This window comes from Achroia grisella, unplaced genomic scaffold (assembly GCF_030625045.1).
Source record: "Achroia grisella isolate CSIRO2021 unplaced genomic scaffold, CSIRO_AGI_Agris_v1 utg660, whole genome shotgun sequence".
Lineage (NCBI taxonomy): Eukaryota > Metazoa > Arthropoda > Insecta > Lepidoptera > Pyralidae > Achroia > Achroia grisella.
Genome location: NW_026712984.1, coordinates 5,448,759 through 5,737,116, shown reverse-complemented (window position 1 = coordinate 5,737,116; position 288,358 = coordinate 5,448,759). Strand labels below are relative to the sequence as shown.

The following is a 288,358-nucleotide window of genomic DNA, read 5'->3' as shown; positions in this document are numbered from 1 at the left end:
AATCAATGAAAAGAATGAAACAAAAAAAACAATCATAGAAATACTAGAGATGAATGGAAATAAAATTTCACATAATTAAAAAGTAATAAGAATTTTTTTTATTTTCATTCATTCAGTCATTTATATGACTCAACATAAACAGACATAGACGTTCCCATCCTAAAAACGTTAGGTTATCAGGTCACTATCTCATTCGCAATAATTTTAATGAATTATAAATATATATATGAGAATTTTTAGTTTTGGGTACTAAGTACTAAGGTCATTTTGTTATGTACTTTTTGCCTGATGCCTTCTCACCAATGCCTATTAAATAAAAAAATATATTTTATAAAAAAATAGATTATTGATTATGAATTTCGAATTCTATTACCCTATATTAGAATTCGAAATTCAAAAATAAGCCATTGTCCTTGACATGACAGAACTGTTTTATAACTTTTTAAACAACACCGAATAATGCGGTTTGGCGCGCAAACACGACGCCAAACCGTACAGCCATGTGTTAATCTGTGGCTTCAGGAGTGGGTTGTATCCAGTTGATTAATATTTCTCTAGATGGTTGAATACTGCTAATGACATTTTAATGGCCTTGGCGCCCATATACATCCATAAGATGCGCCCGTTTTTTATTGCGTAAGATTTAATTAACTTTTTAAAATAAATTAAATCTTATAGAACTAAAATTCAATATATAATTTAAAATTAGTATTTAAAATTTAATAGACAAGTTTTGGCTTCAAAAGGCTGTTCTCAAGAAAACTCTTTTTTAATTGATTTAAAAAATGAATAAATATTTGTTTATGGTTACTATTTAGCTACCAAGCTAGCTAACGCATCTTTTATAAACCAATTGACCACTTAACTACCAACTTTCTATTTGCCCACAATTTTTTTACACTTCCTGGAGTTGTTACTATCCTGCTGGAGACAACTGTCCCGTATAGGGGGAAAGGGGATTGTGATGTGAATTAATGATCTTGTTGCTAGCAATGTACCATGTCAGTTTGACCTCTACGCTGGGCTACCTGATCTGACTTCATATTCATCCTATCATTACCATTTTTTTGTGGATGATAATGAAATGGTGCACCCGACTGCGCTAGCGGTTCGCGCTGGCGGGGCGCCAGTGGAGGATGATAAGATGAGCACGAGGTCAGGCCAGGTCATCGTGACAAATTCAAGAAGAATTTATCAACGTGTTTCCAGGGGGAACCGCGTGGAGTCAACCTGACATGGTTCATTGCTAGTAATGGGGTCATGAGTCCACGTTACTAACAATCACCTTCCCACCCATGCGAAACAGTTTTAATTGACATATGTTGGACATTGACTTTATTTGTAATTTTTATTCTAAAACTTGCGAGTTAGTGTACTTGTTAAGTTGGGCAAAAATGTACTTGTATCCAGAGCCCTAAAACATTTTAATAAAAAAATATTACGTACCTGTCTTGTCTATGTAAGTTACTAAATTGCACTGAATTCCTAGTTTCACTTGTATGTAATATAAATTTGTAATTAAGTTATACACCCGATTCACATTTCGTTTCGTTAGTCCCATTCATATGTACAGTGACGTAACTATACCACATGGTATCTACCCTCGCTTTCTTTAAAAATATTATATTCGTCTCGGACCAGGGGCTAGGGAAGCCAACCTTACGAAAATCCTCGAATAATTGAGAGCTACAGGATTTTTGGTCTTTGGTTATCAGTACAAGTTTGTGAGAGATTTTGACTTAAGGTAATCGACCAAAATACAATTAGGTACCAGGTTTGATAACCAAGCAGAAATAGAAATCTTTAATTAAATTAGCTTACATAATATAGGCACTTTTGATTAGTCATAATTTTTAGATTTGGTCACTCTTTCTCAGACAGAATCATTACATGAAGAATGAGGAATCTTGCGTTATGCCGTTTTAAATAAATTTCAGTTGTTTAGAATTTTACGTTAGTACAAACTGCTAAATAGTTAGGTTGACATAAATAAATATATATTTACTTGAGTAAAAAATAAATTAGACCAATCCCTACAAGGAGCCTGCCATCACTGCGCTCAACCATATTTTAGGGAGCCAAATGACATGAACCACCACACATTGGAGTAATATACGATTTTATCACTTTTTTGTTTCTTCATACGAGACTAATATGTTTTAAGGTTGGCAACCCTACCTGGAGGCCATCTTGCCCGTGGTATTTTCCCGCTCTGCCAGTAGCACCCTATTGTTACGTCACTGTATATAGTAACCTCTGTTTACATTACGCACTCGCCTATTTTGTTGACACTACGAGGTAGCACTATGTAAATTACGCATTAACACCAGGTTATGGGTAATATAAAATATATTTTTTTTGTACTGTAGTTGTAAGTAGTTTAAGAGAAGCGTTACCATTTTTGGGAGTTGTATTTGTTTAAATTATTTGTAATATTCCATCATATTTTCACCGAAGTAGACTTTGTAAAAAGTCATCTGCGTGCGTCATCTACCTCAGTCTCACCTATTTCAGCAGCCGAGCAGCTTGCTTTGTGAGCTGTTTCGGTAGGCTGTGGTATGTAGTAAAATTACAGGATAAGGGGCATGATATCTTAGTCCTCTTGTTATTAGTCTTCTGTTTCGGTTGCAGCGAAGGTAAGATAATGAGAGGTAGCAAGAAAGCCGGTCGCTCTCTTAAATAATTATGTAACTTTACATTTTTAAGTTGATATGTGTGAGTACAGAACACCAACTAGCACTAATTCATTAGTCAAAATATTAAATCATAATCAACTGGTTAAGTAACTAAGTTTTAAATCAGTCGTAGTGATTCATACAGACCAGTCCTTACAAGCAGCACTCGTTCGCGAGTATGACGGATAAGCCAGTAATTACTGCGCTCGACCGTATTTTAGGGAGCCCAATGACGCGGAGAAGTGGTTTTCCCCGCGTCGTTGGGCTCCCTAAAATACGGTCCCATTACTAGCAAACCATCCCCCCAAATCAACTGAGTTTGGTATACCCTAACACAAATGATGGGGGGGAAAGGGATTGTTAGTAGTGTGGACTCTCGACCCCATTGCTAGCAATGTACCATGTCAGGTTGACCTCCACGCGGTTCTCCCTGGAAACCATCGTGATAAATTCCAGATGAATTTATCACGATGGGCTAACTGACCCGACCTCATTCTCATCTTATCATCTTCCACTGGTGCCCCGCCAGCGTAAACCGTTAGCGCAGGCGGGTGCACTATTTCATTATCATATATAAAAAAAAACACAAATGATGGACTTTTTAGTCCGCGGAGAACAAAAATCCCCTTGTAAATTACAGACTTACATGGGCACGTGTGCGACACGTAATTTGGACAACCAAATACAGTGACATCTATAGTAAGAGTAATAAAGTTTAAATTACTATGACTCATATATCACAAAATTCCGTTCGTTTCGTCTCGCCATCACGCGTGTTTTTCTCTCACGTCTAGCAATACTGTTTTTAGATTTTTCTACCATATTTTTAAAACTGCGGCTGCTTTATCGGAGTTCAACGATAGTTCGAGATTTTCGCAGTTCGTTTTATTAAATACGATTTTATGTAACTAGAAACCCAATTTGATAGCCCATTTAACGGTAAGTGGCAACTTGAAGTGCATCACGGATATCACGTCATCATATAACGTCTGTGATATATGTATTTATAAAAAAAAAAAGATTTTATGCATGTAGATAGATTGTTTAGTAACCACAACTCAAGTTCTACTTAGATTGGAACTAGATGGCGCTGTGTGAATTGTTCAGGATTATTATTGTTATTAATATATAGGCTGTGTTATTCTGGAAAAAATGTACCTTTTCAACAGTGAAAGATATTTTTTAAACGTGGTTTTTCAAGTACCAACTTAAATACATCTATACATATAAAAAAAAATGGTGTGTCTGTAGTATTGAAATAACCGTTTTTTACTACACGCGTATGTATATAAATACGGTATATACACCAAAATAACAATTTTTACAATATTTGTCTGTCTGTCTGTCTGTTTGTTCCGACTAATCTATGAAATGGTTGAACCGATTTTGACGGGACTTTTATTGGCAGGTAGCTGATGTAGTAAGGAGTAACTTGGGCTACTTTTATTTTATAAAAATTCTCTAATTAACTTTTTTGCTAAATCCACTTACAGCTAGTTTAGAATAAAATTGTTCACTTTAAGGTACTTATATATAGTATAGTATATTAGTACATCAAAGCTAATCAAAAGTAGAAAGCAAAATTAGAATCAAAGCAAAAGTAGAATTCAATCTGTTTGAAATTAGAAGTGTTAGCAACTGGGTTACATAATCAATTCGTTGTTGTAATTTCATTGAAAAATTAGTTATCGCTGAATGACCTACGCTTGGCGCGCAGTCAAAACAGTTATTGGTTTCAACTAAAAGTATTAGTACTGTGACCTTTATAAGTCACTGTAAACTGATATCTATAGTACCGTAGTTAAGGTCTATAATATTGTAAATTAAAGTATATTCGCGAAGGCCTAGACTAAATACGATAAATCGGATTGTGCTTTCGAACCAAAAATACAGCTTAGTCCCACTTTAGAGGCCAACAACGCACTTGCAATTATCCTGATGTTGCATTTTTAAATGCACTGAATAGAAACTCTGATTATGTTCTTGTCAAATGAGTTTGTAACTGATTATAAAAATATAGATTAATGTTTAAATTAAATTAGAGAGATCATAGAGACCAGAATATGCCTAGTAATACTTTTTTGTCAAAAAAAAAAATCAGCAGCCATAACCCGAACAAAAAAAATGTATTATGGGGACTGGTCCCCATAAGATATGTCTTGTAAGATTTTTTACGTTTATCCATATTTTCAACTGTTTTTAAAGAGAAAGTTTGTAATTTATAATTTATAATTTTTTTTTTATATTTATTTTTGGGTGCATTTTTATGTACGAAAAGAATATATATATTAAGTTGTATATTTATGTATATCTGAGCCATATATATTTATTTTTGTTTATTACGTGCGTCACCGATCGGGCTGAGACATTGCATGCATAAAGCTACTATGACGTAGGCATCACCTAAGAAAGGATTTTGATAAATTCCACCCCTAAGGGGATAAATTAACGCGAGCGATGCCGCGGATCAAAAGCTAGTTAGGACATATGTACGTAAGTAATTAATAAACTGAAGGATGAATCAAATATAGCACTCATTGTAAAATGCTATTATATATGTATATACTAAGTCGGTAGAAAAATTTATAGAGAAAAATCGAAAACAAAAATAAACATAAAAATGTAGCTATCAATCTATATTTTTATGTTTATTTTTGTTATCGATCAATTTTGTATGAAATCCTTATAATTCATTTGCAGGCCACTTTATTTCTTAGTGACTTGATTAACTTTCATTAGGTACTATTGACTCTCTCGTTAGCATACCTTTTGTTACGTTTTTTTTACATTATGAAATTGCTATTTTTGTATGTAATTAAAAACCTTTGCGTACATAATATGTACAAACATGTGTCAGTATTCGAAAACTTTTATTTCTCGATGTTTCCCGCCATTTCTTACGTCTCACTTCGCGCTCGTATTTCCAACGGTCATAACCGTTAATGGCTGCCCGCAATGATTTACTGCTAACTAAATCAGCGGGGAGGTGTAAACTTTGGACCTGGAATAGAATTTAGGAAGCATGCCAGGGTTGCCATATGTACGTGGATCCTGGTAAAAATACGAGATTTTTGACGGAGGGAGATTGCCAGTATTGTAAATTTAATAACCCCATTGCTAGCAATGTGCCATCTGAGATTGATCACTCGGTTTCCCCTGGAAACAATTGTGGTAAATTGCCATTTCCCAAAAAATAAAAATAGAAATATTCTTTATTCAAACAAACTCAATACAAGAACTTTAAATAGTTATATATTTTGATTCTACCACTCATTCGGAATACAGACTCATCACAAGAAAAATGAGTAAGAAAATTTTAATGTTACACTAAATAAATAATTACACAATAACAAGTAAGAGGCATGCGATAATCAACATAAAAGATTGTTAATTGAGTAAACTTCATGCTCATTTTATCATCCTCCAATGGTGCCACGCCAGCGGTAACCGTTAGCGCAGGCGGGTGCACCATTCCATTATCATAAAAAAGGATATTTTTGACTATAGATACGAGGATATTTTCATCGTTGTGGATGTTTATACGAATTATTGACCTACGAAAATCTGTCAAAATGCTATTGTATGAGGTTACAGAGTCAAATTGAACTAATAAACGAGATATTGTCCGATTTTTTATTTTTGACTTATTCATAAAGTATTTTTATGCACAATTAAAAAAAAATTAGCATTTTGCGCTCCTAAGAACTCCTGCACACAATTCGACCATAATTTAAATTATAAGTTTAAAGACTATACTTGTATGCGTGAGTGTCAAATACATGGTAGTGTCTGTAATGTTTCTTTATTAAATTAATGTATTTTTATGCATAATTAAAAAAAAATTAACATTCGGCACACCTCTATATAAACTACTAGTTGAGTCCACGATTTCACCCGCGTGTAATTTATAGCCTATGTGTTGTTCTGATGTATAAACTAGATTACTGTAGAGTTTCAAAATCGGTTTAGGAGTTTTTGCGTGAAAGAGTAACCAAACATCTATCCATACTCAAAACTTTCGTGTATATTATATTAATAAGATTTCATACACTTTTTTCAAATTTCTCAATACAAGGGGTATTAAGAAGTTTAGTTTTAAGGAGATTTAAATTCTCCTGAATTGGGGTACAAGGTTCTTGCTTCACATAATAATATTAATATATAGATAATATAATACATCAACCTAATCACAAATTTGAGTCCTCAATTTCTGAAGTCCAAGCAACAAAGGTCTTAAAATAAATAACAACTCGTTGCTAAACATAAATAAATAAATTGCAATATCTCAGGATAGTATTTACGAATCATCAAATTGGTTCCAGCCCACGCAACATTTGCGTAACAAATGATAGGTCACTTGTAAACAATGATATGTAAACATTAATAGCAAATAGAGGGCGTGAGTGTACGTCACAGCCGAATATCTACCCTAATGGTGTGTACAAATTAGGACAGGGTGGGTGACGGGTCAGCCAAGGTTATGACTCGGGCGACCGCCGTTGTAATGAGATATGGGGCGAGCGGTGAGTGGGCTTGGGAATGGTGATTTTTAACGAATGATACCAAAGATAGAGTATCATTACATAGTATAAAACAGTCGCTGTCGCTGTCTGTCCGTCCCTATGTATGATTAAATCTTTAAAACTACGCAACGGATTTTGAAGCGGTTTTTTTTAATAGATAGAGTGATTCAAGAGGAAGGTTTATATGTATAATACATGTACAGCCGTGAAGCCGGGGCGAGTAGCTAGTAATCTATATGTTAACTAGCTACTTTCATAGATGCTTCGCTTCTATTAGTCATAGCGTAATGTTATATAGCTTAAAGCCTTCCTCGACAAATTAACTAGCCAATACAAAAATACTTTTCAATTCGAATCAGTAGTTCCTGAGATTAGCACGTTCAACAAACAAAACAAACTCTTCAGTTTTATAATATCATTATATATAGTATATATAATATATTCCTAAAAATTTACCTTAAATTATGTGTTTGTGTGTAATGTAATGTGAGTGATAATCATTTAGTGTGTGAATTTAGTAAGAAATCCTCAAAATTTATTTTCACATTTCCACTTTATTTCTTGGTGGAATATGTTCAGTTTCGCAAATATTCCAACTGGTTTTCACGTTAGCCTTTGCTACCTAGTTTTTTTTTTACCTTATGATATACCAAAAGTAAAGTATAATCTATATATGTAGATAGTATAACTTTTAGTATGTACAAATTAGGCCAGGGTAGGGTGACTGGTCAGCCAAGGTTATGACTCGAGCATCCGACGTAGTAATGAGGTGGGCAAGCGGGTTTGGTAATGGAGATTTTTAAGAATTGATACCAAAATAATCTTATACAGATTACTACGTGAAGCAAATACTTTTGGTATGTCCAAATCTTGCCAGGGTAGGGTGACTGGACAGATAAGTTTATGACTGTAGCGGCTGACGTAGTAATGAGATATGGGTATGCTGACGTATATACGCCTTAGAAGCCTTGCCTTCTATAATTAATAAGAATATTTTTATCATCGTATAATTTTAAGTAGTATAAATAGTTTTAAAATATGAACGTGTTGACAATTAGCTGTAAGTTTATATGGTGTTAATTAAATAAATAAATAAAAATTAAAAAAAAAATGGGGCGAGCGGGTTTAGTAATGTAAATTTTTAACAAATAATGATCTTACTAATATTATAAACGCGAAAGTTTGTGACTACGGATGAATGTTTGTTGCTCTTTCACGCAAAAACTACTGAACAGATTTTTATGTTTTTTCGTGAAAGAGTAACAAACATCCATACTAACAAATCTATACATAGAAATAAAATTGGAGTGTCTGTTTGTAATATTGAAATAACCGTTTTTACTACATGCATATGAATGTAAATACGGTACATACACCGAAATAACATTTTTTTCAATTTTTGTCTGTCTGTTCGTTCCGGCTAATCTCTGAAATGGCTGGACCGATTTTGACGGGACTTTTTTTGTGCAGGTAGCTGATGTAATAAGGAGTAATATAGGCTACTTTTATTTTAGAAAAATAGTGTTTAATTCCACGCGGACGTAGTCGCGGGAACTGCTAGTAATATTAATAAGACTATACTGCCGCCCCACCCAGAGCCCATGGCTCTGTAAAATATAAACTATAATGCATATAACAGTAAATACATTAGTTTTAGACCAACAAACCGATGTCATATCAATCGGTTCATAACATGCTTAATTCATTTTGGACGTGACGTCAAACCGCTCTGTTTACAAACCACCCGTCAGGCTGATGCTAATTGTCAAATGCGTTTGGTTTATTGTTCTACTAATTATAGGAGATGTATAGACACAGATGGTTTAAAAGTAGCATTCAGTGGAACGGATACACGTAGCTTTTTCATGTGATTTCTACTCAGTGTAAACATTGGTATAATTGTATAATTTCATCTCGTCTCTATAATCATCGGATAGTAGATTTACGTTATACTCCGCTGGTAAATACATTTGTTTTTAGTTCAGTTGGAAGAGATTTGTTTATTGTTTATTAACTGAACCGGCATACGTTGTTTTGCCATATAAATTAAAATCGCTATTAAAAATAGGGGTTGGTGATAGAGGGGTGAAAATTTAGGGTTGTATGTATTTTTAAATCTATACATCTATACATATAAATAAAATTGGAGTGTCTGTTTGTAATATTGAAATAACCGTTTTTTAGTATATGTATATGAAAGTGCATGCGGACGAAGTCGCGGGTACAGCTAGTTACAAATAAAAGATATCAAAATAAAAAAAATTGTCGAAAAATTTTTAAAAATATTTGTGGTGAGCCACACCTAATTTTTAGGGTATTAAATTAGTTATAAACCTTATCTCAGACCGAATATACATATAAAATTTCATTAAAATCGGTCAAGCCGTTTCGGAGGAGTATAAACACAAAACCAATTTTATGTATTAGATTGTACACATACGTAAAGAAAAAAATAATATGTAAGCTATATTACTGTGAAGTTTCATCACAATTCATTCAGTAGTTATTGCTAGAAAGAGTAATAAACATCCATCCATACTCACAAACTTTCGCATTTATAATATTATAGTAGTACGTTTAGAAGATTGGTATTGTTTCAAACACAGATCAAAGATTTTTTTCTGTGGTTTCAAACATCAGTCTGTTTTAATGACTGATGTTTCTTAAGGACAGTATTTTTATATTTTATTGTTAGTTTTAAGAGAAACTACGGTCGCTGTAGGTAAAGATATATTTTTAAATATGACAATAAAAAAAAGGAATGAAACATAAAATATTTAAATATATAATAATAATAATAATCACAGGACAATTCACACAGCGCCATCTAGACCCAAGTTAAGCTATCTAAAGCTTGTGTTACGGGTACTAGATAACTGATACAAGTACATAGATATTTTTTTTCGTTAAAACATACATATTACACATAGAAAACACCCAGATCGATACAAACAATCATCCTCATGAATACAAATGTTTGTGCCGTGCGAGGAATCGAACCCGCGACCATCGGACGTAAAGCGGTGTGCTAGACCGCTAGACCACCGAGGTCGTCATCGAGATATATATAAGTATAATTATCATATAAAAAGGTGCGTTATGCATAGTCTGTATTTTCTCGAAATTTCCACAGAAACCGAAGATTACAGGTTTGCGCGAGAAATAGCTAATGTTAGTTAGTTACAAATTCCATCATATTAATTTTTGTTTATTATACCTGTCCGCACACGATTATACAAACTGTCTATACGCAAGATTTACGAAGTCAGCAAATTATTTTATCATCAGGTAAATATATTGAATACAAACAAACAATAACTAACGTAGCAACCCGATATAAGCAATCGACATCCGGTAATTTTTTAATTTTCTCTCGATTTTTATCCTGAAATTTTATGAAGCACGTATTTTAAGAATAGAATAGAAAATCCTTTATTCAAATAAACCTAATTTAGACACTTTTGAATAGTCATAACATTTTTTTTTATCTAGAAAGCTGTCTCATTACAGGAAGAATGAGCTAGAAACTTGTGTGTTGCTCTTTTAAATAATCTTGTAAGTTCACATTTTTCAAGTCGAAACGTGTGAATACAAACTACCAACTCGCATTAATTTATCCCCCTCTCCCTCCCCCTCGATCACCCGTCCAATTCAAACGGGGATCGAAATTACGAGGGCCTGAGCCGAGGTTCGAACCCCTAGTAGTGTCATCAGACTGTTAGTATCGTGCGAGGAATCGAACTTGCGACCACGGTAGTATAGCGATGTGTTAAACCGATAGAACGAAACTGTTCTTATGGATGATAATGTAATGGTGCACCCGCCTGCGCTAACGGTTTACGCTGGCGGGGCACCAGTGGAGGATAAGATGAGCATGAGGTCAGGTCAGTTAGCCATTGTAAATTCACCATGCATTTATCACGGTGGTTCCAGGCAGAGCCTCATATAGGTCAACCTGATATGGTCATTGCTAGCAATGGGGTTATTAGTCCATATTACTAACCAAATCCTTCAAAACCAAGCTGTTGACATTTATTGTTAACTATCGTTAATATATAGGAATTCCTTATTCATCCCAATAGTAGTATGTTCGAAGTTGGTTTGTGGGACGAATTACTTTGAAATCTTTAGGAATTCCTTATTCATCCCAATAATAGTATGCCATATTCAAAGTTGGATTGTGGATATAATTTTAAATTATCGCTATTCCTCCTCGTGTCCTCGCTATATTATGTTGAAATATTTAGGAATTCCTTCTTCATCCCAATAGTAGTATGTTCGGAGTTGGTTTGTGGGACGAATTTTTAAATTATCCTAATTCCTGCTCGCTTCCTGCTATATTACGTTGAAATCTTTATGAATTCCTTATTCATCCCAATAATAGTATGCCATATTCAAAGTTGGATTGTGGATATAATTTTAAATTATCGCTATTCCTCCTCGTTTCCCCGCTATATTACGTTGAAATATTTAGGAATTCCTTCTTCATCCCAATAATAGTATACTATGCTATGTTCGAAGTTGGTTAATGGAACGAAATTATAATTATCGCAATTCCTCCTCGCCTCCACGATATTATGTTAATTATTTAGAAATTCCTTATTCTTCCCAATAGTAGTATGCTCGAAGTTCGTGGAATTAAATTTTTAATCATCGCTTAACGCTATATTATGTTGAAAAATTTAAAAATTCCTTATTCATCCCATTAGTAGATTGTGATGTTCGAAGTTGGTTTTGGAACGCAATTTTAAATTATCTCGATTCCTCTGTTTCCGCTACATTATGTTGAAACATTTAGGAATTCCGTATTCATCCCAATTTGCTATGTCGGAAGATGGTTTATGGAATAAAATTTTATATTATCGGAATTCCTCCTCGCTATATTATGAATGTAAACTGAATGTAAACCAACGCCAGCGCCGTCTTACACAATGAACGTTAATCTATTGTTATGGATTAGGATTGAAGAAAACCATACCCGGTACGTAAATATTGAAGGTCGATGTGAGTTATTACAGTGGAATTTTGTGTACAGAAAAAAACTACGGTAAATTAATCTACTAGTAGCTTTGGAAACGGTTTCTCGAACGTATTATTAATATTATAAACGCGAAAGTTTGTGAGTATGCATGGATGTTTGTTACGCTTTCACGCAAAAACTACTGAACGGATTTTGATAAAACTTTACAGTAATGTAGCTTATACATCAGAATAGCATAGGCTATAAATTAAACGCGAGTGAAACCACGAGCACAGCTATTTGATTATAAATTCTTAATATTATAAATGTGGATTTGTATAGAGGACTATAGCTATGCCTTGCGGTTTTACACGTCGTTTAATTTAAAATTCACGTGCTATTAGTCAGATTTCTCGTTATTTTTTTTGTACATATATTAGAGAGTGGAAAACACACCGACGATCTACCTGATTTTATGTGGTTGCTTATATATTTATGTATCCCATACAAAGAAATAACTAAGCACAGCATCACCAGAGTCAAATGGGAGTTCAAGTTTCTTGAACGTTCTTCTTGTAATGAGTCTGCGTTCTGAATGTGCGGTAGAATAAATAATTATATGACTATTCAAAGGTGCTTATATTAAGTTAATTTGAATAAAGATTATTTAAATTTCAATTCCTGACAGGTTTAAAATATCTGCCTCGACATTACTGTACATGTAGTATACATATAAACCTTCCTCTTGAGTCACTCTATCTATTACTAAAAACTGTATTAAAATCTGGAAGCGACTTCATTTTATACTATGTAAAGATGATCTTCTGTACTGTCTTCTTGTAATAAATTTGCTTTCCCAATGAGTGGTGTAATAAAAAAAAATACATGACTATTCAAAGTGCTTATATTAAGTTTATTTGAAGAAAGATTATTTCTATTTCTATTCATGCATGGATTATCCACATTGTGAAAAATACATGAAATAAGAAAATTTCTAAACCGTCGTTGAATTCTTTGTTTTGTATATTGTTTTCTTGTACAGTCTTCTTGTGATGTTGTTTGTGAAGTTTGCTTTCCGAATGAGCGGGAGAATAAAAAACATATTACATGACTATTCAAAAGTGCTTATATTAAGTTTATATGAAGTAAGATTATTTCTATTTCTATTCTGCATGGATTAAAATTATCCACGTTGTGAAAAATACATGAATAAGAAAATTTCTAAACCGTCGTTGAATTCTTTGTTTTGTATATTGTTATTTTCTTGTACAGTCTTCTTGTGATGTTGTTTGTGAAGTTTGCTTTCCGAATGAACGGGAGAATAAAAAACATATTACATTACTATTCAAAAGTGCTTATATTTAGTTTATTTGAATATAGCATATTTATGTTTATGTACCTGCCAGGATTAAAATATTCACAATGTAAAAAATACATAAAATAAGAAAATTTCGAAACCCCAGGAATTTTCTTGTTTTATAGATTACCAGCTACCTGCCCCGGCTTCGCACGGGGTACATATTATTTATTATACATATAAACCTTCCTTTTAAATCATTCTATTTATTGCTTAAAACTTTCGCAAGCGACTTCTGGATTTTAATAGATTTTATACTATGTAAACATGAACTTCTTGTGATATGTCTGCTTTCCGAATGAGCGGTAAAATTACAAAAATATTATAGTAAAAGTGCTCACATTAAGTTTATTTGAGTAAAGATTATTTCTATTTCTTTCTGTCTCTATTTCCAGGATTAATATATACACATTGTAAAAATATATAAAACAAGAGTATTTCTAATGGGGTTTTATGAAAGAAAAGCACACTTTATGATTTCATAATGTTTTACTGTTTGCCATCGTTATGGTATGCGTGCAGACGGGTAGCGTGGAGCTGTTAAATTTATTTTGGAATGCACCGAAATAACGTGTTGTTACAATATATTGTTAACTAAGCTTTATTACGGCCTTTACCTCCATGAAACTGCGGCAAATCCTTTTTATTATTGACGGCCTCGGTGGTGTAGCGGTTTAGCACACCGCTTTACTTGCGATGGTCGCGGGTTCGGTTCCTCGCACGATGAAAACATTTTGTATTCGTGAGTATGAGTGTTCAAATCGGTCTGAGTGTTTAAAAAGAAAATGTATGTATTTAATATCAGTTGTCTAGTACCCATAACACAAGATCTTTTTACCGTGGGACTAGATGGCGTTGTGTTAATTATACAGGGTTATTAATATTATTATTATTAACTGTGGTTTACTGCGGTCTTTACGTTCATGTGTCGCAAGCGAATCCTTTCTAATATAACGTTATAAATGCGAAAGTTAGTCGATCTGTTTGTCGCGCTCTCACGCCGAAACTACAGAACTGATGATCTGACCTTAATATAGCCTTTATTTTTTTAGTTTAACTGTACTATAGACCTTGCTTATCAAGTTGTAGTTATTTAAGGACATACCTCAGATTATAATAAATAAGATTAATTCTGCAAACAGAGACTCAATTTTTTTTAGTTTATCTGTATTATTGACTGTCTAAATAGTCTAAATAGTTGTAGAGTTATTTACGGGTATTCATCAGATAATACTAAATATGATTTGTCACACATGAATTCTACAACCCCAGAGTCTCTATTTTTTTTAGTTTATCTGTATTATTGACTGTCTAAATAGTCTAAATAGTTGTAGAGTTATTTACGGGTATTCATCAGATAATACTAAATATGCTTTGTCACACATGAATTCTACAACCCCAGAGTCTCTATTTTTTTTTAGTTTATCTGTGCTATGAACTATGTCTATTTAGTTTTAGGGGCATACATCAAATATTAGTACATAAGAAGAAGAAAGGCTCTGGTGTTATAGAATTCATGTGTGACAACATGAATTCTATAACACTAGAGCCGTTTTTTTTTTTTTAGTTTCTCTGTAAATGTTATGGGCATTCATATTATAATAACTAAGGTTTGTCACACATGAATTCTTCAACAACAAAACGCAAGTCGTTACTAGAATTTCAAATTGTAACTTGTAATTACAGAAATTCTGGGGTCCCCAAATAGACCCGAGACTGGCGCAGTACCTCTCCAACTTCTTATTCGGGTCGGGACAACAAAAGACAGCAACGGTCGAGTTCAATAGATTTGCAGAGTTATATGTGTACAACGTGAGAGGTGAGTTCTAAATTGTAACTATCATATCATTATTAAACCAATAGTTTACGTCTCCATTAACATAGATTTAACTTTAGTGTAAAAACCGCGAATGTACGCGTTACTATTAAGTCATGTTGCACACTATCAAAGAAACCCACTAATGTAATATAAATAGTACAAATATTATACCGGTATACTCACTACCTAAATACTACTATAAACATATATTATGTAGCAACACTTCGTCACTTCATGCATTACGCTACAGAAGTGAGATGATATCACCGCGCTACATCACTATTATATCATTGTCACGTCACCGTCATATCACTACAATAAATGTTATCACATTCACCGATTCACAATCAATCTTGCCACCTCCACCACATGAAGAAAGTTAGAAAGTTAGAAAGAAGAAGAAAACAGAAAGTTCGGTAATTGTGCTGCTTCTGAAGGTGAACTCTTTAAAAACAGAAAGTTGGTATTAGGCTCACTTGATTGATCAATTTTCAGTACCGTGAAGTTACTTTAAAAGAAAATTACATCCCTGGATTTTATCAATTTTTTCACGTTACGAAAGTAGTAACTTCTTTGGAAATGGTGAAAAGCAAGTTGTGAAGTAAAATGTCAAAAGGTGCTCAGAACAACGGTGCTGCATTTCATACTTCGCAATTAAAAGAGAAAAAGTGGAGAAAAAGTATATATGTTTTAAATGTAGAAAACCGGTTGTAATTTCTATAAATCGTGCTGATAACGTATGCTGTATAAATAGTTTAATTATACATTTCTACAATAATATCACATCACTGTCACATCACCGTCATATCACTACAATATCACATCTCTGTCATATAATATCACAAATTACAATGTCACAACAACCATACCATCATCCTTATTCGTTTTTTTTTTTAATAACGACAGGAACGGTGGATGAAAGAATGATGGTCACATACAATAGTTTGGGCAAGGATTACAACGAGACGGTGGAGTTACCGTACCAGCTCCTGAAAGAGGTAAGGGTATACCACTTCCTTTTTATTTTGTTTATATATATTCTTTATTGCAATTTGAAATGCTAACAAACATCCATACTCACAAACTTTCGCGTTTATAATAATGTTAAGATATCGGAACTCAAAAAAATAAGACTTGGTAAGATGTCGGGATTTTTTCTAATTATATGTATGAACTAGCTTTTGCCCGCGGCTTCGCTCGCGTTAATTTATCCCCTTAGGGGTGGAATTTATCAAAATCCTTTCTATGGGGATGCCTACGTCATAACATCTACCTGCATGCCAAATTTCAGTCCGATCCGGTTTGGGTTGTGCGTTGATAGATCACTATGTCAGTCACCTATTTAGATATGTTTGAATTAAATTAAAATGTATTTTTCTCTATACATGTATCCAAGAACTTGTTTCTTCTTATTCCTTTTTTTTTAATTAATTTATCAATACAATACTTTTGGTGTTTTTCTTTGAGTAATTTTTCAGAGCATTCAAATAATATAGAGTAACAACTATACATATAAATAAAATTGGAATATCTGTTTGTAATATTGAAATAATCATTTTTACTACATACATATGAATATAAATACAGTACTGTATTTGTCTGTGTGTCTGTTTGTTCTGGCTAATCTCTAAAATGGTTGGACCGATTTTGACGAGACTTTTTTTGGCAGGTAGCTGATGTAATAAGGAATAACTTAGGGTACTTTTATTTTAGAAAAATAAAGTTAATTACCACGCGGACGAAGTCGCGAGCACAGCTATAAATATATAATAAATAAAAACTTATCTCATTACTATATTTTATACAAATCCTTACAGTCGATTATGACAGACACGTAATGTACAAAAAAATGCTCGTTTAAAGTAATAAAATAAAACGGTATGTCTACTATTTTCTATCAGGTCAACCATCATCTTTTTCCATACACCATGATATAAAAATAAAGTAATTATTAATTTCAGTACTGTGAAAGTATAGCGTCGACGTATATAAAGATATTGAAGGGCTCGGCGTCGAAACGCGCGCGCATTTGGATCGAGAAGGGGTTCAAGGGGCGCGCCTCCCACGTACAAGCGTTGGGGGAAGCCGTGGCGGCCACCGTTGGAGGGGATCTGGACTCCCCGCACCATCATTGTACTTCTGAACAGTTATCCAAATGGTATAATATATTTTTATAAACTTTTCGACTTGGGGGGGTTTAACCGTTAGCGTTGGGGGAAGCTATTGCAGCCACCATTGGGGGAAATCTAGACTCCCCTCACCATAATTGTACTTCTGAACTGTTATCAAAATGGTGTAGTATATTTTTATGAAGTTGTCGATTTGGGGGTTTAACCCCTAGCGGAGGGAAGCAGAGGCAGTCACCGTTGGGGGAGAGAGGGGGCTCCACTCACCATCATTGTACTTTTGAACAGTTATTAAAATGGTATAGTATATTGTTATAAAAGTTTCGACTTGGTGGTTTGGCCCCTAGCGGGGGGAAGCGGTGGCGGCGGGGCAGTTGAGTATCTGGACTGCCCTCACAAAGATATTTGGATTAGTGAATGACCCCTAAAGAGATTTCATTAAATCTCCCCTTTTGATATTTAGTAATGATGACTACTATCACAGTAGTCATCCTATAACGGATGGGCCACATAAAGAAATGCGGGATTAATGAACGACCCAGAAATTGATTCCTTTTTTTTTATTTTTAGGTTACAAACGAATACCCTACTAAAGCAATTGGCAGAATTAGTGTTCCTGAACCTGTACGGTATTAACAAGAAGCCAGGAGACGAGAGCCCCACACCAGCGCCGGCCGCTATGCCCTCGCTTCTCCCTATTCCTGACGGTGAGTTACCTAGACCTAACAAGTTTATATACTTTACAATTTTTATTAACGGAAACAGTTCAAAATATGTGACGTCACACTAGAGAGGGGAGTGTCACAAATGTTGATGGCCTCGGTGGGCTAATGATTTAGCACACCGCCGATGAACGCGGGTTCGATTCCTCGCACGGTGCAAACATTTGTATTCATGAGTATGATTGTATCGATCTGATTGTTTTCTAAGTATGTATATTATGTATGTATTTACAAAAAATATCTTTGTATTTATATCAGTCGTCTAGTACGCATAATGGAAGCTCTGAAGAAGAAGATATTTATTACTATTTGACATTATTGAATTATATTTACATATAAAGTCTTTTATTATTTAATTTATGGTCGTAATTGATGTCAAGTTTACACTTAATAATTGTGGTCTATCATAAGCTAATTGTAGCGGAATTAAACAAAATTATATAAATAAATTAAATATTGATATGGACTTCAGGAAATTAACACCTAATTCGATAAAATATAAACAAAAGAGACTGCAATAGGAGGGATTATAGTACCTCTTGACTTGGGCGGATCTATCTTTTTGGGCTGCAGCCCCGTGAATGCAAGGGGCCTCCAGCCTCCACTGAAAATAATAGGCAATATTTAGAATTTAAAAAATATTTTAAAACCTATCATAAGGTGATCAACCCTGATATCAAACAACCCATGCAGATCCCCGTCGCTTGTTTTTGGACGGTGTATTTTTTTAGTTGAGTAATATTAGGTAGGGTTATTAGGTAGACCCCTAAATAGTGTTAATCCAGGGCCCCACAAATTTCCGATCCGCCCCTGCCTCTTGAGGTTCTTTAATTTTCTTTCTACTGTTAGGGTTCACATCGATATTGTCGAAAAATCAGATATTTAATATTAAAAGAAGGTAGTTTCATTATTACTCGGTATCGTTAAACTAGTTGCATATAACCCCCACTCATATCTTCTCTGTATAAATGGGAGGATTTTTGTAGGCCGCGGCATTCCCCTCCGATCGATCCCCCGTCCAATTCAAACGGGGATCGAAATTACGACGGCCTGAGCCGAGGTTCGAACCCCTAGTGGTGCCCTCAGACTAAAGTCGTATCCGTCGGGCGGGAGTTGGCCTTCAGCTGCTCCATAAGTCCTTCCGCGGGTTTGGAGTGCCATCTGCACTCGCCCCATAACGTCCGGTGAAGCTGTAAAGGCCAGCTACGGCCAACAGTATTAGAGTAGTCCGAAAGAAAAAAAAAAGGCCGCGGCATTCGGTCTTTGAGCACAGGATGTGCTGGTTGTATTTTAATTGCTAAAGTGAATTGTGTTAGAGACATAGTTAAATTAATGTTATATAGTTGTTATTTTATTATAATACATACTTTTACTAGTACATAGAGTTGATATATCTAACACTACTAACTATGGGTTGTTCTTTACTTTCATAGGTCTAGACGCGATGCCAGACTATCCAGCGTTCATCGATCTATCCCATATAGTGTGGCTGAACAGTCATATCCCACAGAAGCATCAGCACAAGTGGCGGTTCCTGTTCTCATCGCATATACACGGCGAATCATTCTCCACTATGGCGGGTAAGGACATAACTGGCGGAGGGAATGGAGCAATTTTGATATTTATTTATTCAGTAACAATTTATATTGTGTTTGAAATTATACAATTTTTGCTGCTAAGAAATTCATCAACACTGTCAAATGATTGCTCCAACAGAAAACAATGCAACCTCCTCCTAAAAAGCTTCCAATTATGTATTTTCTTTAAACTATTGGGCAAAGAGTCATAAAGCCTTTCTGCTTGGAAACCCTCAACATGCTTTACAATATTAAGGGTTGGTTTTATAATGTTAATAATAATCACTACATTGTTTTTAATAGATTGTTTACTTCTTTAGTTACTCTAGAATAGAATAGAATATAATTAATTGACTCTCAAGCACAACAATTACATAAAAAATAATAATTTACACAAAATAAAAAAAAAACCTTCTATGAGGACCACAACTCAGCATAATGCCGGAAACATATTTCCTGATTTTCTGATTTTTAAGGATGTTTGTTACTTTCGCGCAAAAACTACTGAACGGATTGTGATGAAACTTTACAGTAATATAGCTTACGCATCAGAATAACACATGGGCTATATTTTAAACCGTGGTCACAGCTAATTAGAAATAATCTTAACAAAGGAGGATTTAAAGATTTGTAATGTAATGAATAAAACTTTACCATTCCATATAAAAAAAAGTATAGAAAACTATAATATGTTTTCACAGGTAGGATCCAAGATCAAGGTGCGTCCATCCTCATAATTGAAGATAACAGCGGCTACATCTTCGGGGGCTACGCCCCCGTGCCGTGGGCTCTAGGGCCCAACTTCATAGGCACCGACGATTCCTTCCTGTTCACCCTAGCACCGAAGATGCGAATGTACCCAGCTACTACATACAACAATCATTACCAATATATGAACCATCATACGAAGACGTTGCCTAATGGACTGGTAAATACATTTTTTAGAATATAATAATAACAATAATATTTTGCATATCTGTAGAATTGGCTGCAAATTTCTGGAAATAGATGAAAATGGCATAATACCTATCACGTAAATAAAAAGGCACACAATAAGTACACAAGCACGCACGCACGCACACAAGCATGCACGCACGCACACAAGCATGCACGCACGCACGCATGCACGCACGCACGCACGCATGCACTGCACTTACTTGGTTTCGGCCTGTAAGTATGGTCCCTGAGCTCTAGGGCCCAACTTCATCAGCATCGATGATTCCTTCCTATTCACTCTAGCACTGAAGATGCGAATATACCCTGCTACAACAATCATTACCAATGCATGAACCATCATACGAAAATCTTGCCTAATGGACTGTTAAATACTATTTTTAGAATATAATAATAACAATACTATTTTGAGTACCTGTAGAATTGGCTGCAAATTTCTGGATATAGATGAAAATGACAACACTTATCAAGTAAAAGAAAATGCTCACAATAAGTACACACGCACGCACGCATCCATGCACGCACGCACACACGCACTGCACTGCGCTATACTGCACTGTACTGCACTGCACTGCACTGCACTGCACTTGCTTGGTTTCGGCCTGTAAGAAAGTGTAATAAGCTAGCTAAAGCTGTAAAGTGTAAGAAATAATAATAATACCCCTGGACAATTCACACATCGTTATCTAATACCAAAGTAAGCAGGACTTGTGTTATGGGTACTAGACAACTGATATAAACACTTAAACTAAATATTTATTATAATTAAATATTTATATGAATACTTAGATTTGTACATGAAAATTCGTATTCTGGTTCCTACAGGACAGGCCGATTGTTAATATAAACATATATAATACAATTTTGGTAAATAAATAAATATTTAAATTAGTTTTTTTAATGCCGTATCATTAACAGGCTTCAAAATAAATATACGATTATCCATATCTTCAGATAATGGGTGGTCAGTTCGAATTTGGTGGCATTTGGGTGAATGCGGACCCATTCGGCGAAGGTTCCTCGGCGGAGTCCTGCAGTACTTACAAGGGGTACCGCCGCCTCAGCAAGGATCCAGCCTTCCACATCCGCAGCCTCGAGGTCTGGGGTGTCGGGGATAAGCCCGTCATAGACAAGGAGTCGGTAAGTTGAAACATAATATAGAGTTTTAATAATATAATCCTGAACGTATCACTAAGCGCCATCTAGTTCTAAATTATGGATACTTATTTTTTTTTTAAGTATGTATGTAAGTTGTAAGGGCAGAGGAAGGCTGAAAAGAGATGTATGGAGTTTGTGTAGATGAAATAAAGAGAGAGAGGTGATATTGCAAGAAAGTAATTAAATATGAATTCAATATATTTCATAATCGACGGCCTAGGTGGTCTAGTGATTTAGCACAGCACTTTACTTCTGATGATCGCGGGTTCGATTCCTCGCACGGTATAAACATTTGTATTATTATTTGTATCGTCTGGGTGTTTTCTATGTACATTATATATGTATTTATAAAAAAAAGATTAATGTTATTATATCAGTTGTCTAGTACCCATAACACAAGCTCTGCTTTATATAGGACTAGATGGCGCTGTGTGAATTGTCGAAGGATATTATTATTATAATCAAATACTTGAAGAACATCTTAAGCTATTATCATTATGCTACGACCTTTAGGAACAGAGCAAAGAAGTTCGTAAACATATTTTTAATATAGAACTGCGTAGACTACCTTAAGTGCCAACACCTAACCTTACTACCTATCACAACACTCTTCCCATTTCCTCTCCCACTATTCCTCAGATGACCACACTATCGAAGCGCAGCAGTGTACTTGAAACTCACAAGTCGGAGCACAACTATCTGAAACTAGTCGGCGTACCGAAAACCATCGATCCGCTTGATTAACCTCTATAAGGTTATGTACGCCTAGTACTTTCGTAGTATTCATATACCTTAAAACGTAAGGATCATACGATTTGTCGTGGGATAGGTTGTCCGATTTGTCACAAGTTGGAGCCTTCTGCTTCGCTTGATTAACTCCTATAAGGGTATGTACGCCCAGTACTTTAATAGTTTGCATATACCTTAAAACGTACGGATCATACGATTTGTCGTCGGATAGGTTGTCCTATTTGTCACAATTTGGAGCCTTCTGCTTCGCTTGATTGACATTCTATAAGGTTATGTAAGCGTACTTAGTCCTTTAGTAGTTTACATATGTCTAAGTAATATTTGATTTTGACGTTTTGTGTTAGTCGTGTAATATAAGGTAGACTTGTTATCGGATGAGTTGTCCGATTTGTGACAAGTTGGAGCTCTCTGCTCCGCTTGATTAACCTCCTATAAAGTTATTAATGCCTAGTACTTTAGTACTGTTTTTTAATCCCGGAGACAAATTTGACACTCCTATGTTGCCAGCCTTTATATAGAAATTAATATTAATTACCCATTTTACTGGTTGCTCAGAAATATGTAGTATATATTTATTGATAAATTCAAGGTTGTTGTATCAAACTAGATTTATATTAATTGACATATTTAACACCACAAGACTTAACTGCGTTTTTTTATAAAAACAAATGACCTTCGTATTGTGTCATATTTCATAAAATATACAAGTATCTAAAATATTTAGCTGTTTGAAAGAAAGAATTGTAGGTTTGTAGCTTGATACTGTAAAAATAGCCATATGTAGGGAAAGCGCAAAAATGTATTTTTATGTTATATAATACAATGACAGTAATGGAAACACTAGTATAAGTACGTAAATTTTAAAATACTGTTGTGGAAACGTCCTCTAAAGCTTTAAAACTAATATGTTAAAATAAACAAATCGGTATTGCAGGATATACTAGTACACGTACGTAAATGTTAAAAATATGTTGGGGAAATTTCGTATAAATCGTTATTCAAATTCAAAAATCATTTATTCATGTAGGATATTTTAGCCGCTTATGAACGTCAAGTTTTTTACATTATAATTTAATTTTTTTTCCCTACGTTTAGTTCGGTATATAGATCCAATTGCGAAGAACTAGCAAGAAACTCCATTGTATTACTTTTTTTTTTTAAAAGCCAGTTTATTCACAATGTATATTTATATAGGTGTCTATGTCTAACGTTAAATGAAAATCAAGTTAAAGAGAACAAGAAGGTACATGACGCCAGGAATATTATACTACCTTCATATATCATAATATAAGTAGCATTGGAATATACAAGTATCAGTAATAAATTCATATGTATAATTGAGTTAGAATTTAGAAATGTCATTAGTTTCATTCATTCATTTTCATTCAACTGTCACCTAAAAAAGTACTGTTTTCACTTAGATTCTAATTATTAATTTATTGTTCAGGATGAACGCGACGTGAGCGTGTTAGACACAAATCCAGAAGCGAAGGCCATCTTGGACATGGCGGGCCGCACCCGGCACAGCGAGGGAATCCGTGAACCACCACCGTTATAATGAACGCATGGCTTTATATACATAGTTCCTTTGCTACTCCACTGAACCATAGACAAAATCACTATATAACTTGATTTTGGTATATTGATTGTGCCATTTATAGAGATTTTTATTATCTGATAGGTATTATGAATGGTTTTGGAACGAATTATTTTCTTTTTCAGCCATTTTATATCGTTTTAAATTAAAAAAGAAATATACCTCAAAAATAATCTAAGGTAAAATGATTATTACACTATCATAAAAAATTAATTAAAAAAAATAGCGATGCATTTTTAACTTTAATAATAAGTACTTCAGTTTGGGATTGACTGAAAATCACTTATCATTTCCAACTTGTATTTGTCTCATAAATACACACATGTTACAATAAATATGATAGTGTAATGGTCCCTATTATATAACATATGCATAAGGTAGTTTGAAAGTAAAATCTTTCGCTATTAAAGATCTGAGGTTATAAAGCATAAAGTGTTGTATATATTTTAATATACTTTGCGAATAATAAGCATTCAGTCGTTCTTCATTCTGCTTTAGCAAGAGAACATCACAATGCAACTATTTTTCCTTACTTCTTGTATAACGGCAGAAAATCAAGAATAATAGTTTTGAGAATATAGCACTTAAATTAAATTAAATTAATTAAAATGAGTTTAGACATTAAATCACAATCAGAGACGTTCCTTAACCTGGTAACCGCGGAATTCCTTTTTTAATTACGCAACATATAACAGGCACTGACTCTCATTAGGACGTGTCAGTACGTCACAGAGAAATATAATTTTATATATATATATATTTTATTTGTAATGTATTCCTTTATTTATAAGCAACAATAACAGTATACAAAAACTTTGTTGTACGAAACTATACGTCCCACCCGTTCCAGGCTTCAGAGCGCAACATGTTTGACGTATTTAAACGTCCCGCTCGGTTAACAGGTTAAGTTATTGGTAATGAATGATTAGTGAAGTATAATTAAATCTGTTATTGAGCCGTTCATCCCAGAGACAAAATTTAGTCACTCAAAGTTAATGACAATTGTAATGGAGCATAGGGCAGTGAATATAGGATTCATGCTATCGACTGTAAATCGACAAAGTGATTTGCAAGTAGAACAGAGTTGCAAGTAGTATAAATTATTCCAAAACATACTAGAATTTTAAGTTTAAATATTTTGAAAGTTCAATAATTATTTTAAAAATATTCCAATTAATTATTCTGCACATATTTATATATAAACATAATGTAAATTAGCTATTTTTATTATAATATAATCAGCTTTCATATTTTTTATTACGGCAATAACTGTCTAAACATAAAAAATAAAAAGTGCGGTTTTCTTAAAAATATTTTTCTCGACTTTCTGCGCATATACTAGACTTATAGGCTGTATATAATTATTCATTTGCTTGTATTTGTAATTTATTTAATAAATTGTAATATGTTGTAACAGCAATAAAAATGTGCTTGTAAAATAACGGGATGGTGCCTTTTATATTTATTAAATTATTAGGAAATTTTGCTGCCATCCTTCACACATCCGTTCGCTTTCTCTTAGTGATTTAAGTATTTATACATACATTATGTTGTCTGTGGTACATTTTAATATTTTTATAGTGACGGGAAATTAATATTATGTGAGCATTTATATGAGATTAATTCTTAAGCGTCTTTCTCTAAAACTAAACAATAAATTTAATATTTCAAATAAATGTTTGATGAGAGTTTGACTCTAGTCTAAATTTAGTCTATGGTTCTGTCTACATTATGAAAACATAATGGGGTTAATGCTTAAGTGTCATTCTCTAAAACATTGATTTAAAAAAATATGCGAATCAAAACTAGGCTAAATTTAGTCTATGGTTCTTTCTACATTATGAAAACAAAATAGTCTAAATGATTGTGACAAACTCTATTAAGTAGTCTTGATGGTAAACGCAAAATCTGATAGTGAAAGCAGTAAAATCTGTTTGCATAGTTTAAACGTAGTAAACGCAAAACCACATAGACTTACGCGAATATACTTTATAATAATTAAATATTTTGAGTTAAGACACTTTGGAATTATGTCACATATAACTATATCTTATTACATATAGTACTTGTTCATAAAATAATATCTTGAAAATCACTATTAAAACGTAAATGTTTTTTACTATTTCAATTCACTAGAGTTGTGCTTTATAAAGAAAAAAATTGTATATAAGATTTTTTATATTATATATTACATGGTCGATGTATAAAATGAATATTGTAAGCTTGTGTTCACGAATAAATTTATAAATATATAAATGTAATGCTACGTTTACATTCAGCCGCTTCCCCTGCCACTCGCGCTGCCGGAAATATTGCCGGGCGACAACTGAGCGAGAGGGCTGAATATAAAAACACGCTGCCACTCGCGCTGCCAGTCCTTTGACTCACGCACGAAAAACCGACAATCGAGGGAGCGCCGGGCAGCGCGAGTGGCAGCGCCAATGGCATGGGAAGTGTTTCCACTCTCGCGCTGCTCACTTCGGCACATTCGGGCTGAGTGTAAACTTGGCATAAGACGCGGAATTGGGAAGTAGGAGTAAATGATCTGGGAAATGATATACGTATATGATATATATGGTTATATATACTTACTATTAATACATTTAATTTTTCGAACCAGGTTAAATGAGAATTGAATGCTAAACTTTTTCGATGTTTACCTCTATAACAACATGCTGTTATTTCTGTATAGGAATAAACAATAAAATTGTTCAAAACCAGTTTCATAGCAGATTTTAAATTAATTAGAAATTATCGACTACTCATGCAAATTCAAAACGCCATCTGTATTGCTCTAAGCAGAGCTGCTACAAAATATTGAAAGTAGATTAATTGATTTATAAATATCAGTAAAAATATCTCATGCAAAAAACAACAAGTTAAATTTTGTTGTCCTGTGTTATCTATACATATAAATAAAATTGTAGTGTCTGTTTGTAACATTGAAATAACAGTTTTTTACTACATGCATATGATTATAAATACCGTACATACACCAAAATACAACTTTTTACAATTTTTATCTGTTTGTTCCGGCTAATCTCTAAAATGGTTGGACCGATTTTAACGGGACTTTTATTGGCAGGTAGCTGATGTAATAAGGAGTAACGTAGGCTACTTTTATTTTAGAAAAATGAAGTTAAATTCCATGCGGACGAAGTCGCGGGAACAGCTAGTCTAATCATAAGTTTGGTTTATAAACAAGCATGTACGTTACTTAGTATTAGATACAAGACTAAGTCAAACACCTAGTCAATGTAGTAGCTATCGAAATTATGTAATTTGTAACGGAACGCGTTCTGACAACTACATATCAATTACACCCCCTTCTTAAAAAGAAGCATCAGTTACTGCAAATAACTCTATCAGAGTAATAATGATATCCCTAGACAGCTTGGGGTCAATATAATATTTCAGGACAATTGAAACAGCGCCATCTAGTCCCGAGCTAAGCACAGCTTGTGTTATGGGTACTTGACAAGTGATATAAATACATAGATATTTTTTTGTAAGTACATACATATTATACATAGATTATATATCGATAGAAACAATCATACTTATGAATACAAATGTTTGCAACGTGCGAGGATCGCACCCGCGATACACTACCGGGGCCATATCACCGCAATATCTTAAGTAATCTGCTTGGCGACTGAAATGTGTGAGACCCAGGCTTTGTACTAACTCTGAGGAAAGTATTAATTTAATAGAGTCGCGGTTTGGTCGCCGAAGATTCAACACTAGGCTTCCAAGCTATATCCGAACTCTATTCAACGCCCATGATGACTCGTTCAGAGGCGAAACACGAGTCGCAATATGGCTGTAGACTCAATAACGGTCGGAATTTGATCACCATTAGAGAAGGAACGGAATTAAACAAAATAATATAAATCTATTAATTAGTGAAATGGACTTCCGCAAAATAAACAACTAAATCTATTAAATATTGAGTATTAATTTGTCATGAATTTGTTGTAGTTTTGAATGCGTTCCATCAACAAAAATAGTGCAATATTCGATCTTTTGTTTTAAGAAATAATTGAATTATTTAAATATTGGCATAGTCTTAGTATTTTACGGCATTTAGTGTTTTTGTTATGTGCTTTAGTTAATAACATGTGTAATTATAGAATATATGTTGTTCTTTATGAGAAATCTCTCGATACTGAAGTCTATTGTGAACAAATATTATTTTTAGAAGTTAACCTATATTTCAGACAGAAAACAATTTCTTTAACCTTTCGAATGTCCGTTGTCTGTCGCAGTGACCGAAAGTGAAGGGCCAGTTGTATTTAATCAAATGCGTTTCAAACTTATTTTGTTTGTAATAAGGTTAAAAAGAAGTCACGGTTTTTTTTTTAAAGGATGATAATGGAATGATGCACCTACCTGCGCTAACGGTTTACGCTGGCGGGGCACCAGTGGAGGATGATCAGATGAATATGAGGTCAGGTCAGTTAACCCATCGTGACATATTTACCAGAAATTTGTCACGACGGTTTCCAGGGAGAACCGCGTGGAGGTCAACCTGGCATGGTACATTGCTAGTAATGGGGTCATGAGTCCACATTACTATCCTAAGTCACGGTTTTGCGGGCACAGATCAGTGACAAGACGGTAATACGGTTTAAGAGGGGTGCACTGCACAGATCTGTGTCAAAACGTTCAAAGGGTTAAGACTTCTGGAAATGAATTAAATGTATTTTCATTATATATTTAAGCAACATTATCAAGTGCCAATGAATTAATAGCATAAATTATTAATAAGTATAAAAATATATTTGTCTCTTTCACGCACAATCATTATGACATTCCTGACAGGAAGAGCTAGACCAATGTTTATTCATTCTCCCAATAAGAAGACCTACTTGGTAAACAAAATTCAACTCAATTGTATTGGAGATAGAGTTGTTTTTTAACATTTTGAAGTTGCCAATGTGTGTCCAAAGATATGTTAAAGTGAATTGTAGCAAATGATCGCTTAATTATATGTCTACTAGAACAAGGAGTGTAAGTTTGTATTATTTATTTAAATTATTGTGATAATAAATTATTTAAAACTTATGTATTGTTTTCATAAGATCTTTTACTCGACTGCTGAAGATATTTTATGGGATAATAGAATAAAAAATCCTTTATTGAAATAAACTTTATTTAAGCACTTTTGAATAGTCATCACATTTTTTTTAATCTACCGCTCATTCGGAAATCTTTCAACATGAGCAAAAAACTTCTGTGTTGCTATTTTAAATGGAATAGAATAGAAAAACATTTATTCAAATAAACTGCATTTAAGCATTTTTTGGATAGTCATTACAAATTTGTTAATCTACCGCTCATTCGGAAAACTGTCTCATCACAAGAAGAATGAGCAAGAAACTTGCTTGTTGTTCTTTTAAATAATCGTTGTAACTTTACATTTTTATGTCGAAACATGTGAATATAAACTATCAACTAGTACTAATTTATTTGGTCAAATATAAATACACAATAAGATTAAATCAGTCGTAGTGATTAGAGCAGACCAGTCCCTACAAGCAGCACTCGTTCACGAGTATGACGTATGAGCCAGCCATCACTGCGCTCGACCATATTTAGGGAGCCCAATACTGCTTTCCACCTTGAGATCCTCAAGCCCATACATATCTTTTATAATAATATCACTGGACACAACGCCATCTAGTCCAAAGCTAAGCACAACTTGTGCTAATGTATACACTAGACAGCTAATAGAATATTTAGATACATTTTTTTAATACATAATATACATAGAAAACACCCAAACCGATACGAAGTTATACTCATGAACACAAATGTGTGTACCGTGCATCTTATTAATCTATACATATAAATAAAATGGGAGTGTCTGTTTGTAATATTGTAATAACCGTTATATAATATGAATATGCATATGAATGTATATACGGTACACATACCAAAATAACATTTTTTATAATTTTTGTCTGTCCGTCTGTTTGTTCCGGCTAATCTCTGAAATGGCTGGGCCGATTTTGACGGGACTTTTTTTGGCAGGTATCTGATGTAATAAGGAGTAACTTAGGCTACTTTTATTTTAGAAAAATAAGTTAATAATACCACGCGGACGAAGTCGCGGGAACAGCTAGTTGTGAATATGAATGGATGTTTATTACTCTTTCACGCAAAAACTACTTAACGGATTTTGATGAAAGTTTACAGTATAGCTTATACATCAGAATAATATATAGGCTACAATTTAAAAAGATATATGTAAATTGGGTTAAATAATAAATATCAAGTATGATGCAGACAAAGTTGTGCGGGTTAGCTAGTTGGAAATAAAACGGTGTGCTTTACCACCAGACCACTAGACCATCTTAAACGTAATTGATTCAATTCAATTCATAAAGAAGATTCACAACTAAATAATAAAAAAATAACTCAATCCATCATTTAATACTTATTTGACAAACTTAATTCATATAATCTATTTTTTTCCGATAGACAAATCAATTGGTACATGCATATCACAATAAGAAGCATGAAAATCGTCGCAACTCTTCAGTGCCGTTAAATCTTCTGTGAGGTCATTCGACGGCGCAAGAAACTTTAGGCCACTTGGTATTGTATTGTTTGAAGTGTTGTCTTGCAATTTTGCAGCGTTCCGAGTATGATACGTTCTGTTAGCAAAGAGATTATTTAGGGCGTTAGTTAGTTGAGACGGAGGGGGATGGCAACAAAGTGTGACATTGTCACAGTGGGAGTGGTCCTAATTTTCGTAAAATCAAATTTCAATATATTAAAACACGAAATTAAATTATGAACCTAAATAGTTCTAATTTCAAAATAAGTATTAGACGTTCTAATAGCAAAGAGATCATTTAGGGCCATCCATAATTACGTCACATGTTGAGGCGGAGGGGGGTGGCAACAAATTGTGACATTGTCACAGTGGGAGTTTCCAATTTTCGTGAGGTTAAATTACGAATTCAATATATTTAAATTACGAAATTTAGTAGGAGTGTCTGTTTGTAATATTGAAATAACCGTTTTTTACTAAATGCATATGAATATAAATAAAGTACATACACCAAAATAACATTTTTTACCATTTTTGTCTGTCTGTCTTTTTGTTCCGGATAATCTTTGAATTGGCTGGACCGATTTTGACGGGACATTTATTGGCAGGTAGCTGATGTAATATGGAGTAACTTAGGCTACTTTTATTTTAGAAAAATAAAGTTAAACTCCACGCGGACGAAGTCGTGGGTATGAACATTGGGTGGGGTGAATCACCCTATCTATTGCTGAGAACTGCACTAAAATCCTTTGCGTATTTCAAAAGAGATGACCTTACAGGCAGCGGCGACTTTGTTTTATACTATCTAAACAGATATCCTATGTAAAGTACATATACATACATACACTACGATCGATAGGAGTATAAATGCAATGAAAAAAGTAGCAAATCCGGGGATATGAGACGCAGATGAAGTCGCGCTTGTCAGCTAGTGTTAAAATAAAGATATCTCACTTATATTTACGGCAGGCGTCGTCTCGGTGCCTCTCCAGATATCTTCGTTGGCTGAACGCCTTCCCGCAGTGCAAGCATCGCCACTGCCACGAGTGGTGGCCGCGGGTGCGCTGGTGTGCGCGCAGGTTCGATCTGTTCGATAAGTTAATAAATTAAATTTAAAAAAATTGTCTGTCTGTCTGTTCTTACCAATCTCTAAAATTACTGGATGGGTTTTAATAGGATCTTCATTTGCTGATTGCTAAAGTTGTAAGGAGTGGCTATTTTATGTTAGAATTCATATTTATTTTAATAAAAAAATTTGCTTATATGTATAAATGTCACAAATATGAACACACATATACAAACAAATAAAATTAAAGTATCTTTATAATTCGAATGTGCATGAAAGTACATATATACGGTACTAATATAAAAAAAAACTTCAAATTTTTGTCTCTGTTCTTACCAATCTCTGAAACGGCTGGTCCAATTCTGACAGGACTTTCACTCGTAGATAACGTTATAACAAGTAACTTAGACTACTTTTATTTAATTTAATAAAAAAAGAATCATACATTGCGCGTTCATATAAACAAACAAACTCCTCAGCTTTATAATATGGGTATAGATTATTGTTATTAGTCAGGATTGAGTTACCGATCAGCAAATGTCCTGCCACAAAGCGGGTGCGGACAGGGGAATGGTCTCTCGCCGGTGTGCAGCCGAAGGTGGCCCTTCAGCACCCACGGTCGGTCGAAGCACTTGCCGCAATAAGAACATGTGTGGATAGCCCGCACTCGCCGCTCCAACCACGGTTTCAACGGCTGATTTCCATCTGTGAGACCGACTTCTTAGCATTTTTTTATAGATGTTAATGAAGTGGTATACCACGGTACTTGACATAATGGTTTACGCTGGCATGGCACTAGTCAAGGATGATAAAATGAACATTCAGGTCAGCCCGTCGCACAGTGGGAACTCGCCTAAGAAAGCCATCTCATAAATACTTTTTCTAAAACTCCGTGGATATGCTTGTATAATATCTCAAATTATAGCCAAAGAGTTACTCTATGATTATAAATATGATTCAAATCTCTGACTATTCATACTTCATAGAATAGAGCATCTAAAGTCAAGGAATGAAAAAAATACAAATATAATTTTGTAACTTAAATTTGTTTGGTATAAGTTTTTAGTATCAAAACAATATCAAGTCATATAGTGTGATACCATTTTAGAATGCTTAGAATGTGTACTTTACTATAAAACAAAAATGTATTTAGTTTAGTCGAATATTATTTAACTAAAAATCCATATATCGTTATATGTACTATTTTCTTTTCTCAGACTTTCACTTGGAGATTTGACAGTTGCCGAAGCTTGCCGAAGTTCTAAATTTGGTTTTATTTATTAGGAAATATAATGTAATTTGATGGCATAACATTTTTTTTTGCAGTTTTACTGCGTAAAATATTTAAATCGAGTATAATATCATGGTGATATTTGTTTTTTCTAAGTACGTATATTAAGATTTTCTTCTTTATTTGAGATTCTCTGTCTGAATATTCAAAAAAATACTCTTTGCTCAATTAATACTCTATATTTTATCTTTTGCCTTACTTTTATCGACTATTTCACACAGTATATAGTTCCCATTCCCATACAGACCTATTCTATACCGCATAATGATAAATATTTTTTATCAAGTAATTTTGCACACGTATATGATTATTATTAAGTATAAAATAGTGTATGTATTTGCATATGAAATATTAGTAGTAAGTTCTTCATAAGCATTTGTCATTACTAAACAATTGTTAATTACTCATCTCGCCCCAATGAGTGAATTCTCGTGTACCAGACGCGACTTAAGTGTCTTATTGATTTAAAGTGATACAAATTATTTCGTATATAGTTTGAGATAGAATATCTCAAACTATATACGAAATAATTTTACCGAATCTTCAGATGAAAATATAGCAAAAATTATCGCAAGTATTCAGAAGTCCTTCGTAACTCAGTTTCGTCAACGCTATACGAAATGTGGTCGAAAGAAAGAACAGTTTTTAAATAAAATAGCAATTGATAGGATGGTATTTTCACAGTAAATCTAGAAAAAACTACATGCGAACCTGAACCTCCTACTTCGACAGAGAAAAGAGGAAGACCTTCTAAAACGTACGAAGACAGTTCGGACAAAGAAACGGAAAAACAAGGCTTGCTTGATACCTGTGGACTTCATACTGAACTCATATGTACAGGGTTTAAGGGTTTCATCATTGATATTTTACGAGCATTGCCGGCAGAAAACTAGAATGAATTGAGCAATCTTAATGAATAATCTTATTAATGAACCGGCACATATAACAGCATATTCAAAACATTAAGCTCTTAGCATTTTCATAAAATTGGATCTGAACACAGAAGGCACAGTACGAAAATATGAGGAGTTGTTTGATAGCAAAGAATTACTTATTGTTTCCATCATACAGGTTGATTCGTGAAGCTAAACAATCGTGCTATCCGCGAAAATTATGTATAGAAATTACTAACGTTAAAGCAGAAATCAAATGTATGTACCATTTGCAGTGCAAAACCTACAGAGATGAACAATTTAGAAAAAGTACAAAATAAACCTGTCGATGAAACTTCCTATCAATATGGCCTTTCAACTTTGCATTCGTGGAACTTATTTTACATTAATTATCTTACAATCAAAATACAAATCAATACAAATGGTCTGCCACAACAACAGAAAATAAAGATTTAAAATAGCAAAAGAAGGCTTATGTACAAAGAAGGTTCAGAGAAGAACTTGGATTAAATATAGATAAACCGAAGCAAGTTAGTGGCAACACTAATGACGGCAATACAGCCACAAGATTTTTCCAAAATTATCATTGTATATCAGAAATTACTAGTATATATGAGGAATTAATAAAACTGTTTTATGTTATGAAATGAAATGTGAACGTGTGATACGTCACTTTTCTGTCTTGCCTCTTGGGCAACTTTCAGAAGATGCAGCAAGAGGCACGGGACAAAGACTATAGACAGTTCAGGCTTCATCATGCAAGACAATGTACGAGGGTAGCCTCTAACAAAGATTTTCTACACGCATTTTTATATACCTCTGACCCATACATAACAATTTTAAGAAAACCTTCCAATTAAAAATATTTAGTACTTTTTGATGAAGAAAAGGAGCTCTTGAGTGACTTGTAAGCTATTTTTATAAGAATTTTGGTTTTTTACGCTGACTTTTACTTATTTCTCTATAAACTTCTTAGGACATAAATGTAAGTCTACAAATTCTATATTTCTTGTATTCCTATATTATTTATAACTATTAGAAATATTTTTTCACTCACAAAGCATACAATATTTAAAAGTATATATATTTAAGATTATCAGGAAAAAAAATCATGTATATATCTTTATTAATACAGAAGTTATAGATTTATGAGATGAAAATGAGTCAAAGTTCCCACTGTGCGTCGTGACAAATTCACCAGGAATTTATCACGATGGTTTAAAAGGGAACTGCGAGGAGGTCAACCTGACAATGTACGTTGCTAGCAATAAGATCTACCGCTATCTAAGATTTCTTTAACTTATTTATTTAAAGTTTATTGAATTGTGCAATTGTTACAAGTATAAGTGTACCATCTACCACTTTCTGTCTTCTTCTACCTAAAGGTTGTCAGGAAGAGATTGCTTACGCTATCAGACCGCCTTTTGCCTTATAACTTACTATCTGTTTATGTTCTTTGTAATATACTTCTGGTGCAATAAACAGTAAATAAAAAAAATCAATAAAAACATTTCACACTACCATCTATTTCTTTTATGGATGATAATGGAATGGTGCACCCGCCTGCGCTAACGGTTTACGCTGGCGGGGCACCAGTAGAGGATGATAAGTTGAACATGAGGTCAGGTCAGTTAACCCATCGTAACAAATTCACCATGAATTATCACGATTGTTTCCAGAGGGAACCGCGTGGAGATCAACCTGATATGGTACATTGGTAGTAATGGGGTTATTAATCACACATACCTAACAATACCCTTCCCCCTTACTACCCTGTATTTCACACACACACACGCATATATACTCTTTTGTTTATTGTTATAGTCTGTTGTCAACTTGGGTATAGATTAATATTGTCTGTCTATAGTCTTACTGGGTGATCATTAATTATAGTCGAATTTCGACTACTACTACTACGACTACTGGGCGACCATTAATTCAATCAAATAGACAAATTAAAATCTTACCAATGTTTCCAAGTGGCATTCTCATCTTGCTCTATAACCGCCACTTGAAATAACTCTTTGCACGTCAACAACTCTTTATCCAACTTTTCTATTCTACTAATGGGGTCATCAGTCCATATAATTAACAATTCCTTGCCCCCTACTTCTTAATATTCTATCGATACATCCGCAACGATGGCCTGGGTCGAGGTTCGAACCCCTAGTGGTGCCCTCAGACGAGTTGGCTTTCAGCCGCTCTATAAGTCCTTCAGCAGGTTTGAAATGCCATCTGCACTTCATTTTAAATATGACGTCACGAAATTTAGGACTACCTCCCAACCGCTTATCAAATAATATCACACTGTCGTCACAACCGGGCGCTCCTCACCGAAGCATTAGGTAGCTCATTTGTTGGATCCTCCGTCCAATTCAAAAGGGGATCGAAATTAGGACGGCCTGGCCCGAGGTTCGACCCCTAGCGGTGCCCTCAGGCTAAAGTCGTATCCGTCAGGTGGGAGTTGGCCTTTAGCCGCTCCATAAGTCCAACCGCGGGTTTGGACTCGACCACTGGGCGACCACTAATTCAATGAAATAGACAAATTGAAATCTTACCAATATTACCAAGTGGCATTCTCTCATTCCCATCTTGCTCTATAACCGCCACTTCAAATAACTCTTTGCATGCCAACAATTCTTTATCCAACTTTTGTTCTGCGTTAGTTTTCATCATAGTCTTCAATTTTTCAGCAATCTTATCTATTTCAGCTCCTCCCTTACAATTAGTTTTCAGCGGTTCTCTTTTTTTTAATTCTTCTATAATAGGTGCTAACGGTTCCTTTCTATGTGTTTGCACTTCGGAATCTATTTTCACATTATTTTCTTTTCCTTTTTCAACTTTTCTTTTTCTACTTCCCCTCTTTCGGTAGAAAATCTTACGTTCCGTTCTACCGTCGCTGGATCTCAAATTGTACGCCGTTTCATCCCTTACCTTTCTTGGTACAGCGTTCCTTTTAGTTTCTGGTGAGATGACCGCTTTCTCGTTTTCTGATGCATATTCGTAGACTTCAAACTTGATGAAAGCTTCTTGAAACTGGCTACGTTTTAACAGTTGGAGGTAAAACCGCGTGGATATAGGCACTTTGTCGTGGTAAATAGTTTCATTACTTTTTAATAATATTTTTTCTTTCTTTATATTCGATTTTGTACGTAATGGTCTGTTCTCACCTGCAGATAAGTTAAAATTATATTTATTATGTAGTAGATGGTTTTAGCATAGTGACTTATATATATATTTATTGTGTTTATACATATTTATTAGTTCACACAAATACTAGGAATATTCATACATAAATAAAATATATAAATAAATTCTATTAGCAATAGTTATAAAGTAACATCACGGGTGTCACCTGATAATGCTGTCCATAGTAGGTCATGCATATGCGACAGCGATATAGCAACATTTACCTTTAACCATCAGGCGAGCCGTAAGCTTGTTTGCCATTCTAATAACATAAAAAAAGACCTGATGTTAATGTCTGTAAACAGTACAGTCGGAAGACCATTAACTAACCATGTAAAGTCCATACGGTCCGCCTTATGGTAAATGTATACAGTAATCTAAGGTCGCTTGAAATAATAAAGCCACTACCTGCGTTTTAACAATACTACCTACGTATTTAGGATACTGACGAAATCTTTTCACTCTATTTTTATTAAACTAATTATTTTAATATTGTTTTTAATATATAAATCTGTTATCTACATTATAGTTATCTGTGATTATAATATCTAATGAGGTTTAATAAATAATCAAAATTCTAAATTTGCAGCTACAATTTTAATACTAGTTACAATTTCCTACATTCTTTATATACTTTATAAAACAACCCGTGACTTACAACTCGGTAGGTGCTCACTTTCGTGGCAAATATTCTCCGTTTCATGTATGAAACTGTGTTTAATCGGTCGTACCGAATTTATAAAACATTTAGGCATTACGCTTATACTGCTGATAGGGATATAAAAACATAAATATATTGTAAAATACCAATTAAAAGTGTCCGACAGACATTACACCTACAGTAGGGCACTTGCTGTGACGCGACACAAACAACCGAATCGAAGTCAATTTATTTTAAGAATTCCAAATTCGAATCCAGCGTTCGCGGACATCGGCTGCCAGTGTCGACGACCGCCAGCAATTTTTCTTTATAAATGTTTAAGGTATTTGGAACTATAACGCAATATTTGCATTCCAGTAGGTGATTTTTGTAAAAGAATATTGAAAATGCGTTACATGGAATTTTCGTATCTTATATTTAAAAAAATATGTTATTGATATATTTTGATAGTATGGAATAGTTAAAAGTATATATATATATATGTTTAAGGACTTTTATTAAGGTAAGTTTTACCAATGTACTTGGATTTTTTTTAAAGGATGATAATGGAAAGGTGCACCTGCCTGCGCTAACGGTTTACGCTGGCGGGGCACCAGTGGAGGATGAGAAGATGAGCATGAGGTCAGGTCAGTTAGCCCATCGTGACAAATTCACCGGGAATGTATCACGATGGTTTCCAGGGGGAACCGCGTGGAGGTCGATCTGACATGGTATATTGCTAGCAATCATTACTCCACATTACTAACAATCCTCTTCCCCCCTGTACTTGGATATACACGATGTATAAACTGTCTTTGTGTGCACCTATTCCTTAGTAATTTTAGCCAAGCAGCTTCCTTTATAGGTTGTTTTAGGAGAGATATTTCAGTAAAATTACAAGGCACGCTTATTTCAGGTCCTGTCAGGTTGACCTGCGGTTCACCCTAGAAACCATCGTGATGACCACGTGAGGATTTGTCACGATGGGCTAACTGATCTGACCTCATCATCTTATCATTCCCCACTGGTGCATTATAAACTAACGTGGGTACAAATAAGTCATATGTCACATTAATATATTTGCGGTGTAACACATCGCTTTATTTCCGACGATCGGGGGTTCGATTCCTCGCACAGTGCAAACATCTGTATTTATGAGTACGGCTGTTTGTACCGGTGTAGGTGATTTCTATGTATTTACAAAAGAAACATCTAAGTATTTATATTACTCGTAGTTGTCTGATACCCATAACACAAGCTGTACTTATAACTACAATGGGGCTAGATGGCGCTGTGTTAATTCTCCAGGGTTATTTATTATTATTATTTGTAAAATAATGTTTTATATGTGTTAAATTTTTAATATTTTTTTTAGTTTTAGAAATTAGAGAACCTATAAAATATTACTTTATTTTGCTTCAATGGTTAATCTCACTCTCCATTCGATCAGCTCAAACACAAGTATCATTTAAAAATAGACCAAGATCTCATTATCTCTCTTCATAGTACATATTATTATTTGTTTTTTTTTTCATTTCTTCCAATATGTAGGTTTATATATTTATCCCTAATATATATATGTATATTTAGTAGTATAGTAAATAGTGTCTTATGTGTGCCACCTACCTATTATACATAGTACATAAGTCCTCTTCTAGATTGTCAGTAAGAGATTGCTTTTAGCGATAAGACCGCCTTTTGTAATGACTTTACTATTTACTGTGTTTTCTTGTTTCATCTGTGTACACAATAAAGTTTTATTATTATCATTATACAAAAATTCTCATCTCCCCTCTTAAGGAGAGGAGATGGCAACTTACCCCCGGCAGAAGCACAGTCGGCGGGGTTCAGGGCCCCAGGGAGAGAAACCGGCGTACAATACAATTATTATTATTAATATGTTTTTGAAATTAGCGTACAATGTTTTTATAATCCACATCTAATTATAATAACCTACCGTTTAGGTCAGTACTTGATATAATGATTGGTACATATTCGTATCGGTGTATTAAATACCTACTGATACACTGATAGCGTAAGCTTTTGATACGGACGCGTAGTAAATATTGGAGTTTCAGCTTTTTCGAAATGCTTTTATGATAAATCGCTTATTGTGGATCGTTCGGAAGCTTTTGATTAGTGATGTTAAGCGACTGATAGACGTACGAACTTTATGTATTGGGTTTTTAAGATCGCGAACTTAAAACTGAGTGACTTCTAATTCAGATCCTATTATAGTATTTGTAATTCTTAAACTTGTTCTTAAAATTGTTCTATTAGTTTTATATATTGTAAAATTTATAATATTTGATTTGTACTTTTAAATTAATCCTTATTCTGTTTGCCACATTCTGTTTTATTTTCTTTTCCTAAGTCACTGAAAAGCTGTTATTGGCTTTCTCTAGATATGTACTGTTGATTAATGTATTAGATTGTAAGCTGTTGATTTTCTAATAAATAAACAAATAAACTTATATCGTCTACACAAGTGAAGCTTTCTCATACTCATGTTCAAAATATCTTTATTCATGTAGGTCTATTACAGTCTCTTATGATATGTCAAATCTACCGTCAGTTCGGAATGATTTTGAGATGAGAACTGACAAGAAACTCAGCTCGTATTTTTTTGAAATAAATATTATATATATTTACAATACAGATTCATTTTTGTATTCTAATTTGGGAGAATAGAGTGACCGCTGTATCATAGATAATATCATAGACTATAATTGAAATGTTCATCCTATGATACAGGGGCGGATCGTGATTGTGTGGGGCCCTGGGCTAAATCTAATTAGTGGCCTACCTAATTATATTAGTCAACTAAGAAAATACAACGACCTGAAATTCCCCGTTCCTTTCGATAGACACACACTTGCATGGGTTGATTGATCTCAGGGTTGCCAACCTTATGATAGATTTTTTAACATTCTAGATATTTTTTTTTATTCTAAATATCGTTTCAGTGGGGACTGGGGGCCCTTTGTATCTTCGGGGCACTGGGCTGTAGCCCAAAAAATCCCTTAGGTACATCCTGCTATGATACCTTCATCCCCATATACTGTCGGTCCGCGGTTCGCGTCTTGGCACTCCCTTTTCTTTGCGGAATCCAGACCCTCTTAAGAATTAATTAAGAGAATTAATCTTTTTCTTACTTTTTCGGGGCTCGTGGCCCGCAATCCTGCAACACGTACAACCCAAGACGAGTTACGAGTAAGATTTCAAATCGGTTAAATCTCCGACGAATTTACGTATTACGGTGACACACAGACAAAAAAGATCTTCGAGCAATATGTACGCGTACTTGCTCGTACGTCTATCACCCCCTTTATGTGAAAAATGTAGATAATAGCGCGCGCGCGGTGCTGACGCCGCGCGGGGGTGAGCACGGGAGGGCGGCCATCGATTATTCGGCGTCGAGCGTCCGTCGAGTTCGTACGCGCCGTGTTTAAATTTAGAATTGCCGCTCGAATACGAGACGCCGGGAAATGTTAAATTTTTGGGCGTCATCCGTTTCTTGTGTATTTATGTTCACGTAATCAGTGTTGTGACTTATGTGACGGACAGGCCGGGACCGAAAGGTGGGCAGGCCGAGCCGGCGACATGGGCAACTCGTGCAGCTCGGGGCAGGCCCATAAGGATAAGGACAATTTGTCACAACATTCAGAAGAGTGAGTACTACCTAGTTTATGAATATCAGTTGACGCGGCATGAAGGTCAAAACGCTACAATACTCTTGTTAGCTGAATGGTCGTAGTGAAAACAAGCGTCATGCCTTGTCTTATTTGTCCAATATTGTCGAGCGGTGGTCGACTAAGATAAGCATGTGTTGGAATCGTGAAAATAAATCAATACACTGAAATTCAGTTACAGGTAGCAGGAACATAAACAGACTATTAGCATATAAAACGATTTTTCTTTTCTAAAGAGAGAAATCTAACATCTTCATTAAAGAGTAATCAATGTAGGTACAAACTAATTGTAATTAGAAATTTTGGGAAGTTATGTCGGTACTGACACTTTCCTGATGAAATATATAAACCCTACTGATACTGATATAATACTGAGTAATTATATTTTATTGTTACGATTATGTAAATACTTAATTTCCTGATGAAATATACCCTACTGACATTAATATAATTTATACGTATAAATAAAATTGGAGTGTCTGTTTGTAATATTGAAATAACCGTTTTTTTACTACATGCATATGAATGTAAATACACCAAAATAACATTTTTTACAATTTTTGTCAGTCTGTCTGTCTGTCTGTTTGTTCGGGCTAATCTCTGAAATGGCTGGACCGATTTTCACGGGACTTTTTTGCCAGGTAGCTAACTTAGGCTACTTTTATATTAGAAAAATAAAGTTAAATTCTACGTCGCGAACAGCTAGTACTGAATAAATATAGATTATTTATTTAATTATTATTACTAGTGATTACCCAGTGGTCGAAATCCAACCATAACTAACTTAACATTAAAGAACATAGACAAATAGTATTAAAGACAAACAATCTATCCTCAATTTGACCACAGACTAACAATAAACAAAAGAGTATATATTCATGTGTCAAATACATGGTAGTGTGTGTAATGTTTTTTTTATCGATTTAATAGATTTTATGCCTAAAGAAAATACTTGGATCCTACACTTCTCTTCTATATAAACTACTAGCTGCGCACGCGACTTCGTCCACGTAAAATGACGATACTTCCATATAACCTTTCAACCCTTGTTTTGCATTAAAAAGTAGCCCATGTCCCTTGTCAGGGTCTAGACTACCTGTGTACAAAATTTAATTTAAATCAGTTCAGTGGTTTCAGCGTGAAAGCGAGACAGACAGACAGACAGATAACTCTGTCTGTCTGTCTGTCTTTCGCATTTATAACATTAATAAGGATAAGTATGCGAAATTTCATACTCGTCTGTCCTGACAATTTTTGTAAAAGGTATAGGTATATTCAGTTAATTGTATAATTCCAATAAATATGACAATATAGGTATTAAATTGCTTTGTTTTGATGGTGAAAGGATTTTGCCATTGTTATTTAGTAAATGGATATTAGTCTGTGACTCACCATTATAGGGCCATAGTACATGGAGTCTAATAAGAATGAAACTATTATCTAAGAAATTATATTTGAAAATCTATGTTCAACTTTGATCTTTTCAAATTAACGATTTATCAGATACTAACTGTACCCACGACTTCGTCCGCGTGGAATTTAACATTATTTTTTCTAAAATAAAAGTAGTCTAAGTTACTCCTTATTACATTAGCTACCTGCCAAAAAAAGTCCCGTCAAAATCGGTCGTTATTTCAGAGATTACCCGGAACAGACAGACAGACAAACAAACAGACAAAAATTGTAAAAAATGTTATTTTGGTATATGTGCATGTAGTAAAACGCTTATTTCAATATTACAAACAGACACTACAATTTTATTTACATGTATAGATGTCTAAAATTCACCAATTTATATACATACTAGTTGACCCGCGCAACTTCGTCTGCCTCACACTTACATGACATTTATCGTTATGTTTCCCCCAATTTACACAATATCTTTTATAATTATAACCTATGTGTTATTCTGAAGCTATATTACTGTAAAGTGTCATCACAATCTGTTCAGTAGTTTCTGCGTGAAAGAGTAACAAACATCCATCCACACTTACGAACTTTCGCGTTTATAATATTATAAAGATATATTGTTATAGCAACTATAAATTAATGTACCCACACAGCAATAAAGATTTTTTCTATTCAATTCGGTCGAAAATATAATTCCCTAGTCTGTGATGAGTCAGGGATGTCTCAGGTTTTATCCGACTTTATTAATCTATACATATAAATAAAATTGGAGTGTCTGTTTGTAATATAGAAATAACCGTTTTTTACTACAGGCATATGAATATAAATACGGTACATACACCAAAATAACATTTTTTACAATTTTTGTCTGCTTGTCTGTCTGTTTGTTCCGGCTAATCTCTGAAATGGTTGGACCGATTTTGACGAGACTTTTTTAGGCAGGTAGCTGATGTAATAAGAAGTAACTTAGGCTACTTTAATTTTAGAAAAATTCTTTTATTTTAGAAAAATAAAGTTAAATTCCACGTGAACGAAGTCGCGAGTACAGCTAGTTTATAATATAGAGGAAAGGGGATTTTTAGTAATGTGGACCTAGCAATGTACCATGTCAGGTCGACCTCCACGCGTTTCCCCCTGGAAACCTGGAAGAAGAGCGGCTTTTACATGTTTGCGAGGGTGCTACTCCTTAACCCACTCTCGGAACTGCAACTGACTTTCATAACAGAAGTTTTTTAACCATCTTAACGCTGATGACCTCGGTGGTATAGCGGTTTAGCACACTGCTTTACTTCCGATGGTAGCGAGTTCAATTCCTCGCACGGTACAAATATTTGTATTCATGAGTATGATTGTTTGTATCGGTCTGGTTGTTTGCTATGTATATTATGTATGTATTTCCAAAATCTAAGTATTTATTGCTTTGTGTTGTCTGCCTGGATTTATGTATGTATGTGTATTATTATTATTATTGTATTATGTTTATTGTATATGAAGCAGCGGACACTGAAAACCAGCGTCGTGGCACCCCGTCACGACATATGCTGAGCGGAGACCTAGTTGGTACTCTAATTATTAATATAAAATGTAAATTAAATTTTAAAAATTATTTTCAGTGTACCAAATAAACAATTTTCTTTTCTTTTCTTTTTCTTCTTATATCAGTTGTCTAGTACTCATAACATAAGCTTACCGTGGGACTAGATGGCGCTGTTAATTGTCTAGGGTTATTTTTGTTTATTAGCTCTCGACCGGCAGGACTAACTGACGAAACAAAACTCTGTCTCGCGGGCTATTACAAGTATGACATGCAACAGTTTTTTACCTAATAGGGGCAATGAAACACGCGATACGCCTGTTGCTAATCTGTTACCGAGCCATATATACCACTGCCCATAGATGTCTGAAATGGTAATAACAAGATGAATATGGCATACATTAAGTCCTGACGGAACTTTCCTAGCCTTTAAAAATATTGCGGTTTACTAATATCCGGCAATTTAGTAATTTATTTATATTCGTCCGCGTGGAATATAACTTTATTTTTCTAAAATAAAAGTAACCTAAGTTACTCCTTATTACATCAGTTACCTGCCAAAATAAGTCCCGTCAAATTTGGTCCAGCCATTTCAGAGATTAGCCGGAACAAGCAGACAGACAGACAAAGATTGTAAAAAATATTATTTTGGTGTATGTACCGTATTTATACTCATATGCATATAGTAAAAAACCGTTATTTCAATATTACAAACAGACACTCCAATTTTAGTTATATGTATAGACTAGCTGTGCCCGCGACTACGTCCGCGTGGAATTAAACTTTGTTTTCTAAAATAAAACTAGCCTAAGTTACTCCTTATTACATCAGCTAGCTGCCAAAAAAAGTCCCGTCCAAATCGGTCCAGCCATTATTAACCAGCCAGCCAAAGATTAGCCGGAACAAACAGACAGACAGACAGACAACAATTGTAAAAAATATTATTTTGGTGTATGTAATGTACTTATATTCATATGTATGTAGTAAAAAACCGTTATTTCAGTATTACAAACAGACACTCCAATTCTATTTATATGTATAGATATATATAGATGTATAGATAGATAATGTTTGTATGCATATATACTAAAAAAAATTGTCGCGAACTTTAAGAACTTGTCGAAAGCCGAGATGTCTCGTTTTTTAGCACCTTGAGCAGCAGTTATTATTTGTGGCAATGAAAATCGCTAGGAAGTCATTGTAATATAAAGTTATGTGTTTTTTTTTGGCTTATTGCGTGTTTTATAACTGTGAAGATCGCGCGGAAACTATTGAACTATTAAATAATGGTAAAAATTATTGTGAAATCATCGCGTTTTATTTTACTTCTTACTAATAATAAAGCTTTTTTTCTGAGTACTCTAATGCTGTTGGCCGCAGCTGGCCTTTACAGCCTCACCGGACGATAGGCGGCGAGTGCTGATGGCACTCCAAATCCGTGGATTTATGGAGCGGCTGAAGGCCAACTCCCGCATGACGGATCAAAATTAAAAATCAAAAGAAAAATTCATTTATTTTAGAAAAATAAACTTAAAATCCACGCTGACGAAGTCGCGGGTACAGCTACTATTGATATAGATATATAATCTATATAATACGTAACACGTGAAACAAAAACTTTCTGTCCCATTTTTTTTTAAATTGCGCGGACTGATTTGTATGAAATTTCCTACACTTATAGTTTATATAGAGAAAGAGGGCAGAATGCTAATATATTTTCTTGACTATGCCTAAAAATACTTTAAATCGATATAAAAAAAAACATTATACACACTGTCATATATTTGACACGTACGCATATGTCCTATGTTTATTGTAAAAGTCTGTGGTCAAATTGAGAATAGATTAATATTGTTTCTCTTTAATATTACTTGTCTATGGTATTATTGAATGTAAATTTAATTATGGTCGTATTTCGACCACTGGGCGACAACTAGCTATCATAAAATCATCAACAAGCCTATGGCGCACCTTGGCATCCGGCCAGAAATGTTTAGTGTGAGTATTTAGATTTTTTTCATGCTGTTTACATGCTATAAGTACCTACGTATGTTCCTACAGGCAGACTAGATAAGTTTATGTGTACATTGTTCCACATATAGTTTTATTTATTTTCGTTTCCACCAATTATTAGATATTTTTATTTACATTTTGTTTTATGTATTTAAGAACAAGATTTCAACAATAAAATAACAATAATACAACAAACTATATAACAATGGGCCGACACTTGAGTAAAAATATACATCAGTCATAGTTGTCAGAGCAGACCAGTCCCTTTAAGAACATTATCTACATTTAGTACATATTTAAGAATTTTTTTTTTTATAATTGACGCTTTTTTATACAGAAATAAAAAATATATATACTAGAAATATGAACCTAAAACTAAAAACTTAAAAAAATATAAAATAATAACTAAAATATATTAGGAGCACCCTTAAGGTTCGGAAGATACTGGCAGCGTTCCCCCTTTGAATAGCCATACTATTTTTTGTCCGAGGTAGCTTCCAGCTCTTCGGTCCTCTGTGATGTCGACTAACCTTTTTGTTATTTCCTTAAAAAGCCTTATAGTGCTAAGACCCCACAAACCAAGGGTCTTGACACCGAATGGGACAAAATAATTTTAAGATCATTACATTTTATACATATTTACGATCATTTATTAAATTGGAATGACAAATTATGCCTGTGGATGAGAAGTGGCAACCATCAACGAGTGCCATATAACACATTCTGATGTCATGTACATCTCATGCGTTGCTATTCTTGATGATTATGCTGTTCATTTCATTCATAGTTTAAGAGCTGACTCAGTGGAGCTCTCACTACCTTCTACGATCTTCTATCAATCTTTTTAGTTGTTGTCACGACACGACTCCATCTTTTTCCTTAACTTGTTTGATATAACTGTATCTCGGTCTTCCCCTTCTTCTCTTTCCATCTATTTTTCATTCGATAATATTATTAATAAGTTCGTCGTGTCGTATCAAGTGCCTCGTGCCCAGTGGTAACAATGTACCACGTTAGGTTGACCTCAACGCAGTTCACATTGGAAACCGTTATAATCATCGCCTGCTTCTACTTTATCCCATTTATATGTCGGCGAAATATATTTTTCTCTTCCATTCATCCCTGTTCGCAGTCATCTCGTTATTTATTTATTGAAAACCATCATGTTAGGGAGGAAAGGGTATTGTTAGTATGTGGACTGATGATCTTATTGCTAGCAATGTACCATGTTAGGTTGACCTCGACGCGGTTCCCCCTGGAAACCATCATGATAAATTCCTAGTGAAATTGTCACCTAGCCCATGATGACAATCACTGACCTGACATCATATCATCATCCACATGCTCCACGATGATGTTCAAACCCTTGAAACCAGCGTGATAAGTTCTGGGCGAATTTGTCACGATGGGCTAACTGATCTGACCTCATGCTCATCTTGTCATCCTCCACTGCTGACCCGCCAGCGTAAACCGTTAGCGCAGACGGGTGCACCATTCCATTATCATCCATAAAAAAATGTATCATGATAAATTGGTCGTGAATTTGTCACTATAGGCTACCTGACCTGAACTGAACTGAACTCATATTCCTCTTACTTCTTATTAATATTATAAACGAGAGATTTGCGAGTATGGATGGAAGGATGGATGTCTGATACTCTATCATGCAAAAACTATTGAATGGATTTTAATGAAAATTTACAATAATATAGCTAGGTGACCCGTACAACTACAAATTTACATAATATATCTTTAAATTATAGCCTCTACATATTATCATTACTACATAGTATAAAACAAAGTCGCTGTCGCTGTCTGACCGTCCCTATATATACTAAATTATTTAAAACTACGCAACCGTATTTGGAGAGGTTTTTTTAATGGATAGAATGATTCAAGAGAAAGGTTTATATGTATAATACGAAGCCGGGGTGAGTAGCTAGTTCTGATATACAAGTTATATTACTGTGAAGTTCATCAAAATTCGTTCAGTAGTTTTTGCGTGAAAGAGTAACAAACAACCATCTATACTCACAAACACTCGCGTTTATATTAATATAAGATACATCAGAATAACACGGCTATAAAATTCACAAAGGTGAAACCGTGGGCACAGCTAGTATTAATAAGCGTAAAGAAAAGAATATGTTTAACTTAGGATTTGGAGTTGAAAATAGTACTTTTGCATCTTCTAAATTAGTTTGCTCTACTGTACATATGTACATACTAACCTATGTGTATATATTTGTACGGAGTATGTACACATGAATTCAATAGTTTTTATGTATGTAGTGTGTATGATTACATAGTGATTTCATTCGCTAACAATGTACGAATATAGCTATAAAATAAAAAGACTGATCATACTTACTGCACGGGATTTTCATTTAATGTTAGACATAGACAACTATATTAATTGTAACAATTTCCATACGAATTTCCATACGGAATTCCATTCAACTCAATCAACAGACTAAAAAATAAGTGTCAAGGTTCTTGATTTAAAAATGACGATTTTTCCACACAACCTTGCATATCCGCTTTCAACCTCTTACAACCCTTGTTTCTCATTACAAACTAGCCTATGTCCTTTCTCAGGGTCTAGACTATCTGTGTACCAAATTTCATTTAATTCGGTTCAATAGTTTTGCCGTGAAAGCGAGACAGACAGAGTCTGGCAGAGTTACTTTCACATTTATAATATAAGTAAGGAGTAAGGATAATAATCTCAAGACAAATCACACAGCGCCATCTAGACCCAAATTAAGCTAGCTAAAGCTTGTGTTATGGGTACTATATAACTAACACAAATACATAGATATATATTTTTCGTAAATACATACATATTATACATAGAAAACACCCAGACCGATACAAACAATCATACTCATGAACATTTGTAAATGTTTGTGCGAGGAATCAAATCCGCGACCATCGGAAGTATTGCGGTATGCTAAACCGCTAGACCATCGAAGCCGTCAAGGTTAATTTCTTTCATTCTGTCCTATCCTATATTATAAAGAGGTAAACAATAAAAATTAGTTTTAGTTTATAATATTTAGTTAGTTATTAGTTTAATTTTAGTTATTAGTTTTGTTTAATAATTAGTTTTAATTTATAAAAAATATTTTTTTTAGTTTTTTAGGGGTTTAACACTGTAGCACGGCAACCTACATAGATCTATTGTGCTCGCCCTTTTTCAAAGTTCACTACCTAGACCCGTCAGGGACAAGAATTGAAGGATATTCTTAAGAACGCTGTTTTTTTATCTCCTCAGGATATAGTTAATACTTTCTAAAGGAGATATTACGTTTATGCATGAGTGGCCTACAACCATGGTTATGTGGTGCTTCCTCTTCGGCTTTGCAATATCTATACATTACGAGAATGGTTAAAAAATAAGAAATTTTACAGTTTAAAGATTTTTTTGACAATATGTAAATATCGACTAGAGAGATCTTTTTAACTATTATTATTATTATTATTTCTTCCTGTATAGTTAAATATGTATAATTTTAAACAATACTATTTTGCATGCCACTACTATGGCAAAATACATGATACTATGCTTTAATTATCATCTTTAATACTGTGTTTTTTGAGCAAATAAATTATTATTATAGATTTTTGTTATGCACAGGCCTAAGTTTGCCATGTGATTATATAATTGACTGTACTATCATTCTATCACTATATCATGTTTTTCACTTTACGCTACACACAACAATATTACTAATCGAGACGCGACATCTTAACTGTACTAATTAGTACACTTGTACGTGGTTAATTTGTTTCGTATCCAGGGTTGCCACTTTGCAGTTTTCAAAATGGTACATAATCTTATCTTAATAATATTATAAACGCGAAAGCTTGTAAGTACGGATGGATGAGTTTCTTTCACGCAAAAACTACTGAAAGGATTTTGATGAAACTTTACAGTAATATAGCTTATGCATCAGAATATCATATAGGCTATATTTTTTATTAAAATGTAATACGAATAAAACCGCGGGCACAGTTATCTTTGTATAAAGTTAAGATAGTTAAGGCTTGTATTATGGGTTCCTACATATTATATGTACCTACCTTAGAGATGGATGGACTGTGTGAAAGATGATATGGTAAGAAAGGAAGTAAATAACGCCATGACTGCGAACAGGGATGAATGGAAGCGAAAAACATATTACGCCGACCCCAAATAAATGGGATAAGGAAGAAGCAGATGATGATGATGATGATGATAGAAAACACCCAAACCGATACAAACAATTATACTCGCGAATACAAATGTTTGTGCCATGCCAGGAATCGAACCCGCGGCCATCGGAAGTAAGGCGGTGTGTTAAACCGTTAGACCACCGAGATCGACAATGAAATAAATAATCTAGTCATATTGATTTAGAAGGATAAAGTCTGGGAAGAAAGTGGCAAATCCTGACGAATGATAACCCTGTTTATGTTCATGATCTTCGGCATGTTAATTGTCCTCCTTGTGACAATAAACTGAATTTAGTTTAAATTGATCATTAAATTAGTTTAGATACGATCAAATTAAAGATAATTCTAATCTATATTATATATATAATTTCATTTAATGTTAGACATAGACACCTATATAATATAGATTGTACATAAACTGGCCTTTTAAACAAAGTAATTCAATTGAGTTTCTTGCCAGTTCTCAATTGGATATATACTGAACTGTAATGGACGGTAGGGAAAAAATTAAAATTATAATGTAAAAAATTTGACGTTCATAAGCGGCTAAAATGTCCTATATGAATAAATGATTTATTAATTTGAATTTATATAATAATATTGAAGTATTTGTTTGTAATTTAAAATTAACGGCTTTTATGTGAATGCATATGGTACTTACATATAAAATTAATTTTGTCTGTATGTTTGTTCCGGCTAATCTCTGACCGATTTTGACGGGACTTATATTGGCAGGTACCTGATGTAATAAGGAGAAACTTAGGCTACCTTTATTTTACAAAAATAATTTGAAATTAGTACCTAGTAAAGTATGTAGTAAGTAAGTAAAGTAGTAAAGCTAGTACCTAATAAAAAAAATCGATCGTAAATCTCTTTTGAAGACGGTTGAAAAGGTAATGTCGAAGGAACTTTCTTCTGATCTAAATTATACTGAACAATATGACCTACGAAACAATGCAAATATTGTTAAGACTATGCAAAAAGAGAGAAGAATTTAAAATTTAAATCGAGCTTTTGAGAAACGTAAAACAAACTTGCACATAGATTTTGTTTATCTTCGTGACAATGAAAGACAAAACAGTGAAGTAGATTTTGTAGTCTTCCGCGGGAACAGCTAGTCTATGTAAATATATATAACTCAAAGGTGACTGACATAGTGATCTATCAACGCACAGCCGAAACCACTGGACGGATCGGGCTGAAATTTGGCATGCAGGTAGATGTTATGACGTAGGCATCCGCTAAGAAAGGATTTTGAATAATTCTACCCCCAAGGGGATAAAATAGTGGTAATAATGAAAGTTTGTATGAAACTTTGTCAATTTTAAACCGATAGGGCTGAGACTTTGCATGCATAAATCTACTATGACGTAGGCATCCCCTAAGAAAGATTTCGATAAATTCCACCCCTAAAGGGATAAATTAACGCGAGCGAAGCCTCGGGCAAAAGCTAGTTATTAATATGAGAGGTTATTTATGGATGATACCATATTTGGACTACGATGCACCATTAACAAGGTCAGCTTCGATCTAAGCGTGTTTGTTTCAATGGTTACAAAACATAACTAGATGATTACGATTCGTCCTGCGCGTCACATTACGTACATATAAGGTTGCCAACTATACTTTATAATAACGTAGCCTGCTATATTTTATACTGTTACATACAAATAAATAATAATAATAATAGTAATAAATTTATTTCATTAACCAGGATGTTTTACATATCAACAATCACATATTCTTAATTATATTTTTCCTTAAAATGGGGCTGGGATCTCCTTGTAAGCATAATTAAATACTTGTGATAGGAGATCACGCTCTTCTAAGGTTATTTATTATTATATTAAGAAAATAAAGAAAGAATATAAAGTAGGCAAAAATACTTTATTTTCAAACTTCACTGTGATGCGTAAAACAAAATATTCATTGTGGGTTGTGACATTTGTCACAGCTCTAGTGTTAAAAGCACACAAAAATATGTCTTTAAAGCAATAACAAAATGAAATATGAATAATACTTTTTTTTTTCAAAATACATTTTATGTTATCTGTGCTAATCCTTTTTTTTTCCTATCTAAACCAATTTATACGTTTTTTATTTTGTCAACAAAAGTTGCCAACCCTACGCATATATAATATATACATACACAAGAATGTAATTTGTTCCGTACGTGTACTGTGTTACAATTGCTATTTATTTTGCGCAGTTGTCACAAGAAATGTCATGTTTTGGGTGTTTATTGAGTATCTAAAAGCATAACTTACTAGTTCCTATTATTTATTTATATATATGGTAGTATGTCGTTGCAATATATATTATATGTTTACTCAGTTGTTATGCACCTATATTTATGTATGTATAATATTATTATTATTATTTTTATTACGTTTTGTATTCTCGAATTTCTTCGGTTTTGTAGTTTAGAGTTACGGGTTATACTGATCAAGTAATTCTAATATATTATATTTATAGTTGTTTTGTCTTCTTGCAAAAAATTACGTACGATACGACAGGTGTTTAATATTGATGCTCTCAGCATTGTGATATATGTATTCGGCGGTAGATTCAAAACACACAGGCTGTGTTGTAGGTTCGTTGGTATTACGACTACACTGGAGCACGCACTCCGCAAATATTATTATATGTATATATATACATATGTATATATGTTTTATATATCTCTCTTTTTACGGGGGTAATACGTTCAAACACGCGGGCCTTAGCCAAGTGTGGGAGAGGTTGTGTTGTGTGATGATATTGTTGAGGAGGTCAAGAATTTTCGAGTTATGCAGGTATTTAGTATTGTAGCTTTTTGTAGGAGATATGTTTTGGAAGGGTGAATATTTAATGTTTGCAGATTTTTTTGAAGTGTTTTGGGTACAATACCCGTAGAAGAAAGTACAATAGGTACAGTATGTACAGTTTCAGCTCGCCGTTGTGTTTTTACAAGTACAAGATCCTGGTATTTTGAAACTTTATCTGAAATGGTAGTTTGTATATTGTGTGTATTAGGTACAGTATATTTATATGTATGAAGGTATCTGCAGAATACCAGCGTCGTGGCACCCCGTCATGACATATGCTGAGCGGAGACCTATTTGGTACTATACTATAAAACTTCAAAATTTTTTTTTGTTATTGTTATGTGTACCAAATAAACTAATTTTCTTTCATTCCTTCTTTACTAAAGCTTGAAAATCATAAACTTCACCTCTTAAATGTATATGCCTCATAAAACGATTAATTGAATGACGAGCGTGAATGGCAATAGTTCATACACGGGATTTTCATTTAATGTTAGACATAGACACCTATATAAATATACATTGTAAATGAAAAGGCTTAAAAAAATCAATTGAATTTCTTGCCATTTCTTCTCATTTGGATCTATATATAGAACTGGACGGTAGGGAAAAAATTATATAAAAAAATTGACGTTCATAAACAGCCGCTCATGGAACAGGACAATTCACACAACGCCATCTAGACCCAAGTTAAGCTAACTATAGCTTGTGTTATAGGTACTAGATAACTGATATAAATACATAGATTTTTTTTTTCGTAAATACATGCATATTATATATAGAAAACACCCAGAACGATACATAAAATCATACTCATGAATACAAATGTATATAAATTCACACATTTTATACATAGAAAACAACCAGACCGATACAAACAATATGTTGGAAACTATTTTATATACTTTTTTTATTGTCTATATTTTTTATAAACACTATATTGTTTTTATATGACAGAAGTCATTAATACACAATTATTCTTCAACTATAACGGTGCCGTTTTCTTTTGCTCGTCGCGTCGCCTTGATCTCCATCCTTCACACAATCATACTCATGAATACAAATTTTTTGCCGCGAACCTGCGACCATCAGATGTAAGGCGGTGTACTAAACCACTAGACCATCAAAGCCGTCAAATTGCTTTTTAAATTAAAAAAAAATTATATGTACCAATATACATTATACGCAGTACTTATAGTAAGATATCAAATTGAGGAAGTTATAAATAAAATCGAATTAAATATAGTAGTGAAAATAAACTTCACCAATAGAGAAATATATCTCAATGAATGTTTAATGGCAGAAGATATAAAAACAAACAACACAAGTAAAACAAATAAACCAAGTCTACAGATCGCTATCTCCAAATATTGGGCAGATAGTTTGTTTTGTAAATTGAACGCGTGCTTGTAAAAATTTATTTGTATTCTAAAGAAAACGTTTAGAAGATTTTATTCTCTCTGGGGGCCATCTATTAATCACGTGAGGCTTGAAAGAGGAGGGGGGGGGGGTGACAGAGGTCACGAAATATTGATGGAGATATATGGATTACACATATATTTTTAGATTATACACAGCAGCAAATATAATTTATTCTCGTTCCGATCAGTTGCACTTTACATATAAACTGTTACTTAACAACAAGATTACTTATTAAACGTGATGGATTAGATTTTTCTTCTCAAATCAATGTGCCTAATACGGTCCCTTAATCCATTACATTTATTACACTCTATATCTCTACATATAAATAACATTCATAATATAAAACAGCTAGCTTTTGCCCGCGGCTTCGCTCGCATTAATTTATCCCCTTAGGGATGGAATTTATCAAAATCCTTTCTTAATTTTATGTAGATATTTTTTTTAAAAACAATGGGAATAAAAATTTTAAAGACGAATAAATAATTGGTATTCTGTGAGCATTTTCAGTCACCATTGTTTAATGTCATCTGACTGGTCAAATTAGAGGTAGGCTAAGTAGACTATAAAAATTAGTCTCGCCTGGGTACTTCAGTCTTAGCTAAAGAGTAAATCTATAACATCTATACATATAAGTAAATTGGAGTGTCTGTTTGTAATATTGAAAACAGCAAAATAACATTTTTTACTATTTTTGTTTGTCTGTCTGTTGTTTGTTCCGGTTAATCTCTGAAATGGCTGGACCGATTTTGACGGGACTTTTATTGGCAGGTAGCTAATGTAGTAAGGAGTAACTTAGGCTACTTTTATTTTTGAAAAATTAACCATTTTGTCAAACTCCACGCGGACGGAGTCGCGGGTAGAGCTAGTATATGCTAATATTAATTACACGTCCGAGAGATCCAACCGCTTCAGTGGAGCTGATCAGTAATTGATTTCATTTAAAACCATTCCTGCCCTATCAGCAGGTTTAAACTCTTCATTAATTATTCCTATAATATCTATTAATTGATACCTATTAGAACTGAGCCAATATTACAATAAATGAGATACGAGTTTAGTTATTTTATTATTTTAGTTTAAGTCTAAAAGTCGGTTAATATAATTTTATATAAATACTAGCTACTCGCCCCGGCTTTGCAGATATGATGTAATAAGGAGTAACTCCTTATTACATAAGCTACCTGCCATTAAAAGTCCCGTCAAAGTTGGCCCAGCCATTTCAGAGATTAGCTGGAACAGAACAGACAGACAAAAATTGTAAAACATGTTATTTTGGTGTACGTACCGTATTTATATAAATATGCATGTAGAAAAAAACGGTAATTTCAATATTACAAACAAACACTCATATTCTATTTACATGTATATATTTTATCGAATTAGTTGTTATTTTTCGAAAGTCATTTCACTAATTAATAGATTTATATTATTTTGTTTAATTCCGCTACAATTAGCATGTTGTTGTGAGACCACAAATATTCGGTGTGGAAACTTGACTACCGTTACGAACTTCTCTAATGGTGATCAAATTCCGACCGTTATTGAGTGTACACCCATATTGCGACATTTCGCCTCGCATCATCAGGCATTGAATAGAGTTCGAATATAGTTTGGAAGCCTAGTAATATAATTTGCGACCAAAATCCGATTTGATTTTAAAATAATATCCATTAGATATTAATATTAATGATTGTTACTACCCTTAATTAATTTATGTTCATAACACACTACCCGTAGCCTTTTCTTATCTTTACTTTCTCTACCAAAAGACAGTCTGGACGAGATTGTCTAGGTCTATAAGATCGCGTTTTGTATTTTATTTAAACTTATTAATTTAAATATTTTCTGTATTTGGTGAAATTTAGAATATAAATAAATGAATAAAATATAAAATTGGAAATGTACAGTCAAAAAAGCGCCTACACATGCTATGTGGTCGTTGTCCACTCATGCATAAACGAAATATATCCTTTGGAAAGGTTTGGAAGATAAAAACCATCGCTCCTAAGAATATCCTTGTATTCTTGTCCCTGACTAGGTAGCGATCTCTGAAAAAGGGTGAACACAATAGATCTATGTAGGTTCTAGTGCTACAGGTTCCAACACCTGACAATAGCTCAAACCCCCCCAATAAAAAAAAACAGAATAGAGATGGCAGGGTTTTTTTTATTAAAAATGCTACAGACTGCGCTAACGGTTTTAACGGGGCACCAGTGGAGGATAATAAGATGAACATGAGCAGTGAGCCCATCGTGACAAATTAACCAAGAATTTATCATGATGGTTTCCAGGGGAACCGCGTGGATGTCAACCCGATATCGTACAATGCTAGCAATTTGATCATCAGACCATATTACTAACATTACCCTTCCTCCCTTAAAAGGCGGGTACCACTTACCACCCCGGGCCTGGTGGGCCATAAGCAAGTTCGTCATTCAAATAAAAAAAATACAAATTATTCCACTATATAAAGTTTGTGTAAATACAAACTGAATGTTTGTTTTCCGCGTTTATACTCTGTTTAGGAGATGAGAAACCAGTTCATTAAGCCTATTATGAGTTGACCACTATATTCATCACTATGCTAACGAATAATATGTACTGCAGACGTTCAATGTAATTAAATACAATGTAACTAGACAAAGAGTGACGTAGAGCGTGCGTCATAGAATATGTGGGTCAGTTAGAACTAGGGCTGCCAACTGTACTTTATTATAACGTATCCTACTTTATTTTTGGTACTATACTTTATGTTTTTACATGCAGATAAAGTCTGCAAAAATACTTTATTTTCAACCTTTACTGTGATGCGTAAATAAACAACAAAACAAAATACTCATTATGGGTACTTAACGATTTGTAATTACTGAACGAAATGTTAGATGTCAATTGTGAATTGTGACTGTGACATTTGTCACAGCTGTATTGTTAAAGCACACAAAAATACGTCTTTAAGGCAATAAAAATATAAAATACTTTTTTTTCTAATCTATACATGTAAATAAAATTGTAGTGTCTGTTTGTAATATTGAAATAACCGTTTTTTACTACATGCGTATGCATATAAATACGGTACATACACTAAAATAATTTTTATTACAATTTTTTGTCTGTCAGTTTGTTCTGGCTAATCTCTTAAATGGCTGGACCGATTTTGACGGGACTTTTATTGGCAGGTAGCTGATGTAATAAGGAGTAACTTAGTCTACTTTTATTTTAGAAAATGAAAGTAAAATTCCACGAGGACGAAGTCACGGGTACAGCTAGCTTTATATAAATAAAAATATAAAAAAAAAAACAGTTTATACGTTTTTATCAAAAAAAAATTGGCCACTCTAGTTAGAATAGCGACGTGTAGAAGGGAATTCGTTACGTTACAGGTACTTATATGATGAAATGAAGGGCACTTGGCAACAAACAAACGTATGTAGATTACAATACTATTCAATTATGAATTACAGCGGCATCTAGTACCAAACTATGCAGTGCTTGTGTTATGGGTACTAGACAATTGATACAAATACTATTTTCTGTTTAACGGTCTCGGTAGTCCAGCGGTTAGCACACCGTTGTACTTCCGATGGATGGGATGATTGGATTGGATTCCTTGCACGACACAAACATTTGTATTCGTGAGTATGATTGTTTTTATATATGTATCGGTCTGAATGTTTTCTATGTTTAATATGTATGGAAATTGATAAATCTATGTTTAGGACAAAAATCTATGTTTTATATCAGCTGTCTAGGACCCATAATACAAGCTCTGCTTAACTTGAGACTAGATGGCGCTGTGTAATATTGAATAAGAATATTATTATTATCTTGTTGTTACCACAAGCCTGGTATCTGATAATGTTATTCGCGCCAAAATACTACAAAATGGCCGACACATAGTGTTGCCCTCTAAAGGTACAATTTCGAATTTAGACGTGCAGAAGTGTTGCCAGTACGTAATAATCACATAGTTCATAATGTATGTATTGTGCCTCGCCTTTTGTCAGGACTGTCGAGTGGTTTGATTGTGATAAATTAATTCCATTGCCTACAGAAATTTAAATATTATTCAGATAAGCGGCTTTCGTGCGTGCGTATGTAAGTTCTTCCTACTTTATATATGTACTAGCTGTGCCCGCGGTTTATAGCCTATGTGTTATTCTAATGTATAAGCTATATTACTGTAAAGTTTCATCAAAATCCGTTCAGTAGTTTTAGCATAAAAGAGTATCAAACATCTATCCATACTCACAAACTGTCGCTTTTATAATATTAATAAGATTTACTGGCGAATTTTATATCATATGCCATTCTCTATCAGCATGTTATTGGGTAAAAATAGAAAGCATATATCCATTCTTAGGGTCTAGACTATCTTTGTACCAAATTCCATTTAAATCGGTACAATAGTTTTGGCGTGAAAGCGAAACGGACAGTGTTACTGTCACATTTATAATATTAGTAAGAATAGAATAGAATAGAAAATCAGTTATTCCAATAAATGTAATTTAAGCATTTTTGAATAGTCGTAGTTATCATTCTTTTAATCTACCGCTCATTCGGAAAGCTGTCTCATCACAAAGCAGATTTTTTTTCTTATTAATATTTTCTTTTTCTCTATTAATCCTTACCTCTTAGTTAAAGTTATATCAAATTATACTCTGAACTATTTTCATTATACACACACTGCACAGACCAATTACCAATAATATTGCTCTTTTTATTTTATATTTATTTTAATTATTATTTTCACGTACTCTCAAATGGATTGAAGCTGATAATCAGTGTTTTGTTCCCTGAACAATGTTCCACGTTAAGCTTCGACCTTTTTGTATTGCTACAGATCACACATAATAACATAAACTTGTAAATCTTATGTCGTATTATGTATTGTTTATTCTTATGAACATGTGTGATTAGTAACAAACATATAAACGATATATCTATCTATCAAGAAGAACGAGAAAGGAACTTGCGAGTTGCTCTTTTAAATAATCATTGTAACTTTACATTTCCTATCGAAACGTGGGAATACAAACAACCAGTAAGTGGCATTTTGATTAGTGGAAAGTTGCAAAAACTACCCGATTTAGGCATTTAATCGCAAATGAACAAAATTACCAACACAAAATTATACAAATAAAAAAAATGTATAATTAGACATAGGTTCCTTGAATCAGCGGAAAATTCCCGCATAATCGATCGTATTACATAGTTTTCATGTAATACAAAGGGCCTCGCAATGCGCGGAGCCTCGCAATGGGATTATGTTATCTGTGCAATGGGTAAGGCCACCGCTGAAGATTACATACCTAGATTTTGTAGATTTCTCTGCACATTCCCAATAATCTTAATAATCCAGTTACGTCAAGTGTCTTATTCTGTACCGTGGCGTCACAGCGCGCGTTCGTCACGAAGACATCTACTACCAATAAAATATCGAGTGATTACGAAACGAAACCACTTCGGTAGATAAGTGCCCACTATGAACGTTGTCGGAATAGTTATGTCACTTCTTGGACGTTTGGAATTATTTTATGTTGATGTAAATACTTTTTGGATTTATTGAATGACATATGTTTTTTTTATTATTATTACCCGAGGCACTGGTCGTGTAGCATACAGCTTACGTTACTGTAATAATTATAATAATTGGACGCCTAGTGGTCGAAATTCGACTATTATTTAAATATAAGTTTGAACATTATTAAGCTTCTATTATCAAAAACTATATATACATCTATGTTCTACCATCATAATGTAAATAAATATATAAATGTAAATGTAACACGCACAACGGCCCAGATGCTAATTGCGGAAAATGGAGTCCAACTACATTACATTTTCTGCATTCGTAATTTCGATCCCCGTTGGAATATAACAGTGAAACATTTAGACGACGTATCTCATTTCTTCTTTACTCTATTTTTCTTATCTACCTCTTTTAACTATAGGTTATAAAAATACAAATTGTCAAATGCACAAGACATATCATAAATGTAAATGTTAGATATTTTAATTCAGTGTAATTTTGAATCAATTGAGATAATTAATCGGTCAGTTTTACTAGTTTTACATTTGATGCAGAAAAAATATACTCTAAAATTCAAAATATATAAAGGTCCATGGAACCTATAATATTTTATACAAGTATGCACATTTTTTTCTTTAATAAGGATTATATATATCATTTTATTATTCTTGACTTTCTGACTGATAACTACTCAGCATGAAGTTGTTATATACACATTATTTGGATCTGTGGTACGCATTTTGTTAGGCGATTGTTTTTTTTTAGTGGATGATAAAGGAATGGTGCATCCGGCGCTAACGGTTTACACTGGCGGGGCACCCGGGAGGATGATAGGATGAACAGGTCAGGTCAGGTCAGTTAGCCCATCGTGACAAATTCACAGGGAATTTGTCACGATTCCAAGGTGACCGCGTGTAGGTCAACCTAACATGGAACATTGTTAGCAATGGGATCTTTATATTTTACATCACTTCCAATCTCCTTTCCCCCGTTAGGAGACTGTTAGAATAGAGAACTTCCCGGTGACTTATCGTAGTATTGGTTTTAGTTAGTAAAAGTCCCAAAGTATCCGCCCACGCTCTCATAAAGGGAGGAAATTCGATTTTGAACATTTCCACTCCTCCTAACCAATTCGAACGGAGATCGAAATTACGGCGGCCTGAGCCGAGGCTCGAGCCCCTAGCGGTGCTCTCAGACTAAAGTTGTATCTATGCGGCGGAAGTTGGCCTTCAGCCGCTCCATAAGTCTTTCCGCGGGTTTTAGAGTGTCACCTGAACTCGTCCCCTTCGTTTGATAAAGCTGTATAGTCCAACTGCGGCCAACAGAATTAGAATAGTTTAAAAAATTTTGAGCCCAAAAATAAGTATATCTGAAGAACGATAAAATAAGTATGACTAATGTTCAGACTGGATGGTATGGTAGTATTCAAATATTCTATACATATAAATATTTCCATCAGTTATCTATGACCCGTAAAGTCACAGTTGAAGGTAGAAGATATTTGTATGTAATTAATTTTAGGGTGGAAAACGAAGAGAGAAATATGTAATTCAATCAATAACACGTCACAGACTTTGCCAAGTAATTTATCAGGACTCCCGGTATTTAATCGGCCAACATTCAATCGATAACCTGTAATAACTCGGAACATTCCGGTAATCGGCTCGGGCTGTTTCCCAACTGTATTATTTATATATTTTTTAATACGTGAAACAAAAACTTTGTAGGAAAATGGCGCGGACGGAGTTTGAAATTTCGCACACTTATAGTTTATTAGCTATGCCCGTGGTTTTACCCGCGTGTAATTTATAGCCTATATGTTATTTTGATATATAAGCTATATTACTGTAAAGGTACATCAAAATCCGTTCAGTAGTTTTTACGTGAAAGCGTAACAAACATACATGTATACTCACAAACTTTTGCGTTTATAATATTAATAATATATAGAGAAGGAGTGCAGAATGCTAATAAATGCATAAATAATACATTAAATCAATAAAAAAAAACGTTAGACACTACCATGGTATAATATTTGACACATACACGCTCACATATACTCTTTTGTTTATTGTTGAAGTCTGTGGTCAAATTGAGAATAGATTAATATTATTTGTCTATAGCCATACTGAATGTTAAATTATTATATTATTTATTTATTTCATTCAGGCTACATGGCCCATATTATAAATACCTTATAGACTAACATACATAAGAAATAATAATAAAATATGAAAAATAAAATTGTCTCTATGGTCACGGCACTGACGACGGCAATCTGCCACGGTAGCGCCGATAGAGGGCGCCCTCGTAAAGGCAAATATTTGTATTTAAGAGTAACATAAATACGAGAATTAAACCCGCAATCATCGGAAGTAAGGCTGTTTCTAAACGGCCAAACCACCGGGATGTTTGGTCAAGCCATTTAGGCGTAAAAGCCTAACATAGAAACTCACTTTCCGATTCATATTAGTTAGAATATCATCATCATTATGACCCATTATCGCCTAGCATTCAAACAGACCCTTCCGCTTTATTATATTGCTAGTGGTGACCCTCGAAGTCATCGTTTATGTATATATTTGTAGACGTCATGTATAATAATATTTACGTCCTTACTAATATTATAAATGCGAAAGTAACTCGGTCTGCGTTTTCTCTCCAAAACTCCTGAACTGATTTAAATGAAATTTGGTATACAGATAGTTTAGACTTCCTTTCTCCGGGTCTAAAGCCCAACCCTCCAGCGACCACTGATTGCAAACAATCAAAAGTGGCAATTCGAAAAACAAACCATCGATTGACAACATGCCTACTGAATCTAGATAGTCAGAACCTCAAAATAATGATAGGGACAATAAAGGGCCATTGTCCCTTAAACAAAAACCTGTACACAATAGTCGCTGTCTGTCTGCCCCTTTGTCGGAGCTGCTTTGAAGCCGGCTAAGGGACTTTTCTTTGAAACGGCTGCTTACGTAATCCTGGAGAGCGTAGCACACCGTTCCGAGGATTTGTTTTCATTGTATGGCCCCACAATGAAAACAAATCCTCGGAACGGTGAGGTCACTCCGTGAAGACATCAGGAAACATCTGCACTTTTGGGAGGAGCTTGGCTGGGTACTTAGTAGTCTGGCTCTATACGCACAACGGCCCAAATGAGAGACTAATTGCGGAGACTGGAGTCCAATTTACATTACATTACATTACATCCACTCCAGCGTAAACCGTTAGCACAGGCAAATCATCCTAACGTGCTGGCGAATCAACTGATAGTCTCCGACACACACCTCGCCTTAAAAGGCGTAGGTTACTAGAATCCGATGACTAAGTAGGACCTCATAAAGAGACGATGATTCTGCTGGGAATCACACTCTACCCGCTACGTAACCATTACCACTTCACTTCATAATCATCGACTGATTGCAGATGGACACAGAAAAAAACTTGGGTCTACATAGCGCTGTGTGAATTATCCTGAGATTATTATTGTATTGAATAGACTGAAATCATTACATAGTATAAAATAAAGTTGCTGTCGCTGTCTGTCCGTCCCTATCTATGCTTAAATCTTTAAAACTACGCAACGGATTTTGAAGCAGTTTGTTTTAATAGACAGAGTGATTAAAGAGGAAGGTTTATATGTATAATACATGTACACCCGGGCGAAGCCGGGGCAAGTAGCTAGTAAATGATAAATTGTAACGTATGCCAATCTGCTTTACAACTAATTTGGGACAACATCCAAGTGGTACATACACGACACAACATTTGTGTTTGTACTACAACGGTTGTATGTACTACGTAATTGATACAGATTGATCAATCATCTATTAATTAACTATTAGCTTTAACTATCAGTTAAATTAACAGGCAATTTGTAACAGTAATAGTACCGATATTGGAAGCATTGTGTTACCATGTCATCAATCAATACATGACGGAATGTCAAAACTGTAACACTAGTTTTTACATGAAACTTTGTGCGTTATCGGAACATAATTAACAAAAGACTTTGTATTTTTTATGTAATTATAATAGGATGACAAACAAACTGACGGACCACCTGATGGCAAACAGTAATCGTTTTTTTATGAATGATAATAGAATGGTGCATCCACCTACGCTAACGGTTTACGCTGGCGGGGCACCAGTGGAAAATGAAATGAGCATGAGGTCAGGTCTGTTCGCCCATCATGGTAACTTCACCATAAATTTATCACGATGGTTTCCAGGGGAATCGCGTGGACATGGTGTATTGCTAACAGTGGGGTTTACATTACTAACAATCACCTTTCCCCCGCCAAGGATCCCCTGTACATTTCTTATTGCCCCTTTGTCGGGGCTGCTTTGAAGCCAAAGAAATGGCTGCTCACGTAATTCTGGACTGCGTAGCAGTAGACACACAACGAAAAGAAATCCTCGAAACGCTGAGGTCGCTCCGTGAAGACACCAGGAGACTTTGCTTTTGGGAGAAGCTTGGCTATCTACTTTAGTAGTCTGAGCTCACACGCAACGGCCCAGATGAGTGACTGATTGCGGAAAATGGAGCCCAACTTACATTCTACATTTCTCATTATAGAGAAACATACGGGAGCTCTTCACGTGTTCACACATAGCAGCTAATCGTAATAACTCGAAATACTCCAACGGTTAGACATAAATGCAGTGAGCAGGAAATGCGGTCGCTCGGGACGATGCACTTGGCATCACATCAAAGGGATGCTTCGTTAGGGATGTTACATTCTGTATAATATATCGATTACTAATTAATCGATAATTTTTGTTAGCATAAAAGTAGATAAAACCGATGTTACATAATCGATTTTTTTTTGTCGATTATCGATTTTTTTCACATCCCTAATTATAAAGCCCTTTTAACTGTGAGTATTCTTAATTTCTTGTTTACTTTTTCATTTCCTGTTTAGTCGCCACTCGGTGATTTTTAGATCGAAAACGTATTTTTTTAACCTTTAAAACTTGGTCAAGTTTTGCTAACAACTGGTGTGAACTAAATAGCCTGTGAAAAATGGGATTATAAAATAACAGTATTTTTTTTAAATAATACGAGTACAGTACCGTTTTTTTTTTTCATAATTTATTTAATTGGATATTAGACAATAAAATATCAGTTTCGTGAATAATTCGTAGTCATAAAATCTCACACCTAATGAAATTAAATTATAACCTAATTAAATTATATAAAAACAGATATTTTAAAAAATCGTTACTTTATAAACCATTTTTTTCACAGACGATTTGGTTCTTGCCAATGGTATGATCGATTTATCCATAATCGAGTGTATTCCACATCCCTATGCTGCACGTGGTTAGCATCAGGTGTTGATGATACTTTTATTTTAGTGCTCTTTCCATCGATGCGGCCTTGGTACTGTCATAATAAACAGCTTGTATAAATAAATTTATCTTCACGACGTTATCCTAGATGGGATCGTCAGGAGTGTTTTTAGTGGTTGATAATGGTATACGTGAGCTGTGGATGATGACATGAGCAAGACGTTAACTAATTGTTAGTAATGTGGATTGATAACCCTATTGCTAGTAATGTACCATATCAGGTCTACCTCCACGCGGTTTCCCCTGGAAACCATCGTGTTAAATTCCTGGTGAATTTGTCACGATGGGCTAACTGACCTGACCTCATGCTCATCTTATCATCCTCCACTGGTGCCCCGCCAGTGTAAACCGTTAGCGCAGGCGGGTGCACCATTCCATTATCATCCACAAAAAAAAACTAATCAGTTAGCCTTTCATGAAGAATTCACCACGAATTAAATTACAGTTTTCTGGAGACCGCTTGGAGGTCGTCCTGACGTAGTATATTTTTAGCAATCAGGGGCATTATTTCCTATTATTAATAACAACCCTATCAGGGGTACTATCTACTGTCAAAGTCGTGATAAACGCCACACCTGATATGCTAATATTTACCTGGGTAGAACAATAATAGTAATTATCCTGGACAGATCACACAACACCATATAGTCCCAAGCTTATCAGAGTTTGTCTTATGGGTACTAGACAACTGATAGATGAACTTACATTTTTTGTAAATACATACATAATGTACATAGTAAACACCCAGACCGATATACAAACGATCATACTTGTGAAGGATGGAGACCAAGATGACGAGCAAAAGTAAAACGGCACGGTATAAAAATAGTTTGCAACAATACTCATGAATACAAATGTTTGTACCGTGCGAGAACTCGAACCCGCAAGAACACGAAGTAAGGCAGTGTGCTAACCCGCTAGACCACCGAGGGATATTCTTGATTATAACATCTAGTCAATTTTAGTCGTCTTTATGTGAGTACCTCAATATATCTAATATTGAGGCAGCTACGCAGAGGATTTGTTACAGCTATCTCTATACATATAAATAAAATTGGAGTGTCCGTTTGTAATATTGAAATAACCGTTTTTTTACTACATGCATATGAATATAAATACGGTACATACACCAAAATAAAAGTTTTTACAATTTTTGACTGTTTGGCTATGCTGTTTGTTCCGGCTAATCTCTGAAATGGCTGGACCGATTTTGACGGGACTTTTATTGGCAGGTAGCTAATGTAATAAGGAGTAACTTAGGCTACTTTTGTTTTAGAAAAATCTTTTATTTTAGAAAAATAAAGTTAAATTCCATGAAGTTACGGGTACAGCTAGTTTCAAATGTTTGAAAAGACACACGAGAACGGGACACGTTTCTTTTTATATAAATTAAACAAAGTTGTTGCCAAGCAAAAGTCGAGGAAACGACAATTCTTAAAATCAGCGTTCTAGCTTTCATGTAAATCTTTAAAAATTACACAGTAATTATTTTCCTTTTTGTAATTCCCTTCGTCTTATTACGATGACTGTTAAATAAAAACAAATCCATGTAATTTTTGTCATTAGCAAATTGCGTGTCCTTGCTGTTTATCCAAAGAGATCGCCTCGTTTTAATTCGTAAATTCTTTACTCAAATCTTTAATCTGTATACTTAATAAGTATTATTTAATTACGTTGCTTCATAAAAATCCGGCATAAATCGTAGTATATTCAACGTAGATGTGACATTGCGAATAATTATTTATTTTAGAAAAATTAAGTTTAATTCCACGCTGACGAAGTCGCGGGTAGAGCTAGTATATTATATAAAGAAAGAGAAAAGGAAAGTTATATATGAAATTTTATATAATAGTAATAATAATCTCAGTATAATTCACACAGCGCCATCTAGACCTAAGTTAAGCTAGCTAAAGCTTGTGTTATGGGTACTAGATAACTGATACAAATACATAGAATTTTTATTTCGTAAATACATACATATATACACACAGAAACAAACAATCATACTCATGAATACAAATGTTTATACCGTGCGAGGAATCGAACCCGCGACCATCGGAAATAAGGCGGTGTGTTAAACCACTAGACTACCGTGTCCGTCGAATAGGAATCATCAAAATCAGCTTACAATTTGCAAATATACGTTATTTACAAGTTGTAAGTTACGCGCAGTTAGTTGTAAGTTGTAACTATTAAAAGGCCAATTTAAAAAATATCTCTTTTTAAAATATACTTTGTATTAGATTTTTTTTACTGGATTTTGGCGGTAATATTTGACAAGTTGCTCACCGACTCCAAATATCCCACTCATGCATAAACGAAATATCTCCTTTGGAAAGTATCTCTACCCCGAAGGAGATAAAAACCATCGCTCCTAAGAATATCCTTCAATTCTTGTCCCTGACGGGTCTAGGTAGCGAACTCTGAAAAAGGGCGAGCACAATAGATCTATGCAGGTCGCAGTGCAGGTAGAACGATAGCCCAAAATCCTAAATATATTTTTTTTATTAAATATTCTGGGTTATCGTTTTTTTACAGTTATATATTGTTTTATTGTTAATCCTCAGTAGGTACATAACAACAGAAATAGTTAACCAAACAGCGATTGCCCGGAGCAATGAGAGGGTATTACAGCCACAACCCAGAGGGGTTGTGTATTAAATTGCGTCGAGCTGCCTCCATCAGACCCTATTTGTCGCAAAATATTATCTTCCTGGGAAGTAATATAATTTTCATCGAGAATCTTAATTCAGAGTCACATATTAAAGACCTAGATGTTTTAAATTATATATTACTACCTTTACCTACCTACTTCAGCTACCCACCCCGGCTTCGCACGGGTGTACATACATTATACATATAGAACTTCCTCTTAAATCACTCTATTTATTAAAAAACCGCTTTAAAATCCGTTGCGTAGTTTTAAATATTTCAGCATACATAGGGACGGACAGACAACGACAGCGACTTTGTTTTATACTATGTAATGACTAGTAGACCCGGCCACGCGTTCTGTAGATAAGGCATAAAATAATATTGCGACTATAAATTGAGATGGAAGCTATCCTATAAGCTGGATCAAATTGCACACAATGTGCAAATCAAATTTCTTCAAATCAAATGTTCAGTAGTTTAGGGAGTTTGTGCAAATCAAATGTTCAGTAGTTTAGGGAGTTTGTACAAATCAAATGTTCAGTAGTTTAGGGAGTTTGTGCAAATCAAATGTTCAGTAGTTTAGGGAGTTTGTGCAAATCAAATGTTCAGTAGTTTAGGGAGTTTGTGCAAATCAAATGTTCAGTAGTTTAGGGAGTTTGTGCAAATCAAATGTTCAGTAGTTTAGGGAGTTTGTGCAAATCAAATGTTCAGTAGTTTAGGGAGTTTGTGCAAATCAAATATTCAGTAGTTTAGGGAGTTTGTGCAAATCAAATGTTCAGTAGTTTAGGGAGTTTGTGCAAATCAAATGTTCAGTAGTTTAGGGAGTTTGTGCAAATCAAATGTTCAGTAGTTTAGGGAGTCCATCGCGGTCAAACGTGACGTAATTTATATATCCCATCAAAAACATAAATGTGAAATGATAGCAGAGTTTAATATTATGATATATTCCTTGATTGTTGACTTCTACGACAAAAGAGATGAGATCTAAATGGGTGCCAAGTTCAATGGTCTGTCCTGAAATGTCTTTATAACAATATAAAATATCATTTCTTCTTATAACTTAGGATAATATACTGTAGCCTAAGGTCTAACTTGGCTAGTTTTCATATACGAAATATATAATGTTCGAACAGACAGCCGAAACGACTTCGTTTTATACTATGTAAATATAATACTTAACCAACTCCTTCCGATCGATCCCCCGTCCAATTCAAATGAGGATCGAAATTACGACGGCCTGAGCCGAGGTTCGAACCCCTAGCGGTGACCTCAGACTAAATTCGTATCCGTCAGGCGGAAGTTCGCCTTCAGCCGCTCGAAAAGTCCTTCCGCGGGTTTGGAGTGCCATCTGCACTCGCCCCTATCGTTCGGTGAAGCTGTAAGCCAGCGGCCGCAAACATCATTACCGCAGTCCGAAAAAAAACTTAACCAGCGCTCATAACATGATCGTAAAATCCACAAGAATGCTAGTACAAGAATAGAGTCTTGCTTGTTAATCATTCCTCCCTTCAAAAAGAGGAGTGTTATAAATATTACATCTGTGTATCTTTATGTCTATGTGTTTGTCTATGTCATCGTAACTCTTAAACGAATGAATAGATTCTGATGCGGATTTTATTGCTCGAAAGCGGTCATGGTCGAAATGGTTCCTGACTATACTTTAAAATTCAGAAATCATTTATTCATGTAGGACAGTTTGGCCGCTTATGAACGTATTTTTTTTACATTATATTTTTAATTTTTTCCCTACCGTCCAGTTCAGTATATAGATCCAATTGAGAAGAACTGACAAAAAACTCAATTCAATTTCTTTTTTTTAAGTCAGATTATTTACAATGTATACGTCATTAAATAAAAATCCCGTGCATGAACAACTATTGCCATGCACGCTCGTCATTCAAGTAATCGTTTAGTGTGTAATAGGCTTTGCTCAGTAAATATGATTTAATAGATGTTTTGAATTTATTTAAGGGTAATTCCAAATTATCCTTTGGTATTGTAGTTTTTTTTTTTATTTTATTCGAAGGTAGTATGTTTTTAATAATTATTTTTATTTTAATGTTATTAAATATTTGTGCAGGTACACGTTGCCATCAGAGAATGCCAATAAAAACAACAGGTTAGGTATATGTCGCCAGGTGTTTAATTTGACTAATCTATTAATAACTTTACTAGAATTTTATGTGAATATTTACATAATGACTAATAAAAATCCTTGGACAATTCACACAGCGCCATCTAGTCCCAAGTTAAACACAATGTGTTATGGGTACTGAACAACTGATACAAATACTTATTTAGTACCGTGCGCAGTATTGAACCCGCGACCATAGGAAGTAAAGCGGTGTGCTATACCGCTAGACCACCGAGTCCGTCTATATTGTATACTAGATTTTGCCCGCGGCTTCATCGGCGTTAATTTATCCCCTTAGGGGTGGAATTTATCAAAATCCTTTCTTAGGGGATGCCTACGTCATAGTAGCTTTATGCATGCAAAGTCTCATCCCAATCGGTTTAAAATTGACAAAGTTTCATACAAACTTTCATCACCTATTTTATCCCCTTGGGGGTAGAATTAATCAAAATCCTTTTATCAAATTAGAACTGACTGTTTTAAAAAAGTAAAACGGCTTGAAATACTTCAATAATTGTGATTCACTGTTTTAATAATTAAATTTTTTATTATAATATCGATTTTCTGATGGATTTATTAGGACCTCGCCTTCCACCTCGTGTTGTATAACCATTATAATGCACTTATATCGTAACTATTTTGCTCGCGTCTTCGCTCGCGTTAATTTATCCCCTTAGGGATGGAATTTATCAAAATCCTTTCTTAGGGGATGCCTACGTCATAGTAGCTTTATGCATGCAATATCTCAGCCCGATCGGTTTAAAATTGACAAAGTTTCATACAAACTTTCATCCCCTTGGGGGTAGAATTAATCAAAATCCTTTCTTAGCGGAAGCCTACGTCATAACATCTACCTGCATGCCAAATTTCAGCCCGATCCGTCCAGTGGTTTGGGCTGTGTGTTGATAGATCACTGTCAGTCATCTTTGAGTTATATATATTTAGATATTTAGATTACTAATCTTACTAAAGCTACTTATAAACACAAAGCATTTAAATTGGTATCGCACTTATAAGACTTAAATAACAATTTCACGATCGCGCTATCCGCAACTAAAATACCATCCTGATCAACTGGATGAATGGCAGTCCTCCCCGTGCTTATTTTCACAAACTTTTTCCCACACACAACCACATTGTGGAATCAACTTCCAACAATGATTTTTCCGAATCGATACAATATATAAACCTTCATGAAAAGAGCTTATTCCTTCTTAAAAGGTCGGCTCGTACTTGTAATTGCGTGTTGGGAATGCTCATGGGCGGTGGTAATCATTTACCACCAGGTGGGCACAAGATCCTTTGTTCCCTATGCTATGGAAAATCTATATATATAAATAAAATTGGAGTGTCTGTTTGTAATATTGAAGTAACCGTTTTTTACTACCTGCATATGAATATATTTACGGTACATACACCAAAATAACATTTTTTACAATTTTTGTCTGTCTGTTTGTTCCGGCTAATCTCTGAAATGGCTGGACCGATTTTGACGGGACTTTTTTTGGCAGGTAGATGATGTAATAAGGAGTAACTTAGGCTACTTTTATTTTAGAAAAATAACGTTAAATTCCACGCGGACGAAGTTGCGGGAACAGCTAGTAATTGCATAAAAAAAGCTTGGTAAGTTTCACACAAAAATTGTTTTGCTTTATTTTGTTTAATCCGGTACTATCAGCTAGAGATTCCACATGTTAAAAAAATATTCGAAATAAATTCATGCAAACGGTTATATACTAACAAATATATCGTTCCGAAAACGCCATTGAAAGGTCACTAAAAAATATTCCTAATAAAGCAAGACTGCTTACTAAATAAGAGAGCGTCTCTCTCTGGTTTAGTAAGCAGCCTTGCTTTCTTAGCATTCACTGACCAGGAATCGGGTACATCGTGTGACAGAAAGGGAAAGAGCAGTACTCGGGACTTGTAACCCGCGTGTAGGTTTAAGACACTCCTTTGCCTACGTACGTCGACAGTAGTCAACACTCAATTTCACGATCGTGTTTCTCTCCCAGCCCAGCCAAATTTGGTAGGAGCATGGTAGTACAACTTATATACACGTACTAGTATAGAACTTCTGCAGATCTATCTTATATTAAACAAAACGCATTAGATTATTAATTTTCTTTTTTTAATATTAACTACATACTTGTACATATGTACATATTCCGATTCGAGTTAACAATGAATACACTGGCATCGAAGATATTTAAACCTGAAGTAGTTTAATATTATTTGTGATTTATTTATACTAAACGTAAGCACTGAGCAAATAAACTAGTTACATAAATGCTTTGAATAAAAAGTCCAATAACAATAAATTACAAACAGCTTTATTCTTTATTGATCAGATTAAAACGTAGTGATTATTTGCTCAATGGTCCAGTTGTTTTTACAGATAACTCTATACAATAATTTAGGTGCTCTATGGACTGTGTAAAACAATGGTCTATTGGAAATAAAAACAAAGCTGTTCGAAATTTAAAAGCTCACGCATTTCGTATCTAGGTCGGGGCGCGCGCGTCACGCTCTGGCTGACGTCACGCCGCTTGCCGTGACGTCAGTGCCCCTCCTCCAGCCACGCCCGCCCTCGTCTGTAGGCATAGATAGGATTGTCAGATACGGTAGATTCGTGTACAAAGCAATATATAATCCATACTGAGCTATATATTTGACTAAACACGGTCGGAAGTTGTTTGTAGAAAGTTTACCATTATCTAGTTGATCCTCGGAAATATTATATACGTATGTACGTATATGATATTTCCAAGGATTGTCAAAAACAGGGAAAATGTGACGCATATGACATTATATGCGTGACATTTTCCCTGTTTTTGACAATGGAAACGATGACCTATGACTAGTACCAGAGATATATATAATAGATAAGTTTAACATCAATTATTTACCACCAGAGAGACGGACAGACAGCGACAGCGACTTTGTTTTATACTATGTGATGATGATGAAACATGCGTGTTATAGTGTAGAACAAACCGAGAAATACAAAGATTTGTAAAGCAACGGTTCGAAGCCCTTTTGTTATCTATTTTATTCCTTATGTTGTCCCTGATTTTGATAAATTTAACCCCTTTGCGGATGAAATAAGGGATGATGGAGGATGTAAATGTATTAGTTTGAACCTATTAGTACCTAATGGAACGAATAAATTAAGACGAACAATATAATTTTTAGTTCTATAGGCTACTTTTATTTTAGAAAAATAAAGTAAACTTCCACGCGGATGAAGTCGCGAGAACACCTAGTAAGATTATAAACTGTAAAATATATATTTTAGGTATGATTAATACAACAGGATTCAATCAACAGAAATGCGGAGTAATTTATCGGCAGTCCCGATATTTAATGGGTCGACATTCAATCGATATTAAGTCTGGGAACATTCCGTTGTTCGGGTCGGGCTGTTTCTCATCTCTGTAGATATAATAATAAATTCAGACCAATTCACACAGTGCGATCTATACTATGTGCACTGTAGCATGGTGCGGACAGTCGCCTGTATCTGTAGACATTCTGGTTGTGTTAAATTTAAGGTACTACAGTTATTAATGATTTAATATATTATCAACTAGCTGTACCCGCGACTAAGTCACCGTGGAATCTAACTTAATTTTTCTAAAATAAAATTAGTCTAAGTTACTTGTTTTACATCAGTGTTCGTAACCCAAACAGACCAGTCTCCACAAACAGCACCCGTTCATGAGTATGACGTATGAGCCAGCCATTATTGCACTCAACCATATTAGAGGGAGCACATTGACTCGCCCCACCACGCCGCCACAAGTTTGAACTTTATAACATATGCAATGATTGCACTCTAATTCGTAAAGTTTTGTACTTTTTATGTAGTCCCCGAGGTAGTCTTTGTAAGTCAGTCTACGTAGGTACACCAGTCTCAGCTATTTCAGCTTGCTTTGTAAATTATTTCGGTTGTAAGGTGCAATTAGTGTAGAATACACGGCATGACATCAATCCTCTGACATGACAACGCATGAGTAGTATCACGGGTGTCACATGATAACTTGATGTAGTGCTAATCATATATATAGGTGTGGTTACAGCTTACCTTTTACCATCGCACCGCTCGCTATGGACAGGAAATTCATCCCCATACGCTGGAACGTAAGTGGACAGTGCGGTTTCAGAGGAACTTCCTCCCGCGTACATTTAGATTGTGGTTCAAGATTCAAGATTCTTTAATTGTAAAACATGCGTGATTACATAAGGAGATGATATACATATAGAAGGAATTTGCCCGACATGTTTAGCCTATATGGAATACAATATACTTAAATGCTACAAAAAAATATTACATTTAAATGTTAAACAATAATAAAAACGAATGATGTCATAATAATACAAAAACTACAAGTTAAGTATATGCACAATAATATAAAACTAATATAACATTTCGTCAAATTTATCATCTAAAAAATGTGATATGAACTAACTGCCGAGGTTTTCTCAAGAGACTACTGCATGGAGTTTTTCATATATTATAGGTTTCTTAAGGGTCACTGCTGGTGTTTCAGGGTCCATAGGTAACCGTTAACCATTACATGGGTCGTATACTTGTTTGACTCCGTCTTTATATATAAATATTACTTGTCACGTTGTTTGTCCGCGATGGACTCTTAAACTACTGCACCGATTGCAAATTTGATTTGCACATCGTGTGCAATTTGATCTTGAAAGATAGGATAGCTTACATCTCAGTTTATAGTCGCAATATTATTTTATTCACAAACCTTAGCCACAGCAAATCGTGGCCGGACCTACTAGTCGTAGTATAAAAAACAACCTTCAGGTGAGCCGTAAGCTTATTTGCAATTCCATAAAGCAAAATAAATAAACAAACAACAAAATTAATCATAACAAACCATATTTCATAACCAATACCCTAACGCAAACATCCTAAATATTGCTAAGTAAACCACCTAGGTGCTTTAGCACATCCTTTATTCACCCCCACACCCATCCCAACACCCCATCACGCCTGACACCCCAAACAGGGTTGGCCTGGTACGATAGGGAGAGACGTCAGCTTAACTTTATTTGGCCAGACGAATGAATTTTAGCATCACTTTATGCATTAGAATAAGGTAGTTTAATAATATTTTCGGTTTCAGAAGCAATACGGTTTTTAACAGACTGCAAAGAAGGTGGTTCGGAATTGAGCTTTATTTTTTAACGTTTAAGACTGCATTGAATAATCTTACTTCTCATATAGGGACAGGCATTTTTTTTATTGTTAACTAGCTGTACTCGCGATTTCGTCCGCGTGGAATTTAACTTTAATTTTCTAAAATAAAAGTAGCCTATTTACTCCTTATTATATCAGCTACCTGCCGAAAAAAGTCCCGTCAAAATCGGTCTAGCCATTTCAGAGGTTAGCCGGAACAAACAGACAGACAAAAATTGTAAAAAATGTTATTTTGGTGTATGTACCGTATTTATATTCATATGCATGTAGTAAAAAATTGTTATTTCAATATTATAAGCAGACACTCCAATTTTATTTATATGTATGGATTACGTATATTACTTTTTTAAATATTTTTAGTGTAGGTACAATAATTTGAGGTGTAGTCATTATTTAACCCCTAGATTTATTTCAATTAAAGTGCCCACCGGTGCCCACCACGGTCTAGACTATCTGTGTACCAAATTTAATTTAAATCGGTTCAGTAGTTTTGGCGTGAAAGCGAGACCGACAGAGTTACTTTCGCATTTATAATTAGTAAGAATAAGGATTTACGTTGACACATGCCAGCCGTTCTTTTTACATTTTTGTTAATAAAATCTCCTCAACGTCCTCGCGCACAGTAATTCGCTGTGAAGTTTCAAAATGTACCTTGTTGTTTCTATAATGTTTCGCAAGACAAAGTTACGAAGCAGCAAGTTGCCGCTGAAATTATATTAACTTAGTAGCTATTCCCGCGACTTCGTTCGCGTGGAATTTAACTTTATTTTTCTAAAATAAAAGTAGCCTAAGTTACTCCTTATTACATCAGCTACCTGCCAATAAAAGTCCCGTCAAAATCCGTCCAGCCATTTCAGAGATTAGCCGGAACAAACAGACAGACAGACAGACAAAAATTGTGAAAAATGTTATTTTGGTGTATATACCGTATTTATATTCATATGCATGTAGTAAGCGATTATTTCAATATTACAAACAGATACTCCAATTTTATTTATATGTATAAATGATGACGTATTTCGTAGAAGCTCCTACGTCGTAGACAGACCGCCTACGACCTGTAGCTTCTGCTACGAATGTCTACGATTACGTAATATGACTCTTATTTAACCTTCAATGCATAGTTTTCGAGGAGGTTCTGCATAACTGAGGGTCACGGGTTCAAATAGTTATTATTAACCGACTTCACAAATGTTAAAGTTATCAATACCGCTGAAGGATTATGTATGTTACGAAATATTGACTACTTACTGTTACACGCGACTTTGTTCGCGTGATTTTTTTTATTAAAATAATAATTGTAATATAATAATATTTGCCTAAGTAGTAGTCTCGGCTCTACACGTACAACGGCCCTACTGAAAGGCTTATTGTGGTAAACAGAGTCTAATTTACACTACATTACATTACACCTATATCACCCAGTAAGCTTATTACTAATATTATAATCGCTAAATTTTGTGAATATGGATGGATGTTTGTTACTCTTTCACGCAAAAACTACTAAATATTTTGATGAAACTTTACAGTAATATAGCTTATGCAGCAGAATAACACATTGGCTATATTTTTTATTGATTATTAACGCAAGTGAATCCGCGGACATAGCTAGTTAATATTATAAAGGCAAAAGTTTGTGAATATGGATGGATGTTTGTTAGTCTTTCACGCAAAAACTACTGAATGAATTTTGATGAAACTTTAGAGTAATATAGTTCATATATCAGAACAGGCTATAAATTTCACGCGGGTGAAACCGCAGCAACAGGTAGTGGAACATATTAATATAGTGTAGATCAAATTGTTGCGCGCGCAGGTCCCCCTCTTACCGAGTCACGAAGCCGTCGGTGGACGCGAGCGCCGAGCAAGCACCGCAGCCGGCGCACCACCTGCTCGAGCCGACGCCCTCCATCAAGGACAAGAAGCCGCTCAAGGGGCCCAGACCCGTTGGATCCAGCGTCTCCGGTAAGGGAACCATCTTCTTCTTTTGTTCAATTGGCAACTAAATGCACTTATCTCAGAATGTAGCTACGACTTTTGCATTAGGTCGCATTTTTTAGATCTTCTTGAAGAATGCATTAAAATCAAATCAAATCAAAATATCTTTATTCATGTAGGTCTCTCCATTTCCATCTATCCACGTTCAATTTGGTACATAAAATAAAATTAACTATTTTTTTTTTCGAGTAAACACCTTTTTAGCTTTTTTTAATTTTAATTTATATTTGTTTTTCTTAACAATCGTTTTCTTTAAATTTTTTATTAAATATTCCACCTCCGATTGATCCTTCGTCCAATTCAAATGGGGATCGAAATTACGGCAGCCTGAGCCGAAGTTCGACCTCCTAGCGGTGCCCACAGATTAAAATCGTATCCGTCAGGTGGGAGTTGGCCTTCAGCCGCTGCTAAGTCCTTTCGCAGGTTTGGAGTGCCATCTGCACTCGCTCCCTATCGTCCGGTGAAGCTGTAATGGTCAGCTGCAGCCAAAAGCATTAGTGTAGTCCAAAAAAAAAGATAAATTCATGGCGTCATGTAACTTCCTGTCCTTTCATCATAATGCCCAATTTACACTCAGCCCGAGTGGGCAGGGAAGTGAGCAGCGCGAGAGTGTAAACACGAGTGGAAACAGTTCCCATACCATTAGCGCTGCCACTCGCGCTGCCCAGCGCTACCTCGATTGGCGGTTTTTCATGCGCGAGTCAAAGTACTGGCAGCGCGAGGGGCAGCGTGTTTTTACATTCAGCCCTCTCGCTCAGTTGTCGCCCGGCAATATTTCCGGCAGCGCGAGTGGCAGGCGAAGCGGCTGAATGGAAACATAGCATACTACCGCTTCAATATACTTATTTATAGATGTTTTTCTCATGGTATTCTCAGCTGATGGACAATGGATAATATCTGTCTTTCCCATCTAGGATTAACATTTGTGAATACAGGCAGCCCTCGTACTTGCGGCATGTTATGTTCTCGAAATATGGGACGTAAATCGCGACAATGCTTGAGGAATAACGTCAAAACATTGTTCGACGTACCTTGAAACGAGGTAAGTCGAGCACTGCCTGTATATTATTAGAGAAATCTCCGACAATGGTCGCTAGTTATATATGTATATGTATTTATTATATATGCCTTAACTGAAACGTCTTCCATTTCAATATTTCAAAAGCAATACGCAAAACAGACCGCCCCAATTTCTTAGGTCCCTCCGTCCATTTGTCATTTGTTGACAAGAATTATTCATTGTTGAGTGAAATCTAGGGTCTAGCGTCACCGCCATCTTTGCTTTGATTCTGATATATATTATATATATAATAAATGCGAAAGTGTGTTTGTTTGTTACCTTTTAACGAGTAGACGGCTGAACGGATCTTAACGTCGACTTCGGTGGTCGAGCGGGATAGTACACACAACTTTACTTCCGATGGTCGCGGGTCCGATTCCTCGCACGGTGCAAACATTTGTATGGTTGTTTGTATCGGACTGGATGTTCTCTATGTATGTTATCCATTTACAAAAAAACCTCTAAGTATTTATATCAGTAGTCTAGTACCCATAATATAAGCTCTGCTTAAAGTAGGACTAGATGGCGCTGTGTTAATTGTCCAGGGTTATTTATTTATTAATATAGTTTAAGAGAATTGCAATTGGAGACGCCATCTATTGATAATGAATGAAACCATGATAAAATCCAGCAATGGTATTTCCGATACGATATTGAAATCTTTTAGAAAAGAACTCTTAAATCTTAAAAGGCCGGCAACGCACTTGCAATTCCCCTGGTGTTGAGGGCAGCGGTAATCATTTGTCAGGATATTTTATCATTACACAGTATAAAATAAAATCGGTGTCGCTGTCTGTCCCTATGTATGCGTAAATCTTTAAAACTACGCAAGGGCTTTGAATAGAGTGATTCAAGAGGAAGGTTTATATATATATAAAACATGTACACCCGTGCGAAGCCGAAGCGAGAAACTAGTTAGGCTATATTAAAAATATATTTTACTAGCTGTACCCGCGACTTCATGTGCATGTTATAGTGACCTTGACCAAATAAAGAAAAATATTCTATAATATAACCCAAAAAGGCAAAGTTTCATCGTTATAGCTTCAAAAATGATGATACTTCCATACAACCCTTCATCTCCCCTTTCAACCCCTTAAAACCCTTTTTCTTTATTAATAATCAATCTATAGCCCAAAAAATCATTTTTAAAGGTTTTAAAAATTACAATACTTCCATACAAATTTTCATCTACAGTTTCAACCCGCTACAACCCATTTTTCGCATTAAAACAGTAGCCTATATCCTTTCTCAGTGAGTCCTTCCGTGAGTGAATCCTTCTCTAGATAATAGTTTTGGCGTGAAAGCGAGACATACTGACAGACAGTTTCTTTCGCATTTATAATATCAGTAAGTATAAGGATTAGGGAATTAATTAATGCGAATCTGGTACTCGTATAATGGTGGCGTGGAGAGTTTGGGCCCATGCCCATGGAATCTGCAAGCTAAATTGTTGGACAAGTATTTCAACGGGGCTCATCGAGATTACGTGTGACCCGAGAGCTGGTAGTCACTTTGCCCAGAGGTTGAGTATGGCAACGCTGCCAGTATCTTGGGTACGCTGCCTCGATGTGCCTTGTTGGATTACAAAGATATGCTTTTGCAATAGCATATGCTGGTAGTCACTCTATTCTCCCAAATTTGAATTTAAAAATGATACTTGATTATTGTAAACATGTACAAAATTTATTTGAAAAAAATACGAATGGAGTTTTTTGTCAGTTCTCATCTCGAAATCATTAAGAACTGACGGTAGATTTGACATATCATAAGTCTGTAATAGACCTACATGAATAAAGATATTATGAATGCCTATATTAATGTGTGTGTGGAACTATTTAAAAAATAACCCTTTTGCTCAGCTTTCTTTAGACTATATTTCATAATGTATTCTACGAAAATTTTGTCCCAATTATCCAAAGAGTTACTTATCTAAAAAAACTTTGATATATTTTTGAATTTAATTCCATTTGCATGTTCAGATTCCATCTCGCTGTCGTCTCCGGTGGCGTGCGCGTCCCCTCGCGAAGATGTTGAGGGTCCACCTATGCCAGCCAACGTGGCCACACTGCCAGATGAACACCGGTCGTATCTACTCGGTCGGCTGCCCAGCCAGCGAGCCAGGAGACGGCGAGCTATGATTATCTACGTCTGTGCCGCTGACTCACAAGGTAACTTTAAAACATCATCTTTTTATTTATTTATTTATTAGCGTATAAGTGACTTCATCCGAGAGCAATTTAACTTTACTTTTCTAAAATTAAAGTAGGCTAAATTACTCTTTATTACATCAGCTACCTGCTAATAAAAGGCGCGTCAAAATAGGTCCAGCCGTTTCAGAGATTAGCCGAAACAAATAGACAGACAAAAATTGTAAAAAATGTTATTTTGGTGTTGCACCGTATTTATATTCATATGCATGTAATAAGAAACGGTTATTTCAATATTACACACAAACACTCCAATTTTATTTATTTGTATATATACGTGATGCAATCTTTAACTATAGAACCTCAATAATGTTCAAACTTGTGTGACTACTTGTATGACAATGAGGCGGCCTTATAGTTGAAAGCAACATTTTACTTAAGGATGCGGATTTTAATATAATCATGACTTATTTTTCAGATTGCTGTGCGGAAAAAGGCGCGCTTCAGTGCGGCGCCGCAGCACGTTTGCGGGTCCGGGCTAGGCGGCGCGGCTGGAGAATACACGTCGCTGATTTACACTGGAGATCACCACTCGAGCAGCAGCGAGACCATCGCTTCCCCGTGCTCTGTATAGCGGAGCTTGCTCGTAAGTTATTCGTTTTTTAGATAGCCTCAATGTCGCCTGCATCGAGTCACCATAGCCTCGATGTAGGCGGTAAGCACTCGAACAAAAGCGACTGTTGACCATCTACCAGGGATGTTATGAATATGAAATTTCGGATATAGGAATGATTTTAATACCGGATACGGATGCGGATATGAAATTATTTCAGAATATCCGGATAATTTTCGGAAAAAAAAGTTTCGGATAATTTTCAGAAAAATATTTCGGATAATTTCGGTTACGGATATTATTTTTTTAACGAATTTCAAAAATCAAATACAAATAGCTAATAAAATGGTGTCTCAATTAGGCTTCGTCCCTATCCGATATTATCGGACACTTTTATTTCGGATTCGGTTACGGTTATCCGATATTTTTTCATAACGGATATCCGATAGTTTCGGTTATGGTTACGGAGGTCCCTAACGTCACTGCTTTCTACCTCTCATATCTGAATGAATCGAAGACTACCATAATACTACAATAATAAAATATAAAATGTAATGTTAGTTTATACTGTACTTAATTTGTAATAAATTTACCAACTTAAATCTCGTTACAGGTCAGTCGGAGCTCGGTGCAGTAGTGCCCATCCTGTTTCTGAACTCCGGATTAGGGACGCCACTTCTGCCCCACACCCTGGAATGCGCGGACTTCAAAGCGGCTCTCGAAGCCGCTGAAGATGAAAATGACAAGTCACTTTTGAATAAATGGTACGTAGAATTGTAGTAACTCACTGCATTAGAAAAGGAACAAAATACGCCTTCCACATTTCAGCTCGGAAGACGTCTGCTGAACAAAGGCCTCGCCCAAGGATCTTCACGACAATCGATCCTGCGCTGCTCGCATCCAAGGCCTTCCAGCGATTTTAACCAGACGGCCATTACGACTAACATTACGCGAAATGCATTGATTTAAACTGTAATACTAATTTAGATGAAATTAATAATGATTTCTATAGAACTTGAAGATGATAAACTAAATTCCGAACTGAAAAACTATCGTTTAAATGAATAAGGAATTTTCCAAATCAGTTTAAGTGACGTAACATTACGAGACTTATAGCAATCTTATATATAAAATTCTCGTGTCACAGTTTTCGTTCCCATACTCCTCCGAAACGGCTTGACCGATTCTCATAAGATTTTGTAAGCGTATTGAGTAGGTCTGAGAATCGGCCAACATCTATTTTTCATCCCACTAAATGTTAGGGGTAGTCCACCCCTAATTTTTTTTTTATTTTAAGGCAAAACTTTTGCCGGGACAGCTAGTACTTTTATCAAAATAGCAACGTTGTTTAGAACCCTTCTGTTTCTTCTAAAGTCCCAATAAACTACTTTCATATGATGAAAACTGATAACGAAAAAACGGTACTAAAATGTAACATAGTCAAATTTCTTAACGAGTACAACAAGAGTACCTATACTCTTGTAGATTATGTGTGTGGTATAAAATTAATTACTATAATGACTTACGCGATTTTGGTATTAACCCGGTTAACAATATATATTAACTTCCAGGTATAGTTTAGATGCTAGTACAACTCCACCGTGTTATCGGCTGGTGAGGGGTGCTCCAGCGAGATGGCGCCGCGAGATGGCCAAGACTCTGAACGTCCTCGTCAGGACTCTGCCGCAGGAGGCTTGCGATGCATATCTCACTACTGTAGTAGAACAGGTTAGTTGAAACCTTCTATGAACTCATGAAATACTGGTACAAATATCACTCCTAGAAGTACGGATGTTGAAAGTGGTAAGTTATTTTATAATAATAATAAGTAGTGCTCGCCTAGTCGTCGAAATTCGACCATTATTTAAAATAGAACACACGTATAGTACTGAACTGTGTATATTCCTTAATAAGAATATTCTCCCATGACCTTTCTTTTTCGTACTACTCTATTAGTCGCAGCTGGCCTTTACAGCTTCGCCGGACGATAGGGGGCGAGTGCAGATGATACTCCAAACCCACGGACGGACTTATGGAACAGCTGAAGGTCAACTCCCGCCTAAAGGATACGATTTTAGCCTGAGGGCACCGCTAGGTCTTCAAACATCTGACCAGGCCGAAAGAATTGGAGGTGCTCAAAATAAATAAAATAAACAAAAACCCTTGGATAATTAACACAGACAGACACACTGTGTTATGGATACTAGACAACTGATTTAGATGCTTAGACTTATTTTTTTGTAAATACATACATAATATACATAGAAAACATTTAGACCGATACAAATAATCATACTCATGAATACAAATGTTTGTGCCGTGCGAGGATCGAACCTGCGACCATCGGAAGTAAAGCGGTTTTGCTGTATGAAAAGAATTACGCCTAGAAGTATGTACATAAACTTTAACGGTACGTGTACACAGGAGGTGCAGCACAGCGTGCTGCTGAGCGTGGAGGCGGCGCGGCGCTGCGTGTGGGTGTGCCGCGCGGGCTCCGGCGCGGGCTCGGGCTCCGACGCCGCCCCCGACGCCGCCGACGCCTCCGCCGCGCACCACCACGAGCTGCAGCGCCGCCTCAACAACCTGCAGAAGGACCTCAAGGTACCACGCACTACGGTTGTTTGACACAGTTACCTACATCCTTTACCATTGCTTCGCTCGCCATCGACAGTGAATTCATCCCCACACGCTGGATCTCAAACAGTGCGGTTTTTGAGTAGCTTCCTTAGATGGGGGAATGAACTATCTACCGAGGTTTTCTCACGAGACTACAGCATTTTTTGGGTTTTATAGAAAGATATATTGAGGTTTCTTAAGGGTCGGCAACGTGCACGTAACAAACTTAGTGTTTCACGTCGTCACGACTTCCGTAGGCTACGGTACCATTTACCATCAGATGAGCCGTATGCTTATTTGCCACCTACGTAGTATAAAAGAAATCTAAAAGTATCAAACCATGTTATATAAGACTTCAAGTTTCCGATATATAAAGCAGCTATAAAACACGCGTGAAATAGTGCAAGTTATATTCTATAATCATATTAGCCAATATTTTTTATCAAATTAGAACTGACTGTTTTAAAAAAGTAAAACGGCTTGAAATACTTCAATAATTGTGATTCACTGTTTTAATAATTAAATTTTTTATTATAATATCGATTTTCTGATGGATTTATTAGGGCCTCGCCTTCCACCTCGTGTGGTATAACCATTATAATGCACTTATAGAGTAACTAGCTTTTGCTCGCGGGTTCGCTCGCGTTAATTTATCCCTTTAGAGATGGAATTTATCAAAATAGCTTTATGCATGCAATATCTCAGCCCGATCGGTTTAAAATTGACAAAGTTTCATACAAACTTTCATCCCCTTGGGGGTAGAATTAAAATCCTTTCTTAACGGATGCCTACGTCATACATCTACCTGCTTGCCAAATTTCAGCCCGATCCGTCCAGTGGTTTAGGCTGTGCGTTGATAGAACACTATGTCAGTCACCTTTGAGTTGTATATATATATATATATATATATCGTAATATACTATTTAGTAAATGGTTTCTCTTATAGCTGCACCTTAGCGAGAGGAACATAATACGTGCGAGTATCCGCGGCCGGTCAGCGCCCGGCGGCGAGGACGAGTACACTGAGGGCGTGCGGTCAGCACTCGGAGAGCGGCTCGACGCGCTGCTCGACGCACTCATAGCGGACAACGATGTCCCGGCTGGATACAACGGCATACCCACCAGGTGCATATCAAGTGTATTGGAAACACGACACAGGGCGAGCTGTACCCTCAGTCTAAAGTCATATCATACAGGCAAAAGTTGCCCTCCAGTCGCTCCATTAGTCTTTCCGCGTATTTTTCAAATCGAATTCAAATTCAAAATATCTTTATTCATGTAGGTCTATTACAGACTCTTATGATATGTCAAATCTACAGACAGTTCGGAATGATTTCGAAATGAGAGGAACTGACAAAAAAGTCAGCTCGTATTTTTTTTTATGTTGTACATATTTACAATAATACTATTTCATTTAAATTCAAATTTGGGAGAATAGAGTGACCTCCAGCATATGCTATATAAAAAAATCAGAAAATCATAAAATCTAATCAGTGTTCGCAACCTGAACAGACCAGTCCCCACAAACAGCACCCGTTCACGAGTATGACGGATGAGCCAGCCATCATTGCACTCAACCATATTAGAGGGAGCACATCGACCCGGCCCACCACGCCGCCACAAGTTTGAACTTTATAGCGAACATGACTGTTTCAAGTTACTCCACTACGTCATTTATATTATTTACAGCATAAACTGTACCAATCACAGTTTTCAATGTGATATAAAATATATTCTTTGTAAAAAAAGCTTATTATAAAATTGAATTATTTATAAATGATAATAATGTTTTTGTTGAAAATATCTAACTTAAAATTCATAGCGCTGAGAATGTTATCTGATTGAACAGAGATTAATTGCGTAGCGGTTTCTATGTTGATTGTCGCATGCCTAATCCTTGTTGTTAATTAAATATAATTAAATCAGTATTTATTTAAAAGAGCAACACACAAGTTTCTTTCTTATTCGTCTTGTGATGAATCTGCATCCCGAACAAGCGGTAGGATCAAAACTTATTCAAAAGTGCTTATATTAAGTTTATTTGAATAAAAATCATTTGTATTCTATTTTATTCTATTCTGATATCAACCTGACTCTGGGACCGCTCTGGTATAGGGTTGCGGAAGACAAAGCTCAATGGAGAGAGCTGCAGGAGACCTTTGCTAAAAGGCACACTGAGTTGCGGGACATTTTGTAAACCATAATGTACCACAACCTCGGGGAAAAAGGCTTTATTATTATTATTATAAGGGTTGTTTTTCTGGAGCAAATTATTATTTTGAGCATATTTACATTTCAGTTTGTTCGATGAAATCAACGAGCACCTATCGTTTTGTCAGAAAGCAGCGCAATGCACTTCCAACAGAGAGATTACACTGAACGAGCTCAAAACGTGAGTCCATTTGTCATTAGGGAATCTTTAATAAAAAATATAGGTACTTTTTTATTACATTTTATAGGATATGAATAGAAAATATATAAAGGATGTTTATAACGTGGTAGATACATGACGGGAGACAGCAACGTGCCGCTGGCGCTGATCGGGGGCGCGGGCTGCGGGAAGGCCACGCTGGTGGCGCGCGCGGCCAGCCTCGCGCCCGCCTGCCAGCAGGACCTCGCGCTCATCATCAGGTCAGTAGGGTACAACGTGGTACATACGTGTCGGGGCGCGGGCTGCGGGAAGGCCACGCTGGTGGCGCGCGCGGCCAGCCTCGCGCCCGCCTGCCAGCAGGACCTCGCGCTCATCATCAGGTCAGTAGGGTACAACGTGGTACATACGTGACGGGGGCGCGGGCTGCGGGAAGGCCACGCTGGTGGCGCGCGCGGCCAGCCTCGCGCCCGCCTGCCAGCAGGACCTCGCGCTCATCATCAGGTCAGTAGGGTACAACGTGGTACATACGTGACGGGGGCGCGGGCTGCGGGAAGGCCACGCTGGTGGCGCGCGCGGCCAGCCTCGCGCCCGCCTGCCAGCAGGACCTCGCGCTCATCATCAGGTCAGTAGGGTACAACGTGGTACATACGTGACGGGGGCGCGGGCTGCGGGAAGGCCACGCTGGTGGCGCGCGCGGCCAGCCTCGCGCCCGCCTGCCAGCAGGACCTCGCGCTCATCATCAGGTCAGTAGGGTACAACGTGGTACATACGTGACGGGGGCGCGGGCTGCGGGAAGGCCACGCTGGTGGCGCGCGCGGCCAGCCTCGCGCCCGCCTGCCAGCAGGACCTCGCGCTCATCATCAGGTCAGTAGGGTACAACGTGGTACATACGTGACGGGGGCGCGGGCTGCGGGAAGGCCACGCTGGTGGCGCGCGCGGCCAGCCTCGCGCCCGCCTGCCAGCAGGACCTCGCGCTCATCATCAGGTCAGTAGGGTACAACGTGGTACATACGTGACGGGGGCGCGGGCTGCGGGAAGGCCACGCTGGTGGCGCGCGCGGCCAGCCTCGCGCCCGCCTGCCAGCAGGACCTCGCGCTCATCATCAGGTCAGTAGGGTACAACGTGGTACATACGTGACGGGGGCGCGGGCTGCGGGAAGGCCACGCTGGTGGCGCGCGCGGCCAGCCTCGCGCCCGCCTGCCAGCAGGACCTCGCGCTCATCATCAGGTCAGTAGGGTACAACGTGGTACATACGTGACGGGGGCGCGGGCTGCGGGAAGGCCACGCTGGTGGCGCGCGCGGCCAGCCTCGCGCCCGCCTGCCAGCAGGACCTCGCGCTCATCATCAGGTCAGTAGGGTACAACGTGGTACATACGTGACGGGGGCGCGGGCTGCGGGAAGGCCACGCTGGTGGCGCGCGCGGCCAGCCTCGCGCCCGCCTGCCAGCAGGACCTCGCGCTCATCATCAGGTCAGTAGGGTACAACGTGGTACATACGTGACGGGGGCGCGGGCTGCGGGAAGGCCACGCTGGTGGCGCGCGCGGCCAGCCTCGCGCCCGCCTGCCAGCAGGACCTCGCGCTCATCATCAGGTCAGTAGGGTACAACGTGGTACATACGTGACGGGGGCGCGGGCTGCGGGAAGGCCACGCTGGTGGCGCGCGCGGCCAGCCTCGCGCCCGCCTGCCAGCAGGACCTCGCGCTCATCATCAGGTCAGTAGAAGTTTGTAGCAGAACCGCACAAGAAAATTATCATCCCTTGGTGATATATCTTCTACTATCGACTGAATGAATTAAACTCTTTATGGTTCCTGTCATAGAAAATACAGTTACATACACAATTATGTATAAAAAGATATAAACACAATAATAAACAAAACAAAGGGGAAACAACAGGCGGCCTTATCGCTAAAACGGTTTCAAGTTACTTATGAATTATGAAGTATTTAAATCTGTCCAGTTAGTTTTTGTTTTTATTACTTACAAACAGAAAAATACACATCTCTTTCTAATCTTACTGTAAATCTGTTCCTATTTTTGTCTAAATGTTAATGGCTTACTGCATCCAAACCACGCGGAGGATTTTAATATTGTGTGCACACTGTCTTCAACAGTTTCTTCTATACGTGCATATACAACGTCTGTCACATACACTGTTTTATACACCCGTGCTGCCGTTTACTCGTGTATATGATGATTTTTACCAATCCAATTATTTTGCCTTAACATACAATTCTTTTGCAGATTCGTGGGTCTCACTTCACAGTCAAGCAGCTCACATCTATTGTTGAAATCTATTGTGGACCAATGTAATGTGCTGCATGCAGGCACTGTCTACCGGGGACGTAATGTAAGCAATATATTATATTATTACTGTAATTACTTACGTCTCTAATTAAAAGTAAATTTTGACTAATTGTTTTGTTGGGTTAAGATGTGACCCTTGTGGTACTCCTAACACTCTTACTGTAATTGGTTGTAATAAAACTTCATTTACGATTTATTTTCTCTCAATGTATTTATACTAGTTAATTCATATGTAAAATAAAAACTATTATTTATATTTTGTTTATTAACTACGTGTTAGTTACTGATTCTAATGCTTTATTAAAATCCAATTCAATACTTATGGATCTATTTCCATGATATCGTATCAAATAATTACTTGTAATCTTAATTAATTATAAGTTGCAATAATAAAGCTTTTATGTAAATCTCCAGCAGTAAATGGCGATATTTGTTTTCTTTCAACAATTCTATTTATACAGTTCAGGTTTGGGATGACCTAAGTCTAGCAATGTGTATGTCAAGTATATCCCGCTTTTCCATATCCATTACCAAATGTGTTATTCTAAAAGACAATGTAGTTAGTAATATCCTTTGACCATCTAAAAATAATGTATTATAAAACAAAAGTTAATTATTATGAATCATTATCTTAATTTCAGGATGTACCATCTTTATCAGCTGCCCTGACTCGATTACTATCGGCGTTAGGGAGAGCACGACCAGTTTTATTAGCAGTAGTAGGAGCAGATGCTTTGAGAGGCGCGCGCTGGCTGCCTTCACGATTACCTGATAATGTTAAGATGATTGTCACAGTTACTGAAGGTTTGTATATAATAAAAAATGTATGAATGAACTATTTATTTACTTTAGCAGCCAAACACGGTACATAGTTAGTTACATTAGTTACACAAAAAGCACAATCGTTATGCACCAAAATCTAAACTACATCTGAACTACAAAATTTTGTATATAAAAAAAATAATAATAACTATTTCTATGTAATTTAAATGACTAACCAGCAGACTACGCACCTCAGGGTAAACAACAACCGTCGCATACATATATTATATTTCACTAGCTACTTGCCCCGGCTTCGCCCAGGTGTATATATATTATACATATAAACCTTTCCTGTCACTCTATCTATTAAAAAAATTTCAAATCCATCGCGTAGTTTTAAAGATTTAAGCATACATAGGGACTTTGTTTTATACTATGTAATGATTATCAAGATACATCCACGGTACTACTCATGCGTTCGTTTTCAAAGAACTAAGATGTCATGCTTCTTACCTAGTAATTTTAAAGCCTAATCTGATGCCCTACAACCTACAACTGAATCACAGCTTGCAAAACAAACTGATTGACAGCTGAAATAGGAGAGATTGAGGTACCCACGCAGACAACTTTATACAGTCAATAATTTTAAACAGCGATTTAAGCACTATATGCATTGAAAAAGTCAATCCTACAATTTTAATGTCCCTGGAATATTAACACTGCGCCATCTAGTCCCAAGCTAAGCAAACTTATGTTACGGATACTAGACAACTAATGGATATACTTAGATTTTTATTGCAAATATACGCATAATACACATAGAAAACTCCCAAGTCAAAACAATCAATGATACTCATGAATACAAATGTATCGAACCTACGACTATTAGAGGTAAAGCTGTGTTCCAAACCGCTAGACCACCGAGGCCGTCAATAAAACTACATGTTAATAAAATATATTTACACCTAAATATCTTACAACATTCATTACAGAAACAGATGAGCCATCAAGCTCAGCGATCATGGCAGTGCTGTCTTCTGAAGATGGACCAAAAGTTGTTCGAGCTCCTCCCGTAGGACCGGAAGAGGCTAAAGCAGTTCTTGTGGCTTGTGCGGCGACTTACAGTAAGACAGGAGCTGCCTCACCGCCTGAAGCTGCGGTGAAAGCTGTGCAAAAGTGCACCTTACCACTTTATGCTAAGGTATATAAATTACATATGCACTATAAGAATTTCTATAAAAGAAATATAAATAAAAACAAATTTCAATTAACGTACATAATAATAAACAAAACATAATACAAAAAATTAACTTAAACTAACTTTTATTTTGAGATACCATAAATTAAAAAGTCGTGTTAAATTATTAATTAGTCAAATATATTAAAAAGACCTAAATAATGACGTTACATATAATATTCACTTCAGATATTAGCATGGCAGATATCACTGTCAGCCGAGACCTTCACTGAGCAGTCTGAACCAGAAACAGCACCAGAACTGGTCATCTGCGAAGACCTGGAAGGCCAACTGACTCAAATCCTGATAACGACAGAAGCAGCTCTTGGAGCGGAGAGAGTGAAGAATTGTTTAGCGTTACTGACTGCTTCCCGGAGAGGTTTAGATGATACAGAAATATTGGACATGCTGGCACATGACGAACTGTTCAGAAGCGAAGAGACTTATTGTAAGTGTGTTAAATTATTAAGTTAATGTATACGTATTTTTTAATTGTAATATTTGCGCGTCCGTACTGGGGGCCCAACTGAAAATCAGCGCTGGAAAATATTTCCAGCATTATGCTGAGTTGTGGCCCACATTGACTCCGTTTTTTAATGTGTAAATTATTCTTGTATTTCTTATGTTATTACTGTAAAAACGAGTTAATAAAAAAAATTCTATTCTATTCTATTCTAAATTTATATTCAACACTAAGATACATTCTGTATTATTTTTAATTATTTTCTTTTAATATTATTTTACTTATTTTCTTTTAATAACACAAGGTTGATATTTTGATTTAAAATGTTTGCATTATCCGGCTCAAAGGACCAAATCAATGAGCGGTTAGTTTAGTTTACGATAAATGAGTTTCGTTCATTCATAATTTAAGAGTCACGCTATTGTCGGTGGAGCTCTTACGACTTTCCACGATCTTCTATCATCCTCTTTATATGCTGATAGGACATGTCATTCAAGAGTTTAATTAATATAAATTACTGACTATTGGTACAAGTACTTTGTATGTTCAGCACATAGTGTATGCACGGTTCGGGACCCACGTGTTAAGTGGGTGGTAATATTATTATTATAAATTGCTTAAGAAGGTCTGATAAGAAAGTAAAAAGATCTGATAATAATGTGTTGCCGAAGTCTCATTTTTAATCAGCTAAGTACAGTCTTCCGTTACAATGTCATTATAACCGGATAACGCTCCCCATCCCGGCAGTGCCGTGGGCGCCGGCGTCCCTGTTCTGGCCGCAGCTGGCGGCGCTGCTGGCGCCCTGGCTGCGGTGGGCGGCCGGCGGCGCCGCGCGCTGGAGGGACCAGGCGCTCGCACAGCACGCGCGCGACAGATACCTCGCAGACAACGAGCCGCGCGTGCGGCGCGCGCTGCTGCACTACTACCAGGTACCACGCACAGCACGCGCGCGACAGATACCTCGCAGACAACGAGCCGCGCGTGCGGCGCGCGCTGCTGCACTACTACCAGGTACCACGCACAGCACGCGCGCGACAGATACCTCGCAGACAACGAGCCGCGCGTGCGCGCGCGCTGCTGCACTACTACTACCAGGTACCACGCACAGCACGCGCGCGACAGATACCTCGCAGACAACGAGCCGCGCGTGCGGCGCGCGCTGCTGCACTACTACCAGGTACCACGCACAGCACGCGCGCGACAGATACCTCGCAGACAACGAGCCGCGCGTGCGGCGCGCGCTGCTGCACTACTACCAGGTACCACGCACAGCACGCGCGCTGCTGCACTACTACCAGGTACCACGCACAGCACGCGCGCTGCTGCACTACTACCAGGTACCACGCACAGCACGCGCGCTGCTGCACTACTACCAGGTACCACGCACAGCACGCGCGCTGCTGCACTACTACCAGGTACCACGCACAGCTCGCGCGCTGCTGCACTACTACCAGGTACCACGCACAGCACGCGCGCTGCTGCACTACTACCAGGTACCACGCACAGCACGCGCGCTGCTGCACTACTACACTACTACAGACGCAGATACTATCTCGCTGACTGCGAACCAAAGACCTTAGAACCGGCAACTGGGTATCACCGATTGAAAATCCAGTTATAAAGTAAAGTAGTATGTAAATGGAAATTAAAATTGAGCAAAAAGCCCTCTGGCCAGCAAAGCAAAAAAGAAAAGGAGGAAATGAGTGTACCTCTATCTATGATATGAGATATTTTTTGTAAGGATGATAATGGAATAGTGCACGCGACTGCGCTAACAGTTTACGCTGGCGGAGCACGAGTGGAGGATGTCAAGATGTTAAAAACCACGTATGATATATTTTACTACCTACTCGCCCCGGCTTCGCCCGGGTGTACATGTATTATACATATAAAACTTCCTCTTGAATCACTATCTATTAAGAAAAACGCTTCAAAATCCGTTACTTAGTTTTAAAGATTTAAGCATACATAGGGACGGTCAGACAGCGACTTTGTTTTATACTATGTAATGAAGAAATATATATTCATTTCATTTCGATCTTAATAGTTATTTTAATCGTTTCAGGGTGATTGGTACGAAGAAAATGATCCTAAAATGGCGGGACGACTAATATCGCAAGAAAATAAATTTTCTGAAGAATGGTAAAGTATAATTTATATTTACTTTCTATTAAAACTTTTGTACGTAGGTACAATAATGTACGAGGCAAATATGTGATCAGCCTATCAATTAGCGTAAGACAAAACGACAGAATACCTAATTTTGGTCGTCTAGTATAAAAATAATGATAAAATTGATCATTATTCATTATTCCAGCTTTAATACAATGTCTTGTCTATTTAATAAACGTACGTCCTAGTACGTTCTCAGCCGGCATTTTAGTTATATTTTAGTGTTAAAATGAATCATTAATTCCAGTTTTAATACACGGAAACTGGACGAGATACCGTACCAACATTATCATCTGTACAAAGACGAACCAAACACATTCGCCAACCAACCTTACTTCACCGACCTCTCCTATGTATACGACAAACTAGCTGCCACAGACTGCAGCCACTTCCTCGAAGATCTTGACTTGGTCCACATAGACCCTCAGCCGGAACATATACAGATACTCAAAGAGGTGTTTGAGATACACTCATACGCTCTAGACTATGACCATAGACAATTTTACGGCCTTTTACGAACAACAATGGAGAAAAGACAACGCGATGGGATACCGATTAAAAGTGAGATTGTAGAGAATTGGTCGAAGGAGATATGGGAGCCGCCTGTACCTACTTTCTATGCGGCAAACGAGGATTTCTACAAGGTTGTGGAGAATAAAGAAAAAAGGGACGTGTCTATGGTCGAAGGATTTGATAGTAAGACGTACGATTTGATCGTACGGTTTGATACGAGAGGAAAATTTGTGGCGACCGTTTCTACGGAAAGAGAAGAGATATGCGTTTGGGATGTTACTAAGTAAGTCTATTTTAAATACTAGCTGTATATCGCTATTTCGCACGCGTGCCTTTGAAATAAATAAAATTTCTAAAATAAGTGACCTAAGTTACTCCTTATAAAATTTGCTATCTACGAGTGAAACTCCCGTCAAAATCAATCCAAAATAAGAACAAACAGACAGACAAAAAATTATATATATATTTTTTTATGTAAGTACCTTACATAAAAAAAATATACTACTACTGTGATCAAGTGAAAAGCTGTTAATTTGAAATTACAAACACTTCAATTTTTTATTTATTTGTATAGATTATGTTAGAATATACCTGCTAGTTATAATAAGGCACCAAGCTCTACTCGTAAGTTTGGTTTTATACTGTGTAAATATCCTAAGAACGAGAGTTTTTTTAATGGATGATGATAAGCAGATGATGATATAATAAGTTATTTCTTGTAGCCGTTAGTTTTCCTAATATATAAATAATTAAAATTTTTATTTACGTTAAAGCACACAAGGCACTGTAATATTAACAACAAAATTAAAAAGTAGATACACAATTATAATACATTGGTCAGTCAACAAAATACAATACAATACAGGTACAAAAAAAACGGTGTCAATAACAGTGTGTGTGTAAATAGATAAATAATACTATTAATAATTATTCATTTTGGTATTTTTTTTTATTGTCAGATGTCAACTGGTGAGAAAGCTGGTTGGTGTAACACATCCTATAAACTTGGTGCCTATAGACGAGTATAGGTGTGTGGTACTATGTCGCAGGGAACTGAGGGTCTACGATTTAGATCATGTAAATTTTTCTACAATTTTCTATAATTACTACTATTTATTTATTAATGAAAAAGTTTGTCCCTACACTTGTAATATTTCTGTCTACACTCGGCACCCTTTCGTTAGTTTCCGTCTCCACATAACTTAGATTCTTAGATTTAAGTTCAGTGAAAAGTCAGTCCACGTTACGACTCCGCGTTGAGTGTAACCGTTAATAAGCCATGTAGCACACTATCAAATAAACTTTATAATTTAGATTTTTTTCGTACTACTCTAATGCTGTTGGCCGCAGCTGGCCTTTACAGCTTCCCAAGACGATAGGGGGCGAGTGCAGATGGCACTCCAAACCTGTGGAAGGACTTATGGATCGACTGAAGTCCAACTCCCGCCTGACGGATATGACTTTAATTTGAGGGCACCGCTGGGGTTTCGAACCACTGTTCAGGCTCGTAATTTCGATCCCCGTTTGAATTGAACGATTAATTTAGTACAATTATTACACCTGTGTACTCACATTGCAGGGCAAATTCTTAGTGGCGTTGAAGGGAGTTATGAACCAAAAGATGCCGTACTACGGACTCCATGATAGCAAGCACTTGGTGGCACTCTCTAGAAATAGGATGTATGTCAATTTAATGAATATTGAAAGCGGTAAGAAATATTGTATTTTTGTAAAACTAGCTTTATTTTGCGGAACTCGGATTTGTGTTATTATGTTTAATTCCGCTACATTTAGCATGTGTGAGACCACAAATATTCAAAGATAGAATATAATTTTATATTTAGAAAGAGTGTGTTTTTTGTCTTGTATCGTTCGTAAATTTCGCTGTTGACATGTTGTGAACCTTTTACCTTTTACCAATTATAAACATATTTTTTTATAATTGGTAAAAGGTATAAGTAACTAATGGTAATATACCATTGTTACCTGTATATTATAATTATGCTGTTTTTTCTTTTTATTTTTGATGTACATATTAATTTATGTAATTATTATATTTTTCTGTGAGAGGAACAATAAAGAGTTTTTCTCTTCGTTTCATTTCATATTTTAGTTTTGTATTTCAATATATTTATTTACACTGAACATTAAACCTCTACCTATTTAAATATCTGAAGTAAATTAAAATAGTAAGTCTACATCAACTAATTAGTCTGGTGGCTGAACAGTCTTTACCAGCGTTCATTAAAGTTATTCACCGTTTATGTTTTGTGTAATCTTTAACTGTAATTAAATCGAGCTCGTTTTGTTCCAGGCGATTGTGTAACGACGTTCAAAGCGGGAGAAGACAGATTTCTTAACTCCCTACTCGTTTCTGGTGATGGAAGGTAATTGTCTAAGATGTTAAATATTGTTACTTACAAGTGTATGCAACCTACCATTATATTTTATTACTTTTAAAAAAGAAACACAGAACTCTCGAATTTTAAATATGTTATTCTCAGCTGAATCACTGGAGGGAAAATACAAATCTTTTACAGTAGTACAAAATTATCGTTTTATTTTCATAAGAATATACAGTAATTTACATATTATTATAATAATAGTATCTCTGGATAATATATATAAATATTCACACAGCACTTGTGAATACTAAATTATTGATACAAATACATATATATTATTTTGTAAATGTTATATAAAAACACAACTGATAACAAACAGACTCTTGAATACAAATGTTTGTACCGTGCGTGAAACCGAACCAGCGACCATCGAAAGTAAGACGTGTACTAAACCTCTAGACCAGCGAGGCCGTCCAATATATATTTTTATAAGACTAACTGTTACTCTCAAATTCATGAACTTTTTCTAATACAACGATTATTTAAAAGAGCAATACACAAGTTTCTTGCACGTTCTTCTAATGATTAGACAGTTTTCCAAATAAGCGGTAGATTGAAAGAAGGATAAGTGTGACTATTCAAAAGTATTTGAAAAAAGGACTTTCTATTCTATTCTATTATTGTTTCTCTTCTATGTTTAGAATCTTAGTATGCGGGGACGAGACTCAGAAACCGTTTCCATTGCTGGTTTGGTCACTGGCGTCCCGGAAGTTGCTCTACGACTTACGGATACCACATCACGACTTCATCACATCCAAAGCTGCTATTACTTATGAAGGTAAGATCATTATGGGACACAGTTACCTAGATACATGAAAATAATAATTGCATTTAATAATGTCTAATAAGACAAATTCAATATTGTCTAGCCACTGCTGTGTCTAAACTGTGTCACCCCACCTAACATTTTCCTATTGTTATTTAGTATATAAGATCATTATTTCTATGTATATATTGTCAGTTTATTACCATCTGTAATATACATCGTCTCGACCATCAACATCATGGAGTAACCGCCACGAGTATAGCAATTTCAAGAAACCTTAGAAAAACATTGAAAGCACATTGGTTTAATGATCTGCCCTTACTTACTACTCAAAGATCTTGAGTTCTGGTTGTAATAAATCGTAATACTGCATGTAGAGGGAAGAGGCTTGTTAGTTGACCCTTTTACTACTAATGTATCATCTCAGTGTGACCTTCAAGGGCTTTCTCCAGATAAAACATCGTGATGAATTCCTCGCGAATCTGCCACAATGGGCTAACCTCATATTCATCTTATGGTGCTCCGCTGGCGTAAACCGTTAGCGCAAGCGGGTGCACCATTTTTATTATCATCCATAAAAAAAATTACCATGTCAGGTTGACTTCAAACATTTCCCTCAGGAAACCATGAATGTGGTGAAACGTGGTGAAACGTGGTGAATTTGCCACTATGTGCTAACTGACCTGACCTCATACTCATCACGTTCCACTGGTTCACCATCAGCATAAACCGTCAGCGCAGACGGGTGCACCATTCTATTATCATGAACTAAAAAGAAACAGTCATTTTATGTTTATATTATTTCAATGCACCTTACGCCATTTTCTACCAGTCAACTAATTAATTAATTTTGATATAATACCAACAGGTTCGTACGTTTGCGTGGTGTCCAGAGAGCTCGACGAACCCAGTCCAAATTTCATCGTAGTGTATGATCTACAATCGGGGACACTGTTCAAGAAGTGGAAGCCAGGATGTGACACCGTGGCGCTGGCTATCAGCTCCGTGGATGGATGCGTGGTATCCGGCCTCGCAGATACTAGAATACTAGTATGGGACTTGGTTACTGGTGAGAAAATAACATTCTTTTAAAAATCGAACAGTAATGTTTGTTCTACCGAATATACAACAGACTGTGTTCTGATGAATTGTTTGACATGATGCCTACGACTACCTTTTACCATCGCACCGCTCGCTATCGCCAGGGAATTCATCCCCACATGCTGGAACCTAAGTGGTCTCGTACAGTGCGGTTTTGGAGGAGCTTCCTCCCGCGTACACTTAGATTGTGGAATGAACTACCTGCCAAAGTTTTCTTGAGAGACTACAGCATGGGGTTTTTCAAGAAGGATATATTAAGGTTTCTTAAGGGTCGACAACACGCATGTAACACAACTGGTGTTTCAGGCGTCCATAGGCTACGGTAACCGTTTACCATCAGATGGGCCGTATGCTTGTTCATTATACTTCAACAGTAAATGTTTAAAAAAACGTGTGGTGGTGTGCAGGTAACTGCCGGCTGACGTTGCGCGGGCACGTGTCTGCGCCGTCGCTACTGCGGTTGGCCAAGTCCGGCGGAGTACTCATGTCCGCAGACCGCGCCGGCCGGGACCCCTCAGTGCGGCTGTGGGACCTCCACGCGGGTAAATATTACCACTCACTATTGTTACGTAAAAATGTAAACTAAAAAAATAGATTCCAGTTACGTAAAAATGTAATCTAAAAAGAATAGATTCCAGTTACTTAATAATGGAAACTAGAAAATGTGTTTTCCAGTTACGTAAAAATGTAAATTAAAAAATATATTCCAGATACGTAAAAATGGATACTAAAAAAAAATATTCCAGGAGTTGAGTTTCTTGTCGGTTCTTCTCATCTCGAAATCATACCGAACTGACGATAGTTTTGATATATCATAAGAGTCTGTAATAGACCTACATGAATAAAGATATTTTGAATTTAAATTTGAACGTAATATTGTAAACTTTTGGAGTTAGGACATGCGTCATTCCTTGGCGACGTGAAGGCCCTTGTCCTTTTACACATTTTCCATTACACGTTTGGTTGAGATTGTGGATTGCGATTTTGTCAGCGGCCAACGGCAGAAAAACTCGTACTTGTATCCAAAATATATTCATCAATCATACATTATAATTATTGGTTCTTAAGATAGTAATAGTCAATGAACACTTTTTTTTACTACTGCTCAATATACCCGTCTATAACAACTTTGTCATTTTTGTATCCGGCCTTTTCGCGGGAACCGACAGACTGTCAAACTGGCGGTGTTGCCACAAATTAAAAAAACATATTTTCACCAACAGGCAAATTAATAGCTGTATACACACCTCCGGAGCGCATCACGTCTTGCGAGGTGTTATTAGGCGGGTCAGTGCTGGCCATCGCGCTGGAGAACTTCAAGGAAATACTGTGCGTCAAGTTGGAAGGCCCACTGGTGGAGTCAGTAAGAGCTGGCAGGGAGGGTGAGTACGATGACAAAGGATACGGCGATGAAAGCGGCGAGGGGAAAACGTTCTCTGTTAGAGGAAGCGAGGGATGCTGATAGTAACTTTAACTTAACAAATATCATTTCAATAGGACCGTGATTACGTTTAGACTACTTGGATTTATGAGTTTATATAAACAATTTTAATAATATTTATATATTTAATGTGTACATGTATTATATATATAATTTCCTCTTGAGTCACTCTATCTTTTGAAAAACCGATTCCAAATCCGTTGCGTGGTTTAAAGAGTTAAGCATACATAGGGACAGACAGCGACGTCAACTTTGTTTTATATTATGTAATGATCATCTCAAGACACAACGCCATCTAGTCCCAAATTAAACTGGTTAAATCTTGTGTATATTTACAAAAAATAAACGTATCTATGTACATATCTACAATGATATAAAGTCACTAAATGTGATCACGATCCTAAATTGTATCAAAACTCTATAAAACAACATAAATATATTGCAGTGAGCGTCTTCATTGACAGAATGTATATTTTATAACAATTCTTGTTTCTCATACAATATAATAACAATCACTTGTTTTTACAATCAATTAAATAATTAATATCATATAAATGAATCGTAATCAAGGTGAATCATTATTATAATTCAAAACAGGTTTCCATTACGGTAAAGTCGATTATGAGCTAGTGGAAGTTGATTTATCTTGGGGTCATTTATAAATTATGTTACACGTGGGTTACATGGACCGTAAAACGGGGAGGGGTCGATGAAGTGTGACAATGGGTGGAGAAGGGCGAAGAATGATCGACAAAGGCGATGTGTGACGAAGTGTAATATTTTATGACAATGGGTGGGAGACGTTATAAATTTCTAGACGTCACAATTCAAAATCTATACTTTATTAATACCTAAGTATTTAAAATGAAGATTAGACTAATTTCGGAACTGCTGTTTCTTATACTTTAATCATTTCTGAACGTTAAATAAATGTGTAGAGTAAGGAGCTCCTCACATGTGACCAGCTTATATCTGACATACGCGACAACGTCGCCCGAGGCACGATCTTGTTGATCCTGACGACCCCATAACGGCAGTTCCGTCCCCACGGGCCCACCCGTACCGTCCCGACCACACTTTTACACATACACATTACACCGTCCTCACCGGCGAAGACAACGACCCCAAACACGCCATACCGCGCAATTAACCGGGCGCCTGCGCGCGCCAGGACGTTCCACACTGGTGTCCCCAGTCGCCCCTCCGATCGATCCCCATCCAATTCAAACGGGGATCGATATTACGACAGCGTGAGCCGAGATTCGAACCCCTCGGTGCCCTCAGGCTAAAGTCGTATTCGTCAGGCGGGAGTTGGCCTTCAACAGCTCCATAAGTCCTTCCTTTGGTTTGGAGTGCCATCTGCACTCGCCCCCTATCGTCCGATGAAGCTGTAAAGGCCAGCTGCGGCCAACAGCAAGAGAGTAGTCCGAAAAACAAAGAATGTGATCAGCTGTGATGAGAACGATGAGGGAAGTCAGAAATCATTCAACTCGTGTGACATAGTTTATAGATAATCCCTTACATCTTGTGTGTCATTTCCATTTTTAATTAGAACAAATCTACTTGAAAATAACTTGAGCACGTGAAGCGTCAACGGCGCTCACTTATACTATGTTCGCTGTAGAATGGTCCGGGTGACAGTTACTAATTTTACATTTAACAATTGCTACATTTAAGTTAATACAGTTATTAATGATTTAACATATTGCGAAATACTAAGTAATCATTTGTAAATCGCGGCAACTTTTAAGAGTGAAACGAAACGTTAATCAAATATTTGGGTGTCACCCGCACCATGCCACAGTCATTAATTCGAGTTATGTACTGTAAACTCGACATATTATGCTTTTGTAGCAATATACAACTACCAAATAAAAAAAAGAAACAAAAAGTTACCGTAGAAATGGAAGCAATTTCATAGTGGGTTATACCACTCGAAGAGAGAATGAAGAAAATATTGAAATTATGAAAAAAAACATTAATGTTTTTGATCTATTACGCTTATTAATTACATTATTAAATTAATTATATTTAGTGAGTTCTCTATATGTAATGTTGATGTTTAGACGTAATTTTGTGGTGAAAAATAGCGTAAGTTATTGTAATATTTGTAAGTCAATTTTCTTTTTTGGTTTTGCATTAATCTACCTCCTATAGCTGTACTTCCCAATATATATATCTTAAAATATATACACCTTAAAAATACCTGTCTTCGATAAAATAGATATGCGTTAGCCTGTACGAATAAAAAGAAAAATATGATCTTAATTGGTCATAGACAAATCATAAATACATTATTTGTCAGTTATTTATGACTGCTATCAATCTGTACATATTATTTTAATATATTTAAGTATCTACTTTATATTTATTCTTTTATACCTAACCTTAAATACTATATAAAATTTGTACTTACTAATATAGTGGAAAGAAAAAATACCGTAGAAAAATTACGATTAAGTACTATGACCATTTTTGCACCTGTTTTATTGTTAAGGTACATCTATGAACTATTTAATTTAACACTGTAAATTTTACTACTTTCTCTTCATTTATGAAAAAATATAATTACAAATAAAATATTTCTGCTTTATTTTTATGTAACCACAGATAACATAATATAATGTAACTTATAAAATTTAATAACAGAAATTGAATGTTTAATAAATTATTTTCGAGATTTATTACCTCGATACTTACGCACAAGATTCTCCTTCAAGATTTTTTGTCATTTTGCTTTAACATAATTTATATAAGCTAAATGATTTATTACAATTATAGAGTTTCGTTCGGCGGCAAGGGGTTGATACAAGGATTTCGAGAGCTTTGGTTAAGAAAATATATTTTTTTCTCTGTAAGAAACGGCGTGCAATATATTATAATAGATTTATGTATCATTTTTTTTTTATGAATGATAATGGGATGGTGCACCCGCCTGTGTCAACCGATTACGCTGGCGGGGCATCAGTGAAGGATGATAAGATGAGCATGAGGTCTGGTCAGGTAGCCCATCGTGGTAAATTCACAATTAATTTATGACGATGGTTTCCAGGGGGAACATGGGGGGTGACATGGTACTTTGCTGGCAAAGTGGTTATTAGTCCACAATACTAACAATCCCCTTGCCCCCAATTTCATATAATTACATATTACTGGTTGTAGGTTGTACCTGTTAATTTCTTCCTAGTCACGTGTTGTGTGAGGATATATTTAGATAAGATGCTGGTTCATCACAAAAATATTTGTTAATTATTATAAGATAATATTACACATATTAGAGCATTTAAACTTTGTTCAGTGCCATTTGGAGTCCTTCGTATTTCAACAACCTTTACATGTAGTGTTGGAAATAGAGATAAAAAGGACAATTTCTATACTGTCAAATATATAGTCTACAAAAATTTTCATTACAGTTGCATGGATAATAGACAATAAAGAAACCATATGGCTGTATGGGCTAAGTTATTTTGCCTTTCCGTAAAAACGGAAAGCTTAACCAAAAAAAAAAGAAACCGTATCCTTTTATCATGCTTGTGGCGCCATTTATTTAGATATATAGGAACTAAAAATTCAAATTATTATGAATGATACTAACTATAATTTTAAGTATAATCTTGGGCCAACTTATTCTAACGCCTATATTTAATTAATATTATACTTTCAGCTGTAATATTTTTTAAATTAATTATTTCTTTCTATTAATTTTGTATTTAAAAGTCAGTTTGGATAACACGTTTTCACGAGTTTCATGTCTTCACCATAAATAGAATCCCATGTAAATAAAAAACATAAATGCAATTGAAAAATCATTTGGATTTCTTAAAATTTAGATATACATTTACGAAACTTTGTATAACTCTATGACTGTATAAATATTTTAGTGCCTACTTAGCGTAGGTTTTACGCATTAGGGCTCATTCATTAATTATATCATACATTAAACCGTGACATTTTCGATTGGGACATGTATGTACACCAGCAAATGTATACAAATTTAATATTGTTTCTGACCCTACTTGTGTGCTTGTGGAGCGTATGGAGATATTAATCACGTGTTCTTCTCCTGCCCTCTATATGATCTATCTGAGTTCATTTCACAACTCCTTCTGATCCGTGTCCCATTTCCTACATTTATTAATTGTTTGTTACATAATAGCGATACCTATATATATAAAATATTAGCCACATATATTTCATATAATAATGTCAATTTGTATGTTATCTATGTATATATATATTGTAAACATCATAAATCGTGAATTTGTGGAGGATATGAAGATGATAGTCGCATTTCATAATGTAATATCATCATCATCTGCTCCTTCCATATCTCATTCCTTTTGGGTCGGCGTAATATGTTTCTCTCTTCCATTCATCCCAGTCATATCGTTGTTGACTCTATTTTTTGCTAAATAATTTTTCACACAGTCCATCAATCTCTCTTTTGGCCTTCCTCTGCCCTTATAACCTTCTACATCATCATCTGCTTCTTCCTTATCCTATTTATTTTGGATCAGCATATCCTCAACCCGGTTCGCACTCATCTCGTATACCTATCCTTATAATCGTCTATATTAATATATAATAGTGTGAATATAACAGGGGTTGTGGATGGGGGAGGGGGTGTCACAAGAGTGACACGGATGGTGGAGGGGGTGCCACAAGTGTGACAAGGACGGAAAAGGAGAGGGAGGATCATGAAAATCGTATGATATAATTCATGGATAACCTCTTGTGAACTATACAAAATATTCTCGAATTTATATATTTAAACCCGGTATGTTAGGGAGCTCCCTAACCGAATCCGAAAAAGTTTCGGTGGTCCGAAATAATTTCATATCCGCATCCGTATCCGGTATAATAAGATCATTCCTATATCCAAAACCTATGCGTATCCAAAATTTCATATCCATAACATCCCTGATTTAAACATATGTATCCCAAGTATCTGTATAACTTACTTGTTTCCATACTTCAGTGATTTAATTAAACTTAAGCACAAATATTTCGTAATTTAATTTAAATAAGCCTGTTATAATATTGTTTAATTTAAAACATAATACGCTTAAATTCACAACTTAGTTTGGATGTAACTTACACAGATCGAAGGACATCAAAATAAAAATGTATTGTGAATTATATGTCGTTTGGATTGGATTTATTTTATTTATATTGTAATTTGTAGTGAACACAGGCTGGTCCCTGTCTTACTGATATTCTGTATGTATATTAAGTATCTTTTTATGGTGAATAGATACGATTTAAAAGTTAAGTAATAAAAAAATAAGAAATAAGACGACAGTGTATTCGATGGAGCTGTTCAAATAATTATTTATGTATTCTGGAAAGTTACGTAATTATGATACTTGATGTCCTGAATAAATTATTGGAAAATTTAACGGCACTTTCATTTGATACAACTTACCACAAACAGTATTTTTTTATTGGATGATAAAGGAGTGGTGCACCCATCTGCGCTGAAGAATTACACTAGCAGGGCACCAGTGGAGGATGGTAAGATGAAGTCGGTCAGTTAGCTCATCATGACAAATTCACCATAACCTACTAAAATAATTTTTTGATTTGGAATCCCTGTTTGAAATGGATGGGGACTCATTGTCAAATTAGAGTAGTAGGGATTTTATAGAAACTGCTCTTTCATTGTAATCCATAGCTCTACAATATGAGAAATAAGTCCGTCTGTTTGTTAACTTGTCACAAGGGGCTGAACAGATGTCACGTCATTTCCTTGCTGTATATATAGGTGTAGGGCAACTTTTATCTTTTGTTATAAAAGTTGCCCTACACCTATATATACAGCAAGTCATTTCCTTAACATCTGTTCAGCCCCTTGTGACAAGTTAACAAACAGACAGACTCAGCAGGCGAAGGCACGGCTGATAGCTAGTATTAATATAGATAATCCACATCTCTTTCTGTATCTGTCGCTTATCGTTTCTGTGCGACTTTAAAAATAAACAAAATTGTCAATATATTTTATTGATTTTTATTACATAGATATCCGATAACATTATTCACAGCAAAATAAAAATAATACTACACTACAGTCGTTGGTGTTCAACACGACTGGAATAGACCCTTCTTCCTCATCTCTTCAAACTCCTTCTCAGCATCGTATGTCCTGAAACATTCAAAATTGTTTTAATAATTAGAAAAACATTTTAAAAGCGCAACACAAGTTTCTTTATCATTCTTCGTGTAATGAGATTGCGATCCGAATGAGCGGTAGAATAAGCGTCTCGAGGGAAACCAGTACTGTGCTAAACTGGTCTAATTTAGCACTCAACCAGACGGTAATAACGCACGTAACAAGAAATATGAAGTAAGCAATGAGATAAAAAAATATGACTATATAAATGTTAATAGTTACGAAAGTTTGTAGTAAGAATGTATAGGATAAGATAAGGATCTTTGTTACTCTTTCACGCAAAAACTACTGTACGGATTTTGATGAAACTTTACAGTATGCATCAGAATATTATATAGACTTATTTAAAAGAGCAACACACAAGTTTCTTGCTCGTTCTTCTTGTGATGAGACAGCTTTCCGAACGAGTGGTAAACAATTGTTATGACTATTAAAAAGTGCTTAAATTAAGTTTATTTAAATAAATGATATGATTTTCTATTCTATTCTATATTTTATATTGAAATTTAATACAGGTGAAGCCGCGGGTATAGCTAGTGTGTAATAATTTATACTAACCTGTAGAATTCGGCATATTTTCTCTTGCGCTCGTTGCCAACGATCTGTTTGAAGGCGAACCCTGCCGCAGCAGATAAGGACAGAGCTACAATCAAATTGCGTCTGATGGATGAAGCCAGAAGGCCTCGCAGCTGGGGCTTGCTGATGGTGGACACTGCTTTATCTCCGGCCATCTGTAAAATTTTGTAATTGTGTCAATTGAAAAATAGTATTTTCTATACTTTTTTTTTATTTTTACTACTACAGTGTCATATAAGCATACGGCCGATTCGAAAAACAATCTGGTAAATGGTTAATGTAGCCTATGGACACTTGAAACATTGGAGAACACCCCTGCTAGAACATGTTGCTGACCTTTAAAAGTATTTAGCATCTGTGATAGTCTATGAGCAGACTTAATTGTATGTACTAGGGCAGGACTGTCCAAACTAGATAGGATCTAGAGCCAATAAAAATAACTGAATCCATTGCGGGCCCACAAAATATTTGTAAAAACAAAATGCAGGTAGAATATCATTACATATTTTGTTATTGTATTATTTTTTCATTAATTTATCTTTTACAATACTGTAAACATCAATGTTAATGTTTCATATTGGTGTTCACACAAATACATCCAGTGCAGTGTCCCTACTGCACCCCACTACGGCAGTGCGTTTGAAATCGTCCCACCAACCAGTCACTATTTTTGTATATTTTTTATTAAGTCAATAGTGAAATCATTTTAAGGCATATAGCATTTTTATTTAAAGTACGAGCAAAGGTAGCATCTAACTGTCCAATCAACATCAATATTGGTAGTAGCTAAATGCAGTGTATGATTATAAGAGCAGAAGAGCAGGTGAGATTACAAAAAAAAGTCAAATTATAATTTTCTTTTTATATATATAGATATCATTTCAAGAGTATTATTAATATGTTAAAGACCGCATGCCCACCAGTGGGTCACTCTGCAACATAAGTAAATTTACATGTTGGTACCGGGTGATCACCAAAGCACAATTTAATTGAAATAAATGTAGGTGTTAAATAATATCTACCTCAAATTATTGTACAATAAAAACATATTTTAAAAAATAATTAACAATAAAAAAAATGCCTGTCCCTTTGTGAGAAATAAGATATTTCAATGCAGTCTTAAATGTGTTAATAATGGTAAATAATTATATATAGACATACATATCATGCCTATAAGTATTAGGTCAATGTGGTATTTCTTGATGATGGGTAAATCACCTGACTTTACTTTCAGCATATCCTTCTGATACCACACCTACAAACACCAGTAGTGCAGGTGAATATACCAGTAACTTATTTTACATTAAAAAGAGATAACGAAAAAGAAAAATATATATTGCTTTAGTTGATATATTATTAACATAATAGTCTCTAACAAAAATAATAAAGGAACTGATGCCTCATATGGTCAATATAAAATATATTGGAAAGAATACGGCTAATATGCATCCTTCCAAAGATTTCAGTTCTCCAGTACTTGCATTTCATAGTTTATACTGTTTATTACTCATAATTTTCAAATTTGTCATGCTGCCTACATGCCCACACTCGCATTGACAACAATAATATGTTCTCTGTTATTACATATACTTTCTTCCAATTAAAAATTAATTGTTTACAAATGGTAATTTCGTTTATTACATTATATAACATTTATAACCTATATCATAAATGAAAATATGAAAGATAAATAATTTTTAGTCAGTAAGCATCGTTAGAAATACATTATTTTAGCTTCTGATTATACTTTTTACATTATTATTTTCTTCAGAAAACCAAAAATAGTGTGGATATAAGAAAAGTAGCATCTATTCTAATTTCAAAAATGTAACAAGAATAATTAATTGTGTCATTGTAGATCTTTCTTCTGCCAATATTTTTTTTATAACATTTCTTCCATTGTTTAAGATAGTTTCTAATAAAACCTAGAACTGCCAATAAATATGATCATTTTGAGTTTTACTTGTAAATTGTTAAATATCGTGTACGACTGTCAATAAAATTTTTATTACATAACAGCCATATCTTAGCCGACAGTAATTTATAAGCATTATTATATTAAACGAAAATATTTTCATATTTACAAGGAAATGTACATTTTATTTTGATTACTTACCTTATTAAAATGTTTAATTTATATTTTAGATGAAATGCAGTGCGAACACAAGTGAAAAATAATTACTTTATCAGTTCGATTTCAATTACACTGTGACCAGAGTTTAGTTAACTGCAGTTCAGCTTACTCTGTGCAGTGCGATATATATTCAGCTGTAACAGTATACTAAAATTCTATATTTGAATTAATTTATTCATATAAATTATACGATTAATTAAGGAGAATGTATGTTACTTTAAAAAATTTTGTACAATTGCTAATTTTATGTATGTTTCCATTGGCTGACTCCTTGAGTATTTCAATTTAACCAATCAGTAAGTAGTCACAGAGCTCTGATATGTCAAATAATAAACAGTTTGTTTTCTTTGTTTATCTGTTTTTTGACCGCTAATAAATTTACAAATATCTTTCACATTACATATTTGTAACTACGCCACATTGTTTTTTTAATAACTCGTTTTTTATTTAAACATTTATAACAAAAACGTGTTCACTAAGTATTAAAACCACGTAGCGATATACATTAAAATAATGTGACGCAAGATTTCATGATTATACTGTAACATCATCTACCTTGACTGGTCGTGACTTTGATTACCACGGTCTCATAGTTTATTTTACCCATGAGGTCGTGATTTTTGTGGTTGTTATACATCTTCGCCAATTTTAAACCAATATTGGCGATTGCAAGCAGTAGAATTTACACCGCCCTGATTCCATATTTTCGTAATGAATGAAATCGATATTTAAATTGTCATAAAATATAATTTCATTAAATATTATCTGTATAATACCTACCTACTGCTGGAGAGCAGGGGTGGGCAGTTAGTAATAGGAATTAGTGAGCAATCTAACAATGTCATGTCAGGTTGAGCTCTACGCAGTTTCTTCTGAAAACACTTCTAGTTAATTCCTGGCGAATTGATTACATCATCTTATCATCCTCCACTGGGGCCCCGCCAGTGTATATTGTTGACACAAGCAGATGCACCATACCATATTCATTCATAAAAAAAATAACTCCTAATAGTGTAATCTGTCCTGGATTCCGGATTGTTATATAAAGGATCAGGAAACAGCGACCGATCCAAAATTGTAACATTGTATCCGTTATACTCGTAACCGGATGCTGCGTATATGTAGATAAAGATATTGTCTTGTCAAGTAATTGTTTTAATATTTGACTTCAACTGAGATTTTAATTCTTTCTTTTAAATACCTAATATATACAATTTTAGATACCTATGTACTATATAATAATATATAGTACATAATGTACCATACTTACACTTCCGATGGTCGCGGGTTCAATCTTTGTACGATACAAACCTTTGTATACATGAGTATGACTGTAAGTACATATTGGTCGAAATATTGTAATGTAAATATCTCTTTACAAAAATGAATCTACATTGAAATACCATTAAAACAACTAATGTATAGTCGTTTAATATCTCATAGTAATAAGCTTTGCTCAATTCGGGACTAGATGGCGCTGTTAGAAATTTCAGAATGATTGTCACAAACATATTATTCATTCACATTGCCTTCTGTACATGTTAATTTAAATATATTGTTAATCCCTAACTTAGATTAATTTAAATTAGTTTAACTGTTAAGTGCCCCAAGAGTCTGTCAACTCAATTACCCGGAGGTTTTTAACCCCGGAGACGATGCCGGGGCAAAGGGGCTCGCCCCAAGGCCCCAATATTCACCCCCCTTGGGGGATACAGATGACCAGTGTCATGCTTCTGCAATGTTCCTTGGTTTTATTTCAATAACCAGTAATGTCCATTTGACTGTACTATTACAAAACAAACATATAAGTAAAACAATAAAATATTTTTTATTCATTTATTAATAAACTAACTTTACAAATTTAATAATAGCAGAACAATAATATTCCGTATTTCTTTTCATTCATAATAATATGATAATTATTCACCATGACTCATCGTACTTTATGAATATAATTATATGATTTAAAAAATAATCTAGAACGACAGTGAAAGCAACATACAGAAAATAATGCACAATAAAAATTGGATAGTTGAATAACTTCATAAAATTGCCAGCAACGAAAATAAATTACAGGCATTTCATTATGTTCGATTCACCTATATCATACGGACGTGATCGCCCTATTAACAACACTAGAAAAAATATTACAATAACGTAAAATTAAATTTTATTGTATCAATTCTTTTATATCTATTTCTGCATTCTATTTACAAGTTATATAATGTTTACATACCAAAACTATAAGCTATATCGTGTGTGGTGTAACACCTATGCTATATTTATAGTGTTAAATCTATTTGTATTTCTCTTTTTCGTACATACATAATGTATAATATATTTTATCGGCATAAATTACTATCAATTAGTCGAAATAATAATAAAAAACAAAACAAGTAACTATAAGGATTACTATACACCCATATACACATCTATCTGAGAGTCCATCCACTAGAATTATATGTTACAAGCTTGCATATCGTTACGTCTCTATATTACAGTATAAGGCTTTTGCATTCCTACGGTACGGTACGGGCGCGAGCGGCCGAGGCCAACGCGTACCTATTTACAGCTACTCCCAAACAAACGGTTTCAAATAATAAAAAAAACAAGTACTTAACGTGTAACATATATTAATTTCCCCATCTATACATAAAAATTTACAAGAGATTGTACATCAGCCGGACCGATAATAACTAATCATATTAAAACGATAAAACAAACGGTTCACGCGAATGATACCGGCCCATCGGCCATAGACAACCAGGGCACCTCGCCTACTCTACCCACAATGCACACACCACTTTCCACGGCACACGTTATAGGGCACAATTTTATCAGGCAATTATATACTTAATTCATAAAATATTTCCAATACACTATACATACTACGTACGTACTAACAGTTTGTATTGTAGCACTATCTGAATTATAATAGAAAACATTTAAACGACGTCAAAAAGTGGGTATAGGGGAGGGGGTGTTGTTATAGAAAATAGGATCACAGTATGTCAATACGAGACAATATATCTGCGTACAACGTTGTAGGCGAAGACATTGAAATAAACAGGGATAGAGACTGAATTATAGAGTACTTAATAAATACAAGCATCGAAAGGTAAACGGTAAGATAAAGCTGTCGAAAACTTGGTGTCTTGTTGTAAACTAAGTCACATCCATGAATTATTGCTTTGGATACACACCTCTTTAGACTTAGGAACCGTAAAATAAACTGGCAGGCATGTTCATCATTACAATTTCATAATAAAAACGCATCGCTTAATTTCCTGCCAAACACTAAAACGCTACAAGGTTCATTTTCCAATGGATTAATTATTTCTGATAATTGATGAACATGATTCCGTGCCACCGTACCAGATACAACTACAAATCTATGCTTCACTAAGTGACTGTATTTTAAAAATGGTGATCAATAAATACTAGCGTCTAATTAAGAAACTAATAATTTCAAAATACAATTTATTTATATACAGTGCAAAAGAAAAGCTAGCCTTAAACGTATGCCTAAAATTCACTGGTACAATTTGCTTTTAAAAATAGATCGACGGTCAAGACTGAGGGAAAGTCAGGTAAAAATTATAAGAGGCATCAAAACATAATAGATTAGTATACTGGAAGCCCAAACAGACAAACTGTTGAAACACTCAGTCACAATTATTATCCTTTTCACTATGAAATTATACGTCAGTTTCACATATAAATTACAATTATTGGTCGTGAATTCACTTATTTAAAATACGCTAACGTTATCGTAATAGCAGCCAGTGTTTTTATAGAACGGCGCCATGTTTTATTTAAGCTACGTTGCTATTTAAAAAAATAGATGAAACGTTATGAAAATTTAATAGAAAAAAAAAACATTCGATATAGCTATATTGCTGCAGTATTATTTAATATGAAAATAATCATATTTACAATACAATACCACATACACATAGTTCTTTTTTTTGTATTTATAATCTGTATTAAAAATAACGCGGTAATTATTTACAGAATCTTACCACGTTTTGAATCCAATACCCGACACTAACGGCAGTGTTGCCAACTACCTTGACGGATAAACTGCTAGATATCATAAAAAACAAACATGGCGCCCTCCCATTAAAACCTAATACTACGCGGCGTTGACGTCCGTCCGACGTCCCGACGACGTGCAAAAACGTATGAAAATATGTTTTTAAAAACTTTATGCATTTATTTCACATTTATATCTCTCGGGTATTAACCATGTGCCTATAAGTCGAGTGCTCTTTTGTACAATAATTACAACACTATTCGCTAATAAACTAAGGCAGCCGCGGCGCAACAATATCTAGTTACGGCCGGGCAATGATACACTGACATTATGCCTTAAAATTACTCGAAAGAAATAAACCTATTTATAAATTGCGTGCGTAGTATAGTGAATGGTAACATGATTTGTTCACTAAATAACATTAAAAAAAGTCATAAAAATAAAATTGATAATATCGTTACAAATACGCGTTCCATTCCACGCATGAAACATAGCTGTACACAAGTAAAACTGACTTAAATTTAAAAATATAATAACAGCGTTGCCAGTTTCATAATGAACGTAGAACGCGAATTTTTTTACCAAAATTGCGAGCGTCATACATAGAGTTCATTGAACACTATGTATTTATATAAACGCGAACAACCGATGATTTGATTTGTACTTAGTAATTAATTAATTAAGGTGCATCTTTATAAAGAATTTTAAATTTCATTGAATACGTAAATTAAAGTTAAATTGCAATATCTAAAAAAACAGAGAATTCGACTCGAAGAGCCTGAAATACTATAAAAGTGACTTTTATGGCTTCATGAGAATATTTTAATTTTAATATAATATAAAAAATACGGAAATTTCTTGAACACATTAGCTTAATTGATTTATAAATTCTACCAAACAATAGACAAAATACCATATGCTAATATTGTGAAATGGCAACAAATTTTAACATACGGTACGTGTCTGCAGACCACAGACAACTTACGCGTTCTATAATTTTATGAGATTCTTAGAATAATCGAATATTCTACTAGAAACCATGCGATTAAGAAAAATATTGTTGTATTAAAAAAATACGGCTGGCATTCTGGACAATCATTAAATAATCATTACGTGTCAACTTACAACATGATTTAAAAATATATATATCTAGTAAAAATGTCATAGAAAATTAATAAATATGTATTAGATTAACATTTAAATTCAAAATTACAATAATAAATTATATAAGGGGGGCGAAGGGAACGCGGAACGCCCGTATCAAGAATGCCACCCGTAACATCGGTCGCCGCGTTCTTCATAACATTCATCTAGCGTTACATTGAGCAGACTACGCAAGATAACGCTAAAACATTTTAAAAAGATACCAGTTTACACGGGCTGTATGGGATGACGCATTTAGCCTCAGTACATAAAAAAAATAAAAATAAAATTGGGCAATAACGTCCTGCGTCCGCTTGGCAAGGGTACAAGAACATATACTATTGTATTTATTGTTGTATCCTTGCCATATGCAAAATTACATATTTTCATTGGTAGACGGGTCGCAAGTGTATTATAACTTTCTAATTTATATTATTTATAATATGAAGTATTACTGCTTATGAAGAGAACTAAACAAAAATAATTATTTTATTGGTTTCGTATATGTATAAAGTTATGTGAGAAAGCGACTAAGATGCGTGAATGTTTGCTCAATGTACCCGCCAGATATTAAACTTAGAATCGTTGCTACATACAGGCAGCGGAAAATCGTTAAGCCCGACTTTGACGTTGCATCTAAATGGACAAATCTGAACTACTACAATTGTTTACAAGGTCATTTTAAGGTTTTTAAACGACTACAAATACTATTCTTTAAAATTAAATAAAATATATATTCAAGTGAAAAAGACAACTTTACTTCATATATCGGAAAGTTTTATCCTCTCATCTGGGAAGGAGCCAATTATTGATCTCAGACACTAGCTCCACCTGCGACAAGTCCTGTAATTGGTCTCACAGATGAGGCGTTAATGTCATGCTGTCAGCTAACACTTGAAAGGTTATGTGAATAAAAAACGTTTAAACCTAATTGTAGAAGACATTTAGGCGAGAAAAAACGAAAAAACGTGTCCACTTACTACAAATATCATCATTTGAAGGCTATCCAACTCCACATCCGTTTCGTTTCGTCATCAAAGTCGAGCTTTACGAACGTCTCTAGCCACACCTCGATGGCTAAAGCGTGAGTATACCGGCAGGGAGTGTGGTCAGTCGGCGAGTGCGGGCGGGGTCAGTGAAGCAGCAGGGGCGTCCTCAAAGGCCTCTGCAGGGGCGACTCCAGGGTTAACTGCATGGGCCATTGCAAGGGCGGCTCCTGGGGTAACAGCACGGGCCGCTGCAAGGACGGCTGCAGGGGTGTCTCCAGGGGCGTCTGCAAGGGTCGCTGTAAGGGCCGCAACAGGGGCGTCACCAGAGCCATTTGCAGAGGCGTCAGCAGGGAGGTGTGCAGGGGCGTATGCAGGGCGGGGTGCAGGGCGGCGGGCGCGGGGCGGGGTCAGTCGAGCAGCAGGGGCAGCGGCAGCGGCAGCGCGGGCGCGGGGCTGAGCTCCGCGCGCCGCCGCCGTCACTTGCCGTCGCGGGAGGCCCGTCTCCGGCGGACCGCGCTCGCAGCCGCCGCCGGCGTACCGTCCCCCACTGCAGCACAAAACTACGGTTAAATCCGATCGCATACCTACATACAGGGTGGCCCAGAAGTCACTTTACATTTTGAAAATTAAATAACTTTTTTTCTATTAATATATTTCTTTTTCTCTTTTCAGAATTAAAAAATATAATCCCTGGAAATTTTTATCATGGATAAGTTTACAACAGAACGAGTGAAGATAATTGAATTTTACTTTGAAAATGGATGATCAATTGTTGCAACGCAAAGATCGTATATGCACCATTTTAATGTTCGACATCCCCTTAGTAGGCCTGCAATAAGGAACTTAGTGAAGCGTTTTCTAACAGCATGGCTCTGTAAGTGATAGGACTAGAAGTGGACGAGGTCTTTCACGTTATACGTGAAAGTACTGAAGCTGTGAGCCGTAGCATTGAAGAGAACCCAACCACATCCACACGAAGGCGAATTTTCGAATAAGCGATGAATTAAAAGGAACTATGACTATTCAAATGTGCTTAAGTTTAAGTTTATTTGAATAAATGATTTCTATTCTATTCTATTCGCCCTCATAATGACAAATTCCTAGTAAATTGGTCATGACGGCCTAACTAACCCGACCTCATATTCATCTTATCATCCTCCACTGGTGCCCCGCCGGCGTAATACCGTTTGCATAAGCAGGTGTACCATTCAATTAAAGAAAATTGAAATAGCAAACCAGCTGATGGCTTGTGCTGCCATTCTTGAGGACTAAGATATGATGCCTCTTATCCTGTGATTTCACTGCTTATGCCTGTTACAATGATGGTCGTGGGCTTACCGGCACTCCTGGTTTTCCGTCGGACGGGCGTGGTGGCGGCGGGCGGGGCGGGCGCGGGCGCGGAGGGCGCGGGGGGCGCGGGCGCGGGCTGCGGGGGCGCGGGGGGCGCGGGCGGGGCCCCGGGCCCGTGCCGCACCGAGCGCCGCGTGCCCACGCCCTCCAGCCCCTTAGTAGGGACCTTCACCGGCCGCGCTCCCTTGCCAGTCTTCCCGCGCACTTTACATATCAGGGGCTCGTCACTATCACTATCCGAGTCTTTCTTCTGCTTGACGACGCCCGGAGCGACGACCACCGGGGGTCGCTGTCCGTCGACCCGCCGCGGCTTCTTCTTCCTTCCCGCCTGCGAGACTCCCTCTTCGCAGCTGAGGAGCGACGTACCGGAGCTTTCCGATTCGCGCCGCTTTCGCTTCCCGGGGACGATTTTGGCGGGGGCGACGGGGGCGGCGGGGGCGGTCGGCGTCCTTGGACTGGTCTTGTCGACGGAGCCGCCGCGTAAGCAGTTCCTCTGCTGCAGCGCGGGCGAGTCGGACCGCTCCAGCTTGGAGATGCCGGGGCTGAGCCTGGGCGTGCGCGGCCCGTCGGCCGGACTGTTCATCTTGCTGCTGGAGCGCGTCCTCACGCTGCTGCGCGCGACCCGCTCCAGCGCCGACGGAGACGGTGACTCCGGCCTCCGCCCCGCGTAGTCCTGCGTTGGAATCTCGATCAGCAGCTGTTCGAGCAGACTCTTATCGGGGAAGTCGGCCTTCAACGGTAGCCGCTCGATCTTCGGCTCGGGCTTCTCGTCGTCGGTCCGATGCTTGTCGGGGTCCCCGTTCGCGGCCAGCGGCTCCTCCTTAACTTCCGGCGGGTCGACGGCGCAGGTCTTCTCTTGATTCGAGTACGTGTAGAGAGGCGGCGACACCCTACTCGGTAGGGGGTCGAAGTCCTCCTTCTTCGGAGATACAGAGTCTTTCCGATCCTGGTCGAGGTCGGACTTCGATTCGTCCCGCTTTTCAGGCACGACTCCGTCGCCCGCGTCGCCGGCCTGGGTCCGCTTCTCGTCGTCCCTGAGGATGGGCGTGGGTTCTCTGGTGTGCGAGTCGTCGGGGGGTCGGCGTGGGGCGTCGTCCCCGTTGATGTGGTCGGCATGCATCTTGGCGAGTTCCGCCTCGATGTCCCCCAGATGGTCGATATCCGGCGGGCCGGGATCGTAGTGCGGCTGCCCAGTCGCCATCGACAGCCGCTCCAGCAGCTCGTCTGAAGACGGCGCCGGATCTAGCACGCCTATTATTCTTTGCACAGAGGTAGGGCTCGTGGATCGGGGCATATCCAGACGTTCCTTCCTCTGGGGGCCGGGCGGCGATTGGCTGGCTTGATTCGGTGACTTCTCCGACAACGCATCCATCGACTCGATGCCGGAATCCTCGCCTTGCGCCTGCGAGTTGGGCGACCGGTTGCTGAACTTATCTTCCGGCCTGGCGGCTCGCTCGGCCATAAGTTTACAATAAGACTTGTCTTTGGGCCGTTCCTTGCGCCTTGGGGACTGTGCCCCGCTGCGTTGTGTTACGACGGGAGGCGGCGAGTCGACGCGTGTCGTCGCGATCGTGCCTACGTTGGTCGAACCGGGAGGATCTGTAACATAAATATTCATTAAAATTGTGTGCCACTGATAGTTGAATAATTGTTCCAAATTATCACTAGATTATACTAGTCATTTAAATGTAAAATACACAATAGATTACATTTAATTATTGTTTAAAGGTGAATAGATTACCAATAAGGATAGAAAAGTAAAAAGTAGTAAATCTACTAGTTTTAATTTAAAATGAATGAAGAAATGAATTTTATGTTACAAAATAAGTACTTTAATGTAAATGAAAATTATACGTATAATTAACTATGATTTGTAATTAATTAACTATGGAATCTATACAAAATCTCTCTCTATACAAAAAGGTACAAAATTCAATAACTATTTAAATGTTGATCGGAAATACGAATATTTATGTCACTTCATGCAAAATAAACAATAGTAGGTAAACGACACGTAAATGCGTGTCAGAAATTATTTATTACCATTTAGAACCATATAACAATATGTAAAAGAGCCAATTTGCAATAAATTTTATTTAATCATAATTATATCATTATAATAACACTTAATTGTACGATCATCGCACATAAACTTACATATATAAAATTTTATGTGTACAAGATGAATATAGCTTTATAAGAAGCAAGGCCGATAGTTAACAATGAATGAGTTTTATTATCTTCAAACATAGTTATTATTTCTTCTAAAAAGAGTAATTAGATTTACGTCAAAGTTTTACAATAAAACTAATTGAAAACATTATTTAAAATGACTTGAAAATCATAATTAAATTAATATTTTAGTATACACAATTACAAACAAACAAATATAATTAAAAAAATCACTGGACCTTACCACGTTTGTTATAGTCCCGATATTTCAGCAATGTCATAATACAAGATTCCGTGATTTTCTTAATTATTACATATTAGTTATGAACGACCGCCGCCGTCGACCGCTTCCCGCTTCCCTATAACACGGTAGATTGGTTCCGCGTTATAGAAAAAGGGAGTTATAGAAAGAACGCGTTTTTACGACCCCGTATAACGCGTTACGTAAAAATTATACACGTTTAACTTTTCTCGCTATAGGAGGTTTGAATCGAATATAAAGAAAAAAACTATGTTATGTACGTTTTATTAAAAAATCAAACCTTTAAATATACATACTTTTAATTTAATTTTATAACACAATTGACACACGTTAGAGACTAATTATGAACTGTACAAATCATTATAAATTTCAGAGTCCAAAAATATAATGTAGGAAATTCACACCGCGTTACATGAGCCGATGTCCCGTGTTATATGGAGAATTGTAATCGCGTAATATGAAAATGCGTTATACTGATTACTGTAAATCAATTAACTAAGAATATTAGAATAATAACAATAAAGTTACTAACATGTTGACATTGCTAATATTATACAAGTAATAATATCTATAAACATTTTTCTGTACACATATTTTTTATGTAATAGGAACGAGCGGACCTTGATAAATGTTTGTATACATCCACTGCTCATATCACGTTATCATGATACCATTCATGCATTGCTATTCTTGATGACAAAATGTCATGTCTAAACCTGTAATTTAATTGCTTTATCTCACCCATAAACCAAAAGACAGCTGAAAAGGCGAGCTGCTTGGTTGCTGAAGTAGGTAAACAAAGTAGCTTTTTAGCGAAAGTTTGTCAGTATGGATATCCATCTATGGATGAACGAGCACTGAATAGATGAACAGACTTTTTGCTTTTGCGACAGCATATGCTGGTGGTCACTCTATTCTACCAAATTTGAACTTAAAAATGAATCATTTTTACGAATCATGTACAACAGTTATTTGAAAGGAATACGAACTGAGTTTCTTCCCAGTTCATCTCATCTCCAAATCATTCCGAACTGACGGCAGATTTGACATATCGTAAGAGTCTGTAATAGACATACATGTATAGTTATTCTGAATTTGAATGTTACCTCTTTCACGCAAAAACTTAACAGGATTTTGATGAAATTTTACAGTAAAACATCAAAATAACACAGGCTATAAATTTCATGCCTGTAAAACTGTGGTCACAGATAATTAATGATATTTTTATGGTACACAATTTTATATCAGCATATTAAAATATATGTACATTTTATTGCATATTTATACACTCTGTTCAGAGCGACAATTGACTTATTAGTATGTATATATACAATTATGTTTGCTCAAGAATAAATACATTATTCTAGTGATTATTTTATATAAATTTTAATAATAATTCATCCAAGAAACTCACTCATAATATAGCAGTACTGTGCATACAGAATAATTTTACAAAACCACGTAAGGAAATAATAATTACAACCAATTCTTAAGTTGGGTTAAATTGTACATATTTTAGATTGTATCCTAGGTAACTCCCTACTTAGTAAAGAATTCTAATCGCCCACCGAAGGGGGGTGCTAAAGGTTTTGTCTGCCTTTATACAAAGGTTGTTTGGAAGAGTTGGAGATTGCTTACGATAAAATCATTTTTGTGTTGTGTATATATAAATAAATACCTTTACACTACATGTTTATGTTTTCCAGTTTTTATTCATACATACACACAAGATTCTTCCGCATTCTTCTTGTGATGAGTGTATGTTTCGAAGGAGTGGTAGAATTAAAAAATATGACTATTCACAAGTGCTTATATTAAGTTTATTTGAATAAAGATTATTTCTATTCTATTCTATTCATAATACAATTAGTCGTGCCCGCACTTTCGTGCATTGTAGACACTCTTTTAATAATTATTTATCAAAGGAACAACAATAAATAAAGTATCATTATTTCATTATGAAACTAATTAATACAACAGTTTTGAAACTATTCACAAAATTATTTCATCCCTTTAGGAGATTTCTTTGTTACATTTCTATAATTTATCTTTTGATCCATATTTAACATGTTTTGTGAAAAGAGTGACGCCAAAATGCCCATATAATTTAGCCCGTATTTTGCATAGTGGTCTGTAATATTGGGTTTGGGATATGCTTCTTAATTAGTAGGATTGTTTGTCCAAGTGTCGGTTCTGGGAGCCTTTGTCTTACTGAGAGTTAGTGTTCCAAAACTTTGGAAGTCATCAGGTGCTGCCAGCAGCGAGTATGCTATACCGGATGACCAGAGACTGGTGGAGAGATTGGACTAAGCTTGGCGTCACTCTTTTGAATTTCTACATAGGTTTTTATAAAAACTGTATCACAAACAGTTTTGGCGTCGTCATGATTTTACGATTTTATTATAAGAAAAAGAAGATAAAGATGTCAACGTACCTGGACAGGAACTGTGGCTGGTTTTCCTCTTCTTCTCAGAAGTGAGCAGCCCATTGGGCGAGGTAATTGCACTTTCGGCGAGTGTCCGTTTTAGTTTATTGTCTGTATCGCGCCGTTCTAACTTACAGTCTTCCTCATTTATCGTCCGTTCTAAGCACTTCAGTAGTCTGCTGTCCAATTCACTAGCACCTTTCACATTGTCACTATTTGTGTCTGATTGCACTGCTTTCCCACTTTCACTGGGCTTCATATCACAATTTGCACCATTATCTACTTTTGCTGGTAACTTCTTTTTAACCTCATGGTTATTTGACTCTCTGTACCCCTCGTTCTGCGCGTATTTCCCCTCTTTGTCCAACATATCATTCCTCCATTCTTTGTCACGTTCCTTCTCTATAGATTTTCCATCACAAAGTATTTTCGATTTTTTCTTCTTTATACTGTCTAACTGCACTTTATTATTCAGTTTGTGGTCATGTGATTTGGAAACTATATGTGCTGTCTTTGATATCGACTTCATTCTATAGACAACATTGTTCTCGCCCGTTACCTCCGTCTTCCCTGTTTCACTTTCATTATAATGGTTGTTTAGCTTTATACTTTTGACTAAATACTCATCAGTCTTGTTTTCAGTGCTCTCACCTGATTTTGACGCTAATGATTCTTCAGAATCTCTCCGATGCACTTTCTCCTCACCTTCCAGTGCTTTCCTGATTTTGATCTTTTTTGTATGCAGATCACCCGGGCTGAACTTTTTCTTCTCTTTCTTAGAGTTTTTTATAACCGCTGAATTTGGACCTTTAAGGCTTATATGCAGTGGTGGCACCCTAGGCACACTTTCTTTTGGTTTCTCACCTTTAGGTTGTTGATTAACGAAGCTTATATCTGCTTTGTACACAGGCTCATTTTTATCCAATTTTAGCCTCAATTTTATTGATTCCTTCTCTCCCGACGGCGACTTGGGAGCCTCGCTAGCAGGCGTAGCCGGTTTAGCTATGTTCGGCCGTGATAAGGCAACTTTGGTCTTAACATCTTTAACAAATTTATCTTTCAGCGAAGCTGGTTTCTCTTTTACGCCTGGCGTCCTAAGGTTCCCAGTTTTCGCGGTAAATTTATCGTCCTTGTCTTTCTTGATGATTTTATTTTTCAATTTTGAATCATCCTCTGAACTTTTCGCATCGTCTTCAGCTATTGTCGATTTTGCTATGCCGAATACTTCTGGCGTATCACTGGAATTCTCCCTTAATTTACACTGCGCAACTGTTACCTCCTCAATCTTTTTCTGCTCTTTAGGTGGCGGAGTGTCATCGTCTCTCATTAGGGTCTTGATCAGGTACTGTTTGCTCTGCTCCTCGATTTCCTGTGCTGTGGCTTGGGAGCCAACCGTCGCTGTCGAGACTGACGTAGTCGCTCTGACGGGCAACCTCATGGGAGGAGGCATGGATGAAGACTGACTTGACTGTGTCATTCTGTCTGAATTTATACTAGGCGATATGCTATAAGCATTCACCGTGGATTTGAAAGTCTGCTGCACATGACTTAACACGTGGTTGGGTGATGTATTCGTCCCGAACGCTTTTGACGTCGACTGCTGCGGGACTGGGGGAGGAGGCATGAAGGTGGACTCATTGGTAGTCGTGAAAGAGTCCTTTGAAGGCACATCGCTCATATTCGTGTGACCACTAGTGGTCGGATTGCTGGGTTCTGGATATGGACCGTTTAAATTCGAACTACTATACTGGACACCGGTGATTTCTTGTAACAAAGAGTCAGGAGTGTGTTGTTCAGCCGATGTCGTCGGTAACTGTTCTTGTTTCTGTTCGTAAATATTCTCGAGTTTGTTATTATCGGTGTTGGAGAGTTCAGAGATGGCTGAGAGCTCTGAGATGGTGTCGTCGAGGTGGAGGTCACCGCCGAGGGTGGGAAGCAGCTGGTCTAGGTCACAGTTGTCAGGCAGGTCCGGAAGGTCAAGCGTATCCCGATACGGTTCGTTCCAGTCCGGTTGCGACGCCGCCCGTTGAGTTGCAATGTATTGCTGTTGAAATCGCTGGAACTCCTGCAATTAATATTGAATGTGAATGTTTTAGTACATAGACAACACTGCAGTTTTAATGTTACCTCAGATCTATGATAACTGTTTTTTTTTTATATATTATAAGCTTTTCATGTGGTCTCATATACATTACAAAAAAATAGTTTTTAAGTTATCCTTAATAATGAGATTGAAGTCAGCTTTTTCGTGTTTTGTACACGTCTAATAACTCTGCTTTCTTTTAAAAACCAAAAACAAATCAGTATACAATTCTAAAATCTACCCAGACTAAATAATAATACTAAATAGCCATTTTAACACTACAAAACCAAAAATCCACGCACTTGAAATCTCGACCGCGTCTTCTGATCCATCGACGTGGTCGACGGCGGCAACAGAACCTTCAGGTCCTCCGGCGTGAACCTCGCCTGGGGCGTGGGCGGCGTGTGCTGCGGGGGGTGCGCGGGGTGCGCGGGGTGCTGCAGGTGCGGGAGCGGGGCCCGGGGCCTCGGCGCCGCCTGCCGGTACGGGGGCGGCTCCCCCGCGAATCCCGGCGGGGGGAACCTCGCCCGGTTGAGGACCGTGTTGGGGGCACGATATGTTGCCACGGGGGACGCCGCCGGTACCGACGTGGTGACGGGCGGCCGTGGGGGGTATGCGCGCCGCACGAAGGGCGCGGGGCGGGGCGAGGGGGGCGGCGCGGGGGCGGGGGCGGCCCGGGGCGGCGGCGGCGGGGGCGGGGGCAGCGCGGGGCCCACCCCCGGGGGCGGACCGGGCCGCGCCGTGGGTCGCACCGCGCGGTACTCGAACGGTGCCCGTCCAACTGCCAGCTCCACCTGTTCATATATTGTACAGCATGTAATCTCTACTTACAATTTAAGTGAACATGAAAGAAAGATTATTCAATGTTCAGACAAAGTATTACAGTTTATGATCATGTATTAACACAATGTAACTTTTTCTATGAATTTTCAGTATTTTCAATTACTGTCTTCGTATTCTACTCACTCCTTCTGACGCATTTATATTTATGTCACTAAAAATCTCAACATTTATTCCATGGTTTAATTGTAAAACACTATAAAAAAGGTTTTTTTGTGACGAGTCTGCGCTCCAAATGGTATAAAAATATATGACTATTCAAAGGTGCTTATATTAAATTTATTGGATTATAGATAATTTCTATTTCTATATAACACATTTACCTGTCCATCGTCGAGACGATCCAACTTGGCCGGATGCGGCGGCGGCTTCGACCTGGGCTGCGGCGCGGGCGCATCGTTCTGCAGCAGGTTCACCAGCAGCGGCGAGGACATGGCCACCGTGTGCGGCGATGGCAGCGAGGGGGGCGCAGGGGGCGCGGGGAGCGAGGGGGGCGCGGGGGCCGGCGACGAGGCGGCGGGGGCCGCGGGGGACGCGGAGGGCGAGGGGGACGGGGCGGGCGAGGGCGCGGGCGGCGGCTGCGCGGGGTACGGGGGCGGGGGGCCCGCGAACGCAGACGTCGACGGCCGCACGAACATACCGTCCGCGGGCGGCCTTATCCCACTTGATGGCCCGCCTAAACCTGTGTGATGGTATGCATAGTTAAGTTAAGGATTGTGCTAAGTAGGGTGAGACTAGAGGAGGGAACACTACAACTGTTTAATAAAAAATGGTAATAATTGTATACATATGTACATATAATTTCCAAGAGTGCGCACAGAGTAAAAACTCACATATAAAATATGATACAAAAAAAATAAAAAAAATGATGGACAAGCTGTCAGCAATATAGGATATAAGAGATTCTATTTGTTTAAAAAGAGCAACACACGATCATATTTTTTGTGATATATCCGAGTTCCGAATGAGTGGTAGAATTTAGTTCTAATGCAATAAAAAATAAAGAAATAAATCATAAATACATTTTATACAACGGAATAACACATAGGCATGGGCGTAGCCGGCCAGAGCCAATTAGTCTATGGCAGCAGTCTTAAATATTCTGTAACTAGCAAACTACAGTCAACCCTCCTATAACGCGGTACTCTCAGAACGTGGTTTCCATATAACGCGGAGCTGAAATTGCGACAGCCCTCCTATAACGCGGTACTCTTACAGCGCGGTTTCCTTTCAACAACGTCCCATCAGTTCTTTCCGTGCACCCAATGAATGGTTTTAACTGGATATGTTTATATCAGCGTGGTTCACGGGTGGGGCTCCTCATGCGCTATCTTCCACTTCTATTAACTAAATAGTTTCGCATCGACAGCGTGCCATGCGTGTGTGTGTCTAACGAAACTGTAACATGAAAGATATATATGTGATCTTTTGACTACATTGTCGCGTGAACTATAGAAAAACTACGTTCTGCTTATGTCTTACCCGCTTAAAACCAATGTGAAGATCAACCAAGTGAGGAAGACATTTTGCCCATTAAAAGAAGGCGAGTTAGGCGACTCATATCTGACAGTGAGGATGAGTGTTGAAAGATTACATCATTTTACAAAAGTCTTTCTTTTGTTTTTGTTGGAAAACAGTTTTTTAGTTTAGTTTTTGTTTCATTTTTTTCATCATTTCCTTATTTTTATCTTGTCTTTTGTATTTATTGGTCTCCATATAACGCGGTACGAATGATGTGATTTGTACTTATTCTGAGTCTCTTATAGCGCGGTTTCCATACAACGCGGTAGACGGTTTCCATAGAACGCGCTACGAATTAGCCTGGTTTGTATGGTTAAATCCGAGTTTCTTATAGCGCGGTTTCCATACAACGCGGTACGCACTCACCGCGTTATAGGAGGGTTGACTGTATACCCATAGTATTGAATAAATTTTTTATACTACACTCTATAGCACCCTGTATTTGTATGTTGTTTTGTGTCGACTGTCGAGTATACATTTTCTTACGGATATTAAGCATCATAGTTAATATAAGTACTTAGATAATTTATTGTTTTTAGGTTTCGTTTAGTATCTTTCAGCAAGCGCCCCACTCTGTCCCAGCGTAGCTACATAGGCTACAAATTTAACGCGATTTCACAGCTAATACAGATAACTCCAAAGCACTAACCTAAAGTATTCTCCTTGCGGTGTATGACCCTCGCCTGCGTCATGCTGCCGAAGGGGAACTCGCAGCGGTCGGTGGCGGGCGTGGGTATGTTGTGCGGTATCTTGCCGTCCATGGGGCACACGGTGTTGGGCGACTTGAAGGCGTCCCTCGGGGGCTGGTGCGCGGCCGGCGGGGGCTCCGCGCTGGTGGAGGCGCCGTCGTCCAGCAGGCGCCCGATGCCGCCCAGCCCGGCCAGCAGCTCCGGGGTCGCCTGCGCGCGGGACGTGCTCGCATCTGAAAGTGTATATCGCTAACATTATAAACAGCTAAAGTTTCTTATTGTTTGTTCGTTCGGGATAATCTCCGGTTCTGCTGATGTGATTTTAATTATTCTTTTACTGTTAGAAAGATATGTTATAGGCAAGTACTATAGGGTATTTAACTGCAAGCTACGATCAATAGAAGCGGAGTAACAATGAAAAATGTGGCGAAAAATATTCATTTCATTCTATCAAGTTAAAATTACGCAAAAATATATATTGGAATTGCTCTCCTTTAAGACTTCTAAACGAGGTCCGCCACAACATAGGTCTATGTTTTAGGGTAACCTCACTATAACCTTTTTTATGGTAATCAAATTTCTTCTAAAATAATGTCAGTAATCCTCATCCAAATAAATACGTACACTACACACTAAAAACATATTTAAAAATATACGTAATTAACAATAAAAGAAAATGCCGGTCCCTATGTGCGAAATAAGATTTTTCAATGCGTTTTTCAACTTGTTAAAGACGCTATGCTAACGCAGCGTACTGATCGTCAGCGGCGGTGTTGATGGGTGATTACTTAAAATAATAATAATAATTTATATACATACAAAACTTATAATAATAAATTATATACATACGAAACATCCAGACCGATACAAACACATATCCTCATGAGTACAAACATTTGCACCGTACGAGAAAACAAACCCGTGACCATGAAGAGTATATTAAGGTTTCTTACGGGCAACACGCACGTGATACCCCTGGTTTTTCAGCCGCCCATAGGCTATGGTAACCATTTACCATCAGATGGGCCGTTTGATTGATTGCCACCATTGTAGTATAAAAAAAAACTGACCGTCTGCTGTGCTGATGGTGAGCTCCGCGCCGTGCTGCAGCCGCAGCGAGACTGCCGCGTCTCCGTCGAGCTGCACCGAGAGGATGCCGAGCGCGCGCAGCTGCGGTGCACCCGCCGCAGCCAGCGCGCGCAGCCGGGCCGCAGCCGCGCGCGGCACCGACAGCGTCACGCGCACTGAGTTCCACGGCTCCACCTGCCACAAACACTCCGTTATCGTCGTCTGATCACCAGCTGTTCCACATAAGGCCGACCACAAAGTATACAAACACTCCATAGCATCATCTGCTTGTGAGCTCTTCCTCACAAACTGGTCCATATAAAGCTGACCACAAAGGATGAGAACACTCCATATCATCATCTGCTCACGACAACTCACATCATCATCTGAACAGTTTATGAGTAGTTTATTATCATAAACTACTGGAGTATTCAGACTCCATATTATCAAATGCTCATAAAGTGATCTACATAAAGTTGATCACAAAGGATAGTAATACTTCATAGCCATCCATCTGCTTTTAATTGTTCCATATAAAGCTGAATACAAAAAATATATCATATCATATCATCATCTACTCGCGACATTCCATATCATCATATAATCACGATCTATTCTTTGTAAAACTAACCATGAAGCATACTATTACTCCATAACATCCATCTGCTTATAAAGTGTTCCCCATAAAGATGATCACAAAGGATAGGAACACACTATATCATCATCTGCTGATGACAATCCCCAATCATCTGCTCACAAACACCAAATAATACAATAAAGTACTAGGGAAGCACAAGTCTATTAAAACCTATTGTGTAGAAGGAAATAAAATTATTATTTTAACTTTTCTCCGGTTTTTTTTTTGTTTCAATTGTATAAGTATTGAATATTTTTTTATTTCTTTCTTTCAATAGATGCAAGTTGCTAGTTCTTTGGATTGAGATATAAATCTAAGACAAATAACGATAAGACCTTCGTTAAACAATACTACTATAGTATACAGTCATAAAATCTTACTAAACAGCCAGTTATTACGTAACTACATATTAACCATTGTGTTTTCCCTTAATTTTGGGGAATTTGTGGCGATGGAGTAATCTGGTGGGGTTTTGTAATGGTATAAAATGAAGCTGTATAGATATAAATGTTTTGGTACGTTAATACAAAACTAAAAATACAATAACAATACAAATGGCTACATGGAAAATGGTTACGACCTACAAATACACTACTAAGACAGATATTCTTTCATGGGACGATTTTTTAAACTTCTATTTTGGGAGATTGTCAGCATAATTTAGGAGGAAATCAGGATGTCATCTGGCAACACTGGTAGTCAATCGGCGCCTGAGCACCGCAAGCAAAGGTTATGCAGCATGCGTGTAATACTGCGATTTTTTTTACATAATTGGAATGACAAACAAACTAACGACCCATCTAATATAACTAGATGTCGCCCATTGGTCAAAATTCTATAATAATTGATTTAAAATTGAACATTTATTAAGGTTCTATTATCAAAAACTATACTTGAATACATGTGTCAGAAATAGGGTTGGTGGTAGAAGAATGAAAATTTAGTGTTGTATATTTTAATGCCAGATAACAAACTAAAATATAAAAATGTACAAAAAATAAAACAATGTTAGGGGTGGACAACCCTTATGACTCTTTAGTCATAAGGGTTGTGTGAAAAATAGTAGCCGATTCACAGACCCACTAAATATGCATTCCCTTCTTACTAATATATAAAATAAACTTCTTATTAATGTGAAAGTTTGTGAGTATGGATGGAAATATAGATGGATGGATTATTACTCTTTCATGCAAGAACTACTAAACGGATTTTGATGAGACTTTACAGCAATACAGCTTATACATCAGAATAACACATAGACTAGACACAAACTTGTAAACAAAAAAATATATATTTTAAATGCTAAAATATATCTAGTAAAACGAATTTCTTGTTTTCCTCTAATCAACTTTACCCACTAATCCATAATGTTCTTTTTTGTTTACTATTAACTTATTTATTTTAGAACAGGTTTCGCAATCAAGTGTTTATATAGACCTTCAGGTGTTAACAATAAGGATCAGATTTCCAAACTAAAAACATCCACTTATAATAGTTATTTTCTAAGTACACACGCACTGAAACATCAATGGCGACTGACTGCGAAGTGATATCCTAATTGGACAATTTAGGATATAACGCCGTCAAATTTGGATCATTGTCATTTTTTTATTGATGTAAACATTTCTTACTAGCTGCGCCTGCGACTTCGTCCGTGTAAAATGACGATAGGACCCCACTTAACGCTGTTTCGGTTTAGCGCTACTTTATTCAACCAGGGGATTCAAATAGGGAAGAATGTCAATTATTAGTAATGTGGACTGATGATCTTTTTGCTAGCAATTTACCATGTCAGGTTGACCTCCACGAGGTTCCCCTCGAAACCATCGTGATAAATTCTTAGTGACTTTGTTACGATGGGCTAACTGACCTGACCTCATGCTCACTTATCATCCTCCACTGATGCCCCGCCAGCGTAAACCGTGAGCGCAGGCGGGTGCACCATTTCATTATCATCCACAATAAAAAAATAATAATAACGGAAAGACGTCGAGGATATAGTTATAAAAACAGCAGCTAATCTTTCTAATAATGAAAGTTTTAATTATTTATGCTATTTTTAATCAATTATTATTTGCACAATTTGACCCACTCAACACTTCCTATGCCACGCTCTATTGGGTTGACTGGCAGAGATCTCTTTTAGAGATAAGTCCTCCTTTGTTAACATTATTTCTAATTAATATACTTATAAAATGTATTTAAGTGCAATAAGGAATATTTATAATGAGCAAGAAAAAACTAAAAATATTAATAGTAGTGATTCCGAAGAAAAGAAAGAAAGATAGTAAAAATATAGTAAGAAACAGCAGCTAGTCGGTATAATAATGAGCAAGAAAAAAACAAAAATATCGATAGTAGTGATTCCGAAGAAAAGAAAGAAAGATAGTCTCGTTTAACGCTGGAACTTATTGGAACGCATCCCGCGCGTTAAGCGGGGTCTTACTGTACATCCATATAATCTTTCATCTTCCCTATCAACCCCTTACAACCCTTTTTTCGCTTTAAATAGTAGCCTATATCCTTTCTCAGGGTCTAGACTATCTGTGTACCAAAATTCATTTAATTCGGTTCAGCAGCTTTGGTGTGAAAGCGAGACAGACAGAGTTACTTTCGCATTTATAATATTAAGAAGGATTAACCACACTTAGACAAACATTTGTTTTGATAAATCTTTACATAGTATAAAGTCCGCGGCGCTGTCTGTTCGCTTATACCTTTTAAATTACTAATTATAAATTGTTGTTCTAAGTGGAGACCGCGAATTGGCAAACGTAGTGTAGGATACCCCGCAGCTAGGTGGATCGACAACATACGTAGGGTTGCGGGTAATAACTGGAAGAGAAGGGCTGAAGATCGTGCCCAGTGGCGTACCTTGGGAGAGGCCTATGTCCAGCAGTGGACTGTAGTGTGCTGACGACGATAAATTATTGATTATTTCCAACATCAGTTAACATCTAGTCATTATATTAAACTACCTACACGCGATTTAGTCAACGTGGAATATAACTTTTCATTTTATAAAAATAAATATCTATACATATAAATAAAATTGTAGTGTCTGTTTGTAATATTGAAATAACCGTTTTTTACTACATGCATATGAATATAAATACGGTACATACGCCAAAATACCATATTTTAGAAGTTTTGTCTGTCTGTTTGTTCCGGCTTATTTCTAAAATGGCTAGACCGATTTTGACGGGACTTTTATAATGGTATCCTGTACATGAACAGCACTATGAACATCACGTGATAACCCGAATGGTATCACGTGGTAATCACGTGATGTTCATGTACATACAGTCTGTTTTTTAATCCCGGAGACTAAATTGACAGGGGGGGTAATTGTCAAATTATTTGTGAATAAACTATAAATATGGGTAATTAACATTAATTTCCGATAGTGCCACAACCCTATTTAAAAAATACAAAAACCTGGCAACATCGTAAATATCAAATTTGTCTAAGGAATTAAAAAACAGACTGTGTCTGTTTTTTTTTCTAAAGTATAATCCGTCGCTTTGTTTATACAGCCTTTTGGCCTATCCTTACTATTATTATAAATGTGTACACATGTTCTTGGAGGTATTTGAATGACCATAGGATACTTTTTATTAAAAAAAAAACAAATATTTTATATAAAAAACAAAAAAAATATTATCAACATTTTGCTACTTCAGCGCCATCTAGCAGTCTGTTATGAAGTTATAAATATTGAATGGATTCAATGTGAGCCAAGCCGCGGGTAAAAGCTAGTATGTCATAAATGAAAGTTATCACTTAACGTCATATAGTTTGCTATTGAATTATATATACAAAAAAGTGTAACATTCATTGTTAACTTTGTGCGTTTCCATTGTCATATATTTACAAGAAAGAATAACCTTTGTAACTGAGTTTTTTCATTCTCGACTGTTTACAAGTAAAGAATGTTACAAGCGAGATATACCTTGTAAACTTTGAGTATTTCCATTAGCGTCGATTCAGAAGACAATGTTACAAGTGGGATATACCTTATAACTTTCCTCTTGAATCAATCTATTTTTTGCAAAAAGTGTATTAAAATCTTTTGCATACTTTGAATGCTGTAGGCGAACAAACAGCGGGAGCGTCTTCATTTTATACTATGTAAAGATTTACAAGAAATTTATCGTCTATTTACAAGAGAATGTTACAAAGAGGATTTCCATTACGGTCTATTTACAAGAGAATATTACAAGCGGGATATACCTTGTAAACTTTCGAGTGTTTCCATCATCGTCTATTTACAAGAAGAGAATGTTACAAGCGAGATATAGATGGTTCACTTTGAGTGTTTCCATCATCGTCTATTTACAAGAAGAGAATGTTACAATCGGGATATACCTTGTTCACTTTGAGTGTTTCCATTATCGTCTATTTACAAGAAGAGAATGTTACAATCAATACCTTGTTCACTTTGAGTGTTTCCATTATCGTCTATAAACAAGAGAATGTTACAAGCGGGATATACCTTGTAAACTTTCGAGTGTTTCCATCATCGTCTATTTACAAGAAGAGAATGTTACAAGCGTGATTACAATCATGGTCTATTTACAAGAAGAGATATATACCTTGTTCACTTTGAGTGTTTTCACTTTGAGTGTTTCCATCATCGTCTATTTACAAGAAGAGAATGTTACAATCGGGATATACCTTGTTCACTTTGAGTGTTTCCATTATCGTCTATTTACAAGAAGAGAATGTTACAATCGGGATATACCTTGTTCACTTTGAGTGTTTCCATCATCGTCTATTTACAAGAAGAGAATGTTACAATCGGGATATACCTTGTTCACTTTGAGTGTTTCCATTATCGTCTATAAACAAGAGAATGTTACAAGCGGGATATACCTTGTAAACTTTCGAGTGTTTCCATTATCGTCTATTTACAAGAAGAGAATGTTACAATCGGGATATACCTTGTTCACTTTGAGTGTTTCCATTATCGTCTATTTACAAGAAGAGAATGTTACAATCGGGATATACCTTGTTCACTTTGAGTGTTTCCATTATCGTCTATTTACAAGAAGAGATATGTTACAATCGTCTATAAACAAGAAGATATATACCTTGTTCATTTACAAGAAGAGAATGTTACAAGCGTGATATAGATTGTTCTTTGAGTGTTTCCATCATCGTCTATTTACAAGAAGAGAATGTTACAATCGGGATATACCTTGTTCACTTTGAGTGTTTCCATCATCATCGTCTATTTACAAGATTTACAAGAGAATGTTACAATCGGGATATACCTTGTTCACTTTGAGTGTTTCCATTATCGTCTATTTACAAGAAGAGAATGTTACAAGCGGGATATACCTTGTTCACTTAGAGTGTTTCCATTATCGTCTATTTACATCGTCTATTTACAAGAAGAGAATGACAAGCGGGATATGTTACAATCGTCTATTTACAAGAAGAGATATATATAGATTGTTCACTTTGAGTGTTTCCATCATCGTCTATTTACAAGAAGAGAATGTTACAAGCGGGATATACCTTGTTCACTTTCGAGTGTTTCCATTAATGAAGTTAACGTTACAAACGGAATTTCCCTTATGATCTATTTACAAGAGAATATTACAAGGAGGATATACTTTGTTCACTTAGAGTGTTTCCATTACTGTCTATTTACCAGAAGTTAACATTACAAACGAGATTTTCTATTTACGGAAGTTAATGTTACAAACGGAATTTCCATTATACATGTACATGAACAGCACTATGAACATTACAAGAAGAGATCATGTTACAACTAAATTGACAGGGGTAATTGTCAAATTATTTGTGAATAAACTATAAATATGATATATTTAAAAAATACAAAAACCTGGCAACATCGTAAATATCAAATTTGTCTAAGGAATTAAAAAACAGACTGTGTCTGTTTTCTTTTTCTAAAGTATAATCCGTCGCTTTGTTTATACAGCCTTGTTCACTTTGAGTGTTTCCATCATCGTCTATTTACAATGTGAGCCAAGCCGCGGGTAAGAGAATGTTACAAAAAAGTGTAACATTCATTGTTAACTTTGTGATATAACCTTGTAACTGAGTTTTTTCATTCTCGACTGTTTACAAGTAAAGAATGTTACAAGCGAGATATACCTTGTAAACTTTGAGTATTTCCATTAGCGTCGATTCAGTGTTACAAGTGGGATATACCTTATAACAATCAATCTATTTTTTGCAAAAAGATTAAAATCTTTTGATATACGAACAAACAGCGGGAGCATCTTCATTTTATACTATGTAAAGATTTACAAGAAATTTTCTTTACTCTATTTACAAGAGAATGTTTCCATCATCGTCTATTTACAAGAAGAGAATGTTACAATCGGGATATACCTTGTTCACTTTGATATATCGTCTATAAACAAGAAGAGAATGTTCACTTTGAGTGTTTCCATCATCGTCTATTTACAAGAAGAGAATGAATGATTAGATTGTTCAAGTGTTTCCATTATCGTCTATTTACAAGAAGAGAATGTTACAAGCGGGATATACCTTGTTCACTTAGAGTGTTTCCATTATCGTCTATTTACAAGAAGAGAATGTTACAATCGGGATATACCTTGTTCACTTTGAGTGTTTCCATTATCGTCTATTTACAAGAAGAGAATGTTACAAGCGGGATATACCTTAAACTTTCGAGTGTTTCCATCATCGTCTATTTACAAGAAGAGAATGTTACAAGCGTGATATAGATTGTTCACTTTGAGTGTTTCCATCATCGTCTATTTACAAGAAGAGAATGTTACAAGCGGGATATACCTTGTTCACTTTGAGTGTTTCCATCATCGTCTATTTACAAGAAGAGAATGTTACAAGCGTGATATAGATTGTTCACTTTGATGTTTCCATCATCGTCTATTTGCACAATGTTACAAACGGAATTTCCATTACGATCTATTTACAAGAGAATATTACAAGGAGGATATACTTTGTTCACTTAGAGTGTTTCCATTACTGTCTATTTACCAGAAGTTAACATTACAAACGAGATTTTCTATTTACGGAAGTTAATGTTACAAACGGAATTTCCATTACGACCTATTTACAAGCGAATATTACAAGCGGGATATACCTTGTTAACTTTGAGTGTATGGGGATGCGGCTCGGCGAGCAGCGCGCGCAGCTCCCGCAGCAGGCGGCGCAGGCGCGCTGGGAACCGGGGGTCGCGCAGGTCGCCTTCACACGTGACCACCACGCCGCACGACCCGCCGCCCGCCGAGCCTAGCCCATCGCTGTCCGCTGCCATGCTGGAAATTAAACAATTCACATATTACTATCTCAATTCTTGATTAAAAAATCTATTAGAGGGTTTATTTTTTTAATCGGTGTTAATGGAATGGTGCACCCGCCTGGGCTAACGGTATATGCTGGCAGGGCACCAGTGGAGGATGATAGGATGATAATGAAATCATCTCATCAATCCATTCTGATGAAATCAATTAACAACGATGATTTCCGGAGGAAAAACCAGACAACAGTGGGACATTAAATTTCCTATTGTTATAATAATGATAAAGATAACTGTATATTTCAAATAAATACAATTTTTAGGGATCCAATAGTCATTAAAATATAAACTTTAAAATGATAACCGTAAAGACAATTTAATTTTCTTAACCTCATCGTAAAATCCGCTACGCTACGACACGCGCCGACTCGCGGCGGTTGATAACAATCGTGTTTAAAAATTTACTACTTAATATTGCATTTATCGACTTGTCTCAAAAATTATTGTGGTTCCTATGCTTTCACTGGTATAATCATTCATGGTTGTGCAGCACATATGGGCCGATCCTGGAAGTATCTCACCCTCAACAGAGTACCGGCAGTAAGGGTTGGTGAGTAGTATCCTACTACTCACCAATCGAAACACAGTAACCCTTCCATACCCCTTCCATTTCCTAATCCTTCACGCCTTCCCCTATCTAACCCCTTATCTCTTAGGTGAGCGTCAAGCTCCTTTATATTCTATAATAATAATAATGTTAAAACAACGAGAGGGCATTCTGTTTTTTTTTTATTAATTTTTCTGTTTTATAATACCATTACTATAACTCAGACAATACAAAATGTTTAATTCTACTCAAAATTATGGTATTTTTTTATTTGCACTATAAAACGCGCGAGGTATCCATGGGCCTCTATCATCTCTTTTGCTTAAACTGATTACTCGGTAACCTTATTCGAATAGTATCTCGTGTAGGACTGCGTAGCGGTTACGAGTAGGGGATTTATGAACTTCGATTCTAGTACTTTTTCATAGATATGAGACCTACGAAAATCAGTAAAAAAATGTAAGCGATTAGGGAGACAAATTAAGCTACAATTTAGGCTAAATGTTTAAAAATGGCAACCCTGATCATTCATGATTTCAGATCATGATCATTTTCATTAATTCGTTTTGTGCATTTCTAACTGCGACGTATGCGATACCATTCAGCGTTGCCGTTCGGATAAGTGCGTACACGTGCGGACTTTAGCGTTCTTTGCTATTCCAGCGGACTGTCGACTTATTCTCATTTGATAGTGTAGGTCACTTATTACCTAAATTCACAGAGGCAATATATAAAAAAAAATCTTTTCTCTTGCATATAATCTTAATTCCCATCATAGAGAAGAATAGAAATATAAACTTCATTCAAATTAACTTGTAAGCGCTTTTGATTTGTTACTTTCAGATTTTGAGCACTAAAGAAAATATTCCAGTAAATAAATATAAGAAATAGTAGAAGAGTTAAATATAGTTAATTTAATATATATATTCCTTGTTGGTAAAATTATATCGAAGATTTGTTGAAGGCAAAAATCACACAGATAAAATCAGGTATGTAATAATAATAAAAACATAACCCTCTAATTCTGAAACTGTAATACTAATGTAAAAGAAGGATTTCATTTGTGGTTTGATGACATTCATGGCCAACTCTATGACTTATGCAAAATCACTATTTCAGATGAACTGGCTCACTTCTGTATGGTTCTTCAAATCTACTGCTGCATAATTCCTTAAAAACTGCCCTTATTTCATATGGCAAATCATAACAAGGACTATTGGCCTTATTGCTAGCAATATAGCTCAGGTTTATGTCATGTTGACCTTCAAGTTGGGGCAAAGGGCAAAGGGCTGACTGACCAGTGGATAATAATATGAGCATGACTACTGTCATGCTCATATTATTATCCACTGATGCAGTAACCATCCTTTAGCGACAACAATGGTAAGTGTGATTTCATTTATTAATATTTATTTTACAGTTTTCATAAATAAAAGACAGTATTATACTAAGTATGGTATTTCATTAATATTTGTTTTCTGTTTTATTAAGTAAAACATGTCGACATAATTAAAAAATATGTGCAGTTTACTGCATACAATAAAAAATCTATAAAAATCTATATTCTTTAGTTTTAGTTTTAATTATTAATTTAATTTTTATCCTTTCTTAATTTTATGTAAGTAGTATTTGGAATCTTATATTTAAATGTTAAAATATCCACATATGTAATTTTTTTTTCATATATGCAATTACCTCATCTAGCTTTAGCAGATTTGTTATGGTAATCTGTTGATGGGACACTCCTGTACTCACAACTGTACCTCCAGTTAGGAAAGTCCCATTTTACTTTAATGTTAATGTTTCTTTTTTGCATTACTGTATAAAAATATTTTTTAATAATATTAATTATCACATTTGGATATGTAACAATCAAAGGAAAATTGTTTATCAACCTATTTTTTTAATTCCATACAATTCCCATGTTTACAATGAAATTTATGACCCGATAGGACCAAAACAACAACAAATATTATGAAATATCAATGATGAATCACTTTAGTAAACAACATTAAAACTCGGTTCATATTCCATTTTGTCAAGGAATATTAATAAAAAAAAACATAAACCACTTTTATAGTTATGACCTTGAACTCACCCTGTTCATAGTCAATGTGACATAATCTGTTATATATTTATTCCTATTTCATCCACATTTTTCAGAATTCACATTTTAAAAAACGGTTCACATGCTTGTGTTTTCTATAAACATCCCCCTGCCCCTCAATTTGTCCACCAAAAGCCATCACATTTATGACCTTTAACTCACCCTGTTTATACTCAATGTGATATAATCTGTTGTATATTTATTATTATTCCTATTTCATCCACATTTTTCAGAATGCACATTTTTAAAAACGGCTGACATTCTTGTGAGTTCTGTAAACATCCTCAACATGTTTATTCTTGTTACATCATATTTTTCAGAATTCAAATTTCCAAAAACAATTGACATGCTTATGTTACCAATAAAAATCCCACTGCCCCTCAATTTGTCTACCAAAAGCAAACACATTTATGACCTTGAACTCACCATGTTTATACTCATGTGATATAATCTGTTGTATATTTATTATTGTTCCTATTTCATCCACAATTTTAAGAATTCACATTTTCAAAAATGGTTAACAGACTTGTCATGTTTATAAACATTCCCCTGACCCTCATTATATCCACCAAAACAATCACATGATGAAATAACAAATTGGCATTCAACCATAGATTTCCTTATATTTTGCCATCCTATTCAAATTTAAATAAACATATATTTTCCATTCTTTTCTAATTTATGCAAACCTCTCTTTCCATCCTTTTCAAATTTAACGTTCCACTTACAACATCTGTAATTATTATCCATAAAATCACATTTTTCTGATCAGAAAACATTATTAGAGAAACAATACTCCTAAATAATAACCTAATTAATATATTATTAGTTTTATATGTGATTTTTTGTTCTTAGATATCTATAATTACTTTTATATAAAATTTTTTTGTTTGTAGATACAAAAATTATGCAACATGCAATCACAAATACCATTAAACATTATTTTACAACTTATTTGATGATGAAACAGCAAACAGACATCTATTCACACACTCATATGTAAACAAATCAAATAATTGTGAAAGTAGGTATTAGTTTCAATATTCCTACTGTAGAGAAAGTAATGAATTTTCCATGTTTAAGGATGATAAGGATAAATTGAGTTTATAACAAAAAAAAATATATATTTTTAAGTACAATAATCTTTTAATAATAATAATACTTGTATAATTTAAAACAAATAATAGAGTGTAAATAACTAAATTAACATAGCAATTGAACAAAAAATTACAGAAATAAAATAGCTAACTGTTATTTTTTATTATATTGATACATATGGAGAATAATTATGTACTTAGAAATATGAAAAATTATTCTCAGTGTTTATAATAATGCTATATTGCATTTTATGAGCATGTTTGGACCTAACAATAAACCATACATATAATTATAAACAAACAATATTTTAATGTACTAGTGATACATTTGTTTACTATTATGTTATGTCATTTGACATATAGAAACGAAATTCTGAAAGCCACAAATCAAAATGTGCACACGAGCCGTCTTTGCCGGCGGTAATCTAAAAAGTTCGTGCGTTGATGGAATATTTCCTTGATTAACGTGTTACAGCAAGGTCGGTTTCGAAAACATTGGAGCATGCGTTACACAATATTTTTCAAACAAAATTCTACGTTAGTTATCGTAAATTGACACTGAATTCGACTGTTTCAGGCGGCCGAGGCGCGGAGCCGTACGCGGCGGCCGCCCGACGTCCTGTCACCGCGAGTCCGCGACCAATGTGTCCATTTTGTAAAGAATACCGCACAACTAAACACTTTGCAAAATGTAAATAAACCGGATAAAAATCCACTTACCTCTCATACAATGTCACATTCCGCTCAATTCCACAAATTTTCTAGCCTTATGTGTCGCAAATCATCCTGGAAATTCAATCGCAACATTACAATCCAGCTCGGACGCAAGGCAATATCAGTCCTATGGTCAGTGTCCACTACTCCAAAAACATATGATACAACACAATTGTCCCGCCCCAAATATGTCTGGGGCTTTATCCAAAGCTTATTTTTGCTTTTTCACACAGGATCACACGAGTAGAAACACTACAATTTCATCACAAATCCAATTCACTGATTTATGTTCCAGTGACGCAAAGCTCATATATCGTGAAGAGCAGCAGCCATTTTGAAATGTAAGGGAGTACAGTCACGGCATGGAACATTAGCAAATTATAGCCGCTCTCGTTTATCAGTAGAGTTAAAACGTAGATAAATAATTTAGAAACTCTATACAGTATTCATTTTCACAGTTTAGGACACTAAATTTCACACCATTTTCTTATTTAAACTATCCAAAACAACCTAAGCGACATCCGATAATTCCAGCTTACCCCATTTGCATGACACACATAAAATACCAAAAAAACACTAAAAACACTTAAAACCGTACACAAAACGCGTCGTGCCGAATAATAAGAAGTTAAAGCATCGCATCAATATAACAGTTGAGTAGAAAAATCGCTAAAAAGATTGGTATATAATTTACAAATAGTTAATTCGGTACGAACAATAACAACGGGCGCCATTTGCAATTTTCAACTTGACATGCGCACTGACTCGAGGAGCAAACACACATGACATAGCTTTTGACAGATGTGCATAATACGAAACCTTATCTCTAGCTAAAGAAAATGAGAAAAAAGGATAAGCAATCTACCAATAAATAGTGTTAAGAATTTCCCAGAACTCTAGCTATTTCATATTTTATATAATGACCATAATCCGTTTATTTTGTTATTTTAATATTTATGTTCGCTGTAACAAAGTCATTGCGACCACACTCATGCTTCAATAACCCTGTTTTGTGATTGGTGGAAACTGTAATCTCCATGTTTTTATAAATAATATTCATAATTTTAATTGGATGCCGCCATATACTCTGACGACACGAATCACTTCCTGTTCTAAATACTAAAATTAAATTAAATATACCAAAATAGATGTAAATATTATACTGCAAGAATAATTATTATAAACTAAGATATACAATCTACCCATACTTCCATTCCATACCAATATAATAAAATCGAAAATGTGTTTATCTATATCAGACAGTGTGTTTGTTATCATTTCATTTTTAACCGGCTGATTAGATCATAATGAAAAATGACATGAAAGTAGATTGTATAACAGGCTAATCTCTATAAAGCAGATGAATTAGCGGGTAATAATTTGGTAGTTTCGATAGTCGTAAAAAAATAGTATAAATACTCAAAATATAAATTGCTATTTGTCTGCATATTGCTAGATGTCAGTTTAATTATGGTATTTGTGACATTCTTTCACTGTTGAACGTGATGCATGGTATAACTAATGACTCTCATTAGGGGTAAACTAAATTAATCGAGTTGCTCCAGGACATTTCAAGTGGTCGTTCAAAATTTATTTTAGTGAAGTCCTGTGGAGTGAAAAGATCCGCAGTGTTGTCATTCTAGCCACTTTGTCAGTTATCTAACTTAATTAATCATCTAGTTTGCTTAACATTTCTCAAATGTTACGGTTAAATAGACCACATAATATTAATATCTAAATAATCGCTAAATTAAACAAGGTTGTAATAACTATCTCATCCACTACTGTCCTACTTGCACAGCCTACAAGTAATAGAGGGCAGCACTGTGTTATACCGTAAGGAATCATCATGTTTACAAATAATTATACGCTTATCTCACACAGTGATGCATTTTTAAGGCAGATACACATTTTAATTATAGTAATATAAATAAAAAAATAATAATTGTTACATTGGCTATTTATTCATATGCTGGTTATCTTTTAGAGATTCCACGGGAACCGATTGGAACAAGCCTTTTCTTGCCATCTCATCGGCCCAATCTTCAAATTCACCTTTTCTGAAAACAGAGTGTAAAGTGATATATCAGATTTTATTGCACTACACTCTTATCCATAATCCATACACAACTTTAATATGGTATAACAATTACTACAATATATTGTCAACCGATTAGCACACTGATTAGCGATAGCCGGTAATTGTACAATAGTATAAGAATGTTAATCCTATCTAATGAAAATAGGGGCGTTAAAAAAAATGGCCACGAAATATGCTCCGAACAATAATTAAAGCATAGTTATTGTTCTGAATATACGACGGTCTTGGCTCAAGGTCGGTCGGCCACATAGAGCCAAACATTTTTGAAGTTGATACTGGTCATCCGCTCCCCTCTAAGAGAGTGATGATTGGGGTCTCGGGGCGATCCCCTTTGCCCCGACGTCAACTCCGGGGACTCGGGGGAATTATCTTTTGAAGAAATGCAATTAAACTAAATTTAACCTAACTTAAGAATTCATGCCATATTTACTTTGTTCTTTTTGTGTTTTATTTATTTTGTGCGTGTCGTCATTTTTTAAAATTTTTCCATTAAACATGTACAATATTTAGGTTGGCTGTCAATGTCGGTTGTTCGCTGTCAAATGTCAAAATAAAATCATCACGAACGCCTACTCTGCAATATTTATCTTAATAAGGCAATTAATCTATTCAATTGTATTAAAGAAGTGTATTACAAACCTAATTATTATTAGGAAACGAATAAATCGTTTTTATTTTTCACTTGTGTATAGTCTAAAACATGAAATTTATTTAAACAGATTTTAATTATAATGAAATAGTTCCTTGTTTGCTTATAGTAATAAAATAAAATAAACTATTTGAAATTATTTATCGGCTGAAAAGGAATGATCTAGCAGTGTTTTATAAGGTGTGTTTGTAGCTTTCTTTATTTTTCATTCTGTTTTATATTCAGAGTGTCGAGACTTAGTGGTTTACTATCCAACTTCGACCTCAAATATCACCAGTTCTGGCCGACACTAAAAACCAGTGAATTTATATCCCTAGTTCTCTGAAGATGTAAATATTATACTTTTCTCTCTTTCTTTTCTTGATCTAAATTTTATACTTTTTTTCAATAGGATGTACTCTGATATTTTTATTAATTAATATAGATCAGTTCTATATAGAGTAGAATAGAAATAATCTATATTCAAATAAATTTAATATAAGCACTTTTGAACAGTAATTTTATTATTCTGCCACCAATTCCAAATGTTGGCACATCACAAGAAGAATGAACAAGAAATTTGCTTGTTGCTCTTTTAAATGTTCAGTATTACATTTTTATTATTGTGTGGTATGAAAATAATACTACACATAGAACCCTTCACTGTCTGTACATACATGATGTTAAAATCTGATATATAAATAATACATAACACAATAACCCAAAACAATGACAATTTTTGTCTTAGCCTTTGTGTGTGCTAATTACATTGACACTGGAAACCATCATGATAAATTCTTGATGAATTTCTCATGATGGGCCGAGATGACCATGCTCATCGTATCATCCTCCACTTGTGCAAGAGTGAACAGTTAGCACAGGAGGTTGAACCATACCATTTTAAATCCATAATTACACATCAAATAATTACACTGACCCCTTGTCAGTGTCAGTAAGTGGATTGTTAGTAATGTGGACTGCTGACCTTATTGCTAGCAATGGTACCATGTCAGGTTGACACACGGTTCCCCCTGAAAACCATCATAACAAATTTTTGGAAAATTTGTTAAGATGGGCTAACTAACCTGACTTCATGTTCATCTTATCATCCTCCACTGGTACCCTGCTAGCATATACCTTTAGCACAGGCGGGTGTATCATTATTGTAAACACTGACAAATTGCTTAACCAAATCATTGACTTAAAAATTTGACACTTTTATTGGTTTAAAAATAAATTATAAAGGTGTGAATGAATGACTCAGCTCATTATAAATCTATATAGACTACTAGTATAGACTACTAACGCATAAAAATCCTTATAAGCTGCAATCCTTGGTGCGCTAATGAGTACATAGTAAGCTGCCCCACCAATAAATGCCAGTAAAGTGCCCTGTGCTATGAGTGCTTTAGTCTGAGCTCGGTGGAGACCTCGCATAATTGGTTTCACACGGCATGGTGGAGCCGGCGGCGGTGGGGGACACGCCTGTGGGCAGGGCTGCGGTGTTGACGGAGGGCACGGCTGGTAGCTCATTCTAAAATGGATTGTAAATCATATTATGTGCATGGTTCTATTTCGAATGGGTTACTTTTGATATTACCGATTCATCATCACACTTTGTGTATTAGATAGATGCCTTATTTATCATATCCTATGTGGTTGTAGCCCACTCATGTATAAACAAAATAGATATTGCGTTATACGATTTATTACTAGATAAAAACCATCGCTCCTTTAATTTTGAAAAAGGGCGAGCACAATAGATCTACGTAGGTCGCAGTGTTACAAGTCTTAACACCTGAGAACAACCCAAACCCCTCAATAAAAAATAAAAAATATACCTTATTTACCAACAAAAATACATATTTTACAAATAACAAACATGCAATAGCATATACGAAATCGAAATGAATCTTCTTTCATTTGCAGAGTTAACACAAATGAAATATGGCACAAAGTTCTCATGGCGGAAGTCACCGGAGAAGTCGAGATCACGAAGGCGCAATGCGATATACCAATACCGACTGGGAAGCCAAAGAAGCACTTTACCAGCGGGAGCTGGACGAGGCGAGAGCTCGCGCCACTCAAATGGAAAAAACCATGCGCTGGTGGTCAGACTGTACCGCCAACTGGAGGGAGAAGTGGACCAAGGTACGTAACGAACGGAATAAAGCTAGAGACGAGGCCAAACAACTAAAGAACAAATTCGATCTCCTTACTAAAGAACTATCTACAATCAAAGCCGAAAAGAATGACATAGAACAACAATTGATTGAAGTAAGACAAGACAACGAGAAGTTGTTAAGTATAGGCGAGAGTAGGATAGTCCAAGGCGACCTAACAACAGAAGACGGTGTCGAATTAAGAAGGAAGAATGTAGGTTACGTATCACCAAATGAACCGTCGATACGGCAGCGTGCGTCATTAGATTCTCACAAATTCTCTAACGTTGATAATGTTCTTGCCAATAAATTGAGTGAGTTGAGGCTTAGGTTGGACGAAGCAAGCAAGAGTTTGCAAAGTGAGAAGGACCAGAAAGCATTCCTGTTGACGAAAGTGGAGGCGCTCACGACGGAGTTGCACAGTACGAAGATGGAGTTGACCCACAGTGATCGAACTTTAGGGTCTACAGATTCTAGTCACAGCGAGGTAGAGAGACTGCAGAACGAACTACAAGACGAGATAGCCGCCAAACAGGTTCTAGAAGAAAGGATAGCGGAGCTCAAAATGGAGGTAGAACGGTTGAAATCAGAGAATAATGTACAGTGGAGCAAACGAGAGCTATTGGAAACTGAGAATGTAGCTATATTGAGAGAGAACAAAAAGTTATACGGTCAGGTCTGCGAATTGAGGGAACAGATACATAAACTCAACAGAATATCAGACGGAAGCGCATACGGGTTGCAGTTTGTAAACGAACATTCAAAACTCGACTCTAATATATTGTACGTAAGGAAGTCTAGCGCGAGTCCTAGATCTCAAGAGTCAAGCAATGGGTCTTCAGAGGCGAACCTTGCACAATTTGACGCTAAAACAAACACATCAGCCGAGGAAGACGAGTTAGCGATAATCGAAAGGAATGATAACTGTTGAAAATAAATTTACTTACTAATATTTAGTTGGCGAAACGAATTTAAATATCAAAACGCTTAAATGATTGACAAAACGTTCAATTGTCTTTTTATTCTATTTAAAATAAAGAAGATTAATAATAGTTATATGTCAAAATGTCGATAATCTCTCAATATTTAGATATAAAATATTGAACAAAGAGATTTTATGCAAAATTGCTTATGAACTACAAAACAGTAAAGCTCTATTATACGTGCTTTTAGTTTGATGGTCACATTTTATAATCTGAAGTATTTACGAGTATAAGTAATATCTATGTATATTTATGTGTTCAAAGCTGTTTGTATCAAGGGTTTTAAAAATATTTTCAGTATTACAGTTCGCGTCTTTGGAAATACTTTATTAATATTATCACTGGCCCTTTACGACCTACATTATATGGAAGGCGTATGACAATATTCTATTTATAGAAACTTCTTACAAAATAATATTGATGAAATCAACATCAATCAGATTAATTGGAACAGAGATTTAAGCGTTTTTTACATTGAGACTGCAGTTTTTAAATGAATCAAGTATACAATAGTAATGTCATGTAATTTGCTAACGTTTGGTAAATGATATATTTTACAACAAATTATATCATTTACATAATGCCATGCGTGGCTGGAGATAGCCTTCAACCGATCCAGTAATATTTCCACGGGTTTAAAATGTTCTGTACACTCATCTACATATTTTATTTTACCCCTTATAACACCTTAAGGGTGAGATATCCTTCAACCGATCCATTAGTCTTTCCACGAGTTTGAAATGTCCTGTACATTCACCAGCATATTTTATTTTACCACCTTAAGGGTAATTTTTTCCAAATTTAAATGTCATATTTATTTTTATTTAATCAACAGCCTAAGAAATAAGTTTCAAGATTCTAGCTTTGAAAATGACGTTACAACTAATGACTACCTGTGTACCAAATATCATTTAAATCAGTTCAGTAGTTTTGGCGTGAAAGCGCAACAGACAGATAGAGGTACTTTCGCATTTTTTATAATATTAGGGAGGATTAATTTCGTTAATGAAAGGACAAACTGTCATTGTATTCAGTTTAGTCTTGAGTACGCTTCATCACAAAACAAATATTAGATTGAAATTGATATTGAGGTTAGATTGAAGATTAGTCAGGCATTTAATCATGAATAGGTGACAAACAGACATATTTGCATTTATATGAATACTAGCTGTGCCTGCGGTTTCACCCGATTTAAATATAGCCTGTTATTCTGATGTATAAGCTATATTACTGTAAAGTTTAATAAAAATCTGTTCAGTAGTTTTTGCGTGAAAGAGTAACAAACATCCATCCATACTCACAAACTTTCGCGTTTATGATTAATAAGATAGGATGGATGGGACACGTTTTAATTGTGGGGTTTCGAATAGATAAGGAATAGATGTCGCAATATGTATGTTAGTGGTTGTTGATGATTGTGATAGTTTTACAAATTAAGAAATATTCCGTAGTGGTGTACAATGCGATGGTAGTCAAGTCTAATAGCTCAATTATATACGTATATATATAACAGGCATGCTTATAGATGCGAAGCCGGTTATTAACGATTTTAACTAAGCGTTTAAAAATGCATTTTTCGTTATTAACGGTTAATTAACCACATTTTATGCTTGGTACTTTCAATAGCCCAAAATTAATTGACCAAACAAAATAAATTCACTTTATAAAGAAAGGCTCAACTAGAAACTCCTGTAACAAGCCCTTCTCTCTTCTAGGTATTACACCTGACTGGAATGTTATAAAGGACATGTGTTTCATTATCTAGACCAGATATATTCCTATATTGAAAAAAATCAAATATAAAGGCGACTCTTTGTCGCAGTCGGATAACTCACCGTTAATAACCGCATTTTAATAGTAGCTAATCATAAATTTGGTTAAATAACGATAGCTAACAGGTTTTTTACAACTATAGGTATGCTCATTACCCCGTTACTTACTAAAGAGTTTAATTCCGATAAAAACTTCATAACCTTTACACGTACGCTTTATCACGCGCGATTCAGATATCGCACGTGAAAGAGTTTGTTTAAAAACTACAATCCCTTCAAATTGACAGATTTTTTTAAATGGTATGTTTTGAATTATGCATTGGAGTCTGTATTCTGCAAATTAATGATTTTATTATGAAACTTTCCCATGAATCATTGAATCGCGCGATTAGGATTTACACGACGTGCTTTCCTCTTAATTGAAACCACAGGCAATCGCGCGAAAGTGATTGACCACTTTGGTTGCGCGCGCGCTTACTGAGCTCAATCGCGCGCGAAAAAACGTGTCGCGTAAAGGTAGTTGCTGTCTTAAATGCTTCCTCAGTATGTAGTAAAAAACGGTTATTTCAATATTACAAACGGACACTCTAATTTTATTTATATGTATAGATAATATCAAAGTCGCCTCTTGCAACTTGTATGTGGTTGAATTTTTATATCGCAATGTGTGTCTACTGACTGTACATCAGCATTTTTATAGTTTATTTTTTTAAATCTCTTATCAATAAGAGTTATATATCCGACTGATTTAATGTACTAATTTGTTTGTCGTCAATAAGGCCTAATTTAGATATTGAAGTTCAAAATAAATGTCCTCTATAAGATTATTATATTATATAATGTACGTAATTATTGATAAATAAAAACATTTGGTGTATCAAATTATTTTTATTTTTATCCTTAACAAAAAGATATAATACAAATGTACATAGTCCTAATTTATAAAAAACTAATAAAATAATATTTTTATAACTGTGTACGAGAGGTAGGAAAGGGTATTGTTAGTAATGTGTACTAATGACTCCTTACTACCATCATGTGACCTCCACGTGGTTCGCCCTGGAATCCATCGAGATAAAATCATGGTGAATTTAATACGATGGGCTAACTGATCTGACCTCATGGTCATCTTAGCATCCTCCACTGGTGCCCCGCCAGCGTAAACCGTTAGTGCAGGCGGGTGCACCATTCCATTATAATACATAAGAAAAAATCTGTGTATAAGAATTTAATTAACTCACGTACTCATTCTGAAGAAGACTTTCGAAAGAAGTCCGAACAATTATTCGCGAAAGATAAACAGTTTATTTAATTCCCGTACATAGTCAATACTAACCCTGAACAATAGAGCAACGCCATCTAGTCCCAAGCAAAAGGTTAAGCTTATGTTATGGATAGATAGATAGATAGATTTGGGCGAGCACAATAGATCTATGTAGGTCGCAGTGCTACAGGTGCTACACATCGGACAATAGCCCAAACAATCCAATAAAAAAAAATATGGATAGATATGGGACTCAGTTACCTAGATACATCAAAATAATAATTGCATTTAATAATGGCTAGTACGACAAATTCAATATTGTCTACGCACTGCTGTGTCTAAACTGTGTCACCCCACCTTACATTTTCCTATTGTTATTTAGTATATAAGATCATTATTTTTAGGTACATATTGTCTGTCTATTATCATCTGTAATATAATATACCGTATTGTTTCGACCGACAACATCGTATTATTTACCCAAAACAATATTTTCTGTAAATACGTAGAAAACCATACAATAGTCATAATAATGAATACAAATATTTCTACTGTATGAAGAATCGAACTCGCAAACCATCGGGAAGTAAGGTTACTTAAACTGCTAGACCACCGATGCCGTCATAAAAATGAACATAAGGTTTAAAAATAATAATGATTTTATTGTTATTACACTTTTTCGTTTTTGCTAGCTATTTTTTCAACATTTTATGGAACGTCATGTGAGGAGTTACCACGTCCTCCCTCATGCTTTGTCATTCCAGCAATTTTCGGTGTTAAGCTTTCGTACTCTGTAATTTCACTGTCATATTTCATCATTCAATCGAAACAGAAAGGAAAAGATAAGCTGCTTAGCGCCTGAAATAGGTGGGACAGAGATATCCGTGTAAATAAATTATTACAACATTTTCACCTATAAAATGTTATTAAAAGTCGTTTCTATACCATAGTCTTATTATTAGGATAATTGCTTGTGTCCCCTAAGTTTTATTTCGAAGATTTCCGTTTCCTCTTTTTATATTCCACTTCCTTAAAATTAGCCACTGGCAACATTCCCATCCTTTTGAATTTAGACTTCAATAGAGACTTCTTCTGTTCTCTCTTTGTCGGTTTTATGATAAAACTTTCTGATTTCTTATTTTCTTCTACATTCTCCGTTGCGGTTTCCTGAACTACTGAACTACCCGCGTTTACGGAGCTTTCTCCTGCATTGTTCGTAGCATTTTCACAATTTTTTTTAACAGCACTGTCTATAATTTCAATTTGAATCCTGTGATTTTCATCCGTTTTTATATATACTGGTACTGAATCTATTTGTATATGTAAATTGTGTTCAGCTGTTTCCTTGTTTTCTGTTGGCATGTCCACAATATTAGGTAACTGATGAAATTCTTTCAAGTTTATGTCATCATTGGTGTCTGCCTCAGCATTGTTGGATAGTAATGGTATATATCCATCATTGTCACTACTAGAGGTGGATTTCTTTCGACTGCGCTTCTTCAATTTGCGAGTTGGAGGGACTTTACGTTTCCGAAGTGAAAGACTAAGTTTGCTAGGGGATTTTGCACCATCACTGTCTTCAGAAGAGCTCTCTTCAGGTATAAAACGTCTTTTGTAAGGACTAGCTTTCGTAGGAATTGTTTCGTGGCGTCTGCAATTAAGATAAGTGAAGTCAGTTCGATTCTTTTGATACGATGCAAAATTTCTAAAACATATATAATAATATCCCTGGACAATTCACACAACATCACCTATTCCCAAATTAAGCAGAGCTAGCTTTACTTTGGGAATTTACTTTTGGGAAGTTATATTCCCAAAAGTAAATTCTCAAAGTAAGCTATAACTGATATAAATAATGCCAACAATCACACGAATACAAATGTTTGTACCGTGCGAGGAATCGAACTCGCGACAATTAATATTCGCCCCTAGTTTGAATATGGAAGCTGTAGGGCTGTAGTGGCAGCTTTTCAAAAAGCATTAAGGTTTCTTAAAGGACAGCAAAGCGCAAGTGACACCCCCGGTGTCTCAGGCGTCCATAGGCTACGGTTATTTACCATCAGAAGGGCCGTATGTCTGCCACCATCGTAGTATAAAAAAAAAGTGGTATGAAACATACCTATTCGAGATCCCAACGAGATGCTTCATTGGACCAACGATACCCTTCATGGCGCGTGCTTTGATATCTTGAGCGTTGGGAGATTTTGGCTCGTCGTTGGATTCTAAAAAAGTGCGAACAATAATTACAATTAGGGGAAAGTGGTAATTGTATTATGGCCCTATTGGTGATTAAACTCCGATTCCGACCGCTATTGGATCCAGCTATCCGCTATTGGATACACCAGCGGTGGCCTTACCCATTGTAAGGCCCCAGGGCAGGACTTTGCGAGGCCCCGGGAGGCAAGTCTTTGCGAGGCCCTTTGTCCTTCGTGAAACTGTATACTGCATAACTCAACACCAGTGAATTTGCATAAAGAACGTGTTTCATCTCTAAACGAGGCTTCAGCTTGGGAGCCTAATATTGACTGTTCTAGTTTTTGCCTTCTCTAGATTTCTAAATAATAATTATTTTAAAGACTTTCTCTTCAGGCAATGAATAGAGTCGATACTAGTTCTAAAAGTATTTTAAGTCGTAACAGTTGGCTTAGTTAAATTTGGGTCAATTCGAAAATGGACTCTATTAAAATGATATAGAATGTGAATTAAAATTTTTTATTACTTGTTTTAAATTTTACTTAGTTATTTAATTTTCTTAAGAGAATAATCCATTCCATTCTCATTAACATTATAATATATGTATATTATATAGGGAATACATAAGAATGTTAGAAAGGCTATAATGTATGGCACTAAAAAGGTTGGGAAATACGGTCCAGAGATCTAAATGAGGCGTCGTTAGCAATAATAGGATTTAGATATAATTTAGGAGCTTTGTTTTGACTAATTTCTGCTAATAAAATGGACTTCTCCAAAATAACATCTAATTCAATAAAATATGAAGTCAATACACACTTACCTGGGTCAATCTCCGGCATGCCTGCAATCACATTCTTCAGTGATACATCCAATTCGGTCGCGAGATCCTTGTTTATGAAATTGAGACTTGGGTCCAGTTCTTTGCCGTCGCCTGCATAAAGCTAACACTGATTAATAGGGGGATCATTAGTAATGGGGATTGGTGATCACATTGCTAGAGTTGTCCAATATGCCTGGTAACCATCATGGTCAATTACCTATGAATCTCGATGGCCTTACTGACCTGACACCTCCACTGGTGCCCCTCCAGCGTTTACCGTTTGCGCAGGCGGGTGCACCATTCTATCATCATCCATAAATATATATTTACTAGCTGTGCCAGCGGTTTCTTAAGGGGGTAAAGTATAATGCTCACTATTCCACGCGGACGAAGTCGCGGGCACAGCTAATAGACTATATAATATCACGCTATGACCAAAAAGCAGTTTATGAAGGAAGCATCTCGACACTACTTCGACTCTGCCCAATCCCAACTTAACACGCTGGTTTGGGCTATTGGAAGAATTCTTAGGAGCGATGGTTTTTATATCCTCAGAGTAAAGTGTAAACTTTCCAAAGGAGATATTTCTTTTATGCATGAGTGGCAACCACATAGGATGTGTAGTAGCGTTTTCTTTTCAGTTTGTCAAAATCTGAGAAGATTTTGACAAACTGAAAGCGCTGGTGCTAGCTAAGCTGGCGCCTATATCTACGTCTGGTGAAATAAACCTACCTAATAAAGCTGCCTTCGATTCCACATAACGGCTGGTGATGCCGGCCAGTTCTCGGAGTACATCCAGCTCTTCTGGGTGTCTCACAAACACTCCCTTGAAACGCAATCTCATCCTATCAACATCCGAGTACCCTGCAATAGAAACCGGAATAAGGATTTGAGAATTTTATATCCTTTCTTTTTCTTTAGTCAGTCTTAATGGTCTAGCAGTGTAGTGGTTTAGCACACCGCTTTACTTTCGATTGTCGCGGGATCGATTCCTCGCTACAAACATTTGTATTCATTCATATGATTGTTTGTATCTGTCTGATGTTTTTATATAGTATTTACAAAAAAAAATATCTATGTATTTATCAGCTGTCTAGTATCCATAATACAACCTCAGCTTCACTTGGGACTAGATGGTGATGTGTGAATTGTACATGGTACATATTATTATTATTATTTAGTCATACACTATTGATTCGTGGTCATAGTTTTCAGGATGGTATCAATGTTTCCTCCTAGTTTTATATAATAAAAACAAACATATAATTACAGGGAATGATTACCTGAGAATAAATAACCCTGGACAATTAACACAGCGCAATTTAGTCCCACGGTAAGCAGAGCTTGTGTTATGGGCATTAGACAACTAATAAATACTTCGTTTTTTTTTAAAATACTTATAAAGCACCCAGACTACTATATATAGTTATTCAAACAATCATACTCATGAATACAAATGTTTGCACCGTGCGAGGAATCCAAGCCGCGACCATCAGAAGTAAAGCTGTGTGTTAAACCGCAGGACCAACGAGGTCGTAAATTTTTCGTCAAAATTTTCTGTAGAACTTTCTCGATAAAACAAAGCTCTAGTACCTTCCAAGTATTTCTTGTATGACGGTTCCATCCCATACTCTCTGGGCGCCGCGTGGTATTCGCATGGTCCCTGTGTTAGGACTGATCCCAGTATATACAGCATATCCAGGCGTCGCTCCCTGCGGGCGATCATCTCCAGCCGAGCTATACTCTCCACATCATCGGGGACTATCCTGAGTGCCGCGAAACCGGAGTACGGTTGGAGGTTCAGCAATGCATAAACCAGGAATAGACCCGCCACTGATTCCTAGGAAGTATGTGAATACATATATATAAAATTAAAGTGTCTCTTTGTTAAAATTATGTTATGTATATGCTAATAATATTATTAATGCTAAAGTTCTTGTTACGTGCCGCAACACCGACCACGGCAATGTTAGGTACATCCCGCCTACACTACGCTACTAAGGAACAGGACATTGTTGACTACATCCAGACTAAAAGCAACCTGACATTGAGGGTGACGCAGTTGGAATCGAGCCACAACGCGAGCTTCAAAGCGTTCGTGGCCCTGGTCCCCACCAACATGCTGCCCACCTTCATGAAGGAGGACTACTGGCCGAAGGGGGCGGTCTATCGGCGCTACCGTGGCAGATTGCCGTCGTAAGTGCCGTGACCATAGAGACAATTTTATTTACATATTTTATTATTATTTCTTATATATGTTAGTCTATAAGGTATTTATAATATGGGCCATGTAGCCTGAATTAAATAAATAAATATAAAAAATAAAGGGGCCCTTCAAGTATTACGTAAGCAGATTTATTACAATTATTTACCTCCCCATCCCCCTTGTCAGCAAAAGCAAGCAAAGCTCTTACCCCTCCCCCCATTCTAACATTGACTTTACTAAAAAAAAACAATACATTAATTGAAAAATGTTTACATAAAACATTTTTCTTTTAATGTATTGATTTTTTAGCAAAGAAAATGTGAGGGTTGCCTTTCGATTAAAAAATTACCGATGACGTAAGAATCATCTAAATCCCCTACCCCCCATGCCATCCAAATTAAGCAAAAAGAAAACCCGGCCCCCTATAATGCTTACGTAATAAGTATTTGGGGCCGTTCAAGTGAACGGCCCTAAAGTAGGGACGTTTGTTACTCTTTCACGCAAAAACTACTAAATGGATTTGGATGAAACTTTACAGTAATATAGCTTATATAAGCAAATAACAAACATCTATACTCACAAACTTTCGCGTTCATAATATTATTAAGATTAATATAATACTAGCAAACATTGGTTTGCATGAATAACATTGCAATTTGAATTAATTGATCTGGAATATAAATAAAACTAAATATTGGTTTTACCTCAAAATTACTATTATCAGATAGCATAAATTGCTTGGCTATCTGAATAAGTTCTTCTGATAATTCTGCAATTTCGGCTCCAGATAATCGCCCACTGAAATAAATAAATAATCTATACATGTATGGATACATATAAATAAAATTGGAGTGTCTGTTTGTAATATTGACATAACAATTTTTACTACATGCATATGAATATAAATACGGTACATACACCAAAATATATATTTTTTTAAATTTTTATCTGTCTGTTTGTTTGTGCCGGCTAATCTCGGAAATGGCTGAACCGACTTTGACGGGACTTCTATTATTTAGTTGATGTAATAAGGAGTAACTTAGGCTACTTTTATTTTAGAAACATAAAGTTAAATTCCATGTGGAGGAAGTCTCGGATACATACATATAATTAGTAAAAATCATGGGATCTACATTTTATTTTTATTAATTTTGCAATGTTTCGGCAGTGTTTCAAAAAGTTTTTTACCAATTGATAAATCTACTGTATACTCACTGGTATAAATGATCGAATTGCATTTCTTTCCATACTCTGCAGAAAGTTTCATAGTTTATTTTGTCCGACTGCATACACCTCTGTATCAGTAAAGTGCAGTCAGAGTGAAAACCGTCAGCTATATATCCATAATAATGTGGATGATGTTTAGGAAAATCTGTAATTGAAATAATAACAATCATAGACAATTTACACAGCTTCATCTAGGCCCATGCTAAACGAGGTCATGTTAAGTGTATTCATTGATGATATTAGAATGCACCCACCTGCACTAACGGTTTACACAGGCGGGGCACCAATGCAGTGATAAGATGAGCTTGAGTTTACCTGTTAGCCTATCATGACAAATTACAAGGATCTTATCACAATGGTTACTATGGGGAACCATTGTGGATGGCAACCTGACATGGACATTGCTAGCAATGGGTTCCTCAAACCACATTATTAACCATCCCATTCTCCATGTTATGGGGATTGGCTTAGATTTATTCTGACTTTGCTAATTTACACAATAGCCTTTTAAATTATAGTCTATTTATGTTTAATATAAATTCACAGCAGCAGCTGTATTATTATAAAATTTAATAAAAATCCATTCAGTTGTTTTTGTGTGCAAGAGCAATGTTTTTGCTCGTAAAATCATGGAATCTACATTTTATTTTTATTCATTTTGCAATGTTTCGGCAGTGTTTCAAAAAGTTTTTTACCTATTGATAAGTTGTTTTTGTGTGCAAGAGCAAAAACATACAATTTTTATTCTATTAAATTGAATGGCATCCACCAATTGATGTTTGTGATTTTGACAATGTTGTGATTAGGGTTAGTGGTGTGGTTTACAAGTTTTCTTGACTATATTTGTAAAAGTTAAGACTATTTCATTTGGAATACACCCATTCAAACAATCTTTGTAATACCCTTGTAATATTAGTACAATTACCAGTACAATGGATATCAACTTTGTGTTGCTATGGGGACCATAGTATGTGTTGAAATTCCAGAGGACTAATAAATCATGTGTGTACCCTATAATCTCACTGCTATATCTTATTCTTAAAAAAAAAAGGTTAGAAAGGAAACAGTTTAAATAGATGAGGCAAAGGACGTTTGTCCTTTGCCTCATCTAACAACATTTATATGACTACAACGTACATTTAGATAAAAAACGATGTATGAAGATGGGAATAAAAATTGTGCTCTCTAACTCGTCAGGTCCTCAAAAATTCTATTGTTTCATTTAATATACACATATCTACTTTTAACAAACACATTTTTTTTTGTAAAACAAACACATTTCACTTACCTCTTCGACTTGACATAATAAACTTTAAAGTCTGAATTTTTCAAATTTTTCATCAAGTATTTATTATTTTTAAGCACAATTTTATAGTAAAATGTGTCAAATATCACTATAAGGATACCACTTATCAGATATATGTATTATTCTACTAGTCAGCCGACTGTTCCAAGATAAATAAATATTGAAGTTAAATAAAATTTTAATCGTAAAGAAACATAAATAAAAAAATGTTTCTAAAGTCTTTACAGTTTTCATAGATCAAGCAATGTTGCTATTATTGAATGAGTAAGTCCACTAATTGCAGTTCCTTAAAACCATTAAGTGTAATTATCAGGTTTCTGCAGTTTACATTGTAAATTGAATAATTTTGTTTCTGCTGTCATTTTTAATAATTATTTTCTTCGTATTATAAGCCCACTAAAATACCATCAGTGTACCAGTTCTCCTGTAGAACTTTTGAAGTGGTAACAATGCCAAGATTGTCAAAAAAGTAACTTTTTATTCCTTGTTTTAGGGATCTGGATAGAAGTCCTTTTGATTCCAAATAATTGACGTGAAGTGTCGCCAATTCTATATACCTTTTGTGCAAATAATTAAAAATAGTTGCAATATGTTTATTTGAATAAAGATTTTTAGTATTTCTTAGCTGCGTAGTTCCTTGTTTGCAAATTTGGTAGACTCAATCGTTTAGGACATGCGATTCTACAAGTCACTATTATATGTATAGCAATAAAACTATAGATTAAACGTTGTTGTCTGAAATTGTCGAAGTTAGTCAGCAAAAACAAGTTTTAATGCATTTGCAATTGGGTTTGTCTAAGAGGTAATTAAACATTGTAAAGAATAGCAAATAATAACATTTTAACAGTTGAATTGTTTATTTAACTACATAACACTATTCCCATTACATCAATGCACCAGAACACAGGTAACTTATAAAATAATAAAACACCGGTTATGCTTACAATTATTTAATATTGATTTGTATCGATTTGGTAATTTCAATCGTAAACTAGCGTATCTCCAAAGTTAATATTTATGCATATGGCAACACGAGGAACCACAAGCAACGGAAGGCTGTGCGCGCGTATGAGATACGTTATTGCAGTTGTATTAAATCACTACTTTTAATAAACTAAGTAGAAATTGTGTTTAGAGAACTGGCTTCTCGGTCAGTTTGTACCAGTGTCCGCATTCGCAACGGCGGGGGTGGCCCTGTAACAGAAAAATATAATTATAGCAACACTGATACAACCAACAGAAAAAAAAAGAGTTTATTTTAACATTGGTTACTCAGAGCCATTATTAAATGTCGTTTACAGGTAATGAATGCAACACAAATCAACACTTGATATTCCAACATTTCACTGGGTATATTGGAATTCCAATTGGAAATCTTTAAGATTTATTTTGTTTGTTATCCGTTCACAGATAAAAAAATCTAGTGTTTTTTATTTGACATATTTTATACAAAGAATATATGAAAAAATGTAATTGCTATGCGGATTATTGGTATCGTAAGATTTTATTGGTCTGAGTCGAGATAGTAACTCGTAGGGTACAACACTCTAGGAAACCATTTCTTAGAAAACTCATGTCTAGTTAACAGATTGACATATAGTAGTTATATCATCTGTGCTTTCATTGTTTCAACGCCAAGCTACTGATTATGTTACTACAATCAGTCAATATTAATAATTTTTTAATTTATTATTATTCAAATTCAAAAATCATTTATTCATGTAGGACTTTTTAGCTGCTTATGAACGTCAAATTTTTTTAGATTATTATTATAATTTTTTCCCTACCTTATTGAAATTTGTACTATACTTTACCTTATGTAACCAAAGCCAGGTGATTGCTGTGGAGTGTTCGTCACCTGAAATAATGGATAATAAATATAGAACTTTAAATATTGCTTCAGTTTGCTGAGTCATACATAACCCATCGCCAATAAGGGTTATTGGTAAAATTAGTATTGAGGGGATACTCCAGTAAGATAATTTAATACAAGCTGTACCTGCGACTTCGTCTGCATGTAATTTAACTTTATTTTTCTAAAAAAAAGTAGTCTAAGTTACCCCTTATTACATCAGCTACCTGCCAATAAAAGTCCCGTCAGAATCGGTCCAACTATTTCAGAGATTAACCGGAACAAACAGACAAAAATTAAAAAATATATATTTTGCTGTATGTACCATATTTATATATGCATGTAGTAAAAAACAGTTATTTCAATATTACAAACAGACACTCCAATTTTAATTATATGTATAGAATCTATTAATTTAATTATACTTTTTATTTTTTGTCATCTTTTTGTTCGGGCTTGCAATCCCCATGAAAGTAATTAAAACAGACATGTAAATTCATCACTTTGAGTCCCATATCGTCTACCCGATTCCTTATAGTCGTAATACATACAAGAAGATACTTCATAAACAATGTAGGGAGTTTAATTCGAGGAAAAATGTTTATGACATTTACAATGGCACTATTTCTTTACAGTAATATTTATAAATAATATATCTTCTGTAAAATCCACCCGTATCTCTACACATGAGGTGACCTAGGAAGATATCCTACCTACAAAGTTGTGTGTTGGATGATCATTATACACTTGTGTATGTGCATAAAATTTGCACATTGTTGTAATTTTCGTTTTTTTCATGCTAAGTATTTTTGCAACATTGGTGCATTTGTCAGAAACAATTTGACAAATGTTGGGTCAGTTTTATTAGTAGGTGCAACCTTCAGATGTGTAATTTATTATTTAAAGATCTTCAAATATGTTTAAAGCTTTGAAGTGTTGGGGTTTCTTAATAATGCTGTTATTAGGTCATTAGATAATATATGTTGTCATTGGTGTAACTACACTAAGTTTATAGTCATGATCATTAACTTGTTTTTTCCAATATTACTTATTTATTTACTAAATCCTTATCATTGCTGTTTAAGTCGTAAATTTCATGGATTCAACAGCATTAAAAAATGGAGCAGGGCCCAAATAAGTAAATGCCAGTGATTTTATTCACTCTTCAAAACTGTTTTTGAACTTTCTTTTTCTTATTTATGGTTCGTGACAAAATGTAGCTGATTTGCATAGCTTTCCTTAGCTAAGTCCAATCTAGTCAGGCAAAATTCATCAATGTCGGCTCGGATATTATCTATATATGCCCACCTCCAGATGCTCTGGGTTTGTAATAGTATAATGATGTCTTTTGCCTCTAAAATGACCAATCTGCTGTGATAATCAGGTTATTTGTGCTCACCCAAATCCTATGCTTTAGAGATGCATTTCATTTGCACATTATGGCTGCATGGGCTTCAATCCATGTTTCAAATATAAAATAATACGATTAATATTGGGGGGGAAGGGAATCTGGATTAATAACCCCATTGCTAGCACTAGCACCACGTCAGGTGAAATTTACATGGTTTCTCCAGGAAACATATCATGTTAAATTCCTTGTCAATTTGCCATGTTACATTAACTGACCCATTGTTGATGTATGATACTTATTTTATTTTATTTATAGCCTTTATACTAACTACAGTTAAAGTAGGTTTTGTTTATTTATTATTTCACTGCCAAGGTTCATCAACTTGTCCTAAGACACAGGCTTCCTCCAAAAGGCTCCATGTTCTCCATGTTGGTCCAGCCCCTGCCCTTATGTCATCCTCCCACCTCAGTTGATGTATGATATAGGATGATAAGATGAGTATGAAGTCCTGACTTCACCTCCACATTTCTCTTGGAAACCATCATGTTAAATTCCTTGTGAATTTGCCTCAAAGTGCTAACTGAACTGACCTTATACTCATCTCATCCTCCACTGGTGCTCCGCCAGCGTATACCATCAGCGCAGGCGCATGCAGCATTCCATAGTCATCCTTTATAAAAGATACTATAAACATTTAATGAAATCCTATTAAACTGTACTTACATATGCATCCAACAATACGGGCATCAAAGCATGAGGGTACAAGTGTGGGATTGTCACGGGTGCCAGCGTTTTTCTTTAACACTTTCATGTTGAAGGGGTCGTCGTCGCCGGCCTGGAGGGCCAACAATTCCTTCCTTTCCAAACCAGTCGCATGTTCAAGAGGATCCGGCATCACTGTTGAGAAACATTTATTCATTCTGTTTTAAACTTTACACAATCATAACACATATTTTTATGTATAATGTTTATAAAATAAAAGTAGTCTAAATTACTTTTTATTACATCAGCTACCTGCTAAAAAGTCCCGTCAAAATCAGTCCAGCCATATCAGAGATTAGCCAGAACAAACAGACAGGTAGACAGATGGACAAAAATTGTAAAAAATGTTATTTTGGTGTATGTACTATATTTATATTCATGTGCATGTAGTAAAAAACTGTTATTTCGATATTACAAACAGACACACCAATTTACACACATACACAACATGTAAAATGAAGTATGAAATTAATTTAATACAATCTATTTTATTTTATTTCTTAATATTGATAGTGAAGTTAATGTTGTTTTTATTTATTGCTATTTCACTGCCTCAATCCTCTTCCTAAACATTTCCATTCTAAACATTTACCTTAACAACTGTTCTTTTATAATATTTGGGTCTTATTGTCCCAAATATTTACACCCGCCCTACACATTATACCCAATTACTGTAATGTGTAGGGTCAAAACAAACATTCCATTACTGTTCATAGATGCGATTATATTATCTTATACAACTATTTATACTTTTGACTTTAGCAATTGTAGTTAGTTTAATCAACTATTTTTGGGATATATTAACATATTGAATCTGAACTACTTTTAAATTATTTGACTAAAAACAATTGTAGGCAAGTTACAGTCAAGTTTCAACCTTTGGAATACGTATATTGATATTTTATTGAGTGTAAAATACTATTCCATTACATAGTAAAGTTAACGTTATCGATTAAAAGATAAGAAAAGATAACCTACAAGTTGGTAGGATTCCGAATGATTTATTAGCATATTATTAGAATTTCTCATATTATAAAAAGTATAATAGACAAAACAGATGTGTAATAAGACATTTTTTGTCGTATATTAATGAAACAATGAAATATTATGACAAAAATGTGCCATTCGTTTGACGTATTTTATGTAATAAATGGCGTTGTAAAAGAAACGACGGTGGTAATAATTAATAATGAATAATTGTAGGTGATATATGAATAAACATATAGAAGAATAATTAGTTTGTTTTTAGATTATTCCATAAAAGGTAGGTGTGTTTTACTTTTTGACATTACGTAACGAAAGATTTTTGACTATTTCAATGGACGGTTTTGTGAAAATTTTGTAGAAAATCTTACTTTTATCGGCATATCCCCGTCGGGCGGCATTAACCAAAGCACCCCTAAATGCATTAGCACGGATAATTTGTCTACACAAAGAAGCCATTCTGATTTTATTGTTACACTAGACCGCTTCGGACGATAGCAAGTGTACCAATTTTTCTACAACAAAAAAGTTAAAAACCGATGTTATACGGACTTACTCGCTTATACACTATTTTACCGATACAGTTGAGTTTTGGTCATAGACTTTTCATACAATTATTCTGTCACCACCATGATTGCTTTTTAAAGTTTTATTTAAGTTTTTATCGTGTGTTGTTGACTATTTATAAATAGTAAACACATGTTAATGCGTTAATTATAAAATTAGAATTGCATAAATTGTTTTTAATTCTGCTAGTATGCCGCCAGATGACGCTATTAGCTCATGGTCCTTGGTTTACTTTGTTGATACTATAATATTTAATGAATACGTAGAACCTTGTCGAAAGGATTACAAAAAGTGCTACCAAGTTTACAGGATTCGTCGAAAATTATATATTAAATAAAATATTTTTTTCAATTAAAGTAATGTTTCGGAGTTAGTACTTATATGACTAGTACAGTTAGCTGTTATTATGTAAACCATTATTTCATTATGATTTCAAATGTCTATATGATTAATGTATAATACATTCTATATTGTAGATTTTTTAATTTTATATATTGTATATCTTGTTACATAATATGACATTTATGATAATACACTATCTACTATATTAACTAAAAAGTAACAGGTGACTTTGTTTTATAAGATTAAAATAAAATCCCTAAATAATATCTAAGATAAAAAAAGAATAAAATATACGATTAATAGTTTTAAAATTTATTATCATTACATAACATTAACGTAGTATCAAATATATCGCAATTTTCATATAACTCCTTATTTTTTGAACTCGGCAAATTAGCACATATACGTCTGTTATTCAACTCTTCTATGACAGCTATTGTTATTATGTTAATTCTTAAGTAGTGATGAGAATTTTGGGTAATAGCATAGTTTGTTACATGAAAATCGGTGAATCATGTTCTACTTTTTAGCATAAACTTCAGAAATGTTAATTGTTTAGATGTAGTAAACCTCAAAATCTGAAATAATAAGTACTAATTAATATAACGAAATAAGCACAAAGGGTTCAGTTTTTAATAATATACAACAATATTTGATATAAAAATTGTAAGGTGTATTTTATTGAAAATATCATTAATGTGAATAATCTTAAATAACTAAGTATAAAATAGAAAAAAAAAATAGTAATGAGTGAAAATTATAAAATATATAAAAAAAAACATTTTCTTTACTGTAGATAAATATAACTCCCTTTGATGTAATAAGCGTCATTAGCTCGATGTAATTTTTTAACACCTAAAATATGTTAAATTGGCGTAATATCTTATTTACGTTATTAATGGCTAGTGATCCACCCTGTCTTCACCCGGCTGCCCATAACTTTTTGAGTTCTGTGTATATTATATTACTATTTATTATATATTTTGTTACTCTGGAATATAGTCATTATGGAATGGACTGGAATAATACAGTATTACAGTAAAGAAATTTATTAAAATAGGTATTAATATTACGGCTAGTATGTAATCAATGGTATATACCAATAGTTTTTAAGTTTATAACAAATTTATTGCATTTTTATTGCAAATGTATAAACAGTCAAATAGGTTCTCTTTATAACATTAGTATAGACTTACCAGGATTACAAATAGTGCTTTTCGATTAATTTTCTTTATTTTATTTGCACACAAAATCATAGATATAATTATGGTGCTTAAATAAAATCAATTTCTTGTACGGCCGCTTCTCTGAATAAAACAACCCTTGAAAGAGTTTAAACGTACGTCAATTTCACCTTCTTCCAGCTGAAATGCAAAATTAGAATTATGAAGTAATGGTTAACGACTTTAACGACGAGTTACCCTTTACTCCATTTAGACCACACATAACATAATATTACATAATTAGTCACATTTTTATTGAGTATTTTACCCTATAAGACTGTTTCTTTAAATAAACAATGATACAATCTATTTTCACACCAAATTTTTGTAACAAGTAACAAACAACATCGTATAGGATATAGTGATTATTAACATCGCATTTTATAGATTCTCCTTCATGTTCCAGTTGTACCTGGACATCATCATGATTATTTCTGGCGAATTGGATATGGCTCTGTAACCTGATTTTTTCGTAGATATAGGCACTTACCATCAGATAGAGTGTCAGGCTATTTGCTGATCTAGTTGCATAAAAGGGCACAGGACGACTTCCGCCCTAACCTGACAATTATATGCCTTACGATACCTACATCAATACTTGATTTCGTACTAAAAAAATAAACTTCAATAATAACATTTTTATAAGGAAGCACTCCTTGTAAAATTTTTATTATTGAAGTGTATAAGAACGAAACCTAACTTTTTAATACATTCATACAATTACCTGATCTGCCTGATAAAGCTCTCTATAACAGGACGGAGAAACACATTCCCTTACGCATCTGGTTCTTTGCAAACCATTCAAGTGACTACACACACTACTTTGTTCACATGCTGTTTCAAATTCTCTGAATGTCATTTCCTAAAATCAATATTTTGAAACATTGTTCATTAAAACATATTTTCTAGTAGGTATTGTACTTTATATGGATTCTGAAAATATAAATATTGATATGATCAAATTTACAAATATGTTAAGTAACAATAATAATGTATTTGTCAAGCATTTGTGTCTTACTCTGATGGGTCTTTTATTATAAATTCGTCTTAAGTATAGTTAGAAAAAGGTTAACAGAAAAATAAATAACGTATAATAAAATCAAAACTAATATAATTTAAATTTATACTTATAAGTAGGTGTATGTACAAAAGAAAATAATGTGATTAGAAGAAAATTGTTTCTTACATAACGAGAGAATAAAATAGTCAATAGTACACTTATTTCGAATGAAGTATCATTATTATGTGTGAAGAAGAGTATAGTAGTTTTCATTGCATACTTACGTTTTTCGGAGAATCCTTATATTGATATTCTTTAAAAGCGAATGTTACTGGTGTTTCAGCTGCAATCTTGTAAAATCCACATATTCCTAAAATTACGTACAAATAAATTAATACATAGTATCGTAACATTTTAATAATGTTATAATTGATTATTTTTCGTTTCTAGTCAAGTTGTTGTTTCAAAAATCAATACTATAGATTCGACCACCTGTTGCTCTACGCTATTGCGCTTTTTGCTCTATGGTTTCTAAATTTCCTGAAACCGTAGATAAAAAATTAACCTTTACTTGAATAAAACATTCCTAAATTGGTAAAATATTCATTTTAATATCACCTTTAACATTAATTTACTACATTTTGTACTTATTTGAGTTACTCATAAAAACCGAATTTACAAATAATTTCTGTACACTACACTAGTTATCGTTACTCAGTGTACTACAGTATTATGTCAGTTCCCCTCAATCAAGTTGCTTTCGGCTGTTGCCAGTTGTCAATAACTGTCATTCATTGTTGTCACGTAATAATAATCTTTATTTTATAATGTTTCATTCTTACAAGAATTCTCTCACCATAATAATTCAATAATCCAGAAATCCTTCTAATTTGCATATCTAATTAATATTTTATGATATTTCGCGAGTGTTGTGTTTGTATGCTTTCGATTTTTGATAATATTAGTACGGTTCAAGGCTACTTTTTCAGTGGGACTTAACAGCAGAATCGCAAAAATATATCAAACATTCGGTAAGTTTTTATTTAAATATACTTTTATTATGATATGAATTATATGAAAAACAAAAAAGTGCCAATTTTTTGTATAAGCCACTAGTATTCTCCACTTGTATTATATGGTTCAGAATATCTAATGTATGTACTTAATACAATGCTGCATAAAAGAACATTACCTCACTATGCGTATCAATATTTAATACATATTACTAAAGCATCTTTCTGAAATGTTGTTTTTGTCGATTTGTTCAGTCTTATTAAACGAAACAAATAGATTTATTTAGTATTATTAGTTTGTGAATGGTATACAGTTCCATAATAAGCTTGTACAAAGAAATGGATTTCATATTACAAGTACATTCTTAATTTAAAAAACCTTTTTTTTTTCTAAAATCTCAGACGCTGTTTGTTGCTTAGTCATACATTCCAAACAGATGGTAGAGTATACTTATCATAAGTATCTGTCACAGACTAACATGATTACAGATATTGTGATTTGATTTGATTGCTTACTCACTCATAATTTAAGAAGACAATCTGTAACTTCTTTATCATTAAAATGGTTCCCTACAACATATTTATTCAAATTAAGAAAACTGCATAATAGAAAGTGACAAAAGAAGACAATAGCAAAAATATATTTATTGGTGGTTTCTATATTTTAAAACATACAAATAGAGGAATACCAGTAATAAATTTATTTTTGCAATACACTTTTTAAAATGATATATATATTACTCATATATATCATTTTAAAAAAGGTACATGCAACTTTCTTGATTGTTGTTCCTGTGTTGAGTCTGCTTTCCAAATGAGTGGTATAATAAAAAAAAACTATTCAAAATGGCTTCTATTAAGTTTATTCAAATAAGGATGATTTCTTTTTCTACTAATGAAATAAATAATCAGGAGAAGATGACATACATATAGATGTTTTTCTCTTTTCTCCTATTTGCATATTACTTACCTGTTTAATATTTAAATCTGTTCCCCTAAGATTGCCTTTAAAAGATTGCTTTCAGTAATAAGGCTGCCTTATTGTAACTAAGTGTTCTTTAACAGATTGCTTATGAACACACATGACAGTAAAGAATAGTACTGTATGTAACTAATTAGTATATTCTAATTATTTATCCTCTAGGTTTGTTTCTGGTCACATGTTGAGCAGAGCAGGTTTATTCTTAAAACACAATCTTGACCGATTGGAATTTTTGAGTGGTAAATGCTGGAGGTCCGAAGGTGAAAATGAAATTTTAAAGTCTCAATCAAACCTTTTTGGAGGAGTATTGTTAGAAAGAGTGGAAATTTGATCTCTAGATTTCAATTTTTTTTACATCTCAATATAATGTTATGTGTACAATGAAGTTAACATTGTAATATCTAAATATATATAACTCAAAGGTGACTGACATAGTGATCTATCAATGTACAGCCCAAACAACTGGACGGATCAGGCTGAAATTTTGCATGTAGGTAGATGTTATGACGTAGGCATCTGCTAAGAATGGTTTTTGATTTTGAACATTGTCAATTTTAAACCGATCAGGCTGAGACTTTGCATGCATAAAGCTACTGTGATGTAAGCATCCCCTCAGAAAGGATTTTGATAAATTCCACCACTAAAGGGATAAATTAAGGTGAGCAAGCCATGGGCAAAAGTGTCTTAAAAAATTGTACATAGATTATCCACTATCAATTATAGATTAACTATAATCATATCATATTTTCTTCTTATCTACCTTTAATCCACATTGACAAATCTTGCCTTTCCTTTATACATATATACTATCAGTTCAAAGCATATATACAATAGAAATAATAGAAATAAATAAAAATATATAGAAATAATGTTATTGTAACATAAGGTCATTGTTCTTCATCAAAATTAGTTTGAAAACCTATTCATGAATCACTTTTTTTAATTTTAATTAGTATGAAGACTTTTAAAGTCATACAATACTATTTATTTGCGAGAATTTAATTTGATTTTTTTGCCATAATGATAGTAGAAAATAATTTATTCAAATAAAGTTAATTGAACCACTTTTGAATAGTCATAACAGACGACCTCGGTGGTCTAGTGGTCTAGCACACCGTTTTACGACCGATGGTCGTGGTTTCGATTCCTCGCACGGCACAAATATTTGTATTCATGAGTATGATTGTTTGTATCAGTCTGGGTGTTTTCTATGTACAATATGTTTAATTTACAAAAAAAAAATATATCTATGTATATGTATCAGTTATCTAGTACTCATAACACAAGCTTTAGCTAGCTTAACTTGGGTCTAGATGGCGCTGTGTGAGTTGTCCTGAGATTATTATTATTATAATATTTTTTTTTAATCTACTGCACATTCGGAAAACTAGTCTATGTTGGTCTTTTATTATACTATCTAGAATAATTTCAAATTTAATTAAGGTCTGATGCAGTTGTTTAATAATATAAAGGTAACAAACAGACAGACATTTGTAATCTATATATCATCCTGATCACTGTAGAATGCTGCTCGTCACTCTGTACTGGTGCAGTATTTCTTACCCTTTATAATAAACTATAGGGATTTTTACGGGAGTTTTATAAATATAAATAAATATAAAATAAAACTCCCGTAAAAATCGGTCCAGCCATTCCAGCCAGAGATTAGCCGGCACAACAGATACTCCGTCAGACAGACAGACAGACAAAAATTGTATAAAAGGTTATTTTGGTGTGTGTACCGTATTTATATTCATATGCATATAGTTAAAAACGGTTATATCAATTACAAACAGACCCTCTAATGTTATTTATATGTATAGATTACTAAAAAAAGAGATCCACGCGGGTGAAATAATGGGTAATAGCTAGTTTTGAATATATACAATTATTTAGAATTAGCTGTTACACACTATGAGGATGCTCCTTGTTTATTTTAAAATACCAGAGCGACTTCTAATTGAGTACTAATTATGAGATATGTCAGATCTTAATGATACGAAGTGATGATGATAATATTTAGGTTTTTATAGGATTACAAGTTGTATACAGTAAGTCGATTACAAGTTGTCAATCAAAGTTGATAAAAAATTACTCATAATTGTGATAAAACGGATTAAATAAAAACAAAAACAATAAAAGGATAGGCTCTACTACGTTTCTTAATTTTTAAAATTAATTTACAAACAACAGGATTAATAATGTAATGACCTCAATCGCATTTTTAAAGATAACCTAAATACTACTGTTTTGTCTGTGGTAAATATATTTGGGACAAAAAGCAGCAGTAAATAGAATAGAATAGAAAATCATTTATTCAAATAAACTTAATTTAAGCACTTTTGAATAGTCATAACAATTTGTTTTTTATCTACCACTCGTTCGGAAAGCTGTCTCATCACAAGAAGAACGAGCAAGAAACTTGTGTGTTGCTCTTTTAAAAACTAAAAACTAAAACTAAAAAAAACTATATCGCTGTAAATAGAAAATAGTTCTGAGGTAACACTTAATAATCATGCTAGTGCTAACATCGCTATACAGCTATGACGCGTACGTCGTTCTACTCGTCTGCGCGCCGTGCAACATTGTGCATCTGTGGCGCATTACGTTTGCGCGGGAAAATAAGACTACAAAAATGGCTTCTTCAGCATACATACTAATCCTCTTGTACTCCTAATTCTTAATTGTTTTTATACTATTGTTTATACCTTTATATGTATGCAATTTACTACTATTATAATAACCTAGTAATATATATACAACTAACATGTAACTACTATTATATTTAATAAACACACAAAAAAAAATGCAGTTTAATCGAGAACCTACTTTTTTTTAAGTCAGATTAGAACGGCATTACTAATGATACTTTCGTGCTGGTGGAAGTTAGCTAACAATAGATAGTTTATATAACTTGAAGGCAAATAGTATAATATTCATATATATACAGTTCTTATACATAAAATTGAAACCTTATTTCCTTTGATCACGCCATAGCTTGACAAGGATTTAAATGATCTATTTTTTTATTAAACTGTACAATTAAACTTCCGGACAGACATTATGACTGTAGATTTTTTCTACTAGTAAAAGCAAAAAGTTCTCATGTGGAGTAATTCCAAAAGACCGCATTCAGAACCGAGGAGGCAGAATCATTGGTAATCAACCTAATGACAGATTCTACCTACCTTGGCTTTGCGGCATCTCTATGTATGTTCTACCACATATATCTCGTAGGGTAATTGTTCCGATTAATACCAGCTGCTAAATTTCAACATCGCATTACCTGTCCGAAAGTAAAATATAATCTTTATTATCTAAATGAATCGCGGTCCTCCACCGTTCACAATAAGCATTGTGGAATCACCATCCAGCAATGGTATTTCCGAACCGATATGATATTGAAACTTTCAAGAAAAGAGTTTATTTCTTCTTAAGAGGCCGGCAATGCATTTGTATTTTTCCTGGTGTTGCAGATGCTCATGGACGGCCGTCTTCGACTTACCATCATGTGCCAAAAGCTGCCCTATGCTTTAAAAAAAGAAATGTAACTCCTAGTTTAGAAATTGAGCGATCAATGTAAAATTGAATATACGTTATTTCAATAAAATTGCTATCGTCATAATATTTCGCGATAGTTTTCTCTATTCGCGCCTTACGTGATTATCGACCCATACGTGTAAGTACTCGGTACTTTTGTTCCGATACCAAGTATTTTTGGCATTTAATTAATTTTGCGATACTTACTCAGTATCGAAATTAAAGTATTTGATATCTAGAACAGAATAATAGAAACAGATATCTTGGTATTCTGATAACTATGACTGATTTATTTCGTTACTCAAGTAACTATTTATTTACTTATGTTAACTTTGCTATTTAGCAGTTTGTATTCAATAGAGCAACACGCAAGTTTCTTGCTCATTCTTCTTGTAATGAGCCCGCGTTCCGAATGAGGGGTAGAATAAAAATGTATGATTATTCAAAAGTACTATTAAGTTTATTTAAATAGATTAATTCTATTTGGGAACTTCATTTATGTTGTTATCTTCAAAATCTACCTCTATTTCTCTACATCCATTCTATGTTCTAGTTGTTATGCCTATTTTCATTTGTATCTATTTTATTCACGTAATAACTTATTGTAGTTCAGCGTTTGCATTGACTAGTGCTCGGTGCAAGTTCAGTGCAGGTGTACTGACGCCCATGTCAGCAATAATCAACTTTAATTCGTTACCATTTAAGTCCATTTTTAATATTTAATCGTCAATAGCCAGTCATGCATTTTTCCTGTATAGAAATTCAAACTGTATATCCTAAGTATCAAGGTTGTCATTACCATATATAGTACCAGCTGTTCAACTCGCTTTGAATTTTGCAAGACTAAGTCGATTGTAGTTTTTTGTATACAACCTATCGACCTGCCTTCATGTTTATATCAGTCTGTTGGGTGCCTTTGCCGTCGATGTTATTGTAATCATTTATTATATTGCCTTCACCTGCGGCTTCGCTTGCTTTTCTACTTGATACAGGTAAGGCTTTCATATTGGTAAACTATATCTTCGCGACATATATCGTTGAATTAAGTTTAGCTGTGAATAAGGTAACGAGCAGACAGCCACCCAATCGCATTTACGATATTAGTGCAGAAGTATAGATACAAATTGAGCAACTGTAATCCGTATCCAAACAATTCATCAGGAGTTTTTTAAATACGAAAACGTTAGGGTGCATATTGAAGGTAGCGCAATGCAAAATCCACTTCATAAGCAACGCAATGCACTTGAAATTTCCCTGGTATTGTAGAGACTCATGGATGGCGATAATCACTCAGCATTAGGTGAGACGCAAGCCTGTTTTTGTCCCCTATACTGTGAAGAAACTGTGTGCAATGTCTGTCTAGATGTGTAATATATCTATAAGTATCTATTAAAACCACTGTTTTTATTGCAACATTCTTCTTTTTACCGTCCAAAGATAATGGGACCTATGGAAGATGACGTGAGGTGGTTATGACGATTCCTTGATTCCCGATCTTCCTTTTATGTGTGATTTGACTTAATTCCCTCTCTCGTCCATTAATCTTACATTTTTCTTTAATGATTTTTTATTTATTTCAGGCAATTAGGCTCATATCATAAATACCTTATAGACTAACATACATATGAAATAATATTTTAAAACTAATATATTGATCTTGTCTGTGTGGTCATGGCACTGACGACGGCAATCTGCCACGGTAGCGCCGATACACCTTCCCCTTCGGCCAATAGTCTTCCTTCATGAAGGTGGGCAGCATGTTCGTAGGGACCCGGGCCACAAACGTCTTGAAACTTGCGTTGTGACTCGACTCCAGTCGCGTCACCCTCAATGTTGGATAGCCGAATTAGAAATTAAGCTGATGTTATTCTATTTGGATCCTCTCAAACGCTACATATATCTTTATATAGGATTCTGCCATACCCTACACATTATAGTAGGCGTACGAATTCTTTACCTTACCTATACAGTTTACGGCCGCCTTACCTTCACCACGTGTAGTTTTCCCATATTTTTTTATATACTACGATGGCAGCAAACAATATTTGAATTACAATATTAACAAATTCTTCTACAAATATCAGTATCATTAATAAAATATCGAGGACGAGACATATCTGTGTCTATAACTTCGAAAAAAATTGGTTTATTTACCTAGTTTTCGCGAAATTGTTAGACAATTTCTTGCTTAAAAATACGTAATATTTCCCCAGACCCAAAGTGAGATTAAGAGAGATTTGGCTCAACCTCCTCCCACCTAAACCTCTCACGTAGTTAACGACAGTGTTATGTGCGCAATTTCTCTAAAACAATAAAAGATTTATCTTATCTGTTTTACATAGTGAACGATTATATAACAGTGTTATATGATAACATTACAATTGTGTGTGTGGTTATAGTCTCCAGATCTTTATGGTCAGGGACCGATGATATTCATAACCCAGGAGAACACATAGCGCCATCTAATCCCAAGCCAAGAGTTTGTGTCATGTGTCAGTTGTTAATTAACAATACATAAATACATATTTTTGTAAATACATAGACAATAGACATAAAAATCGCAGAGACCAATAATCACATTCATAAATACAAATCTTTGTACGGTTTTCGAGGAAGGTTTGGAATCGAACCCGCGAACTCGTTAAGCCGTGGTCATGAAAAGGTAATAAACAGACATACTGTCGTATTTATAGTATTAGAATGAGTAGAAATAGAAGTTAACTCGGCCATGTTGGATTAGAAATATACAGAGCGTTATGTGGCTAACTAAAGTATTTCTATCAGTTGTCTTGAACCCATAACACAATAATAACTTAGCTTAGGTCTAGATGGTTCTGTGAAAGTTCTCCTGTATTATTATACATATACAGACGTTATAGTTTAATATTTTATTATATGTATATACCGGTACAGACGTACCGAATGCACTAAAAAACACGTTTCACGGCGAGAGTTACATGTTATCGGTGTGTACGAGTAATTACCGACGTAGAATGCGTAATAGGTAAAGGTTAAAGTACTAAATAATATTATTTTTATGTAATTACCATGGCAAACAAGGTGACGGCCCGCCTGATGGTAAATGGTAATGTACGTGATAACAATGTGTGTAATGTATGTACAAAAAACAGTGTTTCTAATATCATATCAGTTGTCGTATCCATAACACAAACTCAGCTTACCTGGGACTTTTTTATTTTATTTTTTACTAGCTGTACTGTGCTGTTGAGTGTGGAATGTAACTTTTTTTTAAAAATAAAAGTCGCCTAAGTTACTTCTTATTACATCAGCTACCTACCAAAAAAGTCCAGTCAAAATCGTTCCAGCCATTTCAGAGATTAGCCGAAACTAACACACAGACAGACGGACAGACAAAAATTGTTGGGCGACGGAGATTGTTTGTAATGTGGACTCTTGACCCCATTGCTAGCAATGTACAATGTCAGATTAACTTCCACGCGGTTAACTGGAAACCATCATGATACATTCCAGATCGTTTTATTACGATGGGCTAACTAACCTGACCTCATGTCCATCTTATCATCCTCCACTGGTGCCCCGCCAGCGTAAACCGTTAGCGCAGGCAGGTGCACCATTTCATTATCGTTTATAAAAAAATTGTCCAAGGTTATATAATAATAAAAAAAAAGTGTGTTGAAAAAATATTCTATAACCTTAGTCATGTTACATTAATACGTACCGTTATGAACACCGCCTATAAACACAAATTTTGCACTACACTGCACCCCGTCTGGGCAGGTCACGTGGTCGGATGTTGTACGAGTTAAGTTGCAATTGTACGCGTGTCAATGACCTCGCAACTGGTTTTCTATATTTGATGGAAAGAGTTGACTCCAAATGTGTCGTACCTGTAAATATACAAAAGTTGTTATTAATAGAAATATAAATAATCTATATTCAAATAAACTTAATAAAAGCACATTTGAATAGTCATTTTTTCGATTCTACCACTCATACGGAACGCAGATTCATCACATGAAGAACGAGCAAGGAAATTGTGTGTTGCTGTTCTAAGTAAATATACATTAACTTAACTGAAAAACAATACTGGTCAAGCCAGAAAGAAATTAACCGATGCATGTAAAGATGTGTTGAGATGTGTGGACGCCAGTGCCAGAACCGGTTTGCAAATTTCCAGCAATTTTGATATTCAAAATTCACCACCCTCTGAAAAGTCGGTTCAAGCTGATAAAGGCATTAGTAGATGCAAATCTGCGAATAACGACACGTGATTTCCGTGACAATTTAAATTTATCGAATTCAACAATTGAAAGGTCTGGATTGTTCATTACACGAAAATTGACTTTCATTTTACAAAAGAAAAGAGATGAGTTACCGAACAACCCAATAGCCAATAGCCAATTGACAATAAAATTTAATGTCAACAATATTTACTAAATAAATTTATATTATTATTGTTATCATGTAGTGTGTGCAGGAAATTTAATAACGGGTATTCATGGACTCATTGCTAACAATACACCACGTCAGGTCGGTCTCCATGTGGTGTAGACTGATAACGATTTGACCACAATGCTTTCCAATGCCACAGCACAAAGTAGCCTCGATGGATGATGGAATGACCTCAGGTCAGACTCATCAATATTAATTAATTAAATATATATTATTATTGTTATCATATAGTTTATTCCAATTTTAGAGTGCGGGATAGTAATGGGTATGCGTTGACTCATTGCTAACAATGTACCACGTCCGTTCGGTCTCCATGCGGTCTACGACGATAAGGGATGTGACCACAATTCTGACCTGTGGTCATGCTCATCCTGTCGCCTTAAGAGTACATTATCCGTTAGCGTATACAATTAGTGCAAGCGTGTATACTATTCCATCTCAATTCATTTGGGCATTCAAGTATTACGTAACCAGATTTATTACAATTATCTACCCTGCCATCCCCCTTGTCAGCAAAAGTAAGCAAAGATCTTACCCCCTCCCCCCATGCTTACGGAAACATTTTTCGATTAACGTATTGTTTTTTTAGCAAAGACAATGTGAGGGATGCTATTTGCGTAAAAAAGTAAATATCTACCGATGATGTAATTATCATCTAGACTTCTCTACCCCCTATGTCATCCAAAATTGTAGATGTTTTACCCTATTCGCAGTCATCTCGTTATTTACTCCCTTTCTTATCATATAATCTTTCTCATAGCCCTTTCATCTCTTTTTCGGCCTTCCTCTACCGTTATAACCATCCACATTCATAAATTTTTTTTGGTGACCACCAGGGGCGTATTGTGAATTTGTGGGGCCTTGGGCTAAAGGGCCTACCTAATTATATTACTCAACTAAAAAATACACCGACCAAAAACAAGCGATCAGAAATTCTCCGTTTCTTTCGATAGATCCGCACGTGCGTGGGTTGATTGATCTCAGAGTTGGCCCTTATGATAGGTTTTTTAACATTCTAGAGTGGTGTGGACCGGGGGTTCTCTGTGTCCTCGGGGCTCTGGGCTGCAACCCAAAAAGCTCTTAGGTAGATTCGCCCCTGGTGAGCACTAAGTATTAAATATTCGTAATATATTTATTAACATTATCAATGCCTGAACTAGCACTTTCAAGTGTGCTTTGTGTTAATTTCTTCTGTAATACGATGATAACCTATTACTCTTTCACTGATATGTTCAACTAATTAAGATTTATTTGCATTTAAATACAAGTAAAGACTCAGTTCATAGACTTTGGGGTAATTAAGCAATCTTAATTAGTTGTTTTTTTAATAACAAATATGCATTTTTATCGTATTATTATTGTAGGTGTATATATTGCATCTCATGAGTCATCATTCGTTGTGTCAGATTCTAGAAGATTAGTTATTGCATTTTATTTGCTAGTAACTTTTATCTGCTACTTGGTTTGCGTTTGTGAGATAAAATATATATCTCATATACAGATATAGGTTATTGAATTACATTAGCACAAAACTTAATAAGTAAAGAAAAGAAAGAAAATGAAAGAAATTAAGAAATTTATTGTCGATTAAAAATATGATATTATATAAAACAGCTAATTAACAACTAAGGTAACAGCTAATTTAAATAACATTTTGTCTGTCTGTCTGTTTGTTTCCGCTAATCTCTGAAATGGCTGTACCGATTTTGACGGGACTTTTATTGGCAGATAGCTAATGTAATAAGGAGTAACTTAGGCTACTTTTATTTTAGAAAACTAAAGTTAAATTCCACGCGGACCTAGTCGCGGGTGTACCTAGTATACAATATAACAATACGTTAGCCACCTATTCAATAGATCTTAGTTATAATACAGGAAATTATATTTTAATATTACTGCAATATATCGACTCTATTATATAACAAACGGCTTTTTATAACATAGGACTGACCACAAACAACATAGGAACTCATTATTTCATGGTACCTTCCAAATATTGTTTGTTACCTTGAACTTTTTTGTTCAACCGGTTTGTGTACACAAATTAGTCAGTTACGTTGTAATCATGTTATATTCCCTTAATATTAATATTACCTACCTGTTCGATATTTATAGTCGTTTCCCTAAGTTGCCTTCAAAAGATTGTTTCCAGCAATAAGGCCGTCTTACTGTAAATATATTGTTTACTAGCTGTACCCACGGTTTCACCCGCGTTGAATTTCAATAAAAAATATAGCCTCTATGTTGATCTGATGCATAAGCTATATTATTGTAAAGTTTCATCAAAATCCGTTCAGAAGTTTATACGTGAAAGAGTAATAAATATCCATACTCACAAACTTTCGCGTTTATAATATCACTAGCTACTCGCCCCGGCTTCGCCCGGGTGTACATGTATTATATATATAAACCTTCCTCTTGAATCAATCTATGTATTATAAAAAACCGCTTCAAAATCCGTTGCGTACTTTTAAAGATTTAAGCAAATATAGGGACGGACAGACAGCACTGTCTTTGTCTCTGACAACAAAGTCGCTGTCTTTGTTTTATACTATGTAATGATTAAGATCTCTTTTATTTGCTTTATGTTAGAAATAAAGTATATAAGTGTATTACTACTAATATTATATTATTAGGTTGTTCGGAAAGTAATTTCGTTTTTTACTAACTTAGGATTTAATTGTATTTTTTGCACTCAACTTCACACTAGCAAGGCTTGAGAGTGAAAAATTACAAATAATTCTACGCAGTAGTTTTTGGTTGGTACCCTTTTAAATATGCAGAGGAATAAACAGCATTTTCGACTATATCTTATCATACTGTTTTACTACAGAAAGGGCAAAAATGCTGTTCAAGCCAGAAAGAAATTGACCGATGTGTGTGGAGAAGGTGTGTTAACAGTACGCCAGTGCCAGAACTGGTTCGCTAAATTTCGATCCGGCAATTTTGATGTCGAAGATGCACCACCCTCGGGAAGGCCGGTTGAAGCTGATAAAGGCATTGGTTGATGCGAACCGGAGAATAAAGACACTTATAACATCCCAAGCCTTTCAAGTGGTCATAAATTGTTAAATTTGATAAATTTAACTTCAATCGGATCTCACGTATTGTGTTATTTGCCGGTTTCATTTTCTTCTTTTTATTTTTTTTCGACTTTCCGAACAACCTAATACTATTATTATGAACTACATGGTTGCCACTATGGGTATGCTCTATGCTATAATATCCTTTACACACCGCCATCTAGTCCGACATGTTGTTTTTTTTTTACGTTTGTCTCTTTTTTATAATTTATCTGGCTAGCTTTGTTGCGGCTGTAAATGTACAGGAGTTTTTGCTGCAATATCTCCTGGTGCCTATAATTTTCTCTTTTTTTTATGCTACGACGTCGGCAAACAAACATACGGCCCACCTGATGGTAAATGATTACCGCAGCGTATTGACGCCTGAAACACCGGGAGAGTCATGTGCGCGTTGCCGACCTTTAAGAAATCTTTATTTTTATATATCATAGGGGACAAACGAGCTTGCGTCGATGGTACGTTGCCGACCTTTAAATGCGTTGTCGGCGTTTTAAGAAGGATTAAGCTGTTGTCTTTAAGGTTTCAATATCGTATTCGTTCGGAAATAGCATTGCTGGAACTCCACAATTATTCCACAGTCTGCTGAGTTTCACCACCGTACCACTCGCCAGAAACTAAAATACCATCCTGATCATTTGGATGGCGGTCCTCCACAGTGCGGTTTTCTAGTAACTTTTTGCCACCCACAACCACATTGTGGAATCACCTTCCCGCAATGGTATTTCCGAACCGATACGATATTTAAACCTTCAAGAAAAAAGCTTATTCCTTTTTAAAAGGCCGACAACGCACTTGCAATTCCCCTGGCGTTGCGGGTGCTCATGGGCGGCGGTAATCACTTACCATCAGGTGAGCCGTATGCTCGTTTGTTCCTATGTTATAAAAAAAATCTCTGCTTATTCATTATTGAAGTAATCGTGAAGGTATAAGTCTATACCTACAGTGATTCCCTTATATCAAGATGCCCTTGTTTTTATCTAGAGTTTCCTTGTATTGACTCTGTTTGTGTTTATTCGGTATTTGTTTGATTTTGTTTTGTATTGATAAGGCGAAAGAACAACGTCTAATGTAGGTGTTTTGAGCACGCAGGACTTAGGAGTTTGAGCTTTTGTCTTTTTGAAATGCATGCCGTATCTGGAGTATGGAGTCTGGTCAAAATGTTGGATGGAAACTTCATTTTGAATATTTTTCATTGCAGATTGAACGTAATGTTATACACGTAGCTCAATGCCTCTCTCGATGAGACAAAAAAGATTTGCGCGTTCAAACAAAACTCTTCAGCTTTATAATATTTGTATAGATTTATAAGTGCGAAACTGTGTATATCTATTTGTTACATTCTCAAGAATACGGTTCAATTCAGTTTCAATTCAATTCAATTCGGTACGGTTCGGTTCAATGGAATTTAATGAATGGAAATAACACAGGGGCAGATATTAGACTATTTTTTTATCTGGAAAAAGTAGACAAAGTCGGTGAATACTACGATAGTATCGTTACATAGTACAAAATGAAGCAGATTCCGTTGTCTGTGCTTATAACTTTTAAATTACGCAACGGATTTTAATGCAGTTTTTAGCAATATATAGAGTGATTCAAGAGGAAGTTTTGTTGTTTAATACATGTACACCCGTGTGAAGCCGGGGCGGGTAGATAGTTAATATATAGTAGTATATGAGAACTTTATTTTATTAAAATTTCTGAAATAAAAGTCACTTAAGTTATTCCTTATTCATTAGCTATCTCTTTCAGCATATATTTGTCCAAATTCATGCAAAATCAGTCTGTCTGTGACGTGTCTTGTCCAGGTCGGTCCTCCGTCTTCCTGATATCATCGACCATCTGGCAGTTGGTCTGCCTAAGAAATTTGTTCTGTAATGGAAATTCATGCAATCTCTGACAAGAAATTTGTTCTTGCTAATCTCTGACAGACAGAAAGTTAGTTGTAAATTAATTTTTGCATATAAGTACCAAATATGCTTTTTGTGAAAGGCTGTTTGAAATTATGATCAGACACTTCAATTTTATTTATTTGTATAAATAAACCAAAATCGCAAGTAATGAGGAAACCTTGACGGATCATTATCATCTTTATCCTGGAACTTGATACCACTTTTAACACAACCCTCCTTCACAATCCCTATTCCTCCAGTCCCATGTCAGATGTCAACGTTCTAGAAATAAAAGAACAAAGGGGTATCTGTACTCGAAACGAATAAATACATAAACTGGTTCATTTGTATAATGTTGTTCGCGCGTTGTCGCGCAGTTGCTTCTCGGTTACCTCGCTTATCGTACATTACGCATACACGATTGATTTATTTTTTAAATTATATACACGAGTGATCGCCGATTAGAGCATGTACATCATACAGCCATAGTATACGCGCGTGTTTGTATTTTTAAAAAGTTTATATTCCTATTTTAAATTGTGGTCGTGTTTTTTTTTGTTTAATTTAATTCATGATTGATTGAAGGGAATGTGTTTTAGTGCTATTAGAAGAGTGTGGAAATAGTGTTTCGTGAACGTTTTGGCTCGTCTTTTGGCATCGTTTACAGACAGTTATACGTATGAGTGGAATGCGCATGCGTGAGTAATATTATATACAAATAATAATATATAATATATCTTAGGACAATTCACACAGTGCCATCTAATCCCAAGATAAGCAGAGCTTGTGTTATGGGTACCTACTAGACAACTGATATAAATACAAAGATATATTTTTCATTCAAACAATCATACAAATGTTTCTACCATGCGAGGAATCGAACTAACCATCGGACGTAAAGCGATGTTTTAAACATCTAGACCACCGAGGTCGTCAGCCGTCAATAATAATACTCTGTTGAATTATAAATGTCAGACCTATAAGGTTAATATAGAAGAATACGTACAATAGAAGGAAAGCACCGACTTTCAAAGAAAACAAATATAGTAATTGACGCACAAATTTGTGCCTTAAAGTTTGCCAGTTTTGATACACTATTGTCTAAACCTATTATCATCATGGTTGACCATTTTTAATGGATAGTAAAGCAACGATGAACTCGTCTTCACTAACAATATACTCTGGTGACCAGACCACAGGGTGATAGGAAGACGATGAAGTCAGGTCCGGTACTGTCATTTAAATGCGAACTGTCAAACGGGAAGTTAAGAGTCATGTTTTTAAATTTTACAACTTTTGTGAGCAATTTTTTAAATTTTTATTTTCGTATTAACTTTCTACAAAGTATTAGGAAGCAATAAAAAGCAATACAAGAAAAATGAATGAAATCTTCAAGTCGTTTTTCAGTTATGACGTTACCAAGAAAAATAGGGTTTGATTTTTATGTATTTAGTATATATATATAATAAATATTTAGATTTATTTATATAATGTATATATAATATTAATATATGTATGTAATAGCTGACCCGCGCACCTTAGTCTTTACTACACGTTACATTTGTCATTGCAGTTCCGCTCCTATTGGTCGTAGTGTGATGTTATGTAGTCGTATAAGATATCAAATAACGTGGCTTTCTATTGGTAAAAGTATTTTCAAAATTGGTTCAGTGGATCCAGAGATACAAGCTCACAAATTAATATATGTATATACGTAGTTTTGATGCAATAAAATCAATAAATTTTAGAGCCTAGAAGATTTAGTGGTTTGGTTCACCGTTTTACTCCTGATGGTCGAAGGTTCGATTCCTCGCACAGTACAAAAATTTGTATTTGTCGTAATTATTGTTTTTTATGTATAATATCTATGTATTCAAAAAGTATATCTATAGTTGTTTAGTAGGTACTTATAATACAAGCTCTACTTAGTACAAGCTTTATTATAGTCTGTTTTTTAATCCCGGAGACAAATTTGACGTTCCCGATGTTTCCAGGTTTTAGCATTGTTTAAATAGGGTTGTGGCATTATCGGAAATTGATATTAATTACCCATTTTTATAGGTTATTCAAGTGTTTATTTAAAACGAATTAACACAACATTGATAAACTATAGGTATTAATAAATATATAGTTGTTGCATCAAAATAGATTTTATATTTTTCACTCAAATAGAGATTAACTGCCCTTTTTCTGCCATTTTTTAAAACAAATGATTTTTTTATAGTGGCATATATCACAAAACAAACACCAATTTAAAATGTTTATCTGTTTGAATGAAAAAAAAATTTGGTAGCTTAATACATGTAAAAATGACTATTTATACGGAAACGACAGAAATGTATTTTTATACTGTATAATGCGACAGTTATGGAAACACTAGTATATGCACGTAAATATTAAAATTCTAATGAGGAAACGTCTTTTTAAGCTTTAAAACTTATATGTTATAATAAAAGTTTCCGATTAAACAAATCGGTATCGCAGGTACACCACTACCCCGCTGTAGGTGGGTTACCATACCACCTACAGCGGGGTAGTGGTGTACCTTTACTATATTATTTGACATTTACACCTGTCAATTTAGTCTCCGGGATTAAGAAACTCTGATCCGTGTCCCATTTCCTACATCTATTAATTGTTTGTTACATAATTGCGATACTGATATATATAAGATATTAGCCACATATATTTCATGTAATAATATAAAATTGTAAATATATCCATATATATCCGTTGTAAACATCATAGACCTAACCAGTCCTTTTTCCTACAAAATTTCATTCCATCTTTACTAATATTATAAATGCGAAAGTAACTCTGTCTGTCTGTCTCGCTTTCACGTCAAAACTACTGAACCGATGAAATTTGGTACACAGATAGTCTGGACCCTGAGAACGGACCCTGAGAAAGGACATAGGCTACTTTTGAATGCGAAAATAGGGTTGTAAGGGGTTGAAAATGGGGATGAAAGATTGTATGGAAGAATCGTCATTTTTGAAGCTAAAAGCTTGAAACTTATTTTTGCGGCTGTTGATTAAATATGAATAAATATGACATAAAAAGTTTGTAAAAATTTTACCCATAAGGGGGTAAAATATCATATATGCTATAATTTAAACATATATTATATAAATTGGGCGATATATAATAATAACACTTATTATGCAGACGAAGTCGCGCGGGGCAGCTAGTTCCTTATATTTCTGTGTATATTTCCCTAACTTTGATATTGGCTAAATGCGAAGGCAAAGCCAAAGATGGAGGATGAGACGAGACTATAGATGGCGGTATTATTATTATAATGAATACTCTCTGAATAAAGGGATAATTGATATAAGACTCGTGTAATTCATCCTTTGTTATTTGTTGTCGATAACGTGAACAGTGGTTAATTGCTCATATAATGTGATAAACAACCAATACCTTCTCGCTTCCTTATCCCTGCTACTGATTATAACGATAACGCCAGAGGTTTTTTTTTTGTGGATGATAATGGAATAGAGCACCCGCCTGCGCTAACGGTTTACGCTGGCGGGGCACCAGTGATTAAGACGATGAACGATAACGACAGAATTTAACACGATGGTTGAACCGCGTGGAGGTCGAACACGGTAAAAATATTACCTACTTGCCAGAGGTACAAAAAAATATTACAGATTTGACTCAAAGTCAATTCGAATTGCGGAGGGGTAAGGGGATGGTTAGTAATGTGGACCTCTTTTTGGTGTATAATAATGGAATGGTGCACCCGCCTGTGATAACGGTCTATGCTGGCGGGGCACCAGTGGAGGATGAGAAGATGAGCATGAGGTCAGGTCAGTTAGTCCATCGTGACAAATTCACCAAGAATTCATCATGATGGTTTCCAGGGAGAACCGCGTGGAGGTCGACCTAACATGGTACATTGTTAGCAATGGGAGTTAATTTCAATTCCTAACAATCCCGTTTCCCCTAGTAATGTGGACTAATAACCCCATTGCTAGTAATATACCATATCAGGTTGACCTCCATGTGGTGCACCTTGGAAACCATCGTGATAAATTCATGGTAAATTTACCACGATGGGCTACCTGACCTGACCTCATGTTCATCTTATCATCCTCTACTGGTGCCTCGCAGTTTAAACCGCAAGAGCAGGAGGGTGCACTATTCCACTATTATCCATAAGAACTCGAATTACGGTATTCGGAATAAGTATAATAAAATTTCGGTTTACGTTTTTGTTTGTTATCCTATTAGAATCATAAAGATAACGCCAGAGGTTGACTTAAAAAAAATATATGACTTTGTACAAAGTCATCTGACTTTGTACAAAGTCATATATTTTTTCATTATACGCATTTCATCTGAATGTGCGTGCTTATCTCAGAAACGTCTATTTTTTTAGTTTATGTATAAAAAATATATTAAATCAATATAAAAAACATTGTATGCACTGCCATGTATTTTAGACACATAGGCATATACATTTATATATTTATGTCATACTAAGTGAGGTTACAGTCTCCCAATATGCCCACTTAGGAAGATAATATACAAATACACACAATTATAAACACTAATTACATACATATACACTAATTACACAAGGAAACAAATGAAAAAAAAAAATAATCTTAATTATTCCTAATCTTAATTTAACATACTACCTAAATAATCTACTGCCATCTTACGAAACTCCAGCAAATTACAAGTAAATATGTCTAGATCTGGAAAGCATATAATCTTTTGTTTATTGCCTTTGCGACTGCCAGTGCCTATGATTATAAAAGTATGCGACAGAATCTTTATAATGTTGAAACTACTATATTATAATTTAAATTAATTATGGTCGAATTTCAACTAGGCGAGTATGTACTAGTTATATATAGTTGTTTTAAAATATCGAAAGATATACTATTTTACGTAATAACCTAAAAAAAAACAATATGACTATTACATAATATGTACCAGACAATAGGTACATAGGTATATAGACAATAAGGTGTTATTACAGAATAACACCTCTTTATTGGTATTCTAAATATAAAATCTAATTAACATTTAGTGGAAAATTGTTTTTAATATTATTGAACATGAGCATACATAAAGAACACTCAGTTGACTAATTTTTTACTTACATTTTAAATTTAGAACCATAGTCAATCCGATCGATTCCCCGTACAATTCTAACGAGGGTCGATATTACGGCAGCTTGAGCCGAGGTTCGAACCCCTAGCTGTGCCCTCAGACTAAAGTCGTACCCGTCAGGCGGGAGTTGGCCTTCAGCCGCTCCATAAGTCCTTTCGCGGGTGCCATTTCGTGGAGTGCCATCTGCAGTCTCCCCCTATCGTCCCGTGAAGCTGTGAAGGCCAGCTGCAGCCAACAGCATTAGACTAGTTCGAAAAAAAAACTTACAACGCAGACTTTTACAATATAACAATTTATACAATATATATGTAATATGTATGCTAAATGAGTATATGTATATTTATATCAATCATGATTGTGAATGTTTTCCTTTCTTTCTTTCTTTCTTTCTTTCTTTCTTTCTTTCTTAAATAGCAATAAATATTAAAGTTTTCACAATAAACATCGGGATCTAGGTTATTGGTCCGTATAATTTTATTTTTGCATGATAATTATTATCAGTGTGTATTAATATAAAACATTGTTTGTCAGATAAGTTAACATTATTTTCCTGTTCGTACAATATTATATTATATTATTATAGTGCGTAATATGTGACTTGAGTGTATAATGAAATGAAATTTATTTCCATACATAAAGATGTATTTAGTTTACATACTTCCGGAATGTCTACTAATATAATATTAAAATTGCGAAAGTAAATCTGTCTGTCGCATTTTCACGCCGAAACTACTAAACCGATTTAAATGACAGGAACACATAGTTTAAACCTAAATGAAATTTGGTAGGTACACAGATAGTCTAGAACTTGAGAAAGGATATAGGTTACTTTTTAACGCGAAAAAGGGTTGTAAGGGGTTGAAAGGTTTTGTGCAAGTCTCATTTTAAAAGTTTTTGAAACTTATTTTTTAGACTGTTGATTATTATTGTTAGTAAAAATTTTACCCTTAAGGGGGTAAAATAAAATGGGGATAAAAGTTTAATGTACAATGACACTTTTATTTTTGGCTTTTTTGGGTTATATTATTAAAAATATATTTTCATTTATTTAGTCAAGCTCGCTATTCCACGCAGACGAAGTCGCGGGCGTAGTTAGTAGAAAATATGCGTATGTAATGCAAAAGGCATCATTAAATGATGGCCTCCCAGACAAGTAAATTGACAATGAAGGACAAAATAATTTTGTTCATATATCATTTTTGTCTTTAAACAAGCTTAGTGCCTGAATTAAGTGAGACTTTGGTATTTACAACGCTCCGATCGATCCCCCGTCCAAATCAAACAGGGATCGAAATTACGACGGCCTGAGCCAGGGTTCGAATCCCTAGCGACGCGCTCACACTAAAGTCGGATACCGTCAGGCGGGAGTTGGTCTTCAGCCGCTCCATAAGTCCTTCCGCGGATTTGGAGTGCCATCTGCACTCGCCCCTTATCGTCCGGTGAAGCTGTAAAGGCCAGCTGCGGCCAACAGAATTAGAGTATTCACAAAAAAAAAAAAATACAATGCAGACTTTTTACAGTCTAATCTCTGGTAATGTCAAAATTTTTATTCTCAATCTTTACCTTTTTTTTTTCGGAGTATTCTAATGCTGGTCGCAGCTGGCCTTTACTAATGCATCGAACGATAGGGGGCGAGTGCAGATGGCACTCCAAACCGCGGAATGTCTTATAGAAAGCTGAAGGCCAACTACCGCCTGACGGATACGACTTTAGTCTGAGGGCACCGATAGGGGTTCGATCCTCGACTCAGGCCGTCGTAATTAGTTTGTGAGTATCGATATTTATTACTCTTTTACGCTAAAACTACTGAACGGATTTTGATGAAACTTTACAGTAATATAGCTTATTCATCAGATTATATATAGACTATATTTTATATCGGAATTTAACGCGAGTGAAACCGCGGGCGCAGTTAGTAATTTCATATTGACAATACGTAAATAATTTCTATTTAAGTATTTACACACTGTAGTCGCAAGCACGCGATTTGTTCGTTAGTTTTATTAAAGCTATTTTAAGGACATATATAAACACTGACTAGTCTACACTTGTAGTAACCAATTAACCTACATTCAGCGTCCGTTTGTTTGTAAACATCCCACATGTTGTTAACTACAATACGAATCTTATTAATATTATAAATGCAAAAGTTTGTAAGTATGGATGTTTGTTACTCTTTCACGCAAAAACTACTGAACGGATTTTGATGAAACTTTACATTAGTATAGCTTATCCATCAGAATAACACATGGGCTCTATTTTTTTATTGAAATTTAACGTGGGTGAAACCGCGGCCATAGTTAGTATTAAATAAATGAAGGGAAGGAAAGGAAGGTGATAGTTAGTAATGTGGACTGATGACTCCATAGCAATGTACTAGTTTGACCTCCATGTGGTTCTTCCCGGACACCATCGTAATAAATTCCTGGTGTGTTTGTCACGATGGGCCTAACTGACCTGACCTTATGCTCATCTTATCCTTCACTGGTGCCCCGCCAGAGTAAACCGTTAGCGCAGGCGGGTGCACCATTCCATTATCACTAAATCACCCGAGCGCAAGGTCATAAAAGTCAATTCGTTTTTCTATAGCAGAAACCGTCACTCTTTCATTTAACTTCACGTAGCGCAGGCGGGTGCACCATCCCATTATCACTAAATCACCCGAGCACAAGGTCATAAAAGTCAATTAGGTTTTCTATACCAGAAACCGTCACTCTATCATTTGATCTCACGTAGGACAGGCGGGTGCACCATTCCATTATCACTAAATCACCCGAGCACAAGGTCATAAAAGTCAATTAGGTTTTCTATACCAGAAACCGTCAGTCTTTCATTTAACTTCACGTAGCGCAGGCGGGTGCACCATTCCATTATCACTAAATCACCCGAGCACAAGGTCATAAAAGTCACTTAGGTTTTCTATACCAGAAAACTTCACTCTTTCATATGACCTCACGTACTATACAAAGCGTTCTTTGAATATAAAAGCAGGTTACTTTGAAGTTAGTTAGTGTACACAGTCAACGGAAAAAGATCAAAGGTAGTGCTAAAGTGTTTGTTTTATTCATAGCATCGATGCAGTTTCCTTAAGTTCAAGGTGATAATGATCAATTTAGAAATTATGTTAATGTCACAAATGGTGCCAAAATAAACAAAACCAATATAGTACAATGAAATTGCATAAAATGTGATATAGTGGGTGTAGTGTGTAGGGTTGTTAGAAACATCAAATCCGGGACAATTCTAGGACAACGGTGTCGGGTCGTTGTCATAGTAAAAAGTGTCTAGTTTCGTATTTCAAAGGATTTATATTTGTATTTGAAAAGGAAAATGCCATTTATTCTCAAATACATACTTTTATTAGATAGGTATCTACGTACATAGTAGGTAATTACTGACAGCTATAATTTTAAGACGCAGTTTAGACTTAAAACTTTGGTAGTAAATCAACACATTAAATATGAATAACGCGCCGCCCGCACTCAGGTAGGCCAGCCGCGCATTCGACGTTAATTTGTTTATAAAACTAGTAGGTTCTCAGAATTCGGGACAATAAGGTCTAATTACTGGACACGGGACGCAAAATTCCGGGACAATCCCGGATTTCCCGGCCATGTGGCAAGCCTAGTGGTATGTGGTGATGGAAGTTTGTATTGAAGTACTGTTATTTTTAAAGCTTTTAAAAGCTTTAAACTTATTTTTTAGGCTCTAGATTAAATATAAATAATATGACATTTAAAATTTGTAAAACGACTAAATGACATTTAAAATGTTATCCTTAAGAGGGCCATAAATTACAATTCGAGTTGTCACGATTGGCTAACTGATCTAAACTCATAAATGTTTGCACCGTGCGAGGAATCAAACCCGCGACCAACTAAAGCAAAGCGGTATGCTTAACCACTAGACCACCGAGGCCGTCGTATGTGTTGAGCCCAGATTATTTTGAGATGGACACCTATTTAGTCTACATTGCTTACGGAAATATATAAATAGAAAATCGTGCCGAGTTCAATGATCCCACTCTCGTATGTTACAAAACTGTGGGGATAGGTAATGTCAGTAAATTGCTTACTTAACCTAACATTTAGCTAAAAAGGATTTTATGTACGTAGCTTTAAATATTAAAATTGTTTGAACCGAATGCATCAATCTTTGCAAAGATTGATACGTTCCGAGGAAAGCCAAACTAATTTAATTCATTTCCTTTAATACAAATAGTACAATGAACGTATTGTTGAATATTTACACTCAGTTTCAGCTGTTTTTAATGTGACACAGTTGCAATTCGGGAGCAATATAAATGTGGATGGTTATAAAGGCAGAAGAAGGCCGAAAAAGAGATGGATGGACTGTGTGAAAGATGATATGGTAAGAAAGGGAGTAAATAAAGAGATTACTTCGAGCAGGGATGAATGGAAGAGGAAAACATTTTACGCCGACCCCAAATAGATAGCATAAGGATAAAGCTGGGATGATGTGTTGCAATTCACTATTGTAGTAGATTATAATCGATAGGTTTGCTCATATCTCATATGTTTAGTCCCAAGCTAAGCTGAGCTTATGTGCATTAGTAGATAAATAATTATGCATATATATATTTTAAATATCATTAACGACCCGCAATTACTTTACGACCCTCACTTACAAATCTTTGAAATTCTCGTCTTGTTCTATACTATGACACGCATGTATTGCACATATGAATCTTCCTCTTGAATCGCTCTATCTATTGCTGCAACTGCATTAAAATCCGTTGCGTAATTTAAAAGATATAAGCTAATAAACAGCGGCGGCGACTTTGTTTTATTCTGTAAAAATATACATAGAAAACTCTCCAAATCAAACAATCGTACTCATAAATTCAATGTTTATACCGTCCGAGAAATTGAACCCGCGACTATTGGAACTAAGGCTTTGTGCTAAACCGTTGGACCACCAAAGCCGTCACATAACACACATATCAAAACAAAAGTGATATTAAATACTGACTCTGTACTAAAAACATACAAATGTTTATAATTAATGAAACCGGAGGCCGCGCTATACGCACACTGATAAGGATTTTGATAACAGTTTGCTATTGCAGTAATTAGATTACAACAGACTTTATTGAGTAGTAGCAGTATCGGTGATTCAGTATCTATTGTCTGCCATTGAAATTTAATCTATTTTTTACTTATTTCAAATTGGCGGCCCGGGCGATTGCGTCTGCGTTACTGTTTTTGGAATATTTTCAATTTACAAAGTTACAAAAGTTCTGAATATTATTTGCTTAGCTAGTTTATTATTTGTTTAAACATGTGATTTTACATAACAAAATAATCACAGCCTACTTTTAATTAATATATGTACCAAAATAATCACTTCCTATGTGGTAACAGCCCACTCGTGCATAAACGAAATATCTTCTTTGGAAAGTATACAGTACTATACAGTGTATCCTGAGGATATATAAACCATCGCACCTAAGAATATCCTTCAATTATTGTCCCCGATGGGTCGTGAAATTTGAGGAAAAGCCGATTACTGTAGATGCAGGTCGCAGTGCTACAGGTTTTAGCACCTGACAATAGCCCAAAATGCTTAATTAAAAATAAAAAACAAAGTAATCCGAGAGACGGAGATGGGTTCGCTCTTTGCTGCATTGGATTCAAATGTACGGAGAGAAATATCGACTTGTCAAGTGTTGTATTTTTCACAACATCGACAGGTGACAATGCCTCTCACAATCCCATTTGCGTGTTGGATTATACCACGATGATACCAATATTTATATTTCGTCGAATTGTAGTTTATTTTGCGGAAGTCCATTACTACTACTTAATGGATTTATATTATTTTGTTTAATAACGCTATCATTTGCATGTGTGAGGTCACACTGCTACTGGAAACGTTACGACGTTCATTTTGGTGATAGAATTCCGCCTGTTATTAAATATTCTATATATATTACTCAAAGGACTTTTGACTGACGTAGTGATCTCTCAACGCACAGCCTAAACCACTAGACGGATCGTGCTGAAATTTAGCAGGTAGATGTTATGACGTAGGCATCCACTAAGAAAGGATTTTGATTAATTCTACCCCTAAAGAGATAAAATAGGGGATGAAAGTTTGTATGAAACTTTGTCAATTTGAAACTGATCGGGCTGAGACTTTGCATGTGTAAATCTACTATGACGTAGGCACCCCCTTTGAAAAGAGTTTGATAAATTCCACCCCTAAGGGGATAAATTAACGCGAGCGAAGCCGCGGGCAAAAGCTAGTTGAATGTACATCCAACACGTTTCGCCTCTTAACGAGGAATCATCAGGCAATGAATAGAGTTCGGGTATAGCTAGTAGGAGGTAGGAAGCCCAGTGCTGACTTTTCGATGACCAAACTGCGCCACAATAGATGCCTTTATATATCTAAATAATACCGATTAAATTTAAAAACTTTCCCTTCTCCTATTGGCTCTAAGCCAAATGACACGTCTTAATATGCTTTTAAAACTAGTATGAACTGGTAGTAAATATTAGTGTGTTAAGTGCTTAATTTATCTCGATGTATGAAGAGACTTGTCCTGAATGACTCATCAACAGCTTAATTGGCTGGGTCAAAAAAATTTTTTAATTAATTTCATTCATAATTTAAGAGTCACGCTCTTGTCGGTGGAGTTCTTACTATTGTCCACGATTATCCATCGATCTCTTTAGTTGTTGATATGACACGACTCCAACTGTATTTTTCTGGTCGTGTACAAGATCATTTGAAAAGAATAAGAGCTGAGTTTCTTGTCAGTTCATCTTAGATCTAAAGCATTCCTAACTGACGGTAAATTTGACATAAGAGTCTGTAATATCTGAAGATGTGCATACATATAGTTTTTTTGATTTGATTTGAGTATGTGGGGAAATTTGTTATAAACAAGTTAATGAATTAGGCATTACAATAACCTAGCGATAGTAATTAACACCCAGGACCATTTGCACAGCTCCATCTAATACCAGGCTGTGCGTAATATACACGGAAAATTCCCAAACCAATGCAAATAATAATACTCATAAATAACAGATGTTTGTATCGTGACATGAATCGAACCTTCGGAAGTAAAATGGTGTCTTAACCCGATCACCGAGTACGTCTATATATACGACTAATAAACTTGTAAAATGAGATTTATTCTTCCGTTGTTGCAGCTCCAAGAAGCGGCGGTCGCCGTCGCCGCCCATAAGATGCGTTCGCTTCTGGCGTACTACGCTGAAGCTGTGATGTCGGCAGCGACGCGCGGCGCCGGCTGCGCGCTGAGCTGCAGCGGACGCGGCGACTGCATGAACGGGACGTGTCTGTGTGAGATACGATATGCGGGAAACGAGTGCGCCGCCCCTAACATGCCGTATCATGCATGTGAGTATTATTGATAAACTTGCCATTTAAAAAGAGTTTTAGGCAAAGTAGATAATATTTTAGGTATACAATGTTAGGGGCCGTTCAAGTATTACGTAAGCACCATGGGGGAGGGGGTATTTGTTTTGCTTATTTTAAATGACATGGGGCTGGGGGAGTGTAGATGATGATTACGTCATCGGCAGTTATTTACTTTTTTGCGGAAATGACAACCCTCACATTGTCTTTGCTAAAAAACAATACATAAATTGAAAAATGTTTACGTACGCATGGCGATAAGAGCTTTGCTTACTTTTGCTGACAAGGTGGATGGGGGGTAATAATTGTAATAAACTGCTTATGTAATACTTGAAGGGCCCCTTATATTAATATGCTATTGTTATATATACAAATAGTATCTCAAGCGTTGACAGGAATATTACAAGTGTAGGCACAACCCCATCTTGGCAAATGACTATTTACCATGATGGTTTCGCAAGAGGGGGAACCGCGTGGAGTTCAACCTGACATTGCTAGCATAACACTTAATTAAAGTGTTAATTTCTCAAAGAACCTAGTATATCCCAATAGTAAGGGTTGGTCCCTTACGTTAGAACCTTGAGATACACAAATTCTCACAAGACAGTAAATTTTTACTAATGTATAATTTATAACAGACCTAAATTTATTTCCAAATAAATTAGTATAATACCAATTATTTGTCTTGAAAATGTTAATGTTTATTCTGCAAAAGACATGGGTAGGAAATTATTATAAAAAATAATAAGGGACCGATATTAGACCCTTGAGGTACATCTATTCAAACAAGAGGCAACAAATATGTAACAATTAGTACACATACAGTGGGTATGAGAATTAGCAGATACATGATTAAATATCCGCAGAAAGACTGGATAAAATTATGCGTATTATCTCGTGTCATGATAAAGTGCGTATCCAGCGCGTTCCATACGGTTATTATTTGATCCTTGAACTGCATTATCTAACACGTCAACATTCATGCGAATGTTTATGAAACTATCTATTTTAGTATCAAACTTATAGATATCTTCTACATACAATATCTTGACATTAACACCCTGCCTAAGCAGTAAACACGGTCATTGTTATTAAGATTAACATAAGAACAGATTGTATTATATGTTATCTGTGCATGACGAAGTATGAATGTAACGTTCCTTTTGTAAAAAATGGAATAGCATGTGCTGGTGATCACTATATTCTGCCTAATTAAATTTTAAGCTGAATCTATATTTTAGTAAACTTATACAAGCCAATTTGAAAAGAATAATAGCAGAGTTTCTTGTCAATTCGGAGTGCTCCAGCTAAGAGCACTCCGAACTGACGGTATATTTGACATATCATAAGAGCCTGTAATAGACCTACAAGAATAAAGTTATTTTGATTTGACTGTGCTAACAGCGTCTTTCATCCGATATCCGGTTTCGAATCCTCGCACAATTCTGCATAAACATTCGGCATTTTTGTTACGACTCCAACATAGATTTAACTTCAGTGTAAGGAGTCCGCAATACGACAGTGTTGAGTGTTCGCTTGTGATTATTCGCTCGTGATACGAATGATTATGCGGAAATTTTCCGCTGAGACTTATTTTACATTTCTTATATCGTTTTTTATTGTATATTTTAGTGTCGTTAATTTTGTTCATTTGGATAAACACTTTAAAGATCGTATTGAAATACCATATTTGTCACACCGGCATAATCTTTATTGTTAATTACGTATATTATTTTTTAAATATGTTTATAGCGTACAATAATTGGAGGTAGACATTATTTAACCCCTAGATTTATTTCAATTAAAGTGCCCACGGGTGATCAACCGGTCCCAACGTGTAAATTTACTTTCGTTGCGGAGTGACCCACCGGTGGGCATGCGGCCTTTAACGTTTTAAATGCTTAAATCGGGAAGTTTTTGCAACTTGCCACTCATTGGTTGTTTACAATTTGCTTTGGTTGTTGCGCGAGGCCCTGCATGAGCGAGGCATTGTCCTTCGTCGCCTCCTAAAGCCGCCACTGGTCCTATCATCCTTCTCTCATTAAAAAATGACACGTTTTTTATTTTCCAGGTATTGGAGGCGTGTTCCTGCTGGTTGCGTTCGTGTGTGCCGTGCAGTTGATGATATGCATCGTAACCGAGTACAGGCGGCTGAAGGCGCCGACCTTCCTCCGAGCGTGTAAAGTGACGACGCAGAAGATGCTGTATCTTGTCGCATTTCTGGCGTCCCTCATTCGCGGCGCTTACTTCGTATCGCCGGTAAGTGGTATTTTAATACCACAGGTAGATTCTAACTCCATTTTGGTCGCTTGTAGATCGATGGCATCATCTCACCACTGTAGCTTTATATATGACTACCTGTGCCTGCGTTTTCATCCGCGTTAAATTTATTAGCCTATATGTTACTCCGATGTATAAGCTAAATTGCTGTAATACCAACTATTTGTCTTAAAAACGTAACATGAAAGTGTCAATGTTTCAAATTCAATTTAAAAAAAAATCTACAAAAAACCTCGGAAGGAAATTATTATAGAAAATTAGAAGGGACCGATATAAGACCCTTGAAGTACATCTATTCAAATAAGAGGCAACAAATATGTAACAATTAATACAGATTCATTTAATTTCAAACTTGGGAGAATAGAGAATGATTTCAATATAACAATTTTTTTTTATTGCAGTCAGCATTCCAAGAGGGATGGGCGACCAGTCTACTGTCAGCTTACTACCCGTTGCTTATGTCGGGGTCGTCGTTGATCGTCTGCTTCTGGGCAGAGGTGAGTACAACCCTAGCTATTTTATATAAACTAGCTATGCCCGCGAAGTCACCCGCGGGAATTTTTGAATATTTTATTCTATATATGTAGAAATAAAACAAGACTGAACTGATCCACTGGCAATGTCGATGAAACTATATAACAAACTACTGGAATATAGTAAAATAAAACTATCACAGTTTTATTTTATACATAACTTAAAACAACTACTGTTAGATATATCAACTCTATGTACTAGTAAAAGTATGTATTATAATAAAATAACAACTATATAACATTAATTTAACTATGTCTCTAACACAATTCACTTTAGCAATTAAAATACAAGCAGCACATCCTGTGCTCAAAGACCGAATGCCGCGGCCTACAAAAACCCTCCCTTTTATACAGAGAAGATATGAGTGGGGGTTATATGCAACTAGTTTAACGATACCGAGTAATAATGAAACCTTCTTTTAATATAAAATATCAGATTTTTCGACAATATCGATGTGAACCCTAACACTACTTATAAATAATAAAATCTAAATATATATAACTCAAAGGTGACTGACGTAGTGATCTATCAACGCACAGCCCAAACCACTGGACGGATCGGGCTGAAATATGGCATTCAGGTAGATGATACGACGTAGGTATCCGCTAAGGAAGCATTTTGATTAATTCTACCCCCAAAGGGATAAAATAGGGGATGAAAGTTTACATGAAACTTTGTTAATTTTAAACCGATCGGGCTGAGACTTTGCATGCATAGAGCTACTATGACGTAGGCATCCCCTAAGAAAGGATTTTGATAAATTCCATCCCTAAGGGGATAATTTACCGCGAGCAAAGCCGCGGGCAAGAGCTAGTCAGTATATATACACATAGATCAGAAATTATACAAAATATTTAAAGTCTGTTAATGCTCTACCTCACATTGTAACTTATTGCCCATCAGGGGCCATAGTGTTCCTATAATATTTATATGTCAACCTTTATAGTTACACTACGGAATGTAAATAAATAAATATATTTGTTATGCTTTAAAAAAAATACGTGCCAGTTGAAAATCATCTCGATTACGTCAGCTTTCAATCCAGAAAGAATGCAACCTTCGCTTATTTATTTAGTAGTTACGTTGCCACATAAACACAGACGCATAACATCCCTCATTTGTTTTCTATAAAAAAAAGAATAACAATGAAATTTTTAACTTCAGTACAAATATTATTTGTGATTTAGCGCCATCTGTTAATTATTACGGTACTACAATGAGATATGTAGATGCCTTCTTGATTGATTGTTTCTGTTTCTTTACATAGATGGCACTGTTTGTCTTACTTCTTAAGAATATTATAAACGCGAAATTTTGGAAGGATAGATGGATGTTTGTTACTATTTTACGCGAAGTTTTTAAAAATATAGCTTATACAACAGGATAACACAGGCTGTAAATTTGACGCGGGATAAGAACGAGAAAGTTTGATCGGGTGCTTGGAGGTTTGTTACTATTTTACGCAAAGGATTTCAATAAAACTTTATAATAATACAGATTATATATCAGAATAAGACATTGGTTATATATTTGGCGCGGAAACCGCGATAAATCTAACTATACATCTATACATATAAATAAAATTGCAGTGTCTGTTTATAATATTGAAATAACCGTTTTTTACTGCACGCATATGAATATAAATACGGAATATACACAATAAAAATACTTTTTAAAATTTTTGTCTGTCTGTCGTTCTGTTTGTTCCGGCTAATCTCTGAAACGGCTGAATCGATTTTACCGAGACTTTTTTTGGCAGCTAGCTGATGTAATAGGGAGTAACTTAGGCTACTTTTATTTTGGAAACATTATTTTATTTTAGAAAAATAAAGTATAATTCCACGGGGTAGTAAGTTGCGGGTACAGCTAGTTGTTAATAAGAGTGCTTGACAATAGATGGCGACAGCGTCAAAAAGTATATGAACCAAAATTGCGTTACATAGACTTTTAAATAAAATAACTGATCTGGACAATTAACACAGCGCCGTCTAGTCCCACGGTAAGCAGAGCTTGTGTTATAGGTACCAGCGATACTTATCGGATTTCCGATATAAAAAATATTCGTAACCGTAACCGAATCCGAAGTAAAAGTTTCGGATAATATCGGATAGGGGCGGAGCTTAATTAAGACACGTTACATAAACATTTTATTAGCTATTTGTATTTTACTTTTGAAATTCCTTAAAAAATTAATATCCGTAACCGAAATTATCCGAAACTAATGGATAATTTATTTATTTATTTATATAACTTCAATGCACACAATACCAAGGTAAAAGTACATATGGCGGACTAATGTAATGTATAATGTGAATGACTATGGATAATCCGAAATAATTTCATATCCGCATCCGAATCCGTATTCGGTATAATAATGATTCCTATTTCCGAAACCTATCCGTATCCCAAATTTCATATCCATAACATCCCCGATAGGTACTAGACAACTGATAATAAATACTTAGATATTTTTTTGTAACATACATTATAATTTAAATTAATTTTATATTATATAATTTTAATTTCGACCCTAATTAATTTAAATTATAAGTTTGAACATTACTATTGTCAAAGACTATATTCTATAAACTATAAGTGTGCGAAATTTCATACAGTCCGTCCGCATAATTTTTGTAAAAAAATGTACAAAATGTTTGTTTCACGTATTATATGTCTTATATATAAACTTGTCCACGGCTTCGTTCGCGTTAAGAAGTATTATTATTAATCAGGTATAGTTTTTGCGGCTTTATTTTTGTTTAGCGTGTTCAAAAAATTAGGGCCTACAAAATTTCTTTGTACACAATATTCTTAACTAATCTATTGTCAACATTTAGAACTAAAATTTATTTTGTTCGTCTTAATTTATTCGTTCCATTAGGTACTGATAGGTTCAAACTAATACATTTACATCCTCCATCATCCCTTATTTTATCCCCATGGGGGTTGAATTTATCAAAATCCTATTTAATCGAACGTCTTCATCATAGTAGCTCCAATCTTTAATTTCAGTTCAACCAGTCGAAAATCTAAGAACATTTATACAAACTTTCATTCCCTATTTTATCCTTTTAGAAGTGGAATTTATCAAAATCCTTTCTTAGGGGACGCCTACGTCATAATAGCTTAATGCATGCAAAATCTCAGCTCGATCGGTTTAAAATTGACAAATTTCATACAAACTTTCATCCCCTATTTTATACCCTTGGGGGTAGAATTAATCAAAATCCTTTCTTAGCGGATGCCTACGTCATAACATCTACATGCATGCCAAATTTCAGCCCGATCCGTCCAGTGGTTTGGGCTGCGCGTTGATAGATCACTATGTCAGTCAGTCAGTCACCTTTGAGTTATATATATTTAGATTCTCGTGCGGATATATATTCAGATATAGTTTATGACTTAATAAAAAAAAGGTTAATTATGTATTCTAATGTTCTCATTGAGATGTCATGACACTTTATTAATAATCACGTAATACAGATTCCTTATGATCAATAATTGCCTTGATCAAAATAGTATCAATGTCAAAGTGTTAGTTACCATACTCCTCCGAAACGGCGTGACCGATGTTTATGAAATTTTATATGCATATTCAGTAGGTCTGAGAATAGGCTACTATCTATTTTTCATACCCCTAAATGATAAGGAGCCCCTAAATATTTTTTTTATTTGGTCGACAATATTTTATTTTTATATTTTTGTAATGTGGTGTTAAAAAATACATACAACCCTAAATTTTCGCCCTTCTAGCAACTATCAACTCAATTTTTTTAATAGCGCTTTTAATTTATATGGTAAAACGTTTGCGGAGTCAGTTACTATTATATATCTATATATATAGAAATGAATTGCTGTTCGTTAGTCTCGCTAAAACTCGAGAACGGCTGAACCGATTTGCCTAATTTTAGTCTTGAAATTTTCGTGGAAGTCCAGGGAATGTTTAAACGGTGATAAGATATGAAGAAATTGCATGTAAAGTAGTAAAACAACAATTGTATTTTCCCATACAAACGACTGACACCTGTCAAACAGGGTGGGTTCAGAAATTTATTGCGTAACTAAACTTCAAAAAACCTTTGATATATTTAATTTTGAGGCGGAATGGAGTTCACGGGGTCAGCTAGTATTTATATATAATACTAGCTTACCCCGCATACGTTGTTTTGCCATTAATAAAAAATTAAAATCGCTATTAAAAATAGGGGTCGGTGGTAGAAGGGTGAAGATTTGGGGTTGTATATAATTTGTAATGCGACTTTCTGAAAAATAAAATTTTGTCCTAAAAATAAATAAAATGTTAGGGGTGGACTCTTACGCTTAGGGGTATGAAAAATAGTAGCCGATTCTCAGACCTACTGAATATGCCTATAAAATTTCATAAAAATTGGTCAAGCCGTTTCGGAGGACGTTACGGTAACTAACATTGTGACACGAGAATTTTATATATAAGAGAACGATCGTAAGTGCACATGTCTAAAAAAATAATTATTTCATAGAGACATGACATTTGTGTTCTGTTACATAGGAAGGTGACAATTAAGTTACGGTACAACTAACTGATAAGAGAATTATGGAATTTAAGATGCTATCAAGTACACGTGTAGGCACACGAGGCTACCACATGCTAGGATTGTCATCTTCTGTCGTGTGTTAATTGTTTTTTAATAGACAAGAAAGAAAATATGTTCTCACACATTTTCCTTAATAATAATATTACGAAAATTTCTGGAAATAGACGTAAATGACAAATCACCTATCACAATTAAAAGGTTCACAATATATACTCACACACACGCACTCACACGCGCAAATGCGCATACATGCACACAGACACACTCCATTGCACTTTCTTGGTTTTGGCCCGTAAGTGTGGTATACGCCACAACGCGTAAAAACCCAACAAAAAGGTTGAGAAAGCGAAACATACAAATAATAATAATTTCTATACGCACTGCCAAAGAGTGGAACACACTTCCAGCCTTTGTGTTCCCGGAGAAATACAACCCCGGATTCTTCAAGTCTATGGTGAATAGATTTCTTCTGGGTAAGCGCTACATCCTAGATCTTGCCATCATTTACCATCAGATGAGGTAAGACCAAGCGCAATCCCATTAGTAATAAAAAAAAATTTGATGGAGTATGCACTGTATTACTATAGATGTGTTTTCAACACTATTAACTCGTGGCGAACAGGGCAATCTCCCCGGGCCTCGCTCGAAACAATCAAAGGAAATTTGAAACAACCAGTGAGTGGAAAGTTGCAAAAACTTCTCGATTTGACACGTTAAAGGCCGCATGCCCACGACTGGGTTACTCTTCAACAAAAGTAAATTTACACGTTCGTACTGGGTCATCACCCACTTTAATTGAAATAAATCTAGGGGTTAAATAATGTCTACCACAAATTGTTGTACACTAAAAAAATACTTAAAAATATACGTAATTAATAAAAAAAAAATGCCGGTCCCTATGTGAGAAATTCGATTTCGACACTAGCGGTCTTTGACACTATTAGAATGCGGAGCACATTGAAAAAAGCACGCAAATTGTTTGCGAGCGAGTTTTGCACATTAATTGCGGCCATGACATCTAAGACTCAGCTCGACGAATACCGATTTCACGGTCCGGTTACCGGTTTCACGTCCCGGTTACCTGTTTCATGTCCCGGTTACCTGTTTCATGTCCCGGTTACCGGTTTCAGGTCCCGGTTAACGGTTTCAGGTTCCGGTTAACGGTTTCAGATCCCGGTTAACGGTTTCAGGTCTCGGTTAACGGTTTCAGGTCCCGGTTACCTGTTTCATGTCTTGGTTACCGGTTTCAGGTCCCGGTTAACGATTTCAGGTCCCGGTTTACGGTTTCAGGTCCCGGTTAACGGTTTCAGGTCCCTGTTACCATTTTCATGACCCGGTTACCGGTTTCAGATCCCGGTCACCGGTTTCAGGTCCCGATTAACGGTTTCAGGTCCCGGTTACCTGTTTCAGGTCCCGGTTACCTGTTTCATGTCCCGGTTACCTGTTTCAGGTCCCGGTTACCGGTTTCAGGTCCTGGTTAACGGTTTCAGTTCCGGTTAACGGTTTCAGGTCCCGGTTAACGGTTTCAGGTCCCGGTTACCGGTTTCAAGTCCCGGTAACCTGTTTCATGTCCCGGTTACCTGTTTCATGTCCCGGTTAACGGTTTCACTCTAAAATGAGACTACTGGAGGTGCCGCCTCCATCTCAACTTAGGCATTAGGCTAACCGTATGTTTCACTACACAAATTATAGCTGTTTCCGCCGTTTCACGCGCATGAAATTTATAGCCTATATGTTATTCTGATGTACAAGCTATATCACTGTGAAGTTTTATCAAAATCCGTTCAGTAGTTTTTTGCGTGAAATAGTAACAAACTACCATCTATACTCATAGCAGGGCACATAGCTCGTAGGACAGATGGCCGTTGGGGCAGTAAAGTCCTCGAGTGGCGACCACGGACCGGAAGACGCAGCGTGGGAAGGCCTCCAGCAAGGTGGACCGACGATCTGGTCAAGATCGCGGGAAGGCATTGGATGCGAGCAGCGCAGGACCGATCGTCGTGGAGATCTTTGGGGGAGGCCTATGTCCAGCAGTGGACGTCTTCCGGGCTGCGATGATGATGATGATGATGATGATCTATACTCACAAACTGTCGCCTTCATATTAGTAAGACAAAGATATAAAAATATTTGTTTGTTATAACTGAAATGGTAAACAAGCTGATATTAATATTAATTAACTAGTTGACCCCGCTAACTACGTTCCGCCTCAAAATTTAATATATCAAAGGATTTTTGAAGTTAATTTCCGCAAATAATCTCTGAATGCAACCCTGTTTACAGATATCAGCAGTTTGTATGGGAACATAAAATTGTTGTTTTTACTATTTTACATGCAATATCTTCATATTTTCTCGCCGTTGAAACCTGTTCTGTCTTATTACAAAAAATTACGGCAAACGTTGTTTTGCATTATAAATTAAAATCGCTATCAAAAAATAGGGGTTGATGCTAGAAGGGCGAAAATTTAGGGTTGTAAGTATTTTTCAATCCCAAATAATAATAAAATGAAAATAAAATATTATGTCAAAAAAATAAAAAAAATAATTTAGGGGTATGAAAAATAGATAGTAGCCGAATCTCAGACCTACTGAATATGCATTTATAATATTTCATAAAAATCGATCAAGCCGTTTGGGAGGAGTATGATAACTAACATTGTGACACGAGAATTTTATATATAAGATATATATTACATTAGTCAAGCTCCTTTTGGTTCGTATGAAGGTTGTCGTCCTTTAGTAGTTTGTATGCAATATATAATGAGCCAAGACCGTGAATCATTGTAATGTGCATTGTCAAGGTCGTCTGAACCCAATGGTGCTAGCATGCATACCGCCCGCGTGTTTTTTTTAAATTGATAATGGAATGCACTCGCTTGTGCTAGCGGTTTACGTTGGCTGGGCACCAGTGGAAGATGGAAAAAATGGGGCCACAACATTATATTCTCCTACCTAGTACTAGTAATTTCTTATTTAATGACCTTTACTTTAATCGTTAGGCATGGGGAAGGCCCTCCAGCAAGGTGGACCGACGATCTGGTCAAATTCGATAAATGATGGATGGAAGGCGATGGATGCGAGAAGTGCAGGACTGATCATCGTGGAGATCTTTGGGGGAGGCCTTTTCCAGCAGTGGACTTCTTTCAGGCTGAGATGATGATGACGATGACAACTTTAATCATCAAAAGGAGTATTTGAGAAAATATAAAATAAATAAAAGTTACAAATATTACTTTATTTATTCTTTTGCATACAAAATTGTAACATACATGACGGACTTAAACCATCGCATTGATCAGAGATAATAAAGCGGTGCTATTTAATAAATATTATTGAAATATAAAACAGATTAATATAGAAATTATATTCTTTAAATATATAAATTACTGGTCACGTTGTTTGTCCGCGATGGACCCCTAAACTAGTGAACCAATGTGTGCGATTTGATCCAACTTAAAGGATAGCTTACATCTCAATTTATAGTCGCAATATTATTTTATTGCAAATTATTTTTATATATATAAAGAAACTGTTAGCCACAGCAACGCGTGGTCGGGTCTGCTAGTATATATGTATGGGAGAATCCTGTCGGTTGACCCTTTAAATCATGATTAAAACCTGGCAAATTAGTCACGTAGGACGAAAAATGTCATTGGGTGTTTCATCTTACTCAATGGACATGTCTCGCCCACGCAAACCACGGGTACTTTGTAACTAAACAAATTAACTCTAATAACATGGTAGTGTTGTTGATTGTTGCCAATTAACAGACAATTCCACTAAACACCGTTTGTAATACTTAATACACAGCATTCAATGGGATTGTTTATTTCCAGCGTTGTATTTACATTATTTTACCACGACACTTCAAAGTGGTAATTTTGTCATGCGATCCCTGTAAAAGAACTTACCTGTGGTAGTGACTAGTTTGCAACACTTGCATTTTCATTCTACGGCCTCTTGTACCTTAAATAAAGCTTTATCCACCCTTTTTACCTTGACAATGATTCAAATCAAGAGCATTGTGTTTTACCACGACACCTCAAATTGGTATTTTTGTCTTTGGATCCGTTAGTTGGTACCTACTAGTGACTAGTTTGCAACACTTCCAAAACCTTGTTATAGGCTCTTGTACCTTAAACAAAGGTTGACGGTTTTACCTTGACAGTTATCAAAATTAGTTATTTTGGTGTTCAATATAACCTTCCTTTAAATCAGAACACAGTTAGCTAGACAGAGCAGTTAACTTACTATAAGTTATTGATAACTAGCTTGTCCGCGCAACTTCTTCTGCATCACAAATACTTGACATTTTTCATTATATTTCGCCCAATTTACAAATTGTCTATTTAAATAGTATTATTCCGATGTATAAAGCAAAGCATTCCTCCATCTATACTTATAAACTTTTGCGTTTATAATATTAGTAAAAAGTTAGAACATTTTTTCCGAACTATTCTAATACCGTTGGTATTAGTTAGCCTTTACAGCTTCAACGAACAATAGGCGACGAGTGCAAATGGCACACCAAACCCGCGAAAGGACTTATGGAGCAGCTGAAAGCCTACTCCTGCATGACAGATACGACTAGTGTGAACCGCCAAGAGTTCCAACATCCACTCAGGTCGTAATTTAGATCGCCGTTTGATATGAATCGTTCCGATGGATAATAGAGCAAAGTGATGTACTACCGTTTTATCGAGGACTAATAGAAGGGGTATTTGTGTCTTAAAATTTATATAATTTTAAATTTCTTGTTAATTACCCGTTAGAAACAGTGGTGGTGAAAGCGACACTGAAATCTGAATGGCGCTCTAGTCGCTTGGTTAGTCTATCCCAATCTCGGACTGCGTCCTGTATAAATGACGCACTGAATAAATTTAGTTATCCGACTATTGACAATAGTGAGCCTTTAGTACCGAACCTAACACAAAAAGATAGTGGTTATGTTAGGACATCGTCGGCTCGCCGGACTGGAGTCCGCGAGCAATGCTGCGGAGCGCGGTTCGAGGGGGTGCGAGCCGACCAGCCCTCACTTCTGATCTCGCCATCGAATACTACACGCGCGCTCAATATCCTATTATTCTCTGCATTTTTTATATTTACATTATTGTACGAAATTACAGTCCATAATCACCTTTATTTAAAAGTCCTTAGTGTAGGACCCTACAGTTATGATTTGCCAACGGATTCAATTTCGAAAACAGTCTATGAAAAACCGAATTACGAAGCTAACTCACGAACATGTCATCGTACAATGGAACACATTAAACGTGATTTTCACAGTGTAAAACTATCTGGAAGAAAAGCGCATCATAACCATATTATGTCACATGCTAAATATCATGAAAATTCACAAAACTTTGACCTTTTTTTTCGGACTACTCTAATGCTTTTGGCCACAGCTGGCCTTTACAGCTTCTCCGGACGATAGAGGGCGACTGCAGATGGCACTCCAAATCCGCGAAAGGATTTACGGAGCGGCTAAAGGCCAACTCCCGCCTGACGGATACGACTTTAGTCTGAGGGCACCACTAGGGGTTCGAACCTCGGCTCAGGTCGTCATAACATCGGTCCCCGTTTGAATTGAACGGGGAATTGATCGGAGGGGTCAGAATACATTGTCAACGGGCAAATTATGTTACACAAAACTCACAAAGTTATGAGCACCTGCATGAAGTCGGGACGACTAGTGTAGAAAAACAAGTTAAGTCTTTAGCGGTGACATGCGCAAACGCATCAATCCGCTTAATGTTAGAATAATTGTTAGGGTAAATTGTCGTCAGCTTTAATAACGTATAACTTCGTATTTAATAGTTATATGTAACTAGCGTACACTATCAGGTTTACTTGGATGTTATTTAATCTATATATTTATTTATTTATTTATTTTTAAGGATTACCAACATAAGATACAGCAATAGAAAAATTGTTATCATTCTATACAATTCTAATGTTCTTAAACTAACTGTTCTCATAATTATAGGTAACCACAGCATGCTTTAAGTTACAAGATTATGTCACTACTATTACAATGTCAATAAAATTAATTAATAAATTAAATTTAAATTAAATTTAAACTTGAATGCTCCTAACAATAATACAATAAAACATATGTGACAAGGAACGTCAACTTTTGAGCTTAGTTATGAACTCGGAGTGATTGTCAAAAAGAAATATAAATTACTTTCACAGGTTTCAATCACTAATTAGTTTAAGTTTTTATGCATGTAATATTGAGACTTGTCACTTCGTTAAAAGTTCATTTTAAATACGTCCAAGGCTTAGATAACACTGTCACTAAGAATTTAGACTACTTTCTATAATTTTGACTAGTTGTAATTGGTCTTGACGATGTATATTTTTTTTAAAAAGCAAAAACATACGGAGCTAATGTTTACTGTGATAGCAGCGCCATCTGGACTCCAATTTTATTTATATATATCTATACATATAAATAAAATTGGAGTGTCTGTTTGTAATATTGAAATAACCGTTTTTTACTACACGCATATGAATATAAATACGATACATACGCGAAAATAATATTTTTTACAATTTTTGTCTCTGTTCGTTCTGGCTAATCTCTGAAATGGCGGAACTTTTTTTTGGCAGTTAGCTGATGTAATGAGGAGTAACTTAGGCTACTTTAATTTTAGAAAAATATAGTTAAATTCCACGCGGACGAAGTCGCGGGAACAGTTAGTAGTATTATACATATACAATCATCAACATAAATGTTTTTTTTGCGAATATCCTACAATTCATGTCCCTGACAGGTCTAGGTAGCGAACTCTGAAAAAGGCCGAGCACATAGATCTATGTAGGTCGCAATGCTACAGATCCAAGGACAATAGCCTAAACAACGCAATAAAAAAATACTGTATTTATTTATTTACTAGCTGTACCCGTGACTCCGTCCGCGTGGAATTTATCTTTAATTTTCTAAAATAAAAGATTTTAAAATAAAAATAGCCTAAGTAACTCTTTATTACATCAGCTACCTGCCAATAAATGTCCCGTCAAAATCGACCCAGCCATTTCAGAGATTAGCCGGAACAAACAGACAGACTGATAGACAAAAATAATAATCATTTTTTTTGGTGTATGTACTTATTTATATTTATACGCATGTAAAAACCGGTTATTTCAATATTACAAACAGACACTCCAATTTTATTTATATGTATAGATGAATAGATTTAAACTTTATTGACCCATAAATTATGCTACATAAGGCGTACTTAACGCTATATATAGGCATTCTCATAAGTCAACCTTCGGAAAGAGCAGAAATACTTGATGGTGACTTAACATTGATTATCTTATATATAAAATTCTCGTGTCACTATGATAGTTACCGCACTCCTCTGAAATGGCTTGACCGATTTTTATGAAGTTTTATATGAATATTAAGTAGGTCTGAGAATCGGTTACTATCTTATTTTTCATACCCCTAAGTGATAAGGGTTGTGTCCACCCCTAACATGATTTTTTTGTTTTTTGGGCAATTTTTTTAATTTATATTTTTTTTGTAAATTAAAAAGTACATACAACCTTATCTTTTCACCCTTCTATCACCAACCCCTATTTTTTTATAGCGTTATTAATTTATATGACAAAACAACGTTTGCCGGGACAGCTAGTATTATATAAATTCGATCCGTGCTCATTATAATCAAAATAAAAAACATCATCATCAGTTTGTTTTTCTCTTCTTCTCTATAATATAACACATATAAACCTTCCTCTTGATTCACTCTATCTATTAAAAAAACAGCTTCAAAATCCGTTGCGTAGTTTTAAAGATTTAAGCATACATAGGGACAGACAGCGACAGCGACTTTGTTTTATATGTAATGAAGGAAAGAAAGAAGTTAAATACTTTCTTTTGTAGAACGCGATAATTTCAGAAACCACTTATGTGAATTGAATAATTCTGTAGCGTTGGATATACTTATCCTCTATATACTTATACTTATCCTATTCGTCGTAGCCTATAGGCTATATCACATCACGTTACGACGAATAGGAGCGGAGCTGTAATGAAAAATATTGCAAAATTGTCTTGTGTGACGTAGACAAAGTTACACGAGGGTTAGCTAGCTTTTTTTTATCTATAGTATAAAGTTGAAGAGTTTGTTTGCTAGAACTGGCTAATCTGAGAAAGTTCATCATCTGCTTCTTCCTTATCCCATTTATTTGGGGTCGGCGTAATATGTTTTTCTCTTCCATTCATCTCTGTTCGCAGTCATTCCGTTATTTACTCCCTTTCTCACCATATCATCTTTCACACAGTCCATCCATCTCTTTTTCGGTCTTCCTCTACCCTTATAACCATCCACATTCATATGTAACACCGTCCTTAGGATATGATCTTCATTCCTACGCATTACATGCCCATACCACGATAGACGATTACTCTTTAACTTCTCTGACATCGGTGCCACTTTCATACTTCCTCTGATGTATTCATTCTTTATCTTGTCTATCCTCGTCACACCACACATCCATCTCAACATTCGCATTTCAGTTGCATGCAGTCGTCTCTCATCCGTCGCCTTTATGGGCCAGCACTCTGATCCATACAAAATGGCAGGCCGGATCATGGTCTTGTAAATTTTGCCCTTAAGTTTAAGGGGAACTCGTGAGTCGCACGTCGTCGCCGTAACCTGCCGCCACTTCATCCAACCTGAGTTAATCCTGTGCTTTATGGTTCGGTCTAATTCGCCATTGCTTTGGAGGAGTGAACCTAAATACCGGAAATCGGAGCAGATCGGTAATGGAACTCCATTTAGTGATATGGCTGCAGAGCCAGAAAGACCGCCAAAGTCGCAAAACATGTATTCCGTTTTGGAATTACTTATCTTTAAGCCACCACTTTCCAGCTTTTGCTGCCATATCGCCAATCTACTCTGTATCTCAGCTCCCTCCTCTCCAACGAGCACAATGTCATCTGCAAATAGCATGCACCAGGGTGCCTCTTCTTGTATCTCCGACGTCAAGGCATCCATTATCAACAAAAAGAGGTACGGGCTTAAAGCTGACCCCTGATGCAAGCCTACAGCCACACTGAACTCGCTGGTATTTCCCGCGGCCGACCGAACGTATGTACGAGGTTGACTGTACATAGCACGAATCAACTCCACATACTTCACTGGCACTCCTCTATCTTTCAGGGCCCACCACAAAACCGGTCTGGGTACTTTATCGTACGCCTTTTCCAGGTCCACAAACACCATGTGCAAGTTCTTGTGAGCACGTCTGAGAAAGTTATGGTTCGAATTTAATAATTTTTAGAGATCTGAATAGCCCATTTATCGAGGATGGTTACAAGCTATGTAGAATAGGAGCGAAGCATAAATGACAAATATTGCAATATTGTCTTGTGTGACGTAGACAAAGTTACACGAGGGTTAGCTAGCTTTTTTTTATCTATAGTATAATGTTGAAGAGTTTGTTTGCTAGAACTGGCTAATCTGAGAAAGTTATGGTTCGAATTTCATAATTTTTAGATATCTGAATAGCCCATTTATCGAGGAAGGTTACAGGCTATGTAGAATAGGAGCGAAGCATAAATGACAAATATCGTAATATTGTCTTGTGTGACGCAGACATAGTTGCGCAATTTGCTAGTTATATTATAGATCACAAAGATCAATTCAATCAAAATCGTAATTATTCAAAATCGTTATGACAACTTGATTGGTATTTGCAATTGATGAGTTACCTCGTCAGTCTATATGTTGATGATGGATTCTAACGCGGCACCGTCCATACCTACCACACACAAACACGCATATAATTATACTACTCGTAGCTGTACCCGCGACTTCGTCCGCGTGTAATTTAACATTATTTTTCTAAAATAAAAGTACCTTAAGTTACTCCTTATTACATCAGCTACCTGCCAATAAAAGTCCCGTTAAAATCGGTCCATTCATTTCAGAGATTACCCGGAACAAACAGACCGACAGACAGACAGACAAAAATTGTAAAAAACTGTTATTTCAATATTACAAACAGACACTCCAATTTTATTTATATGTATAGATGAGAAAAAATATTATTGTGAAACTTTATTCAAAGTTAAAGAACCCAAAACAATGATCTTTAGAATTTTTGTCTGTTTGAACGCGCTAATCTCAGAAACGACTAAGATAGCTAGGATATGCTTTATTTGATTGATATCAAAATTTGTAAAAAATGTTATTTTGTTGTATATACCGTATTTATATTCATATGCACGTAGTAAAAAACGGTTATTTCAATATTACAAACAGACACTCCAATTTTCTTTATATGTATAGATGTATAGATTAATACGTGAATGTACATAGGTATAAAAGTAACTACTCTAAACGTACAGGTAAATGCATAATAATAATAATATTAATTTTATTTGCCAAATGTAAGTAAATAATAAGATCTTAACAAGACATATTTAATATTTGTAGTTTCTTCTACTAAATCGTACACAAAGATTACAAACCTTAAATCAACCTTCCGTACGGTTATTTATTATTTAGATACTAAAGTCACTTCAATGTGAATGTAACTTCACAAGCATAGATAAATATGGGATTAAAAGTTTGCATCGTAAAGAAACCTTAGAAATAGTAATAGATCGTCAATAACTATTCCTAAGTTTTTTATCATGCAACCTTGCCACCAGGAAGCGTTTATTATTTAGTACCAGGGGCGACGTGATCATCCGTAGTTCCCAGGAGGGGGTGAAAGGGGTTAGTAATATGGACTCTACTAGCAATGAAGCATGTCAGGTTGACATCCACGCGGTGCAACCTGGAAACCATCGTGGTAAATTCTTGGTGAATTTGTCACGATGGGTAAACTGATCTGACCTCATGTTCATCTTAGCATCATCCACTGGTGCCTAAATCAGCGTAAACCGTTAGCGCAGCAGGGTGCAACATTACATTATTATAAAAAAAAAACACAATACCGGCCGTATTGTGTTTGCGGTGACCCACCGGTGGGCATGCGGTTTTTAATGTTAAGCGCACGACGGCGCCTAATCGCGATTGTGAGGAACACCGATTTTAGTGGGTTTTTTTTTACGGTACGTTGCAATAAGATCATCAGTCCACATTACTGATAATCCCCTTTCCGTTCCGGTTTTAGTGGGTTTTTTTTTTTTTTTTATGTGGATGATAATGGAATGGTGCGCCCGCCCGCGCTAACGGTTTACGCTGGCGGGGCACCAGTGGAGGATGATAAGTTGAGCATGAGGTCAGGTCAGTTAGGCCATCGTGACAAATTCACCAGGAATTTAACACGATGGTTTCCAGGGGGAACCGCGTGGAGGTCGACCTGACATGGTACATTGCTAGCAATGGGGTTATCAATCCACATTACTAACAATCCCCTTCCCCCCGGTTTTAGTGGGTTACAATCTCGCAGTATCCGTTCGAATTCCCTCATTAAGGGAGGCGGTCCTGTATCAACATTTCCCCTCGTTAAAAAATGGAGCGACGCTATGTCCGTGGAGCTATACTTGTGTGTAGGCAACCGTTGCCATTGACCATCAGGAGGGCCGTCAACTTATTCGGTAATTTAGTTAATTATAAAAAACCTTCGCTTGGATGCTCAATATTTTATGAGTTTTGTATGTATCTTAAAACAATATCGTAAAAACAACCTTTGTCTCTTATAAATAAGGTACATTTCAAAAAGGGAAGATTTTTTTAAATCCTTTTGGTTTTTCTCCATTAAAAACAAACAAGCAATGAAATTTTTCCTTATAATCAAGTCTTGGCTTCATGGCATGTAAGTCATATAAAACCTATATCTATATATATAAATAAAATTGGAGTGTCTGTTTGTAATATTGAAATAACAGTTTTTTACTACATGCATATGAATATAAATACGGTACAGCAAAATATTTTTTTTTCCCCAATTTTGTGTCTGTTTCGGATAATCACTGAAATGACTGGACCGATTTTGACGGGACTTTCTTTGGCATGTAGCTGATGTACTAAGGAGTAACTTAGGCTACTTTTATTAAAAAAAATAAAGTAATATTTCACGCGGACGAAGTCGAGTGCCCGCGACTGCGTCCTAGCTAGCTAGTGTATTATATATTCGCAAATAAATCGCAAACCATTAATTTGCTTTGTTTACGATTCAGCTTTATGCCTTATCAGATAGGCAACTACTGGCCAGTGGTACATGAGTCCGCGCGTCGGCCGCGCACCACGCGCCGTGCGAAATTCTCTGTCCGAATATTCAAATATAGAATTGCGCGATTAACTTCTTAAATTAAGGAAAGTGAACGAAAAAGTTTTTATGCAAAAGTTTTGTTGATCCTGGAAAAATATTATTTGTTTATTGCTATGTAAGTTTGTGATACCTTCTGATTTTGATGACTGGATTTTTTTAATTACATTATTTGATGGTTTCCTATAAGGTGAGATTAAAAAAAAACTTATCAAATTATAATAACAACCTACCTAACCTACCATTCGTTTTTTGGTTTGATCTCAATCAACGAAGTCTTTAACAGATATGAACGGTAGAAATAGGGACTATAAGCTGTCAACAGTATATACACTCGCGAGCAACCAAATCGACTCAAGCACTACGTCTGCATGCAAACATTGTTTATTACAATAAAAGTAATTTGTTTACATAATTTAATTGTACAATTCAGAACCTAAAATTAAAAAGCCATAAAAATATAAAATAATAACTAAAATATATTATTAAAAGGAGTCCCTTTAGGTAGTAGTTCCGAAGATACTGACAGCGTTTCCTCTTTGAATTGCTAGACTAATTCTTTGTCCGAGGTAGCTGCCAGCTCATCGGTCTTCTGTGATGTCGACTAACCTTTTTAAGTGAAAGTAACATTTTAATAAAAATGATGTGTCATTTGAAAATGCTTGAAACTTCAGGTTTTATAAGATGTTTAGTTTTCTAAGTGGTCTCGAACAGCGCGGTTTTAGAGGAGCTTCCTCCCGCGTACACTTTGGTTGTGGAATGAACTTCCTGCCGAGGTTTTCTCACGAGACTACAGCATGGGGTTCTTCAAGAGTTAAGGTTTCTTAAGGGTCGCCAACGCGCACGTGACACCCCTGGTGTTTCAGGCGTCCATAGGCTACGGTAATCATTTACCATCAGATGGGCCGTATGCTTGTTTACCACCATAGTAGTATAAAAAAAAAGATATCATTATTAATGTCCCTGAATACTTTTTTTTTATTATTGATGTACTTGTAAGCGGAAAAACAATGACTATTTTATTAAAAATTAAAATAGTAATCTAATATATAAAATTCTCGTGTCACAATGTTAGTTACCGTACTCCTCCGAAACGGCTTGACCGATGTTTATGAAATTTTATATGCATATTCAATAGGTCTGAGAATCGGTTACTATCTATTTTTCATACCCCTAAGTGATAAGGGTTGTCCACCCCTAATATAATTTTTTTATTTTTGGGCAAAATTTTTTATTTATATTTTTTTATTGTGTTTTTAGAATATAGATACAACCCTAAATTTTCATCCTTCTAGCATGAACCCCAATTTTTTAAATGCGGTTTTAATTTATATGGCAATAGAACGTTTGCGGGGTCAGCTAGTTGTTGTATATTTCCCAAAAGCGAAGCGAAGAAGTCAAAACAGATATAAAAAATAATATATAGTAGAATTTATAAAAATAATGGTGGACAAGCTGCCAGCAATAATATTAATAAGTCATCATCATCATCATCATCTGCTTCATCCTTATCCCATTTATTTGGGGTCGGCGTAATATGTTTTTCGTTTCCATTCATCCCTGTTCGCAGTCATCGCGTTATTTACTTCCTTTCTTACCATATCATCTTTCACACAGTCCATCCATCTCTTTTTTGGCCTTCCTCTGCCCTTATAACCATCCACATTCATTTGTAACATCTTTCTTAAAATATTATCCTCGTTCCTACGCATTACATGTCCATACCATGATAGACGATAGATAGTTAATAAGTGACTTTTTAAATTGAAATATGAAAAAAGTAAAGTAGTAGTACTGAAAGCCAGTAATGATTGAATTTATATTACTTAACTAACTGTTCCCTCGACTTCGTTCGCCTGGAATTTAACATTAGTTGACTAAAATAAGGGATTTTTTAAAAATAAAAGTAACCTGAGTTAGTACATCAGCTACCTGCCAAAAAAAGTCCCGTCAAAATCGGTCCCGTCATTTCAGAGATTAGCCGGAACAAACAGGCCGACAGACAGACAGACAAAAATTGTAAAAAACTGTTATTTCAATATTACAAACAGACACTCCAATTTTATTTATATGTATAGATGAGAAAAAATATTATTGTGAAACTTTATTCAAAGTTAAAGAACCCAAAACAATGATCTTTAGAATTTTTGTCTGTTTGAACGCGCTAATCTCAGAAACGACTAAGATAGCTAGGATATGCTTTATTTGATTTGTAAACTAAACACATACCTATACATACATACAACACGACCGACGGCTTGACAGATTTTTGTCTGTCTGTCTGTCTGTTTGTACCGGCTAATCTCTGAAATGGCTCGACCAATTTTAACGGGACTTTTATTGGCAGGTAGCTGATGTAATAAGGAGTAACTTAGGCTACTTGTATTTTAGAAAATGAAAGTTAAATTCTACTTGGCAAATCGGAATATTTCTCGCGACCCCTCTGGGGGGCATCTCACCACTGCTATAGTGTATATAGTATAATGGTATACTCTGGCAGGGCATTAGTGGTTGATGACAAGATGACTTATTGACATTACAGTTAGTGGCAAATTCAGATATGTCGAGGTATACGATGGTTTCCAGGGCCAACCGCTTGGAGTTCAACCTGACCTGGTATATAGAATTGCAACGGGTTTATTACTGACTGGGGTTGACGACTTCGGTGGTCTAGTGGTTTAGCGGTATGTTAAACCACTAGCCTTATTTCCGATGGTCGCAGGTTCGATTCCTCGCACGGCATAAACATTTGTATTCTCATGATTATGATTGTTTGTGTCGGTCTGGGTGTTTTTTATGTATAATATGTATCTATTTACAAAAAAAAATATCTATGTATTTGTATTAGTTATCTACTACACATAACACAAGTTTAAGCTAGCTTAACTTAGGTCTAGATGGCGCTGTGTGAATTGTCCTGAGATAATCTCATGATTACGTTGTACAGTCCGGTCTACGCATTTATATTTTTTGGCTTGCCACGATCTACTGAACTGACACTCGCGATCGACCTGTTGGCCATCCCAGATCTATACTGATACATGGGTAAGGTATGAAAACGATTTTGAAAATTCTATATATTTTCTATAAAAATTAAAATTATTCTTTAATAGCAACTATCGCAACAGCGGCTTTGTGTGCTGGTGCGTTGTCTTGGTGAAACAGCACTCCAGCCTGCAGTTTGCCCTGTCTGTTTTCCTTGATGGCATCCCGCAATCTTCTTATTTGGTTTGCGTAGTAAGAGCTCGTAATAGTGGCTCCCTTTCTTAAAATATTCCACCATAATTACCGTTCAGCATCCCAAAAAACGGACGCCGACTATTGAACCGATTGAAAATTTTGATTTGCAATTTGATCCAACTTTAAAGAAAATATTGCGACTATAAATTGATATGTAAGCCACATCTCAATTTATAGTCAATATTTTTTTACCTTAGGCACAGCCACGCGTGGCCGGGATCTGCTATTCTTATATATAAAATTCTCGTGTCACAATGTTAGTAACCATACTCCTCTGAAACGACTTGACCGATGTTTATGAAATTTTATATGCATATTCAGTAGGTCTGAGAATCAGCTTACTATCTATTTTTCATACCCTAAGTGATAAGGGTTGTCCGCCCCTAATATTATTTTTTTATTTTTAGAGCAAATTTTTTTATTTTTATTTTTATTATGTGTCATTAAAAATACATACAACCGTAAATTTTCATGCTTCTATCACCAACCCCTATTTTTTTATAGCGTTATTAATTTATATGGCAAAACAACGTTTGTCGGGACAGCTAGCTATATATAAGGCTATAATTAAATTTGAATAATATATTTAAATCAAATATACCATATACAGAGGATAGGCTTCCAGGAGGGTGTCACATAGTCGTGGTCAAGTCAAGAACTTATAATTTAATTTTGATAACAATAGAAACAAGTAAAAAGTAGGTATTTTATTAATGTACCCAAGTACTGTACTTAAAAATTGTACTTACCGATCTGTTGTCTGATCTGTATCTAGGTTCTCTCCTCCAAAGTAATGGTGAATTAGATAGGACCATAAAGCACAGAATTAACGCAGGATGGATGAAATGGCGGCAGGTTACGGCAACGACTTGTGACTCGCGTGTTCCCCTTAAGCTTAAGAGAAAAATTTACAAGACCATGATCCGGCCTGCATGGGTTCAGGGCGGAGGGTCATGACCCCTATGACCCCCCATCTCGGATCCGTCGTTGATAGGCTTACGTCTCAATTTATAATCGCAATATTATTTTAGCTTAGGAACAGCAACACGTGCCGGATCTACTAATAATATATATAAATGTATAAATAAATTTGAATACACTGTATAAATTAAACATGCCATATACATACAATAGTATTACAATGAAATCAAAACAGCAGCTAGAAGGATTAATAGCAATCCTCTACCCCTCTCCCTCCTAGGATTGCCAGTAGATAAATATCACATGTACGATGTCATTGTGATCAGGTATTCCATCTCCGCGATATCCGATGGGAGCGGCCGAGGTTCCTCTCCAAGTCGTTCCTGGCCTTCGTGACGTTCAACGTGATAATTTACTCACTGCTGGCAGCTGAGGTGTTGACCACCAACATTGCTGACACGTCCGCCGAGAAGAAGGTAAGCACTAGGGTTCATTCCCGGGAAATCTCGAGTCGAGAATTCCCGGTAATGAACTGAAAATATGAAATGAAAATAAAAATCGTTGCGTTTTGTTCCCGGGAAATTAATCTCGAGAAAAGTCGAGAACTCGAGAAATCATGTACCTATATAGAAATTAAATTGCCGTTTGTTTTGTTGCGTGGTGGCGCAATAATTTAAGATATTAAGGTTTTCTTTCATGTAATTTTTTTTTGTTTTATAGAAACTATTTTTGTTTACAAGTTTTAAGTAGATTTTTTTCTAAATAACTAGCCAAAAATGGTGCTGTAAATATAAGTCTGAATAATATTAGGTCCTAACATATGAAATTGGCGTTTTGTAAGGGAGTAATTAGTACCTGAAGTAATTCTTTTTTAAATATAATATTATTAATCTTATTAATCAAAGTATGTACCATTGCTATTTATGCACTTTTGCCATCTCATAGGTAGTTCATTGATCCCTTTACTAAAAAATCATTCGGACGGGAGTCAATAAAATCTTTGAAGGCACTTTGGACTGCCCCATCGGAGTTGAATTTTTTCCCAATCAATTATCCAAATTTCGAAAAAAATGGTAATCTGTTGGAGGAAGTTCCGGAGAGTACCTACGGTGGATGTCTTAGACATTACAATTGAAGCTCTTCTAATTTGGTAACTGTGTGTTGTGCAGTGTGTGGTCTAGCGTTGTCCTGAAGCAGCAGTGGCCTACGGCGATTAACCAGCCTCGCTTGTTTAGCAGCTAGCTTTTCCATCATGATTTCTCAATTGCTGACAATACACATTTGCCGTAATCGTCTGGCCAGATTTAAGAGAGCTGAAGTGAACAACACCGGAACTAATCCACCAAACTTGTTTTAAGTCAATTTTCGCTTGGGGTAGGATTTGGTTGGTTCACTATGACATTATCATACAAGCATCGAATCATGAATATAAATATTTGCTCCACTCAATTCATGAGGGACCCACCTTTCAAGCTTTTTTCACCTTCCCAATTTGCTACAAGTGGATTAAAACAGTTTTGTCATTAACACCGCATCCTGCAACTAACTCGGACGTAGTTTGCGATACATTACCAAAATTATATTTTTTTTCTGCACAATTTTAAATGTATTTTAAGTTTTCCATTTTGTCTGTTTGTTTTCAAAAACAAATGCAGCTAAATGTTTGAAATGGCTCGGTCGATTTTGACGTTTAAAATTTTTAAATATACTCAATAAAAGTTTAATTTGATACTTTTATTTGAGAGGAAAACCGCTGAATTTTTTGACGTTTTTGGAACCAAATAATATGAGAAAACATACGTAAATGTAAATTTCTCGACAACCCGAGAAGACCCGAGAAATTAACTTAAGCACCCACGTGGTTTATGGCTACTTTTATCTATACATCTATACATATAAATAAAATTGGAGTGTCTGTTTGTAATATTGAAACAACCATTTTTTACTACATGCATATAAATATAAATACGGTACAATAAAATATTTTATACAATTTTTGTCTGCCTGTTTGTTCCGGCTAATCTTTGAAATGGCTGGGTCGATTTTGATGGGACTTTTATTGGCACGTAGCTGATGTAATAAGGAGTTACTTAGGCTACTTTTATATATAATAATATAATAATAAAGTTAAATTCAACGGCAGCGTAAACTATAAGCGCAGGCACCGTTCCATTATTTATTTATATTTCCAAGAAAAAAAAAACTAATTATTTTTTTTAATTACAGAACTTCTACCAGCACGTTTTCAACGGTTGTTACGCTGTGCTGCTCTTCATTGTCGTGATCTTCTTCCTCATATACGGAGTGGAGGTTTATTTCAAGGTACGTTCCTTTAATTATTATTCATGTGTTTTTTAAATTAGAATAGCAAAGAAGCTGATGGTATCCCTGTTGGTGAGAGGTAAAGTGACTGTCTGGTTATCCGCATCCCACTAGGGAGGTGAAGGTTGGGCATCAACTCCGGGGCCAACAACCTCCAGGTGACTAGATTAGTAGGGCGAGTATCTTAACAATATTAATGTCTAGCTGACCCCGCAAATGTTGTTTTGATAAATTAAAATCGCTATTAAATAATAGGAATTGGTCATAGAAGAGTGAACTGGTTGTATGTATTTTTTTTTATTAAAAATATTGCTAAAATATTAAAAAAAATATGTTAGTGGTGGCCAACCCTTAGAAAAATAGATAGCAACCGATTCTCAGACCTACTGAATGTGCATATAAAATTGCATATAAATCGGTCAATCCGTTTCGGAGGAGTGCGGTAACTAACATTGTGACACTAGAATTTTATATCTAAGACTAGGTTTTGCGCACGGCTTCGGTCGCATTATTTTTTTTTAGGGGTGGAATTTATCAAAATCATTTCTTAGGGGATGCCTACGTCATAGTAGCTTTATGGATGCAAAGTCTCAGCCCGATTGGTTTAAAATTGACAAAGTTTCAAACAAATTTTCATCCCCTATTTTATACCCTTGGGGGTAGAATTAATCAAAATCCTTTCTTAGCGGATGGCTACGTCATAACATCTACCTGCATGCCAAATTTCAGCACTATCCGTCCAGTGGTTTGGGCTGTGCGTTGAGAGATCACTATGTCAGTCACCTTTGAGTTATATATATTTAGATATACCACAAGAATTAACAATTTTTTAGACTGATATCCCTATCGGTATCTCGTCACCTGTTTCAATCGAAAAATCTTGTCCTAATAGCCTAATGTTTATTTATCTTAATAATATTATATACGCGAAAGTTTATGAGTATGGATGGATGTTTGTTACTCTTTCACGCAAAAACTACTGAACGGATATTGATGAAACTTTACAGTAATATAGCTTACACATCAGAATAACATATAGACTATAAATTACACGCGAGTGAAATCGCAGGCACAGCTAGTAAGATTATAAGTTCGGCGTCTTGGTTAAAATTCCTCTTTATATGGACACTAATCAATGAAAAATATTCGGAAACACGTCTGTGACATGTTCGGCCTTGTCTCACTAGCCATACACGGGGACAAAAGAACAAACACACCGGGCAATCGCAGTTATTCGACTCTATGGTCTTATGGTGTTTTTGATGGGTTTCACGCCTTTTATGGGTGTCAATAATACCGTAATTACATATTGTTCATTGTTACATATATCGCATCGCCATAAAATATGGTTGCCAATGTTCAGAGTTACTTTATTTAATAGCCTTTTGAACAAACAATTTTTCTGCTATATACAAAAAGATGTAACCACAAATATCGAAACTTTTAACAAATAAATGTAAATATTGGCATGTTTTGTCTTGCTCTTTCAAATAGAGAAAATAACTCAAGAGAAAAGGACTATATATGAAAAAACAATTTTTCTGCTATATAAACAAAAAGACATAACCTCAATATCGAAATCTCCTAGTAATACAGGTATTGACAAAAATTGTAAAAAATGTTACTTTTGGTGTATGTACCGTATTCATATGCATGTAGTAAAAAACGGTTATTTCAATATTACAAACAGACTCTTCATTTTACTTATATGTATAAATATAGATAAAGAAAAGAACTAGAACCAAAATAAGGACTATAGTAGCCACATTGGTATGCTCAGACCACGTAAAAAATGAACTTCGATCGAGTTATTAAAAATAACTCGTAATATAATCTTATATATTACTAAACAGATTTTGATCAAATTTAAATTAGAGTCCACACGAAAAGTATCAGCATTCCAATAAGAAAAGAAGCATCTAAATCCGATCTCGTCAAAGTTTAATAGACAGAAAGAAAATACAGTAGACAAAAAATATTTTAAAAAAGCTTTCTGAAGTGCATTTTAACTAGGATATTTTGTTTTTTTCTTTCAAATAAACAAAATAGTCAAAAAAGGTAGATCAATAGCTAAAAATGGTGTTCAAAAAGGATCCAACGATCAGTACAAAAGAATACACAAAATAGTTAAAAGAAGGCGACTACAGCTAAAGCTGTAAGTTGTGTTTTGCTAGTATGTAATATTTTTACACCTTGGGTTACATTATTAGAGTTTTAGTAAGGATCCCTAATTTTTTTGGAAATATAATACAGGCTGTATTATATTGTCACTCAGGGATAGTGTAGCTTCCTAATGGTGAAAGAATTTGTCAAATCGGTCCAGTAGTTTCGGAGCCTATTCAAGACAAACATACACACAAAAATACAAATCTTTCCTCTTTATAATATTAGTATAGATATAGATCAGTGGTTCCCAAATAGTTTTTGCTGCGTACCACTTCAAAAAAGATCTCACACCTCGCGTACCCCTTTTTTTTACGGATTATGATGGTATGGTGCACCCGCCTGCGCTAACAGTTTACGCTAGCGGGGCATCAGTGGAGGATGATAAGATGAACATGAGGTCAGATCAGTCAGCCCATCGTGACAAATTCACCAGGAATTTATCAAGATGGTTTCCAGGAGGAACCGTATGGAGCGTACATCTTATTGCAGCAATCACACTAATATTGAAAATGCAAAAGTTTGTGAGTGTGTGTGTATGTTTGTTTTACTGATAGCCGTATAATAATGTTAGCTTCAATACATAAAGAACACTCAGTTGACTAATTTGTTAGTTACATTTCAAATTTAAAACCATAGCGAGTCACGTGATGTTGGTGGCGTCACGATTATGCCGCCACCAATAGGAATAGAGATAAAGAGGCCGGGAACAAGGAGAGAGCAGACTGCTCTCTCTTCTCTTTGTTCGAGATAGAGATGGACAGTGGGAAAAAACCCAATAGACGGGTATTTTCATTATTTAACGTAAATATCACGATTCAAAAAAAACATTTTTTTTTTTAATTATTAGAACAAATGCAACGAAAAATAGTTACTTAGCGATGCGCACATACTTTGCGCCACAGTATATAGGGCACTAGCTGTTGCCTGTTTTTCGAAACGTCAAAATGTGTAGCCTGATAAAGGAACTAAAATAATACCAGCAGTTTATTATAACAAATTGACGTCTTCTTGTTTTATCATAAGATTTGTTCTGCGCATTATGATGGAATGTTACTTAATTGCAGAAAGAACTTCTATTGAAACTTTTAATTTAAATATCTTTGACCAAAAAAAAACAACGAGAGATACTTTATTTATTACAAAAGTAGTTAGAAGTTAAATATAAAAAACCTGAATGTTATCCCATACGGGAATTTTCCCCGGGTTTTTCCTTATTTTTCCCCATATTGGGGTTTTTTCCGGGCAAAATCCCATCTCTAGTTCGAGGCGACAGAGACGACCAGACGTGAATGTACAGCGACGCAATTTATGTGGAGTGCAATTTGAAAAAGGAATAAAATAAAAGAACTGCTGCATCGATATATCATTTCTGAAACTTCCCAATTATATTAAATACCTAAATACTGTATTTGTATCTGCTTTGGCCCATAATAAAATACCGTATGACATAATGCTAAGAAAATAGCTAAAATACACGATTTTCGCCGCACGTACCCCTTGATGCAACTTCCCGTACCCCTACGCGTACCACTAATTGGGAAACACCGGTATAAATAAATAGTATGAAACGAATCAGTAGAAATGAATTCAAAAAATAAACATTATTATCGCGAAATAAACAAAAAAATACATTCCCAATCGACAATTATGTCATCTTACAAATTGTTTAAAAGTTAACTTAAGTTATATAGCAATACTATATATGGATGTGCAGTTCTTAATATAATATCATGGTCAAGGAGAGAAGAATTAAAAATAACCTTAAATTATATATTCAAGTGTGATTTTGTTTACGCAGTACGAATATGACATAAAACAAGATCACAATATGTTTATTTTTAGCACAAGGTCATTTTCATTCAACTTTCAAAAGAGGGATTTTCATATATTATATTAGCCACTCGCCCGGCTTCGCACGGGTGTACGTACATGTATTATCTATACATATGAATAAAATTGGAGAGTCTGTTTGTAATATTGAAATAACCGTTTTTTACTACATGCATATGAATATAAATACGGTACATACACTAAAATAACATTTTTTACAATTTTTGTGTCTGTCTGTTTGTTCCGGGTAATCTCTGAAATGGCTGGACCGATTTTGACGGGACTTTTTTTGGCAGGTAGCTGATGTAATAAGGAGTAACTGGGCTACTTTTATTTTTGGAAAATTCTTTTATTTTCGAAAAATAAAGTTAAATTCCACGCGGACGAAGTCGCCAGACCAGACTACAATTTTGTTGTATGTCTGTTTTCGGTACAAGGTCATTCACATTCAACTTTCAAAAGAGGGATATTTATGTATTTAACTCAACTATTTTATTTAAACACCAATAACACCATACGTCAATTAAAAACATTATGAAAAAAGGATCTACAATATGTGCATTGTACATATCGTAGATTAATAGAAAAAAAAAACATTTTAAAAATTAAAAGCTAGTATTGTCTCCTTTTATATAAGTCAATTAAATTAAAAACGCCGTCTTAATAATTAACTAAACATCCTGATTATTTAAAAAAATTAACAGACACAACACAAATTTAAAAAGAATCATAAAAAACTCAACCTCTTTATAATATTAGTGTACATTGTTTGATTGACTGCATGGTTTCAGCTTCGCGGTGAATTCCTGAAGGAAACGAAGGTCTGCACTATAATATCACCTCGGCCCGGCCCCTCCAGTGCGGCTGAAGGAGATGACGTGCAGGATACTCTTGTCACAAAACAGGTAAGAATTATTTACTCCTAACTACTTGCCCTGGCTTCGCACGGGTGTACATGTATTATAATAATAAACCTTCCTCTTGAATCACTCTATCTATTAAAAAAAAAAACACTTTAAAATCCGTTGCGTAGGTTTAAAGATTTAAGCATACATAGGGACGGTCAGACAGCGATAGCGACTTTGTTTCATACTATGTAATGATGTAATTGCAAGCAGTCAACTATTTGCTAGTAATATTTTATGGGATGATAATGGAATAATGCACCCGCATGCGCTAACGGTATACGCTGGCGGGGCACCAGTGGAAGATGATAAGTGTGAGGTCAGGTCAGTTAGCCCATCGCAAATTGGCCAGGAATTTATCATTCTGGTTTCCAGGAGAAACCGCGTGGAGTGATCTGACATGGTACATTGCTAGCTATGGGGTTTATCCACATTAATAACAATCCCCTTGCAAGTAATACTATATATATTAGAGTTAGTTTGGATGGATGGATGGATGTTGCTCATTCATGCAAATGTACTGAACGGATTTAGATGAAACTCTACAGTAATATAGCTTATACATCAGAATAACTAGGGTTATAATTTAAAAGATATTCAGTATATTAAACAAAGTGTAATTGTTGTACTTGTTGGTTCAAGATGTAATTGTTGGTGTTATTTGTTGTTGTTGTGTAATTGAGTAACAGATTTTTGTTCGATTACATGAAGCTTTCATGTAATCGAGCAAAAATCTGAAGCTATCTTGGCATGAGCTGCATAAATCGTTGGAATTACACTGAGTTAATACATTTTAATTAATACATACATTTTAACTCTTACTATTATTTTAATTTTTATACTAGCTACCCGCCTCAGCTTTGTCTGTGTGTACACGTTTATACATGTAACCTTCTTCTTCTTCTTTCCTAAAGCGGTGGAATAAAAGGAATTAGTAACTGGCTTTCGAAATACAGTTCTATGTCAGTTATTGAAGTCGCTGGCAGAAGACAAAAAAAATAAACAATTTCATGAGTAAAACTAAATTTAATTATTAATATAATAGGTGTCTTCGGATCGATGTGTGATCCGTAAGTGAAGTTATATAAAATCAAACAAAGGAAATGGGTACTTTTGCTCCGGGAATTGAAATGCTGACTCGACGTAGGTCTTTCTCGGTAGCGCAGCATCTTGTGTTATGCTTGGTGGTCCGATCCGATCGTCGTTGAGGATGTGTCGTAATGCCTCCTAGGTATCTACTATAACTTGCCGGTAAATATCGCAATAAATGTTGATGTTAAAAAATAAAAAAAAATCACTTCAGGGCATCCAAACGGACCTGACGGACGGCGATGGAACCATCGACCCGCGCTCCGTGAACCACTCCCAGCTGCACCAGTCCAGGTTCGGACTGATCAGCCAAGCGCTGATGCTGATACTCATCGTTGGTTTCCTGGCTTCGGAGACGCTCAGCGAGTTTTGGAAGACCAAGTAAGTGTGCATACATAATGTAAAAAATGAGAAATTGTGTTTGTTTGTTTGGACATGTTTCACCACTAAACGGCTGAACGGATCTTGATGAGATTAAACGTAATAATAGTAAAACAGGATGCTACACTGTATCATCTAGTTTCAAGATGAGCAGAGCTTGTTTTATGGGTACTAGACAACTGATATGAATATAATATTTAAATACATTTTTTTGCACATTTGGATTGGACTCATCAAAAAAAGAACGAACAAGAAACTTGCGTGTTGCTCTTTTAAATTAATATTATTCTGCCTAAATACACATGTTTGTAATATTAAAATAACCGTTTTTTACTACATGCATATGAATATAAATACGGTACATACAACAAAATAACATTATTTACAATTTTTATTTAATCTCTGTAATGGCTGGACCGATTTTGACAGGACTTATTGGTAGGTAGCTGATGTAATAAGGAGTAACTTAGGCTACTTTTATTTTAGAAAAGTAAAGTAAAACTGTTTTGTTAATTTCCACGCGGACGAAGTCGCGGGTTACAGCTAGTGTGTAATATATAGTTCCGTATGTTTATAGGGTGCCGGTGGTGTCTCGTAATTGGCACGACCTGGTGTTCCGACTGGCGGAGATCGGCGTCGCGTTATGGTTTCCCTGCGTGCTTTGGAACTCGATGGCCCCGGAACGACTCTGGTTGCTGAACCCTCGACGGCTCCTAGCTCGCCAATTAGACGATGCAAAGCTCGCGGATTTACTCGCCCACCGGCACGACGCAAAGGTACGACCATAGAGTGTTTATTTAGTACGTTCTCTTAAATAGTGTCACATGTTAGATAAATTAAAGCAAAACAATTAAAGAACTGGCTTTTGTCATAGAGTGTTTATTTAGTACGTTCTCTTAAATAGTGTCACATGTTAGATAAATTAAAACAAAACAATTAAAGAACTGGCTTTTGTCATAGAGTGTTTATTTGTATGTTTTCTTAAATAGTGTCACATATTAGATAAATTAAAACAAAACAATTAAAGAGTGTCTGTTTTATTTAGTAATTTTCTTAAATAGTGTCACATGTTAGATAAATTAAAACAAAACAATTAATGAACTTTTTGTCATAGAGTATTTAGTACAAATAGCATATGAATATAAAATAGTGTCTGTATGTATATTGAAATACATACATTAAATAACATTTTTTACAATTTTTGTCTGTCTGTCTGTCAGTCTATTTGTTCCGGCTAAAATCTGAAATGGCAGGACCGATTTTGACGGGACTTTTTTGGCAGGTAGCTGATGTAATAAGGAGTAACTTAGGCTACTTTTATTTTAGAAAAATAAAATCAAATTCCACGCGGACGAAGTCGCGGGAACAGCTAGTGTTAGATAAATTAAAACAAAACAAAGAACTGGCTTTTGTCATAGAATATTTAGTAGTAATAGTAATATTTAGTACGTTCTCGCAAACAGTGTCACAGTTAAGAAAAACTAATAGGATAAATAAAAAAAAAACAAAGAACTAACTGCGGTCGGACTGTTGACAATAGTTCAGAAGCCAAGACTACCACCGCTAAACCACCGAGCTTGTCATATCGAATTTTACTGGTATTATAAACACGAAACTTTGTGAGTATGGATGGATGAATGTTTGTTACTCTTACACGCAAAAACTACTGAACATTTTGATTAAACTTGACAATAATATAGCTTATACAGGTGCATAATAACACAGGTGCTATAAATTTCGTGTGATACCGCACGCACAGCTAGTACAATTAAAATGATTTTAATATATTTCTTTTGTGACATTATTTAAGCGGAGGTTCTATATATATAGTGAAAGCTTTTCAGCTAGTGCTCATTGCGGAAAGTTGCTTGGTAACATTAACCAATAACAATTTTTGGAGTGATGTCTATATTTTTATTTTTATTCATGTTTATGCGCTAATGTTCAAGCTTTATTAATGTTGTTCATATATATATATATATATAAAGGTTGCTAATTTCCATCATGTGGGCCGTCAGTTTGTCTGTCATTTCAGTCATATTATGTTATAGCTTCAACTTAAGTTGAATTATTATATCGGTGCTTTATAAAGGTACAACGATTTTGAATGTTATCCGATGAAAGTTGGATTGTTTGCGATTCAGTGTAACGTCTTCCATATAGTATACCTCCTTAATTTGTATGGGTTGTACAGTCTTCAGCTTGTATGGCTTGTATTAAAATATTTGGATAATTTTTTAAGAATTTATACTTGAAATGTTAATACAATAAAGTTAATTATATAGGTCTGTTTTGATAAAGGATGTTATTAAAGGATTTTAAATAAAGTCTCGAGTATAATGTGTATGTACCCCGGTGATGTAGTGGTTGTACACCGCATTACTACCAGTGGTCGCGGGTTCAATTCTTCGCACGACGTAAACATTTGTATTCACGAATATGGTTGTTTGTATCGATCTCGGTGTTTTCTATATGTTTTATGTATGTATTTACAAAAAAATGTATTTAAGTATTTTTATCAGTTGTTCAGTACGAAACAGCTGAATTCACCAGGATTTAACCACGGCGAAGTACAGGGGGGATAACGTGGAGGTTGGTCTGATATAGACTATGTCGTCTAGTCTCCTGATATAGTCTATGGTAACTGTTTACCATCAGATGGGTCGTATACTTATTTGTCATTCCAATTAAATAATATTAATGTTAGTAATAATACCCCTTGACCATTCACACTACGCCACCTAGTGCCAAGGTAAACAGAGCTTGTGTTATAGGTACTAGACAACTGATATAAATAAGTAAATATTTTTTTTGTATATACATAGAAAACACTCAGACTGATACAAACAATAATACTCATTAATATAAATGTTAGTACCGTGCCAAGAATCGAACCCGCGACCATCGGAAGTAAAGCGGTCTGCGTAACCACTAGACCATCGAAGACATTTATCCCGTACACTATAAAAAAAATATTCTACTTATACACTAATTAAATCTCCAGAGCCTGGCCGAGTTCTGGCGATATAATTGGGCACAAAAGGCGTTGTACGTAGTCGGAGTGGTGCGTTACTGGCAGTGGTTGGTATACAGGTTCGTTGTAACAGTACTGAGGCCGTCTCCCAGACTAACAGACGTGGCTTATACTCCGGAATTGAGAGGTCCAGGCGCGGTGAGTGATTAGGGATCCAGGGTGTTGTCATATGGTTTAAATGGAAGGGAATAAAGAGGTGCAATGTTGTCATGTGTTTAAATGCAAGGGAATATAGAAGTGCGATGTTGTAATGTGGTTTAAATGCGAGGGAATAAAGAGGTATGGTGTTGTCATGTGGTTTAAGTGGAAGAGATTAAAGAAGTGCGGGTGTTGTAATGTGTTTAAATGCAAGGGAATATAGAAGGGCGGTGTTGTCATGTGTTTAAATGCGAGGGAATAAAGAGGTATGGTGTTGTCATGTGATTTAAGTAGAAGATAATAAAGAAGTACTGTGTTGTCATGTGTTTAAATGCAAGGGAATATAGAAGTGCGGTGTTGTCATCTGGTATAAATGCAAGGGAATAAATGGTGCAGTGTTGTAATGTGGTTTAACTGGAAGGGAAAAAGAAATGCGATGTTGTCATGTGGTTATAAATGGAAGGGAATAAATAACTGTCTAGTAGCAGTATGCGTGTTGTGTCTTTGCTTTCTTCATTTTTTTGTATACGTGAACATTTTAAGTAAGATATGGTTCAGTTATTTGTGGACGTATTGTAATATAAAACGTTGGCTTTGATCAAAATCGTCTGTGAAGATATTTATTTCTACTGGCAAGCAATTTGCTTTGTCCAGTTTGTTTTTACCAGTCGCGGTTTGGTCGAACAGTCAACACTAGGCCTCCAAGCTATATCCAAACTCTATTCAAAGCCTCATGATACCTCGATCAAAGGGAAAACATGTGTCGCAATATGGCTGTAGACTCAATAACGGTCGGAATTTGATCATTAGAGAAGGTCGTAACGGTAGTCAAGTTCCCACACTGAATATTTGTAATCTTACACAAACTAATTGTAGCTATAACATATTAACCTAGGTTTGCTTCAATAAGTCTCTTTCTAGAGATAATAATAAAACTCAGATGAAATAATAAGAAAATACAGTAAATAGTAAAATAATTACAAAAAGCTGTCTTATCGCTAAAAGCAATCTCTTACAGACAACCTAGAAGAGAGGACTTATCTTATATATAAAATTCTCGTGTCACATTTTCGTTCCCATACTCCTCCGAAACGGCTTGACCGATTCTCATGAAATTTTGTGACCGTATTAAGTAGGTCTGAGAATCGGCCATCTATTTTTCATCCCCCTAAATGTTAGGGGTAGTCCACCCCTAAATTTTTTTTTATTTTAAGGCAAAACAACGTTTGCCGGGTCAGCTAGTGTACTATATAATAGGTAGTGGCACACATAAGACACTATTTACTGTACTACTAAATATGCGTACATATATTAGAGTTAAATATAGAAACCTACATATATATATATACTACATATTGGAAGATATGAGAAAAAAAATAATCTAGGTCCTGTACAATTTTATTTATATATTTATCATATTTCTGTATTTCTTTTCCTGTGTACAATGAAGAATAAAGAACATGTCAGCTTATAAGTGATTGTTTGGATAACAGTAATTCGGTGGTTGTGTTCAAATGTATTCATGCGCTTTTTTGTACATCATTCTTTTGTTTAAGTCTACGGTTCTAGCTTCCTATGTTGATTTTGTTTATATTTTGTGTGCTCTGTGTTTTGTTACTCTACATATTCATCATCTCCCAGCGCTTATAGTTCAAAGGCATCTGCCTCAATATTTCTCATCAATAATGTTGGAATATGCAAAATTTTATTGCGCTTTGAATAATATGTCACAGTTTTCTTTATGTAATTGTCATCATGTGGCCCCTTTGGAATCATTGATGAGTTGGCATTCCAGAAGACTAGGATTTCATATCTCTTATTCTCTACCACGGTGGTTCAGCGGTCTAGCAAACCGCTTTGCGACCGATGGTCGCGTGTTCGATTCCTCGCACGGCACAAACGTTTGTATTCATGAGTATGATTGTTTGTATCGGTCTGGGTGTTTTCTATGTATAATATGTATGTATTTCTTTAAAAAAAAAATATGTAACAGTTATCTAGTACCCATGACACAAGCTTTAGCTAGCTTAACTTGGGGCTAGATGGCGCTGTGTGAATTGTCCTGAGATTGTTATTATTATTATTATTATTATTATTATATTATAATTTTACTGTCATTTTTCATCTATAAATCGAAACGTACCTTATAAATCCTTGTTACCGCAGACGACCTTTTAGTCTAAATCCAGTTAGCATATAATAACTCTGGACTATTCACACAGCGCCATCTAGTTCCAATTTAAGCAAAGCTTGTGTTATGCTAGACAACTGATAAATAACAAATAATAAATGATAAATGACATGACTAATAAATGCATAGATATTTTTTTTATCTAATAAACAATACTATGTATGTATTGTACGTAGAAATAACACACAGACAGATACAAACAATCATGCCCATTAATATAAATGTTTGCACTGTGCGAGGAATCGAACCCGCGACTGTCGGAAGTAAAGCTGTGTGCTAAACCGCTAGACCACCGCGGCCGACCATACATAGCGTACTTAATATTTAAAAAAATTACGGGATATTTCCACTATTCGTTTTACCCAAGAAGTTTTAATTATGTTACAATTTTTTTTTAAATTGCCGGAGCGACACGCAAATATTTGTGCCCTGCGAGGAATCGAACCCGTGACCATCGGAAGTAAAGCGGTCAGCTAAACCGCTAGACCACCGAGGTCGTCAAATTAATAACAAGTCATCACCTAGTTGTAATGCACACATATATTGATTGAACAGAATGTGGAGACGGACTCTCTGGTGGGGAGCGTGGGGTCCGTTCGTGACTGCTGGATCTGCTACGACACCTCCAAGCCGGAGCCGCTGATCAGACCCTGCAGGTGCACCGGAGACGTGTCCGCCGTGCACCATGAGTGTCTGCGCAGGTGGTTGGTCGAGGTACGTATTATATAGGGTTCATTCCCGGGAATTCTCGGGAAATCGTTGGCTTTTGTTCCCGGGAAATCAAGCTCGAGAAAAGTCGAGAACTCGAGAAATCAAGTACCTATATAGAAACTAAATTTCCGTTTGTTGTATTGCGTGGCGGCGCAATAATTCATGATATTAAGGTTTTCTTTCATGTATTTTTTTTTATTTTACGGAAACTATTTTTATTTACAAGTTTAAGGTAGATTTTTTCTAAATAACCAGCCAAAAATGGTGCTGTCATTATAAATAATAAGTAAAGTCTGAATAATATTAGGTCCTAACATATGAAAGTGGTGTTTTGTAAGGGAGTAACCTGAAGTATTTTTTTCCAAAATATAACATGTTTATTTAATCAAACTATGTACCATTGCTATTTATGCACTCTTGCCATCTCATAGGTACTTCATTGATCCCTTTACTGAAAAAAACATTTGAACGGGAACATTTGGACATATCAATAAAATCTTTGTACTTTGGACTGCCCCATCGGATTTGAATTTTTTCCCAATCAGTTATCCAAATTTCGAAAAAAATGGTAATCTGTTGGATCAAGATCCGGGGAGCAATTGTAAAGTCTTAGAAATTACAATTGAATCTCTTTTAATTTGGTAAATGTCAGTTGTGCAGTGTGTGTGTTCTGGCGTTGTCCTGAAGCAGCAGTAGCCTATGGCGATTGACCAGCCTCGGTTGTTTAGCAACTAGCTTTTCCATTATGGTTTCTCAATTGCTGACAACACACATCTGCTGTAATCATCTGGCCAGATTTAAGAAAGCTGAAGTGAACAACGCCGGAACTTGTTCACTAAACGCTCGCAAGTAACTTTTTTTGGGTCAATTTTCGCTTGGGGCAGGATTTGGTTGGTTTGCCAGGGTTCAGCCATTGCGATGAGCGTTTCAATTATCATACAAGATCCATATCATCACAGATAATGATTCGGTTTAAAATCCCTTTATTATTATGCCGGTTGACTAATGTAACGCAGCAGTTTACGCGCGTTTGTCGATCGAAACGCGAATTGTCTACTCAATTCATGAGGGACCCACCTTTTAAGGTTTTTCACCCTACCAATTTGCTACAAGTGGATTAATACACTAACACCGCAACCTGCAACTAACTCGGACGTGGTTTGCGATGGATCTGCTATCACAATAGCCTTCAATTCTTCATTACCAACCTTGGACTCCAGCCGCCCACGGGGATTGTTTTGCAGGTCGAAATTTCCAGAACGAAAACGTTGCAACCAAAAATGCATTGTGTTTTCGTTTACGACACCACCACCATACACATCATTAATCCTTCGAGCCGTTTCTGCAGCACTAGTGCCATGGCGGAACTCATACTCGTACTTGTAAATGACGCGATATTTTAAGTTTTCCATTTTGTAAGCTGAATGACCCAAAGAAAAAACCAAGCATATGTATTACGGTTTTCGTAAAACAAATGCATGAGTGAATAGCCGTATAAATTTGAAATTGAAATTTCTAACCAAAGAGGAGATATTTAAGATCAAAGTGGCCAGTACGAAAAAACGCTAATTTCATATGTAAGAATCTAATATATTTCAGTATTTAAAAAAAAATTTGCTTATTCATAATATGTATAATGTTTTTAAATATACCTACTCAATAAAAGTTTTATAATTAATTTTATAGTTAAATTTTATATTTAATATTTAACAAAAAATGCAATGGTTTTCGATCAAATGAAACCACTGAGTTTTTTGACGTTATTGGAAGCAAATAATATGAGAAAACGTACGTAAAAATAAATTTCTCGACAATGAGAAGATTAACCTCGAATTCGACCCGAGAAATTGAAAAGCTCGAGAAATCATGAACCCTAGTATTATATATTATTGTATATATGTATTGTATTATTTATAAGTGTTTTTTTTTAATAGAAAATGTATTTTTTAAAAGTTACTGGTTTAGTATTTAAGCGTCGTGTAAAATATAAAGGTCGAGGTATGGTTTCTAGGTGACGTCTTTTTTTGTTAATGGATAATACTGCTGGCAACGACCTTGAATGTTTTTATTGTAGGGTAAAATAAATGACTCACCAATCCTTTGCGGTATATATATGGATCGGGCTGAAATTTGGCATGCAGGTAGATGTTATGACGTAGGCATCCGCTAAGAAAGGATTTTGATTAATTCTACCCCCAAGGGGATAAAATAGGGGATGAAAGTTTATATGAAACTTTGTCAATTTTAAACCGATCGGGCTGAGACTTTGCATGTATAAAGCTACTATGACATAGGCATCCCCTAAGAAAGGATTTTGATAAATTCCAACCCTAAGGGGATAAATTAACGCGAGCGAAGCCGCGGGCAGAAGCTAGTCAATTATATATTTACTATATTGAATATTCTTGTTCACAGAGTGCTGCCAATCAAGACGGTTTGAAGTGTAAAGTTTGCAACACTCCGTACATTGTACAAGAAACTAATAGGTGAGTGAAGTGTACGCAGTCATATGTACACATTATATTGAAAAAATGGAATTTTATAGGAAAAGAGTTATGGGAATGGTAAGCGGTAACCTATATACTTGAACAGCACTAGGGAAGTTCTCATGTGATTCACGCGTGAAAAAACGTACGTGTAAGGGCTATAAAACAATGAAATTGAAATTAATACATAATTCGATACAATATACCTAAACAATGTAATAAGTAATAAGGCTAAGCAATGATGATTGTTACATCTTTTTTTTTGTATAGTAGTATTTGTATGGTGTGTTAGGGTGGAGTGGGAGCTGGGTTTCCGTGCCGGCACTGGAGGCGCCGCCCGGTTGCTTGTGCAGTGTGGTGTGGTTTTTTTTTTGTATGTGATAATGGAATGGTGCATCCGCCTGCGCTAACGGTTTACGCTGGCGGGGCACCAGTGGAGGGTGATAATATGAGCATGAGGTCAGGTCAGTTAGCCCATCGTGACAAATTCACCAGGAATTTAACACGATGGTTTCCAGGGGGAACCGCGTGGAGGTCAACCTGACATGGTACATTGCTAGTAATGGGTTCATTAGTCCACATTACTAACAATCCCATTTCCCCCCAGTGTGGTGTGGTTGGGGTCGTCGTTTTCACCAGCGACGACGGTGTCATGTGTGTGTGAAAGCGTGGTAGGGTCGGAATTATGCACAGGGCATTGGCGAGACTACTTATGTATGCGAGTAGCGGCCAGCTATTGTCACGTTTGAATGGGAAGTGGGCCCGGCATGAACGTCCGGGAGTTCATCCGTAGGGTTACGTTCCTCAGCAGTGCCATATCTATAGTAGTATGTCGGGTTGGTGTGCACCGACTTAGGTATTTTTATGTCATTTTTTTTTTATTGGGTTGTTTGGGCTATTGTCAGATGTGTAGCACCTGTAGCACTGCAACCAACATAGATCTATTGTGCTCGCCCTTATCAGAGTTCGCTACCTAGACCAGTCAGGGACAAGAATTGAAGGATATTCTTAGGAGCGATCGTTTTTATCTCCTCGGGAAAGAGTGTAAACTTTCCAAAGGAGATATTTCGTTTATGCATGAGTGGGCTACAACCACATAGGATGTGAAGTGGCGTTTCCTCTTCAGTTTGGCAGAATCTGCAGATACTTGTCGTGCATAGGCCTAGCTTAGCCATATGCTTGTTCAACTTGCAGTGTCCTGTGAGGGCCCTAGTCATCATGCATATGTTGTTTTTACTCAATAGCAGTAATCTATTGGAGTATTTGGTCGAGAAGCCCGATATTATTTTATGACATGGTCGTGTGTCAGGGTGGAGTGGGAGCGCGGGTTCACGTGCCGGCACTGGATGCGCACGGCGCTGGCGGTGGCGCTGATGTGCCTGGCGGCGGCGGGCGCGTGGGTGGTGGTGCAGATGTTCACGTCGCCCGTCGTGCGGGTCCTCGCAGCCGGCGCAGCGCTACTCATCTGCTACGTATCCGTCAGGTATACTATACTATTCTATTCATCTTTTATACTGTGAAACTCCGATATATGAGGTGGTCCATTAATCACGTGAGGCTTGTAATGGGTTCGCCAAAAATAAGGAAAAACAACCGCGTACTGAAAGTTTGAAAAACACTGGACTACATTATAAAGCGGGTTTTTAATATACCAGTAAAATTAATATATGTACAAATGGTGTTTTAAAAACGTACTGCAATAATAACTATATTATGTATGTATATAGAATAATGTAAATTAACATAACTACTGGAAGCGTCTTCTTGTAGCGCTGTCTGAATCAAGCTTTATAATTTGATATAAGTAGCGTGACCATTTGTTTTTAAACGTTGATTCATGTAGCCATTTCGTTTTTAATATTGATCTTGGTATAGGTCTCATATTCTTTTTCTTTTTATACCACGTAGGTGGCAAACAAGCATACGGCCCATCTGAAGGTAGACGGTTACGTAGCCTATTAACGCCACAAAGGGGGAGGGAGGTAAACTATACCTCCCCCCACAATTCATAATTTCATAACAATTCAATTTCGACAATTCATAATTATGATTACATTAATGTTTCCAGATTCTTGGGGATGAATACAGTGACGGCGTACCAGAGAGCCAAGGTTTCATCCCTTCAGATACTGACAGAACCCGTCTCCGAGAACCTAGAGGCGGACCACAGCCAACTGTCCACAATAAGCAAAACCGTTACCGTCGAGATCGCATCCAAAACGGTCCTCGAGCGCGCACTCAAAGGCGACGTTAACAAATAACTGGTACTGTAAACCGTTGTAACGAAATAACGTATTCAAATAGTCGTTTATGACGTGTGTTTCTGTTTTTAGTACAAAGACAATGGACCGCAATAATAATTTTGTGTTGTGATTATTTATTTAGTTGTAACGGAATGTGTTGTACGTTTAAAACGAATTTGACTAGACATTGACGCACTAACGCGTCGGTACTGTGATGTTATGGACACGATGTGCACAGAAGTCGAAGATACCGTCGGGAGTATGCCAAAATAAATAATAATTTGAATAAAATTATAGTGTACTTACGTTTGTAAAATACTCGAAAGTAAACCGTATTATAAACGTATAAAGTTTAAATTTGGTTAGGAATATAATTTTATGTTTTTGTTTACTTAAAAATGTGTACAATGGTTATTATTATTTTATTTCGTTGTACTAAGGCCGCCTTTATATCTGTAAGGCTTTTTAAGTTACTACCATACGTAATTGAAAACACATTCACAATTAATACTTACGTAAATAAATAGCTTATTGTAAATTTGTGTACAAATTTATTGTAATTGTAACAGAAATTAGGACATAAATAAAATTTATAGGTGTAAAGGCGGCCTGAAGTGTAATAAAGTGAAATTTGCCTTTTTTTGTTTTTATAGCGTCTAAGGTTTTAAGGTTTTGACATTCAATTTTGATTCTAAAACTATTAGTGGTAGAGTACTAAATAGCATCATGTAAAAGAACTCCGCTTTAGGCAAAATAATATACGATTCATTTTCATATGATTCTCGTAAAAGCTTCTTCACACGTTTGATGAATATTTAAAAAGAGAACCTAGTGTGAGGGGGCTCTTATAGGCCTCTTGAGGTGGAAATGTATCGCATAATTCTAAAAGACTGGAGCAGTGTTTCTCAAATTGTAGGTCGCTATTGCCAAGTGGGTTGTAAAGTCGTATCCGGGCCAGTAGGAAGGCGGGTGTTGAAAGAAAAAAAAATTCTTTATAGGTCTTATACTACAAAATATATTATAATTTAAAATTAAAATCACTGACTTAAATAATAGTTGAAGATCAGGTCCCTAATCCGTAGAGCTATTAAGTGTAAACTATATAATAATAATATAAACAACAAGATAAGCAGAGTTTGTGTTGTGTACTAGACAACTGATTTTTTTTATACCACACATATATACATATATAGGTGGCAAACAAGCATACGGCCATCTGATGGTAAACGGCTATCATAGCCTATAGACGCCTATACATTTTTTTGTAAATACATAATATACACAGAGAACTCCCAGACCGATACAAACAATCATTTGAATATACATGTCGGTACCGAGTACCGACGACCATCGGAAGTAAAGCGCTGTAAACCGCTACCGATCACCACCGAGCACGTCAACTAATGAGGCAGCGTACTGAAAGTTTGAAAAACACTGGACTACATTATAAAGCGGGTTTTTAATATACCAGTAAAATTAATATATGTACAAATGGTGTTTTAAAAACGTACTGCAATAATAACTGTATTATGTATGTATATAGAATAATGTAAATTTACTGGAAGCGTCTTCTTGTAGCGCAGTCTGAATCAAGCTTTATAATTTCTTATAAGTAGCGTGACCATTTGTTTTTAAACGTTGATTCATGTAGCCATTTCGTTTTTAATATTGATCTTGGTATAGGTCTCATATTCTTTTTCTTTTTATACCATGTAGGTGGCAAACAAGCATACGGCCCATCTGATGGTAAACGGCTATCTTAGCCTATTGACGCCTCAAACACCACGGGTGTTACGTGCACGTTGCCGACCCTTAAGAAACCTTAATATACCCTTCTTGAAAAACTCCATACTGTAGTCTCTCGACAAAACCTCGGCAGGTAGTTCATTCCGCTTCTTTGAAACCGCACTCTCTGTTCATTTTAAAATGTGCTTCAAAATTAACACAAGGTCAATACCAAATCAATATTTTTTACCGTTTTGAGTAAATGTGGGAATTTGGGAAGAATGTATGTAGACAAATTGAAATTACAATAAATACAAAACTATTTGAATTAATTCAGTAAGAAAAATACACCTTTCAAGTAAAGTAAGTAAAGTAAAGTAGCGCAGTGTAAGTTAAATATTTACACATAAATAATATAGCCACAAAATAATTTTATTATAACGTTTATTTATCTGTAGAAATAAAAAAAAGATAATATTTTAAAGAAGGTGTTACATATGAATGTGTATGTTTATAAGGGCAGAGGAAGGCCGAAATAGAGATGGATGGACTGTGTGAAAGATGATATGGTACGAAAGGAAGTAAATAAAGAGATGACTGTGAACAAGGATGAATGGAGGAGAAAAACATGTTACGACGATGTATCCCAAATAAATGGGATAAGGTAGAAACAGATGATGAAATAAAAAGAATGAAAACTATAGTCACACTAGACTTACCGAAGTCTGTATGCAAAAACAGGACATTATGTCTAGGGACAGTAACACAGCTGAATTAAGTTAATGAATGGTCACGTTAGTTATAGATATTCTTACATTAAAAATATTTATCTGTATTATATGTATATTAATATCCATATGAATAATAGCTTACAGCAATAAAATCGCCTTGTTGTAATAATACATATCTGAATATGATCGCGTTTGTATCAAAAGTTAAATTTTGTATCCTTTTATTCATAATAAATAAAAGTAAAAGTAAAATCTACGATGTGTTTTTAAAGATTGTATCTTAAAGATCTATTCTTTAAGATACAATCTTTTAAAACACTTACAATTAACTCTTTACAATTATCTACAAACGTATAATTAGTAAAAATTACGAGTTCTTACCACGTTTTATTTTTACTGAGTCTCCGATATTTCGGCAGTGTTTCAACAGTCATGAATCACGGGTAAACTGAAGAGCAGCGGGTAGATGGTAAATAAAATCTCTCAGTATTTTTTATTAATTATACTTATAAATAATGACAGCGTCAAATTTAAAATAGTGTATAATCTACATCTTTATTTAAACTATTAGGGGCCATTCACACATTATAGGGGAGTCGACAGTGCGATATCTAAAAATCTAATATCTATATATAACACGAAATTTGAATTTTTAACAAAATTTCGAAATATGTGATGTCTCACTAGGGGGTGGAGTGTCACAAATGTGACTAACTGTGACAACGATGGCGGGAGAGGTCAAAAATTAAGAATTTCGAGTGACGTAATTTGTGGATAGCCTCTTAATGTTTTGTCTCTTTTTTTCATTGTAGATATAGTTTGAGCGAAAGAGACAAAATACCCCAATTGCTGAAATAGGTTAATTATACAATGTGCGTTGTAGCATGGTGCGGGTGACAGTTTTATTAACGTTTCACTCTAAAAGTTGTCGCGATTTACAAATTATGACTTAGTATGTGTACCACATTCGTAATATAATCATTAATAACTGTATTCCCTTAAATATAGCAATTGTTAAATGTAAAATTAGTAACAGTCACCCGCACCATGCTACAGCGCACATAGTATCAGACGTTTTATATTTATTATGAATAAGAAGATTAATGTACATTTATAGGGTTAGTCGTAAATAATGTACTAATACCAAGATTGCAGTTGCACGTGAGGCGAAATCACTAACGTATCTTCATCAAATAACGAAAGTGGAATTACGAAATTTAATTTTGAAACATTTTTACTAATTTTACCATGTGACAGCTTAGTTTCTATGGTTTAAAAAAAAATTTTTTTTTACATTTTCTATTAGAAAAACTGTACCATTAAATAATACTGACTTTACGACTAATCTTGTATAAGCTTTTTTGACGCTACTTTACAATCATACATACCTATTATATAAACGGTATATTTACCATGATCTACCATAATTGCAGTGGACTAAGATATAATGCCACTTATCCTGTAATTTTACTTCCCAATCTGCACAGAACAACCCAAACAGCTTACAAAGCAAGTTGCTTGCCAGCAGAACTAGGTGGGGCTAAGGTGCGAGATCTTTTACATCAAAATACAGTTTTTATATCTCTAGTAAAATAATATTGTCATGATAAAAATGCCGTTTAGTATGAGTACTATTAAATTTGTATGGAAAATATAGTGCAAATTATAGTATATTCTATGTATCGATATATGATTAAAATATTAACATAAAGAGGCTGTTATATAATCTATTTTTGTTTATTTATAATAAATGCTGTATTGTAATATTTGCAATGTGGTTTCACGGAATTCTAATAAACAATTCCAAGTGCCAAAGACTCGTGTTTCGTATGGCTAATACGTATTAAAGAGGGTCCAACCATAAATTAGGTCACATTAAAAGGTGAAAGGGTGACAAAGTGTGACATAGTATAAAAGGAGATTGGAATAGGCAAAAGTATTGATAAATAATATTGTGAAAGGGATTTTAGATCTCGTTCCATTTCATTTACAGTTAAAATCTGTTCTCCAACTGTGACAAAGAAGGTTATCATTGCTAAAATTAGTGACCATAAATTTGTCATATGTTAAAAGGAGAGGGGGAGACAAAGGTTGACATAGTATAAAAAGAGATTGGAATAGGCAAAACTATCTATAAATAGGATTCTAAAAAGGATTTTAGATTTTATTGCGTTATATTTACAGTTACAAATTGATCTCCAAATGTGACAAAAGGGGGTTAAAATTACTAAAATTAATGTGACATAGTTTATGGATGGCCCCTAAAGACAATATAGTTTACGTGTAAAGTATAATTTTTTTGTTAGCAAAATTATACGTACACTAATGTATTATTATTTAATTTGAACTTTATGTATTTTTGTAGCAAATAAAACGATCGTTTACTTTGTCGGGTACTTTAAAGTGTATGGAGATGAAATGTTGTACAGAGAAATTGTAATTTCTAAACAATACGAAAAAAAACTATAAATATTTTTTTCTTTTTAACACTATTTTTATTTTTATTTCTCTCCCATACTTCTCAGTGAGCAGTTATCCCGCAATCCTCTCATACACACAAGGTAACAAAATTCACACTCTTGTTAATTGGAAATATATCTTCTTTTCCTTTATTAATACATATATTATTTAAATCAGTCGCTAGTGATTTTTGATATTGTTTTATTTTCTATTTCTTTTTTCATATCGTTTAGAAATTACATATTTAATCAATGTAATATTCTTTTTTAATTTAATATAAGCTAGCAAAGACATAAATATATCTAATAAGGCGTATGGCCATCTCTTGCCGAGGAATTTTGTAATTTGTAGTGGCTAGCTCTTAATAAGTTTTATCTTTTCTAATCTCTATCTATCTAAGGGGTCATTCGTGAATGACGTCACATGTAAAGGAGGGGGGTCCATAAAGTATAACAAGGGGACGATAGAGTCGCAAAGTTCGTGTAAAAAAATATGAAATCTCTCTAGGAGATGTCCAGCCCCCGAGAATTAGTCTTTGGAACGTCCCGTTTAAATTTTAGTATTATAATATATAAAAATACGAAATTTTAAGTATTAATATATGATTAGCTGTGACAAAGCTGAAGCAGACATTACTAAATGATGTGACGTAGTTTATGGAAGACCCCTAATTTTAGACTTTCGAAATTAATATGGAGCCGTTCAAGTATTACGTAAGCACTATTTCTTTGCTTTGCTTATTTTAGATGACATGAGGGTGGGGGAGTCTAGATGTTGATTACGTCATCGGCAGTTATTTATTTTTGTACACGAATGGCAACCCTCACATTGTCTGCTAAAACTTCAACACATTAATTGAAAAATGTTAACGTAAGCATGGTAGGAGGGGGTAAGAGCATTGCTTTCTTTTGCTGACAAGGGGATAGGGGGGGATAAATAATTGTAATAAATCTGCTTATGTAATTCTTGAACGGCCCCTATGCAGTTGAGCTCATGAAAGTATTAAAACTTATAAAAATATATATTTTCTTATCTCGTAAGTAGTGAATATTGTCTACTCTATGCTTATTGCAGATTTTAAATATTATTAGATAAATAGAATTAAATACACTGGCCATATCTAATTATAGAAAGTTTGTAGTATCCATCAGTAATTTTTTAGGCTAATGGCTCAATAGCTAGTGTTATTAAAATTAAAAAAAAAATGTCTATGGTTCATGACAACATTTTTCGTATCTTATATACATTAAAAATCATTCTATAAATATGACTACAAAACTCTAAGAACAATAACTAAAAGCATAGAAAAAATATTGCATATTTATTCTAAAAAAAATTATCATTACATCATATTTATTCTAAAAGTAAAAAGCTGAGCAAATAACCAATATGGTACGTCGTTTAGAAGAGAAAATAAATAAATCGTCTAAAATCCAGCCCTAGAGAGCCATAGAGCAATTACAATTTTAAAAGGTTAGTTATTACTTCTTTGCTTTACTTACTGTTCTTAGAGTAAAGAAAACCGTATAATTGTCTTTGTTCATAATAAATATATTTTAGTTACTGATTGGTCCCCTACTTTCAAGCTATTTTCTCAATAAGAGAGAAAGTGACAAAATACTATATCTAATAGTTAATATAAAGATTTGTTTTAAGTAGTTCTGGGTTATTATTTATTTGCTTTACTTACTGTTCTTAGAGTAAAGAAGACCGTATAAATATATTGCCCTTATTCGTAATAAATATATTTTAGAAATCATATTGTTTTGTCTTCTTCTTTCGAGTTATTTTCTCAATAAAAGGGAACGTGACAAAATGATGTACCTAATAGTTAATATAGGTTTGATTTTATGTGTAAAGGGTCAAATAATCTTCACATAAACAATAATATGCATATTCCAGCCAATATTCAATTTTAGATTTGTGTCAATTAAATTGTAATATTTCGCTACAGATAATAAATATTTTGCTATTCTATTCTATAATAGATTGTTACGTAGATTGTATTAGTAGTATGCTAGTTGTGATTTAACTCTTAGATATATTGTTAATAGAGTTTTCAATATACTTGTTATTAATATGTCTAAATTTAAGATGTAGTGATATGGATTCTTGAATCCATTATGCCAAAAATCTTTAACTGTCATAGTAGTGTTTGCTTTATTAAAAGCAACTTATACAACGGTCGGCGTAAAGGGTACGTATACCAGACAAACATTTCGAAAGACTAATATTTAGTTAGTTAGTTTTCATGAATTTAAATAAATTTTATAGCTGTCCCGGAAAATGTTATAAATGAATATCGCTATTAAAAATAGGGATTTTCGGTAGAAGGTGAAGGGAAGGTACCTCCTTAGAGAAATTTTAGGTAAGGTGAAAATTTAGGGTTAATTTTTTAAATACCGAATAAAAAAAAAATTATATGCTGTCACAAAATAAATAATTTTTTAGTGTCGCTCTCATCACTTAGGTTTATAAAAAATATATAACAATATATATATAGGTATATATAAACGACGGATACCACTTAGACCTGGTAAACCGTCAGCATAATTGTCCTTCCAGTTGTATATAAAAAAAATGGAAAATTCAAAACAATTTAATATAAAAAGTTGAATAATTATTCTGATTTGGTATTTCCTTATTATTTTCATGTGTGTTCTCTTTTGGTAAATATACGCTTTACGCCAAACCCTGGAGAAATTAATTGGTGAAACTATTCATTGTAACTACATTGAAAATACTTGTATTAGGGGCCATTCAAAAATTCTCACACAATAATGGGGAAGAAAGTAGGCAAACTGTGACATTGACAACCTTTACACGTGACGTTCTTTTACTCGCGATAAAGCGCGGGAAACCAGCGCGCGCAATCGTGATTGCATTTAGCTATTTTTGTGTGTTAACTCTTACGTGCGTGATAGCGCATATACTTGTAGTTCGCTTCTTTTAAAATTCTATACGGTATTTATTTTATAAATACACGTTTAAGATTTATAAATTAATGAATATACTCTTTAATTGTGCCTTTGCTTCATAATATCACATTTTGCAACGATACTTTTTACAAAATTCCGCAAAACCACGTACATTGAAAGACGCAGGAATACGCGAGCTGCTCCGCCAGCAAGTTCTTTCTCGTTCTCTTTGTCTTATCTTGTGAAAGCCGATTCGCGCGTGAAAGAGCGTAAGTGTAAAAACAGATATTATGTAACAAGGAGTGGGTGAAATCCTAAATTTCGTGAGGTCGCAGTTCAAAATATAAGTATTTAGAATACGAACATTAGTTCGTATTGATTGAACTATTTGAACTATTTTTGTTATTAAACAAAAATAGTTCAATTTCATAATATGTATGTACACTTTATGTGCACTTTGGGAGTGGTCACAAAATCACAAAGTACGTGTGACTAAAATTTATGAATGGCCCCTTATCTCCGCCTTTTTACTATATTTTATTTTGTCAATAAAGTTATTTTAAATAAATATAAGTAATATACTATTCTAGCGATAGCAGGGAATGTATAACTGCATTAATTGAAAAACAAATTAAAATGGACTTTACTAATTAAAAGTTAAAATATATTTTTTGTTAATGCACTTTTTGATTAAGCCTATATAGTCGAAAAATATCTAATTTACTTTGTTAATTTAATTAAATAAAACTGATTTTGTAAAATGGTTTTATCTCCCAAATTGTTACGTATTTAAGTTACTGAAAACCAGTGAAAAGCTATTAAAATTCGTTCGTTTGTAAATATTATTATTACTGACGCTATGATTTTTTAATTTTTATCTTTATTTGAATGGCCGTGGCTGTCGCTGGAAAATAAAAGTTGAAAATTATTATTGTTTTTAAAGTTACTCCATCTTCCTATTGTAAAAATGTACATTGTTGTGGCTTACCAAACTCTACACTCCAAGTGTGTTTTTTTTTATGGATGATAATAATGAATGAAAAAAACAATTGGAGTGGTGAACTTGGAATGGTTGCGCTAACGGTTTAGGCTGGCGAGGCACTAGTGGAAGATGATAAGATGAGCATGAGGTCAGGGCAGTTTGCCCAACGTGATTAAATAACCAGGAATCACGATGGTTTCCAGGAGGAACCGCGTGGAGGTCGACCTAACAATCGGACATTGCAATGGGGATACTACACCCCATTACTAACAATCCCCTTTCACCTTCCAGTTGTGGTTACGGGTAGTCAAGTTTAAATTTAGACTTAGTATATGATAATCTACTGAACAAGGCCTTTTATCTACGCTATTTCTTAATGCGAAAAAAGGGTTGTAATGGGTTGAAAAGGGAGATGAAAAATTGTATGGAAGTATCGTCATTTTAAAAATTGGTGCCTTGAAACAAATTTTTTAGACTGTTGATTAAATGTAAAAAAAATATGATCAATACAAATCAAATCAAATCATTTATTGACAGAATACAGTACTAGGTGTATACAATGTATTCAGCCTGCACACAGGCGTGGAAATTCAAAATAAAGGATAAAGTAAAATACTAACCAAAATCACTATTCCACGCGTATGAAATCGCGGGCACAGCAAACTATAAGTGGGCGAAATTTCATACTCCTCCGTACATCAATCGATTTACGTAAAAAAGGGTATAAAGTTTTAGCTTCACGTATTAATATAATAATAATTAATTAATTAATAATTAATCGTATGTTGACAGCGACTGTCGTCACCTGATGGCATTCTCGTAAACGCATCGATTTTATCATTTTGGCGCGCTGCCAACGTCGCCGAAATTTGAAGGTCGTTGGAGAGGTTTTCGAAGGTTGGAGACACTGACATCTAGTTACTGTTCTAGAATATTCCAAAATCAATAATTGCATAAGAAGCCTGTTTGACGATTTTTTATAGATTTTAATGGAATGGTGCACTCGTCTGCGCTAACGGTATACGCTAACTGGGCACTAGTGGAGGATGATAAGACGAGTATGAGGTCAGGTCAGTTAGCCCATCGTGGCTAACTCACCCATATATCACGGTTGATGAACCTGTGGATGAAACAGTTGATGAAACACGTGGAGATGAACCTGACAGGGTACATTGCTAGCAACGGGATTATTAGTCCACATACTAACAATTCCCTTCCCCCTGCTTGTTTGAGATTATAACTTGTTTCTAAATAATAATAATAATAATTTATTCAGCATAGTATAATACAGAGTGAAAATATAGAAGAACTTAAAAGCTAATATCGCACTATGAGCTGAAGGGGCCTCCACTCAGCTAGTGCCGCAGCGTGTCACTACAGCGCTGATTATCACTGGAGCCACTCGAAAAAAAGTAAAGTTAAATGGTTGAATTAGAAGCATGTATAACCAACGGAAGAAAAATATAAGGCAATAACTCGGGAACCATTGAAAATCAGAATCATAGCTACATTCACGGCATATTTCTGAGATAGATCACTTACAGAGACACCATTTTACAGCGACGCGGTGCGATACTCATAAGGAGATTAACCTATGTAATATAGTTTGTTGTAATTGTTGGTCATTGTACATTTACTGGTTATTTTTTTATTTGTTGGCTGTGAGCGTTGTTATTGTTGTATCGTGGTGTTTGTTGTAATAAATTTATTCTATTCTATTCCAAAAAATAATTCTGTGGTTTTTTTTTCGGACTACTCTAATGCAGTTGGCCCCAGCTGGCCTTTACAGCTTCGTCGGACGTTACGAGTGCAGATGGCACTCCAAACCTGCGGAAGGACTTATGGAGCGGCTGAAGGCCAACTCCCGCCTGACAGATACGACTTTAGTCTGAGGGCACCGCTAGGGGTTCGAAACTCGGATCAGGCCGTCGTAATATCGATACCCATTTGAATTGGACGGAGGATCGATCGGAGGGGATATTCTGTGGGTAAGTATATTTTTGGAGGCAGTTCAGTGAGCCCATCGTATCCGAACATTTACTTCGAATTAACCACGATGATATCCAGGTGACACCACGTGGAATTCGACCTGACATCGATTTCGATTGTTGGTACATTACTAGCAGTGGGGACATGCTCCCCATTAGTAATAATTCCCTCCCCCTTTCCTTTATAGGTAGGAGTGACGTCACAACTTCTAAAAGTTGCGTGTTCAAAGACAATTTTCCACAGTTATCTAGAACTGTCTACATTCAACAACAGATAATTATAAATAAAAATACTTTGGGTTCGTCTAGATTACGTCATAGTATTTGTTGATTTTCTGACTCACAATCGATGTTTTGTAAAATACGATGAGCATGAGTTATCCCATCGTGACAAATTCACCAGGAACTTATCACGATGGTTTTCAGGGGGTATTGCGTGGTCAAGATATGGTACCAAGTCAGAATGATATCCACGCGGTTGTACATTGCTAGCAATGTAGAGAGAAATTTGAATTTAATTTTGACATGTACATATTTGTTGTAGTTTTATTATATATGTGTATAGGTAAAAATAAAACTATAGAAAAATGCTTGGAATGCTTGGTATGAATAATTGATATATATATATCGGATATCCGATATAAAAAAAATATTCGTAACCGTAACCGAATCCGAAATAAAAGTTTCGGATAATATCGGATAGGGGCGGAGCTTAATTGAGACACGTTAAGTGGCCATCTTTTTAGATATTTTATTATACTTTTGGAATTTCTTAAAAAATTAATATCCGTAACCGAAATTATCCGAAACTTAACTAATAATTATGGATAATTCGAAATAATTTCATATCCGCATCCGTATCCGTATCCGAAATTACACATCCATAATATCCCTGGTTAAAATGTACCTACCTGATGGTAAGTGGTTCTTGTCTATCAACATGGATATCACGTTATATGATGATCACGAAATATGATGACCACGTTATACGATAACATTGAAGGTGTTACATATAATGTACTATTCGTGTTGTTTGAAAAACAAAGGTGGTGCATGCCGCCCCTTTAGGTATGGTTATGGGGCTATGGTCCCCTAAGCTCCCCCATTCTACGCCACTGGTGTAAATATACATAACGAGTATATATAGCCATGACGCGAGGTAGCCGACAGTATAAAACCTTATACTGTACATATAACACTATACTATTAATCTATTTAAAACAATATTACTTATTCAACATTTAAGCACTTTATTATTTACAGCATAAGGTTGAAAATCGCTTGCTTACGTAACACTGACTGGACTGTATCTAGTAGAGCCTGCATTTGACTAGACTCGGCGAAAATAAACGATCATGTACGGATATTGCCGATTGTTTATAAGATGGCTGATATTTTCGCGCATGTCACCCTTCAGCCCTTCAGCCAGACGTGACGTCATCGTCCAATAGGGATGTTTACGCCCCTGAGAAGTGAAATTTCGATAAAGGTAATTTCTTTGCTAATATATATTTTTGATTGTAGTAATTGTAAACTAGGGAGAAAGGTATGTTAGTAATGGGGAATAGTGACCCCTTACTATGTCTTACCATGTCAAGTCGACCTCCACGTGGTCTCCACTGGAAACTACCATGGTTAACTCCTGATGAATTTGTCTCGATGGATAATTGGCCTGCTTTCACTGCCATTCCGTCAGTGTATATGCTGCTATTCCGTTAGTGGCTGATGGACCAATTCATTTAAAAAACTTCGTTACCGATTTAAGTTAATTAGGGAGACGGCACGGTAGGCGTTCTTACATTCGAGAAGAAAACTGAGAAGCGAACTACTAGGCAAAGGCGTCTAACCTCTAATAATAATAAAACTCTTTATTGCGCATAAAAAAAACATTACAAAAAAGAACAATATAAAAATATGCAAACAGGCGGCCTAATCGTTCAAAGCAATCTCTTAAAGACAACCTGGGAGATAGAAGTATTGGATAAAGGTGGCGCGCTATAAAAAAGACTTTTTATCGATATCGACAATGAATATCACATCTTTATTAACATTTTCGATGTCGGCAGTCACTAGTCAGTGCAGCAAGCGCGCCGCGGATGTTCGTGTACGTCGCTATTGATTCCAAATTTGAACGAGTTTTTTGAAAGTCTTGAAATAAGAATATTTCACTGTTTATGGCCAGTGTTTCAGTTATTTGTCGGATCCGTTAAAGGACCTAGGTGTCTGAATGAACTTTGACACAAGTTGCGTAAGTGTTTTTTGTTTAGTAATAAATTTGTATTGCATAATTATGCATAAAGAAATGGTTAAAATTTATAATTATTTGAAAATAATATGCCATTTACTATTGACAACATTTTTTCAGCCTAATTAGTTTCTGAATCTATATTTCGAATTACGAATGTAAAATTCTGTTTATTTAGTTGTATACATATTTGTTTTTAAAATATTTTAAGTAAATAAATTAACAATACTTAACTCAATAAAATATAACTAACATAACAACAATTCGTAAGCACGTTTCTCTCACCTGGCAAATAGTACAAAAACGTGTAAGTTATTTTACAAGTCCTGAAGGTATTTTATTGATTGTGCGCGGCACACGGGTTGCAGGGATGCGCTGTGATAGCCATGAGGAAGGTCAGGACTCTATTCCGGGATGGATCAGTCACGTGTATTTAGTCACGTGATCGTTGTTTATATTTTTAATTATAATAAGTTTATAACAAAACAGTTTATTTTAATATATTTTTTTGTTACGTAACTGGAAGAACATAATTTATAATTTTGTTAAATATTAGTTATAATGCTCTCTTTTTTTCAATGAATATATTTAAAAATAGAACAAAGATTGGATTTGTCTAGTTTTTTTTTAATCTTTTTTATCGATGACGCAATATGACGCACCTATTTATATATGACTACTTTATTATTTCTGCTATTGACGCTATAGTCTCTGAAAAGCAATACTATTTCTTTTATTCTAGTCTATTAGAATCTAACTAATTTTTATTTATTAATAAAATACTTTTAATAAAGTCGGTAGTTATATTTATAAATGTATACACAATTGTTTGTTTGTTTGTTGGTGCCTTTTCACGAATTAACTCTACCAATCTCTACTTTTTATTCTCTTATATATAGCAATAGAATAGAAAATCCTTTAATCAAATAAATTTGATTTAAGCACTTTCGAATAGTCACAGTTATCCTTCTTTTAATATACCGCTCATTCGGAAACCTGTCTCATCACAAGAGGAACGTGCAAGAAACTTGCGTGTTTACTAGTAGGTAGGTATTGACAAATCGGGCTATTTTTAAATGTACTCTAGTCCCACATACACGCTATTAACTACGTAATTAACCCTGTAATTCCATTAATTTAGATTTATGTAGGTTGATGGTGACTCAGAGCATGACATACCTGCCTATCAGAAACGAAGCCATAGGTAATCAGTTTTTTTATATATGTAGAAATATTTGGACATTCCATGACATACTGGCAGAACCAGGTTCCGATGCAGCTAAGTGTTTGTTCTGGATGGTATCATATAATAGATTAGTAGTGTAAGTTTTTAAAGTTGATTTTAGTTTTATTTTTGTTATTTAATATAGGTGCCTACTATGAGATTGTCATTATCACATTCTGTGTACAAAAATATAAAAAAAATAATAGAAAAAAATACGATATGTTGAATTTTACTATAAGAACTCTCTTTTTACACATAAACTCGCTGTTGTTTGTTTTTTATTATTTAATTATTGTATAATCTTACTAATATAATAAACTCGAAAGTTTGTGAGTATGGATGGATGTTTGTTACTCTTTCACGCAAAAACTACGGAATGGATATTGATGAAATAGAAATAGAAATAATCTTTATTCAAATAAACTTATTACAAGCATTTTTGAATAGTCATATATTGAGAATGAGCAAGAAACTTGTGTGTTGCTCTTTTGAATAGATGTTTTTTTTATATTATTATTACAGTATAACAAGTAAGAGGCATGCGATAATCAACATAGAAATCGCTACGCACTCATTATTAGTGTAATCTGATAATATTGTCACGCGCTATGGAGTGTAAGTTTTTCTAGACAAACATTTTTATCGTTAACGAATTCTTCAGTTTTATAGTAAGCTGTTTTTGCAATAGAAGTGTTTTATATGACATTTAAATATTTTTTCAGGCAGATTTAGAACAGACTTTGGTATTTTGTTCAAAAACTGTACAGTAATATGCTTATAGCGATACGACCGCTTTTTGTTATTGTTTAATATATTTTCTTGTTATGAATCTTCTGCACAATAAATTGTTTATTATAATTATAGGCTATAAATATGACGTGAGTGAAACCGCGGGCACAGCTAGTATCTATTTTATATTCGACCTCGTTATAAAATCTATCTGTATATTAAATTTCAATAAGATCCTTTCAGCCGTTTAGTTTTGAAAAGTAACATGCAGTTTATTTTCTGTTCTAAGGCAGTTGGCCGCAGCTGGCCTTACATCTTCACCGGACGATAGGGTGCGAGTGTAGATGGCACTCCAAACCTGCGCAAAAACTTATGGAGCGGCTGACAGCCAACTCCCGCCTGATTGTTACGACTTTAGTCTGAAGGCACCGATAGGGGTTCGAACCTCGGCTCAGTTCGTCGATCGAATGTGAGAACAGAAAGACAGACCGCATTCATGAGTTCAATGTTTATATTGGATGTCAGATATAATCTGTGATTCATTATTAGTATCAGGGTGGGCAAACCAATGGCACGCGTGCCATTGACGGCACGCGACACAATATTTTGGGCACGTCGTCGATCATAAAACTGTTTGAAGAAGCTGGCTCATGCTATTTTAACAATATTTTCACCTACCCATGCCTGCGAGTCATTATTTTCAGAGATGAATAACATTAAAAACTCGGTTAGAAACCGTTTGACAGATGAATCCAACTGGAACTCAGCATGCATTTTGCTAAAAGTAACATCGTACAAGCCTGACATAAATTATTTGTCATCTAACCTGCAGCAACAGAAATCACAGTAATTTAATTTATGCGTGTAATGAAAACAATCCAAAATGTATCTCTTTTGTTTACTTTATTTCATAGAGAGTTTTGATAGTATTTATTATTATTATTTTCCAAATAATCAGAAAGTCAAAATTATTTGATGGCACGTCAATGACCCCATTAAACATTTTTTGTAAAAAATGGCACGTTGATGCATAAAGGTATATATATACCCTTGTATAGATAATATTAAAATAATGAATACTCTGTTCATACTTATCAAGTGTTATTACCTACCACAGAAATATATGGAGATATAAGGTCCATCCAATAATGATTAGGTACGTGTTCGATAACCCCGAGCATATGATTTTTAATGATAATAACCTTTCATCTTCTCTTATTAATCTTCTTCGTTACCTGTCTCTCTATCTATCTCTAATAACTTCTATCGCCTAATATGTTTATCTACTAGAGAAACATGATAGGATATAAAAGTTATAGGAGTAAAAATTCCGTCAGAATCGGATCAACCGTTTCAGAGATTAGCAAGAACAAACAGACGGCAATTTTTAAAATTCTATATTTGATTTAAGTACCGTATATATTTTCATATGCATTTTAATAAAAAAAAACGTTAAATTCCACGCCGACCAAAGAAAGTAACAGCTAGTCTATCATTTTATAATCAATATTACCCGATTTACTATAATACTAATAAAATCTTGTAGATAAACTATACGTAAGTGTGACAATGTCACGACCATTTCATCTGTACGTGCAATAAATATAGAATTAACCATTTTTTCCATCTTTATTTAGCGAAAGTATTTCCTTTATAGATCACGTACCTATTGATATGTATATTAGTGATAGATGCGACGGCCTCGGTGGTCTAGTGGTTTAGAACGCCGCCTTAGTATCATTGGTCGCGGGTTCGATCCCTCTCTTTACTTCTCTCACTTCTCTAGTTCCCATATCATTAGTACTCTGTTTAGCTTTGCACTAGATGGCGCTGTGTGAATTGTCCTAGGTTATAATATAATGTAATTCAGACTTCGTTTTCCGCAATTAGCCTCTCATATGGGCCGTTGTGCGTGTAGAGCTGAGACTACTAGAGTAGCCAGCCAAGCTTCTCCCAAAAGCAGAGTCTCCTGGTATCTTCACAGGCTTTACGGAGCGACCTCACCATTCCGAGGATTTGTTGTGTGGCCACTGCTACGCACTCCAGAATTTCGTGAGCGGTCGCTATTGTCGTCGTATTATTATAGCTTGGTTTATTGATAGCTGGCCATCCGTATGCACTATCCATAATCTGAAGCCATACATCTATACTAATATTATAAATGCAAAAGTGTTTCTGTCCGTTACTTTTCACGACAAAACCACTCAATGGATATAAGAGGAGTGTGTCCACGGGTTTTCAAGAAGGGTATATTAGGGTTGGCGCACGTAACATTCTTGGTGTCTCAGGCGTCCATAGGCTACTGTAACCATTTACCATCAGATGGGCCGTATGCTTGTACAATACCGCCGTAGTAGTATAAAAAACGCAATAAAATTGCGATGTAGGTCTTCTTCAGTATTCATACTATATCTATTCCTACCTTGTATCTTCTTTCACCCATGCGCGAAACCATACTTTCAATTCAAATTCAAAATATATTTATTATTCATGTAGATCTATTACAAACTCATATGATATGTCTAATCTACCGTCAGTTCGGAATGATTTCGAAATGAAAGAACTGACAAGAAACACAGCTCCAAATTTTGCCGTAAATATTTACGTTCCGCTGTACTCGGTTTACCCTATTACCTGCATATTAATGAAGGAAAAACTTGTACCTACATCTATTTACGAAAATTCCGTGGAAGGAAGAGTGTGTAATTATGTACACTTATAGTTTATTTAAAGAAGGAGTGCAAAAAGCTTATTTTGCAATCCTTCTTCTTATGAACTCTCTTCTATTACTTATTACTCTTCTTACTGCTCCTTCTTCCTTCTAATTATGCATAAAAATACATTAAATCAATAAAAAAACATTACGCACACAACCATATATTTGATTCTCTCACGCATATATATAGGTACTCTTTTGTTTATTGTTAAAATCTGTGGTCAAATTGAGTATAGATTAATATTGTTTGTCTTCAATATTATTTGTGTAGTCTTAGTGAATGTTAAATTAATTGGTAGAATATTTTTAGTCTATATTTTGAAGTAAAAATAGTAACTTACTCTGTTCTGTGTTTTTTATTAACTATGATTTTTGTATTGAGCTTTCCTCTTCCGGTTTTTGTCTATTAGAAAATGTCCTCTTTTTATTTAACTAGTGTGATGAGTTTGTTTCAATAAATAAATTCATAAGTACAAAGTCAATAATTTCCACAATTGTATTAATTAAAATAGTCGAGAGCGAATCTGTTGATCAGGGCCGTCTTCCACCTGGACACATTAGGATATAGGGACCTCTAAGGCCATAGTAATAAAGCACTATTTTGTTAGTATAGACAAAGTCATTTTTGAATATGAATCTTTACAGATATATAGGGATAAGGTAAGGTACCTTCAAAACAAATCAGACGAAAATAATTTTAAAAAGTCGTTATGTGAGGAGAGGCTCAAGTTCTTGCTAGACATTTATAAAAAAAATAACAAACCCGAACAAATGGACCATAGTCAGTAAGCATTTATTAAACTGATTTTCATGCGAGAGTGGAGTAGCTATAGGTTTTTTTTTTGTATGTGATAATGGAATGGTGCATCCGCCTGCGCTAACGGTTTACGCTGGCGGGGCACCAGTGGAGGGTGATAATATGAGCATGAGGTCAGGTCAGTTAGCCCATCGTGACAAATTCACCAGGAATTTAACACGATGGTTTCCAGGGGGAACCGCGTGGAGGTCAACCTGACATGGTACATTGCTAGTAATGGGTTCATTAGTCCACATTACTAACAATCCCATTTCCCCCCAGTAGCTATAGGTTATCGTTTGGTAATGGAGTAGGGACTAGACTAGGGGGCCCCAATCCATCGCGGGGCCCTGGGCACGTACCCAGTGGGGAAGAAGGGCCTGCTGTTGATAACAACTAGGTCTTCAGTAATTTCAGCTCAATGACAATCAAATGCTAGCCACTGAACTCCAATAAAACGTCGTTCCTAATGACTTCAGTTGTCGTCACAAAAAGATCTTTTGTAAATGTATAATATAACGTAATGGAACTGCGCAAACAATAAATTGTCAATTGATTGACCTGTACGTAGGGTTGCCAGTGTTGCCACCCGGACTTTATAATAAAGTATTGTACGTTATTTCAGGTAATTACTCTATACTTTATGTGAATAATAAAGTACACGAAAATATTTTAATTCTCATGGTTTGATTTCTTTGGGATTTTGAATGTTTAGTCGTATGTATCTTTTCATTAAACGAATTTTATCGATTGTTGCTGACTGAATCGATTATTCATTATTGATTTTAATTTAAAAGTACGCTGTAAAGATGCTGTGCAATTATTTAGTTGAGATACTAATTTGATACAAACTGCAAAAAGCAATAAAACATATGTGTGTTTAAATATAGTAATAAAGAAAAATAAATTGTACTTTATTTTGATACCGTGTACTTTTTTTCTTACCTATAATAACGAATGTACTTTAAATGCAAAAAAAAGCTGGCAACCCTACCTGTACCATCTCAATGTATAGAAAGGTCAGTGGGACAGGCAAATCAATATATCATCCACACAAACGGTTCATTGTTCGTATTATATTGATATTGTATAAGTATACGTCGCTGATTGAAACCGAATGTATGTATAGATACTAAATGTTGACCACATGCTATGGTTATATAATCCTTACTAATTTGACGGCCGCGGTGATCTAGCGGTTTAGTACACCGCTCTATTTCTGATCGTCGCAGGTTCGATTCCTCTCACGATACAAACATTTGTATTCATGAGTATGATTGTTTGTTTCATAACATAGGTATAATGTTATTGTATATTTATTATAGCTTAATATTATAGTTAATTTGTGAATGTTGAATCTTGAAATGGATGTGTGGGGTAACCAGGAATGGCAGAATAAGGAATTTGTACATACTAGGAATATTGAAAGTTGCGCCAGTTGTAGAAAAGTTGCGAGGTAAGTAAAGTAAGATTGACCTAGTATAGGCATGTTAAGGCGTTTTCTATGAATAATATGTTTGTATTTACAGAAAAATTGTCTACATCAGTAGTCTAGTATCATGAATACAAGCTCTGCTTACCTTGGGATTAGCTGTGATTAGGGAATATTTCTTTTTGCTATTCTTACTAGTATTATAAATGCGAAAGTAACTTTGTCTTTATGTCTGCCAGTCTGTCGCATTTTGACGCTAAAATGACTTAACTAATTTAAATGAAATTTGGTACACAGAAAGTCTAGACCCTGAGAAAGAACGTAGGCTATTTTTTAATGCGAAAAATGGTTGTAAGGAGTTGAAAGGGGACATAAAAGGTTGTATGGAAGTATTTTAATATTTAAAGCTAGAAGCTTGAAAATTTTTTTTAGGCTGTTGATTAAATATAAATATTTATAATATTCAAAGTCATCCTAATACAGAGAGTATTTAAAGGATATTTTTTTTAAATAGATCCTCTATTTATATAAAACACAATACTCCCTGTATTTAACGAAATCGCGAGTACCACTAAAACAAATTATTTCGCCTCTCATATTATTTACATTTTAGGTTAAATATACCTAACAAATATAATTGAAACGTTCGATTTTATAAATATTCTTTATTGCATAAATAATACATTGATATTATAATTTAGAGATAATGTGAGCAAAGGTGGACTTATCCCTAGAAGAGATCTCTTGTGTAATAATGGAGAGTGGGTAATAACTGGTGCAAAAAAAATGTTAAACACTACTAAATAAAATACAAATAACAAATGGTATAATCTAATACAAAAGTAATTACATACGAATATAAATAAACATATATATCATATAATACATATATTTTCATCATAAAAAAACAGATTTATTCCCGCGCATAAGTACTTACAAAATAAAGTTTGACAAGCTTTCAGTGTTGCCAATTTTCGTTCACAAAATTTACCGTTAATATATTTAATGACTTGCGAAGTATGCATTAAGAATAAAATATGTACACTGTATTTTATAATATCGTTCATACACGAAAATGTGTTTATCAGTCTGTCTGCATGTTTGTTCCCTTTTCACGACTAAATGACAAAATAGATCATATAAATTTAATGTGGGGAGAGATTGAATTATCATAATATAAATAAGCTATATTTTATCTAAAAGAAAACCTGCGAAATCACTGGTTTGCGAAATCTTAAGAGTTATTAGTTAATAGTGACTTTTTGACCTAAAAAAATTATAGAGTGTTTTTAATGTAGACGTTAAGTTTAGTATTAGGAGGTTTATTATTATTTATTTCGTTAAATTTTAACGCTGAAATTTAGGAACCATTGTTTGTATTATTGTTCACTCATTTAATCATTAAATAGTATAAAATTATTTCGCTTCCGCTGTCTGTTCGCTTAGATCTTTTAAACTAATCAACGTATTTTGATACAGTTTACAGCAATAGATAAAGTGTTTCAAGAGGAAGGTTTATATGTGTAATGTACAACCACGCAAAGCCGGGACGAGCAGGTAGTATCAATATAATTAAAGTTTATTTTTCTATTCTCTAATGCAAATTTATAACAAAATTTATGTAATAACATACTATCTCTACTATTACCATTAAAATATTTAATCAATTATTTATTATTTTACAACACATTTTTAGAATATTACTAAATATTTTAACAATGAAATATGGCCCGTGTTATTTGCTAATAAAGTAGGATTGTAATTTTAATAATAATAAAAAAAATATATTTTTTATTATTATATTATTGAAATAAATAAATAATTACAAAAAAGATATAAAATATATTAAAAACAAATAATTACAAAAAAGAACAATAACAAATATGCAATCAAAAGGCGGCCTTATCGCTTAAAGCAATCTCTCACAGACAACTTTTAATATCGATTAATTATTTTTTAATTTATTCTTTCCTCAAAAAGAGTCTTTCACATTTATAATTAGGTACCTATATGAGTAGCATACTTTTGCAAGATGTATTCAAAACTGAGTGATGCGAAATTTCATTGCTTATACATATAAATCTTTCTCATAATCCAATATCCCCTTAAGGCAGGAGGGTGAGGCACAATGGGCCCCTCGGCCTTGACATACTTACGTGCCATGGGGTGTCGGCTGCCGGCTACCGAACTGGGTTTTGAGTAATGGTCTTTTAGAAAGCGTGTAATCATTACGTTTATATCACTATAACTTTAATGCACTCTCTGTGATTTTCCTCTTAATTTTATGTGTTTTTTTATTATGAAATATAAGGTAGATATTGTTTATCTCGTAGAAAGGACGGAAGAATATCAGCCAAGCATATATTTGTTCTTAGGACTCCATTCACACTTTAAGGTATTATCAATATTATTATTATAAACTTATTATGAACTAGCTGTGCCCGTGGTTTCATCCGCGAGCAATTTATTGCCTATATGTTATCCTGATATATAAGCTAAATTACTGTGAAGTTTCATCATCTTTTATGCAAAATTCACCACCCACATGAATCTCCCAATGGTTGACTTATTGTTAAGAGCTTCGAGAAGTTGTCTCTTCGCGTTAATTCCGCTATGTGCATTTTTATATAAATAAATAACCCTGGACAATTAATACAAAGCGATCTAGACCCACGGTAAGCAGAGCTTGTGTTATGGGTACTAGACAACTGATATTTACTAGACTCTTCTATTCTAGTGCCACCTCCCACTTTTTGTCTTTTCTCTTCTACCCAAAGAGGAGAAAGAGATTGCATAAGTGATAAGACCGCCTATTGTACCCTCCTAATTTTAATTAAACTATTAATTTTATTAATGTAATTTTCCTGATACAATAAAGAGTATATAAATAAAAATAAATACTTACATATTTTTTTTTGTAAATACATACGAAATATACATAGAAAGGGAAAAAGGGGTTATTAGTAATAGGGTCTAGTGTCTCCACTGCTAACAGTGTACTGTTAGGTCGACGTCCACCCGCTTCCCCCTGGAAACCATGGTGGTTAATTCCTGGTTAATTAATCACGATGGGTAAACTGACCTGACCTTATGCTCATCTTATCATCCTGGTGCCCCGGGAGGGTAAACCGTTATTGCAGGTACATCATTCAAATATCATCCACAAAAAATTATATATAGAATAAAATAATAATGTGTATTAGTGTATTAAAATTTAATAAATAAATAACAATATCTTTTCATTGCCAGTAGAGAAATGAACTGCACTTTCTCTTGACAATTTGCCAAAACTTTCAATGAGACGCGGCTCCATATAAGGTTTTGGCACAAATGAGCGTTTTGATATCGATTGATAGCTTCAGCTGACTTGCATTTTAGTACAATTTTCAATGAAAATTCTGTGGCTCTATCTAAATTAATACAATACAGAAGAAAAGATTTGATTGTTTGCTTCTAATGTACTACAAACTACCTAATTACGGTTTTTACTGCCTAAAGGGCACATATCTTTTTTTTCGGTTTTTACTGCCCTTTAACATTTTTTTCTTCAATTACATCAGCAAGTAACTTGAACTGGATCTAAATTTATTCAAAAATAAACTTAATATAAAACTAGCTAATCTCCAGTAGTGCCTGTGACTTCTCATAAATGTAATATTATAAAAATAGAAATGGACATAATCTATATTCAAATAAAGTCATTTCAAGCACTTTTGAATAGTCATATTTTTGATTCTACCACTCATTCGGAATGCAGATTCATCACAAGAAAAATGAGCAAGAACTTGTGTGTTGCTCTTGTGAATAGATGTTTTTTTTATATAAATAATTACACAATATCAAGTTAGGTATATTAATAAAGTTTTATTATTATAATTTATTAATAATTATTTTTTCTTTTGTTACAGAGAGAAAACTGGGCATAAAAAATGAACACACTTCTGGATCATGTGTAATGAAATAAACGGTTGGATTAATTTCAAACAGCATATTTAAAATGCCATTCATTTAGACGAAGTATCATCAACCCACTCATATGCACAGAGACGGATCAAACGTATTCAGGGATTCACTAAAATTACGCCAAAAATTATTAAAAAGGACGACTACGTATTTCAAAGTGATAGAATTCGTAAAAAAAGACGCGATACGATATTTCACGTATGATTACGAAATACACCAAACCTAGTATAAAATATTATGAACATATTCATAGGTAACAATTATCATTCGAAAAATCTCGTTAAATTGAAATTTATTTGATTTAATATAATAGACAATAGACAATAAATTAATAATTTAGGTAGAAAACAATTAAATACCCAATTATTAACGTTAAAACAACCGTATCAAGAGGAATAAGAATTTATTTCGAATTGTTTTGAAACCAATTTCAAAATGGCGGCGAAAGCAGAACCGGTTGGACCCCGGAATGGGCATGAGTTGGCTCCGTTGAACACAAGGGCAGACGGTAGCGAGAGACCTCATGGTGTGACCATAGTGTTGCAAGGGTCTAGAGGATCCTTGCAGAGAGACGCGCCCGGAGAGGACCGCGCGGCTTGGTCTGGGAAACTGCAATTCTTTCTCTCCATCATTGGCTACTCTGTGGGATTGGGCAATATATGGAGATTTCCTTACCTATGCCAGCAAAACGGTGGTGGTAAGTAATTTTTTTTATAGAAAATTTTGCATAGATGGAGAATATTTAAATTCTCTTTAAATGCATAATTATATATTTTAATTAATTAGTATTAATTTCTACAAAGTTAATAAATAAATATTCCTGAACAATTAACATGGCGCCATATAGTCCCACGGTAAGCAGAGCCTGTTTTATAGGTACTAGACAACTGATATAAATACTTTTTTTTTTTAATAGATGCATAATATACATAGAAAAAACAATCATACTGATAAATAAACGTGCGAGGAATCGAACCCGCGACTGTTGGAAGCAAGGAGCTAATCCGCTAGACTACCGAGACCGACAAATAATATTCAACAGTGGAAATCACAATATTTGAGAAATCAGTTGAAGACGTAATATCCCGTTTGATGGTAGAATATAAAATCTTTCATAGAATGGTAAACAGTCCGTACCAATGTTTGGTTAGGACCATATTGATCCACTCCATTGTACATAGCGACGATGGCTTTGACCTTTGAACTATAATATGATTTTTAACCCCAGATTGTGTAACAAAAAAGATAATACCTTCAGTATCTATGTTACATCATATCTTCAAAACCGTGTGTATTCTCAGATTAATAGCTTTTTGTTGTTTCGTAGGATATAATTTTTTTTCTTTTTAAAAACGCATATAGTAATTGATATGGTTGAGCGGGATGTACTTAATACAGGCATTTCTATGCTTACCAAAGACTACTGTAGAAATTGAATTGTTTTTAAAACAAATATACATTTGTCATTCATTTCATGTATGTTGTAATATTAATGTCTATAAAAATATTATATGTACAATCCAGCAAGTATAACCAAGTAAGTAGTATCGCTATAAAAAAAACAATGGTTTAGTACAAGGGTGAAAATTTAAAATTGTATGTATTTTTCAATGTTGAATCAAAATAAAATAAAATTTTGTCAATTAAATATATTTAGGGGTGTTAAGTGTATCATTGAGGGGTATGAAAAATTGATGTTGGCTGCTTCTCAAACCTACCTATATGCATATAAAATTGAATAAATAAGGTAAATCCGTTTCGGTTAAATCGTTTGGTAACTAACATTGTGACACGAGAATTTAAATATAAGAAGATACTTTTTACTATAAATGTGTTTTCGCTTGGTCTTACCTCATCTGATAGTAAATAATAGTAAAACCTAGTATGTAGCGCGCTTACCAAGAAGAAATCTATTCACCATATATATGAATAATCTGGAGTTGTATTTCCTCGGGAACACCAAAGCTAGAAGCTTTCTCTCTCGGGCACAAACGTACTCGAAATTAAAAAGTATATATAATATACAAGGTCTAATTTGGGTACTAGATATCGAGCCGAACTGTTTCGTAGCATCACCTACGTCGTAGACTCGTCTGCTCGTAGCAATTGACGTAGCATGTATAATAAATCAATAGGTTTTAGTTTCAGTTGCGTACATAAACAGAATTTATGTAATGTATATGAATATACTTATTTTTATATAATTAGAATGTCAAACTAATTTACGTGACACCTGAAGGTAAGTGGTATACATGAACAGCACTACAGATGACTTCTAAATTGTAGATAATTATTATGAAATTAAAAGAATAAAAAAATTGAACAGGATACTGAAAAGAATAGAAAACTTAAACATTTAGAACTCTCTGAACACTAGAACTCTGTTCCGCTTCAGAATTAAGTAATATGTTAAAGGCATTTAAAAATTTAGATACGAAATAAATTTCTGAATGGACAGTTATGTATTATACAGGTACGAACAGTTTGTACGGGAATATAAAACTGTTGTTTTTCACTATTTTCCATGCATTTATTTCATATTTTCTCATCTTCCTTGGACATCTACATTTTTTTCAAAATTAGCCAATACGGTCCGGTCGTTCTCGAGTTTTAGCAAGACTAACGTCACGTTAAAACGTTAAACGTTATTCCATTTTTATATACAAAAGGAAAAAAAGAAGAAGTTTATTATAACTTTGTACGTACCATGTAGACGTGTCATTAAAAATCTCAACCGTTAAATGTTGCAATTTGTCAGTTTATGACCGCCATATTTATTTTATACTGTCGTTATATACTTTATAGTCTCTGCTAATGGTATTACATTCATTAAAATCAATCCCCACATGCATACATACTTACTTAATATATTTATTTTATGTATATATACATGAACAGCAACGGGTATCACAAGATCACGTGACTCCCATGATATGCGTTGCTAATCCAGATGACTAAGATGCCATGCCTCTTATCCAGTAATTTTATATAGATACAAACTCTTTCTCCCTTTATTTGCAGCCGGGTAAATATATGGTAAAACCAAGTCAGTATATTGACTTATTTATAACCGAATTTTTATTTCAATTTTTAAATTATCGTAACACTAGCCACTTCTAAAGAATTCGTCTATAAGAAGTGCTCCAATCCAAAACCTTATTAATAAAATAATAAATAAATAAATAAATATTGTTACTAAAAGTGGTGATATACTTCTCTCAGGAGTCGCATAAATGAGTAAGTAAAATACAAAATTCAAAATTCAAAAATAATTTATTCATGTAAGACATTTTTTAGCCATGTTTTAACATTATATTTTTTCCCCTACCGCCCAATTCGGTATATAGATCCAATCGAGAAGAAATGGCAAGAAACTCAATTGAATTACTTTTGTTTTTAAAGCTAGTTTATTTACAATATATCTAGACACGCGGTAGCGTGTCAAGCCGAGTTTCAAGTAAACTGGCAAGCAACACCGTGTGTAGGCATTTCTATAAGTAAGTGCTTATGTGATATTGTTGACCATAAAATGTTTGTTTACCTTTTCTGAAAGTTCTATTGGAAGGGGGTATAAATCTACTATATATAAACCATAAGCTCTGCTTAGCTTGGGACTAGATGGCGTTGTGTGTATGACCACTGTTGTTATTTTTTGAGAAAGGTGAACTATTCTTTTTAAGATATATAGATAATATAACTAAAGACTAAAATAAAAAAAAAGTTTAAAAATATATATTTTTTAACCACTATTTCACAGTTCACTTTTTAAGATTAGTTCGAAAACCTAATAATTAAAATTAATTACTTTTATTGATTTTTTTTTAGTATTTTATATAGGTTAACAAACTCATCAATAATGAAATCAAAGTCAAGGGGAAAAGTTACAAAATAATAATGAATGCAATAATTGTTGTACAGGCGCATTCCTGATACCGTTTCTCATAATGCTGGTACTTGAAGGCATTCCGCTGTTCCTGATCGAGATGGCGATTGGTCAGAAGATGAGGCTTGGCTGTCTGGGAGTATGGAACACCATCCACCCGTGGTTGGGTGGTATCGGTATATCAAGCTGTGTCGTTACTCTCTTCGTGGCGTTATACTACAATGTTATTATCACCTGGGTCTTCTTCTACCTGTTCAACAGCATCCGGGTATGTATTAACCAGATTATGGATATGAAATTTCGGATACGGATAGGTTTCGGATATACGAATGATTGTTATACCGGATACGGATACGGATGCGGATATGAAATTATTTCGGATTATCCGTTAGTTTCGGATAATTTCGGTTACGGTTATATTAATTTTTTAGAAAATTTAAAAAGTAAAATACAAATGGTTACATAACGTGAGACACGTCATGTGAACATTTGTATTTTAGTTTTGAAATTAGTTTTAAATTAGGCTCCGCCACTATCCATTATTATCCGACACATTTATTTCGGATTCGGTTACGGTTACGGAGCTCCCTCACATCACTGGTATTAAAATACATTTATTATATAATTTATTTGTTTTTATGATTATCAACATAAATATCATGTATTAGTTCATATACTGACGACCTCGGTGGTCTAGCGGTTTAGCATTACGTCCGACGGTCGCGGGTTTGATTTCTCGCACGGTACAAACATTTGTATTTACGAGTATGATTGTTTGTATCGATATGAGTGTTTATGTATAATATGTATTTTTTACTACATGCATATGAATATAAATACAGTACATACACCAAAATTAAATTTTTTACAATTTTTGTCTGTATGTCAGTCTGTTTGTCCCGGCGATTAGCCGGGGAATGGCTGGAACGATTTTGACGGGACTTTTATTGGCAAGTAACAGATGTAATAAGGAGTAACTTAGGCTACTTTTATTTTAGAAAAATAATGTTATATTCCACGCGGACGAAGTCGCAGGTACAGCTGGTATTATAATATAATTTTATAATGTTCACACAAGGGAGTAACTGCTACTAGTCGTTTATACTTTTTAAATGCCTCAGAAAATAACGATTAGGTTGACATTATAACCCTATGAAATGGGAACGAAACTTTACCATTAGCCGTTGGAAATATTATTAGAAGGAAAGTGAAAGTTATTGTACATCAAAGTACGTCTCACTTAATAATTTATAAAGCAGTTTCCTTGTGAGTTATATATATATATATTGTAAAATGTGTCTGAAATTACTGGGTACTGTAATTCATTTTTACGTATTTTTTTTAATTCTAATGATTACTCATTACATAGGATAAAACAAAGTCGCTGTCATTGTCTGTCCGTGCCTGTTTAAATGTTTAAATCTTAAAAACTACGCAACGGATATTGTAGCGGTTTTTTTAGTAGATAGAGTGATTATTATGGGGTCGTCCGCTGGTCCTTTATATGGACCGCTGGGTACGGGCCCCGAGCTTACGCTCTTTACCCGGGCATACTGCTGGGGTATACCACCCCAGCGTCGTTCGTTTACCGGCCGGCCTGCCGGCCGGCCGGAAGCCGGCTGCTTCCCAGCAGCCGGCTGAGGGAGTCGTGTAAGAGGACTCTATAAGTCGCTCGCCGAGCCGGCTTAACGCCGCCACGTCACGTAAATGACGTGATCACTCGGTGGAGAGTAAGTCGAGCGGGAGCGCGCGAGTGGCGTCCGGTGGGCGCGCGTGGAGAGGGGCGAGGTCGCGCAGGTACGCTTCGCGCCCGCTGTCCGCGCGCGAGAACATCGCGCGCGTCAACCGGACGACGAACTGCTCCACCGATGGGACCTTGAGGTCGCGGGCGATCACGTCATTACGGACGTACCGTCCGGCATTTGTGCACAGACGGAGGGCGGCGTTCTGTTGGACCTGCAGTCTCCGCCGCTGTGAGGCCGAGCACAGTGCGTACCATGCGGGGGCGGCATATGTGAGCCGCGAACGAATGTAGGTCTTATAAATGCCTACTTTCGTCCGCAGCTGCAGCCTGGATTGCAAGACCGGTCGCAGCATAGCGCGCGCAGCCTTGGCTTGGGTAACAGCCCGGTCCACCTGCGGCGTCATACGCAGCGACCGGTCGATTTCCACCCCTAGGTAACGCACTGTGCGCTCCCACTGGATGGGCTGGCCTCTCAGTAAGAGGGGCGGCGGGCATTTGCACCCGGGGCGGGTAAGCAGCGCCACCGTTTTACCCACGTTAACGGTGGTACGCCACTTATCCAGCCACTCGGGGAGCAGGTCCAACAGCCGCTGCATTTTGCGAGCGGCTGCGTAGGCTCGGCGAGACGACGTAAGAAAGGCACTGTCGTCGGCGAAAAGAGCGAGGACGACATCCCTCTCTCCCTCTCGGAGCTCATCCCTCAAGGTGGGGATGTCGTCTGTGTACGTCGCGTAGAGCGCTGGCGAAATGCAGCTGCCCTGCGGGACTCCGGCGGCAATCGGGCGTGTGGTAGAATCACAGTTCTCGACCGAAACATAGAAGCTCCGGCCCGAGAGGAACGAGTCCACTACTCGCACGTATGCTGACGGCGTGTTGGTGTCGAGCAACTTCGACACCAAACCGTCGTGCCACACACGGTCGAACGCCTTCTCTATATCGAGAAATACGCCGACCGTGTAGTGGCCGCGGTTGTGCTCGACAGCCATATGGTGGAGCACGCACGTCAGCTGCAAAGTCGTCGAGTGTCCGCCTCTGAAACCGAACTGCTCGTCGCGAGGCGACAGAGTCGGTCTCAGGCGGCGGAGCAGGAGGCGCTCGAACGACTTTGCTACGTGCGAGAGCAGAGTGATGGGCCGGTAGCTTGCCGGCAGGCGCTTGTCCTTGCCGGGTTTCGGGAGGACTATGACTCTACCCAACTTCCAGTTGGTAGGGAAGTGGCCGGTCCGGAGTATGCCGTTGTAGAGCCTCGCTAGACACGCTAGGGCTCTACGGGGCAGCTGTGCGAGCGCTGCGGTGCTGATCCCGTCCGCTCCGGGCGCTTTGCGAATTAGAGTGATTCAAGAGGAAGGTTAATATGTATAGTACATGTATACCTGGGCGAAGCCGGGCTACTAGCTAATAATTTATAAAGTAGTTTCCTTGTCTGAAATGTTATAAATTAAAAAAAAACATTTAAAACTTAACAAATGAAATAATGTTCTAATATGTCATCATTATAATAAAATACACATTTTATCTACTTGTCATAGAGAAAGGACCCCTGAGAAAGGACATAGGGCTTGTAAGGGCTGTAACAGGACAAAGGGTTGTAAGGGGTCGAAAGGGGAGATGAAAGGTTGATGACTGAATATAAATAAATATGTTATTCAAAGTCTGTAAAAATTTTACCCTTAAGGGGGTAAAATAAAATAGGGGATAAAAGTTTGTTTAGATTTTCTACTGATTGAACTGAAATTAAAGATTGGAGCTGCTATGATGAAGACGTTCGCTTAAATAGGCTTTTGATAAATTCAACCCCCATGGGGATAAAATAAGGGATGATGCAGGATGTAAATGTATTAGTTTGAACCTATCAGTACCTAATGGAATGAATAAATTAAGACGAACAAAATAAATTTTAGTTCTTTAGGCTACTTTTATTTTAGTAAAATTAAGTTAAATTCCACGCGGTTAGTTTGGTTATATAATTCAATTTTAAAATGCATACATTATACTAATATTTAGACATGTGTGTGTGTGGGTGTGTCTGTGTGTAATCTTGCACAACAGTTTTAACAGTAATGATAATAATGCAAGAGTAACTTAGTTTCATTATAATTTAATGTTATTATCCAATCCAATAGGATTAATGTACTGACAACATTAATCCTCTAATTGTACGTAATATTTATTCTCCTCAACAGTTAACAGCTGACCAGCTGCCCTGGGCACACTGTCCCCAAGACAACAGCACAGCTGAAGTGGAATGTACCAAGGCCTCGGCTACAGTTTACTTTTGGTACCGAGAAGCCCTAGATGCGGCGCCCAGTATTGATGAACCCGGCGTACCTCGGTGGTGGATAGTGCTGTACCTATTGCTGGCTTGGATTATCGTCTTCTTTATTGTCATGAAGGGCATCCAGAGCAGTGGCAAGGTTAGTTGTTGCAAACTCTTTGTACGTTTTTATAAATTAATTTACGTATTTATATGTATTAATTTTTGAATGTGTTTTCTTACAGTTTTGAGATTGTAATATATTTTATTGGCAGTTTTTTATTGTTACCGTACGTACTTATATTACAAGTATTTAATATTTTTTATACTACGTTGGTAGTGAACAAGCATACGGCCCCATCTGATGGTAAACGGTTCGGCAATCCTATGGACGCTTGAAGTATGAGGAAGGGAATAAACAAGTGTCTACTAAACGTATACGTGTTGTTTCATTTCTTCTTAATTTTGGGAATACGTGAACTTTTTAAGGAAGATTTGGCTCGGTTTTTTTATACCACAATGGTGGTAAACAAGCATACGGCCCATCTGATGACAAATGGTTACCGTAGCCTATGGATGCCTGAAACACCAGGGGTGACATGTGCGTTGCCGACCTTTAAGAAATCTTAATATACCATTCATGAAAAACCCTATGCAATAGTCTCTCGAGGAAACCTCGGCAGTTTGTTCAGTCCACAATCTAAGTGCACGAGAGGAAGCTCCCCCCGCGCTGTCCACTTAGGTTTCAGCGTGTGGAGATGAATTATCTGTCGACAAATTATTATTTAGATGTAACTTGATGGTCCTGAGAAGGGGGCCTAAGAGTACTATAAAGTATAATTTAGATTGAACGAGAAATTTTAAATAAATTGTTCTAACTCTTGAGTTAATCGCGGTTTAGTTGCGCAACAGTCAACACTAGACTTCTAAACTATATCCGAACTTTATTGAATGATTGATGATGCCTCGTTCAGAGGCGAAACACGTATCGCAATATGGGTGTAGTCACAATAGCGGTCGGAATTTGATCACCATTAGAGAAGGTCGTAACGGTAGTCAAGTTTCCGCACTGAATATTTGTGGTATTAAACATGCTAATTGTAGCGGAATTAAAGAAAATAATGTAAATGCATTAAATAGTGAAATGTACTTCCGCAAAATAACACCTTCATTACATAGTATAAAATAAAGTCGCTGTCGCTGTCTGTCCGTCCATATGTATGCTTACATCTTTAAAACTACGCAACGGATTTAGAAGCGGTGTGGAAGTGAGTCTAGAGGAAGGTTTATATATACAATACATGTACACCCAGGTGAAGCCGGGGCTAGTAGCTAGTATTTGATAAAATATATCTTATATTTGTTTTTCAGGTGGTATACTTCACATCGCTGTTCCCTTACGTCGTGTTAACAATATTTTTCATACGCGGCATCACTTTACCGGGATCTGCCGATGGAGTACTCCATATGTATAAACCGAAAGTAAGTAATTTAAATCGTTAATTTAAACTTTATTTTATTTATAATCTACAAAGGATTATAATGCACCAACACCAAAAGCAGATACATTGTAAAATATAAGAAAGAAGAAGGTACAGATGGCGGTCTTATTGGTAACGCAATCTCTTACAGACAAACTTAGGAAAGAGAGTATTACTGAAATAAAGTTGGCACAAGACTGTAAATACGTTAACAAAGTTAAACAAAAACATTAACAAATATATACACTTATATTATTATATATTTATTGTACATAAACTTTTGTTTGTTAAGTTCTACTAGCCGTGGTCACAAGCTGACTAAGTTACCTTTATTTCGCATAAAATTATTCGTGTTTTGACTCGGTTGACAATATAAATAATAATAATAATAGTCACGCCAGGCACACAATAAGTACACACACACTCACACAAACATGCACGCGCACACACACTCTGCACTTACTTGGTTTCGGCCCGTAAGTGTGGAGAAAACCAGCAAAAGCTGAGGAAAAATAAATAAATAAATAATAATAATAATAAGAGATGAGATTTTTTTTAATTTAGAAATAATAATAATCTCAGGACAATTCACACAGAGCCATCTAGACCCAAGTTAAGCTAGCTAGAGCTTGTGTTATGGGTACTAGATAACTAACACATATACATAGATCTTTTTTTTGTAAATACATACATATTATACATAGAAAACACCCAGACCGATACAAACAATCATACTCATGAATACAAATGTTTGTGCCGTGCTAGGAATCGAACCCGCGACCATCGGTCAGTAAAGCGGCGTGCTTGACCGCCAGACCACCGAGGTCGTCAAAAACAATAACAACAAATAATGTAATAATGATATAAAAATCATTTGCCTGCCTGGTTCCTTCCTTCCTCACTATATTTCTCGAATTCTCATGAAATAATAATAAGAATATAACCCCTGGATAATTCACAACTGCTTGTAGATATTGGTCTGTTCTGATAACTAAAACTGATTTATTTTGTTATACAAGTAACTATTTATTTATTTATATTTATTTTACTATTTACCAGTATCTATCCATACAAAATTCTTAAATATATAATTCGGAACAACATTTATTTAAAAGAGCTACAGGCAAGTTTATTGCTCATTCTTTTTGTGATCAGTCTGCATTCCAAGTAAGTGGAAAATAATAATAATCAAGATTGCTATACTCATTACTAAAAAAAATGGGGATCCATTATAAAACTTCGATAATATAACCCATGTTTTCTTAATTGATTTGACTTTCTTCGCCTCAAAATGTACTTTTTAATAAAAAATTGTAAATTAGTAATTTGTATCGAATGCTGAACGAATTTTTTAAATCTGTCCAGTTATTTTTTAGTTTATACTTTCCTCTTTATTATATTAGTATTGACATAATGTAGTACATCATTACATATTATAGAACAAAGTCGCTGTAGCTGTCTGTCCGTCCCATGTACATATGTTTAAATCTTTAAAACTACGCAACGCATTTTGAAGCGGTTTTTTTTTTAAATAGAGGAAGATTTATGTGTATAATACATGTATACCCGGTCGAAGCCAGGGCGAGTAAATAGTATCTTTATAAAGTAAAAGAAATTTGTGTATATAATAAAATTCTATTTGATTACAATGTATTCAGTGCCATCAATAACATTAGGGCATCTCCTATGCCACATTACTATAATTAATAAGGTCAATGTAGTGAGCAATGACCGAGGTCTATTTCATTATAAACAGCTAAGCGACTACGAATTAAGAAGTCAGAGTTCAAATATTGTTTCCCGAGTGACACGAACTGATACACAATAATTAATTTGCTATCTCTCCGCCTTTTCGTTTACTTTTATTGTATAAAGCAGACTCATCACAAGAAGAATGAGGAGGAAACTTGCGTATTGCTCTTTTAAATAAACGTTATCAGCACTACATTTTTAAGATCTACTCGTAGTGTGAATACAAACTACCAAATAGTAAAGTTGATGAGTAAATTAATAGTTACTCGAGTTACAAAATAAATCAGTCATAATCATCAGAGCAGACCAGACCCTACAAAGAGCAGCCGTTCGCGATTATAACTAGCGAGTCAGGCATCGTTGCGCTCAACCATCTTTTAGGGAGCCCAATGCCCCATTACAGCACTCTACCGTTTGTCTGGACATCATGACACTAACTCACATTTGTTTCTTCATGAAAGTATTTCAGTCTCACGAGTGCTGTACCTGGCTTTTGGCATGGTATACATATATCATACCCTTTATGACTGACCGTATATATGTTTTCGTCCGGTTGACGGGCGCGGACAGCGAACGCAAAGCGCACTTGCGCGCCCACCGGACGCCCCTCGCACGTTCCCGCGCTACCTACTCTCCACCGAGTGATCACGTCACTTACGTGACGTGGTGGCGTTAAGCCGGCTCGGCGAGCAACTAATTGAGTCCCACCACTCGACGCCCACAGCCGGAAGGAAGGAAAGGTAGCCGGCTGCTGGGAAGCAGCAGGCCGGCCGGTAAACGAACGACGCTTGGGTGGCACACCCCAGCAGTACGCCCGGGTAAAGAGCGTAGGCTCGAGGCCCGCACCCGGCGGCCCATAAGGGCCAGCGGATGACCCAGTCGTCGTATATATTATATGTAGTTGTTTACCCTCCGATCGATCCCTCGTCCAAGTACAAAAATAATAAAATAAAAATCAAACGATAATCTAAATGGGGATTGAAATTACGTTGACCTGAGTCGTGGTTGAAACCCCTAGCGGTGTCCTCGGTCTAATCTGTTAGGCGAGAGTTGGCCTTCGCCCGCTCTACAATTCCTTCCGCGGGTTGGAGTGCCATTTGCACTCGTCCCCTATCGTCCAGTAAAGCTGTAAAGGCCAGCTGATGCCAACAGCATTATATGAGTCCGAAAATCAAAATGTAATTTAATTTGCAATTATAATTTCAGCTGGAGAAACTACTGCAACCAACAGTATGGTTGGACGCGGCTACTCAAGTGTTCTACTCCTTCGGACTTGCGTTCGGATCTCTCATTGCGTTCGGTTCTTACAATCCACCGAACAACAATTGCGTGAGAGACGTGCTCCTGGTGTCCGTTTGTAACGCCCTCACTGCTATCTACGCATCCGTGGTCATCTTCAGCATCCTCGGCTTCAAAGCTTTCACTATGACCGAAGCCTGCATCACTAAGTAAGTCTTTTTTATGTTCATTTCCAATAATAATAATCTCGGACCCTTCATCGAGCGCCATATAATCCTAAACTAAACAAAGCTTGTACTATGTACATTAGATAACTAATAGAATTACGTGAACACATTTTGTTATAAATACGAGTACATAAAAAGGACCTATCCAATACTCAATCAAATTATCATAGTAATAACTACAAATATTAGTATAATTGAATCTACCATAATTGGAAATAAGTGTGAATGAGAATGTAAATGAAATGTTGAATTTATTGAATTTTGACGACCTCGGTAGTCTAGCGGTCTAGCACACCGCTTTACGTCCAATGGTCGCGGGTGCGATTCCTCGCACGGCACAAACATTTGTATTCATGAGTATGATTGTTTGTGTCGGTCCGCGTGTTTTCTACCTATAATATGTATGTATTTACGAAAAAAAAATATCTATGTACTTGTATCAGTTATCTAGTACCCGTAACATAAGCTTTAGCTAGCTTAACTTGTGACTAGATGGCGCTGTGTGAATTGTCCTGCGATTATTATTATTGAAAATTAGCTGATATAAGTGACGGAATAGAAAGACCTACCTAAATAATTCAGAATATAGCACTGATCATCAGATCATTTTAAAATGAGATTTCGTGTTCTTCGTTCACCAATAAGAACACTATTGCGTGTTGTGTACAGGCAAATAAAGATTCTGGCGCTGCACCACATCGGCGGGTTCCAACTGAACTCCACCCACGACTACTACCGGCAGGAGTTCCCCAACATCAGCAAAAACATCACTGATGCCCTCAACATCACCGAGTGTACCATTGGGCGGCAGCTTGAAGAGGTATATTAAATGTTTAATATTCACACACATATATTACCGGACTTACACTACTCATTCGTATATGTATACTAGCTGTACACGCGACTTCACTTTATTTTTCTAAAATAGAGCCTAAGTTTGTCCTTATTACATCAGCTACCTGCCAAAAAAAGTTCCGTCAAAATCGGTACAGCCATTTCAGAGATTAGCCGGAACAAACAAACAGATAGACAGACAGACAAAAATTACAAACAGACACTCCAATTTTATTTACATGTATAGATTATTTTTCTTATCGATGATAAAGGAATGGTGCACCCGCCTACGCTAACGGTTTACACTGGCGGGGCAACAGTAGAGGATGATCTCATCTTGAGCATGAGGTCAAGTTAGTTAGCCCATCGTGGTAAATTCACCATGAATTTATAACGATGGTTTCCAGGGGAATAGAATAGAATAGAATAGAAAATCATTTATTCAAATAAACTTACATTGAAGCACTTTTGAATAGTCATTACATTTTTTTTTAATCTACCGCTCGTTCGGAAAGCTGTCTCATCACAAGAAGAACGAGCAAGAAACTTGCGTGTTGCTCTTTTAAATAATTTTATTATTACTTCTTGAATCGCGTGGAAGTCAATCTGACATGGTAGCAATAGGGTTTTTAGTCCACATTACTAATTCACTTCCCTGTGTGTATATAGATACATCTATGTTTTTTTATTGGATAAACAAACTGACTGATTTTAAATGCTTGCTTCTTTATGTCGCATATATAAAGATATCTCTATACAAATTTTCTTCCCGTTCCCCTCTTTATGTTTTCAGTTATAAAAACAATATTGAATTCTTCACAGGCAGCTGAAGGCACTGGTCTAGCCTTCATAGTGTTCACACAAGCGATCCTAAAGCTGACTCCAGCGCCTTTCTGGTCGATCACGTTCTTCTTGATGCTGCTCTCACTCGGGCTGGGCAGCCAGATCGGAATCATGGAGGGGATGCTGGCCTGCATCTTCGATATTGATTTCTTCAAAAGACTCACCAAACCTATGATAACAGGTTTTCGTACAGTATATTAAAAAAATAATTAAATGTTCGTGATAGCACTCACTTTATCATTTTTAAAATAGTTTATTTATATTTAAATAAATTTTGGAATTAACTAAGTGGCTTAGTAGCACATTGACGCGGGGTCGGAATGTGGACTGACTTTATAGTGAACTTAAATCTATGTTATCTGGAGAGGTACTAATGGAAGGGTATCAAGGGTTGACAGAAATATTATAAACTAACTATAATCGCAACTTCGTCCGCGTGGAATATAACTTTATTTATCTAAAATACAAGATTTTTTTAGAAATAAAAGTAGCCTAAGTTACTCCTTATTACATCAACTACCTGCCAATAAAAGTTCCGTCAAAATCGGTCCAGCCATTTCAGAGATTAGCCGGAACAAACAGACAGACAGACAAAAATTGTAAAAAACGTTATTTTGGTGTACATACCGTATTTATATTCATATGTACTAAAAAAACGGTTATTTTAATATTACAAACAGACACTCAAATTTTATTTATATATATAGATATATAGGCACATATTTTTATACATAATTTTAAGAAAATAATAGCATTTTACACTCCTTAAACTGTAAGTGTGTGTGTTTTCTTCATGTATTAATATATAGATTACTAGCTGTCCCGGCAAACGTTGTTTTGCCTTAAAATAAAAAAAAAATTAGGAGTGGACTACCCCTAACATTTAGAAAAATAGATGTTGGCCGATTCTCAGACCTACTCAATACGCTCACAAAATTTCATGAGAATCGGTCAAGCCGTTTCGGAGGAGTATGGGAACGGAAACTGTGACACGAGAATTTTATATATAAGATAAATATTGTTCCACAGGTGTGGTCTGCCTGTTCTGCTTCTCTGTGGGCATGATCTTCACGACGGGCGCGGGCGAGTACTGGCTCAAGATGTTCGACTCTTTCGCCGGCACCATCGGCCTGGTGGTCGTCGCGCTGCTCGAAATGATTGCTGTTATCTACGTATATGGTCATGAGAGGTGACTATATTATTATAAAAGTTGAAAATTATTATTCTTTTTAAAGTTACTCCATCTTCCTATTATAAAAATGTACATTGTTGTGGCTTACCAAACTCTACACTCCAATTGTGTTTTTTTTTCATGGATGATAATAATGAATGAAAATATAACATTGATGTAGCTGTGACGTGGTCGAGTGGAATGAGTAGTTATGCTCACTAAAATGTCCAGACATGTGGCGGCGTGGTGGGCCGGGTCATTGGGCTCCCTAAAATATGGTCAGCGCAGTGATGGCTGGCTCATCCGTCATGCTCGTGAACGAGTACTGCTTGTAGGGACTGGTCTGTTCTTATCACTACGACTAATTTAATATTATTGTATATTTATATTTGACCCTAATATATTAGTGCTGGTTGGTAGTTTGTCACACGTTTCGACTTGTAAATGTGAACTTACAAGGATTATTTAAAAGAGCAACACAAGTTTCTTGCTCGTTATTCTTGTGATGAGACAGCTTTCCGAATGAGCGGTAGATAAAATTGTTATGACTATTCAAAAGTGTTTAAATTAAGTTTATTTGAATAAATGTTTTTCTATTCTATTCTATTAGATATATCCGTATTGTGATATACGGTGGTGGATAAGCTAAGCTGGTGGCTATATATGGCCTAGATGGTCCAGCGATTTAGCACACCGTCTTAGTTCCGATAGTCGTCGGTTCGATTCCTGAGTATGATTGTTTGTATTGGTATAAGTGTGTACTATATATATTGTGTATGTGTATTTACAAAAAAAAATATCTATATAATTATATCAGTTGTCTAGTACCTACCCACAATACAAGCTCCATTTAGCTGGTAATTATTAAAAAACCTCTAATTTCCATACCTCCTGAATAGGAGGGGAACATTTATTATCTATCTGATTGCAAGACCTGTAAAGAAAAGCAATGTTCAAGCAAAAAAATTTTCTATATTTCTGTTAATATGGTCTATATTCATATAAAGTTAATAACTTCTATTGTTAGATTCACAAACGACATCTACGAGATGACCGGCTACCGTCCCGGGATCTACTGGCAGGTGACCTGGCGTTACGTGGGGCCCTTCATCGTCACCGGCATCCTCATATCATCTGTTGTTTCCATGTTCATCTCGCCGCCTGAATACAGCGCTTGGGATGCCGCAGAGGTTAGATGCGATTCTTTTTTATTTTACTACGTTTTTAGATACTAGAGGTGGGCTAAAAAGTTGTCTGTGTTTCCACCTCAGTGCTATATTTCCTTGTTACAAACATTATGTGTCAGTTTTTGGGGATATTAGGCAGTAAAATTAAAAGGTAAAAGCATTATTTTAGTGCAATACAATTATACTGTTTTTAAACATTAATTTAAAAAAATAGCAATTTCACATGTACAGAGTATCTTACAACCATCGTCTACAAACGTTACAGATAGTCTCGACAAAAAAAAGAGTTACAAATACTACAATAACTATGTCAAGTTTAATAACTTACATGCAAAACAGGCTCCAATTTTGTAAAATACACAGAGTACTTTATGACCATCGACTACAAATGTTACAGATAATCTCGACCAAAAACAGCCATAATACTGCAATAACTATGTCAAGTTTAATAAGCTACATACTTTTATAAAACAGACTAATTTTGTCAAATTCAAAGCATACATTATGATCATCGGCTGTAAATGTTACACATAAACTCACCCAAAAATAGTTACAAATAGTACAATAACTATGTATAGTTTATTAAGTCTGTTTTATAAATATTAAAAGAGACGGAAAATGCACAGAGTAAGTTATGACCATCGACTACAAATGTTATAGATATTATAAACTTTAATATAACTTAAGTTACATGTTAAAGTTTCCGTCTTTTATCAGTTACAATAGCGACTTTCCAATAATTATGCCAGAAAAGATCCCATAACGCCATCCTCTCGCGGTAAACGTAATTTCTCATTTCCATGTTGACATCTATGTTCATATACGGCCTCGACTCGTTCACCGGACTCCAATGTACCGGGAGTAACTTAGTCACTTTTGGAGTTGGATTCCTGTAAATACAATCTTATTATTAATTAATATTATAAACGCGAAAGTTTATGAGTATTGATGGATGTTTGTTATTCTTTCACGCAACTATGAAACTTTACAGTAATATAGCTATCATAATAACATATAGACTATAAATTGTATGCGGGTGAAGTTCTGCTCACAGAAAGTTTTTATTTGGAGTGCATATAGAACTTGCCAATATTCTTTTTTTTATTATCATATATAAATATATGTAGTTGCCAAAAATTTTCTTTTTTTTTTTACAAAAATGATAAACTAACCATGTACCAATACAGTAATGTTGTTCATGTTCGTTATACCATATATTATCTGTGGTTATACTAACTATTCATTAAATATTCTAACAATGTAATAACTATTATATTATTATTTAATAATAAAGCCAGTCCAAATTCAATAAAACAGTTATAAACAGTGAGCATATATTGGTAATAATAAAGTGATATTTAAATAATAAAACTTATTGAATAAGGAAAATAAACATGTTTGCTACAGCTCTTATCATTTGCTATAATTTAAGTACTAATTGAGCCATTATAAATAATTAACAATACCAAACCAAAAACCAAACTTTATACTTTTAACGGCCTCGGTGGTCTACCTTTTAGCTCACCGCTTTACTTCCAATAGTCGCAGGTTCGATTCCTCGCGTGACACAAACATTTGTTTTCATGAGTATGATTATTTGTAGCGGGCTGGGTGTTTTCTATATATAATATATATGTATTTACGAAAAAAAATCTATGTATTTATCAGTTATCTAGTATCAATAACATAAGCTTTAGCTAGCTTAACTTGGGACTAGATGGCGTTGTGTGAATTGTGTTTAGACTCCTTAATTTTACAAACAATCGTACAGTTATAATACTTATTAAGTAAAGCCAATAAGCATATTACACTTATAATATTAACTTGGGAGAGTCGTGTATAATGTTATTTAGGCATTTTAATTTTGTTTTATAATTCAAACGGCAAACAAACTGACGGTCGAAATGATCGTAATCTTTTAAAATACTCTAATACTGTTGGCCGCAGCTGGCTTATACAGCTTTACCAGACGATAGGGGTCGCCCCAGCGTCCCCGCCCCCCGACGGGGCGGGTAGATGACACTCCAAACCCGTGGAAGGACTTAAGAGAAGCTGAAGGCTTCCCACCTGCGAGTATTACTTTAGTCTGAGGGCACCGCTAGAGGTTCGAATATTGTCTGAGGCCGTCATAATATCAATCCTCATTTAAATTGGACGGGGGATTAATCGGAAGGGCAATGCTGTTAAGTGATAACCGTCGTTTATACATTATCGATTTCGACATCGTCGATTAGACATGTGTTGCTATTTAGATGACTAAGATCTTACGTCGTATATTGTAATTCGACCGTTTAAAATAAAATTTTAGTTTGTTATTCACTCGGATTATACTGTGTTGTTTTTTTAGTAGTAATTTTTATCACTAAGTACATAATGTTTTTAATTTCACCCAGATTTCGCGAAAGATTCGGGAGGATTATGATATTACGTCTTGCTTACGTCTTACTACTATGAAGGTATTACGTCGGACCAAAGGGGCCGTCAGCTTGTTTGCGATTCCAATTACATAGAAAAACGACTATAGAACTCTACAATTCGCGAGAGTTAACAACTACGTCCCGATGTTATTCCCTTCCAACTCATCTTTTACAGGCAGAGATATCGAGAGACTCCTGCTTTTTACAGGCAGATGTAGAAAACGTTACAGAATATCGGGAGAACTTACCCATTTTTCACGAAATTCGCCCACATTTTTGTCATCCTGTCTCTAATTAGTTTCTGTTCCTCATTAAACATGGTCTTACGATCGAAAAGATACGGTAACTCCTCCGTATGGTATGCTCCAACACCTGGCACATCTTTAAAAACACTGCCTCCAATATAAGAAAATATATATTTGTATACCTTCAAAGCTTTCTGGTTCATAAATCTATTCACAGAACGTTCTGCTGCATGATTGAGAATAAAATCAGATGAGAAATCCGCTAGTTCCAACATTGAGGTTTTAGAAAATTTCTTACTACCCATATAAAAGGTATGAATGACTTTTGCAAGAGTTTTCAACTCATCTTCTTCGATATTAAAGTTGCTTTTTAATTTATCATAAAATATAGTATCCAAATTAGAATAGAATTTGTTAGATTTATTTACGAAATTGCTAAAATCTTCTTTGCTATTATAACCAATAAGAATGGGTGTGTCTTTAATTATCTCAGAATTGTACAAGTGGAAAGGATCGTCTATAATGAAATGTTGAGTTCCTACCGAACGCTTTTCTTTACAAACTCGTGGTTGAAATTTAATATCATCGGCCGCTTTCATTAGAGCTATAGGATCTACTGCGGCTAAATGTTTCAAAGCATCCTTTGTGCTTGTTGTGTTGTAACCTAGATGATTGATCAATTTTATAGCAGCATGATAATCAGGCTTTACATACATGCCTGGTACTTCAGCGCTTCCACTCTGAATTATAGCCTTACTAAATAGCCTTTCGTTTTTCGAATATAAATGTAAATCAACCGCGCCTCCTCCGTAACTTTGCCCAGCAATTGTAACCTCATCAGGATTTCCACCGAACCTACGAATATTTTCCTTCACCCATCTTAAAGCTGTGACTTGATCTTTCAAACCCTGGTTGCCTGGTACTTCTGGGTCTTTTAAACAGAAAAATCCATATGGACCCAATCTATAGTTAATAGTGACAACTATAATACCATGTTGGATCAAATATTTGCCATCATATTCGCCTCCACTGCCAGTAATAAAGCCTCCGCCGTGAAACCAAACTAATACAGGCACTGGTCGATCAACGCTGGCAATCTTTGGTACAAATATATTCAAACGCAAACATTGTAGGACGCCCCCTTCGATTCCCCGAACTTGGGGACACATTATAGAAGATACAGCTGCGTTAAAAACAGTTTCAAATTTTGGATGATCCAGTGATTTCTGTAAAAAATGGGTTAAATTCTTATAAGAGATTCAGACCGTTTCATACAGAAATAATAGATACTCTTCAAAAGAGGTTATTATCTAGCTTTTAGCAATTTGTTGTTGTGTTCCAACAGTAGTTTGCAAAGATGAGAGAGATTTTATTTGCTTATGTCCGTGGAGATATAGAGATTGTAATTGTATTTTAGAGAATGAAAAATATGCTAAACACTGTCTTTCATGTATGCAAACCCATTATAACGAAATTACTCGTTATCGAGATCCGGGCTGTAGTTCATGCGAGTAGCGCTACAGGATTCGCTTAGTCCTATTCAAGGATACTTTCGTCTTTTTTGGTGTTTGGTTGATATAAACGATTATATATTTTTTAATATATTACATTTAATTCATAAACAAGCTTAGAATAAAATAATTTTCACCACCATCTAGAGAGCATTCAAAAGATTATAACTACATCATCTCCAATAGAACGAGCAGTTAGAAGACCATAGATAACTACGTCTTTTTTATAAGCCCTAAACACACTACAGGTACTTACTCCAAAAGGGTGTTTCTCGTCCACCAAAGCATACGGTATACCTAAATATCTGAAACTCCCATCGTCCCCCTTCTGCCCCTTGACAGGTCCACGATTCGTCATCACAACATCACACACCACTTGATGTAGCAACAGAATAAACAATACACTCAACATCATGTTGAAGAGTTCGATTCGTACTGATTTGCAAAGCACTTGACCATCGCCAAGTGATTCAGACTGACGCATGTTTACAAGCTATAGAGTATATCCATACAGAAGGTTGAGTTTATACTACATAAATGCTTTAGTTTAAAAACATCAATATTCAAGCAAAAGTAAAATATTACTAATAATAATATCTTTTTGGTCGTTTTTAACATAAACATAATTTTTATATTTTTTTTTCTTGTATGTGTGCGTTTAAAACCAGCCATATTCATTAGCAGGGGCGGATCTACCTAAGGGCTTTTTGGCAGCCAGGAGCATTGTCAATTGTCAGTATTATACATTTCGCTCAATATATTTAAACTCACCGTGACAGCGGTCGAGCTTACCAACGTCTCTTAATTAATTTTTAGTTTGAAAGCGGAGTTTCACCGAAGTGTCACTCAGAAATATCAAATGATATTTTTTTTATATTTAAACTCATAATTGGTAAAATCTTAAATGTCACTCAGAAATATTAAATGATATTTTTTTTATATTTGAACTCATAATTGGTAAAATCTTAAATTAGTATAAAATGAAGCCGTTTCCGCTGTCTGTTCGCTTAGATCTTTTAAACTACGCAACGGATTTTAATACGTTTTTTAACAAAAGATAGTCTTTCAAGGGAAAAGTTTATGTATATACATGTATAATTGTGCGAGGAGCGAATAGCTAGTTTAGAATAAATAAATCTAGGACACAACGCTTTCTAATGATATGTCTACCACTATATTTTAAAATAGATCAATTTGAACAGTTTATAACATCAAAGCTAAATGGGAAAATCAAATTCTAATTCTGAAAACTCATTTCGATGCATGTTGAGTGAAGGTAGTAAAGTGCAGTGTGTAGTATATATGGATTGGACAGTCTGTACTTTATATATTATGTAATCTGTGGTCTGCACTCATAGGTTCTGTATGTATTACATATTTATCGGAGAGGGAATTACTCGTAGAGTGGGCAAGATATTTACCCGTTATTACGCACTAATGATGTTTGCTAAACAATTGTTTTAGTGATCTATTTTTTTGTTCATGGTATGGTATCTTTAATAACTGTCGAGATATACCAATAAACTTCAGATAGAAAACAGTAAAATTTCTAGAAATTTTAAATCTTTATATCCAAAAATGTTTTTCTATTCTTGCGTAATAATCTATATGATAATGGAGTAATAATATAACGGATTACCATGATTCTTTTTTGCAATTAATAGAGATTATTCCATTTTGAGCGATTCATCTAAAAATTATTTAAGGGCGTAATATTAGGCTCATTTTTCTGTTCGGATTGGGAGTTGATTTTAGAAGTAAAATATAGATTTCTTAGAATTTTTTCTATGATAATTCTTATGATTGTTTGTATCGATCTGGGTGTTTTCTATGTATAATATTTATGTATTTACAAAAAAAGATACAGGTGTATTTGTATCAGTGATCTAGTTAGTACCCATAACACAAAGTCTAGCTAGCCTAACTTGGGACTAGATGGCACTGTGTGAATTGTCCTGAGATATTATTATGATAAACTAACTGTACCCGTCGATCCACCTTCGTGAAATTTATAGTCTATGTGTTATTCTGACATATAAGCTATATTATTGTACAGTTTCATTACAAACCATGCGGTAGTTTGCGTTAAGGAGTAACAACCATCCAACCATCCATACTCACAAACTTCCGCGTTATAGTATTAGTAAGGTGCTTTCTAACTCGACAACATTGTTCCAGGGTCACACAGTGAAGAAGAGCTACCCGGATTGGGTTTTGGGTATCGCCGTTGTCATGATCCTGGCTGGAGTGTTGCCAATACCGGTAGTGCTGCTCCTCAGACGGTTCCAGTGCCTCGCCTTCGATGTAGACATCCACCAGGGATCTATCAGGAGGATCGAGACCACTGTCTCCACGAAGGAGATGATGAGTGATCAGGATGTAAGTATTTTAGTTCACATATATTTATTCAAGAAGATAATAAATTGTTAAGATAAATGTACAAAACTAATAGTACGTTAGAAAGAAAGAAAGAAGAAAGAAAGAAAGAAAAATATATTTATTTGGCGCATACAAAATATTACAAAAATTATAAAGCATTATTTTAAAAATACAGTTGCGACCAAATTGAATTCCACTCAGCTTTGTCTGGGCTGTAATGCCTACCTACTGCGTGCGTTAATGTGGCTGTTGGTGCTTCTGATAAGGTGTGTGTATGCTATGATAATGTATTTCTTTGTAAGATTATTTCTATTTCTATGATTAATCCGTTTTCAATTAAGAATTGTTAGCAATGGTGTTGCATACTTAACGCTCTAAATAAACAAAATACATACTATATATAAAGTTAACTGCATAACTACATCTATCTTCCCTAATTCTGCTGATAACAACTTGCTTTGTAAGCTGTATTCCGGCTTAAAAAGTGCTATATGAGAGTGAAATAATAGCGTACATGTATAATATCATAGTTCTGAGGAATGGCAACATAATGTAGGTATTAAGGATAGATCGATATATCGTTTATTTGTTTATTACTAATAAACAAATAAACGATATATCGATCAAACACAATTACATGTTCATAAATATAGACAATACATAGTACGACATAAGGTTTACAAGTTTGTGTCAATATGTGTGATGAAAATTATGTAATGCTAGTCTTTTCGTAGTAGCTAGTATTTGTTTTGTATAGTCGAGGAATGTCTCAAAAGTATCCATATATGTTACCTTTACAGTTGCAGATAATCCTATATCCAATCCATATAAATACAGTAGACACTAAAGACAGCTAGATGGGTTAAAGGTTGTATTTTACTTAAAAGGGGACATCCATATATAGCGTTACACATTTGGGGAGTGGGGGGGGAGGTAACAAAGTATAACATTGTATAAAAATATTGGAGCAGTCAGTAACTTAGTGTGTAAAAAAATCATGTAACATCTCCTCCTAGCCCTGGGAAGAGTCTTACATTTTGTAATGTCATATTACACGTTTAGGGGGAGGTAACAAAGTATAACATTGTATTAAAAACTAGGAGCAGTCACAAACTTCGTGTAAAAACATCATGTAACAGCTCCTCCTAGTCCTGGGATAGTCTTACAATTTGTAATGTCATATTACAATGTTACACTTTTAGGAGGAAGATAACAAATTATAATATTGTATAAAAAAAAGGAGCAGTCATAAATTTCGTGTAAAAAATCATGTAACAGCTCCTCCTAGTCCTGAGATAGTCTTACATTTTGTAATGTCATATTACAATGTTACACGTTTAGGGGGAGAATAAAGTATAACATTTTATAAAAAAATTGGAGCAGTCACAAACTTCGTGTAAAAAATCATATAACATCTCCTCCTAGCCCTGGGAAGAGTCCTACATTTTGTAATGTCACATTACTATTTTAGAACTAACGAAATTTTAACTATTTAAATGTGGCTAGTTGTGCATTGACGGCCTCGGTGGTCTAGCGGTTTAGCATACCGCCATACTTCCGATGGTCGCGGGTTCGATTCCTCGCACGGCACAAACATTTGTATTCATGAGTATGATTGTTTGTATCAATAGGTGTTTTCTATGTATAATATGTATGTATTTCCAAAAAAAAACATGTATTTATCATTTATCTAGTACCCATAACACAAGTTTTAGCTAGCTTAACTTGGGTCTAGATGGCGCTTGAAGAGTTGTCCTGAGTTTATTATTATTATTATGGATGACCCCTAACCTGTGTGACCGTTTACATGTGCTCAGCCCGCTTGCTAAATACTAAACAGGTCCTATCTCCGGAGAACGCGCCACCTGCTCCCGCACAACTGGTTGCAGAGGCAGCCGCCACCAAGTTCACTATCGGAGATTTTGACGTAAGCATCTGTGATTCACAAGTAATTGAATAGAATATAATAAATAATAATAATAATAAACTTTATTAGTCAATAAAACGATACTACGCGAAACCACGTACTTCATATAATGAAGTAATTTTACAAAAGTTTATATCTTTTTTTATATTACATTTCATTTAGGAATGATACATGTCTACTAAAATTACACGTATAAAATTATTACATCTTAAACAACTATATTTAAATATAATTTAAAATATTTAATTCTCAAAGTAATACAGTACAATTATAAAATTGTTTTTATATTCATTCAAAAGCAAAAATAAATAATAAGCAATTTAACTATATAATGCCTATATTATAAAATTTCAATTAATATAACAAAATTAAAAATTCTTTCAAGAAAATAATACGTTATAATAATGTAATAACTACTTCATGGAATGATAATATTTTAATCATTTGTATCTATGAGTATATAAGTTTAATCCGATGAAGAATTTATTATTGTTATTCGGCGTAATTTATAATAACTCCTAGTAAGTATTCATTATGCATCCTGGCTTGAATTACGAGTCCATATCCCAGCCATATGAATTGAGCAAATGGACTACGCAGTTTATATAAGATTATTTTTATTACTAAATTATTCGCCAATCAACTAAGTTACTAAAGCTGTCTATACAAGGTAGACTATTTTTTTTATTTATTATGTTTTACGATTCTGGATACAAGTCCTTCTTAATGTAGTGTTGCTAGTTTTCCAAATATAAATATTGCTACATTTAGTGTATCCCGTAAATGTTATATATATTTATGTACAGTTCATGTTATATATATAATTACCCTATAGGGTGTGGACAGCGCTGACGAGAGGCCCAGACGTCTACCTACCAGCATCGCTCGCAGTCGCCCGAAGAAATAAATGTTTGTTTTCCTTCGCTAGTACAAATATTTTGCACCTCCGCTCAAATAATGTTCAATTACATTCAATACATTTTATTATCTTCATTTCTTTGATGTCATTTAAAATATGATAACTACAATAAGTCTATTTTGATTTAATAACAAAATAGACGTGTTTAGCCCAGATATTTTTATTTACTTAAACTTACAAAGCAATTAGTAAATTTAAGTAATTAGTTATTACTTTATATACAGTTCAGGTTCAAGTTCTAATGGTCAGATTAACTGCTAGTGCATTTGGTCTCGGTGGTCTGACGGTTTAGACACTGCTTTACTTCCGATGGTCGCAGGTTCGCTTCCTCGCACGGTACAAACATTTGTATTCATGAGTAAAAAATAATTGTTTGTATCGGTCTCGGTGTTTTCTATGCATATAATGTATGTAACACGAACAGATTTATGTGAATATAAAATTTGTTTTGTTCTAACGCTCGAAAAGAGAAACATTAAAGTATGGATTTTTAATTTGTTATAGTGTTATTTAAGTGAAGGTGCGATTTCTATAATGCATGCTCTATTTGTCTTCCTTTAGTATTAGTGTATCTGGGAATTTAGTGTTAAAAACCTATTTAATAAGGGTTACAATCGTCCATTTATTTTTTTAAGCCCATTTGTAAATTTTCAAGTCCATTTCACTACTTAGTGGACTTATATTATTTTGTTTAATTCCTATTCAATTATTGTGTGAGACCATAAATATAATTTAGTGCGCAAACCTTCACTAATGGCGATCAAATTCCGACCGTTATTGAGTCACCCATAGACAAAGATAAATCCATAGGGACGATCATAACAGTTAGCTACTAAAATCTTTTTCGATCACTTTTTAATTTTTAGTGGAGTGTAGTAGGCTGGAACTATTTAACTCCTATGTAGCGAACTCGTTGATAGGTTTTTATATGTAATGAGAAAATACAATGAAAATCAATACTGATACCTATAACTACGAAAAATGAACTATAAAAAATAGGTGCGCTGTAAATATAATAGAAGAAGAATAGAAGGACCAAAATGAAGCGGAGGTATCAAATGTGTCTGATGAGTGAGAGGTGCTGAGGGTTTTAATGAGGAAAATACGGAGATTAAATAAAATGCGACTAGTATGACAGCGATATATAATAGAAAGTGAACAATAAAGAATATGTCAAAGAATATTATTATAAAATTTAAAAATAGTAAAAAACCTATCAAGGAGTTTGCTACATCCTATAAATAAAATAGGCTTACATGAAATTTGACGTTTTTAGAAATAAAAAGGTAAATGTTCTAAAAAAAAATGACCGTGGACAATTCACACAGCACGGTTTAGACCCAATCAAATCAGAGCCTGGGTATTAAATAACTGATACAAATACTTGGATGCATTTGTTTGTATATACATCTGCAATCTTTAATATAAATGAAAACAAATGCTTGTACCGTGCGAAGAAAAGAATCTGCGAACATCGGAAACATGGCGTTGTGCTAAACTGCTGGCCAAGGCCATCAAATATATATTGCATTACCATTCTAGAGGACTAGGATGTCATGCCTTTTATCCTATAATTGCATTATCTTACCTCGACCCTCGATAGGAATAAATGGTGATTCGTGAGCTTGTACTAATTTCTAAAAAAATATTAAAAATCTAAAAAAAACTACTCCATAATACAATACAAGATCAAAAAATGATTCAATGAATGCTTTCAATTAAGAAAAGGTGTGTAAATATGACGGTCTCGATGATCTAGCGGTTTAGCAAATTAGCACACCGTACTTCCGATGGTCACGGGATCGAATCCTCTCATGATGCAAACATTTGAATTTATGGGTACGATTGTTTGTATTGATCTGGGTGTTTTTATATATATTATGTATGTATTTACAAAAAAATCCAAATATTTATATCAGCTGTCTAGTACCCGTACCATAAGCTCTGCTTACATTGGGACGAAATGACGTTGTGTAAATTGACCAGGGGGCGTATTATGAACTCTTTAAAACCCAGTCAGTTTCCAGGCAGTTCAGTTTAAGCCGTAAACTGAATGGGAATAAGAGTTCATAATACGCCCCCAGGGATATTATAATTATATCACAAATAAAACAAGCACTGCTTAGTTTGGAACTAGATGGCGCTGTGTGAGCTGTCCTGAGATATTATTATCATTAATTGAATTTCTATATTACCTTACAGGCGTCAGATTCCGAAGGTGAGATCCGAATGTCCGGCCGTTTCGATGACTCCAGCAGCGATGAAGAAATATTGGACACTCGAACTGGACGGCTCGCTATGAAGCCGATCGGCCGGAAGCCGTCATTTAGAATGGAAGTTATCAATCGACCGTTTGTTTAATTTTAAAACGTATTTCATTGTATTAGATAACATTTTGCGGTAATCCATTTCATTACTCAATAGATTTATATTATTTTGTTTAATTCCGCGTAAGCCATCATTCAGAATTGAAGTTATAATTTAATAGACCAATAGTTTGTTTAATTTTAAAACATATTCCATTGTATTAGGTGATATTATGCGGAAATCTATTTCATTACTGAATGGATTTATTTTATTTTGTTTCATTCCGCTAGAATATTACACTATGGTAGCGGAATTAAACAAAATAATATAAATCAATTGAGTAATGAAATGTACTTCCGCAAAATGTTACCTAGTACAATAAAATAAATTTTCTATTATTAAGTATTATTATTTTTATAATTGTTTACGTCTGAAATTAATATTATCATCATAGTATACCGTTTTCTCCTTATCATCTTAAGAGAAACTTTGGACTAGTATAACCACGATTGTCATATTACTTGCTAGTAGATTTTTTTTATCTTATACATACATTTCTGAAAAGCATGTATAAAGACGGTTCCCTATAGGTATATTCTTGAATCTCATCTCAGTATTAAGTGTATCAATTCTTTTCACTCGGTCCTACACAACTAATTTCAATTCTAATTACATTAGATTTGTTGTTTTAATTAAGTTCTTAATAACAACTTTTTAATTCCTTATTTTATAATCATGGTAACTGATATTATTATTGATTTATTAGTCTTAATATAATTCCAAAGGCGCTTAGAATAGGCAGGTATGTATCTTATGGATGATAATGGAATGGTGCACCCGCCTGCGCTAACGGTTTACACTGGCGGGACACCAGTGGAGGATGATAAGATGAGAAATAG

General features: G+C 35.4%; 13 protein-coding genes across 16 annotated transcripts in view; 5 read left to right on the top strand and 8 right to left on the bottom strand.

Moving 5' to 3' along the window:
* The window catches only part of LOC131849652 (MTOR-associated protein MEAK7), a 29,182-nt gene extending 2,411 nt beyond the window's left edge, over positions 1–26,771 (top strand). The window contains exons 3-10 of the mRNA XM_059199765.1: positions 15,202–15,334; positions 16,241–16,332; positions 17,296–17,492; positions 18,031–18,167; positions 19,616–19,762; positions 20,461–20,687; positions 21,668–21,853; positions 24,069–26,771. Coding sequence (XP_059055748.1) covers positions 15,202–15,334; positions 16,241–16,332; positions 17,296–17,492; positions 18,031–18,167; positions 19,616–19,762; positions 20,461–20,687; positions 21,668–21,853; positions 24,069–24,179 — 1,230 coding nt within the window. The 3' untranslated portion in view covers positions 24,180–26,771. The remainder of the gene's footprint in view (positions 1–15,201; positions 15,335–16,240; positions 16,333–17,295; positions 17,493–18,030; positions 18,168–19,615; positions 19,763–20,460; positions 20,688–21,667; positions 21,854–24,068) is intronic.
* Positions 26,772–30,687: 3,916 nt separating this feature from the next.
* LOC131849695 (zinc finger protein 181-like) lies at positions 30,688–38,042 on the bottom strand. Its single transcript, XM_059199807.1, has 5 exons — positions 37,878–38,042; positions 36,598–37,200; positions 32,374–32,551; positions 31,735–31,866; positions 30,688–30,880 (listed from the first exon to the last, which is right to left on the bottom strand). The coding sequence occupies exons 1-5, from the start codon at positions 37,972–37,974 to the stop codon at positions 30,688–30,690; spliced, it is 1,203 nt and encodes a 400-aa protein (XP_059055790.1). The 5' UTR covers positions 37,975–38,042.
* Positions 38,043–41,287: 3,245 nt separating this feature from the next.
* LOC131849694 (uncharacterized) lies at positions 41,288–99,913 on the top strand. Its single transcript, XM_059199806.1, has 24 exons — positions 41,288–41,530; positions 77,673–77,821; positions 80,897–81,085; positions 81,543–81,710; positions 82,291–82,441; positions 83,249–83,405; positions 84,102–84,278; positions 85,240–85,418; positions 86,593–86,685; positions 86,796–87,044; positions 88,907–89,012; positions 89,611–89,773; positions 90,724–90,932; positions 91,158–91,416; positions 92,179–92,924; positions 93,497–93,573; positions 93,851–94,399; positions 95,076–95,193; positions 95,696–95,825; positions 96,431–96,503; positions 97,163–97,299; positions 98,156–98,356; positions 98,796–98,930; positions 99,612–99,913. Exons 1-24 carry the CDS (start codon positions 41,463–41,465, stop codon positions 99,848–99,850), a joined length of 4,722 nt encoding a protein of 1,573 aa, XP_059055789.1. The 5' UTR covers positions 41,288–41,462; the 3' UTR covers positions 99,851–99,913.
* Positions 99,914–105,820: 5,907 nt separating this feature from the next.
* Positions 105,821–108,799, bottom strand: LOC131849790 (cytochrome c oxidase subunit 6C-like). Its single transcript, XM_059199910.1, has 3 exons — positions 108,691–108,799; positions 106,557–106,729; positions 105,821–105,971 (listed from the first exon to the last, which is right to left on the bottom strand). The coding sequence occupies exons 2-3, from the start codon at positions 106,727–106,729 to the stop codon at positions 105,908–105,910; spliced, it is 237 nt and encodes a 78-aa protein (XP_059055893.1). The 5' UTR covers positions 108,691–108,799; the 3' UTR covers positions 105,821–105,907.
* Positions 108,800–115,352: 6,553 nt separating this feature from the next.
* On the bottom strand, positions 115,353–140,431 carry LOC131849788 (proteoglycan 4-like). The gene is made up of 9 exons (XM_059199908.1): positions 139,719–140,431; positions 135,032–135,206; positions 127,289–127,481; positions 126,179–126,451; positions 124,332–124,690; positions 123,471–123,962; positions 121,095–123,150; positions 116,215–117,825; positions 115,353–115,423 (listed from the first exon to the last, which is right to left on the bottom strand). The coding sequence occupies exons 2-9, from the start codon at positions 135,203–135,205 to the stop codon at positions 115,353–115,355; spliced, it is 5,229 nt and encodes a 1,742-aa protein (XP_059055891.1). The 5' UTR covers position 135,206; positions 139,719–140,431.
* A 1,223-nt stretch (positions 140,432–141,654) lies between these two features.
* Positions 141,655–145,625, bottom strand: LOC131849557 (cytochrome c oxidase subunit 6C-like). Of its 2 annotated transcripts, none has more exons than XM_059199645.1 (3): positions 145,551–145,625; positions 143,748–143,975; positions 141,655–141,772 (listed from the first exon to the last, which is right to left on the bottom strand). In XM_059199645.1, the coding sequence occupies exons 2-3, from the start codon at positions 143,972–143,974 to the stop codon at positions 141,670–141,672; spliced, it is 330 nt and encodes a 109-aa protein (XP_059055628.1). In that variant the 5' UTR covers position 143,975; positions 145,551–145,625; the 3' UTR covers positions 141,655–141,669. The 2 variants fall into 2 exon arrangements, with proteins under 2 accessions (XP_059055628.1, XP_059055629.1); XM_059199646.1 differs by lacking the exon at positions 145,551–145,625 and adding an exon at positions 145,454–145,535.
* Positions 142,407–145,557, top strand: LOC131849555 (coiled-coil domain-containing protein 102A). Its single transcript, XM_059199643.1, has 2 exons — positions 142,407–142,642; positions 144,371–145,557. The coding sequence occupies exon 2, from the start codon at positions 144,389–144,391 to the stop codon at positions 145,532–145,534; it is 1,146 nt and encodes a 381-aa protein (XP_059055626.1). The 5' UTR covers positions 142,407–142,642; positions 144,371–144,388; the 3' UTR covers positions 145,535–145,557.
* A 2,615-nt stretch (positions 145,626–148,240) lies between the features above and the next one.
* Positions 148,241–156,604, bottom strand: LOC131849554 (snRNA-activating protein complex subunit 1). The gene is made up of 8 exons (XM_059199641.1): positions 156,360–156,604; positions 155,060–155,216; positions 154,549–154,642; positions 153,232–153,478; positions 152,371–152,502; positions 151,639–151,749; positions 150,742–150,844; positions 148,241–150,273 (listed from the first exon to the last, which is right to left on the bottom strand). Exons 1-8 carry the CDS (start codon positions 156,373–156,375, stop codon positions 149,610–149,612), a joined length of 1,524 nt encoding a protein of 507 aa, XP_059055624.1. The 5' UTR covers positions 156,376–156,604; the 3' UTR covers positions 148,241–149,609.
* A 611-nt stretch (positions 156,605–157,215) lies between these two features.
* On the bottom strand, positions 157,216–161,858 carry LOC131849556 (cytochrome c oxidase subunit 5B, mitochondrial-like). The gene is made up of 4 exons (XM_059199644.1): positions 161,698–161,858; positions 160,304–160,477; positions 158,192–158,235; positions 157,216–157,571 (listed from the first exon to the last, which is right to left on the bottom strand). The coding sequence occupies exons 1-4, from the start codon at positions 161,783–161,785 to the stop codon at positions 157,509–157,511; spliced, it is 369 nt and encodes a 122-aa protein (XP_059055627.1). The 5' UTR covers positions 161,786–161,858; the 3' UTR covers positions 157,216–157,508.
* A 702-nt stretch (positions 161,859–162,560) lies between these two features.
* On the bottom strand, positions 162,561–164,951 carry LOC131849781 (uncharacterized). 2 transcript variants are annotated; one of them, XM_059199900.1, is made up of 4 exons: positions 164,743–164,951; positions 164,183–164,320; positions 163,432–163,599; positions 162,561–162,813 (listed from the first exon to the last, which is right to left on the bottom strand). In XM_059199900.1, exons 1-3 carry the CDS (start codon positions 164,869–164,871, stop codon positions 163,519–163,521), a joined length of 348 nt encoding a protein of 115 aa, XP_059055883.1. In that variant the 5' UTR covers positions 164,872–164,951; the 3' UTR covers positions 162,561–162,813; positions 163,432–163,518. The 2 variants fall into 2 exon arrangements, with proteins under 2 accessions (XP_059055883.1, XP_059055884.1); XM_059199901.1 differs by lacking the exon at positions 162,561–162,813 and adding an exon at positions 162,845–163,185.
* A 299-nt stretch (positions 164,952–165,250) lies between these two features.
* On the top strand, positions 165,251–236,338 carry LOC131849602 (uncharacterized). Of its 2 annotated transcripts, none has more exons than XM_059199708.1 (13): positions 165,251–165,489; positions 191,717–191,924; positions 194,014–194,201; positions 194,624–194,719; positions 216,060–216,209; positions 217,960–218,055; positions 222,843–222,956; positions 224,260–224,426; positions 225,004–225,202; positions 230,345–230,503; positions 232,916–232,986; positions 234,296–234,469; positions 235,055–236,338. In XM_059199708.1, the coding sequence occupies exons 2-13, from the start codon at positions 191,753–191,755 to the stop codon at positions 235,245–235,247; spliced, it is 1,779 nt and encodes a 592-aa protein (XP_059055691.1). In that variant the 5' UTR covers positions 165,251–165,489; positions 191,717–191,752; the 3' UTR covers positions 235,248–236,338. The 2 variants fall into 2 exon arrangements, with proteins under 2 accessions (XP_059055691.1, XP_059055692.1); XM_059199709.1 differs by lacking the exon at positions 165,251–165,489 and adding an exon at positions 179,779–180,100.
* A 23,226-nt stretch (positions 236,339–259,564) lies between these two features.
* On the top strand, positions 259,565–287,824 carry LOC131849575 (sodium- and chloride-dependent transporter XTRP3A). Its single transcript, XM_059199668.1, has 13 exons — positions 259,565–259,836; positions 263,058–263,290; positions 266,950–267,180; positions 268,392–268,502; positions 271,460–271,701; positions 272,389–272,539; positions 273,376–273,577; positions 274,426–274,585; positions 275,595–275,757; positions 282,106–282,306; positions 284,147–284,233; positions 285,069–285,142; positions 287,355–287,824. Exons 1-12 carry the CDS (start codon positions 259,575–259,577, stop codon positions 285,138–285,140), a joined length of 2,115 nt encoding a protein of 704 aa, XP_059055651.1. The 5' UTR covers positions 259,565–259,574; the 3' UTR covers positions 285,141–285,142; positions 287,355–287,824.
* LOC131849574 (pyrethroid hydrolase Ces2e-like) lies at positions 276,335–280,349 on the bottom strand. The gene is made up of 3 exons (XM_059199667.1): positions 280,184–280,349; positions 278,420–279,642; positions 276,335–276,644 (listed from the first exon to the last, which is right to left on the bottom strand). The coding sequence occupies exons 1-3, from the start codon at positions 280,340–280,342 to the stop codon at positions 276,449–276,451; spliced, it is 1,578 nt and encodes a 525-aa protein (XP_059055650.1). The 5' UTR covers positions 280,343–280,349; the 3' UTR covers positions 276,335–276,448.
* Positions 287,825–288,358: the final 534 nt, after the last annotated feature.

Coding starts and splice junctions, on each gene's coding strand:
- LOC131849695 (XM_059199807.1), bottom strand. CDS start 37,974: ATGCCTAAATGTTTTATAAATTCGGTACGACCGATTAAACACAGTTTC. Junction 37,201..37,877: donor AAGTGAGCACCTACCGAGTT/GTAAGTCACGGG, acceptor ACTTATCTGCAG/GTGAGAACAGACCATTACGT. Junction 30,881..31,734: donor GACGCCTGCCGTAAATATAA/GTGAGATATCTT, acceptor CTTTGCTAACAG/AACGTATCATACTCGGAACG.
- LOC131849694 (XM_059199806.1), top strand. CDS start 41,463: ATGGGCAACTCGTGCAGCTCGGGGCAGGCCCATAAGGATAAGGACAAT. Junction 94,400..95,075: donor TGCGTTTGGGATGTTACTAA/GTAAGTCTATTT, acceptor TTTTATTGTCAG/ATGTCAACTGGTGAGAAAGC. Junction 97,300..98,155: donor AGCTGCTATTACTTATGAAG/GTAAGATCATTA, acceptor TAATACCAACAG/GTTCGTACGTTTGCGTGGTG.
- LOC131849790 (XM_059199910.1), bottom strand. CDS start 106,729: ATGGCCGGAGATAAAGCAGTGTCCACCATCAGCAAGCCCCAGCTGCGA. Junction 105,972..106,556: donor AAATATGCCGAATTCTACAG/GTTAGTATAAAT, acceptor TGAATGTTTCAG/GACATACGATGCTGAGAAGG.
- LOC131849788 (XM_059199908.1), bottom strand. CDS start 135,205: ATGGCAGCGGACAGCGATGGGCTAGGCTCGGCGGGCGGCGGGTCGTGC. Junction 123,151..123,470: donor AGACGCGGTCGAGATTTCAA/GTGCGTGGATTT, acceptor TATTAATTGCAG/GAGTTCCAGCGATTTCAACA. Junction 117,826..121,094: donor CAGCCACAGTTCCTGTCCAG/GTACGTTGACAT, acceptor TTTATGTTACAG/ATCCTCCCGGTTCGACCAAC.
- LOC131849557 (XM_059199645.1), bottom strand. CDS start 143,974: ATGAGCTACCAGCCGTGCCCTCCGTCAACACCGCAGCCCTGCCCACAG. Junction 141,773..143,747: donor GCTTATAAGGATTTTTATGC/GTTAGTAGTCTA, acceptor CTCTGTTTTCAG/AAAAGGTGAATTTGAAGATT.
- LOC131849555 (XM_059199643.1), top strand. CDS start 144,389: ATGGCACAAAGTTCTCATGGCGGAAGTCACCGGAGAAGTCGAGATCAC.
- LOC131849554 (XM_059199641.1), bottom strand. Junction 154,643..155,059: donor CAATTCGATCATTTATACCA/GTGAGTATACAG, acceptor TATTTATTTCAG/TGGGCGATTATCTGGAGCCG. Junction 151,750..152,370: donor ATCGAAGGCAGCTTTATTAG/GTAGGTTTATTT, acceptor AGCTTTATGCAG/GCGACGGCAAAGAACTGGAC.
- LOC131849556 (XM_059199644.1), bottom strand. CDS start 161,785: ATGGCTTCTTTGTGTAGACAAATTATCCGTGCTAATGCATTTAGGGGT. Junction 160,478..161,697: donor ACGGGGATATGCCGATAAAA/GTAAGATTTTCT, acceptor GTTTCTCAACAG/TGATGCCGGATCCTCTTGAA. Junction 158,236..160,303: donor CCGTATTGTTGGATGCATAT/GTAAGTACAGTT, acceptor CCATTATTTCAG/GTGACGAACACTCCACAGCA.
- LOC131849781 (XM_059199900.1), bottom strand. CDS start 164,871: ATGTTACGATACTATGTATTAATTTATTTGTACGTAATTTTAGGAATA. Junction 164,321..164,742: donor ATAAGGATTCTCCGAAAAAC/GTAAGTATGCAA, acceptor TATTGATTTTAG/GAAATGACATTCAGAGAATT. Junction 163,600..164,182: donor AGCTTTATCAGGCAGATCAG/GTAATTGTATGA, acceptor TTTGCATTTCAG/CTGGAAGAAGGTGAAATTGA.
- LOC131849602 (XM_059199708.1), top strand. CDS start 191,753: ATGCGTTCGCTTCTGGCGTACTACGCTGAAGCTGTGATGTCGGCAGCG. Junction 191,925..194,013: donor TAACATGCCGTATCATGCAT/GTGAGTATTATT, acceptor TTTATTTTCCAG/GTATTGGAGGCGTGTTCCTG. Junction 225,203..230,344: donor CCCACCGGCACGACGCAAAG/GTACGACCATAG, acceptor TTGATTGAACAG/AATGTGGAGACGGACTCTCT.
- LOC131849575 (XM_059199668.1), top strand. CDS start 259,575: ATGGCGGCGAAAGCAGAACCGGTTGGACCCCGGAATGGGCATGAGTTG. Junction 263,291..266,949: donor ACCTGTTCAACAGCATCCGG/GTATGTATTAAC, acceptor TCTCCTCAACAG/TTAACAGCTGACCAGCTGCC. Junction 275,758..282,105: donor GCGCTTGGGATGCCGCAGAG/GTTAGATGCGAT, acceptor ACATTGTTCCAG/GGTCACACAGTGAAGAAGAG.
- LOC131849574 (XM_059199667.1), bottom strand. CDS start 280,342: ATGATGTTGAGTGTATTGTTTATTCTGTTGCTACATCAAGTGGTGTGT. Junction 279,643..280,183: donor ACGAGAAACACCCTTTTGGA/GTAAGTACCTGT, acceptor CATTTTTTACAG/AAATCACTGGATCATCCAAA. Junction 276,645..278,419: donor GCGAATTTCGTGAAAAATGG/GTAAGTTCTCCC, acceptor TTGTATTTACAG/GAATCCAACTCCAAAAGTGA.